We start from the raw sequence: 211,865 nt of genomic DNA, 5'->3' as shown, positions 1-211,865 counted from the left end.
CTCCATACGAGCTTGCCTCTGGTTGCTCACTGATGGGACGCGAGATAAAAAAACGCCAAATCCACTTTTTGCGATTTCCCTCATTCTGAGGCAAATCTGGACAAAACGCAGGCCAGCCCCTGGATAGCCTCGGGAGCAGGAGATGTCATGTGGAGGGTGCCCTAAAGCCCACCAGCAACCAGAGGCAATCCAGGGGCAGATTCCTCATGCAGAAGCGGTCTCTATTTTGTATACTTTGTGTGCGTGCGTGTGCGTGCGTGTGTGTGTGGGAGTTTCTGTGGAAAATCATGCAATTGTTTTTGCATTTCATATGTTCTAGAAACCAGTTTTAAAAAGTATAGTAAGCCTGGAAATAAAAACCAGTATGATTTAAAACATTTTTATGGAGGATCGTGTTGTAATTCCCTGAAGTTTTAAACTCTGCCTTTCCTATTGGTGATAGATGTATGGAAAAAAGGTGAGACTTTATTGTGAGCCTCACAATTCTGTGGTGGCACCATGACAGAATATAAAGCATGACCTGAGGAAAGCTGAGGGCCAAGTTGTGCCAATGAGAATTCCAGATACTCCATGATCTTAGAAAAATATATATTGTGTTCAGGTTCAAAGCAAGCAGCAGTTTTCAAGTCTGGATTTCCGTTCAGCTGCCTGGATTTTATCGACATAACACTCTATGGAAACAATTCAGAAGTGACCAAGACTGGGGTCTGGAGCCATGAGAAGTTTTAGCTTAAATTTATCCTATTCCTTGGTAAAAAGAGCAGATGTTTCATTCCTGAAATGCGCTTTGTTTAGGACTGCTGTTAACTCTGTGGTGTTTGTTTCCCTTAACCATAACACACTGCAGGGTAGAGGACAGAGTTCTTGGTATTTTCAGAGCCACTGGGAAAGATGGGTTTGACCACAGATACCACACTGGCAAAATTAATTGTGTTGGGTTATAACTTATTGGCTTGTTACTTAGAAAACATCATTGCAAACCTCCCCAAAAAACCTACTATTGTTGAATTGCAATTTCTATTTTTTATGGATTCAGTTCAGTACAATTGTAAAAAGATCCTACCCTGGTCAAACCGCAGAATGCTCAGAGCACTGTGTTATACGAGCTCCTGAATTTCCCTGAGGGTTGTTTATAGAAGTAATGCTGTATTTCAATAATGGTTTATTTAGAGGTGGTTTTTCAAACTGAAATATATTTCAAGATGCTTCCATTAAAAAAAAATTACTAGAAAGAAACCTGCTGGTATTAATGAACACATTCCAAAAACTGTAGATCTTCTAATAGAGCCTTTTACCAAGCTGGCTACAGCAAGTAGCAGAAGAAAACTGGTACAAGTTTTAAAATATTTTGTGCTAGGGCCTTTTATTTTCAACAGTTAGTTAGAGCCCTTGACATTTCTCCAGTGAAAAACACTCTGTTGTGTATGCGGTGCAGCAGAGATTGGGAGCCTGGATCCCAGGGCTAGCATCAGGAATGCATAATTACCATTGGCTAGTTCACAGGACCCAGCCTGTTATTGGTTGTTGTAGTTATCCAATGAGGGGGCTCCACTTGGGGCCAATAACAGGCTTTGGTGTGAGTCTCTGAACTGTATATAAGTTTTGGTGGTGGGCTGTAGTTTCAGTTCAGTTGTTTGTGACCAATCAAGTGCTGATGTTTGGCTCACAAGTGACTTCACATCTAATTCAACCCACTAATCAATACACTCCCTCTCTTTCCCCTTCTCTGCCCTGAATATGAGTGGGTACCTTTTTTAAAAAAGTGGAAACTGGGATTTCAGAGATACTACATAACCTAGATATCTTGATATTTTAATGCCTTGTTTTTAAAAAAGAAGCAGCCAAAATATCAATATGTTGATATAAACATGCACAAAAATTAAAAAGGGCAGGTGCTGTGACACCACGGATGATGACATTACCTTTCCTTGCTACGACTTGGCATGTTCCTGAGGAAACTAGGTGACTTGGGGTCTGATTCCAAGATGGATTCCTGGCTGAGGCTTAGCGTGCTGCAATTCAAAGAAAACAGGTTTCTGTTCTTGAACTGCTGGTGTGGACTCCACACTTCACTCTGTGGACTGGTACAGATTGGCCTTTTAAGAAAGAAGGACAAGAAAAGCTCTTCTACCTTTGTTTTTGTAGGGATAGAGTTGCTGGTTGGCAGTGCTGATTTAAACAAATAGGCCCAATGGACCACCCTGCTGTCTCAATATGCACATATTTTAATATTTAGCGCATTAGACATTTTTTGTTACATCATTTAAAACTGCTTTAGGACATTAAACAACAAAGCATACTAAACTCACTGTTTTAAAATAAAAGCAAAACTATGCCATTTTGAGCAAATGCCTAGAATGGAATTAAAGGAAACAAATTTGTGCATAGCTAAAGAAACTGGAGAAGAGTTTTGGAGATTGGAATTGAGCCCAAAGGATCTGTGGCTTAGAGAAAGGATCAGGTGGGCAGGCAACACTGAACAAGCCCTAGAGTTCTGAGAGGCACAGAAATCAGGAGTTGTCAGAGCCATAATGAACAGATATAACCCAACCCTAAATGTGTTTATTCTAAATTGCCTCAATTTCAATTGGCTTATATTAAAAATGATCAAACTGAGGGTTTTTTATAATGTAGGAAGGAACTGGGTACAAGCAAATATCTTGTTCTTCATGTAGGGTCTCCAGGTTGGTAGAGTCAGCTTGATGTAGTGGTTAGGAGCACCAACTTGTAACCTGGCGAGTCGGGTTTGATTCCCCGCTCCCCCACATGCAGCCAGCTGGGTGACCTTGGACTCGCCACAGCACTGATAAAGCTGTTGTGACCAAGCAGTAATATCTGGGCACTCTCAGGTTCACCTACCTCACAGGGAGTCTGTTGTGGGGAGAGGAGAGGAAAGGGAAGGCGACTGTAAGCCTCTTTGAGACTCCTTTTGGTAGAAAAAAGTGGCATATAAGAATCAACTCTTCTGCTGCTGCTGCTATAGCGGAAGATCTGCCACTGCTCGGTTGGAGGGGGGGGGCTGTATGGAGGCCAAAGTTTAGCCAAACTTCCAAGTAGAAGCAGCTTTGTCAGGTAGTAGTCATAATGGTTATAGCAAGCATGTGGTTTGCTTTATTTCAAGTAATATTTGTTGGGAAAGCTCACAAGATGGAGAATATAAATAAAGCAGTTATGGATCTAAAAAGCACTTTGATGGTACAGTAATGGCCCGGTTTGGGGGAAAAAATTAAAGAAAACAATTATCTTTAGTAACTGTAAAAAGCCAAAATGAAAATCATCTGTAAACTTCAAGAAGTAATTCCTTTAATTTCCTGTTTTTTTAATGCTATTCAACTGTTAGTAGTGTTTTTTTTAAGATGAAAAAGCATCTACTATTTTGCTTTGAAGATGGCACAGAAGCATACATTTCAAAAATATGCATGTTTATATGATGAATATATTTTACAAAGTCCATATCCGTTCCAAATAGTTTACTGATTTTCAGTCAATGATGGAGACAAGCTGCTTCCACCAGAAGACTATTAATTTATTTCCATATGTCAACTAGCATATTCTCTTTTCTGTGCAATGTATAATGGGGTAGATTTCAATGAGCAAAAGACTTCTGTGGTTAATATCCAAACATTACGCCCCTTCTTTCTGTTTTACAGAATTTCGGTTCTAGAGTTTCCCTAGATATGGGTGCCACATGTAGGATGGAGCAGAATTGTTCTCTCTTACTCCAGAGGGACAGACCAGAACGAATGGGATGAAATTAATTCAAAAGAAATTCCATCTAAACATTCGGAAGAAGTTCCTGACAGAGCTGTTTCTCAGTGGGACAGCCATCTGACGGAGAGGCTGATTCTGTGAAGGCAAAGGGGTGGCAGGTTACAGTAGATGAGCGATTGGGATGTGAGTGCAGGGAGTTGGACTAGATGACCCATGAGGTCCCTTCCAACTCTATTATTCTATTATTCTATGATATGATATTAATGAATGTTATTATTTTCACTAGGTAAAGGTAAAGGTATCCCCTGTGCAAGCACCGAGTCATGTCTGACCCTTGGGGTGACGCCCTCCAGCGTTTTCATGGCAGACTCAATACGGGGTGGTTTGGCAGTGCCTTCCCCAGTCATATTATTTTCACTACTATGTTGCTTTTTGACTTTTTAAGCCCTCAAAGTAGCTAGCAATAAATGTATGTAACAATAACTTACATACTGTCCAAATGCAGTGCAACGGCAAAAGATAAAATGCAGAATAACAGCAGGAAACAATATAAAGCTCGAAAATGGAAACACCTGGCTGCATGTGTACATGGTTCCTAAAATGTTCATAGCATGAAAGAGTAGTTCTATACTGGTTTTGTGGGGTAGCACAGAGATTTAAATAAATATGTGGCCATCTCCCAAAATATCTCCCTCCCCGTTCAAACATTACAGGAACCAAAGGCTGAGAATGTAAGGATTTGTATGGTGAACTCATTCTTCAAACAACACATTTACTACAGTGGGCATATCCTGGGATATTTGCAGTGTACTGAGGCCTTCCTCGCCCCCTTCTCCCCTTTTATTTCTCCTCTGGAATGCAAACCAGACTTCAGTGCTACCAGCCATTTGCCATTTGGGTCCTTTACAGACATCTGGTGATGATCAGAAGTCTCTCTATCAGTTAATCCAGCTCACAGCTGGACTAATTTTAAGGAAAACACACCATTTTCTCCCCATGGCTACTGGGCTGTTGAACTAGCAGCCGATAATAGCAGGAAAAGGTAGGTTTTCTTGGCCTGATGAAGGGGAAAAGTTGACAAGGGAGAAAGAAATTTCTCGTACTCTTGCTATCAAGTGAAGCAGATTCTAACTGGGGGCTATATTCCTCCAGAAAAGTATTCATCAAAACGATGCCATTAACATGAGTAATTATAAGAATCCTCAAAACAAACACATATTCCGTCTTCCTCTATTATTAGTTGTATAATAACAGGATGTCATTAGGTGGCCTCGGTTATTTTAATGTGTCCCCCCACATCTCCTGGCACTTGCTGGAGATCTCTAACTACTTATTAAAATTTCCCAACCACGGTACTTATGTGACTATTACTTTATTTGGTACTTACTGCAAGGACTTCCATTGTCACCATTTCTTTTAAAAATATACAAGCTTCAAGAAATAACCCACGTGGTTAGAAAGTGCATGAAGGTGCATGAGGTTCAGAGACGGTGGTAATGGTCAGAGCACACATGATTAATGCACATGTTTTTAAAATTATGATCATAGCTATCACGAAGGCTATTATTTTGTATTATGGGTGGCCTACGCAGCTGGAATGAATGTTAATTTTAAATTTGACTATCATGCATTTGCCAGAAATTGAATATCCCATTATTATTTTTAAAACTAAATACATGAATTTGATCCACCCATCTGGAAAGCACTGTTCTTTACATAAGTTTTAATCAAATCCCAAAGGATTTTTTTTTTGATGCTTTACCAAATATAAAACCCTTCTGGCTCCACACTGCAGCAGACGCTTTGCAAATCTCCTATTAAAAAGAAAGTGAAGATTGAGGTGTTCCCCATCCCATGTCGTGCCACTGAAGTTCCTCTGCACTTGGGCCTGGAGACTGTTTCTGTAGAAGAAGATACACCAGTCATTTGGTCATCTAGGCAGTCTGCACAAACAGTACTCGCTATCACTTCCAGACTTTCAGCTGGTCTAAAATAGCAGCGAAAAAGGTCTTTCTGATACATCGAATAAACGAAAATACGTTGCTACTGGTGTTTTCGGGTTTTTTTAAAAACAGTTTTTAAAGAGAAACATGAACACAACAGTTAATTGGCTGTTCTGTTTGATTGATGGCCAGGGGCGAGAGGAAGCACGGAAAAATGTAGCCTCCTTTGTTGCGATTTCATCAAGACCGGAAATTTGTGCGTTACGAGAACAGTGCTAGTGGGAGAGCCTTTTTTTCGATAGAAACGGCTGTGTGCATTATCGAGAACTGCCACTTTTGATTGCAGCGCTTTTCAATAGCGCTCAGATTTAGCGACATTGCCCCTTGTGCGGAATGGCCCCCAGTTTGCTGCCCTACACACACACTAAGACTGCACCCTCCAAATGGGACTTAGTGATCTCCCAGAATCACATCTGATCTTTGGACTATAGATATCAATTCCCATGAAGCAAATCGCTGCTTCACAGGATAGACTCTGCCCCACTGAGACCCATTCCCTCTTCAAACTCCACCCTCCCTAGTCTCCACCTCCAAATCAGCAGGAATATCCCAACCTGGAGCATAATTTTGGACGGCAAATAAGGAAAAGATGTGGGAATTGTCTTCCTCCATTGTGACTCTCTTTGCGCTACTTATGATCCAAGCAAATGGCTATAGGGAGGACATAACAGAGTCAAGACACAATTGCCAAAGAGGCCCTGCCTCTGGCACACTATAGATCAACCTATGCATGGACTGCTCAGCACAATTAAGTTTGTGCTGAGTTTGCAACAACTTCATAGGTGCCCAGATGCTTTCAGGCTCAGTTCAAAGTTCTGCTTTCATCATCCAATGGTCTGGGTCCGGAATACGGCCCACATTCTCTCATATCAGCCTGTTTATATCAAGATTTCAATATTCTGCTGTGATGTACAATGTGTGCTTATGCAGGACAAGGTACACAAAATTGTGGGATTGTTTTTTGTACGCATTGTGGCTTTTAAATATTTTAGTCACTTATTGACATTATCAAAAGGTGGGATACAAATATTTTAATAATACCTTCTGCTTCTCCCCTTTTCCTTCACTCTTCTCCACCTACCTACCTACTTTTTCTGTTACTCCTCCTGGCAGCCTCTGTTTCCCCATTCCCCACCCTGTTAACTTCTTCCTCCATAACTTGGTGTGCCCTTTCTCTTATCTTTTACCTTGCTATTACTGACCAAGGTTTGGAAGCAACCACCAAAATAGCCACAGAGATCTCACAATGTAGACTTGTAAGATGTCAGTGGCAGCATTTTCTTAAAGAAGCAGATACTGCATCCTATTATATTTTGTTTTGTTACCCATCTTTAAAAACATTTCATGTTTTTCCCCACACATGGCTCTTTTTTCAGCTTTATATAAAAGTATGGCCTCAGTGTGTGAATTTTTTGATCCATGCACTGAAGCGATCACTCAGAATTAGTTAAAAGGATAAGCAATTTCTCAGGTAAAATATTAAAATGCTGGAGTTGTGGTACTCAGTCTGTGACAAAGAGATCATGAACACCTGCCAGCAGGCACAAATTCAGCTTTCAGCCTGAATTGACTAACTTGTCTATCCCTGATCACCCAGATACACTTCCCAGTTCAATTAAGTAGAAATGATACTGCAATACTGCAATATAACCAAAGAGACAATCCAAAGAAACAGAAGCAAAGGATTAATAAGTAAATGGCCACAGTATGGACTAAATTTGTCTGGCATATAGAATCATAGAATGGGGCCATACAGGCCATCTATTCCAACCCCCTGCTCAACGCAGGATCAGCCCAAAGCATCCTAAAGCATAGTATGCAACTACAGGAAGTATGTCAAAATTAAGCTACGTTGTGACAATATGATAACTTTGTTGCTGTTCATTGTGTATGTCATTTAGAATATTTATAAAAGTCCTGACTCCTAAAATGGCTACCTAAAGCGATGACACAGAATGTTTCTTTTTTAGTAGCAACTAAGGGAGCTTGAATAAGAAAATGATGACCGTTTGTACAAAAATAAACCCTTTTCAGATGCCACATCTGTTTTTCTTCAACTTTGGCAACAGCGAAGTCAAAAAGCAGCATTTTTGCCCCCGGAAATATCCAGTACTTTAGAGCCAGAAGCCTGACTACAGTTTGGAACACTAAGGAAATTATCTCAGTGACATAATGGGTCTAGGTAAAACCTGTTTCCTGACCCTAAGAAATTATTTTCAGTTTTCTTCTGGTTCCTTTCAGTTTTTAAATTTCCCCTTCCCCAAAACAGCTGATGAAATATTAAGGATTTCAGAGGCAATGGGATTAATCAAGCAATGAAAGGTGTTTTCTAACATATAATGAAATAAGGTTGGTTTCGGACTGAATCCTATGGAACTATGCATGGAGCAAGTTCATGTGTCTCCCAAAACATACTGCTGACAGCTGGAGAGCTTTCAGGAACCCCTTTGGATGTTTTTGGATAGTGGTGACATCAAACTTTTCTTTTGCTCAAGTCACAGAACACTGTGTGCGAGTGGCCCAGGCAAAAAAACATGGAACCAAACCATGGCTTGTGTTAGAGTGGCGGCTTCTAATCTGGAGAGCCAGGTTTGATTCCCCATTCCTCCATGTGCAGCCAGCTGGATGGGCTAGTCACAGTGGTTATAGAATTGTTCTCACTGAACAGCTCTGTCAAAGTTCTCTCAGGGCAATTCCACACCAGCAGCACCACTTCAGAACTCCACCAGTGCATTGTGGTGGAGCTGCATGCTCTGCCGCTCTCTATGTCCCCATGAGGGACACATTTCAGTGGCAGACCCTGTCCGCCCTGGATTTGTGCGTCTCAATGGACACAGCCGGGATGGAATGGTTCCCCCACAAGGAGGGCGGAAGTTTTGGGGATTTTTTGCAGGAAGGTGGGATTCCATGAGAACACAATCCCACCTTCCTGGGGGGGGGGGGAAGCTCCATTCAGCTCTGTGGAGGCACATAGCGCCACAGAGCCAAACGGAGCATTTTCTGTCCTTTCTGGGCTTCTATAGGATGCGTAGTAGACAGGTCTTGAAGGCTCAGCTCTTCCGTGTCCACACAGGCCTCCACTGGGCTAGGCCTCATTGGCCCCCAGAGTGCCTAAGGGAACGCGGGAAACATCTGCATTCCCTTAAGGTGGGGATATGGTGGCCTAACCGGGCCCAGGAGAGGCCAGCCATGGTGGCAATATCATATGGAAGTGAAGATTAGCCCCACTTCCATATTACCACCTTCCCAGCCTTTTCTCCATGTGCGGAATTGTCTCAACCTCACCTATGTCATAGGGTGTCTGTTGCGGGGAGAGGAAAAGGAGGCAATTGTAAGCCACTTTGAAACTCCTTTGAATAGTGAAAAGCAGGATATGAAAACAAATTCTTCTTCAAAACTGGTTTCTCTTCAGATCGCGTAAATCTTTCACCTTTCAGAAAGGGAGTACCTGAAGAGTTCCTGTGGATCTGGGTCTTTGACAGGATATCTCAGCCCTCCCTATCATTATAACCATTACAATGGCTAGAAAGGGTATTCATTTCTTAAAGCTACAGGTGCTGCCTCTATTATTGGGGGTAATAGAGCCTACCCACCATATTTTTGAGATTTCAGATTTTTCTGCAAACCTGAAGATTTTGTTTTTGAAAATATCTTTCTGATCTGTTCATGGCTCCAATATCTGGATTTAAGTATCCACAGATGGGCATGTTGAGAATTAGATATATTGATGATGATTTGGAATCCTATTAGACAGCTATTGATGCCGAAGAACAGGCAACCAAATAGGGTTCTGTATGTAAGTTCACAGCAGAATTGGGATCAGTAGAATGTATACAATAGAGACAGCAAAGGTTCTGGGGCAGAAGACCACAAAATTAGAGAAGCCGAAAATGCTATGGAAAATATGCCTTAAGAATCATCGTGGAAAAGGACTATGCTTTCTGGGAAAGGTTAGAGAAACAGCATGTAAGTCACTCTCATTGTAATGCCAAAGGCAATAAAGTTGAATAACTAGAGGTACATACTTCAATGTATCTGGAAAACTACTCCAGCCACAGGCCATTCTAATATTTTTAAAGCAATTATATTTTAGTATGCTATAACTTTGTAAGAATTTAGTTTACCTATTCATTCTCAATTTTCTTTCAAAAGCAAATTTAAAGATTCAGACTCCTGAGGTCTGACATCAAAAGATTCTCAGGAATTCACTTTTCATATATCCAAGGTAAAATACTTACCCCTTTGTATCTAAGCCACATTCATTAGTCCTGTTGCAGTCTTTAGGATTCATAAGTTATATTCTTAAATGTTAGCATAGGTAGGCCTAATGATCTGTTGCTCACAGCAGCCAGGTGATTATATTAGCCAAATTATCAAAAGATTAATAAACTCTAGGAAGACTGTATGCTGCTAGCGTCTCAAATAATAGAGATTTTGGGGTGCAGAAGTTAAAATGCTCCAATTAGCTATAGTTCTTTCTCATATGTAATTGTTCCTAATCAATAACCTATCTTACATAAATTAAGCAAACACAAAATTGTCTAGAGATACTAAACAGCCAGGTAATATTTTCCTAAAGGTAATTTAATAATACTGAAAAAATTCCAAGAAATATGGCAGAATGGCTGCATTTACATGGCAGTGCCACTCCTTGCAGCGGTCTGCTCTCTATTGCTATTGTTCCAGCTGTTATCTTGACATTTCAGTGCAGCAAAAGCAGGACAGGAGCTGAGGCTGGTTTATCATTTTGAACTGTTTTCAGCTGGTGAGCATTTAATACAGGCTTCGTACAGATGAGAATGTGACAGAGCACCAGGGTCAGTTCCACTTTGGCTAAGGTATGCAGAGAAGCTATAAACTTGGCTAGCTACATAGACAGATGGTAGCATGCACCCACTCCTACACACACGTACAAAGAAGTAAACCACTTCCTACAGTGGGAATTACTTTCCAATATGCATGCAGAGGATTGCACTCTCAGTGGTCATTAAGATGCTGAAGTTATTTTCTAGGAAAGTTCTTACCCTAAATATGTAAAATGAGTCCAGTCGCACATTAAAGACTAACAAAATTTGTGACAAGGTATGAGCTTTTAATTGTCACTGCAGTTTTCTACTGCTCTTTTCTACTGCTACAGACAAACACAGCTGTCCATCTTGATCTAAACATTGTGAGTATGCAAGTATGTACTAGGTCAGGGTTGGGTCCAGCCAGAGAAGATCACCAAAAAGACTATGCTAGATATCACAGAACTTGCACAGATAAAAGTCATGTGGGTACAGAGGCTCTAATAAGGGGGACAATTTGGTGATATTAAATTTTAAAACTGGCTGGATCCAACTCATTCTATAGTTTTTATATGATATGCAATACTAAAGTGATTAAACTGGGGCTATCCTGCTTTGGTCATATTATGAGAAGACAAGAGCCTCTGGTAATGCTGGGAAAAGTTGAAGGCAGCAAGAAAAGAGGAAGACCCAGCATGAGATGGACTGACTCACTAAAGGAAGTCATGCCCCTCAGTTTACACAGCTTGAGCCAGGCTGTTAACAATAGGATGTTTTAGAGATAATTAATTCATTGGATCCCCATAAGTCAGGTGACTGGACAGCACTGAACTGATCTGAGGAGGATTCTGAATAGACTTCCTTAAGATTGTTCTCGTACTCCCAAATACACTTTGTCCCAAATATACACAATAGTTTTGGGGCTTTGTCAAGAGGAGATGTTAACAATTTTTACTTTAAATGTATCTCCCTAGGATTACCATTATCATTCATATATTTCAAATAATCAAAGCAAATATACTCTGAAGTAACATGAAACTTAAAATTTATTTTTAGACATCCCAAATTGATATAAATAACAGCATACACGAAAGATCTTTACAATCCCTATTTTATAAAGTATAGCTTATGTACATGATTTACAGGGTTGTTTGTACAGCTACTTCTCTTCAGAGATACAGCACTGCAAGCAATTGTGTGTGGAGGGGGCTCAACTTTGTTTGGCCTTCCCAAAATAAAGTCACCTCAGGATAGCTGTGGATAGGAAAGCTATTTCTTTAGGCTCAGCAACCCAGTAATCAATTAAGAGCAGCTGCCATTTGAGCTGAGCACCTTTCTGAAAATAGAAACTATTGGTAATTTGGAACAATATTAGTAAGTACATCATCAGGTTTGAGGCGTCCACCCTTTCTTAAAAAGCAAACCAACAGGCCGCCTTTTATTTAAAATAATTATTTGGATGTAGCTAATGCTAAAATGAAATGCCACCTCATTGATTGCCACCTTGATTATTATTACAAATACATGTTACACAATCATCTGATTTAGGATTCTCTTGTGCGTGCAAGAACCAGTGTGTCGTGTTTCTTCACTGCAATGGCAGCTGGAGATTGTGCGTGCATCTGTGGATTGCCACCGCTGTTTCATGGAGCAGGGAAGCCCCCACTCATTGGGCGCTCTGGGTACGCAGCATAATTGGTCACAGTGCATTATATCAGGTCAACAGCCCTTTAATCCATCAAGTACAACTTAAAATTAATTGTGGAGATCACTGATCCAGAGAAGAAGAAAAATGTTGGGTTATTGCACAGACTTATAAAAACAAGAAATTAATTAAGCTCTAGAAGCATGGGGAATTTATGTTCAATCTTAGCTGGCAACACAGTTTCACATCTGACTTCCTACCAATACTGTAAATCTGTGTGCTAGAGTTTGAAGGATATACTCCCATGGAGGTTGGTCTAAATCTAAAATCTAACCACTTTAAAACAACCTCTCTCTCCTAATCATCGCTTGCAATGGCATGTTAAAAACGGCAACCATGTCTCAGCACGTCCTGCCACAAAGAGCAAACCGTTCATGAAAAACGCAAAAAGTGGTGGTCAACCAGCTATTTCATACAAACAACAACCTAGTTAAGCCATAAAAATGATTGTGGTAAAAACAAAAAGCCTCATCAACAGAAGAGGTGGTTGTACTATTGTGATGAGTAAAATCTTAGCTCTTGGCCAAGAAATACGCAAACTCTGGAAGGCAAGCATTATGCAGCATTTAAGGTGGCTTGATACTCTAATGTACACTGCTTAATGGCTCTGCCTGTGGGCAGTATAGACGTACACCTTTTCTTACATAAACACTGAGTGCATTGATCACACAAATGCACTTGCAATGGTTGACCAGTTCTGCATTTTCTGTCACTTCATATACACACAGAATTAGTGTGAAGACCAACGAGACACTAACATCAGAACACAAACACACAAACGTGAGAACTCTCAGGGTGATAAGCGATTCGCTGAGCTATTTCCTTCCCCTGTTGTAGAAAGTTTGAGAGTTGTCAGTTTCCGCGGAGGGTGCTGAGGACTCTTCCGAAGATTATCGTCCATCTGCAGGAAAGAAATCGTACCCCAATTCAGGTTCCTGATGAAGAAGGTGTCTATACCCTTGTTTCATGTAATGGAATACTAACTATTGTCAAGGCCACATAGTCTTACTGAGATCAAGGGAACCAGGCTACAGTGACAGTTTTATAACTCAGTATTGTCCTTCCTCAGTATCTCAATTATCAGAGTACAACTGGCAACACACAGTCATGCTGGATGCTACTTTAGCTATCATCTGCACATAAGGAAGACATAAGGAGGACGGTAAGGGGTCCTGGGCAGATAGAAGCTTTTAAAGACACACACACTCATGCTGCTCATGGAGGTTCCCTGTCCCACAGGAGCAGCGTTTTGGGGAACAATTCAGGCTGAAAGAGGGGAGGCAGGGTAGTTGCATTTATGTACTTAGAAGTTAGACAGGATCCAATCTGAATAAATTACATTTTTCCTAGGAAGTGAGAGAACCTGAGACAATTGTCTCAGAACACAACCATAATAGACATTTGTGTCTGATAACTACTTGATGTCAGACTCTAAACTTCCCCCTCAGTCAGAGAAGCTGGTTGGATCAAACCCGTGATGCTGAATTTTCTAAGCCAAATAATATCCACCTTGAGTAGTATTAAATATCCATTCTTAATGCATGCTTTAACCAACTTTAACAAAATCTTGCTAAGGCAATGGAGCGTTCACATTCACCACTAGTTTGCCCTTTCGACTTTTGACTCCTCTCCCCTCAATCCCACTCCCTACAGAATCATAGAGTTGGAAGGGACCTCCAGGGTCATCTAGTCCCCTCTTTTTATCTGACTGAGGATAGCCCTATGTTTAAACACAGAACTGCTGCCGCTGTGCACAGTTTGTTTCTTAAGCACCTACTGAAAGAGCACAGGAAGACTGAAAGAAAACCTTTTCAATTAAGTTGGATTCCTTGTTTACAAGTTGTGTGAGTTTCTGCAGGTTTGCATCAATGGGATCTTGTCCAGCTGGGGAGATGCCTAGATGGGCAAAAGGCACAGAAAGAGAAAGAAAAATCAGAAGGAACTGAACACCCCTTTCAAAAAGAGACTGACAGACCGTTTATGCACTGGGAACTTCACTGCCCCAGCTCCCATGCAGGAGCACAAATCGGGGGCGGAAGAGGCGCATCGGGCCAAATGCTCCCCCGTGTGGGTGCAGGAAGAGGAGGGGCAATCTGCCCCGACTAAAACTCCAGCCTGCAGCCCGCCATGAAACCTCCAGTGCGTAAACGGTCATAAATTGCATCCTCTCAGGCTCTTCAAAAGTTTTATACTGTTTGTACCTAAACAAACCTGCATAAACCTGCACCAAACAAATTTTTGGAGTTTATCCGTGAAATTACTTCATTTTAGCCCATTGTTCTTTTGAAAGTATGGCATGTATTGAAAGAGAAAAGCCCAGGTTACCTGTTACGTTTAGTCTAAAGTAGCAGCTCAGGATGTCATCACAGAAGCGACATAAATTGGGAAGTTGCTTCAAATGATCTTGTAACTGGACTTTCGGGAATTGCACTTTATAAAGCGGAGCAAGGAAACCAAACACAAAGGCATCCAGAGTGGTAGGCCTAGAAATCATAAACATACGATATGTGAGTTTCCATAAGGAACTTTAGAAACAGAAAAGAAGCATGGTACAAAATGCAGCAGCCTGAGGATTCTTAGGGGCTTCACATGGCATGTGTGCCAGTATAGCACCGTTGGAGAAGTTCTCCTATGGCACATTTTGTTATGTCCTTGAAAACTGAGGTAGAGCTGTGTTCAGTCATCACAACTCTAAATCTCCTCGAGCATTGGGCTATGGGTACCACTTAATTACAGCGTTCCACCGCGTACCAAGCTGTTTGCAACAGCAAATGCCTGCACCTATTGTTATAAAACAGCACCACTTCCTTTGGCAACTCTTTGATAGATACGAATAGCAAACACTGGCCTCCTTTCAGCTTCTCACTTAGTAAAGATAAACAAGAACGGATGCATCAAGAAATCGGCATGGAGTGTTAATACACAGATGGTGACTGCATGCTGTCAAACTTTCATAGGGATCAAACTTGGGTCTCATTCACATCTTACAGAAGTGACAGGGGGCTGTCTTCAGTGTAAACTGCTTCCCACATGCCTACTGTAGCATCTAGATGCTTCCAAGTTAAGACAAGCCCTGTTCTTCAAGCCTCTACCTTCAGAGTCACAGCAGGTGGCAACCAAAGATGGGGCTTTTTGAGCAGTGGGACCTTATTTATGGAATGGCCTATTCCTCTGAGGTCAAAACATTTATTTTCACCCAGGGTTGGTCTTTTAATGTTATCTTTTAATGTATTCAGTAATCTGTGTTTTTATGCTAGCTGGACAAATGAAGGAGTCATGTGGGGAAAAAATGAAAATAAAAATGCACAGTTCTCTTTTAAGCTAGGTTTGCTGGCTCAGCAACATAGAACCATAGAATTGGAAGGGACCTCTAGGGTCATCTAGTCCAACTCCCTGCACAATGCAGGAACTCACACCTATATTCAAGTCCCAGCCACACTGCTGCTGAGCAACACCAATGTGTAATATGAGTCCTTAGAGAATTAAGAGGATGCCTAGACTGCTAGCTCTCTCCCTGCAAGTGGTAGTAGACATGGTTCCAAGGCCAATTCAAACTAAAGATCGGTATAATATAGGAGCAGAATATCCTGTACAGTATTTTCATTAAGAATTAGACTTTAAAAAAATCTTTGCAGATCTGACTAGAAAATAAACATGCAAAGGTTTGCAAGACTGTGATCTAATGTGCATTATACTAGTTTTCCAACAGCCCAGGGGAGCTCTGATGAGAAAGCATTTGTAACATGCAGTGGGCTAGGATGGGAATAGCATCATTGGCTTAGCACAGACATGTCAAACTCCATTCTGAACAACCTTTTATGCTTCTTCCTTCTTCATCTGCCTCCCATTACAATCCGAGAATACTATCCTGGCATCCTAAGAACATTTTCCTAGGAATAACCTCTATCAAACAGTTTTGGGTAGACCTGCTTAAACTTGTTCTCTAAACTGCTTGGCCTGGTTTGCTGGCTGGCAAAGCATCGCTTCACATTACTCATGGTCAGCAGTAAGAATGGCCTATGGATGCCAAAATACTGCTTTAGTGATTTGGGGGCTGATCTAGGCTGGGCCAAGAGCCAGGCAAACTCCGCCTCCACCTTGAAGAGCTGTTTATTCCCACATATATATGTATCTCATAATAAACGTTTCTAGAAAAGAGAATACATTCCATGAGATATGGTGGATGACACACATGGGTTGGAATAGACCACGAACTTGATGTCTGGACAGTCGTTTTCTTTAACTTAAAAGTAGCAGGGTAGGGATGATGCACACAAGGCTGTGGCAAGGTGGGAGGTTGGAGGAGAAAGCGCTTTGGAAAACTGTCAGTGGTAGCTACCAGGCTGGCTTCATTCTCTGCTCCAAGACTACCTTCTCTTTGGCTACCACTCCCCCTGCCCCAAGATGGAGTGTTAGCCCCAAAACACAGCTTGGAGAATTTGTTGCATGAAACCAGTACTACAGGCCAGCCATTTGAATCACAGAATCATAGAACCATAGAGTTGGAAGGAGCCATACAGACCATCTAGTCCAACCCCCTGCTCAACGCAGGATCAGCCCTAAGCATCCTTAAGCATCCAAGATAAGTGTGTATCCAACCTTTGCTTGAAGACTGCCAATGAGGGGGAGCTCACCCTCACATTTGCAAACCTTTTTTGTTTTTTTCAAGTCCGAATCATACCATGATGTCTCCTAGTCTTCATTAGGGCCAAGATACTGCCCGGGGTGGGAGGAGGACCTAGAAGCCAGCTACACCCCACATTAATTGGCTGCAATTTATGACACTGCTAAGATAAGATGCCCTCTCCTATCTCTATACAAGACTGGATTCAAAGCCCGTTCATGAGAACAGGCTTTGAAAGGGCCCCCTCCCGCCATGGCCGCCCAGCTGATACATAGAGGTGGCATTGCCTCTGGGTGTGGCATTTCTGGGCCTGGTGGGTAGGCCTGCTTCCCCCCCCCCCTGGTGGCGGCGCAGCCTTCCCCTCAGGCCTAGAAGCACACCCGGGGCCTCGAAGATGTCCCGGGTGTGCTTCTAAGCCCAAGGGGAAGGCCTCCTTGTGTACTCACAGTGTCCTGCCGCTTCCCTGTCGCTTTCTGGCCTGTCCTGGTGAGGGCCTAGAAGTCTGTCCTAGATTGTGCCCTAACCCGATTGGCTAGAACTGCTGTCTGTCCTGGTGAGCGGCCACACCCACTCTCTGCCCACTTACCCCTTAGCAAAATATGAAGGTGGAAAGATGTTAAATCAACACACAAATAGATAAATTAATATACAGTGCTTTCATGTGGTAAGAAAAGATGACATGGTACCTTCCTGGAGCGAGGGGGAGAAGAAGCAAGCTAGACTGATGGCTGAGTCAGTGTTTGATTTGCAAGTACACAATTTTGTCATTTCAGCTGCAAAAGCAGGAAGAAGGCAAACTCATCCCCGGGGTGAAGGATACTCATCTCTTTCTTTGACGCAACTTCTACTTATTAGTTTTTTTTACATCAGTCACTATTTGTGTTAATTTTTGTGGAAAAAAACTAATCCAGAAGAACAGAAGAACAAAACATGCACAAAACACTACTAAAACAGTGTTTTCTTTTAAAAGTGAATATAGATTTTGACGTTAAACATATCACATTGTGTATAATGCAAACATGATACTTACATATTTCCAAAAAAAAAAGGCAGTGTCCCCAGTCTGCTTGAAAGAAGATTCAGACACTCTTTGGCATCTCTGTAGATCTAAACATTATCACCCCCCCCCAAAAAAAAAACACAATTCCTAAGATTACTTATCATGATTTAATTTGCATGGGATTTCCAGCACTGGCAAGAGGAACCACCAAGAGTGCATGTGGCACAACATACATCACTTAAATCCACTGAAGATTAAATTCCTTCCATTTATAGTGGTAAAGATTACAGGAGACATGCATTAACCCTAAGACAGCACAACTAAACTTAACATGTGGCCTTGCACTAACCTGCCCCTGCCTGTGGACATCCTTTTGAATGCTAGACTCTTCTTCCTCTTGCTTGTTCACTGCCTGACCACATTATTATCATATCCTCCTGGAAATCAGAGATCTCATGTTCATCACCTGCACCTTGACCATTTCACAGATTAACCACTGTAATTCACTGTATGTTAGGATGTCTTTGAAGATTTATCAGAGGCCTCAAATGGGTCAGGATGCAACAGCACAGCCTTTTTTTGACCCATTCTGGGTGGATGTCTAACACCAGTTGTCAAACTTGCTTCCTGGCATGTTTCCAAGATATACTGGGTCCAAGTCATATTATCCTTGAGGATATAGACTGCAGACCACCGTCTGTGATGTCTGCTACTTGCTTAGATTCTTGCAAAGCATGCTGGATTAAGTGGGCCTTGTTCGTATCCAGCAGAGCCAAAGCAAAGAGTGCCTGTTTAGCATCACATAATATACTTAAATTATGCCTTGTTGCCAAGAGTGCAAATATGCACTCTTGCTGCATAAATTCCAAACAGTTAGTGGACTGTAGAAGGATTACAGAAAAGGGAAGAGATTGAAAAGGAAAGAGAGAGACCACACAACCTAAAAGAATACTTTCACATACATAACCCTCTCAGCCCACTGAGATCAGGGATAGCTACAATCTATATTTTCTCCAACAAAGAGGTGAAACTGATGATGATACAGAGCTCGGCATGTTCTGAAAATCCCCCAAATACTTTGACAACTGAACCTTTCCAGGGTCCTTCTTGAGTTTTCTTTATGAATGGAGAAGTACAGAGAGAAATTAAGGTAACAGAACACTGTGGTGGACTGCAGACAGAGGGTCACGGAGTTTCACATTTTGCACATTACCCCTATTTAAAAAGTCCCTACAAAACTAAACAGCACAAAAGAAAATAAAAAGGGTAGAAGCTTGGGGAGGGGCCAAGGTTCAGTGATCGAGTCTCTGTTTCATATTCAGGAGATCCCAGATTCAATCCCCAGCATGTCTAGTCTCAAGGAACAGGTAGATGATTTGAAAAGACCTCTGCTTGAGACCTTACCAATCCGCTGCCAGTCAGAATAGACAGAATAGACTATACAGATCTTTATAGACTCCGTTTAAGAGAACTGCATGGATTTATGTCTGTCCCTGCTTGTGCTGTTTTTCCATTCTTCTTCTGCAGTTCAAAGTGGCAAAGTCCCTTCTACTGGCTCATTCTTTAGTTGGGTTAAGCCAGGCCTTAGGCCTGATTCATATGTGCAGAAGCAACTGGGAGGTACCACTTTGGATTCCGAGTTGAATGGTCCTTCATGCAAAGAGATAACTAAGCAGTGAGAAAAATTCCACCCTGGCTCACAGCTTACTGTCAATGTTTTCTATTTGGAGAGAGTTTTTAATGGAAGGAATATTCAAGACAGTCCAAAGAAGGGCTTTCCTTTCTATCAACTCATTTTATAGCCTGTGTATATCAGGCCTGTGTGTTTTAAGGTAAGGAATGAAGATCACCCATATTACCAAACAGTACGCAAGACATGGGCTTCAGCTGTTTATTCCAACACAAAAAAGGCATTACATGAATATTACTAATTCAAATATTTGCCCCAAAGCAGGGTATAATATCATATACTGCAGGGGTAGTCAACCTGTGGTCCTCCAGATGTTCATGGACTATAATTCCCATGGGCCCCTGCCAGAAAACACTGGGAATTGTATTTCATGAACATCTGGAGGACCGCAGGTTGACTACCCCTGATATAGTGCACTAGGAAAATGTGCAAGTGGAGGATTTGTTTTAGGAGGCTGATTGACCAATAAAATTCACTGCTCCTTCCAAGGCTATTTTGCTAACCCCACTATAAATCAGTGTTGGTGGGATAGAAAAAGTACACATTAAATTCAGGAACAAGAGAAAACTGCATGGAAAGCAGGATGAATGTGATGCAAAGCAAGGTGACACCAAATATAAACACTGCATTCTTCAGTCAAAGAGTAGGAAAGCAAACATTTAGCACGTGATTTTAATAAATCTGCATCTATTATTAACTGAAATGGCTAACAAGGCAAGACACACCTGTGCTTCTGTTTCAGCAAGACTGCAGAATGGAGGTCCTCCTTTTGTCACCAAGATCCTATTAAGTGCTTCCCGAGACATCTTCCCAGGCAGGTACCAACTCAGGGGAAATGGAATCCTTGAACCGAACCATGGTTTTGTCACAGTGTAGTAATTCTCAGCTTCCACCCAGAAAGTATGGAGCTATATCACAATGATAATGAACGCATTAAATGCAAGTCAAAAATAATCATCAAGCTTAGCAAGAACCAAAGTTTTTTGTCTGTCAAAGAAGTTATCATGCAAAGTGAAGAAGAAGGGACAGCATGCAAACCACTCATATTGTGTCAAGACCTATGAGACATGACTGGCAGCTACTCCAAAGACGGGCCCCATTCCCTCTGGAGCCAGGCAGGAAAGCGAGGGCTGTGGGAAGAGGATCTGCCTGGAGCCCCCCAACATTGCTTGAGCTTGCCATAGCGATCAAACAGCAGGGTGGGCAAGTCAAGACATTGGGAAGCATCTCCAATCGTTGGCCATTTAACTTTCCACACATCCTAAGCTTGAAGGTGGGATGGAGGACAATTTGAGGCTGTACTAGGCAGCTCACCCAAGTTTATGGCAGCCTATGTGGGATAGAGGAAAGCTGATACCGCAGCCCCTTTAACTTCTACACACCTTACAGCTGTTTGGTGGGTAGGAGAGGAGAAGAAGGGCATGGGTTAGCTTTCAAGATCAGCTCCCTTCCCCTACCAGGAGGAAAGAAGGGAAAAGACACTTGGAAAACAGGTTCTGTCCATCCTGGAAGGGGTGAGGCTCCTATGGAGCATGTGCAGCCTCTATGGTTGCCTTTAAAAGCAGGTAGAGAGAAGACTAATAGGACATACAATCTTCTCCCCCCCACAACCCAAGGAGAATCCAGACGTGGTAGTAGTACCAAGATGAAATCTAGCCCGTCCCCCTTGTTTATAATGCCTGAGGAAACCACAGTGCACAACATGAATTGGCCAAAGGGCAGGACGCTAGGCCCCATCCTGACACCCTATCTGCTGTATGGTATGGTGTGAGTTGGTGCACCTTTGCATCCAGGAAACAAGTAAGGTGCCTAAAACAAACAAACAATCTTAAAACTGTCTTAAGAATCCTGATTTTAACACCAATTACTGTTGGTTCCCTAAGGCATCTCACAATGACATGCGTTTGACTTTAGCTGAATGGCCCCTGAAATCATTATTTGTGGCCCCCAACAACAACTCTATACTCACCAAAGCAGGATGCAGCTTTTCTTCAAGTAGTGCAGTGTAGGCTAGTGTGTCAGCTCCTTCTTTTGCAGACAGTTCATAATCAGCATTGTACTTCTGCCAGTAAAAAATACAACAAACAGATGGAGCACAAACAAATCATACAATTCAGAAAAGAAACTGAACACTCAAATGTCACTCTAAAGCAAAACAGTTATTGATTTCTGGTTTAATAAACCATATATAATAAATTATCTGTCTCGAGTTTGTATTTTGTGGATAAAGTAGGCTCTAGGAATATTTTAAATAAATAAAATAAACCAAATTTCTCTCAATTTTTTCCAAGTTCATGAATTTTTTCCAAGTTTCAAAGCAGAACTGCTGATGTCACCCCGACATCTATTTTTAAGGCTCAGGATAAATGCATTCATTAAAACACAATGAAGACATTTTAACAAAATTGACTGTTAATGTAACAGAACTAAGATGTAACTTTCCGGAACTTAGAGTTAGAAAAAGCGTTTAGCTACAATAAGGAAGATTGCCAAGGGTTTATTCAAAGTATACTTGTGTTCCTAGTTAAGTCATGCAGAGAAACCGAAAGCAACAGAGACTGGTGGGATTCAATCCCACTGTTTTAGCATTTGTGTAGGCTCACACATCAGTCTGCAGAGTAGCTTCAAGCAAAATCCCACGGACCAGTCATGCTGCAGCCTTGACCCTATGCATGAGACTTTCTGCATTTTGCATAGGATAGCCGTTCACAAATAAATGCAAGTGCAACAATGAAAAATCATTTTTAAACGTTAAACAGGCCGAAACACGAGATGCCAAATTTGGAAACCCACCTGTTTTCTTAAGAAGTTTAGTATTTTTGCTGGCTGAGAAATAACAATGTCATCCGATACCAATAATGGTACACTTCCTAAAAGTTAAGAATTAATGTCAAGATCATATAACCAGAAATACCTGACTAATGTTAGTTTAACCGATGCTCAGATTTGCTCATATGAGACATCCTACCAGTTTAATACTTTGGGTATCCCCGGAGAATTGGTGCTATGTCAGACATTTGCCTGAGCAAGCTAAGATAGTCATATCTTGTAGTTGCACTGCACCCGTGCAACAGGGGAAGGACTTTTCTTTTATTAACATGCAGGGATTGTGCAAAATTTTACCCTTCTGCCATTAATCCCCCTCAGCACCAACATATGATTTTCACAGTACAGCTGCGCTGTCCTGAGATGCTAAGTCAGTGCAACACCCAACATGATTTGGTGCAACAGATGGCTTGCAAGAAAGTGCATTGTATTTGGTCTTATCAACATTTTGCTCCTGAACAATGTCAGCTTTAACAGCCTATCCATGGAAATCCAAGTACATAAGAAGCTGTTTCTTAAAATGGAGCCTAATACGGCTTGTTAAAAATTCTAATGGAATACCTCTTGGAGCTCTCCACGAATTATCTACAACATTCACTTTCAGCGGTGCACCAGAAAACCTCCCATATGCCTGCAATAAAAGTTACAAAATAAACTCAGTAATTTATTATGCAGACTTCAGGCAATTTAATTGTGAGGATGGATGGTAAGCTTGTATATTTACAATAAGTCTCATGCCAGTCCTGGGATATACAATCACATTATGCTACTATTACTACAAGAGGCATGAGGGGCGCCATACAGATCCATGAACATGGATGAGCGATCTCCAGTTGATTAAATGGGCTGTCCATTGGGTTCATGCCTACGCAGCAGAAGCATTACTGCTGCATCACCTTCTCCCTAGTCCACCAGGCACATCATTGCTACACGTACGGCTTATGGTCATCAAGACAACACAACTGCCTTCACAGTTGTGCTGCTCATCTAGACAACCCAGGAAACAGATGAACCTTTGGATTTGGAGGGGAACATTCACTGCTATCTGGGGCAACTAGACCAACCATCTAGAGCAGAACTGGGGCCCTCGTGCAGAAATTCAGAGCACAGAAAGAGAAAGAGGCCATTTCTCCAACTTCCTTCTGATTTAAACATTCTCTGCCCACGGGTACTGTGATACGGCAAAAGGCATTTTGCTACGCTTGAATACTGTCTGCTTCCTTTATTATCCTGCTGCACCGAACTCACGGGGCTCACTTGTAAGCAGAGGGCAAAACCGGAGAGGTTCTCGACAGCTGAGCAAAAACCGTCTTAGGCGGCGGGGGCAAAACAAGATCCCTTCTCCGAAGTGAGCCACGTTTGTCCCACCGAGAAGCCCCGGGCCTCGCCCTCCCCATCCCGAGGCTCTAATGGAGCCGAGCTCTCCCCCCTCCCCCTCCAACCGGCCGTTCAGGCCCGCCGTTACCATGACAACGAGGCACTCCGCGTGCACGGACGGCAACCCCCAACCGCCACCCCAGCAGCTCAGCTCCATGGGAGACGCCATATTGACGCAGCAACCTCTGCCCCCGCGAAGCCACGCCCCTCGGCACGCCTCTCAGGTTGGCCTCGCACAAGAAAGACGGGGCGCGCGCCGCCTGCAGTTGAGAAGCGCAAGAGACAAGGTGCCGTGCAAGCATCCATGTGCTGCGCTTTCTTATGGTCGGGTGTGCCCCCTCTACGGGGATCGCGGGCAGGGGGCTCCCCTTTTCCACTGAGAGAAGGTGTCCAAGGAAGGTCATGGAGGAAGGCCGACTGGGATACCCAGAAGAGCAAAGTTCGAGTCCAGTGGCACCTTTAAGAGCAACGAAGTTTAGCTTATATTCGGAATTAAATTTTGTTGGTCTTAAGGTGCCACTGGACTCAAACTTTGTTCTATTGCCTGGAGGGGCCAGGATTTCAAGGAATTAAAACGCTACGAAAATAATTCCCCCTGGAGAAGATGGATTGTTTGGAGCGTGAACTCTACATTGTGTACCCCATTGAGTTCCCTGCCCTCCCTGGGCTCCATCCACAAATCTCTAGCAGCTTCCCGACCTGGATCTGGCAATGCAGATCTCCCCCCCCCCCCAATTGACTGCTGGTGGTCAGGGGGGACCTGGCAACCCCACCTCAGGCCAACATGGGTACCTACCTGAATTTATCTTCCCAGAAGGGGTAACCAGAATGATTGCTCTGGATGGGTAGTCTGTGGCAGCAAAACAAACAAACAAAGCCCTGGAGTCCAATGACACCCTCAAGACTAACAGTTTATTTAAATTGACATCTCATGAAGTGAGCTCTGACTTGTGTTAGTTTTTGACAGTGCCATCCCACACAGATTTACACTCTTCCAAGCCCATTAAGGTCAATGGGTTTAGAAAGGTGTAACTCTGCTTTAAAAGTTGTACAGCCCCTGGACTACTGTTTTATTTAACAAGTATGATGATAGATTCAAGTGGGTAGCCGTGATGGTCTCAGGAGCAGAACAAATTTAGAGTCCAGTGGCACTTTTGAAGAAGAAGAGTTGGTTCTTATATGCTGCTTTTTCTCTACCCAAAGGCCTCTCAAAGCCGCTTACAGTCACCTTCCCTTTCCTCTCCCCACAACAGACACCCTGTGAGGTGGGTGAGGCTGAGAGAGCCCTGATATCACTGCTTGATCCGAACAGTTTTATCAGTGCCGTGGCAAGCCCAAGGTCACTCAGCTGGCTCCGTGTGGGGGGGCGCAGAATCGAACCCAGCTTGCCAGATTAGAAGTCCTAACTACTACACCAAACTGGCTCTCAAAGTTTTAAGACCAACAAAGCTTTATTCAAGGTATGAGCTTTCATGCGCACGCACACTTCCTAAGATACAATATCAAGTATGATGATAGTTATCAGTTTCCCTGGAGGAAATGGCAGCTCTGGAACGGGGACTGTATGGCATTGCACAGCAATTAAACTCTCTCACCTTGCTAAAGTCTACCCTCTCAGAGGGTCCTAATATTTGGCAAACGTTTTAGTTGCCACCATTTGTGTGATGGTACCCTATTTTGTAAACACTTGCTTTTTCTTTTTAAAAGTTTATATTATGTTGTATTTTAAAATCTCATTAATCCACCTTGAGTGTTATTTTTATAGAAAGGTGGGATAACAATTCCCTGAATGACCAAACATTAATATTGGTCAGACATTGGGTAAACTGTGTAATTTCCCTGAACGTTTAGCCCTATGATTAGTTTATTTACAGTTTAATAAAGTTTACAGTCTTGTGATTTTATTCTGAAGGCTGTTATTTGCAAAAAAAAATTAAAGTTCAGAGTTAAGTTCCATATATGGTGGCATATGTTATAAGCAGATGTGAAGTTTATTGCTACACTACTAATTTTCAAGTTCTCTTTGTTTTGACGATACTAGTTTATTCAGGGAAAAAAATATGGAATCTGCAATTTTAAAAGAACATTTGGACAATCTGAACTGTTTATTTCATCTGGATCCAGAAAGAAATATTTCAAGGGTACAAATATTCGGTGAGCGATATTGCATTAAGTCAGTGTTACCAACAGTTTGGATTTTATGGAGAGTTTATAGACTTATGGACAGAGTTGAAATATTTTGTGGTTTCCATAAAAACCCCTTTGCTGGAGTCAGAGATTTTGTAAGATTTATTTTTACCTAAACCCTTGCCCACCGTGGAAATAGAAACTGCAATTTCAGAAATGAGATGAGAACACACAAAATATCCATCTGTTCTTCATATTTTTATGAATTAAATAAACACAGGTCTGATTAACTATGTTAACCTTTGCTTGCTACTTTGTACATAACTTCCCAAACACATCTTAAGTTACATGTCAGGACAATATAATAAGAAGCACATCCTGTGAACTAGCATGATGTAGTTGCCAGAGTGTCAGACCAGGATATGAGAAAGTCAAATCCAAATCCCCGCTGACATGTCAGGTCACCTTGGGCTAGTCACACTCTCCCCACCTAACTTGCCTCACAGGGCTATGTGGATAAAATGGAGGTTCTCCATTGTGGAGAAAAGTGCACTATAAACATCTAAGTTAAGTAAAGCTGGCCTTAATACTTGTAAAGATTGAAAGCAACCATAAGTAACGTCGAATAATGGGGCTGAGACTCTGGCCTCCCTTGCACAACCCCTGATTCAATTAATGGTTCCACTAAAGCTTTAAAAAAAATCTTTCAGGAGTTCTGAATGTCGATCTTTCAACTAATGTGGTGTTTGGCCCCTGGCTAAGTGATGCAAAGATGGAAGAAGGCAAACAAAATAACTTCGGTAGATCAAACTAAATATGTAAGAAATACAAGCTAGCAGAAGGATCCTCAAGTCACCTCTCTTTTGAAGCTCCTTCAAATAAAAGTTTTAATTTTGCACTGAAATGAACAAAAAGTGTGTGTGTGTATTTCAACTCTATACTTCTATAGTGGAGCCACCAGGACCCTGTCCATGGTAACCTGGTTAAGTTACTGTCTTTTTGGTACTTAACATATCAATTTCCTATATGCACACTGAGGGACTCCACTCCTCTCATGTCTACCTACACTTAAGTCTTACATTACGTGCCTGCCTTTATACCTGTTGGCAGAGTTTAAATTAGCGAAGAGCAGCTAATGATCCCTGATCATAAAGAAGCCCACCTGTTCTCGCCCCCACCTGGTGGAATGAGCTCCCGGAGGAAATCAGGACCCTGATGGAGCTAAAACAGTTCCGCAGGGCCTGCAAAAGGGAGCTCTTCCACCAGGCATTTGGTTGAGACTGAGCAATACCAGCAACATCTACAGGGCCCCTGCTTCCTTCCTCCCTCCCAGAAATCCATTCATGCGTTCTGCCCCTGGACATGTTTGCACTATAACAGTCCATTACCTCTGTTATGGTTGAGGCCATTCCAACCAAGGATCCCCCCCCCAAGGTCCATCAGACCTGCACCCACTCTCAGTGGAAGAGGACTTGGCCTCCGGCTGAACAAGATGGGATAGGACTGGGCTAATTAGAAGTTCTGGTCACTTGCTGCCTTTGTCATAATTTGGGGGAGGGGGGTTATAGGGGTTTTATTGTATTTTAATGTTTTATTCCTGTGAACTGCTGTGAGGCCATTGGAAGAGCAGCAGCATACAAATAGAAAAATAAATAAATAGTTATTAATGTTAATTATTATTATTGTAATTATTCACATGTTATGGAAAAACTAAGTTCCATGAATTGATTTTTACTGCCCTGAGCCTCAGGGGAGGGCGGTATATAAATATAATAAACAAACAAATAAACAACTTTCAGTTTGCAAGATCTGAGCAAGGCTGTTAATGACTGGATGTTTTAGAGGTCATGAATTCACAAGGTTGCCTTAAATCAAAAATAACTTGATGACACATTTATTTACTTATTAATTTTATGTTTACACTTGTATTCTGCCTTTTCCTAGCAGCTCAGGGCAGAACACAAGTTCAAGATACAGTATTAAAATACAAATAAATTAAACAGAGAGTGTAAATTAGGCATTTTCAGGTCAAAATTATACAATTTAAATTTAACATCACACACAACCACTCAGATACACACTACACATACTAATATCCACAGCAGAGAATGAACAGTGGAAGGCTGGTGGGGAAGCAACTTTCTTACAGTTATAACCAACATTGTACAGAGTTGGTGGTAAATACACTGCAGTGCAAAAGTGTAGTAGTAGTGACAGCAATACTATAAACTGACTTGCCAATAAACACCGATTTCCCATCATGTGTAAAGATGCATAGGGCATCTAGAATCATAAAGTTCTGAAATATTTTCAGCCATCCAGGTTTCACAATCAATCAATTCAATCCTTCTGTTTTGTTGTTGTTGTTATGTGCGAAGTCGTGTCCGACCCATCGCGACCCCATGGACAATGATCCTCCAGGCCTTCCTGTCCTCTACCATTCCCCGGAGTCCATTTAAGTTTGCACCTACTGCTTCAGTGACTCCATCCAGCCACCTCATTCTCTGTAGTCCCCTTCTTCTTTTGCCCTCGATCGCTCCCAGCATTAGGCTCTTCTCCAGGGAGTCCTTCCTTCTCATGAGGTGGCCAAAGTATTTGAGTTTCATCTTCAGGATCTGGCCTTCTAAAGAGCAGTCAGGGTTGATCTCCTCTAGGACTGACCGGTTTGTTCGCCTTGCAGTCCAAGGGACTCGCAAGAGTCTTCTCCAGCACCAGAGTTCAAAAGCCTCAATTCTTTGACGCTCGGCCTTCCTTATGGTCCAACTTTCACAGCCATACATTGCAACTGGGAATACCATAGCCTTGACTAAACGCACTTTTGTTGGCAGGGTGATGTCTCTGCTTTTTAGGATGCTGTCTAGATTTGCCATAGCTTTCCTCCCCAGGAGCAAGCGTCTTTTAATTTATTTGCTGCAGTCCCCATCTGCAGTGATCTTGGAGCCCAGGAAAATAAAATCTGTCACTATCTCCATTTCTTCCCCATCTATTTGCCAGGAATTGAGAGGGCCGGATGCCATGATCTTTGTTTTCTTGATGTTGAGTTTCAAGCCAACTTTTGCACTCTCCTCCTTCACCCGCATCAACAGGCTCTTTAGTTCCTCTTCACTTTCTGCCATTAGAGTGGTATCATCTGCGTATCTGAGGTTGTTGATATTTCTCCCTGCAATCTTGATCCCAATTTGTGACTCCTCTAATCCCGCATTTCTCATGATGTGCTCTGCATACAAGTTAAATAGGCAAGGCGACAGTATACAGCCTTGCCGAACTCCTTTCTCAATTTTGAACCAGTCAGTGATCCCATGTTCAGTTCTCACTGTTGCTTCTTGACCTGCATATAAATTTCTCAAGAAACAAATAAGATGCTCTGGTATTCCCATCTCTTTAAGAACTTGCCACAATTTGTTGTGCTCCACACAATCAAAGGCTTTAGCATAGTCAATGAAGCAGAAGTAGATGTTCTTCTGGTACTCCCTAGCTTTCTCCATGATCCAGCGTATGTTGGCCATTTGATCTCTAGTTCCTCTGCCTCTTCGAAATCCTGCCTGTACTTCTGGAAGTTCTCGGTCCACATATTGCTGGAGCCTAGCTTGTAGGATTTTGAGCATAACTTTGCTAGCATGAGAAATTAGTGCAATGGTGCGGTAGTTTGAACATTCTTTGGCATTGCCCTTCTTTGGGATTGGAATGTAAACTGACCTTTTCCAATCCTGTGGCCATTGTTGAGTTTTCCAAATTTGCTGGCATATTGAGTGTAGCACTTTTACTGCATCATCCTTTAAGATTTTGAATAGTTCAACTGGAATGCTGTCACCACCACTAGCTTTATTATTGCTCAGACTTCCTAAGGCCCATTTGACTTCACATTCCAGGATGTCTGGCTCCAGGTCAGTAACTACCCCACTGTGGTCATCAGGGATGTTAAGCTCGCTCTTGTATAGTTGTTCTGTATAATTTTGCCACCTTTGTTTAATCTCTTCTGCTTCTGTGAGGTCCCTACCATTTTGGTCCCTTATCATACCCAACTTTGCATGAAACGTTCTCTTCATATCTCCAATTTTCTTGAAAAGATCTCTGGTCCTCCCCATTCTATTGTTTTCTTCTATTTGTTTGCACTGTTCATTTAAGAAGGCATTCTTATCTCTTCTAGCTTTTCTCTGGAATTCTGCATTCAGTTGGGTGTATCTTTCTCTTTCTCCCTTGCCTTTCACTTCCCTTCTCTCCTTAGCTATTTGTAAAGCTTCCTCAGACAGCCATTTTGATTTCTTGCATTTCTTTTTCTTTGGGATGGTTTTAGTTGCTACCTCTTGTACAATGTTGCGAACCTCCGTCCATAGTTCTTCAGGCACTCTGTCTATCAGATCTAATTCCTTAAATCTATTTGTCACCTCTACTGTGTATTCGTTGGGGATATGATTTAGTTCATACCTGAGTGGCCTAGTGCTTTTCCCTACTTTCTTCAATTTAAGCCTAAATTTTGCAACAAGAAGCTCATGATCTGAACCACAATCAGCTCCTGGTCTTGTTTTTATTGACTGGATAGAACTTTTCCATCTTTGGCTGCAGAGCACATAGTCAATCTGATTTCTGTGTTGACCGTCTGGTGATGTCCATGTGTAGAGTCGTCTCTTGGGTTGTTGGAAAAGAGTGTTTGCTATGACCATTGTATTCTCTTGACAAAATTCTACCAGCCTGTGCCCTGCTTCATTTTGTACTCCAAGGCCAAACTTGCCTGTTATCCCAGTTATCTTTTGGTTTCCTACTTTAGCATTCCAATCCCCCATGATGATAAGCACATCATTTTTTGGCGTTGCTTCTAGAAGGTGTTGTAGGGCTTCATAGAACTGATCAACTTCATCCTCTTCAGCAGCAGTGGTTGGGGCATAGACCTGGATCACTGTAATGTTGAATGGTTTGCCTTGGATTCGAACTGAGATCATTCTGTCATTTTGGGGATTGTATCCCAAGACTGCTTTTCCTACTCTCTTATTGATTATGAAGGCTACTCCATTTCTTCTGCGAGATTCTTGTCCACAGTAGTATACCTGATGGTCATCTGAATTAAATTCACCCATTCCTGTCCATTTTAGTTCACTGATTCCTAAAATGTCGATGTTCAGTCTTGTCATTTCTTGTTTGACCACGTCCAGCTTACTTTCTGTTTTAGACTGACCCTAACATGTCATTTTCAATTCCTTGTAATTAATGACTGTACGTCCAAGGCACAGTTACCTACTGATTCTGTACCTGACCAATTACAGCCATCGTTATTTATTTTGAAGCTGAGAAATAGCCATTTGCCTATGACTGTACCTGAATGAACAGGCAAAGCCCTGGGGTTTTGAGCTAGCTGCTTCATTATTAAAACCATGATCAAGTTAATAAAGTGAGTAATGGCCATATGCCATTCCTTCCAAGACAACATTCTTAATGTAGAAACGATCAAAGCCAAAGTCACTGAACTAGTAAGTGGACCACAGTAAGACCAAGCTGACTACTCAGAACAAGCATATCCTCCTCTCTCTAGCAAAGGACCAGCCTCTTAAGTAGGTTCCAGCTAGGAAACAGGAGGAGCTCCCACTGGTGGAGAAATTTTCTTTGCCTCAACAGTAACAGAATAAAACCAAGAAGCTGGGCCTCTACCATTTGATTCATGGTAAGTACAGAAAACCCACAGGTAGTAGTAGAATTTATTTGTATATAGCCATAGGCCTTTTGTGGCGCAAGAGCCTCTTGTAGTGCAAGGTGGTAAGGCAGCTGACATGCTGTCTGAAGCTCTGACCATGAGGCTAGGAGTTTGATCCCAGCAGCCTTCCATCCTTCTGAGGTCGGTAAAATGAGTACCCAGCTTGCTGCTGGGGGGTGAAACGGTAATGACTGGGGAAGGCACTGGCAAACCACCCTGTATTGAGTCTGCCAAGAAAATGCTAGAGGGCGTCATCCCAAGGGTCAGACATGACTCGGTGCTTGCACAAGGGATACCTTTACCTTTATAGGCCTTTACAAAATAAAAAGATAAGTTTATAAGAAATAAAATAGAATAAAACCATAGAAAACATAAACATTTAAAATCATAAAACTGTAACTATTAAACAGCATGTAAAAATACAAAAATACCAGAGTGTTAAGAGCCTACCTTAACAGTGACAGCATTGGTACTTATTTTCCTTGCAGCCAAAACGAATAATGAGGTTTATATGAAACGTCAATACAGTCAGAAACGAGCTGTTATCATTCCAGCAACAGAATGGCGGATGGAACCGCCTAAGATCTCATCAAGGAATTTGGCCCAGGGTTGAGCATAAAGTGAACAATTGAGTATGTAATGGGGTAGAAAAAGCTCTCAGATAAATCCTGCACCTGTTCGTTATCACCCTACAACTTTAGCACACTATTGGAAATATTTTTAAAATAGTGTTGCATTATCAATAGCTAAATACTTCATATGATGGATTTATAACATCAGCTAGCTTCAGAAAGACAAAATGGAGGCTTTTCCACATCATCGGGTAGCATTATTTATTAATTTCGAAAATATATATGCTGCCTCTTCAAAGGTGTATTTGTGTCTGCTCACAAAGTAAAAAATAATACATTCCAATCATAAAACAACAACAAATGTATCAACAAAACAACAGTCATCATCAGAAGAAGAATTGGTTCTTATATGCCGCTTTTCCCTACCCGAAGCAGGCTCAAAGCGGCTTACAGTCGCCTTTCCATTCCTCTCCCCACAACAGACACCCTGTGGGGTGGGTGAGGCTGAGAGAGCGCTGATATCACTGCCTGGTCAGAACAGCTTTATCAGTGCCGTGGCGAGCCCAACGTCACCCAGCTGGTTGCATGTGGGGGAGCGCAGAATCGAACCTGGCATGCCAGACTAGAAGTCCGCACTCCTAACCACTACACCAAACTGGCTCTCTCATCAGCTTAAAATGATGTCCACAAAACAGCCATCAAACTGGAAGCAGAATATCATTTTACTTGTAAGTTACCTCAAGTAGGTATCTGGAGAGGTAGTATATAAATTTTCAAAATAAATAATTTAAAAACACAGCTAAGAACCCACCAGTTTAAAACTTGAGAAGTAGTGCTACCTGGTGCCTAATGGACAATAAAGGCGGCCTTAGCTGAGCCTCAGGGGAGATGGCACTAGGATATCACCATTGAGAACGTTCTGTCTCTAGTTGCTTTCCTCTTTGCTTTTGCAGGCAAGGGCATGGGGAGCAGGACTTGGGAAGAATAAATGTGAGTTGGAATTTGTAAGGCTTAAGGCCCCTTCCCAATATTTACCCCAGAAAATTGCACCTGTTCTAAGTGCTATTAATTACAGTGAAGGAAAAAATATAAACTGGTACATCGCCAGATCCTTTGTCTGACTTAGGTACTTCCACAGATGAACTGAAGTCTTTCGAAACGTCAAGAAATGTGATTGGTCCTTACCGACATAGTACAGTCCTCCTGCATGGGGAAAATCCCTCCCTGGGCCAGAATTTAACATCCTTAAAAGGAACTCAGGTAGCAGCATAGTTGGGAAATTCCCTGCTTGAAATCTTAGATAACTGCTTTGGTCTACTCTAAATGAACCAATGGTCTCTAGCCAATAGAACAAAACTTGATTTGAATATGACTATCAAAGTGTAAATACTTGGTTATTTCACCCTCTGGGTTGAGAACCTCAGTTCTGTAAATTCACAGCAACCCTTCTGGTTTCCACAGGATATAAGCTACTTGAGAATTGGAGCCTTATTCTCTCTCTCTCTAAATATAGTAACTCATAACATTTTTCTGAAAGACACTATGATTTTTGTCCTGTGTTACAAGCAAACTGTAAAGCTTGTCTTAATCAATGAGTCCTTTTTCATGGCTTAGAACATTAACAAAATCCTGACATTTTCTTAGGTAGAATTAATAACAAATGACATTTTCCCTATATGCCACGCATGGAAAAAAGGAAGAAAAGTAAATATTTTAACAGTTGAGCAGAAAACCAGACAGAAGCTTGATTCGCAGTTATGGTCACAGGTGCCTGAAAAATATCATAGTGAAAGAGAATTAGAACACTTTAATAGGATATTAAGGATAATAAGATACTTTGACAAGATTTCACACAGTAAATAAAGACTGTCAGCCCAAAAGGAGATGACTTTTGTCGCAAGAACAGCATCCAGGATTCCTTGTTTGCATAGCTGCTCCAATCTCATTTGTCACCAGGGTATTTTGTTATATGTGGAAAAGACAGTTGTGAAAGAGGACTATCATGGCACCCATTTAGATTGTCTTCTCCCCTGGAATCTAGAGGATGGGAGGGAGAGTAAGCCCCTACTCCTTCCCACAAACCTCTTGCAGTTATTTTTAAAGGGCCCATGAATTCAACTTGATTTCTAGCCCTTTTGCACTGTAGGGTTGGTGGAGAAAATCAATACCAGCCAGCCCAGTGGGCTGAGGAAAAGGAAATATATTTGATATTTCTAATGGATCTGCACATTGTTGCCCTGAACTAGAAGTGATTGAAACCCCATCAGAATCCCTTAGAAGCAGAATGAAAGTGATTGGCAGTGCAATCCTAGTTACTCTATTCCAGGGGTGTCCAAACTGTAGCTCTCCAGATGTCCATGGACTACAATTCCCATGAGCCCCTGCAAGCTCATGCAGGTGCTCATGGGAATTGTAGTCCACGGACATCTGGAGAGCCACAGTTTGGCCACCCATGGTGGAAATCAATGGACTGACTGGAGCTCTGTATTTAGGACTGAATTGTAAATCTGCATCCTCCCAACACACTCAAAGAAAGCCACCGTTCCTTTGCCGTTTTTCCAAGATTGCTGCAATTCATAAGATGTTCTGCCTCAAATTCACGTCAGAGTTTTAAACAGCAGGATCACCTTTAGGTTGTCGTTTCAAGAGCACTTCCAGAAAGAGAGCTGTCTCAACAGGAGATCATAAAGGAGCCTGGCAAAATCAGAAGGGCCAAGAACGTAGTCCTCTTCCCCCCTTTTTACATCACTTGCTTCTCACTAATTTCCCTTAGACTTCTAGAATTCTGTGTAAACGGCTTGGTAAGCTTCAGTCAGCGCTGAATTCTAATGTCCAAGAATGGCAGATATTGAATTTCACACCTTTCCAGCACAAGCCCCTAAGAGGGCCCCAAGCATCCCCCCGGACTTTATTTTGTTTTAATGAAATCCCTCAAAATGATGTCCCTCGACCCCAAGAATGAAGGGCGAGTTCCCTTTTCGAACAAAAGGCCCCCGCTCTGAAATCGATCACATTCAACTTGAGCAAGAGGTAGAGGAGACCGAAACCCCACTCCTCTCAGGAAAGCCCGGCGAAGCCTACCCGGCCGCTCTTTCCGCCACCTCTTCTCTCGCTCGGAAAACAAAAAAAGGATGAAGCGGGGCGACAACACAAGACGGGAGGTCACTTCGCACAACCCGGGTTCCAGTGGTCTGAAGGAGCGCCACGAAACCCGAGTCCGATGGCATCTTTGAGACCAAGGGAGATGTATTCAGGCGGTGAGCTTCCGAGGGCAAGCCCTTTTCCTCGGACGGCTGGGCCTGCCCCCAAAAGCTCGCGCCTGGAATACACCTTTGCTGGCCTTCGAGGCGCCCTTGGACTCGGATGTCGTTGGTACAACCAAGTCTCGGTGCGGCGCAGACGAGGCCGGCCTCCGGGGGATGCCAGGGGGGGACGAGGCAGCCCTCCGGGTGCCCAAGGGTGGGTTTGGCGCGCCAGGGAACCCGACCCGACTCGCCTCTCGCTCCCGGAGCCCCTCCGCGCCGGTCCGGGCTCTGCCTCGGGCTCCCTTCGGACGGCGTGTCCCCTCCTGGCCAATGGGCTGCAGCGCGGGCCCCGACAGCCCCGCCCCCCACACTGACCCCCGGCAGGAGGCGGCTGCGGGCTCGTGCGTTTGGCTCAGTGCGCGAAGGTCCCGGCAGCAGGTCGGCGCCCCCTGGCCCGGCGCCCCATGCCCGTCGCCTAGAGCGCAGCCGTCTCTGCAGCGGAGCCAGCCAGCCGCCAGCCAGCCGCTCCCCCGGCATCTCCTCCGGCCGGCAAGATGAACCGACGCAAAGCCGCCTTCCTCCTCGTGCAGCTGGCCCTGCAGCTCTGGCCGGCCTGGGGCACGCAGCCGGCCCCGCAAGGTAAGAGCCCGTCGGGCGCCGGTCCTCCAGGCAAAGGGGCCGGAGAGACGCTTCCTTCCAACCCAAAGCGGACCAAATCGAGAAGCATCGTGGCCGAGGGCGCTCCGGGGGCGCCTGCCAGAGGCTGGGGGTTGAATCGCGCCGGAGCACTTAACACGCACCTTTGAAGTGAAGACTGCAGGACCCCCCCCCTCCTCCCCCCCCGCAGCTTTTGCGGCGTGCTTGGAGAGATTTCGTGGATTTATTAAAATTTGTAATCCCGGAGGGAAAGTATAGGAGCGCAACAACATTTTTGTTTTATTTTGCACTTTATTCCATTTTCTCTCCTTCTTTGGGATTGAGAGCATAAGCAAGTAAATGTGATTGTTTTTCTTTTTTAAAGAACATCTTTAAAAGAGGCTCTGTTACAAAAGTACTGATGTAAACGGATTATTAATCCAGACAAAGGTAAACTCCATTGGTGGACTACTATTTTATTCATTCAGATATTAATCTCCCACCTTTCCTGGTGGTACAAGGCAAAATGGAGTCTGTCTTTATAGGGTATCACCTGTTTAGAAACAGTTATTAATCCCAGAAGCAAATATTTTTATTTAAAATGACTTGCATTATTACATTAAGACAAAGTTAATAAAATAGTTCAGAAAAGTTGTTGGAATTACAAAGAAAGTGTCTTAAAAATAATATAGATTGCATTTTTATGACTTTAGTTTTCCGATACAGGAACGATGCATACTAATATTAATTGTGCATGTGTATAATGCCATCAAGTTGCGTCTGACATCCGGCAACCCCAGCAAGGGGCTTTTCAAGGCAAGTGAGAAGCCGAGGTGGTTTGCCATTGCCTCCCTCTGCAGCGGCTTCTTTGGTGGTCCCCCATCCAAATACCGACCATCCACAGCTTCTGAGAGTTGACCAGATTGGGCTGTCCCATGCCACCTTCCCATTAAGATTAATTACTTAACCACTGGTTAAAATACTAGGACCATTTCTGCCCAGAGGGGTAAAACATGAGTGGCCTCCTGATGCAAATGTGGGATAGTAAACCTTGCATTTACAGCCCTCCTCACGTGAGACCACTTCTATGTTTTCCCTCTTCCTGGTTGTGGCTTTTTGCTGCAAGGGAAAGCAAAACAAACCTCTCCCCCCCCCCTTTGGCTTGTCAATCACAACAAGACACCAATCACATCATAGCAGTTCTCTCATGATCTGAAAACTCCCCCCCCCAGCCCCAAAATTAATTTTTTTAAAGACAGTTCTGCATTGCTATGCAGAAATGCCACAACACAGAAACTAACACTGCCGCATTGCTATGGAGAAATGCCAGAACGATATAGCATTCCCCCCTTTTTTGGGGATTCATGTTCTTTTGGACTTTATTTCTGTCTGGGTGGATTTCTGAGATGCTGAACATGATCCCTGAAGCCCAAAAAGTCCTTTTGTGTAAATGGTTGGCTTCAAGACATAGTGCTCAGACCCCTGTATGATCGGGAGAAGGGTGCTTGATCACCCACCCCCATTCTTTCCCAGCTCATTCCCCACTCCCAGAAAACAGAAACCTGCAGTCTTTGGGTATGAATCCCTGAGAATTTCTCTTGCAAAAGCCCCCTTCAAATGATAGTGTCCTTTGTCCCAATTCTGGAAAGAGCTTGTCCATGAAACCTTCCAAGTGGATTACACCCTGTATCCTCAAAACACTTGCTTGGAACTTATTGACCTCCCCTTACAGTATCAATGGGACTCTTTTCCAAGAGCACCAGAGAGAATTTCAGATATTAAGTTTCTTCGACTTAACTGATCATCAAAGTATTCACTAGGAAATATTCAGTCTAAATTGCACATAAATGCTGCTCTTCTACTAAAACTAACCGAATGCAGTGAACCATATTAATCTAAAGAAGTCAACATCTAACAGGTCTTCTAAAATTGCTCCCTCACCGAGGGAAGTTTCGCTAACCATCAGATGGAAGCTGTACTCGGAATTGTGGGTCCCCTGTGGACAAAAAGGCATCCAGGACTGAGCTCCAGTGAGGAGGGAAATTGGTCACAGTTGCCCATCTTCCCTCTTGTGCCAATTAAAAAGCTGGTAGGATCCAAACCATACAAATACGTTAGTCTCAATCCACCACATGTATTGAGATGCATGTAACTCTGCATTAGAGCACAACCATTGGGTTCGATCATTTCTTGGGTCAAGCTCTCTCCCAGTTCCCCTCCCATTTACACCTGCATCACGCATGGCATTGTCTATACAGGTCCCAGGGTTCCCACTGTAGCATTTGGGGGATGGTTCAGGTAGACTCCAAAAAAGCTTGTTGGCTCCCACTAGTTGCCAGTTTCTCAGAGAGTGTGGTCATAAAATCTCCCCACTATAATCAGTCTCTGTTACCTTTATCCTGCCCTACTGCACAGGAGCTCAGGACTGCATCTTTGCTAATCACCTCCTGCTTTTGATTCTAATAGCAGCCCTGGACTATTAGAATCATAGAGTTGGAAGGGGCCATACAGGCCATCTAGTCCAACCCCCTGCTCAATGCAGGATCAGCCCAAAGCATCCTAAAGCATCCAAGAAAAGCGTGTATCCAACCTTTGCTTAAAGACTGCCAGTGAGGGGGAGTTCACCACCTCCTTAGGCAGCCTATTCCACTGCTGAACTACTCTGACTGTGAAATTTTTTTTCCTGATATCTAGCCTATATTGTTGTACTTGTAGTTTAAACCCATTACTGCATGTCCTCTCCTCTGCAGCCATCAGAAACAGCATCCTGCCCTCCTCCAAGTGATAACCTTTCAAATACTTAAAGAGGGCTTGAAAGGTTGTCACTTGGAGGAGGGCAGTCACACAGTGGATTTTGTGATGGATTCGAAATTGGGATCCTTAGCCCTAATCTGGCACTCCAGTCCAGCCACTCAATTGCCCTGGTAATCCTTTTCATTCACATTTTCTATTTCAACTGGTCCTTTTTTGCAATTGCTTTTGTATCTCTGAGATCAACTCCATTCACCAGCACAACACCCATTGGCGCTAATCCTGTTTTCCCCATGCCAGAGTTTGTATTCCTTAAGCCATTCCACAATATGCACAAATAAACACATGCTGTGTGGGTCGCCATTTCTTGTTGCCGAGAAAAATTGCCACAATAAAAGTGGCAATCGTAACTCACCTTATTGGGATAGCTGGTGTGGAAAGAACAGTTTAGTGCAGAAATCTGATTTCTAAAGCTCAGAAATTAGAGGGGAAATTGAAGCCACTCAACATGTGTGTTGTTACAGCTGTCATGATTTTAATCCTCACAGTTCTGACTGGGGCCTTGGCTGAATGCCTGAAATAGCAGCTTCATTACCACTTCTAGGGACGGTATTCACCAACACAGAGGAAACAATGCTTGCAATTTTACTACAGCAGCCTTCAGAAGTGCTTGTCTTCCTCGTGTAATCTGCTACTGCAAGAATCCCATATTTTAAATTTCCTTTAATGTATAGATGCTTGTTTATTGTGTCACAAGTGTTGATACAACCAGGTAGATGAATTGCATGAGTAGTGGTAGAATTTGTGCTTTCACTGGATTTCATATAAGTATGATAAATAAATAAATAAATAAATAAATAAATAAATCGGTGGAATAATCCATTATATATTAATTTGATTAATTAGTGAGACCATTTTAATCAGAAAGCATGTCAGTTAAAGATAGAAACATTGGCTTATATTTTGAAACATTGGTATGTTATAATAATTATTTTTGAATATACTAAAAGCAAGTTGGTTTTATTTTTTTTAATACCCAGGAAAAGTATACCCTTTAATACCCAGGAAAGGTAATTTCCTATCCTTTTGGCTTGAGATTTGCACTTGGGAAACACCTGAGAATTGCTGTTCTAAATTCACCAGTCACCTAAATTCATCCACGTAACCCCTTGGATGGTATGACCAATTGGTTCAATTCACTGAGGTGAATTGGTGTGAATCTTTGCAAGATAGTGGAACAGGCAGATACCCTCCCCTTTCTCCCACATACGGAGTGATATAGATGATCTATGAAAACCCAATTTACAGAAAGGAAATTGTATCATGAGTGTTGAGCAGCTATGCATGGAGCTCCCCGTGAAGACTTGTGTGGTGATGTTAAGGCATCTGCTGTCTTTTCCATCATATGAAGTCTCTCACCAACTGGTTAAGGGCCTTATGGTGCCATTTTAATTAGAGTTACAATGGGCGTACAAGGATATTGTTTAGGATGGTAGTATTAATCACAGAGATCTTCTGAGCCTTTCCTTCTCATTCCCGTTTGCTTCTCATGTTTATTTCTAAGACGATATCTTCTGTTCTAGACTCAAAGACCTAACTTTGGCTCCTGGGGAGGGGGTGTTTGTGTGTTTCTATATTTTGTTACCTTTCACCAATATCTGGCCTTTGTTCATTGTTCTTTCTTCATTGTCATTTATATGGCATTTTTAATAAGCAGAGCTTTATAACGATGTTGATTTAATAGCCTTTCGCTTCAACAATGCAGTGGAATGGTTCTTTGTGATGAGTGAAAGTCAGAACTTGCCTGCTTTGAACAATTTACCTCAAACACTGTAAGCTTACAGGCAGCAATTTTTTTCTGTCAGCAGCATAGCCAAGAAAATTGTATAATGTTAATACCTGAAAAAACTGAGTTTAATTTGATTCTTGGCATGTATAAATTCATATGACTTGAAACTTTAAAAAAAAACAGACACATGAGTTGTAACCACCTCATTTGACATACTTTTTCAGGATCAGAATTGAGACAATCCTGCAAATTATACAAAGCAGCCAGCTTGATGTAGTGGTTAGGAGTGGCTGCTTCTAATCTGGCGAGCCAGGTTTGATTCCTCACTCCTAGGTGACCTTGGGCTGGGTGACCTTGGACTCGCCACAGCACTGACAAAACTATTCTGACCTAGCAAAAATATCAGGGCTCTCTCAGCCTCACCTGCCTCACAGGGTGTTTGTTGTGGGGAGAGGAAAGGGAAGGCGATTGTCAGCCACTTTGAGACTCCTTCTGGTAGAAAAAAGTGGCATATAAGAACCAACTCTTCTAAATATATATAGAGTGATACAGGCTAATTAAATATTCAAAGTCTCATTCGTTTCAAAGTCACATTAATTAGGGTAGGTAAGACCAGCCTCAGATTTTTCCAGCTGAAACAGTTTAATCTTAAAAGTACTTTAGGTGGGTTGGATCATTTCCCCAAAAGTCTAGCATACAATAAGCATTATCCAAGTTATGGAGTATAAAACTCCTTCTTCCGCTATCACTTTCTGCAGAATATTAGAAATGGTTTTGGTAGCACTTCTAATGGTATCAAGGAACATTTATTGAATTTAGGAATTCATTTTTGTGTGTCCTTGGTTCCATAATTCATTTATTTAAATGTATTTTTAATTCAAATGTTCATTGAAGTCTTTTTAAAAAGCAAACAAACTCCAACAAAATATAATAAAACTCTACCACATTGAAGATCCCTCAAGTTCTGAAAATTAACCCAATAAAAAAGGGCTTACAGGTCTTGTGAAAGTATATAGGAATCTGCTGCATAAAGTTCAGTGCAGTGATAGACGGTAGTTCTCTAGTGTCTCAGGGATAGGTACTAGGCTCTAGTCCACTAGCACCTTACAGACCAATATGATTTTGGGGGTAATAAGCTACCCTCTGAAACAATCTTCAGGGAGATGTGTTGCCTAGGTCCATTACATGGGATTCTTGTCACTGTAGATGCTAGGACTTATCTTCTGAGTGCAAAATACACAACCTGCCATAAGTAAAGTATGAGAGGATAGCCATGTTGGTCTACAGTAGAAGAGTTAGATTCAAGTCTAGTGGTTATCAGGAAAGGTTGAGAGAGTTGGGTATGTGTAGCTTGGAGAAGAGGACAAGGGGTGACACGGTAGCTGTGTGTAACTGTGTAAAAGATAGACGTGTTGAGGTGGGGGCCAAGTTGTTCACTGCAGCTTTAGAGACAAGGACTAGGAACAATGGGTTCAAATTACAGGAAAGGAGGTTCCACTTAAATATTAGAAAGCATTTTCCAACTGTGAGGGTTGTTCACAGATGGAATATGCTGCTTCAGAAGGTGATGGAGTCTCCCTGGGTATAAGTTTTAAGGAGAAGATTGGGTGAGCACCTGTCAAAAGTGTGTGATTAAAAAATATATATTTGTATTATTTTTGTACAAAAAGAACATAGAGAAAAACACAGGGATAGAATATGAGGTACAGAAGGCGAAAAGTAGGGGGAGGTTTATGATTTTTCGCTTTACAGTCTCGTCCTTAAGTTACAACACATTGTTCTTTATGTGTCTTAGCATTTCAGTAGACATTCCCAGCGTTGCTGAAACTCTTCTGATGACTCTTCATTTAAAATGCTCATCAGTTTCATTGTTGATACAAAGTGTATTCAGTTTGTCTATCCATTCCTCTGGTCCTGGTAGGGATGGTTGCCCCCATCTGGTCGCTACAATTAGTCTTGCAGCAGCTGTCATATAAAATAATATTTCTTGTCGCTGCTTCGGTAGATTGGGGGGGAAGAAACATAACATATATTTAGCATTCATTGGAAACATACATCTCATTTTTTTTTTAACAATTTCACACCTCCACCACATATGATAGTACGATTGTGTGTGATTTTTGAAGCCCTTGAGAAAGTGGGAGGGCTGGACTGGATGACCCTTTGTGGTCTCTTCCAACTCTGTGTGATTCCTATGGGTTGCTGGTAGTTTGGCTAACACATTCCAAACAGGCAATGCACACTAAACATACAGCAATATCCAAACAATCTTCCAGAGTCCTTACGATATAGCAGCCTTTCTTCCAGCCACACATTCACACACATCAATGAAGGCTATTTTGCTTGTATACTCTGTCAACTTTTTCAAACATTTTTCTCTTTTTTGCAGTTTTCGATCTTCTTTCAATTCCTACCCAGAGGCTACTAAAAACCTTCTTGCAACAAACACTCATGGATTCTACACTAAATGAAGTATACATGCTCTCTGTATTTAAACTACAGCCCAAAAGCACAGCCACCATATTTGGGCTGTACTCTTCTGTGGAAAACAGGAAATATTTTGAGTTCACCGTGATGGGACGGGTGAATAAAGGTAAGTCCTATGAAACTGGAAGTTTTGCATATTACTGGGTTTTACAAATATGGGGCATAGTTCAGTATGACTATCTCTTGCACAAGTCCAACCAAAATTGTTCAGATCTTTGCAGATTTTCTGAGTAGTAGAATTGGCTTGGTGGTCAGTAGACTGCTTATTTGACCGTGGTCAAATATTCCTTGAAGCCAAGCATGGCATTGTGCAGGTGGCCGTTGATCTTGTTCATTTCACTATGGTTTAATTTCCATACAAGTGAAGCTGAGACAGCTGTTTGCCTTCTAGCTTGGTACCCAACAGAGGTTTACTTAGCATCATAGTAAGCCTTCTCCTACTTCTATTCGGATAACTTTATTGCTTTATCTCAGCCGTACCAATTTAAAAAAAGAAGTAAGAAAATACAGTACTATTAATACCAAATTACTATGTTGATACAATCACATAAATTGATCAATAGAACAATAATACAAATTAATATGATCCTGTCAATATGTCTACATGCACAGAATTCAGTCAATCATATATAACATTATAATAAATCCTACCAAAAGGATCTTATTACATACATTTAAATATAATTTACTCCAAACATCTTAACTGTATCTTGATGTCTGATGCTACAAACTTTGTAATCCATCTGTCTTTACCTGCCAGAAACACAGCTAATTTATTTTGATCTCAACTCCCTGGCAAACATTGCAAAATATTTCTAAGGTTCTTCTCCCAAACACAAATCTTGAACATTAAAATACAAATGAGCCATATCTTCAATGGATTGTGGTCAAAGGAGCACACTTAATCATCATATAGGAACTTCACCATTGCCAATTGTAAAATATCTATCTGAGTCCTAGTAAATGTTTTTTAATATTCTATGACCATTAGGTCATCAGGGTAAATCAGGAGAGCTATAAGAAAAAGTGTAAGTTGTTTATATAAAGTGACTGAACTTTATTAAGGAACCCATGATCTACTTGTAAACTTATGTCCTATAATCTTTGTTCAATTAAGTCTCTAGCTACTACGTGATCAAACCCCCTTAAATATTCTTCAGATAATCATAGTTTAGCTAGTAAAGACATTGTCTGTGATCTCCATGATATTGCCTTCATCTGTTCCTCCGATCACTACAAATACTGCTGTACCTAACTTGAACTTCCATCCATGGATGCTTCTGCTGCAATAGGCTGCAAGATTGTTTAGGTCCCATCTGAAATGGTTAGAAGTCAGGATCCTCTTGGACTGTAGAGTACACAGCTTATCACAGATAAACTACAGACGAAGTCTTATGAATGCTGAGTGCAACTGAAAGCATGCCCAGTGGGTCTACTCAGAAGTAACTCCCATTTTATGCAGTGGGGCCTAGTCCCGCGAAAGTGTTCTCAGGATTGCAGTCATCCTTAACACTATTTTGCTCCCTTATATATTTGGGAAACAGCCTCCTGGGAGGAGACTGTCCAGGACCCTGTCCGTCCAGGTCCACCCTGATTGGCCCTTCCCCTCCAGTTCTCACCCTCACTCCTTGTCTGCTAGAAGCCTTGTGACTGCAGCCTCCGTTGTCGCCCACGAGGAGACAGGCAGCAACAGGGCTTTGCAGCCCGCAGGTATGCTCTTGCTGGGAGAGAGCTGCGGGGGGGGGGGGGTAGTTTACAGCCTCCCTGCAGGCCGCAAAGCCCTGTCGATGCCAGTGGGGAGAGGGGCTTTCCATTCCCTGTAGCCAGCTTTGCGGCCACCCTCTAACGCCCTCCTGCCTGCCGCCCCTTTCAAAGCCCATTTTTAAAGTGGATTTTGATTCTAGTTATTTCATAAAGCCAGGAAACAATGTGATTGTTAATACAGGTTTAGTACCACAGAACCCTTCACTGTGCACTTGCATATTTGTTGCATTCCCCTTTCCAGCGAGCTATGCTCAACACATGCTTATGGCAACATCCTGTGGTTCCCCGTTAGGAAGACGAGGAACAGTCATCTCCCTGCCAGCTAACTTGCCATCAGCAATGATAAATAGTTCTCAAAGAATCAAATCAAAGTTTTTCTTTCTTTCCCTGCCTTGGGAAATCACTGTTTCAAATTACTGAGGAATTTAATGGACACACGCACATGCTGTGTTCAGCATATGAAAGATGGGGACTTCATTTAGTTGATCCAAAGTTTAGCTTTCACTGCGCAAGATAAACATTCCTATTTCAGAGCCCTGTCTCAAAATGAGCCAGAGGACAGAAAGTGCATTTGGTCAGGTGGAACACACTCTTGGAGCCACAGCCTTGTTCTGTGCAAAACCAGACCCGGATGTTATATGTACATTCATGAAGGGATAGCGTGGGGGCAGAATAGTGAGCTCTTTGGAACGCAGAACCATTGTGTCCAAATCGGATTTTGCATTCTAGCAAATGTCTTTGTTAAAACATTTGGCCAATTTACTGCCAAGATTACATCAAGAGCAGGCTTGCATGACCAGTGTTTTCAAACATGAATGCAGTAATTTATATTAGTTCACTGGGACTTCATAAGCCCTCTGTTTTTGTTGCCTGTCTGGAACTGAGCACTGAAAAGATGAATCCTAGACTACAGAGCAGTTTGCCAACCTCTGATTTTGTGCCATCCCGAGGATGTAGTTGGCATTGTAAAACTACTTCTAGACTTCTGGGTGTTTTCGGTGGCTTTAGATCCAGTCCTTTCAGTCTTAGGAATGAGGAGTGAATGAAATTGTGAAAGAAATTTCCTGTATGCTTACCTTGTCCATGCAGGCATTTGTAGATTTGCTGCTGGAGGGAGAATAGAATGTATGTTTGCCCATGAATGTCTTGGGCATGGGTATTTGTGCAGGCATTGGGGAGTTAAATGTCAGAAGACATGTCAGATGCCATAAGAACTCATAGCCTTTTCCAGGTGTTCCAGACAAATTCCAGCAGCATGGTGTGAGAGGGTCATGGTGAAACATTCGGCCTCTGATTATGCATCTCTATTGGTACATAATCTTAGAATCTGTGTGAATACAGATGTTCACACCTACGGCTTTCTCCACATGATCCGGAATCTTCATTTTGTTTCCCATAATACTAGATACAAACATACTAGTTCATCCCAGGTGCCCTAAACATGTACAGGAAACATCTATAGGGGGCAAATGGGATCTCAAGAAAGGCTCTGTTCCTCATTTAGATGTGTTCGTAAAATATGACCACACAATTAGGGTTTTCTACTGATGTTCTACAATGGAAAGGCTACTGTGTTAATTCGAAACAAGCAAACACTTCATGAAAAGATGAACGCAGATTCGCATATCTGCCTGTGTACTAATTAACAAGAAATACAACTGTTGAACCCAATGGCACTTTTATTCAAAGTTTTATACAAGCTTATATAAGCTTTCGTGTGCTGTCTTTCCTATTCAATGAAGTCCTGCTAAAGGAAAAACATTTCCTTTAGGACTGACATTAATTAGACCAGATACTGCTTCAGCTTGGGTGTAGTTGATTCCAGTACTATATAGCCCTTAAAGAACTTTTCCGTTCCTCATGCTTCTGGAGAAAAAATAAGAAAAGAGAAAATTAACAAGACCAGAAGTTACTTCTTGTTAATTTTTTACACCCTATTTTTATTTATTTGACTTATTAACCCCTGCTCTCGGACCAGCCGAGAGCCATACATCAATTATGCACTGTGCTTTTTAAACTCATTCAGCTAGGTTAAAAAAACCCAGTCTGCACCTGACCCCAATGTCGACTATGATACTCCTTGCGCCCCCTCCCAAGTCTGTGCAGAGACCAATCAATAGCACACACACACTCAAAAAGGTAGGAAAAAATCTTGGCAATCATGTTTTTCTTATTGGGATGCAGAGTGGAACTGCAATTTGAATTAGAAAAATCTGAGAAAAAAGATGAGTGCAGAGTGCAATTAGAGAATGCGAACAGGATGTGGATTAAAGGCATACTGGCTTCAGTGAGAATCGAAATAAAGCTGTGAATGCAGAAAGCACCCTAGTGTCTTATCTTTTTGTTGTGCCACAGAAATAACTGTTTGCACATAACCTTGGACATTACATCAAATCCTTCATTTGAATGAGACTGCAAATGTCTCATATGCCTTCTGATTTATAGGTATTTGTTGCTTTATTAATTGACCATTGTCAAGTCTGGGTTGGAAAATTCCTGGGTGTTTGGGGATTGTCCTTGAGAGGAGAGGGTTTGGGAAGGGGAAGGAGTTCTGTGGTTTGTACTTCCTTAAGAGTCCACCCTCCAGAACAAGTATATTCTCTGGGGGAACTAATCTCTGTTGTCTGGAGAAAATTGTATTTCCAGATCTCCAGGCCCCACCTGGAGCTGGCAACCATATTCATGATTACATACATTGATATATTTTTAAAAATCGCTCCCTCTTTATTCTTCTCAAAAAAAGTAAGAATTGATCTTTTTTTAAAATGAGGAAATTAAAATCTCCTTTAGTCAGGGCAAAGTAACCTCAAAACCATCTGTTCTTTTGTTCTGAATTCCCTCTTCTGTGTCCCTCCAAAGATATTAAAATGACTCCTCTGAAATTTCCATTGTCTGGTCTTTTTCTGTGATCTTCCCTCTCACCTGGAGATATACTCAGAGAGAGAATTGTTCACCTTTAAAAATGGTTGAGTCTTTTTAAACTGTGAGTTCACTTAACAAGTGCTCTTTGAAGCCTATTCAAATATCAGATGGGATTTGGGGATCTTAAATTGAAATCTTTTTTATTGCCTCACAGAAGTAGAACAGTAGGGGCTTTGGTTCTCAGTAGTGAAAACAACAACTCTTCATTGTCAGTTGGCACAATTAATTCAAACTTCTCCTGCAGTAGAAGGGCGCAGAAGCACAGATGTTTTAAATATAACTGTATATTTGGTCCTAGCAAGCATTTCCCTCAGCTCCCTCAAAAAAAAAAAAGTATTCCACCCCCTCAGATGAACCTTGATCTCATCTCCAACCCAGCTACCCTCAGGCAATCCTGTCTCATGGCCACAGGCCAACTGGGAGCTCTTCTGCTCTTTCCTGCTTTTCTCTCTGATTCTTTGCTGCATTCAGGCACGTTCCAAATGCTTAGTCTTGTTTCTTGTTCTTATGTTAGTCCCTCAAGTAAAATACCTTCAGTGTAGTCAAAATATGAAAGCTTCCAGGATTGGCTGAAAGTCTTACCTTCTTCCATATTTTGCCAGGGTCCCATCAAGTAGAGGACATCTTGTTTTGAGCCTCTGCCGATGAATTCAGGGATGAAGGTAGGCCCAGGTTGGAGAAAATAGCCAGGCAGCGCAAAGACTGGTTCACATGTGGTAGAATGTTGATTGGGTAGAATGGACTGCTGCACCTCCAAGCAAGAACATGGCATAAGAAGGGCCCTGCTGGGTCGAACTAGGGATCCATCTAGTCCAGCATCCTTTCTCATATAGCAGCCAACCCTTGCCAAGGCCATCCCATGATGTTGAATCCTAGCACTGTTTCATAAAGCTTCAGTGCCCTGAGTATGGAGATCCCCCGTAGTCACTAGTAGCCACTGATGGACCTCTCCTCCTTGAATTTCTCTCTAATCTCCATTCAAAGTCATCTATGTTTGTGGCCATTGCTACATTTGCTGGCATTCTACAATTCGATCATTTGATGATTAAATACACATTTCCTTTTGTCTGTTCTTAAGTCAGTTTGGTGTAGTGGTTAGGAGTGCAGACTTCTAATCTGGAATGCCAGGTTCGATTCTGCGCTCCCCCACATGCAACCAGCTGGGTGACCTTGGGCTCGCCACAGCACTGATAAAACTGTTCTGACCAAGCAGTGATATCAGTGCTCTCTCAGCCTCACCCACCCCACAGGGTGTCTGTTGTGGGGAGAGGAATGAGAAGGCAACTGTAAGCCGCTTTGAGCCTCCTTCGGGTAGGGAAAAGCGGCATATAAGAACCAACTCTTCTTCCTCTTCATTGGGTTACTTCAGACTGCAGAATAGGGATTTCAGTTTTTTTATATTCCTTTGTATTAAAAGAAATCCTTGCAAATAGGAAACAAGCACTGCAGGGAAATGATTCTGTCCATTCTGTTTGCTTGCTGTGTTTGTTTTAACATAAGAGAATATTTTAAAAATTCTTTACCACTTGCTGTGGAAGAACACAAGTTGTATAATTGTGTTTAGCAAAGTCAACTTATTTGTTTGTTTGTTTACTTGGTTTTTAGGCCACCCCTTCCTGCAAAGCGGGCTCTGGGCAGCTTACATCAGAAGTTTAAGACAGTTTAAAATATAATATAATAATAATTATATAAAATATAATAAATAAATAAAACATAAAGACACAGTTTAAAACAATCCAGAACCAGTAATTCTACTCATAAGGATTGCGCTCCCATAGATAAATTAGTGGGTTGCTCAGTTTTTAAAAATCGAATATTTCCCCTACTGGGAAGGGGACAGAAGGGGAGGGGGCCCAATTTAATGTTATGCTTGCTCGTTGGGCTTCAATCATATGCCTGGTGGAAGAGCACCATTTTAGAGGGTGGCTCTGGTTGAGGTCAAACGCACTTCTTTGGGGACAATCACCAACAGATTGCATTAGAGGAATGCAACATTCTTCAGGGACATACCTGGTCCCTTAGGTATGCAGGACCCGGACTGCGTAAGGCCTTAAAGATCAAAGCCAACACCTTGAACATGACTCAGAGCTCAACTGGCAGCCAGTGCAGCTACTGGAGGGCAGATCTAATATGAGCCCTCCATGGGGTCCTGGTAAGGACCCGAACAGCCACATTCTGTTCCAGTTGTAATTTCTACATCAGTCTACAGCGAGTTACAGTAGGTCCAGTTTGGAGGTGACCATTGCATGGATCACTCTGGCCAGGTGTTCCAAGGCCAGATAGGGTGCTAGTAGCTTTGCTTGGCATAGGTGGGAAAATGCCTGCCATCCTATTCTAGTGGTCTGTGTCTTCATGCTAAGGGTGGCATTAAGGATTACTCTCAAGTAGAATTGAGCACTTTGGCAGCCATTCGTGCCTGAAGCAGCCAGCGCCACAGCGCGATTGGTGGGGAGTTGTGGGCACCAAAGCACCAGCGGGTACACACATGCAGATGCAGAGCTCTTCTTGGCCAGACAGCTGGGTAATTTGGGCTCCTTGCCTCCTGCCCACCCTCCGGACAGCTGGGACCCTCCTGAGGTCTTTTGGCTTCCACGCAAAACCTCGCAGGGAGGTGGGGAACAGCAGGCGTGCCAGGCAAGCTCCCCTAGGCACGTGCATGGACACACAACAATCTGGAAGGAGCCAGTGCCATGGCTACACCACTGCTGGCCGCCACCACCGTCCGCTGCCTGTTTATGCCGCCGCCGCTGCTGTGGCCACCAACCTGGCGACCCTGCGGAAGGGGCCAGGCGGCCCACAGGGTCGGGACCCCAAGGTTGAGAGCCACTGGTCTAGGTGATGTTAGTCTAAAGAGTGCAGCATTTCCAGTGAGAAAACATGACTCTCTCCAGTACAAACCATTGTTCCTAACAGTGAGAAACCTATTCATAATTTAAAGCCATGTTGGATAAGGTACTACAGGTCATGTGTATGGGAAGGATTGTTCCTTTTGACTGTACCTTGGACTCCATGAGTTCAACTGAAGGTCTGGCCAGAGTTGTAAAGTCCACTTGTCTTCTGAAAGGCTCTTGACCATATGGAGAGGGCTGTCATGTGCACAGCATATTTAGCTCTGGCTAGACTTTCATGTTGGGAAGATCATAATCCATCCACAAATTGTATCCACGGATCTGTTGCCAGAGCGGTTCTCTTGGCACACACTGATGGAGAACAAGCTATAAGGAGAACAGCCTGTTCTGAGTGAAAACCGGCTTCTTTCTCACCTTATTCAAAAAGGCAAACCCCTTTGCAATCTTTTATTTTGACAACAGCCCTAAAGTTCTAGACTTGCTATTAGGGAATGGTGTGGCTGCCTTAAGGCAGCAACTTCTGAAAAACTTGAAAGAGCAGCAAACAATAATCAAATGTGTTACTGTGTTTTTAAGCATGGGGATAGGATTTTCTCTTCAGGGAGTGAAAGGGTTTCCAGGTAGGAGGATAAAACTTAGAACTAGGGCTACCCAGTGAACATGTGGCTTGAAGAAAGACAAATCTTTGCTTCCTGGGCCCAGGTCCAATAGCTATTAGAACTCACTCGGGTTGTTTTTTCCCCTCCTTTTGTTAGCTTATTTGTCTTTATCTGTGTTTACAAGAGTATTCCACATGGTGGAACTTAGATCAGCGGCTGAAGTGTCACAAGAGACACAATTAAACTAAGTGCAGCCAAGTTAGCCGTGGTGTGCCATAACCTTCCTTGATCTTCCTGCTTTGTCAGCAGTTATTTTCCACTGCATACCAGTTGTGTTGTCCTCTCACTTTACAATAATTTTGTGTTGTGCTAGTCTCCCTGCGATATCTGAGGAGTGATGGGAAACTGAATGCCGTGGTCTTCAGCAACGTGCCGTTAGCCGATGGAAAGCGCCACGCTGTGCTCCTCAGACTTAGCGACCTGCAGCGTGGTTCCAGCAAAGCTGAATTGTATGTGGACTGCAGGCAGATAGATTCTGTTCAAGATCTGCCTAAAGCCTTTTCAGGGCTGGCGCAGAGCTCAGGAGCAGTGGAGTTACGGATGCTGCAGAAAAAAACTCAGGTGAGCCTCTGTGGACGAGCAATAGATGCGCCATTCCTCTCATGACAAAGTACTTTATGGACCAGTTGGCAGTCAGCCCTGTCTGGGAGATCATATATGGTCATATTGCACAATAAATGTTTAAGATATGTAAATATATATGTAAATTAACTCACATCCCTTCTAGGGCTATCAAGAAGCATAGACTCACAGAGCTGGGAGGAACCTCCAGGGTTATCTAGTCCAACCACCTGCACAATGCAGGAACCCACAATGACCCCAATTTCATGCCCAAATGATCCCCCCCACACCAAAAATCTCCAGAATCCAGCCTGGCCTGGAGAAAATTCACCTACCATCCCACAGTGGCGATCAGCAATTCCCTGGGCATGCGAGGAAGGGCCACAAGAGACAAACATTGGCACATCCCTTCCTGCCCATCTACTTACAGTCTGCACTATGTTCATAAAATCAGCATTTCTGTCTGACGAGTATCCAGCCTCTGCTTAAAAACTTCCAAAGAAGGAGAACTCACCACCTCCTGATATCTCCATGTTCCTTTTGCTGCTACGGTTTGTGCCTTCCCAGCAAGTCAGGATTTTAAACTGGAAACATCACACTTCATTCTGCATGCCTGTGAGTTCCTTATATCTGCCTCTGATGTCTTGTGTTGTTCTAGGACTTTTTGGAGGAGCTGAAGCTAGTGGTGAGAGGCTCATTGTCCCAAGTTGCAAGCCTGCAAGACTGTTTCCTTCCACAGATTGAGCCGTCAATCCAAGATCCAGGTAACTTTCACGGGTATAATTAAATTTTCACATGAATAATTTTCTGATTACTTAATTCAAGGTCATAGGAGCCGAGTTCACCAGCAAACACTCTGCCTCTGCTTCTAACCACTGCTCACTTATTTTGCTCCTATTGGGCTAAGTGGCAAGAGGAAGCCAGTTTGGGGCTATTCTTAGCAGGGACCTATTCTCATCAATGACCTTATTTCAGAAAGGAAGCTGACTATGCGCAATAACAGGTCAAGGAAGGGAGGCCAGGCAGGTCAGAGGTAGGAAAACAACTGAACTGTTGCCTGCAACCTAGGATTGCCAGATCCCTCCTTCAGAGGGGGGACGGGGACCACCTAACAGAAATGGGGTCTCCTAGGCCAGTAACGCAATAGTATCACTTCTGACACACACTGGAACTTACATCATCACATCACTGGTGACATGGGAATGCTCCGGTATTTAGGCAACAACTCTGTGATTGACTCATTTTTCACCATAGAGTTTTTGTTGAAATATCCTGTATTGTCTGTAATGTGATAGGGTCACTTTTGATGCTACCAAAGGTGTTATTGCAGTATTGCTAACAAGGTTGTTACATCACCGGCCTAGGCCTCCCCATCCACCAGTAAGACCTCCTCACCAGCCATCTGACTGGTGGTGGGGAATCTCCTCTTCCAAGTGAGAGGCCTGGCCACCCTAGTGCAACCAAACTGTAAAACAGGATTAAACATAATTTTCCTGTGAAGCAAACCTGGGTTTGCCTCTTCTTACAGTGCATTTGACAGACATATTCCTTGATGTCAGGGGCCTGTCTTACAACTCCTCTCATCATCCCAAGGGGTAGTCCATTTCGAAAAGAAAGCTTTAAAATGCAGTATGAGTGCTTATTTGCTGAAATTATTTTAAAAGAAAACCTGTTTTTATAAGTGCTGCAAAAAAAGGGGGGGGATACAATGGAGAAATGGACTCAGCTGGGTAGCTGTGTTGGTCTCAAGTAGCAGAACAAAATGCGAGTCCAAAGGTACCTTTAAGACCAACACAAGTGTGAGCTTTTGTGTGACTGCATGCTTCCTCAGACAATGGAACAAGAATCATAAGTGTACAGATATAAGGAGAGAGTAAATTAGTAAACAGTGTCACAACAAATATGAAGCATGATAATGAAGATTGGATAGTTCCTTGCTAGAATAATAAAATCTGTCTTTTAGATTCAGCTGTCATTCACAAAAACTGGGGAAATAAAAAAGTTAAGATTAGTGATTAATGGCTGACGCTTCCTCAGTTGTGGAAAGAAGTAATTAAAAGGGACTTGTTGCTAGTCCCATCCGTCTCCACCCAAGCATGGAAGCATCTCCACAAGTGACAAGCCCTGCTGTGTTTGTTCTCCTGTCTGAAGGCCAAAAAGTTAAGATTCTGAGTTACATAAATTACAATGGGGAAATGGGTGTGTGATGTTGAAAGAACCAGCCAGTCATTGCTGGGCATCACTGACTTCTGGTACATGTTAATTGGGGCCCCTTTGCCCTACTGAGTAATGGCCCCTAGTGCTCTCACTGTTCATCTTTGTCAACCTCTTTCATGCCTCAGCCAGATCTAGCCAAATGGGAGTCTGAAAATGATTTGGAAATAAATAATGAATACTTCAACCCTTTGACTGGATAAATGCCTGGGTTGTCAACAACTGCAGACATCCATCACAATTAACAGCCATAGCCATAGATAAACACACACTCTCTTCCATGGAATTACCATCCACCCATTCTGTTGGAGTGTTGGAGAAGAGAGGTAAACAGAAGCAGAAGAAAACCTAATTGTAAGTGATCACAGCCGGAGGAGCTGCTGCAATTCCACATATATCAAACACTTGCAGCTAGTAAAGTTCGTACCAACTCCCTGCTGTGACTTCCAGGATCCGACTTGTTTCTTGCCTCCATGTGCTTTGACGTCCGATCTGGGCCTGTCCATTACTCTTGGACTTTGCCCAGTATCCTGACTCCTTGTGCTCTGTACCTTTGCTCTGTACCTGATTATGCTCTGTGGACTTGCCTGGGATCCTGGCTCCTCTGGTGCCTTGAACTTGAACCGTTCAAGATCTCAGCTCTTGGACGTTGCCTTGCCTTGCTTGGTGCCTGAATCTCTTGCATTAGGCTTGGGCAGTCTCTTGAAACCCAGATGCCAGGGCCTTCCTGTGACCCACTGGCACCGGACCTTTGGCACTGACCATGGGACACAATTGCTAGTGCAGGCTTTCTCAACAAGGGTTTTGTGAACCCTGGGGTTTCTTGGTGGCCCCAGTATGTTTTCTCCAATTGGGTAGGAATTAATTTATTTATTTCCACTATATTTTAAACAATTTTTAAAACAATGATTAGATGATATGACCATGTATGGTTATGTTGACCCTCCTAAAAATGGCCAATAATGAACCTGGAGGAGGTGGAAAGGGTAGAGGCCCCAGTCATAATAATCCTTGCTGGCCAAGGCTCATCTCATGGTAGCGACTAGAGACCAGAGAGATAAGTACTTCCAGGGGCGTGACAAGGAGGTGAGGCCTGCTAACATCACTTCTTGGGTTTCTTGATTCCTAAAGAATATTTCAGGGGTTTCTCAACAGTAAAACGGTTGAGAAAGGCTGAGCTACTGGGAAGACACCAACTCCAAAGTTTAAGTGATGGAAATTAATGGGTTGATTGAAATACTGTGAATAATACTTTAAAAAGCATGATAAATATGACATATGAACAAATGACAGAAGATCAACAATCCAGGTTGGGGGAGATATTTTGATCTGACGTTCAACCTGGACTGCAAATTGTATCTCTATTTGCATTGTGGTGAATGTTTTTCTGACCTGGTTTCCAATGGAGCATCATTCTTTTGATGAAGCTACTTTGATAGCCACTGAGGAAGAAGAGTTGGGAAGCAACTTGGGAGAAGTCAGCACCCCTCCCTCTTGTGTGGGTCTCATAGCATTTATCCTGGGGTCCAGGCCAAAGCCAACAGAGTGTGCGGTCACTGAAAACCCTCTAATTATGTGTTGTTATTTATTAGATAATGTATATACCTTCTTTTCAGAAGAATAAATTCTCAAGGATATGTAGAAAACATAAGACAATACTAAAGCAACAGTCATATTATGGTATACTAAAAGCATTAAAACTAATACCGCTTTAGGGTAGATATTGAAATTCTTCTAAGTATTATAGTTGGGCTTGCATTCTGCAATGGGCATGTTTTCTAGTATTTCTCTAGCATCCCTGTTAAACAGATATATCAAGTCTGTAGCCAAAAGCAATTTAGACTGAATTACTCTACCATCTGTCGGCCCCCAGAAAAGTTGCCTTATTGGAATGAATGAGTAGGTGCCTGGGTGTTTTGTGTTTTATATTAGCTGAAATGAACCCGTCAGTGGTTGGCTTTGAGAAATCTGATGTGTCTTGGAGATGAATACTCAGGAAGCTTTGGCAGTTCCATTTCTTCAGTTGAGGATGTTATACATTTGTGGCAGTAAATGCTGGTGTTGCCATAGGGGTTGTACATGCATGCATGTGGGATACTTGAATGGCATGTAGGAAACAGGCTGCTGGAAACATGGCCTCTCACCATGTCCTGAAGCACTCTGCATTCTCCAAATGCTTTTAAAATATCTTTTTGTAACATCCCATTCCAAGAAGAGTTGAACTCAAAAGCTTGCATCCTGTTAGGTGTTGTTGGGCTGGTCCTAATAAAAGGAATTATGTGAACTGTGTTCTTAATACCATTACTTCCCACAGCAATAATAATTGTGTTGAGGAAGGTATAGAATGGATAAGGTGGCATCATTTTGGGGTTCTTGCCATTGCTGCATATATGTTGATGGGTGAATGGGAGGGTTGTTATTCCTAGCGGGAAAAATAATGGCATGAGGACAATGTGTGATGTCATTTCTGGTGGGAGACTGGAAGTGACACCACTGCATCAAAGCAATGCTGCAGAAGGAGAGGAAGAGTTGGTTCTTACAGTCACCTTCCCTTTCCTCTCCCCACAAGAGACACCCGGTGAGACTGAGAGACTGAGTGAGACTGAGAGAGCCCTGATATTTCTGCTCGGTCAAAACAGCTCTATCAGTGCTGTAGCAAGCCCAAGGTCACCCACCTTGCTGCATGTGGGGGAGTGGGGAATCAAACCTGGCTTGTCAGATTAGAAGTCAGTGCTCCTAACCACTAATCACCTTCAAGGCCATGTGCGGTCTGGGCCCAGTGTATCTGAGAGACCGCCTCTCTGCCTTATGCTCTGCCGTCTCCAACTGTCTGCAGATCCCTGGCCCCAGAGAAGCACGTTGGACCTCAACACAGGTCAGAGCCTTCACGGTCCTGGCCCCCACCTGGTGCCCAAACTTCCACAATTCTGCAGGGCCTGCAAAAGGGAGCGCCTACACCAGGCATTTTCATGAGGCCAACCAACTCAAACATCTGCTGGTCCCAACCCCTCCTCAGACGCCCTTCCATGACTGACCAACCTGACCTGCCCAGGGATTGTCATTGTTGTTCTGTTAGTGATACAGTTTGGGCTGTCATGTTATGTTATGATTGACTATCAGGCGGCGACTATAAAGGAAGGCACTGCTCCTGTTGGCATTAAAATGGCCACAGCCTTTATTATAACATACCCTCAACGGAGGGTTGGCCCTACGACCGGGAAAGGAACCTGACCGTATTCAGCCGTCCGGCTGCAATATATTCACCACCGTGGCGCTTGGGGTCCCCGCCACACTCCCAGCCGGGAGGGCAGGTCACACTGCGTCACGGTATCTCCCCGCAGGGAGGCAACTATAGAGAACCAAAGGGCGTCCGCCTCCATTGGGCTCTACAGCTGCCTGGCCACAGGCCCCTAGCCCCCCAGCCGGGTAGGCTGCGCCTTTTCAGTGACCGGCCTCATTAAGGAGACCCCCTTCAGACGGGAGTCCCGTACGCAGACGGGACTCCCTGCCAAACAGGTTCCTTACCGGCCGACATACGCAGCTGTGACAAATTAGAAACAAGAAACAAGTATTATAAAACAGGGCGGGAGGGAGGGTTGCTGTCCTGCTGGCTGCGGCGCGAAGAGGCCGAGAAGCCCAGCGCTCGGCCTTATATAGGCCCGCGCTCAGCCCCTGCCACGTGACTCGGGCTCCGAAGCCCGACAGGAGCACGCGGCTTCCTAGCGCCGCCGCCGCGTCAAGCCGCGGCCTGAGGTTAGTCTCGGCCTTTGATTGACTATCAGGCGGCGACTATAAAGGAAGGCACTGCTCCTGTTGGCATTAAAATGGCCACAGCCTTTATTATAACATACCCTCAACGGAGGGTTGGCCCTACGACCGGGAAAGGAACCTGACCGTATTCAGCCGTCCGGCTGCAATATATTCACCACCGTGGCGCTTGGGGTCCCCGCCACACTCCCAGCCGGGAGGGCAGGTCACACTGCGTCACGGTATCTCCCCGCAGGGAGGCAACTATAGAGAACCAAAGGGCGTCCGCCTCCATTGGGCTCTACAGCTGCCTGGCCACAGGCCCCTAGCCCCCCAGCCGGGTAGGCTGCGCCTTTTCAGTGACCGGCCTCATTAAGGAGACCCCCTTCAGACGGGAGTCCCGTACGCAGACGGGACTCCCTGCCAAACAGGTTCCTTACCGGCCGACATACGCCACTGAACGGGAGCAACACTGCCCCGTTCCCGCCAACCCTCATGGAACAAATTATCACATAACCCCGCCCGAATATCGAACAACCACAAATCACACCCCCAATCAGAAAGGTGTACACCATCCCTCCTGAACAGGGGTGGTAAACGAAAAGAAATATCAGGATGTCCGATAACATCCCCCCCCAAACCAAGAACAACTTTGCGGGCTACTTTGTTGACTTTTTGCTTGGCCCAATTAACCCTTTCAGGCCTTTCGGCCGAGCGCCAAGTAAGCCTGTCTAGCATATCAGACCAAAGCAGTTTAGTCCGCGGCAGCCGCTGATGAAGAACAGGTAAGTCAGCCTTGATGTTTAGGCCCAGGCACCGACCGGACATCGTGGGTAAGTCGTTCTCTCCTGCGTGCAGAAGGAGAAAATCAGGCGCTCCATGCCGATAAACTTCGTCAGAAACCACACGAAGCACTTCATGCCATCGCAAACCCCGATGTCCCGACCAGATGACTCGGCACGATGACTCTAAACCAAGGTGAGTCCCCCAACCCGATCTTGCGGCATATCGGCTGGCCCAATACGGGATGCTGTGCCCTACTATCAGCACTGCCGGCATCGATGGAAGAAGACCTGCAAAGAGCATATGTTAGTCACAAAGCTTCGGGCGGATATAACTCCTAAACGCCTCCGACTTCCACCTCCCAAGCCGTTTGATCTTATCCGTGGACTTGCCCATCATGTGTGCTTCAGTGGCAGCTCCAATTCTGAAGGAATGAGTACCGTATGCACTCGCCTGCAGGCCCAGGCTAGTCAGACAAGATCGCATAACGGCTGTGAACTGGAACCTGGACAAACACCTCCCGTCCCCATGAATGAACAATGGGCCAGATAAAGGTGGCCGAAACTGTAGGTAGCGCTTCATGCAATAGCATGGACAAATACGTGAATCCCCCATGGCCACCAGTACCACCCATGAACCCTTGCCCCGTTGGTCGCACTTTGAGCTCCGCAGGAAGCAGGAAACCCGTCCGTCACCTAGGTGGACATCCGAAACGGCCAATGCCCCCGAGCCCCGGGGCACTGTCGAAGATGACACGATCTCCCCAATCCTAAAGGCGCCGTGAAACGCCAGGCTAAATACCGCCTTGAACAGGGCAACTTCAAACTTAGAAAAACAAATCTCTGGTAACATCCCAAACATGGAACCCAAAATGGAAGACGTAATCGGTCTTCTGGAATCGGCCAGTCCGGGAGTCTGCCGCCCCCAACCTCTTATTGCCCTTCTGGCCAAAAAGGAAGTCCCGGGGTCCCAACTCCCAAGTGCTTTACTGCAGAATGACAACCCCGTTAAAGTCACTTTTAACGTTTTGCACGACAAATCTCTTTCTTTCAAATGGGCCAAATATCGCAAAGCCAATTCTTCCTCCATTGGCCAAGCAGATTGATGACCAGCCCGCCTGGCAAAGTCTATAAACCCAAAGGCTGCCCTTTCATATGCTCGTCGAGTCGATGGCGCCAGGGATGACAAGACCCCGTCAACGATTATTCGTCGCCAAGACTCCATAGCTCTCCGGGGCATACGTCTGGGTCTGGATTCGCCGCCGGGGCGAGCCGACGAAACCTCTCTACCTGAAAACGAGAGAGGGCGTCGGCTACCTCATTCTTTACTCCCGCCACGTGCTGCGCTGAAAAGGATATATTAAGCGACAAGCACTCCAATACCATGCGCCTCACCAAACGCATGACCCGGGGCGACCTTGATGTCTGTCTGTTCAGGATCCTAACCACTGCCTGGTTGTCACACCAGAATAAAACCTTTTTGTTGGAAAAAACGTGCCCCCACATTAATATGGCCACCAATATAGGAAAGAATTCCAAAAAGGTTAAATCCCTGCGAACGGCGTCCGACCAATTGTCAGGCCATCGCTCGGCACACCACCTATTTTGGAAAAACACTCCAAAGCCGCTGCTACCGGCAGCGTCCGATTGTACTTGGAGCATGTCCCGCAGCTCATAAGGTGTCTGCCAAATGGCCACGCCGTTGAAGTTTTCCAAAAAGTTTTCCCATACCTTAATATCGGCCTTCATTTCCTTGGTCAGCCGAATATGATGAAAAGGTTTTTGAATGCCCCTTGTCGCATGCGCCAAGCGCGCACAAAAGGCCCTGCCCGGAGCCACCGCCTTACATGCAAAATTCAGGTGGCCCAGGGCAACTTGCAATTCCCTTAGCGTACATTTCTTTCTCTGTAACAACCCCTTGAGCATTTCTTTAAGTGTAAGCAACTTGTCTCGGGGGAGCCTGGAAGTCCCGGCCACTGAATCAATTTCAATACCCAAAAATGTGAGTCTAGTGGCTGGGCCTTCCGTCTTCTCATTGGCCAAAGGAACGCCCAATTGCTCCATCACCCATTGAAGCAAACGTAGCCTGCTCCCGCATACACCCGAACCTCCAGGGCCCGCTATCAAAAAATCATCCAAATAATGGACTATACTCGTAAACTCCCCTTTCATTCGCACCGCCCACTCCAAAAATGAGCTAAACTTCTCAAAAGCCGCACAGGCAATGGAACAGCCCATAGGCATGGCTTTATCTACATACCATAGCTCTTTGAAGCGGAAGCCCAGCAGGCAGAAGTCCTCGGGGTGTACCGGAAGGAGCCGAAAAGCCGACTGTATATCGCATTTTGCGATCATTGCGTTCCGTCCGCACTCCCGCACCATGGTTACCGCGGCATCAAATGAAGTGTACTTCACTGAGCACAAGTCCTCTGGTATATGGTCGTTTACAGAACTGCCCCTCGGATAGGATAGGTGGTGGATGAGCCTGTACTGGCCTTGGGTCTTTTTCGGCACCACCCCTAATGGGGACACCCTCAAGTTCTTCATAGGCATTCTATCAAAGGGGCCTGCCACCCTGCCAGCTAGACATTCCTTGCTGATCTTCGCTGCCACAACCTCCGGCAGCTCCTGCGCTGATTTCAGATTACCACACACAGTGGCCTCCCTAAGGCCTGTGAACGGTATACGAAACCCTTCTATAAAACCCTTGGCTAAATAATCCCTGGCCGTTACGTCAGGGTAACTGTAAAGCCAACAGAGGAGGGGACCCAGCTTGATGGGCGTAGGAGCCAAACTGCTGAGATACCCCTTGCATTTATGCTGCTTTGCCGTTGGAGGGATTTGTTGCAGATCCCGATCCTCCGTCCTTCTTTCCAGAGGACCGGGATCCACGAAAGGGCTGTCCAGAACCCGACGTACAATTGGCCCCCGAATGGCCCCCACCGCAAGCTTCACAACGGTGATCAAATCTGCACCTCCTGCGCTTGCAGCTGGCCCTATTAAAATCCCAACACACCAGACCGGACAACTTTTTGACCGGTACTGAAGTGCTGTTTTTTCCCCTTTCCCTTCGCTGTCTCACGCTGGGGCCAACTTCCACGATCCACGCGTCGTGGAACCTGAGATCCCAACGGGTGGAAGCGTTTTGCGAGGCGAGTTCTCTGAACTCACGATCGTATTCAATTGCCGCTTCCTCGCCCGCCGTTTCCCATGCCTTGACCACTTGTTTGAAGTAGCGATTCAAGTGCCATCCTCTCTCAGGATATGCCCCGCAAATCAATCCCTGAAACTCAATAAAGCCCTTAATCCAATTGAGCATTGACCTCTCACCCTGAGGCTTGGGTTTAAACTTGTCCCCCCGAGTGCTTGATTTTTCCTTTTTTGCATACCCAGCGGCCAACTCAAAGAAGTCTACAAAGTGACCATCAAGGACCCGTTCGCGAATCCTCGGCGGCAAATGCACTCCTGGTGGTGCTTCCCCGGTTTTAAAACCTGTGGGCGGTTCCCTCTTGCTTTTGCTAATCCCAGCCTCATCAAGAAGCCGCTTAGCTTCTTTTCTCCGATTTGCTAACCATGGAGGAAGGCCTGGTACAAAAGCACCTTCAATCCAAAACCAGCCATCATGAATTGAATCATCCCCTTCGTCCCATGTGGACGACTCACCAGACGACGGACTTTTCCGGGAAGAACGTCGCCGCTTTTTAGAAGCCTCAGACTGCTTCTTCCTACGCCTCGTCCCCTTCTGCTCCGACTCGTCCTGAATTACAAAAGAATCAGAACTGCCCACTTGGCTAAGCGATGGTGATGAGCTCTGCCCTGACACCGCTGACTGAGAAGGACCTCTAGCAGCAAATCGGGCTGCCGCCCTAGAGAAGCCTACCCAATACCCAGGCAATTTTGATGAGCTAGACTGCCCCGAAGAGGGCGAAGATGAAGAAATTCTGCCATGACGGCTATTTTTCTTACTGCCTGTTACCCCCCTTAATTTTTTCGACCTGCTCCTCCCCCGGCTACCTTGAGGAATAGCTCTAGATGCAGCCGCACCTGAGCTACCTCCCGACCTCTTCCGCCGGAGCGGAGAAGGAGATTTTGCTTTCCTTGTTCCTCGCCTCCCCCGCCTGGCTCCCTGTTCCTTGCCCCCAATATCAGAGCTGGAAGAGCTAGGCCCCTCAGTTGGCGAAGGAGACTCCCTGCGAACCCGGTGCCCGAGCCGTTTTCTAGGCTCCCTGGGCCCGGACCCGCTGCCAGCTGTGCCAGCTGGCCTCCTCTCCCTCAGCCTACCCCGCCTGGCTTCATGCCCTTCGCCCCCAATCTCAGGGCTATAAGAGACACTCGAGCCCCCTGGCGAAGCAGACACCCTACGAGGCCGCCGCGCGAGCCGTATACTAGGCCCCTTGGGCCTGGCCCCGCTACCCGCAGCTTTAGATGCTGCCCTGCCCTTTGGGGTACCCGCCTTTGATGGCGCGCTGCCCCCGCCCCGGGCCGGTTGTGGCTTACTCCCGCCCTTGGGCTTTGACACAGGCACAGCCCCAGCCCATGCGTCGCGTGCCCGCAACGCACTGGCCCGTCTTCCCGAGTCCGCCCTCAGACTGGAGCGGCTCCCTGCTGGCGGGGGGGACTGCCTGGGGGAATCCCCTGATGCCCGTTGGGCCACCTCCCCCTTTTTAGCCGAAGCGCGCCGGCCAGGCATCTCCGCGCCGCTCCTAACCCCTTGAAGTAAAATGCGCGGTTTTTTTTTTTTTTTTTTTTGTAGTTTTCTGTTGCGGGACAAGCGGCACCTAAACCAGTTCACAATCAGCCGCCGCTTCTGCCCGCTACTCTTCAGCCGCGCCTCCCCAGGCCTACTCCCAAGCACAGCGAGACAGCACGCTGTCCTGCTGGCTGCGGCGCGAAGAGGCCGAGAAGCCCAGCGCTCGGCCTTATATAGGCCCGCGCTCAGCCCCTGCCACGTGACTCGGGCTCCGAAGCCCGACAGGAGCACGCGGCTTCCTAGCGCCGCCGCCGCGTCAAGCCGCGGCCTGAGGTTAGTCTCGGCCTTTGATTATGTTATGCCACCTTATGTTATGACTGTTATTTATTGCATTGTTATAATATTCCATGTAAGCGTTCCACAACATTTAATGTAAACCGGCCAGAGCCGTAGGGAAATATACATACATACATACATACATACATATATACACCAAGCAGGCTCTAGGATTCACTCCCCCCTCCCCCCACAAAAAGATCTGTGGCTAAACTATAGAGCTGTGGGTGAATGTCCTGTCAAAATGGTGGTGTCACTTCTTGTTTTGTGCTGAAAGAGATGTCACACATTGGTGCAATGCCAAATTGCACCAGCTTTCCGTCAAGGCTGGGAGGTCTCCTGCTGTAGCAGGGCAGCTGGCCTCACTAGCAGATGGCGAGGCAGTTGCCAGAGACTCTGTGGAAGCAGCTTTCATGGTTGAGCTACTGTTTTGCTTTTTACCTCTACTCCTGTTATTGCATGTTGGTTTTGCGTCTGGAAGACCATGTTATTGTGGGCAGAGTTTAAATATGCTAGAAGTACCAGACTGCTTAAAAGAATAACAGTGTTTTATTATGAAGAGAAACAGATTTCTCGAGAGAGAGAAGAATCCTAGCGGTCTAACTATCTAGCTTTCTTCTCCGTTCATTCAGTCTGTCATAGAGGCAAGCAGGGAGGAAGAGTGCTCCAAGGTAGTCTCCAATCCAGCCTATCAGGACACTGGAGGAGATTATTTGAACATACCAGGAAGTTCCGAATCTAACTATGCTAATTATGCATCTCCTAACTATGCCCCCTGTAGGATATTCTTCATATTCTGTTTAGTCATGCACACTGCATATCTTGCAAATTCCAGCAGTTATGATTACCTAACATCTATGTTAGTCTTAGATGATCAACAGCCATTTTAGCTGGTTCATAAGATTGCCTTCGGAGTGAAAAATGGGATGTGATTGATAAGCAAGGTTTGACAGTTATAAAAAGGCTTTTGTAGCATGTGAAGAGCTGCCTTTGGGCACATCTCACTTAATTTTGTTTTTGATTGGTGTTTGGAAGAAATTTTATCCCACCAGCAATTGGAGATGTCAGGGACTGAACTTGAGGCCTACAAACCCTGCCTTCCATTATTGGGCTGAGCCCCTTTTCCCCACTACTCTTTTAAACCCATTGAAATATGCAGGATGTGTCATGTGCATGACTCAAAAGGATATCCCACAAGGGGGCATTGGAAAGGAGGTGTATTTAGGAACTTCCTGATGTATTTAAAATCTCCTCTAGAGTCCCGATTGGCCCAATTGGAGACATCCTGCTGCTTTGAACACACGTCCTCCCTGCTTGCCTCCAGAACAGACTGAGTGAATGGAAAACAACAGCTAGACCAGCAACTGCAGCAGCGGCGGGGGCAGCATGTGCACAGGCAGCGTGTGAATGTGCGCAGGTGCACAACAGTCGGGCAGTGTGGAGGCTGCCATTGCCATGGCTCCTCCATCACCTGCCGTAACCAGCTGCCGCCCTCTGCCTGCTGCCGTCCTCCGCCTGCTGCTGCCCACCACCGGCCACCGCTGGCCGTGGCGACAACCAACCTGGGGACCCCCCAGAAGGGGCCAGGCAATCCCAAATGGGGTCCCGACCCACAGGTTGAGTACCACTGAGCTAGACAGTTAGCTAGGTCTCTCTCGCCTTTTACTGTACAAAGTGTGTTTCTCTTCTTAAACTATTTTCTTCTTTTGGTGCTTTTCCCTCTTTACATGTTTAAACTTTGCCCCTTCCCCAAGACACCAAATGGTTGCCACTCTGGACAGGGAAATACCTGCAGATTTTTTGGGGGGGAGTGGAACCAGGATTTAGGGCAGGGAGGGACCTCAGTGGAGTATAATGCTATAGTGTCCACACTACAAAGCAGTCATTTTCTCCAGGGAAACTGATCTCTTTACTCTGGAGATAAGTTAACTTCCAGGTGATCCCCAGGTCCCACCTGGGGACTAGCATCCCTAGCTCTGCTTAAGATGGGCCTGTTTTTCTGTGAAAGAAAAAGGATCTTCATAGATGCAAACAGGATGCTCGGTTTCTGGTTTGTCTTAAAAAAAAATGTTTGTTTGTCTGCTATACTGCCCCTCAGTTGGGGTCCCAAGGTATTTAGGAATTTCAATAACTATATTTCTTCAGATCAGTTGGGACAAGGTTTTATGCCTCTTTATGCACCTTGGAAATGTGTGACCTCTTTTATTCAGGTGTTTTTGGGGAGACAAGACAGATGTCTTCATTGCAGGGGGTTATGAGATAAAACCAGCAGTTGACTATGTAAAGCATGCCTGGTATGCAGGCTATGGAAGATAAAGAATGAAAGGATTTCCTGGGCCTGAATAATAGTCCATGCAAGGCCATAGCATTGTAAAGACTGAGAATGCAAAAGCTACAGAGAAGATTTTGATCTCGATGGAGAAGCTGAACATAAGGCAGATCAAATGGCTGACAAGACTTGATGTTTTATACAGGTTTTTGCTAATTTTGAAAGAGTCGTGCCCTTTAAAGGGAGGTATCGCTCATTCCGTCAGAACTCAGAAGCCAACCAAGATTGGTACTTGAATGGGAGAACACAAAAGAAGACTGTAGAGGGAGGCCGTGGGAAAGCACCTTTGCCTCTCACTTGCCTTGAAAATCCCCTACTGGTCAGTTGTGACATAGCGGCACTGTGCACACAGAAGCGCACATAGGTTCCAAAGATGTATGCAAATGCCGGGTGGGAGGTCTGCTGGGCCCTTGCAAGGAAGCATCATCCAGAGGGAGGGCGGGGTACCTAAAGCTTCTTTTGCTTGGCCCCAGGGTCACCGGCCTCCTGGTGATGGCTGGAGAGCTGGGATTATGCCTGATCTGTGGGCGACTTGAAGAAAATGGCTGCTTTGGAAGCTGGGCTCTACACTGCAGCATTAACCCCCCACTGAGGTCTGTCCCTTCCCCAGCCTCTCCCTTCTCAGGCTCCATCACCAAAGTGTTCAGGTATTTCCCAACCTGGAACTGACACAGAGGGTTGTGCGCTTCGGCGAAGTTCGGCCACCGCTGGCCACTTCAGGCTTCAGTGATTGACGAGGCGGCCGAACCACGCCAAAGCCACCCCACCCAATAGAAGCCAGTCCACCTCCCAGTCAAGTTTTATTCTTCCAAGAAAAAAAGAAATGGCTGAGGAGGAGAGCAGGAGAGGAGAGGAGAGATTAGGGCTGATCCTGCGTTGAGCAGGGGGTTGGACTAGATGGCCTGTATGGCCCCTTCCAACTCTATGATTCTATGATTCTAAAAAGATTTTGTACTTTCCTCCTGGCTGCTGCGTCTGCCTTTGCATGCCTGCATTTATGCTACACTGGAAACCGCTGATTTGGGAAGACACGTGTGATCAGGTGAAGTGACATTTCACATTGAAAATGGTAAACACTTGAATAGTATAAATGTCTGTCAAATGTAGGCTCCTGGACTATGGGGGAAACTGGACAAATAGCATTGGGCTGAGGAAAAAACACATGGACGGGTGGTTTTAATCTCCCTGTGCTATGGCTTCAGTTTGAAACCTCCCTCTCCCCCGGTAAACATGCTGGGGGCCAATCATTGACCTTCCAGCATCATATCTGGTTTGGCTCTGACGTAAAAGTGCTTAGGACTGGCTGTATGTTAGTTGAATCTAGTTGAGTCATGTGATAATGCATGTGAAGCATTATGAATGAAGTGCCATATAAGAACTAATTAGAATAAGTTTTCCGTATTTAATTGTTCTCATTGTGTTGTTGTAGGCGTCTCTACGAGTGACTTTAACAGACAGTTACTGGGTCACATGATGCAGATGAACCAAATACTAGGTGATGTGAAAGATCTTCTCAGACAACAGGTATTTGACAAAGTTATATGGTGTGTGTTTTGTTGGCCTCTAACCAAACTGGTACATTCTCTGCAGCACTAAGAGAAAATTCATCCACTTCTGTAGGGTTGCAGTTAATGCAAGCCTGTTTTTCCACACACTGAGAAATATGAAATACAATTCCCATTACTATTTTAGAGAGAGAGGTTGCTTATAAATATGCATGGTTCTCTCCTGAATCATACAACTGGGCTCAAGGAATTAACTCCAGGAAAGAACCTGACTAAAAATACAAAGATATGCCAAACACTATAAAGTTATTTGCAAGTGGAGATACTAAATGTACAAACTTTAGCATATTTCCAGATGAGGCAAAATAATTGAGACTCCTTGAATTGATTTTTATGAGACAGGACTGAAGTCAGACAGGATCTAAGGTTTACTTCAGACTTTCCCAGAAAAAATTCCAAAAGGTAGACTAGTTTATATTACATGAAAATGGGTTTGAAAGTCAAATCTGACAGTGTTGAGCAGGAACATTATTTAGTTGGGCTGCCAGTTTCATGTTGGGAAATACTTGGGGATTTTGGAGGTGGAGCTTGAAGAGGATGGGGTTTGAGGAGGGGAGGGGCTTCCATGAAGTATAATGTTATAGCTTTCATCTTCCAAAACAGCCATTTTCTTCAGGTGAGCTGATCTCTTTCTCAGTTGTAATAAAAGAAGATAGGATGGTGTTTCTATCATGTTTTATCGGGGTGGGGTTTATATTGTACATTGCCATGAGTCTCTGGAGAGTGGCAGGCAAAAAATCTAAGAAAAAGAAAAAGGAAGGAAGAAAGGAAGGGCTTGGTTCTCATATGCTGCTTTTCTCTACAAGAAGGAGTCTCAAAGTGGCTTACAGTCGCCTTCCCATTCCTCTCCTCACAACAGACACCCTGTGAGGGAGGTGAGGCTGAGAGAGCCCTGATATCACTGCTCGGTCAGAACAGCTTTATCAGTGCCATGGCGAGCCCAAGGTCACCCAGCTGGTTGCATGTGGGGGAGTGCAAAATCGAACCTGGCATGCCAGATTAGAAGTCCGCACTCCTAACCACTATACCAAACTGCCTCTTTAGGAACAGGATTCAAGTAAGAAACCAAAATTTTAGCATTGTATCAGTACTTTTATTTGTGGGGTTGCTGAACTTGGAGATAAATGTGTACCGTGAATAGTTTTGCTGAAGATAATATGAAATGGGAGGCTAAAATAGCAGAATATCCTTGAAGTCCCATGTGGACAGTTAAGGCAAGATGTAAGTTCTTTTTTTTGCAAAATCAGGTCATTATTTTACCTAATTGTATTCTGTGCAGCTCTGGATAATGGCAATTCAGAATGAAACCAATCCATATCTATTCCTTTCGTTTTCTAAAGGTTAAAGAAACAACTTTTTTGAGGAATACGATAGCTGAATGCCAGGCATGTGGTAAGTGCTTATGCATTTCCTATTTTAAAAAGAGACTTTAGGATCCAAACCACAAAGGAAGCCCCTGTTCATTCTTAGGCCGTAACTCTGAGGATATTTTCCAGGGAGTAAGCCCTACTGGATAACACAGGACTTTTTAGTAGACTGCCTTAGGTTTGCTTTCTTAGCTGCTAAATAAATGTCAAAGTAAAAATAAAAAGGGATGCTTGTCAGGCTAACCGTTATAATCACAACAAATAAGTAGTAATAGAATCTTAAGCAATAGTTTTTAAGCGACGTTTTAAACTTGGACAATGATGCATACAATGACGAAAACACATCCTGCCCTTCTTTGCAAAGGGGGGCTGCTGAACAACTTCTGACAATTTTTTTTTAAATCTGCAGTTAAAAAAATACATAAAAGCCCATCAAGAAAATGTATCAACAGAGAAAATGAGAGGTTTCAAGAGTATTTCTGTTCTCAAAGGCCTTCTAGAAAGTGAAATGGCCTCAACCCAAACACCTCCCCCCCCCCGCCCCGCACACAATGGTGAGGCAGATCTCTCTTGGCTCAGAGTTCCACCAGTCCCTGTTCCATGGAGCGATTTTACTGACCAAGAGGGCACATGAAGGCACCTTTTTATTCCCATACTTGCTCCAGGGTACTCAAGAAAGCATACACGGTCCTCCTGGCATCTATTTTATCTTTGAGTGTTACATTAGAGCAGGGGTAGTCAAACTGCGGCCCTCCAGATGTCCGTGGACTACAATTCCCAGGAGCCCCCTGCCAGCATTCGCTGGCAGGGGGCTTCTGGGAATTGTAGTCCATAGACATCTGGAGGGCCGCAGTTTGACTATCCCTGCAACAGAGGTTTACTTAGCATCATAGTAAGCCTTCTCCTACTTCTATTCGGATAACTTTAACTTTAAGGATGCATGTGCTCATATTTATGCAAGAGGTCACAATTGACAAATGCACATACGTGTATATGCAGCAGGAAAGTCGGAGTGGCGTTGAGTTCGTGTGATGTGTGCAAGTGGAAAAACCTCTACAGGCATCTCAGAAGTTAATAGGTCTGATCTAGAACCTCGTGCCCCTTGCTGGCTCTGTGTGCTGTCACTGGAAATGAAAGGGCATTCAGTGTCCTGACAATGTGGGATGTAATTCTCGTAAAACTCTGGAGTGACATCTCATTGGGCAATGCTCTAGCTTGGTTAAACCATAGAGTTTTGTGCGAATGCTAGAGTGTCAGCCCTGCAAGGTGATTTCACTTCTGGACTGTGCTGGAAATGAGATTGCTGTGTCACTATCAGTGTCTCAGCATTGCTGGTGAAGGCCACATCCAACTTAGCCTCCTGCCAGCCTAATCCAGAAGGAGCACTAATGCCCCACTTTGTGGCATGTGATGGCTTTGAATCCAATTCAGTTTGCATTTGTTTGGGGACTGAAACCACCCAGGCCACCCTGGGAGAAAGACAAGCACTCCGTGGGTTGGATAAAAAAAGCAAAATAGCTTTATCTGCTTCAGATTTTGGTGAATGAATAGGATGTTTGCTCTGCTGATGCTTCTTTTCCATAGCAGTCTTTGGATTTCATTATATTTGTTTTTCATCTTTGGAACTGTTGAAGCACGAATATAAAAGTATTTCAGAAACATAATATGATGTAGGATAATTTATTAATAAACAGCCCTTATCTCATGATTTACTAATTAGTAATAAATCGTTAAAACTGCTGTACTGTCGGGAGCCTGGACGCAGTTCCAGGAGCAGGGCCAGAAGAGAGAAGCAGGGTTGAGACTGGGCCAAGAGTTGGGATACTCAGCAGACAACTCAGAGTGGGAAGAAACATACTCTCGGGCATGGACGATTTCCAAGATGTCTGGCTGAATTAGGCAAAAAGAAGCACAAAGGAACAAAACGCAGTCTGGGCCAGGTCTTCACTTGATGATTTGTCCAGATTGTGGAGGCAGCCTACCAGGCCAGGTTGTGTAAAAAACCAGGGATCTGTTATTGGCTTCCTGCGTCATGTGCTGGAATCCAGTCAGGTGACCTCAGCCCAAGAGATGCTACTGTGCTATGCAAGCCTCTGCAACCAGCCCTGTGGTACAAGCTGTACTGTGTTCAAGTCCTACCCTGGCACCTTCATGATTTTCAGGATTGGGAGCTGGAAATTTCCCCACTCCATCCCCGGAACCCCCTAAGCCAAAATGTGAAGCCAACACTTGTTTCAGAGGTGTGCGATGCACAGACACAGTGGATGGATTTCAGTGTGGCCCTTGCCCGGAAGGCTTCACTGGAAATGGAGTAACATGTGCAGATATTGATGAGGTAATACTTTTATTTACTTTGTTTTGGGTGTGAACTGTAGTGTGAAGAAGGCAGCTTTCAGGCAGGGTTGCCAGCTCTGGGTTGGGAGGTACCTAGAGATGTTGGGGGTGGAGCTTGGAGTGGGTGTGATTTGCAGTGGGGAGGGACCTCAGTGGAGTATAATGCTGCGGAATCCATCCTCAAAAAGCAGCCATTTTCTCCAGGGGAACTGATCTCTATTGCCTGGAGATGAGCTGTAAAACTGGGGGATCCCCATGTCCTACCTGGAGACTGGCACCGCTACTTTCAGATATAGAGAGATCCAGGCTGTCTCCTACAATCAAATGGTCTGTAGGTGACATGTGTGAATCTCTGCTTTGAGTGTCACAGCAGAGAGTCAGAAGTGAATCAGAAGTGTTTCCAATAAACAGGCTCTTCACAGCATTTGCCACATACTATGGAATTACCACACTGAATGAACCTAGTTGTTGTCCTTTTAGTGCCGCTATAATCCATGCTTCCCAGGAGTGAGGTGTGTGAACATGGCTCCAGGATTCAGGTGTGAGGCCTGCCCTCCAGGATACACTGGACAAATCATCCAAGGAGTGGGAATAAACTCTGCCAAAAATAATAAACAGGTGTGTGATCTCACTGCCACTCACCAGAAGCAAATAAGGTTTGGCTATGCATGTATTTATAGGATCCATGTTATTGACAAGTAGTATTATTTTACTTTTAAAAAGCCTTGTTAACCATAGTACTTGTTGTTGAGTGTTCCACCCATGGATGCCATCTCCAGGTTGGGAAATCCTGGAGGTTTTGGGAGTGGAGACTAACTGAGCATAATGCCGTCCACCCTCTAAAATAGCCATTTTCTCCAGGGGACTTGATCTCCATAATCTGGAAATTGGAATTCCAGATCTCCAGGCCCACCTGGAAGCTGACGTCTCTAGTCCCACGTCTCCCATGCAGGCTCTGCTAGTCTTCTGGAATGGTCTTCTGGAGGCACTAAGGAGAGCTGCAACTTTGGTGCAGTTGTACAAGACTGAACTTTTAAGGAAAGCTTTTGGAAGCCCTTGACACTGGCCATATATTGGCTATTGTTGTGGTTGCCAAGTACTGGCAAACCATTCCTCTGTTTTCAGTATGCTCACTGCTTTTGGGAGCCATTGTTGTTATTTCTCTAGTTTAGAGTTCATTGTACCTTTCCAGTGGGGAAGGACAGAAAGCAGTTATCCAGTTTTCCATACTGATGTGTGGTAAAAAGACTTAAGTTTTTGTATGTGACAACATACATTAGTGCCTGTATCTGTGGGCATCCTGATAAAAAAAATACCACATACAAATTTTCCCTGGGAGTCTTCCTATCTGGCATAGAGCCGAACAATTTCCCTTGTCCAGGCCCCACACTTATGGCAGGGATTAGATTGGGCGACTGCTGTGCTTTAAAATTGTTTCCTAATTAGTGCTAACATTGGGAAAAAAACATCTCTACTTGTTTGGTACATTTTAGAAGACTTATTAAGGTAGTCACTTTGTACTTGAGTGTATTGCAATTAATTTTCCTTTGTTATTTAAAAAAAATTGTTCTAGGTCTGCTTGGACATAGACGAATGTCAAAACCATGCAAATGGAGGCTGTGTCCCAAATTCTCAGTGTATAAACACTGTGGTAAGTACCCTGTTAGGGGAGGGGAGGATGTCTGGAGCTGATCAATCTAAATGTTACAGGTGCCGTCCCAAAAGCAAGAGCCAAATCACGCACACAAAACCCACCTGAAAGTGTGGTTCTGAATCAGAATCACACATGAAGCTGGAAGGGACAACAAAGATCCTGTCCAACCCCTCACTTTCTCAAAGACTTAAAAATCACACACTCCTGACAGGTACTCATCCAATCTCCTCCTAAAAACTTCCAGTGAAGAAGACGCTACCGTCCTCTGAGGCAACATATTCTATTTACAAACATCTCTCACCACCAGAAAATATTTAAGTGGAACTTCCTTTCCCATCATTTGAACCCATTGCTCTGAGTCCTTGCCTCTAAAGCTGCAGTAAACAAGTTGGCCCCCTCTTCAGCATGTCTACCTTTTACATAAGTAAATGCAGCTCTCGTATCACCCCCTCAGCTACATAGTTTCCTGAAACCTTGAAAGCCAACCAGATGATAATAGAATGGTGTGAAGCCAGCCAATAAAGCTTCATATTTCTACACTTACACCCCAGAATATAAGTCAGTATGTTGTCCAGGCACCAGCTGTGATGAAGGAAATTGCCAGGCATCCCATCTATATGTCTGCAAGAAGAAAATGTTTTACTGTTTTTTAAAAAAAACTGTATCCTGCCTAGAGTAACCTGCTCTTGTGGGATTTTGGAAGCTAAGTAGGGTTGGACCTGGCTAGCATTTGGAGAGCAGGCCTTCAAGGAATACTGTGGTTGTGATGTGAAGGCAGGCAGTGGCAAACCACTTCTGCACACTTCTTTCCTTGCAAACTCTACAGCAACCTTTCTGAGTCTTTCTACCCTTGAGAAACCCCTGAACCATTCAGGCTTCGAGAAACCCCAGAAGTGGCACAATCGTGCAGAGTATGGTTGGGAAGCATAGTTGTGTACATGCCCACCTGGAGCCCCTCCCCTTCCCACCCCCTCTAGGCCAACATGACCATATATGGTCATAGGTAAAAGTAAAGGTATCCCCTGTGCAAGCACCGAGTCATGTCTGACCCTTGGGGTGACGCCCTCTAGCGTTTTCATGGCAGACTCAATACGGGGTGGTTTGCCAGTGCCTTCCCCAGTCATTACCGTTTACCCACCAGCGAGCTGGGTACTCATTTTACCAACCTTGGAAGGATGGAAGGCTGAGTCATCCTTGAGCCGGCTGCTGGGATCGAACTCCCAGCCTCACGGACAGACAGCTTCAGACAGCATGTCGGCTGCTTTACCACGCTGCGCCACAAGAGGCTCTTATATATGGTCATAGCACATCATAAAATTTAAATAAATAAATAAATTTATATATACATATATATATATATATACATACACACACACACACACATATATATAATTCCCACCCATTCAGGAAACCCTTCCAGGGCTGTCTTGAAACCCCAGAGTTTCACAAAACTGATTAAGAAACCCTGCCCTGCAGGGTTACCATAAGTCAGCTGGGACTTGACCACTCTTTCTAGTGCCACCATCCTGTCTTCACAAAACCCCCCACATTTAAAAATATTTCGAAAAGACTCAAAAAGGAATACAGCACTGAAACAGGGAGCAGGGGGTGGGGAGTAGTTTTTCTGCTGCATTTATTGTGAGCTAGATTTACATATTCTTTTTTTTTTAACAGATCTTAAAGCACAATCAAACATGTAGGCTATTCTTTGGTGCAGACTTAAGACTTTCTTAACTGCACCAAGAATTTGTGCATGCAGCATGGGATTGCATGCTCATTTCCATTTCCCAGGGGGAAAATTCTTCTTTCCTTCTTTGGGACAAAAAGTATTAGCAGTTTAAAAAATGCCCTCTGCAACAGCCTGTTTATTCTGAGACTAATTTTGTTTACCCTTATAGATATGCCCTCAAAAGTGGAGGAGATCTGTGCTTGAATCATGCTTGCACAGTCTTACTTGCATCTGCTTAGCTGAGCAAGTAACTCTAATCACTCTGGCTTCCTTTTAGAAGTTTGCACACGCATGTGATTTTGTACTTGTGCCTGAATACTAACACTGCATGAGAAGCAGCTCTGAGTGTATCAGAATGACAAGTGAACACAGTCCCTCACCTGGATAATAGAAGGTAGGCCTGTCAGCTTGTGCCCTACCAAGCCAAAAGCAGCTCGCCAGCCGGATGAAAGCAAGCCACAGATACAAAAGGGTCATTAAATCCCAGATAGGGACGGTGAATATGGCCGATGGGTTGATTTAGGTTTGGTGGGCCTCCTGTTATGCATACTTGGCATGAACAAGCCTTATTTTGGGGCAATGGACACGTGTCATTTAAAAGCAGGGGAAAGTCTTGTTTCTGATCTTGCTTGCTTTCCTGATAGGGTTCCTACCGCTGTGGAGCTTGCAAAATTGGGTTTACGGGAGACCAAGTCAGGGGATGCAGGTCTGAAAGAAGTTGCCGGAATCTTGCCTTGAACCCCTGCAGTCTCTATGCCCAGTGTACTGAAGTAAGGCCAGGAGACATCTCGTGCGTGGTAAGATGCTGGGTCTGTTAGATTGTTTACTGTTTATTGTTACAATGCTGTTTTCTCTTTGTATTGCTATTGTTATTATTATTACCTTTATTTGATATAGTCACAGAGTTTGATGTACTGTTCTTTGTTCTTGTTCCATGTGAACCTCCTGACCCTTAGTAGAAATCCACTATGACCCCAAGATTTTTTCCCCGCAGTCTCAGGAAATTCAGACCCCCAATTTGCCACATCGTCACCCACTTACCCAGTTCATGGAGGTTCTCTTGGAACTCTTCACAGTCAGCCTTGGTTTTCACCATCCTGAATTATGTTGTATCATTTACAAACTTGGCCACTACACTACTCGCCCCTGGTAACAGAACAATTATAGGGGCTCTCACTTCAGCATTCCCAGGACAGAGGGTTTGTCCATTTCGGCTTCTTCTAGACCGATAAGAGCAAATATTCAACACATTTGATTAAACAGCAACACCCATTCTCTGTGAATGCCAGGTAACAAAGTTTTTACTGTACTGGGCATTTATATAAATCAAGTTTTCAAACTGCTGCATGTACATTATTGTGCTGCAGTCCTTACAACAGCACTGAAAGATACACCAGTATTGCAAATAGGGATTGAGAGTTGTTGTTGTTAGGTGTGAAGTCGTGTCCGACCCATCGCGACCCCATGGACAATGATCCTCCAGGCCTTCCTGTCCTCTACCATTCCCCAGACTCCATTTAAGTTTGCACCTACTGCTTCAGTGACTCCATCCAGCCACGTCATTCTCTGTCGCCCCCTTCTTCTTTTGCCCTCGATCACTCCCAGCATTAGGCTCTTCTCCAGGGAGTCCTTCCTTCTCATGAGGTGGCCAAAGTATTTGAGTTTCATCTTCAGGATCTGGCCTTCTAAGGAGCAGTCAGGGCTGATCTCCTCTAGGACTGACCGGTTTGTTCGCCTTGCAGTCCAAGGGACTCGCAAGAGTCTTCTCCAGCACCAGAGTTCAAAAGCCTCAATTCTTTGACGCTCGGCCTTCCTTATGGTCCAACTTTCGCAGCCATACATTGCAACTGGGAATACCATAGCCTTGACTAAACGCACTTTTGTTGGCAGGGTGATGTCTCTGCTTTTTAGGATGCTGTCTAGATTTGCCATAGCTTTCCTCCCCAGGAGCAAGTGTCTTTTAATTTCTTTGCTGCAGTCCCCATCTGCAGTGATCTTGGAACCCAGGAAAATAAAATCTGTCACTATCTCAATTTCTTCCCCATCTATTTGCCAGGAATTGAGAGGGCCAGATGAGAGTGAGAGCTTCTAGCTTGCTGCTTAGTTGCTCATCTGCTGTACCCCAGCAGTTCACTTTTATGTTGATTCTGTCATTCTTTTTCTTACAGTGTGGTATCGGCTGGGCCGGCAATGGCTTTGTCTGTGGAAAAGACATCGATATCGATGGCTACCCTGACGAAGAGCTCTCGTGCTCCGCTGAAAGCTGCAGGAAGGTAAGAAGGTTTGGAAAAGGGGCAGGAATGGAAATTGTTTATTTATTAATTATATTTATATAGCGCCCTCCCTTGAGGCTCAGGGCGGTTTACATAAAACAGGGATAAAACAATACGGATAACATGGTAGATTGAACAATAACAATACAATCATAAGAATAAATATAATGGAACAGAATAACATGGTGAGAACATCCATTCAACTATGACGGCCCCATGAGCTGGATGTGTCGGCGGTGGTTTTCATGGGAGGGAGGCTCAGGAATCAATGGAAGGTGACTGGATTCAGGTCAACCTCAACCAAATGCCTGGCAGAGGAGCTCCTTTTTGCAGGCCCTGTAGAGCTATTCAAGCTCCACTAGGGCTCTGATCTCCTCTGGGAGCTCATTCCACCAGGTGGGGGCCAGGATGGAGAAAGCTCTGGCCCTGGTTGAGGTCAACTGAGCTTCCTTGGAGCCAGGGATCACCAGGAAGTTGGAAGTAGCAGAGTGTAAGGCTCGTTGAGGGGTGTAGGCAGAAAGGCAATCCCTCAGGTACGCTGGTCCCAGTCCACAAATGACTTCAAAGGTGATTACCAGAACCTTAAGCCTGATCTGGAATTGGACTGGGAGCCAGCGCAGTTGTTGAAGGATGGGCCAAATGTGGGACCTCCATGATGTTGCTGTGATGACCTTGGTGGTTCTCCTGTTTAAAACCATAGTACTCTTGGCCAATTATTACATGAGTAAAGAGGGATTGAAAGGGGATAACTGGGCCAGCCTTCTGAACACCAGTTGCCTATTTCAGCCTTTGCTTCTTCCCTAACCACTGCCTAGGACAACTGCAAGTTTGTTCCAAACTCGGGGCAGGAAGATGCTGATGGAGATGGAGTTGGTGATGCCTGTGATGATGATGCGGATGGGGATGGCATTCCTAATGACCAGGTACTAGTGACAAACAGGATTTAGTTGGCATGGTCTTTTCCAGTTTCTTTCTCTGCTTTCCATGCAGTTGGCCTGCTGAGAGAACTCACTGACCTTTTAAAAGCTAAACGATCCAAAAACACTCATTAGAAAGCCATGATACTCCTAATTCTATTAGCATTGGCTGAAAATGGAAAAGAACCCATAATTCTATTAGGAGGTCTGTATTGTAATAATTCCTCATGTTTAGTAATAGTAGCTTTTTTCGATCATTCATCTTTGTTTGAGAGAAACACACAATTCGTCCCTTGCCTTCCTTCTTCATTCCAAACATACGTCAAAGCCCATGGCCTTGTTTCATAATTTCCTAGTGGAAACAGTAAAACTCTTGCCCAAACTTAAAGTGTACTTTCCTGATTTGGTATGAGGGGTCAGAAAGAACATTCTGAAACAATTTGCACAGGGTGCATTGAGAATGACACCTGCTGGCACAAAAAAAATCTATGCTTTGTGCACTATTTCCATTTGGTTGGACACGAGCAAAGCAACAACAAGGCTACCAAAGAGAAGAAAATGTAGTTGTATCAGTCTCTCTCCCCCTTCTCGGGGTCACTTTGACCCTGCTTTTATCACAATGATATTTCTTAGGTGTTCCTGCGTCTGAGGATCTACTGTCAAGATCGTGCATTTCCAACCCATAGACAAAAATATTATGTCACCCATGAAGCTGTGTGAGACCTTTGGTCCATGAAGGTCAGTACTGCTTGTTCTGACTGGCAGTGGTTCTTCAGGGTCTCTTGTAGGGGTCTTTTGTATCACTCACAAAAGGCCCATTTTGTCCATGACACTGCCCTTTTGGAGACAGCAGCTTACTAATGTGGGAAAAGTAAGATGAGAAAGGCCTTTCTGCTTAGTGCCTAATTTAGATAAATAGGAGTCAAAGCTCCCTTCATCCAGACTGAAGACCAGATCAGGTTCAAGGTTCTGGTTCTTACCTTTAAGACCCTCTGCAGTCTGGACCTTTGTGCCTGCGGGGACCACCTTCCCCATTATGCCCCCCTCTCCCCAAGAAATCTTTAATCAAATCTGCTCATGATCCCCAGTCCCAGAGAAGTTAAATTGGCCTTAGCCAGAGCCATGGCTTTTTTGGCCCTGGCGCTGGCCAGGTGGGACCGTTTCCTGAGTGAGACCAGGGCCCTGCGGGACTTAAAACAGTTCCATAGAGCCTGCAAGACACAGCTGTTCCACTAGGCCTATAAAGACCACCAATGAGTTGGCCTCCCTGAATACACATAAATGATAACAACTGCATGCCTACTCAGGGTTACCATCAAAGTACTCTACCCCATCCCTCCCTCTCTATCAGAGAGAAGGCAATGAGTTCTGATTGTTAAACCCAATTATTTTAAAATATTTAAATGATGCTGTAAGCCACCCTGATCCCTCAGGAAAGGGTGGTATAGAAATTTGAATATAAATAAATGAAAATTTTTAAAAAGCTTATACCCTGAAAATCTTCTTGGTTTCTATGGTGCTACTAAACTTTAATCTAGCTCAGATAAAGACACAAATCCCAGAACTAGCCAGCCACAATACTCTGGCATCAAATCAAGTCAATCTCTGTACCTATGGAAGCAAAGCTCTCATAGAGCTAACTGACATCTGCTGGAGCATCAGGGATTCCTTCCCTTGCACATTTTCTAAGGTGGCCGGGGCTGCTATCTGATTTGACAACAATAGCTTTCTGCCATTTTCATAGGCCAAACAGGTCTATTTGTACTCAAGAATAAATAGACACAGATCAGACATTAAAATCCTCATAAAAATTCCTGTATGTTCACAAAAGCTGTTTTAAATGGAGGTTTTACCAGGAAGCCACTGATGTGTAATTCATTAGCAAATGTGTGGCATACCTTCAGAAGAGAGAAGAGCAGCTATTCACTACAGAAAATTACAGTGGGTTGGATCCAGAAAACTTTGTTGCTTACTCTTAAACCAGTTCCCCTCCAAGTCTTCACCCAACATGGTTTTTGCTCATACAAGTGACCCCTATGACCCCAACATCAGTTTTTGGTAGTCAAAGGGGAACTCCCCCCCCTCCCGTTTAAATCAGTGGAACAGCTGGCTAGATCCAACCCATTGGACCTAAATGGACATAGGAGGCTGTAACTCTGCTTCAGGTTGCAGTGTTATTGTCTCTCCTTATTCATGCCATTTGTATTATTATGCTGGGACGTCATTACTGGAGCCTTTATACATCTGCACTGTACATTTTGGTATGATTTTCTGGAATTGTTTGCCCTTTTCTTGTTGCATAGCAAAACATTGTTTCTTCTTTTAGGTAATGACCTAACACATTTGCCAACGTAGAGTCTGGCCCACAAAAATGCTTGCTACAGTTCATTTGCTAATCTTTTGAGATGTCACAATGTTCTTTGTTGCTTTCACTAGCAGCACAATGCCACTTGAAAAAGCGAGGCCAGTAGAGAGTCACGAGTGCTACAGCCGTGGAAAGGACGGAGTCACAAGCAGTTCACCTTCCTCTTTTTCAGGATAACTGTGTCCTTGCTTCGAATGTGAACCAGAAAAACAGCGACCAGGACATCTTTGGAGATGCCTGTGACAACTGCCGCATGGTCTTGAACAATGACCAGCGAGACACAGATGGAGATGGCAAAGGAGACGCCTGTGATGATGACATGGATGGAGATGGTGGGTCAATGGTTATGCCTTGCTGCCTACACTGAACTTGACACTCAGGCACCTGGTATGTGTACACATCAGAGTATAAACACTGCTGTGATCCAGCTACTTATGAACTCTGTGAAGCTGGACTTTCCTTCTTCTTCCTCCTATTGCAGCCTATTGAGCCTCCAAAAATTTTGTTCCAGTGAGGAACAACTTCAGGATGAAGTTGGAGTCTGCACTGTGAGGTTGGAGCCTCTGCCTTTCTGCCCACAAGTCAGTAATGTTCCCCTGGAGGAACAAGATGGCAGATACATTCCAATATAAGTCTTTCCACAAGATTCAAAGGAATGTTTCCATACATCTGTTGGGACTTGCCAAAGCCCCCTTGCCTAAATCAATCTCCCCCAGTTCCCCAAAAAGCTTCTCCTCAATACTATTCCCTGAAGTGAGAGGGGCCACATCATGAGGGCCTTCTGTCAAAATCAGGAAAGAATCTGAAGAGCTTTCTCAGACCTCTGTAGGTCTTAGCCTTTATTCTCGCCTCCTCATTTTTCTCCCATCCTTTTTTGGAAAAAGCTCAAGGTGACATTTTCACAACCCTGTGAATTAGAGGGATAGTGGCTAGTTGAGATCCCTCAGCAGGTTTCATGGTCAGACATGGGATTATAACCTAGATTTGTCCATGTCCATGTCCAACACTGTATCCAATATTATTATTATTACTTAGATTTATTACCCCACTATCGCACAGCGTTTTGCGGTGGGTTACAATAAAGTGTTAAAACCCCCAATTACATATAAGACTAAAGACCAAGCAACGAGACAATCAATAAAAACCCAAGTCTCACCCCACCCACACCCCTTCTTCTCCCAGTGCCTCAAGGACCGAAACATTTGGAGGTGCCAACAAACCTAACACCGGTGGGTGTTCAGTGAGGAGGAGGGTCTGGACCTTCCATGCCCTGGCCTCAACCAAAGACCTGGCGGGAGAGCTTCATCTTGCAGGCCCTGCCAAAGCTTAGTTTTTCTAGTTTTACGTATTGGTAGGATGATCAAAAGGAAGCATTGACTGTCTACCATAATTTTCTTTAGGTATTAAGAATGTTCTGGATAACTGTCCAAAGGTCCCCAATCGAGAACAGAAAGACAGGGATAGCGATGGAGTTGGGGATGCTTGTGACAGCTGCCCAGATATTAGCAATCCCAATCAGGTGAGTGATGGAGGGAAATTTTATTATTTTTATATTTCAAAAAAAAACCCTTGCTCATTCGTTCTTATTTTTGCATGTAGCTGCGTGGGGAATTTTAACCCAGGATCCACATGCTACTACATCATGGAACTGAGTCACCTGGATTTCCTCACCCCCACACCACGAGGGGGGTCCTCTTGTGATCATTACTCTTCCCCATAAACTTTCACTGATATTAACAGATGTTTTCCTCCGTGACTTAAAAACAAAAGTGAGCTGGTTCGTGGGATTATTTCATGGTGCCAGAGCATCATTCCCTGACCCTCAAACTGCTATTAGGCAGCAATGTCAATAATCCTGCATCCAGTCTCTTGAGAGCACCTCATCTACAGCTGACTCTAGCTAGCAACTCCAGCATCTCCCTATCAAATCCATAGAGAATATATATATTTTTTACCTGAAACCTCTAGGCAATCTAGCGGCAGCTACCATGTGATATATATAAAACGTGACAGCTGTCACTAGACTGCCTAGAGCAGGGGTAGTCAAACTGCATTTGACTAGCAGGGAGTCATGGGAATTGTAGTCCACGGACATCTGGAGGTCCGCAGTTTGACTACCCCTGGCCTAGAGGTTTCAGGTAGGAAGTTGTGCTGATTGTGTGCCAGAAGTTCAGAGACCAGAAAGAGCAGAAAACAAAACAAAAGAGCTCCTGGAAAAATTGGGACTATGACCAGGAAGACATGGGAGGACAACAGGATGAGGATGTCACTCCTGGAACCATCACCACAACTGCGTATTATATAAATGATGATCATAGTGCCCCCTTTAACTAGTGTGGAACCCCTCTCAAACGCTTCCCTTAACAAATATTAGGGCATTTAACAATTTGAAAAAGGGAAGGAATCTTTTCAAGGACAAAGAAGCTGTGTTCTAGTTCCTGATTCAGGTAGGACCCAGACCATGTGTTCATATGAATATGCTAGTAAGTGGAGATACCAACCACCGTTCTGCCCTTTCCAGGATAGTCCTCTCTGCTTATTTACAGGGCCATTGTAAGTAAAGTCACACCCTTCTGAGCCTATTGACTTCAGGGGACTTAAAAGAGTATAATGCCACTTAGCATTGCATTGTTAAATTACTTGTAACAATGCGATTTCTCTGCAATTTAAAACTAACTCTTTCCTGTTTCTGTTCACAGTCTGATATTGACAATGACCTGGTAGGAGATTCCTGTGACACCAATCAAGACAGGTGGAGTAATGCTTGCTCTAATGTACATGCTTGTAAGTTCAGCAGTGCCCAATCAGGCTCAGCCCAGGCACAAGCTGGCATCCCTCAGTTGCTTTCATTGGAGTGGCTCTTACATCTTCTAGAGTGACATTTAACTTTGCCATCTTTTCAAATCATTGTAGCCATTATTTGGGCCCATATAACTACATTATTCTCTTCCCATAAAATGATAGATAATTATAAACATTCAGAAATCAAGTCCTTCCAGGGATATTCAATGTTGTAATGTTTTGGGCAGCTGTACTACGAAAACTGTCCAAGAAACCCCCCCCCCCCCATAATTTAGGACATAGAAACATGGAAACCAAGTCCATTTTTCTTGTACTCCTTATCTTTGAAATAACCAAAGATTGCTGCAAGCGTGGAAACCATTGGCTGGTTGGTTGACTTGCTTTTGGTTTTCAGTTGCTGCAGCAGTGATGATAATTATGCTCCTACTGTAGGCTGTCCTATTCACCATAGTCAGGACATTAATAAGCTTCACACTTCAGATCTGGCTTTGACCTACGGTTATTTCAGACGTGTGTGGGGGGGTGTGTGTGTCAAGTGGCTCTTTCAAGTCATTTAGAGCTGTTGATTCTTTTCTTAAATGTCTCTTGTAGTACATCAACAGAGGCTAGATAGTCATCTGACGGAGAGGCTGATTCTGTGAAGGTTCAAAGGGGTGGCAGGTTACAGTAGATGAGCGATAGGGATGTGAGTGTCCTGCATAGTGCAGGAGGTTGGACTACATGACCATGAAGTCCCTTCCAACTCTATGATTCTATGAGATACGGGAAAAGAGACAAAAATGTTCCTTGTCAAGGATACCATTGTGATTAGTCAAAATGGGGTCTGAGGATAACTTGAGATTTCTGAAGAAAGGAGAATTCCCAATTCTCCCTCCTTAGATATTATAGGGACTAACAGAGTGTCTCTCCCCTCCCTAGTGATGGAGACGGACACCAAGACAGCACTGACAACTGTCCCACCGTCATTAACAGCTCCCAGCTAGACACTGATAAGGACGGGCTGGGGGACGAATGTGATGATGATGATGATAATGATGGAATTCCTGACCTGATTCCTCCTGGCCCAGATAATTGCCGTCTGGTTCCTAACCCGGGACAGGAAGATGACAACAGTATGTACAGCCTTTTCTTCTCTTCCCCTCTTCTACCGTGGTTTTCCCACCCTGTTGGTAGAACACCGTGCCTCCCCAAAGGAAAATGTAATAAAGGGGTCCCATAGAACTGTAATATCTGCGAAAGCATTTTAAAATTCCAACCTGGTGTAGAACAGAGTCATGCGAACACAAGAAACTCTCTGTCAAGGTCAGTCTCTTCCTTTCCCTATTAGAAGCAGACCAAAATTGTTCTCTTATCTTGTGCAATTCCTACATATCTGTGAGGAATGTCAGACATTTTCTGTTGGTGATTCTCATGTCCTGGAACTGTTGTTCTACAATAGCAAGGGCCAGACAACATCCCTGATGCATGTTGTGCTTGTGTGTCCAGGCGATGGAGTTGGCGATATCTGTGAGTCGGATTTTGATCAGGACACCGTGATTGATCGGATCGATGTTTGTCCTGAGAATGCAGAGATCACCCTCACTGATTTCAGGGCTTATCAGACAGTGGTTCTGGATCCAGAAGGTGATGCTCAGATTGATCCAAACTGGGTGGTTCTGAACCAGGTAAAACACACTTTAATATCTAAAAGCGGCTAAGAACGATGGGTAGCAAAACAAACAAAAGCTTCCCTCCAAGCATGCTTGGAAAAAAAGCACTTTGTCATTTGGTGGGGCTGGGGGCCGACAACAAACAACAAGTTTTATTTGTGGTCATTCATTTAAACATACATGTCACATGTCAGGAAGATACAGAAAAATATTTGGGTACAAAAGATTTAAAATTTTAAATCTTTTTTTAATTTTAATTTTTTTAAATTTTTAATTATCGAATATAAAATCTAATTGTGGTTAAAACACCACATTAAAATAGCATTTACAAAACATTAACTCATTACAGAATTCAGTTTAGATCGCGTGAGATACTTTCTGCCCTATATGTAAACTACACAATTTAATAGCAGCAAAACAGAATTTAGCAGTGGGGAGAGTTATTTGTCTGCTTTTGTCATTTAGGAGCTTCTGAACATTTTCCTTTGAATATTTCCTTTGTCTGTTGAGTAAACGGAACAGTATAATAGTACATGTTCGCTTGGTTCTGTCTGGCCACTAGCACAGAAAGGGATTTTCTTACAGGGACCCTCCAGAACAACTGAAGGGAGGACTAGGCATCTAGCCTGTGCAAAAGCTCTTCTCTGTTTATTGATCTCTAGTGTAGCCAAGTAGGGAGCTGGGACTAGCCCACATTTAATCTTGTCTGGCAGCAGGAAGTCTGAGATTATGTCTAGATCCCTTTGCCGGCTGAGGCCCTTGGATCTTTGTTTAAGTAAGGACTTGGCTTGATCACAACGTAAGTGGGGCTGGGGGCTTAGGCAGCTGTCTGGAACTCTTTTTGGGGGGGACAATGAATCTCATATTTGTTCACAAATGATCCAAAATAAAATTTACTCAATTAATCTAAGGAGCTCGGATCTGAATTGCCATCTGTGCAGGCAGAGGCTCCGCTTGTGCAGGGGGAAGATTGCTTCCCCTTGCAGCCCCTTGCACTGCGTGGGATCCTGCCAACCTCTGGAACACCTTTTCAGAGGGTTGTAGCCAAGTGGAGAGGGAGCTTGTGACTCCCTAAGTGCTGCTGCATGCGCAAGTAGAGATTTGGCTCCAAGTCCAAACCCAATAGTTGGGTTCTTGTGGTGATTTCTGAAAGTGAAGGGCAAAGCAGACCAAGAAATACAGGAGAGAATGTGGTGGAAAGTGCCATCAAATCAGTTGACTTACAGTGAGCCCATAGGGCAGGGTTGGCCAAACTGTGGCTCTCCAGTTGTCCATGGACTACAGTTAGCATGAGCCTCTGCCAGTTCTGCCAGGGGCTTCTGGTAATTGTAGTCAATGACCATCTGGAGAGTCACGGTTTGGCCACCCTTGCCAAAGGCTTTTCAAGGCAAGAGACTAACAAAGGTGGTTTGCCATTGCCTAGCTGTGTTTACCAACCTCCAACTTCCTTGGTGGTCTCCCATCCAAGTATTAAGCAGGGATGACCCTGCTTGGCTTCCAAAATCTGACAAGAATAGGCTAGCCTGGGCCATCCAGCTCAGGATTTACTTGCTATGTGTTTCCGAACTGCACTACAGCTGTGAAAGCTAGCCATTTGCTTTTGAAAATAAGATCAATAAACTATAGAAAGCTATTTCCCATGCAGTAATTGCTAGCAGCTATAGTGGAGATAATGGAAGCCTCTGTGTTCGAATTTTTGTTTGTGGATGTATTAAGCATTTGAAAGACAGGCAAAGGGGATTTGTCAGGCTCACTTTGCAACACAGAGAGGGGTACATGAGGCATGCAGTCCCATCCAACTTTGGAGGTATGATCAGAATGTACAAAAGACCGTTCCTCCACTGCTTTGGTTCATTGTCTCTTGTAGGGCATGGAGATTGTGCAGACCATGAACAGTGATCCTGGACTTGCTGTAGGTATGCGCTTGTTTGTCTGTAAATGTTCACACGGCTCTCCACAAACACAAGAGGTTTCTGCACATGGAGCTTTGCTTCCTTGGTGCTAACATTCCAGATTCAAACAAGGGCTCTTCATTGCATGTGTATGCCCACAAAGAAAGAGAGAGGATCAGTGCTGTCTCCTCTGAGAGCCAGAATCCCTTGGTATGCATGGAGAAGAGAGAGGAGTTCCAGAATCAGTCCAGGTGTCTCCTTCTTACCTGGGGGAGATGGCTTAGCATTTGAGCATATGCTTAGGTTAGCAGGAGAAGGAAACACCTCCTCTCTTATTTTTTTAACAACTAATTTCCTATTTTTTTCCTTTGTGGGGACCCAAAAGAGTTTATTGCCTTGTCCTTCCCCTCCACTCCACTCTATTCTTTCACCACCACCACCACCACCACCACCACCGGGTGAGGTGGGTTAGGCTGAGAGACTAAATGGTTCAAGGTCTGCTCATTACCTGAGACAGGCCTAACCACTGGGCGTTCTGTTCCCACACAGAGGAAGAGCTAAACCACTCTGCCACTCTACCAAGCATAGCTTCCCGTGTTCTTCTGCCTGCTCTTTCCCCGAACCAGACCTGAGCTCTCCCCGCAAGGCAGAACTCTACTCCTCCCATGCTTCCCTCCTGAAAGGTGACTGGATGCTGGAGCCCCATGGGCACAGCCTTCTGTCCATCACACCCCCTCCCACTCCTAGGCTCATTGCCTCTCTTTCCTCCTCTGGCTGGTTATGCAGTTGGTGTGGCCACCAGGAGTGCTGCCCCCATGTTGGGGTGCTGGGAGGTCTATGAAAGTAGCCTTGGACCCCAGCAGCTGCTCTACCTCAGAGCACACTGAGGCTGGCCCTGCGCTAATCACTACACTGCGCTGGCTTCGTCTGAGGACTTGTGGAGCTGCTGCTGAACTATACCGGGTTAGATGGACTAGTAGTCTAGCTCAGAAAAGGGCATCTCTGTTGCCTAGCTCAGGGGTAGTCAACCTGTGGCCCCCCAGATGTTCATGGACTACAATTCTCATGCGCCCCTGTCAGCATTTGCTGGCAGGGGCTCATGGGAATTGTAGTCCACGAACGTCTGGAGGACCACAGGTTGACTACCCCTGGCCTAGCTAATACTCTTGCTCACTCTGCTGGGGGGCGGGGGGGGAGAGTAAAATCCCCCAGTGGTTTGGATTGGGCCCATTACCAGGAAATAAAGACCATATATGTGCCAATCAATTCCTGTGCCTGTGACTTCGTTCGACCTGAGGCGAATCATCCCTCTCTGTTGAACAGGCTACACAGCTTTCAACGGGGTCGATTTCGAAGGCACTTTCCATGTGAACACCGTGACTGATGATGACTATGCAGGCTTCATTTTTGGCTACCAAGACAGCTCCAGCTTCTACGTGGTGATGTGGAAACAGACCGAACAGACCTACTGGCAAGCGACTCCCTTCCGAGCCGTCGCAGAACCGGGAATTCAGCTGAAGGTGCTGGCGCCCGACCCAAGACGCCCCCAATCTCATTAATGCCGTCATCTAGAGATGAAACTGGCCCAGCTTTCGGCAGGCCTGGTGGCTTGTAGAGTAATGAATAGGCTTGCTTGGTCAGGTGCCTGCTTTCCCAAAACAGAATGGAAAACTAATTAACGCTTCTGTTTTTTTTCTTCCTAATTCATATGGAAAGTTAATTTCTTCCTTTCGACCTCTCTGCGCAGGCTGTCAAGTCAAAGTCTGGGCCAGGGGAGCACCTCAGGAATTCACTTTGGCATACTGGGGACACTAATGACCAAGTCAGATTGCTGTGGAAAGACCCCCGAAACGTCGGCTGGAAAGATAAAGTCTCCTATCGCTGGTTCCTGCAGCACAGACCTCAAATTGGATACATTAGGTAGGACAGTGATGCAAAAATGGGGGAAACACCTGTTTTTCCAAGGGTAGCTACACTGCACAGAGAGGCTCTGAGGGGAGTTCTAGGAGTGCCTGTAGCCCTCCATGGAGACCCTCTGGGGTGGCTTTCCAAGGGTAGTTGCTGTGTATTGTGTGAAACATAATATCCTTCAGAAAACAGAAAACTTGTGTGAAAAAGATCTGAGTGATGCGTGTGGCATGCAAATGCCTCCAATTTGCATGTATTGCAAAAAGTTACACTATGCAAGGGGAAGTGGTAGGGGCACTTTATGAAATCCCCAGATGATTATGAGCATTTTGCCAATGTGATACTACAACTACTACTATGACAGTATATTGGAAGAGCAACCACTAACGAAGATAAAACAGAAAGCGGGTCACTTAACCTAGGATCCTGTTTTGGTTGACTCTTTATGTTTGATCATATGTTTGACCATTTAGACTTTGTTATAACCTTTTCACTTAGAGAAGACTACGATATCATTGTGTCTCCTTTTTTCTTCTGAGTCTACATTGAGGAATCCACAGTTCTATGTTTGATGGGTTCAGTACAATCAGCACAGAAACTCAAGGAAATCTGAGGCTGTGAATAAATGATTCCAAATCCATATATTGTCCAATTATTTATTTTCCAAAACTTTAGTTTTCAAATAACTTTGGCAATCAAAACCCACTTTCCCTGCTTCTTCAGTGACTGCTCCTATTAGTTCTCAATTTGGAGACAGCTTTTTCCAAAATAGGATATCACATTGGCATATGCTCATACTTTAGGGGTCGTTCTCAGGTGATTGTAAGCTGCTTGGAGTCTCCTTCTTCTTTTGTGCAATAAAATTAACCCAACAGAGATTGCTCTAAACAGAAATATGAGTGGAATGCATTGTCCGGCCCAAGTTCTTTGGTCCAGTGGCAATTTCTCATTCCTTTGTTTCAAGTTACAGTGTCCCAGGATAACTTTGAATTGTGGTCACAGCTGAGGAAATGAATGAGTTGGAATACACTTATGTGAATGTGATGTGTGTGCTTAGACTTTGAAGCATGGCTTACAGAATTTGCAAAGGGAACAAATAAGTTGTTATTGACAGGTGGCAGGTGCCTTATGGGAGGCAAATCTGGCTGATATCTTGTAGTGCAATTGTATGTAGTGTTACTCCAGCTTCAACCCAGCGACATCTGTGGGCTTGGGCTGGAATAATGCTATGTAGGACTGCATGGTTTTGAGTCTGAGATTGCAGCAATGACAGCAAAATCTCCTCTTCCATTTGTGCTCCTTGCTCTGCACTGCTACTCTCGGTTCAACCCTTCCCATCTTTAGCCAGAGGTAAACTGGAGAAAGGTTAGAACTTTTAGGGCATGGAGGAGTGATGATGCGCACTGCAAGGGTTTACTTGAGTCAATTTTATAACAAGAACCACATTTCAACAAGTAATTGTTGTTTTTGCTCACCGATAATGGTGATGGTTTGATATTATCCTTTTAAAAGCAGTCAGGCTTACAGCCTCCTGATCTAAGACCTCAGGCTGAGGATGCCTTTGGGAATGGCTTGTGTGCCTTGCTCATAGTAGATGGTCTTTAATTAATTAATTGATTGATTAAATTTGTATACCGCTGCTCCCAACAAGCTGGCTTGCAGTGGTTCACAAAACATACAACAATATCCCATAAAATCATACAGTATTAAGCATCCTAAAAAACAATCCCCAACATTGTACAAAATGGCAGTATACAAACTGATATACCCGGTCCTCTGGAGCTCTTCTTTCTGTCACTCAGGGAATAACACGCAGATCCAGATCCATTTTCCAGTGAACAATGATGCAAGGGAAGAAGAGTGTTTGCAAGGGGGAACCCACAAGCATGTGTTGGGTGCCTGATCCTTCTCTGTTGTCTTCAACATGAGAGCCCAAGTAGAGTTTCTGCCATTCACAACTTTGCTGTCCATTTAGCACTCGATACTCTACCTTCTCCGAGAGCCCTGCAATGAGCCCTGTTATGCATGATGGGACTTGATTCCGAATATGTATGCATAGCTTCATCAGCTTCTTAATTGTCTGTTTCACTTTTCAGGGCGAGATTTTATGAAGGCTCCGATCTGGTGGCAGATTCTGGAGTGACCATCGATACCACCATGCGCGGAGGGAGACTCGGTGTTTTCTGCTTCTCTCAGGAAAACATTATTTGGTCCAATCTGAAGTATCGCTGCAATGGTAACCCTGCTCTGAAATCCCAAACTGATCTAGAGGGAAAATCCGGCTCTCGGGACTGCATGCCTGGTGTTGTAGACGTGGGAACATGTTTTATCCAGCGGGACTCAGCCTGTGCCTGCAGCGGCTAGTGAGCGAAGCCAGACTGCAACAAGCTAGCACTTGTAAAAGCCACCCCTGCTTGGTCGTTATGGCCCAGAACTGAGAACTTGAGAAATATGAAATGCAATCAGCTCTCGCTGAAGACGTTTGCTGCTGCTCCTGGACCAATACAGGACCAGGGAGGATTACCTTCAGCCGGTTCAGTCACCAAAGTATTTGGGCTGCCCCATAAAGGGCAGTTGACGGAAATCCAAACCAGCCCATCAGTAGACATGTGCTATTCCAAACTTAGTAATAGTTAGAAACTAAGTGATAGTTAGTTTCACACTAGGCTCCCCCCATCCCTGCCAGGATGGCTTTGTGCATCACCTACTGTTAGGTTCCAAGTAAACATGCATAGGGTAGGGCTGCATATCATAACTTAATATTTCCTTTATATATACCCCACCTTTCTCCCCATTGGGGACCCCAAATGAACCATGCCCCTCCTCTATTGTACCCTTGCAACAATAATCTGGTGAGGTAGGTTAGGTTGGACGCATGCAATTGGCCCAAGGTCACCCAGTAAGATTCCATGGCAAAGTGGGGGATTTAAACCTGCATCGCCCAGTGATCTCACTTCCTGTCTCAGTGTTGATTGGTTGAGGCTTGTGGTCTCACTTCCTGTCTCAGTGTTGATTGGCTGAGGCTTGACCCAATAACCACTTCACCACCCTGACGTTTACCAAGAGTTAGCAGATGCAGTGTGTGTTTGCATGAGAATTACCAACAGTGACCTTATGATGCATGTTCTCTTGGAGGAGTTGCATTTACTTTTTAATGATCAGAATTTTTTCAAAGAATGCACTCTGGTTGTATAGCAACAATAGAAGTGACCCTTTTGAATCTCTTCTTGTCTACAGATACCATCCCAGAGGACTTCCAAGAATTTCAAGCTCAGCAGTATGGCGTAGGAGATATTTAAGTAAAGACTGAGAGGGGACATTGCTGAGGCGAACAAGCATATATTAAATCCTTGTATGACTTTACTGGGTGCAAGTCCACGCTACTATTTCTTACGATTGATGTAAAACTGTCAGACATTTTTTTTATATAAATGTGAAAATAAAAAGATAAACCGTCGTTTTAGCTTGACATTCAAGAACTGTTAAAATACGATCCTGCCATATGGTTGTGTTTGCCTTCAAATCGGCATGAAATTAAGGGTATAGCTTTATATTCCACATAAAACAAGCTGGGAGGAGAGAATTAAGTGGCGGGGCTGCAGGAATCGTTTCCCTGTTTACTCTTCTGCCATTTCAAATAACACCCTCCCTTTCCCTCTGCAGAATCCCAATTTGTGTTAACCCTTGCAAGGCCTGCGGGTGTGTGTGTCTGTGTCAGCTGGGATCAGGAAAAGAAGCCCCTTTCCCTTTCTATCCTTTCCCCCTCCCAGACCAGCATCTTCTTGAAAAGCAGCAGGACTTCCTCTTATGCATTCTCCTAGAACCAGTAGTTCGCCATTGACACATATGCTAGTGAGTTGTAGGGCTGCAACCCCCCCCCCCCGCCCCAGTCTTTGGCATGTGCAACCATGGGGAATGCTGGAGGATTCGCACTTTGTGTTTCTGAGTAAACAGAGGAGGGGGGGTCTGTTTTTTGGACCCTGCTGTTTACTACCTAACGGAATCTCTAAGCGGCTTACAATCGCCTTCCCTTCCTCTCCCCACAACTGACACTGTGAGGTAGGTGAGGCCACGAGAGCTCTGAGAGAACTGTGACTGGCCCAGAGTCACCCAGCTGGCTGCATGTGGAGGGGGAGTGGGGAATCAAACCTGGCTCTCCAGATGAGAGGCTTCCGCTCTTAACTATCCCAATCTAGTCAGGGCCATATTTACAAATGACCCAGGCTCCCATTCATACGTCCAGAGAAGGGCAGGAGACTGTGAGCAGGCACAAGTGTAGTGGATGCTATTCCCAGCTAGATCCACTAGGCAGGACAGGCATGTGCGCCATCCTCTGAAGGAAACTGGAACTGCAGCGGTCGGTTGGTTGAGTGGAAAAGCAGGGCCTGGATTCAGTCCCCTTTTACTTCAGTGGCGCATTGTCCTAGCATCCTTTAAAGCAGGGGAATTCAACCTGTGGTCCTCCAGAGGTTCACGGACTACAATTCCCATGAGCCCCTGCCAGCAAACGCTGGCATGGGCTCATGGGAATTGTAGTCCGTGAACCTCTGGAGGACCACAGGTGCTTTAAAGAACTCCTTGACCTCACGGCTCTGGGCTGGCTGTTGGACGGGGGACACAGATCCAGGCCAGTAATTCCCTTGTCATTGGAATGCTCTTGTTACTTTTTGCCCAGCCCATGCGTGCCTGCTGAGACTCCTCTGGCTCTGCTGGCTTCCAAGAGGTGAAAAGCAGCCAACATTACTTTCGCATGAAGTCAGCCAGCTTGCTAAGTGCTGGAACAGTTGCTTTCAGCCTGCAGCCTGGCTCCTCACAGAGCGTCCTGTTGGGACTTAAAAGGGCATCTGTTAGGGATCTCTGCATCGGCCCTAAATGACAGCAGTTCTACGTGGCAGCTGTAAGTGGCAGGCGCTTGTTCCCCATGTGCCTGGATGCTCAAAATACAGAAAGATGCATGGTGGTTCCTTCGTTCTGTGGGCTCTCATCGTCCCAGAGTCCCAACATGCAAGTGCATATTTAAAGGCCTCAATCAGTCAATATGACGTCATCTTCCAATCTGATGCTGGGAGCCGTTTTTACAAGCGGCTGCAGCGATTGCTCCTGGAAAGACGGGAGGCAGGTAGGCAGCAGGGTCGAGTGCCAATAAGTAGATCTGGATGGTGTTTGGTGAACATTTTCTTTAAAGGAAGGGAACAACGAAGGCTGGATACCTGGCAGCTGTGCCCTGAATTCACAAGGCATTGTGATGCACATTTTCCATAGAATTATTCCCAGCCCCTGACTGTGTGGACATAAGTGTGTTGCTCTGGAAAGTCTGATTATTGCTTGGTCTCCCCAAAGCCATTTGATCAATTAGGATTATTTGTTAAAGCAGCAACCAGCAGGTAGCCAGAAGCATAAGAGATTATGCAGGATAATTTGCACCGCCACAAAAAGGAAGGGCTTGAGCAGCTGAGCCTACTGCATAGGGTATGATGTTTTGTTTTTCTGCAGGAAGCTACTGTTCAGCAGAAGCAGGAGCCAAAACATCCAGCAGGAAACAGATCTACTCCATACCGAGGCTGATTTCAATAGATCTCAAAGCATGTTTTTTTAATGTTCAGTTATCAATGATATCTGGCCTCACATAGATTTAGTCAAATATATTAACTCCTAAGAGATATGTTGAGCAATGCAAGTAAGCATGTACTTCAAGCCTTAAAAGTATTGGATGAATGGCCTATTATTCATGACATAGGAGGCTGCCCAAGACCTCATAACCCTAAAGTGTTACTGTCAGAATTGTTTAGACAATTTCCCTAGAGAAGTAGATTTGGTTACAAACCTCCTTAGAGCAGCACAAAAACATACAGCAGCATAACCAGAGCACATTGGCTATGCTTCTAATTTCAGAACAGTTCAATATTATGCTACTGTGAATAAACTGATTTTAAAATAACTATATTGGGCAATACAACAATTACATTCTTGAGAGATGGCTATTTTTGCAATGACAGCTTTTGGACAATGTAAAACTATATGAATGTCATTACTGCAACCCTGAAACAGGTATTACTGTAACGTTGCAATGCAACGGATGGACTTTTGTGCCAAAAGGAAGAAAGATAAATGAATGTGTCAGGCCACACGGAAAGACATATTAACCCCAGGGCTTAAAGGACTAAAAAGGAGGGACTCATAAAGCTAATTCTTATAAAGCATTCCTTCTCGTGGCTGTCACTGCTGTGCAAGGACCCCAGAGAAAGTGAGGGGGAGGGACGCCTGAGGAGATACAGCTGCCCAAAGAATAACGTGAAAACCTAGTTCCGGTGTTTTACTGGCTTCCGTATTCTGTACTGATTGATGAATAAGGAATTGGTTGCCAACTGAACCTAAATTCTGACCAAAGAAGACTTTAATACACCACTGCATACAGGCAGCTGTAAACTGAGAAATCCGGCTTATCTATAGACTTGCTTGTTGAGCTCATTTAAACTACAGTTTTTTTCCTTTTCAGAGTCTCCTCCTACCACAGTCTCAATCATAGACAATATTTCAATTCTACTGATGAGAAGTTTCCACAATTTTCCCCTGTGGAGCAGATAATACCGCCTTTCATAGTTTGTTTAAGGTTTTGATTGCAGGCTGCCAGGATACCCGAACTGGAATGTTAGGCCCCAGTTCTGTTGGTTTATGAATTAGAATAGGTAAAGAAGCCCAATCCTGGAAGCCTAAATAATTTAAAACCTACCTCTCTCAAACAACAGATGGGTGATAACTGCTTATATCTGGACTGTATCTTCAGGAACAAACGGCCCAGAAGTAAGCACTGCACAAGCAACTCACTAAGCTCAGACCCAGCCAGTGGCATCAACAGGATCCCCTGCTGCTGCCGCCCCCCCCCCCCCCACCGCCCTAGCTATCAACAGAGCATTGCCAAGCATTGCAGCTACTGTTGGGCTGTGAAAAACTTACCAATGTTAGGCTGATGAATGACATTGTTTCCTGTGCAAAACTGGAAGTGATGTCATTGCATCAGAGTGATGCTCTCAGATGCACCTGAAACTCTGGTTAATTATAGAGTTTGGGCCAAATCCTAGACCGGCACCCCAAGACAATGGCATCATTTGTGGTTTTGCATCAGAAGGCGCGTTGCATAGCAACGAGACCCCCCCCATCTCCCCCCTGGCCTATTACGCATCAGGTGACAAGAACTAAGGGTTCTCCAGTTATAATGGGAGGATTGCCATCCCACCAGCAGGTGGTGGTGCAAAAAGGCAGGTGCCACTGAAGGGTCCAAGAAATTGGCAGAACTAACATTCACCAAATGCGATGATGTCACTCCGCGTTGTGCTGGAAGTGGCATCATGATATCAGGCAGCAGCAGCAACTGCCCCTCTCCCAATTTCCTCACCCACTTCCCTATAACCCCCCTGCCAGGCATAGGCAGATGGCAATGGGCATGCCAGCAGGGGATGAAAAGCCTCCCCAGAGAGCAGGAGATCTGGTCTCCCCAGCAACAGTCCTGGAAAAACATTTCCAGTAAATGTAATTGCCAATCTGTGCTTGAGTGTGCAACTTCAAACTGCAGGTAGAGACTTCCATGACAAAAAAACAAACAAACAAAAAAAAAACAACAGCCTTCCTGTAATTTTCTGTGTGGATGAATAGTTTTTTGCTGGTAGAACTTGCTCCTGCAAACCACTGTCTGAAATGGTACCGATACATGTTTAGCACTGTTTTGTGAGAGTAAAGCCTAAGACTGGACTTTGACTTCCGATGAGGAAAAGGAGAGATTCAGATGGGTATACATTCCCTGTCATGTAAGAAGATCACAGTCTGACGAAGAGTGCTTGCACTCGAAAGCTCGTGCCCTGAATAAATCTTTGTTGGTCTTAAAGGTGCTGCTGGACTCTGATTTTATAGGAAAAGGAGAGTAATTGGTTTTTAACCAAATGGGATGCTTTGATGTCCACTAGGGGGCAACAGTTAACCTATGCTTTCAGGCTTAACAAACTCTGTACCTCAATTGCTCCCTACATGTCACTTTTAAAAGGAAGTTCCACCTGCTTTCAAGAGACCAGAGGCCTAACTAGCTCCGTAGCTAGTCCCACCTCTGCTTGTCAGCTGCAATATGTATTTTCTCATTGTTCTAACATGACGTTTTCGTGACACCCTTGCTGCAAGGCTCTGATGGCTGGCACTCCCATTTAAAAGGGTCAGGCAAGCAGATGATGTGACAGATTTCTGCCGAGACCTTGCTGAGCCGCTGCCAGTCAGAAAAGGCAATACTATCTCGACAGACTATCCCTTGAGAACGCAGAAATAACTCCTTACAGAGCAGCAGTGCAGGAAACTCGGGACAATCAAATAGGAGCAGGATTCTTTGCATTTGGTTCGGGTGGTACAGAGGCTCTACTTGGACTAAATCAAGAGAAGAAGTATCACACCGAGGATGGTACTTAGGTGTCACCTGTCACTTTGTCCCCCAAGGAATGAGATGATCTCTATACTTCTGTGCCACCAAGCACACTCTGGAGGGCAATAGCTTAAACTGATAGCTTAGTCTCTCCTCTGAAGATTCTAGCTGTGTACTGACCTTTTTAGTCTCTTCCTTACTTGTAGTGAGTGGCATCTTATCCAAGTTGAGTATATTAGGAGTTTGATTATATACCTTCTTCCCAACGAGGCCTGGATTATAGCCAGGGTGTTTTGCAAGCAATTGCAGCAACATCAATCTTGGCCTCGGTGAGCTTTATTCTTTCAAATAAGGCACCCACCATTTTGGCAGTCAGGTTCATTTAGAATGTAATTGGAGGCTTTGCATTCAGCTTCTGTCTGATCTTCTTGCAGCCGAACAGTTGAAACATCTCCCTCATTTCTCTCCTCATTGCCCTGAGTCTCATAGATACAACTGACCAGTGGAGCAAATTGGTTTGAGGTTGAGGAGGTGTCTTTTAAAGTGCCACCTGCTGTAATACAATCATTTATCTTTGTCTGATTGCAAACAGGGGGCAGAGTAACATCAACACTGCCACCATCAGGCACCCTCCTACTTGCTCTTTTATAGCCTCCCATTGCAAGGGTCTGAGTAAATTAGTCTTCACGTTTACCAGTTTAAATCTCACAAGTGAAAGACTGTCAGAGTCACAAATAAACAATAGAAGGGAACTCTCATAAGGACTGGACAGACAAACAAGCCAATGAAATTGAGAGGGAAACAAATAAAAGCTCAGTGCAGTTTCCCATCCTGTGGACTTTGTAATAATAAGGGTGTAACAAAGTGAAACAAATTATATATACAGCAGGCAACAAATAATTCCAGTCAAAATGTTGACAGCTGCTAGTTCTAGATAACTCTATCTTCAATATAGATTACTTCACTGTGGAGCTCCAAAGCTCTTAATTAGCAGCACTCAGTTATCGTCACACAACAGTCGTCAAGATTTTAAGGATAAATAAGTCCTACCGGATATTTAAAATCCCCAAACTTGGCTGCAAAGTCTTTACGTAGAATCAGCAATGAAATGAGCAGCCCAAACAAGCTCCAAGAGCTAATTTTAAAAAGAAATACGGAGAGCTTCTAACAACACTACTACTGCTCTGTCACCATCTTCCAATACGCTATATAGTTTGACTCAGGATAAGGCATTCATGGGGTTATTCATATAAATTCAGAGCAACATGCCCAGTTACAATAATTTCATCCTAAAAACACAACCTGGTGAGGTGAGCAAGGCTGAAACGGACCCTAGATTCAAGTCCTCTCCCTGCAACTTCATGTCAGAGTCAAAAGTTGAACCTTGGAACCCTGATTCAAATTCAGCACTGGACGGAACTCTGTATAGAGCAGGGGTAGTCAGACTGCAGCCCTCCAGATGTCCATGGACTACAATTCCCAGGAGCCCCTGCCAGCATTTGCTGCCAGCTCAGGGGAATTGTAGTCCATGGATATCTGGAGGGCCGCAGTTTGACTACTCCTGGTATAGAGAATGACCCCTTATAGTTGATTGTATATGGAATGGAGGAGTTGCTTAGACTGGATTGAGAAATCTGGAGGTATTGGGGGAGGCACCTTAGCAGGGCATAGTGCCACCCTACAAACAGCCATTCTCTCCAGAGAATTGGTGGCTAGAGTTTGGAGATCAGTTGCAATTGTAGTGATCTCCAGGCCCTACCTAGCGGCTGGCAACCCTATATGGAACCCAAGAAAGAGACAAATTGGTCCTCCAGTGTCTATTTCCACAGGTGAAAATGGTACAGGAGGAACACCTGAAGTCCCTCTTTTCCTCTTGCGGTGTTTGGAGCTATGCACTGACAGAGTTCTGTTTAAAGGTTCAGGGCTGTGTGAATGCATGACTTAGTTGGGCCAGGAACCCATAATCCAACTTGTTTTACATGTAAATCTGTGTTTGGGAACTTGGTGTCTGGATCAGGGTGGGCAATCCCTTGAGTTTCTTGAAAGCTGTTCTTTGCTTCAGTAAACACTCCACAATACCATGCATAATTATTCCCCAGAGCATTATGTTATGTAAATGTTTTCCACTTTGTACTTCTTTAATACTTTAAAGAGTTCTTTTGTGTTTATGTCTGCAATGTTACCACTAAGGTAATTTATAGATAAGCAGGCATCTTACCCCACTGCCATTCTGCCTTTTAATAAATTTAGTGGTTTCCCCCGCCCCAATTCTGGGTAAAACAGGCTTGCATAGGATTTGGAACTTTAAGTAAAGAGTGCTTCAAAAATAACATGATTAAAGAGAAGCAGAGTACTTCTGTGCTATTTAGATTTCTGCACATGCATCAGTCCTCTGTGAACTTTGTCTTTAGTGTGGAGAAAAAGTGGGCAGTTTTATTTTTAGAAACCTGTATTTCACATCTGCTTTAATAAGCAGCTGGGTTTCTCCAGTTTCTCTGCTGAATTATCTTGTGTGTGTGTGTATGTATAAATAGTAAGGAGAACCTTCTACCCAACAGCTTTGAAACAAAGTGCCTGTGAGTTCTACCCACGTCCAATTACTTCTTTCAAGTTTTTGCAGCAAAAAAGGGTTAAGAATTTTAGCCAATAATTGAAGATTGCATCAGATGGCTTAGTTTTCATTTCATTCACAGGCTATGTTCAACCACCAGGTTAATCTCCAGTGACAGAAGAGGGGAGAATTTTTTGCCTCATGCTGTTCCTGGATGAGGGGTCCCTGACTCCTCAAAGCAGGGTATTAAGAGACCATTTTGGGCTACACTGGGGCTGATTCTGCACTTTGTTTATTCTGTTGTGGATCCTGCTGAATTCAGATTGAATTTGGGTCTTCCTCTATCCCACCTCCCCAATTGAAACAGAAATTGTTCTGCACTCAATTGGAGAAGCTCAGAAAGGTAGGGGGGGCCAAGAGCAGCAGGAGCCTCTTTCTTTTCTTGAATGAGGGGGTGGGGAGAGGATTGGAGACAGCAGAGGAGGGGGGGGGGGAAAACCAAGAAGCAAATCTCTGCTGAGAGAAGTTAGGGCTTCTGGAGCATAGTCACTTTAAAACAAGCCTTGCAACCGAGAACCAGGAAGACTTTGAACTGACACCCTGGCCAATCAGGGAAGACTTCTTTGCTACAGTGTTGGAGGCATGAGGCAGCAAGTTAATTTGCAAAAAGCAGAGAACTGTGCATTTGCTCATGGCGGTTTTTGAAATATGCGGGCTTATATCCACTCCAGGATATTGTGGGGAAAAGGTAGGGTCACCACGAATCAATCATGCATGTTGCAGAGGGAAAATTTTAAGTGCCCAAAATCAAAATGCAAATTGAATTCAGTGTAGACGGGAGGGATTAATTTGAACTGGGACTGGGTAAAAACCCTGTGCAGTCTACACCCAGGAGGGCCAGGCAAGGAAATCCATTTTGCCATATATTCCTTTGGATCTGAGTAGACAAAACTAATATTTGATTAAATGTTTCCCAAAATATAAAGCTGCTTATCTGCCATTGTACCGGCATTATTACATCACTCATGGAAAATCTAAAAAAACAACAACCCAGACCACAATCCTATCCACCTAAATGAGAAGAAGAATCATTGAACACAGTAGGGCTTACTTCATTCATAGGACTGAACAGTCAGAAGATCTAGCAATCTAAACTGAACTTTAGGCTGTTTGAACAACAGGCTATACCTGTATAGCACTCCATTAAGAAAATAAATCTATTTAAGTTGTAGTGTAAGCTGTCACTGTATGCACAGTACAGAACCCATCTGCTTGTGGTTAGATAATCTTTCAACATGCTCTTCTGGATAACAGAAAGCACATTGGACTGTCTACATGCATCGCAATGGGAGTTGAAAAATTACAGAGTGGTAGCCACGTTGGTCTATTGCAGCAAACCAAAAATAGAACGTGGCACCTGAAAGGTTAAACAGATTGTTGTGGAGTAAGTTTCCATGGACTAGAGCAGCCTTTTTAAACCTTTTGACCACGGAGGAGCCCGTAAAATAATTTTGGGGGCTTTGAGGAGCCGCAGAACTAATGTCAGCTGGCCACACCTTGCTACCACACCCCCAGAAGTGACATGTCACAGGAAGTGACATCATCACACATGTTAACAGGCAGGCTTAAGGAGGAATGAGGGGAGGAGACAGGAAGTGGTTTAAACCAGGAGTAGGCATGCAAGCTCTGCCTCCTGGGTGCAGAAGGCACAAGAGAATGAACTCATACTTGGGGAGAGAAAAGGGGAGCAATGGAAGAGGCTGCTTCCATAGATTGTGGCTGAGTCCAGTAAGGCAGGAGGAGAAAGGCTGCAGACCCCCTTTGGACCTCCTGCAGACCTCTGCGGGTCCACAGACCCTATTGGGAATCCATGGTCTAGAGTCTTCTCCATACACAAACAAGCATGCCTCGGTTAGCAGGGATTTATATGTTTATGTTTGTGTATAGAACAAAAATTGTGAACTGCGTTGAAACAAAGATGTGCTGTGGCTTAGTGGTAGAGCATGTGCTTGGCATGCAGATGGTCCCAGGTTCAATCTCCTCAGGCAAGAGGGGATGTAAAAGATCTCATCCTGAATCCTTGGAGAGTAACTGGCAGCCTGAGTAGACCAAGTAGAACCTTGATGGGCCAAGGGTCAACGTTTATACTTCCACCTTCGCTGTAAGGGATGATTTTATGGGGGTATTATTGTATTTTAATGTTTTATTGCTGTGAACCACTACAAGACCATTGGAAGAGCGGCAGTATAACAATCAAAAAATAAAAAATTCTGTATATAAATGTCACAGACTATATTGCTTGCATTGTGTAACCTCAGTATTTTAGGTCCTATTCATCTGTGCCAGTGTATACACACAGCTCTTGACTGTGGATAACTTATGCCTGATTATGTTCATGAAAGTTTATGTGACAGTACCTGTAGTGATGATCTAGGGGTAGTCAACCTGTGGTCCTCCAGATGTTCATGGACTACAATTCCCATGAGCCCTTGCCAGCAAATGCTGGCACGGGCTCATGGGAATTGTAGTCCATGAACATCTGGAGGACCACAGGTTGACTACCCTTGCATTACAAGACTCCTTTTTTTTTTTTTTTTTGCACAGTAAAACAACATTCTACTAAGATGCCAGGGATGGGGCACAAAATCTTTTTCCCCATTGCAAACGTTCAGGGCATAGGCACAAGTGATGTGGCCAGTGCTTAGGATATTTTCACAAAAATTGTTAAGACAGCTGCTTTGTTAAGAAATCTTCACTTGCAAATGTGGATAAGTGCAAACAAGTGGCAAAATATGGATGTCTAATATATATAAAGGACTGCAAGATGCATTTTCAAATAACAGAAGTTTATTGGTCTGTTAAACAGTTATACTTTCACTCAATATGTAATCATTTATTTAAAAAAAACACATCCAGTAACATGCTTTAAAAACCATATACAGTGTACATTGCATGATTTTTTTTCTCTGAGTCTCAAAAACTTAGAAAGCCTTACAATTTCTACAACCTGTAGACCAAAATGTAATCAGTTGTAGATACGGTTGTGAACAAAACCCCACCCCCTCACAAACAGAATGTAAAAAAGAAGCTGAAGTTGTATCAAAAGATTTTTTAAAAAACATATTTTAAAAAAACTATGGAAAATATCTTAAGTTTGTATTCAGACATTAAAGTTTACATAAAAAACATTCTAAATAAGTAGGGAACTGTTGAATAATGTTGAATAAGAGAAACTGGCAGTACGCTGGAAAGGAGAAAGCTCTGCTTTACAAAATATTGTGGATTGGGCCCAATCACTTCTTTCTACTCAATGAGGTAATGTGACTGCCATCTTCCTGGACACTTGGCATCTGATAGCCTTCTCTTGGCCTTGGGCATGGAGTCATGCTTTCTGTTTTGAGCCTGTTTCGAATTCTTTTTCAGTGAAACGAAAAAAAAACCCAAACTTACATTATGGTTCATTGCTTTACGCAGCGATGCTGACAATCAAGGTCACTTGCACTTTTCAGTAGAGTGGAGAGAAGAGAAACTTTATTGGGGATAGAATCTGGAAGGGACTGGGCTATAATTGAACTGGGTCTATAATTATGCTGGCATTCCAATATAATCGGTTTTAGAAAGGAATTAAGGAGCAGAATAGACAGTACAATCCCTCGTACAGTAGATGGAAGCCATTGGATCCAACCCTATGGTTACAATCCACAAGCAGTTCTATTCGACCCCCAATGAAATAAAAGGAAGGGGACCGTCAGCCACACTTTCCCATTCATTTCAATAGAGGCTGTTCAAGAGAACGTCCTCATGGACTGAGCCATTTGTCTCAAACAACGTCAAGAAACATCCAGAAGTTAACATTATGAAGAGCAAAATAAAAGTAAGGCATGTATAATATTTGTTTTGAGTTCTTTTTACCTCAGCACAGTATTCTGCTTTTGTGGAGGTCAAAGTTTTGGTGAAACACCTTCACTGCTGCTGGAGACAAATTTTAAACCATGTTCTTTGAAGAACATATTCAAACAGTGGAAATTTTTGACAATATGCAGATTTTAAATGTGCATTGCAGAGGTTTATACACTTGAACATTATAGTGGAGACATATTTTTAATAGAAATGAAAAACTTCCAAGTTGCGGTTTCTTGATAATACAGAAGTATCTGCTGCATTATCAGTATGGTAAGATTTAAATGCTATGAAAAACCATGTGTGGACATGCCAGTGAAAGGGTTGCACTCCACAAGACATTAAGGAGTGCTCTAGGTATGCATGCCTTAAATGTTTTGGCAGGATTCTGTCCTTCAGATTAGAAAGATCCTTTTCCACGTTAGAAAAAGTTGTCAGTAGTGTAAGAAAGGGAATATCTTTTAACACAGTCCCTGGGATTCCTTTGACAGGGTCATGACCAAGCACCAGCATGTTATAAACCCCATTTTGTCTTTCACAGTTGCCACCTATTGCATCAAAAATCCATTTTCCTTTCTCCGTACATTAGAACAGGGGTAGTCAACCTGTGGTCCTCCAGATGTCCATGGACTACAATTCCCATGAGCCCCTGCCAGCAAACACTGGCAGGGGCTCATGGGAATTGTAGTCCATGGACATCTGGAGGACCACAGGTTGACTACCCCTGTATTAGAAGAGAGGCTAGACTCAGCATCTGAGCAAGAGCTGGAGCTGATTAAAAGGTCACTTTCAGACAGTAGCACCACTTTGGCTCCCTGAGCTCAATCCAGCTCCCTTTTGTGTAACTGGCTCAAAAGGCAAGATATCACCATACACAAACTACCTAATAAGGATTTGTTCTTTTTTATCATGTACATCAACAGAAGAGGTTGAATTTCAGAGAATGGAAACTCTACATCTATTCCCAAGAAACATTTACTATTAAAGCCACAAAAAGAGAGCTACAGTTCACAGACAACCAAAAGGCCCAGTACCCGCCACAATTGAAATAAGGTAGCATTAACTAGAATGGACTCACTTTGGTCCCTGTATATTATGACCAAAGCGTACATGAACAGAGGAATACAATTGCCAAATGTTTTCAGGGTGCATGCACACTAATCCCCCCCACCCCACCCCAAATCACAACAGCTAAATTTTATTACACTGATCTGGTAAGAAACCAGGTGTCACCAGCTCTGAGCTCAGAGAACCAGGCTTCCCTAATACCCTGATTGCCTAAATTTATCCAGTTCTCAAGCTTCTTAGGCAGCGCTGCTGCTTTCAGCTCTGGAACGCTCCCAAATGAGCTCTGTACAGCTTCTAGTGCCATTAAGTTCGCCAAGCCTTGAAAAAGTTACTACAGGACATGAAACAGGACCAACAATGATTTCTACTGGATTTAAGCCTGCTCATGGACAGGCAAGAGCTCTGAACTCCCTTGAAAGCACACATTCCCTTCTCTTTCACCAGTAGATGGTTGCCATTCCCTTGTATTAAAGCAGAAGATGTAGTCAATATAGCATGTAGTAATCAGAGTTTGGTATTGCTGCATAGGGAGGCTACCGCAATACTTTCAGCCCACCTTTCTAACTTTCAAGTCACTCAATTGTTAGAATGAAAGGTCCATGGGTAGTAATGGCACAATGTGCTAGATTACCATGCCTTGATTCTTTTGGAGACTGGAATAGGGTAGCCCTACATGTCACAATTGACTTGTTAGCAGAATGCAGTCACATTTAAACGACTGTCAGGCATTTCTTTAATCTGAAACAGTGGCATGTGTTAGCTTTAAAATGAAGGGATGACATCTAACTAGTTCACAAGTAATATAATAGCTGACACATGCTTACGGATGGTTTCAGAGAATAGCCATGCTGGTCAGCAGTAGAACAGGTATATCTGAGTCCAGTGGCACCCTAGAGAGCAACAAGGGCATCAAGCTGGTCAAAGTTTATACTCTAAAACTCTTGGCAGTCTTTATGGTGCTACCAGACTCAAATCTAACTACCCTTAAATGTGAAACACTGACTAAAAAGCCTTTGTGAGCCAACATTTATAAGTTTCTTCTTCAGGTTTAAAAAGTTTTTAAAAAATCCTTTTAAAAGTTTGGTTTGATTTCCCCAAAATGGAGGGCATTCCAAGTTAATGTCTAATAAGGAGCTGGAAAGGCAGCATCTTAACTTCCAGCACAGTTTTGAAGACCCAAAATATGATTGATAAATGCTCTCATTAGAACCTCTACTTGTAATTGCACTTTAAAGTTACAAGTTACTACCACAAAAAATATGTTAAGAGGAACAATCTGGCATCTAAATAGTGATGGACTAAAATATCCTACAATGCTGGAAACAGCATTTGATATTCTGAAATATTTTTCAGGACACAGCTTCTTTTATCATATCAATTGTTCCTAGATTTTGTAGGGCCTGCATTTCAGGGTCAGTCTGGATGGGATGTAGCATGTATTCACTTAACTATTTCAAAGTGGCAAATTCCTCAGGAATATTAGGGTAGTTCAAAAGAGGGAAAAATCAAATTTTGTTTTTCACTGGTCCCACTATAAATATTTTACTTGATGAATTTCTTCCCAGAGTAGCCCACAGTAACTGCTCATCAATTGCACCAACATTTACAGTGTCTAGCATCTTAAATTCCACATTCTATCACCCAGTGATTTATAAAGGTGTCTTTTGTTAATATCATAAATTAAATATTTCTATAACCATAAATCCTTTTCTTTCACAAACCATATTTCCAATAATTTATGATTAGCTAATACAGGAAAAGAAACCTTTGAGCCGATGCTCTTTCTATCTGCACCAACAAAGCTGTCCCAATCAAGTTGTTCCACTTTCTAGCTCGATACAAAGGTGTTTTTCACTCGTGAGAAAACCAGTCACTGCAAGAAGTTCAGAAGCCTGTGAGCAAACAGACATTCTGCATCATACAGGAGGGATACCAAATGTTTGCACAATGGACGCTCCATAATTTAAAAGCTTTTACTTATGCTGGCATGGGTAACAGCATTTGCGTTTTTCTAGTTCCAGACTGAGGTGCTGCTTTTGACTAGAATTTCTTCAAACTCTTACATCGCATAAAGAAAAGTGTTAAAATCCAGGCCCAAGATGTCCAGTTTCATCTCAGAGAAAGCAATACCCTGCAGTAGTATAAGGTTAGCCAATAGACAAGATTTTTTTCCATACTCTGAACCACAAGGAGATGAAATTTCACACTAAGAATTCTCTGGTAGGGCAGCAGAGAGGAGCTAGAAGAGTCCATAGGTAGAGAAGGACACACACCCAACAGGAAGCCATCTTAATCCAGAATATGGACCATGTTCCAGCAAAGAATTTCTCAATTGCAGCACTTTCATAACTATAAAGGTGAAAATAAATGCAAGTTAGTGAATATGCACAGCATTAGCATTGGGTACCCACAGCCTCTGAACATAGAAGCCCCATTAGGTTCACAACTTCTTTGGGGCTGAACTTGGGCTGGTTAGTAATTAATATTTGGGAAGTCGCATTCCCTAAACAGTTAGCAAACCTGTGCTTGGTTCAGCTGTTTGGGGCCAACGGAGGCAGGGCCTGCCACTCAGCTGTTAGGTTAAAAGTCTGGCAGCCATTTAACCATTCAGTTTTGCTTCTCCTCTCCTTTGAAGGGACAGGGAGCAAAACAGAAGGGTTAAATGGCTCCCTGTGGATTTTTAATGAAAAGATGTATATTTTTGTTAGAAGTACAGCAATTTCACTTTCAAATCCTTTAACACTACTTGGAACAAATGCTCTTTGTCCAGGGAGTTGTTAATTTGAAATTTGAAAATTACTTGAAATGTTGCTTTTTGTCGTTTCTGTAACATAACTCTTGAATCACACACTCCCACAAACAATGGTTTTAAGGAAAACATGCAACTGTAGGAGAACATTCTTCCAATGAAGGCCTAGCGGGGCCTGCCACTCAGCTGTTAGGTTAAAAGTCTGGCAGCCATTTAACCCTTCAGTTTTGCTTCTCCTCTCCTTTGAAGGGACAGGGAGCAAAACAGAAGGGTTAAATGGCTCCCTGTGGATTTTTAATGAAAAGCTGTATATTTTTGTTAGAAGTACAGCAATTTCACTTTCAAATCCTTTAACACTCTTTGGAACAAATGCTCCATCCTTGTAATGGTATTACTGGGCTGCAGCTGTTCCCATTTGGGCAACAGTCCAGTTTAGGTTATATTTTTATTATATTATTTATTTAGTCATAAAGTCTAAGGCTAGAATACAAAAATATAAAGGGTAAAAGTTATATTCAGAAAATGTTATTATCCTAGAATTTGTATAATCAGGTTGCTTTATTTTGTGTTTTTAAGTATTTTACTGTTTTTATTCTAAAAGCTCAAGTGCTAAACAGAGTGCTCTGAATAATATAAAGAGAACACTGGATTTTCTTAGGCCAGCAGGTGAGGGTTTGGGGCTCAGGGGACGTTTAGTCAGAAATGTGCCTGCTCATAGTAAACCACTATGACTGCCCACTCAGTGTTAAGCATCACAGCCTGGAGAAGGTGACTTACTGGAACCAGTGGGTGACGGTCATCATCACATAGAGAGAAGCCAAGAAGAAAACAAAGTGGAAATAGGCATAGCTGTACACGGTTCCCTTCTTTTCATCATACACGACTCTCTGACCACCTCTTTTACCAACACGCTCATCCACATCCGCTGTAGAAAACAAGCACAAAGAGAAACGTTAGGATCGCTTCAAACCAAGACAGCCATCTGAATGCAAATCCTGGAGACAAAAACAAAGGCCCTTTGAGGTTTTCAGTAAGCGGGTGGTATAATCCAAGTGAAGTGTACTCAAATTAAAAGGGTGTTCCTACAGAACAGATGAAAAGATGCACTGACCTGCTTATGCTGGCAAATAAGAACAAAGATCTCAGATGCTGTCTAGGGACATCTATCCTCTAATTTAAAAGATTTTAGCATTTTCCTGATTGCAAAGTAAAAAAAAATCAAGACTGCACCTTGTAAGTGTTACTCAAACACATCTATTATGGCATCACAGAGGCACCAGCAGCTGCAGCTGTAGCTGTTTTTTATCTCCAGAGCCAAAGGGGAAAAAGATCTCCTTGTGTACGCACCAAACTATTCAAGCTTCAGGTGCTAAACAGAAAGGGCGAGGCAGCTACAAAAGTAATTGCTGTAGCTCCCAAAATCTTGGGGAAGAGGGCTTCAGTCATTACCAACCCCACACTCATTCCCTCGCAGTTTCTATTTGCCTTAAGAACATACAAAGAGCCCTGCTGGATTGTAGTCCAGCATCCTGTCTTACTAACTGGCCACCTAATTCCTCTGGAGGGACAACAGCAGGCCACAGAGGCCAAGGCTTTCCCCTGGTTTAGCCTCCTGGCACTGGGATTCAGAGGTTTAGTCTAAAAAAACCCCTCTACTACTCCACTAGCTAAACAGAATTCTGCAGCTCTTCAACAGCAACAATTCTTGTTGTTACCTATACTGTATAGCGCTGTGGATTTCTACTGTAAGCTACATTAGGATGCCAAGGAACAAATAAAATAAACACATGTATACAAAAGAAATGTGTGTGGCCAGGTGGCAGGCACATGACATGAAAGAGATTTAAGAGTTGGGTAAGCTTTATCCAGGAGCAGGGAAAAGGTGGTTAGAAAGGATTAGAGACAAGTTCTGAACCTGGCTGGTGGAGAAAAGATGAGGAAGCCATCCTGACCTAAAGACTAATTTCTGAAGATCCATTCTCTGTGCAGACTGCTGGTCAACAAATACAATCAATCAATTTTCCCACCATGTTTTCTGATTTTCTTAAACTAAGCCTGATTCTGATGGAGAGCTGTGTTGGTATGAAGCAGCAGAACAACGTCCAGTGACCCCTTTAAAACCAGTTAAGTTTTATTCAAGGTATAAGCTTTTGTGTGCATTCACACTTCTTCAGATACAGGAAGTGAATGCATATAAAAACTTACCCTGAATAAAACTTTATTGGTCTTAAAGATGCCACCGGACTCAAACTTTGTTCTTAAATTAAGCCTGTAATTTAACAGCCTCATGTTTCCTTTCATGCTGCATGTCCTTCTTTCTTGTGAAATTGCATACATTTTTCCATACATGCCCCCTCCACCAAAATAGCTGTGCAAAGATGGAAGATGGGGCAATGTATCAAAAAAAATTACAATGTAATATCTGTATGTCTTTGATTTTGAGAACATTTTATCTGCATTTAAGAAATTTAAAGATGCTCCAGTGTACCTTGGGATTTATATGACCTGTATTCTGTGATTAACAAGGCAAAGACACTCCCTTTGCCTCCTGCCTTGGTTTTGCTTGTAGGCTAGGGGGGCAGCCTTCCAAACACAGATTGAGCTTTTGGCAGAGCTATCCAAGACAGAAGTAACAAAGCTCCACTTCCAGAACAATTTTCATCAATCAAGGAGGAGAAGAACTGGATCCTCCTAAAACCACAGATGGTCTACAATGCCTTTCATCTCGTTTTGCATCCAACCCATGAAAGGCGGCATGGATGGGAGATTCCCTGAAGGATCAGGTCTCTCTTGCCACACAGAGAGAATTGGGTGGTGAACAGGGATCAGAGCTCATTCCCAGCAGGACACTTCACTGTCTGATGTCATTCATTCACTCCTTGCCACAAGGAGCTCCAAGCTCCAAGGAGCATGCAAAGAACAGCCACAAAATTGCAAGGAGGATCCACGACTAAACTTAGCTTTGCTCGCCTCAAAAGCCATCTGTTTTATATCTATACCACAGAGATGCCTGTGGTCCTCAGGTTAGAAGCAGGACTGTATGCAATTTACACCGCATGTCATTTATGTGAACAGAGTGGATGCCAAACCGCAGCTTACAGGGGCCAATTGTACTTTTCATGATTTCTTCTATTTCTGGAGTTATCAGTGCCCAAAGCTAAATTTAAACTTGCTTTTGGCATTAAAAAACAACCTCCCTGACAGAATTCGTGCTAACTGTGGCTTGGTGTTCAGATAACAAAGCTAGCTGAACATTGACTGGAGACATCCAGGTTCTAATCACCATTTAACCAAGAATTTAACGAATGGCCCTAAACAGTTGTACACCCTTTGAAGTCTAGTAAAGTAAATAGTCTTAGAAGGGTGTAACTTATTTTAGGATTGCGTATACAGTCTCTATTTCTCCTTCTAAATATCACCATGCATAGTGCTGAAATCTGGAAGCAACCACTGGAACGCTTAGTAAATATGCCTCCAGAATTCGAGTCAGGCTAAAATATGTTTTGAGAAGCTGCTGTTTTTCACTTTTTTACTAGTAAGTCTTTGAGTGTGTTATTGATTCATTCTCCTGTGTGGTTGTTTATTGAATCTATTGATTATGAAAATGGGCTTCTTAAAGTTGTATAAGTGTTATTGTCATTGCAGCCCACCCAACATTAATAGTTCTAGGATATATAAGGATTTCAAATTTCTCCGTAACTATTTTCTAAAAGGAAAAAATGATTATTTAGGGAAATGCTATGGATAGAAGGAAAAATTTGGGTAAATAAATATAATGGTTTTTTTTTTTTGGGGGGGGGGGGTGGAATTGAATAAGTTTGAACCCAAATCCCCACAGGCCTAGACCAAGACTATAGCCCGAGTTCCCGAACATGGAGCCCATGGGCACCATGGTGACAGCAGACATCTTTCTTCACACCTGACAAATCATTTTGAGAAATTGGACTGGACTTTTGCCCAGCAGGGCTTTCTGCTTTGGCAACAGGTGTGACCTTCAGCACAAACACCTTCACTGTATAACTGAAGAAAAGCTATGTCTATGCAAAAAGGTATTTTTAAATATTCATTTATTTTTCCACTTGCATGCCACCCTTCCCCAGAGGGCTCAGGGTGACTCACAACAGTTATAAATAACATAAAATAAATAGAATCATCCTTCCTAAAACTGATTAACATTAAAAGCAGATCTTACACAATTCTAGACAAGCCGCCTCCTTTTCTTCTGAGACAGAGGGGCACATAAAGTACATCCATGTCATTGGTGGCACATGTTAACTGGTAGGCTGAGCACTTTAAGTAGGGAGACCAGAATTTATAATATGTTCATATATTAAAATACAACCGGTTAACAGAATGTCTGCCTGAAATATTTGAGAGTTACTAATAGAGTTATGCATGACTTCATTCCCTGGGGCAGCCATTTTGTGGCTATACTCACTATCTGATGTCAGCCACAAGTGCAAAAAGATTTGGGGCCGCTGCTATAACCACAATCCAACAGGTGGATACTGTGAGGATAAAATTAAAACAGAGGGACCTCCTGACCTCTTTAGAGCAAGGACAGGATAGAAACAAGGCAGAGAATCATGAGAAAGCAGAGGCCCATTTGCCTAGAATTTACCGTTGAAACAAACAGTAATTCTATCAAAGCATCATTCTAGCTCTTACATCGAAGCTGAGATTCTGGCAATGCAAGCTTGGATATGGTAGACAATTTTATATTCTTGGGATCCAGAATAGACAAAGATGGACAGTGTGCTAGAGAAGTGAAGAGGAGGCTAATCCTCAGAAGAAAGGCTTTCACAAACTTGGGAAATATTTTGAAGGGCAAAAATATTTCACCGCCAAAAAACATCAGAACTGTCGAAGCAATGGTTTTTCCTGTGGTAATGTATGGATGTGATAGCTGGACCCTAAGAAAGTGTGAGAGAAAGAAGACAGATGCCTCTGAATTATGGACCTGGGGATGATTACTGAAAATACCATGGACTGCAGGAAGAACAAATCTATCTGTTCTGGACCAAATCAAACCCAACTGCTCTTTTCAGGCAGTCATCTGTAAACAAAAGCTCTCATACTTTGGTCACATAATGCGTGCAAATGATGTGATTATTTTTGGTATGATTGAAGAAGCAGGTAGACAAAGAACAAGATGGATGGATAGAATCAAAGACATGAGTGGATTGACCTTACAAAAACTTTGAGAACATACAGAGTTGGATGGAGGCCTTTGTTCTGAAAGTCGTCATCAATTGGAAACAATTTGATGGAACTTAACAACAAAAGTCTGAGTAACACAGATACATTCCACTAGCAGGGCCATTTTCCTCTGGTGCAAGAGGTTCTTTGAATACCTTAGGCTGGGATAAGCTCCTTTCCCAGGAAGAAAGGAGCCCTGCTAGCCAAACAGATTGGTGAGAACTCATTCACTCGTTTCTCCTCATACTGATCAGATAAGTAAGGTAACGGTAAAGGTATCCCCTGTGCAAGCACCGGGTCATGTCTGACCCTTGGGGTGACGCCCTCTAGCGTTTTCTTGGCAGACTCAATACAGGTTGTCCTTGCCAGTGCCTTCCCCAGTCATTACCATTTACCCCCCAGCAAGCTGGGTACTCATTTTACCGACCTCGGAAGGATGGAAGGCTGAGTCAACCTTGAGCCGGCTGCTGGGATTGAACTCCCAGCCTCATGGGCAAAGCTTTCAGACAGCTGCCTTACCACTCTGCGCCACAAGAGGCTCTTAGATAGGCTCTTAGATCAGATAAGTACTTCCACGCAATTCTGAGTTCTCAACGCTGCAGCCAAGCAGACCAAGGCCATGTTTGTCATCCACAGATACATGCCTATTCTAAATAATGCCAATATGAACGCAAATCAAGTCTTACTTTCTTCATCTGGAGAGCAGCAGAAGCAACAGCGTGCTACCTATAAAACAAAATGAAAAAAAGAAAGATTCATTCCCCACAGATAGAAGGAATACAACCCAAACTTGCTAACATTGCAAACCATGAATTAAAATGTAATTTTGTAGAATAAGGCTAGGAGCCTTTTTTAAATTGATGAATTCATTCTCTTTTGGAGAGTAAGCTACACTTCAGGCCTTTGAGGGAGGACTCATTGGGGCCAAGTTCAGCAGCAACCACTGGGTGATTTGCTACTTCCCAACACGCATGACACACCCAGGCCTGGCTGCTCGCTGCTGTTAACAGCAGCCACCCCACGAAAGTGCAGTGGTGCAGTGTTTCAGACTAGGAACTGGGAGACCTTAGTTCAAATTAACATTCTGCCATAGAAACTCACTGGGTGACTTTGAGCCAGTTACACATTCTTAGCCTCACCTACCGCAGAAGCTGCTGTGAGGATAAAATGGAGGGCAGGGGAATGATGTCCCCATTAGGGGAGAAAGGTGGGATATAAATGAAATAAATAATAGATATAGCTGAAGGGGGCAGATAAAAGGAAAGTTGGAGTGCGGTAAGATAGCAGGAGAATCTGAGGATATAGAGTTCTTGGAAGACAGAAAAATGAAACAGTGTGGGGAAGGGATCCAGGAGAAAGTGAGGGTCATCCCAGTGCAGAGGGGCTAGAATCAGCTGATACCGTGCAACTGGGCCACAGTTTGCTTGGGGAGAGGCTGCCGGAGGGGGAAGGAAGGAGGGGAAGCTGCAGACATGGACATATATAGGTAAGTTGGTGGGTGGGCGGGAAGGAGGCAGGGAAAAGGGAGAGGCTATGGAGACTTCAAGGGAAGGAAAGTGAAAATAGTGAGTAAAGGAGAAAAGAGATGCCCCCGGCAAGTCCTTGTGGTCTCCTCCTTGCACTTCTCTAATTTTAAGAAAAATAGCAATTAAGAAGATTTATTTATCAGATTGCAAATTTGTGAGGAATGCAATTAGCAATGTTGGCATGTATACAAACACTTCTCTTAATGTGGGTGACCGTCTTTCATCTACACGTAAGAAGTGCTCCCTGTTGAACAGATGCATCTAGAGAATTATGTTTACATTTCTAGTCAGAAGACAAAAGGCCCTCTGTCAGGGGGAAGAATCAGAAACACAGTGAGTTGCCAGCTGCCAGCCTTTTCTTTGTTTCCATGCAATGGTTCTTGTAGTGCTCTTTAAAAGCAAATGATGTAAAACTAATTCTATTATGGTACACTTCAGTACGGCAGTTCCCAGCTCTCTCATGCAATGAGGTCTATCTTTCCAAACAGAATCCATCTGTGTTGTCTCTCAGGCAGTAAAAGAAGCATCAATACACTAAAGAGAGTTTCCCAATTGTGAGCTGAATCACATGTCCAGCATTGTGGGTTGCTGCTAGTACAAATGGGATGAGAAGTAACCAGCCTACTTGACCTGCAGTGGAAATATCTGAAACACTATACTTTGGCATGACACAAATAAGCTTGGGCATGCCTTTGGGTTCACACACTCCGAAGTTCCCCCTGTTGTTCCTGCTTTGTAACCCATTAATCACTCTTACATCTGATGTTCTTGCTCTTCAAAGCAAAATCAGAAATATACTTTAAATCACGGCTTCTAATTAGGGAAGGGCATGAACTGAACCACAAAGCAAAATTCATCATAAATTTTACCCTGTTTGTGGTTCAGGAAGAGAAATTCTTGGAGGGTCTCCCGGTCATGAACCTCCACCAACTTTTATGGCAGTCTCTTTAAACCTCTGCTTTCTGCTCCCTGCGAAAATCGCAAAAACAGTTGAGTGTCGTCTTCAGTTCCTTTAACGTTTAAAAAGACTGCAGATGATAGCCTGAAAAACAGCTGAGCTGTGGGAAGATGCTCTAGCTAGGCAGGTCTTTTGGGTTGTCACCTGCAGTCCCTTTAAATTTTAAGGGAATTGCAGAAGGTAGTGTGGAAAAAAGATGTGGGCAGGGAGGCACTCCTGACTAGCAGCTCTTTTGCGCTGTCTTATGCAGTCTCTTTAAATTTAAAAGAGGCTGAAGATGGCAGACTGAAAGAGCTATGTGTTAAGGAGTGCCTCCTGATCCTGCAGCCATTTTTCAGTCAGTGTTCTGCAGATATCCTGAAACAGCTGAGCAGCAAGGAGAAAGTGGTTTCTTGTTGCTGAGCTGTTTTTCTGGTTCTCTAGAAACCCCATTGAAAGGGCCTGTGATCCCTTTCAATGGGGTTTGCAGGGACATGAAACCCACAACCTGGTTTAGTTTGCTGTTCTGTTCATGGCTGAAACTGAGCCACAATTTCCAGGTCCATGCTCATCCCTACTTCCAATTCCAGACTGGAGGGCACAAATAAACCACAGTTTGGTGGCTCATACATAAGCTAACTGTAATTTCCCAAAAACAAAGAAATATGGGACAGAATTAAAACACATGATGAGGTGAGGAATATGTGCAAACCTGAAACCAAACCTTGGTGTAAGTGTCATGAAATTTCCCACATTATACCAGCTTTGTGCAGTTGACACAATCCGTTGAATCCCCCTTCTCTTCCTAATGAAACTATGCCCAATCACCTATGTATAACCTCCCCCCCCGACTCTATCTTCCTCCCCACTGATGTCATTTTTTTAAAAAAGGATTAAAGTCCCCTTGAAGCAGGGACCTCTGTATGCTCTAAAAAGGGACAAGAACACTGATGGGTCTTATATAAACAAACAACATCTGGCTATAAAAAGACTAATACCTAGCAGTTTCTAAGAGACTACCCCAGAGTCCAGAAAGCCCACACTCCCATGGAAATACTGGGAAAGAACAAGAAAGTACTATGCTTTTACATTTGGTTTCTTTTGAATGTTTGTTTTTTTGCAGAGAATGCAAAGAAAGAGTGGAAAAAATCTCCAGCAGAGAACTTCCACAAGGAGGCTAATCTTGGCTGAAGCAGACAGACTCCAGTAACAAAGGAAAACATTAGCTCACTTCGGTTTCTGGTGTTGCGTATATTCCTCGCAGTGCTTCAGAACTTGCACGTGTTGTCGAAGTCAGGCTAGAAACAAACAGGAAAACAGAAATAAATCAAAGCAATTGAACCCATTTTTGATGCTGTCAAGAGATGGCTTTTATAGCCATCATTTTCAGATACCAGCAGCCTGATTAAATTCAATGGAAGAAAAGAAGCCTTACAACTCATTCTGCAGAACTGCCCCATTTGAGAGAGCCAGTTTGGTGTAGTGGTTAGGAGTGCGGACTTCTAATCTGGCACGCTGGGTTCGATTCTGCACTCCCCCACATGCAACCAAGCTGGGTGACCTTGGGCTTGCCACGGCACTGATAAAACTGTTCTGACTGATCAGTGATATCAGGGCTCTCAGCCTCATCCACCTCACAGGGTGTCTGGTGTGGGGAGAGGAAAGGGATGGCGAATGTAAGCCGCTTTGAGCCTCCTTCAGGTAGAGAGAAGCAGCATATAAGAACCAACTCTTCTTCTATTTGCACAGAACTGCATGTTGGAGTCACACTAGTTCTACATTAATCCCTTCCCGTAGAGAGTTTACACCACTTGTGCTTAATCCTGTATAAAGTGTTTCTAGCTGAAGGTGGCAGACACTTTCCCCATCAGATACCTCCGCAAAAGTAATATTCTACAAACAACTGAACAGGAACACTGGTTCAAACATTTCTAAATGGAAATGGGCAGAATCGCCCTGAGCCAAGCAGCTTCACACAGAAAGCAATCTCTCAATCACGACGGATGCTGTTTTATCTACTCAACTGCTTCCTGGGGATGCTTTCCGTGAAGAAATTTACAAATTTAAAAGGTGGCCTAAATATTGCCCCCTTTCATGTAAAGAATTGGCCATTAAAAGTATTCCATTATGAAGATTTCACAACAACTTAGAGCTAGCTTTTACCTACTTCCTCCCTTTCAGAGGAGGGTCATAAAAACCCTTTCTATTATAGTAAGGCATTTGTGTTAGAGAAGCAGTTGCGTTAAAGAAACAGTATTAGGAAGTGTAATGCTGGCCATGTCAACACTTTGACTGAAATTATATCCATTAGGACAGTGGTTCTCAACCTTGGGGTCCTGACCCCAATTGGGGTCGCCTGGCCCCTCCCGTGGGGTTGCCAGGTTGATGGGGCAGAGCAATGGCACTGGCCGCCTCCACACCACCTCCAGATTGTTGTGCACTTGTGCACGCTGCCCGCCCCTGCCCGCCCCTGCCACCCCAGCTGAGGTTGTGGCATTACGAAGGTTGAGAACCGCTGCATTAGGGTATTAATAGTCACAACTTTTCTGACTGGAATTAAATTATGTCAGGCCCGTAGTTTGAAAATCTTGGTGGAGGGTTCCCTTCACTTCTTGCTATTCATAGGGTAGGTTTATAATTAAGTTATTTGCCAGTGATGTAAAGGAAATTACAAACACAGTGTTAAAACTCTTTAGCAAACATTTGTTTGGAATGGTGTTAAATCAGGCTTCCTCAGTAGTAGCCTGACATATTTTTGCTTTGCCATTACAATCAGCGACGAACGCCACACTGTAACCATAGCAGAGACCCCAGACTTTGGAGTCCGATACATACCAGGAATACAAAATGCAACAGAACAGGAGGGCAGTTCCCAACCCAGTCACCAGGTTTTCATCAGTTTGCAGCCCATGGTTAAATTCAGGTACACAGATCGTGATGTTCTTCTGATTCTCATCTAGGACTTGAAAAAAAATCAATTCAAGATTAACATGGCTGTTTTTGGAAACTAATTATGGGATTAGATCTTGCATAGATTTCAGTGGCAAAATTCAACATCAAGGAGTGTTGTTCTTTATTCTTTTACTGTTTGCTTTACTTCCTGATTCATCCACACATAGGGACTATCAAAGGTTTTAAAGCACTACAGTCTTCTCTTCATTATACCTTGCCATGATGCCATGATATTCAGCACTGAAATACTTAACATACATGAAACAAACTAGGACAGATCTGTGTCCTGAAATGGACTCTCAAGGAATATGATGATAGGGAAGCAGACGAGAACAACATATTAGCAGTTATGCCATTACATTATGTGCGTATGCAGATGATTTATAAATCTGCTGCCCTTAGAGATGCCCTAATATTTTCCTGAACTGAGAACATCTGGAATGATTTCCACACAACTTTAAGAACTACTTCACTGCCAGTACACGCGTGTCCTAAGCCTCAGATATAAGCAGGTCAAATGAAAATGGAAAGATGGGCTCAAAAGGCAGAGAAGAATGCTAACGAAGTCAAAAGTAGTCAAGTTTCCAAGAAATAGCCGCTCAATGGTGGTTGTGTCTCACTCTTCATCACTAACCACAAATGCCTTTGGCAGGAAGCAGATGGGTAACCTGGCACTGTGCCAGGCTAAGTATTTTAGGCTGTGATCCAGCAAGTCCTTTAGGGCGCAAATAAGAATAGTGAATGCCGAGCTGGCAAGTGTTTCCTCATACAATCACCTTGCATTGCAAAGTGTGTGTGAAGGATCCCAAGTTTAAAATAAAACCAGCCTGCAATATAGAATAATAAAAAAAAGATCAGCAAGGGAGTGAGGAGAAGACAGATACACTATTGGGAACATTTCATTAGCTGTATGCATTTCTCAAGGAACCACTTGTAGTAAATAGTGTTGTAATGCAGTGGTCCCCAACCTTTTTCGGGCTGGGGATCGGGGGGGGGGGGGGAGGCCCGGGGACTGGGGGGGAGAGGGAGGCGTGGGTGCCGGCAGAAGCAAACGCGCAGGTGCAGAACTGCCGCTCCTGTTTGTTTGCGCTCGCTGGCATGCTGGCACCTGCGCCTCCCCCCCTGGGGAACACTGTGTAATGGACAGCAGAAGATTCCACCTTCTTCCCTGCCCCTCCCATCAGCATGGGCCAATCAGATTCAAACAGGCTGAATGGAATGCTAACGTGAGGAGAAAAAAAAACGAAGGGAGTTTAACTATCAGCAACCAAAAGACAAACAGGAGTTGGATTTCGGAGGGTGTGATTGGGATAGGAGTGATTTAGGACTGGCCTTGGAGTCCACTAGGCACTGTAGTGTACGATTTTAGACACGCAGGGTTTAGGTGTTGGTCCTGAATTGCAAAAGCAGACCTGAACCAATACTGTAAACACTACAGTGATTACAGCTCAGCTCTGGTAACTGCATCAGCTCAGTCTGGGAAGGCATTACAAGTCACGCTTACAAACTAAATAATTGCTGATTCCAAGATGAGCTTTTAATTTGTGTCTAACAGGCCTGAATGAACAATGAACAATGTTTGTTTGTTTATTTATTTGTTTATTTATTATGGTGCAAAACCAGCAAAATGCTAATAAAATGGTTCCAAGAAGATATATAGAGAGGTATAATTTAAAAAAGAACATTTAGAAAATATTTCCAGTAAAATTCATAATCCTGAAAGTATTGTTACCAGTGGCGCTTACTTGTTTCTGGTGGCTTGCTCGATAGTGCAGAAAAGGTGAGATACATGACATAGCAGCTGATAACACTCGATTGCAGTAAACCAGAATGTGGGTGACCTAGGATTAAAAAAAAAAAAACCCTTCATGGTTTTTGTAGCCTAAAAACAATTCACATCCTCATTTATTAGTACTATTAGTGCATTGTTTGTTTTATGTATTATGCTGTTTTTAAGCAACTTTGTAATCTATCTTGAGCCTCAGGAAGAAAGACAGATTACAGAGTAAATAAATTGTAAGGATTTGACTTCTGCCCTCTCTGAAAGATGTAAGAGGTTTCAGTATGTCTTCCCCTGATTTATTTATATTTCAATTTATATTCTACCACTTCCATTCAGTGGCTTATGGCGGGTAACAATAATCCCCCAACATTAAAATCCCCATAAAACAAACATAACCACCATATATAAAACCCAACCCTTGACAGCAAAAGACTCCCACCTTTTTGATTTAAAAAATCTCCAGGGACAACCACAGGGGAGCCTGATGCCCTGGCTAACCAGCAAGGGGGCCAGATCTTAACTGTTCTGGCCCAAGACCTGGCAGAAGAGCTCTGTCTTGCGGGCCAAGCCCTGTGGAACAGAGAAAGTTCTGTCAGGGCCCTGAGCTCACCTGGGAGCTCACACCGGCAGGTAAGGACCAGGACCAAAAAGGCCCTGGCCCTGGCTGAGGCCAGGTGAACCTCCCTCAGGCTGGGAACTTCCAACAGATTCATGTCCACAGAACGCAAAGCCCTGCAGGGGGCATAAAGAAATAGGCGGTCCCACAGATATGAAGGGCCCAGACTGCGGACAGCCTTAAAGGTTAACATCAAAATCTTGAACCTGATCTGGGTCACCACCTGCAACCAATGCAGCTGCCTCAGCACAGGCTGGATATGGTCCTCTAAGATGTTCCTGTGAGAACCCTAGCAGCTGCATTTTGCACCAGCTGCAATTTCCAGTCAGGGACAAGGGTAGGCCTGTGTTGAGTGAGCAATGACCTAAGTAGACAGAGGGGAATAAGACTTAACACTGCATCATCTCATTTCAGTCTTCTATTTTCTCCTTTCCCCTTTGTAATCAAAGTGTGCAAAACAAAACTTGGCAGACATAAATTTCCCAAAGGGTCTCAGCAACATTTTAACCTGAGAACCCCGCAGGTGCCTTGTGGGGATGGATTGTCCGAACAGGCAGTGGGTGGAGGCTTAAGCTGTTCTGAGCATGGAGGTGATAGCTGCTGGTTTAAGACTGAGACAGACAGACAGGTTCTAAACACACACCACATTCTACTAGGACAACCACACTGGGGATCAAGTTCAGCTGGAAGGCAGAGTATTTCCATTCCTTTGTGACACTGGCAAGAAAGTGCCTAGTGGAGCTCATCGCTAGTAATATCAAAGCAAAAAGCTTGCTTACGGTTTTGGACGCAGGGTGAGATGGCTATCATGGAAATAAGCAGACACAGGCCACCGTTGACGCCAAGCAGGATTTTATTAAAATCACAGCCGTTCATGCGTGTGTAGAAGACAGCCATCACAATCAGAGCTCCAATGGCGACAGAATACAATACGAAAGTGACAAGAGCTAGGGAGCCATACCAGAGCTTATTGTGCTTTGTGCCAGATGTCCTGTTGGGGAAGAAAAGCCAATGCTTCATTTGTTGGAGAAAAAGCAAGTTCGCGAATGATACCAACTATTCATCTTAAGATATACTGAAGTTGGTTCATTTACGTTGCCGAGTTCTGCTGTTATTTGAACATGTATTCCGCATTCAACAAGCAGGGGGCTACAGGCAGCTAAAAACGACAATAACAAAACACAGCAATAATCACTGCAAGCTCCCTAGAAGTTTGCCTTAAACAAGTAGATCAACCGTACAAATCAGAAAGAGCCCAGTAAGTAAAAGAACAATTTTACAGTCCCTCTAAAAGGTTTCTTCTTATCCTCCTCCAGCAATTTATTCAACAGAACTGGTATCACCAACAAAAAAGGTAGCTGTTTTTGCCAACAATGTAAGTACCAGGTGGTTTGAAAACACCATTAATGTAACTTGTTGAGAATACTGGTCTTGTAACCAAGAATTCATAGATATTTCCAAACACGTTTCAACAACATTACTTAAATAAATACTGCTGGCACTTCAAGGGACAATGTGCAAGACCAAAACACTTATAAGGAATTCCAAGTAGGGGAGGAACTATGGTTAGTGGTAGAGCCTCTGCTTGGCACATACAAGGTCCCAGGTTCAATTGCCAGCATCTCCAGCTAAAAGGACCAGACAGCAGAGGGATGTGAAAAACCTCTACCTCAGACTCTGCAGAGTCACTGCCAATCTGAGGGAATAATGCTAACCTAGATGGGCCAATGGAATGATTCAGGATAAAGGAGCTTCATGAGTACAGCTACTTAGGGTAGCTAGCATAGTTTTGCCCTATCAAAATGAGTTTAGGCTTGGCAGAAGGAAAAAAGACTAGGACTCTCTAGAGATGAGAACAGGCACAAACATTACTAATTCTTGCAAGAGCCTTTGAACAAGATGTTGGAATCTCATCAGAGCTGCATTTACGTCTCTCATGATGATTGTGCAAATCTAAATTATGTAGACTGACCACGTCACTGCTGTTTAACCGCTACAGTCACTTGAAAAGTAGCAGCTCATAAGCATCTTAAAACAATACTGTTCACAAACCAGGCATCAAGGATCATGGATAGTGGCATGGATAAAGAGGAAGGAATGTATCTGAAAAACTGGTGCCAAAACTAATTTAAAAAACAACTGTATTATTAATTGGGAAAAAATAGAACTAAGCTAAAGCATATAGTAACCACAGGCAGATTAGTATATGTGGAAAAATACATACCAGTTTTTGTTCCACTTGTGAGCAAATTCTACAAGCAAGATAAGCTGGATAAGGATGAAGAGGAACCCTCCTGCAGCACCTACATAGCGCCAAGCTATTGGAGATATAAATAGTTCCTGTGTTAGATCCGACACATACAAATCAACTATTTTCTTCATAATGGTGGTTCTTCCCTATGCAATCTAACAAGTATGGTGAAGATCCACTCAGAACTGGTCTACAATCCCCTCTAGCAGCTAATTCTATGTGTCAATGGTAGAGCATCAGGTTGGCATGCAGACAATCCAAGTTCACTCAAACACCTCCTGTGAAAGACCTCCGCCTGAGAACACGGACAGCTGCCACTCAGACCAGACAATATATGCCTACATAGAACAATGGTCTGACTCTGTATAACACATTATCATGTACTTATATCTGCAGTCAAGTAGTTCATGGTTTTCATCATGCTAGAGTAAGAATTCTGGGGATTTCTGAAACACAACTTTAGCATTAAATAATTCAACTAACTGTTTAAACCAGGGGTAGTCAAACTGCGGCCCTCCAAATGTCCATGGACTACAATCCCCAGGAGCCCCTGCCAGCATTCGCTGGCAGGGGCTCCTGGGAATTGTAGTCCATGGACATCTGGAGGGCCGCAGTTTGACTACCCCTGGTTTAAAACATTGACTATCCAGAGAACTGCATTAAGTGCCACAGAAGACCCAAATAGAGCTTAAAATGCAGCTATACTGACAGGAAAACATTCATTTGCAAAGTTACAGGGCATTAAACTGGAATACTTAGCCCAACGCTGTATACTTACTGTTTTAATAACGACTTGCTGAACTTAGAATTTGAACCCTGTAAACTCAAACATGATAGCCCGAAAATGCCTTATAAACAAAGGCCAAACACAAAACTGCTTCAAGCCAGAATCTGTGGTTGAAACTGGAGAGGTATCCCCAGAGTCAAACTTCAATCTGTTTTATGACGCTTCAAAAAACCTCATACACTTTATGAAATATAAGCCAAGCCCCTGGATTAACAATCCATGCAAGGTGGCACGTTTCTGTCAATTATCTAACCAGCATTTTGACGTTTCACTGAAAATTCTGCTTAGATAATCAGCAACATGACATTTTTGTCTTCCCCTCTTGTTTTAAAAAGTTATTCAAATATGTGCCAGTCAATGCACAGGCAAAACCAAAACCAGGCAACTATGACAGATAACTAGGCTGAATCATGACTAAACTTTAGCCAACAGAGAAAGGGTTCACTGTAGCTGAGATCCATTAAAAGGCTTGATAACTTATGCTGTGCCAGCACTGTTGGCTCGCTCTCCTCTCTCCCCTCTTTGTTTGTGAATTAAATGACCAGAGAGCAAAAGGAACTGTAAACTAATAGTGTGAGCTTTGTTTTAAGATGACAGAAAGGCCCAGAAGCCCGAACAAGTTCACGGATTCGGATACTCAATCTCCACAACATAATTAAAGCTCTTTGCTACCAAGATGAGCTAGATTTATATCTCCGTACACTTTAGGGGAAACATCTGATCCTAAGAGCAGTACATATGTAACTGTTTAAGATTTGGCTTATATTGCAATCTACTTATTGTTTATTTTAATTTAAAAAACTGACCACGTTTGCAAGGACATCAACTCCTAGAGCACTCTTACCTTGAACTTTCTGGAGTGTTTGGACACTGCCATCAGCCAGTATTTATAACAATATATCAAATTACCTTAATTAGTAGGCACTAATTCAGATATATGTCCTTACAATAATGAAATGGAAGCTCAGCAACAAATCTAATTCTGCACTCAAGGCATATCATTAAACTGGGACCTAACCCAATTACTTCCAGTCACAGTTGCTGGCGTTTTGTTAGATGTGCTAGCTCAAGTGCAGTTTGCATTTCAGTACCTTCAGTTTAATTGTTCCATATGAAGAACAAAACATTAATCCCTGCAAGTCAATTGTCTGTTCAGTCAGCTAATTATAACAGCTTGACATACCAACAACATTCTGCACATTCCAGAGTGATTCATTTCTCAGTCAGTCAGTCAGAACTTTATTACGGTCATAGACAAGCATAAGGAAAATTAACAAAATTACAAAACAGTTAGGGATCAGATATTTGATATTATTAGTAAATTTAACCCTTTTCACTGTTTTATGCTTTTCTGCTGTCTGACCTCTAACTGTTTTGCAACTGTTTTGTTAATTTTCCATACGCTGGTCTATGACCACAATAAAGATCTGACTGACTCATTTCTCTAGTATTCACTGGAGTTTTACTGGCTGGAAATATTGTAGGTAAAGTATAATACTTTGCATAACAGAATAAGGTGGGTAGAGATGGTTTTGCACATCACACAATCAGGAAGCATTCATATATTAATGCCACTGCTTATGCATACAAAGAAGCATACAGAGGATAAATTTGTGCTTCACAGTTTCCAAGTTCTAATTCTTAGTGGTAACAGAGCACCAGCTGCTTTGTCTGCTCCCTCCTCCATGCTGGCATCTCACACACATGTCCCTTCCCCCACCACAGCCACCTATGACTGGGGAACAGCTACTCAAGTGCTTGTCTGCCCATTCCACCTTCCCCTTTGCTTGTCTCTTTCAGAAGGAAATCACTGACACACTCAACATCGTACTATAGCTGTTCTCTCTCATCAACAGCTAGTGGGTGAATGAAAGATGTAGTATATAACTAAATTAGGTTATCCAGCTAACTGCTGTATATGGAAAACCAAGAAGAAATAAAAATTAATTAGAAGCTTGTACCATTAAGAAAGGTATCCTGGTCTGGAATGAAAAAGGCTCCGGAGCACATGGCTGCCAAGAGAAGAAGTTTAATCAACCAAAATCTGGGGAAGAGAAAACAAAAACAGAGAAGTGGATTTACTTAGCTGTAAAAATCACATGCCCAAACAGAGATTGCTCAGTAGTTGACCAGTGTGAGAAATACAGGGGTCTCAACTCTCTCTACAAGGCTTTCCTAAATGTAAAAGAAAACCCAGACAAGCAAATAATCTTCTCTATTCTGCTTGCCCATCTTAAGTCTCAGTGAGAATGAAAGACTATGAATGAGATAAGTAAATAAATATAATCTCTAGTTTAAACAACAAAACAAAACCTTTGCCGGTCATGCAAGAAGGGAGAGAAGAAATAAGGTCTTGTAACAAGGGGTTTCAGATGCGAAGGTAACAGATTAGGGTCACCAGTCAGGATTAGCAACTGGAGAGAGGTTTGTGGATGGGGCACAGTGTTGCAGGAGAAAAATGTTAAAACGTAACAGCCTCATGTACTTACTAGGAGTTAGTACAGGAAGTGACAAGGGAAGTTCTAGGACATAGCAGCACAAACAATTAGCACTGTTAGCTCCTTGAATTGTCAACCCTGAGCATGCCACATTTAAAATTCACCTGGAATGTACATTTACTGCATTATTTTCTATCTCATCTTCTTTTAATTCTGTACTATTGCATTGTTATTATGCTGTCCTATAACTGTATGAATATGTTGTTTTTATTACCTAACCCAGCCATTTTTAACTTCTTTACCATTGAGAACCCCCTGAAACATTCTTTAGGGTTAGGGTCAGTAATTTGTGCAGAACATGGTTGGGAAGCATAGCTGTGTACACACCCACCTGGGGGCCCCCTCCCCTTCCCATCCCCTCCAGGCCCATCACTGGCCATTTTGGGAGGAGTGGATGGGTCATATCACCTGATAAATGTTTAAAAATTTAAAAATATATATTAAAAATTATTTAACTCCCACCCATTCAGGAAATCATTCCATGGCTCCAGAAAAAAAATATTTTTCTGATCATGATCTAGAAAACAGACAAGAAGCCTGCAAAAAATACAAACACAGGAAGAGATGGGTAAATATACCATGACAAAGAGAAAAGACATTTGTGAGCACTATTGTGTGTTCAGTACTAAGGGTGTATGAGGAGTCTCCTCAAGGGGCAAGGACATACCATTCTTTCATAAACTAGGCCGCAGGGAAAAAGAAAGTAGGAAATAAAGAAGGCTTGAGAAACGAATATTAAGGACCATGAGAAAAAGCACCTGTCCTTTACTTTAAGCTTCATTTTATTTTCTGCCAAGAGTTTTTAGTCCATCTCACCCATTGTGGATGTATGCCCGGCAGCTCTTGCTACTGTCGATTTTGATTGTGAGCAAGAAGAAGATGAAGAAGAAGCAGGCCATTCCAAAACATACTCGATACACTGCGGAGTAGCCCACCAACTTCTCACAACTGTCACCGGCCTGTATATGTTGGCATATCATTTCATAGAAACTAATCTGAAACACACAGACAGACGCAGTCTGAATAACTGCTTGCAACAGGTTTAAGCGACTTGCTGATCACTGAGGGACATACCCACAGTTGCTTCCGTATTCTTTCAAATTCATCAACTGGGACATGCAAAGAGATCAGGTTTTAAAACAAAAACTTAAGCCACAGGCTAGTATCTTGAAATATCATTGGTGCTTTTTTTTGACAAAAGGCTTGAGTAACATTGAGTCATTTATTCTGAAATTAGATCATATTTTTCTTTTACAGAGGTAGTGATCTGCTGTGTCAACCCAAGCAAAATACAACTTTCTAGGCCCAGCGATTTCCATGAACACAGAATGATGCAATTCTGCTTAGGATGGCATGGTTGGTCTTCTCAAGAACGTGTCTGCAGATGAGAAAGAGCTGCACTTTCAGGTCCTGTTTTTCTTTGGTTCCCTCAAGTGCCTTTGTTTGTAGCCAGCTGTAAAATAATGGTTTAGAAATGTGATAAAACTCAAGCTAGTGATGATAACTTGTCTTAGAAAAGTATGGTGACGGAGTTGGCGTAGTGGGGAAGACTTACCTATGAATCCGAAAGTCCCTGGTTCAAATCTTAGCACTGCAATTCGCTTGCTGTGGGACCTCAGCTAAACCATTGTCAGTCTCAGTCTTGGAGTAAGTCAGCTGTTCTTATATGTTCATATAAACATTTCTATTCCTTTTAGGTTGTGTGAATGTATTTAGATTATCTCATTGATTATCCAAGAACATTCTTAAAGTAATATTTGGTGGGACTATTTTTAAAACAAGTATAACTCTTACCAAAAAAATAACACCAAATATTCCCACTTCCAACTGCTTGAAAAGCTTATTTTTTTTAATTTATAAAATCATTACAAAAATAAAATACCAGTAGGAAGAGAAAATTCCATCCTCCTCCTCCTCACTGGTTAAATATTTGTTTTAAGGCCCTGTTCTCGTTCATGGAAAAAGAACAGCCAGCCACACATCCTGGCCTTGATCTCAACCACACCGCAGTGCAACACCGTGGAGAAAACACAAACCTGCAGACCAAGTACCTGGAAACTGAGCCTACGTCCTTCGGTTGTACCCCATGAAGACTGGCATTCTTGCTCTGACACTACAGTAGCCTGTAAACAGATGCATTGGAATATAACAACAAAAGCCTCTCTGTACACATGGATAAACTGGACTTTCCTAACAGCTAGAATTAACATTAATAACACCTTTCCTGCCTATTAAGAGAGCCAACTCTCCAAGTCTTAAAAACAAAACACTAGTTTGTAAAGATGCAGGGAAAACAAAACAGGGAATTCTGTTTTAACTCAACTGGCACAGGATGAAGGGAAGCTGCAAACTATACTTGATAAAACTGAAACATCACTACTTCCTCATTTTATTTCCTCACATTTCTTATTGTTATTGTATTATTATTATTTATTAATTCGTTTATGAGCTTCACTATGGCTCAGCGTGGCTCACAAGTCTACACCCTATGTACTCCAAGAAGTTCAGGGTGCTATAAACGGAGAGGCTTATTGCATTCTTCTCTTCCATCTCAATAACCCTGTGAAATAGCACAACGAAATCGGAGTCCGGTAGCACCTTTAAGACCAACAAAGATTTATTCAAGGCGTGAGCTTTCGAGTGCAAGCTTATACTTTGAATAAATCTTTGTTGGTCTTAAAGGTGCTACTGGACTCTGATTTTGTAGTGCTACTTCAGACCAACATGGCTACCCACTTAAATCTATCCTGTGAAATAGATTAGACAGAGGGAGAAAAATAACCGGCCCCAGAACGGAAAACTGGCTTCAGACTTGGGTCTACTTAATTCTTTGCTTACATAACATTTTGAAAAAGACCAAGAGACCCATGAATACAGTCCTGTAAGCTCAAGAGGACTTTAAATTTGGTCTCTGAACTGTCATCGGGAACTCCTTTAAAAACCAAGGCGAATTTCAAAAACAGTTTGGCATATGGCACAAAGGTCAGAATTCAAACAAAAACATTTCAGAACTCCTGCAGAAAGCAAAAACTTGGAAATCATGCATCACAAGTCAAGGAACTGGATAGCTAAGAACTAACAAGGACCATTTCCCAGTAAAGTCCTCATAAATGTCATTAAAAACCTGGGATGAGTTTGTGAAAGAGAGGCAGGATGGCAATTTAAGCACAAAAGTCATATGTGCTTTTAGATTATACAATAGCAACCAATATCAGCAAGCCTTAACTAAATATGGGAGAGAGAATGATACACCAGAATGCTTAGTTAGCATCCGGAAAACAAGGGTACTGAATGTTTCTTAAAACTTTCAAAAATAGTTTCTTCATCAAACAGTAAGGCACAGTTCAAATGTCACAGAGTATGTTCATGATAGTTACAAAGCTGCCAATGCCAAAGGTCCCTGTGAATAATATTGCATTTCATAAACGCTAGATCAAATATTAGAGCGGATGGAACAACTTGGAACTTGCACAGCCCTGTCTGAGCAGCCTCCGCCCCATCCCCCAGGAACACACAAAGACCACATTTACTAGCAGAGTCCCAATCTTCCAGTATCTCCGGTACGGACTGCACCAGAAGTCCTGTCCACTTGGAGAAACACGTACCAAGCATCAGTTTGGTGTAGTGGTTAGGAGTGCTGACTTCTAATCTGGCATGCCAGGTTCGATTCTGCACTCCCCCACATGCAGCCAGCTGGGTGACCTTGGGCTCGCCATGGCACTGATAAAACTGTTCTGACTGAGCAGTGATATCAGGGCTCTCTCAGCCTCATCCACCCCACAGGTGTCTGTTGTGGGGAGAGGAATGGGAAGGCAACTGTAAGCTGCTTTGAGCCTCCTTCGGGTAGGGAAAAGCGGCATATAAGAACCAACTCTTCTTTTTCTTCATCAGAGGATATGTTTTGCTCATCAGACACAGTATTGTGTTCTTGGCAGCCAACTATGCAGCTTCCGCTGGGTGGAGTCCCCAATCTGGGCCTTGGGGACCATCTTCACATCAACTGGTTAGGCGACAGAGGAATGAAGGGGCCATCTCTCCTCTCCACCCTATCAAATGAGGTTTTCCGTCATTGCCCACCTGACGTCATTCAACTGGTGAGAACAATCTCCCCGACCAAAAAGGAGTTGTCTTGTTTACATTGCTGTGATCTTGTCTCCTGGAATGCTGGGAGTGCAGGATGTGTTCTCACTAGAAAAAGTTGTCTTGGCCAAGAGTTTGTTACAGTTTGTTAAGACTCAGGGTGGGGTAGTGACAGTGCTCTCAGTCATTTTTTTTAGATAACCTGTTCTATTTAGGAGTGATAGTGTACAACCTCTTGGAGCAGGGCATGAATATCTGGTTGCATGAAATTCAGGATGGTTTGTTGTGTTGGCTGCAGGATTAAGATGGTTGGCGGGGCAGGGCTTGAGGGTCCCCTGTTCTTTGGGGGTTTGGGCATTGGGATGGATCCTTGGGGGGGCTGTGTCTGCTTGGTCACTTCTTAAGTTTTGGGGGCACATAAGGGGCCTTGGGGGTGCAGCTACTCTGTTGCATGCTCAGGCAAGGGCTGCTGGCTGGCTCCCACCACCAGGCAGCACCAAGGACCATGCAGTGGCTGGCACCCACATGCTGCACCAATCCCCCTTTGTCTATTATTCCTTCATCACTTCTCTCTTTATCCCTCCTTGAACTTGCAAATGGCTGCAGGAATCTTTTCTTGCTACTACAGACAACAAAGATTAAAAAGCAGATACCTCTGCTAACCTTCGTGTATGTGGGTGGATCACACTAACAGAGCATACTGTCTACTATGCAGATTCAATTAGTAACAATGTCTTCCTGCTGAAGCATGAGGAAAACTGCAGCCCTCATTTTGTGCAAATGACACTGTTATGTTCTTCCCTCTATGTCCTTATGACAGCTCTTCATATTACTGATACATCCATCAATGCTCCTCTTCAAAATCTTCGCTAATGAGTTTATTTTCCAGCTGGATGAATAAGAACAGCAGATATATCAAGATGGAGGAGGAGGTGGAAGTAGAATGAACATTCAGTTAATCTCTTGGGCTCTCTAATAGACAGTATAATAATTACCCCTGGGTATACGCTGATAAAGCTAAGAGGCCCTTGAATTTTTGACAGCCTATATGAGAAATTGTCACAATAAACAGAGAAAGTAGCACTATCTCTGACAAAGAAGCCCTATTTGAGTTGCTTGTATTCTCTCATTCAAAGCTGCCACTCAAGTTTCAGAGACCACAATCATCTTTGGCCTTCATGTAAACAATTGCTCTTTGTGCTGCCTCCTCCTGTGCTCCAGCTCTCAAACAAAAAAAAATAGTGACAATCAGATTCTCACAGGTTATGTGGAAACGCATACCTACTCTGGGGCGCTTGTTCCTTGCCTCTGCTCCTTCATCCCATCCTGAAGGCTTCCCCCACCTCCTCCGTGCTGCCTTCCCGCTCTTTCTCTCTGACACATAGACACACTCACACACACGCATGCACAGACTCCTTCCTCTCCCCCCATTTCTCCCTTCCTTCTCCCTCCTTCCCTCTTCTGCCAGGAAGGCCATGAGAGAGAATGGGCGCGGCGGCTGGCATCATGCAGTACTGAGCGCTGCTCATGCCACTGCTGCCACCTGCCATCTTCTGTGGTCCTCCGCCACCTCAGCAGGCTGCCCTGCAGCTGGCTCCTTCAGGTCTCTACCACCATCGTGTTGCTATGGCTGCAGCCGGCCCCACAGCTTCAGTTAGCTCCACCAGCACTGGCCACCTCCCTGCCTCTTCTGGCGCACTCGGGAGGGGGGGGGGAGATGGATGGATGGACGTCATGTCCATGACAATTTCCGTTTCCCCAAGCACACCAGAAGATGTGTTCCACATCAAAAAAAGGAGAAAACTTTCACTATTACTAAAACACACGCTAGACTCCAGGAATTCCTGAAACAATATTTGCACAAGAACGTTTCAAGTAATTATTTAAAATGTGCTGCAACTACAAGAGTAAAACACGCATCTTACAAAACAGCAGTATCTAGTGATTATTAATAGGATTACCTTTAACATCTAAAAGGATTCAAGCCTAATATAACAGTTTCTTCTGGTAATGACCATCTTGTCTAGTCACTTTTAATTAGTCACTTTAATGTCATTTTAATTTAGTCATTTTAATATTACTGTTAATTGTTATTTATATTATAAATGTGATATTGTAATCTTTTGATGCATTATTGAAAGTTGCTTTGATGTTACAGTCTGTATAATGTTCCATGTAAGTTATTTAATGTTCAATGTAAACTGGCCAGAGCTGCAAAGAAATGGGCAGTATAGAAATCTCTCTCTCTCTCTCAAATAATTCATTTCAACAACTTCCAATGGTCTGTCCCCTCCCGCCTAAAGATTCCAGCTACTTACACGCTCTTTCATTTCTTTCGCGACCGTTTCCGACATCATGACACAACAGACGATTGTTACCAGGATGAAGTACAGGGCATACATAAAGCGGGTGCTGGTTGACTGCTTTATCTTGGGGCAGCATTTGCAGCAAAGGGAACAGGCAGCAGTACCGCAGCAACAGGCCAACTAGGGAAGAATCAAAACAAAACAAAAAAAGGCCAGCGTTATACTGTTTTCAAAACTAGTATCAGTTGGAACACTATAATCAGGTCCACAAAAGGATTTTGGTTGCCCAGATGGATTTGGACATCTACAGGTAAAAAGTCAGCTGCTATATCAGAAAGGGGGGTGGGAGACTTTTCAACAACCCGCCCCCCTTGAACTGTGGCAGTGATGAAGTGATGAGGAGCTGTTTGTATAACAAACATCACACTATTCTGTATGCACAGAACTACTCGGGCAACTCTTCTATAGACGGTAAACAGAACCACACTGCAACTCTGTGCAGTGTTAATCCAGTAGGAATCTACTGAAATCAAGAGATTCCGGCCTGAGAAATTCTGCACAAGATTGCACAGTCCACATTCCAGAATTAGGCTACAATCAAGTAGGACCAGATCACCACTGAATCACCTCTTGCCCAGCTCCCAGAAGAGCAGTGTTTGTAGAGTCATATATGTGCTACAAGTATTCCAGAGTAATTTATCACTGAGGGGTGAATCTCTGCAAAGAACTGATTTCACCATATACATGTGGCAGTTGCTCACAATGATTTCATATCTATCTGGTGAGGCATAGTAAGAAATGCCTTGCCAGAACAAGAGCATCGAGTCCAGCATTTTGTCTCCAGTAATGGCCAATCCTATGCCCCGGAGAAGTTCACAAGCGAGGCAGCAGGGAGCTAACCACCCCTGTTGTTTGCATCCAGCAGCTGTGAACCAGAGATAATCAGTCATTGGAAGGAAGAACTTCCTTGGAGGAAACAGGCACACAGCAGAGGAAAAGGCATGAGAAAGTAGGCTTCAGGGCAGTCTTAGCAAAGTGGCTATTATGAACAGTTATCGTTCAGGGAAAAAGCAAAACAAAATCAGACTTGAAAGACAATTCTAAGGTCCTCACAGGTATAATTCCTTGCATGATGTGTTAAGGGGGGGAAGTTACTGGATTAATGTTTATCTTTTCATCACCACAAGCATTTAGCATGATTCATTTACTTAATGCCAATTAACTCACTCGTCCATTTTATTGTACTCAGACAAAACTTCTAACGGCCAAAACTTCTAACGGTTTCCACCAAATAAACAGAAACAGAGAAGCTTGCCCTTACGGATCACAACCCACTAACACACAGCAACTGACTGAATGGTCCTACTGAACCATTCGTAATTCGCCACACACTTTTGTGATGAATGAAACAGGGAAGAGTTAAAGCTTCTCAACAAAAGAGCTCCGTGCTGTTAAAAGACATGAATCAGGGGGCCTAAAAAACACCCTTGTCATTAAGTCCTAGCACACAGTCGACATTCTGCTTCAATAGATGCATAAGTTATGCGTAAGTTACACGGGTTAATATCAAATCTGACAAAGAGTGTTGCTCTATTTAATGAACATGCATTTTAATAGGCAGTACCAGAACCTATTGTTCCTGGCATGTGTTACTTTCCATTAAATAAGTCTACATTATTCCACCTTAACAAGGGCCAGTTTGGTGTAGTGGTTAGGAGTGTGGACTTCTAATCTGGCATGCCAGGTTCAATTCTGCGCTCCCCCACATGCAACCAGCTGGGTGACCTTGGGCTCGCCACGGCACTGATAAAACTGTTCTGACTGATCAGTAATATCAGGGCTCTCTCAGCCTCACCCACCTCACAGGGTGTCTGTTGTGGGAAGAGGAATGGGAAGGCAACTGTAAGCCGCTTTGAGCCTCCTTCGGGTAGGGAAAAGCGGCATATATGAACCAACTCTTCGTCGTCGTCGTCTTCTTCTTCTACTACTACTACCATTTAGGGGGGAAATACAACTTTTTAGAACTTTCAAGTCCTTGAAGACACCTCCCAATGGAAAGACAGTCGCAGTGGAAGATACTGCCTCCACCAGGCATTTGGCCGAGACCAGACGTAATCAATCAGCGACCAAGGGCCCCTGCTCCCCCCCCCCCCAGAATCCCATCAATAAGCCCTGGACCTGTTTGTATTACTATATTGTTTACTGTTATACTGTGTTGTTATTTGGTTACAATTATTAGTTATCAGTTATACATGTTTTACAGACTGTTTTATGTATTGTTCTCTGTTATAATGTAAACCGCCCTGAGTCTCCGGGGAGGGCGGTATAGAAGTATGACAAATAAATAAATAAATAAATAAATAAATAAATAAATAAATAAATAAATAAATAAATAAATAAATAAATGCCTGGATTAGGGTAGGGCACTTTGGTGTCTGAAGCGCCATGCTGAAGCGCCTAACCCTAACCTGGATTTCAAAAGCAAGGACACTAACAATGGAAACATTTTAAATGCCCCTGCTTACAATTGTCCTGACCTGAATGGCCCAGGCAAGCCTAATCTAACATCAGATCTCAGATGCTAAGCCGGATCAATCCGGCTAGTACTTGGAGGGGAGACTACAAACCATCTCTGAACGTCTCTTCTCCTGAAAACCGCACAAGGGGTCACTATACGTGAGTGAACTGCAACCTGATGGCACTTTACATACACGCATCTACGATTATAAAGGACATTTTAACTGTTGAAACCCCACTGGAAAGTAGTTTTGGGTTAGACCAAGATTCAAAGAAAGTTCAATGATCTAGTCTTGAATACATTCAGTACCAAGAAAAATAAGCAACAGCATTGCTGTTCAAATTACTTTTGCAGCTGTCAAGAATGATCGCTATTGATGCGAGGAGTCCTTGGTCAGAAGCAAGACAACACACCTATGGCCAAACTGAGCATGACAGCATCCCATGGGCTGGATCAGTGGACACCACTGTCATTTTAAAGTGATTTTAAAATGATGCAAGGGCCCAATTCTCACTGGGCCGCAGTGTATACGGTTGCCAACCTCCAAGCAGGACCTGGAAATCTCCCACTATTACAACTGATCTCCAGATAAAATCAGAGTCCAATAGCACCTTTAAGACCAACAAAGATTTATTCAAGGTGTGAGCTTTCAAGTGCAAGCACTCTTCCTCAGACTAAGAACTCCCTTTTCTGTAGAGATGATAGGCAAGAGAAAGCAGGCTGCACGGGGGACCAGATGAAAGACATACCTGGAGAAAGACATACCTAGAGAAATGCCTGCTTTGGAGGGTGGACTCCATGCCATTATACCTCACTGTACAAGCACAAGACGGCACAGGGCTCTTGGCTATTAATACTGTATTTACTCAAGTTACAGCTATGTATACTTCTGTATAACTTTTCTGTTTATGTAGGGGTAGTCAAACTGCGGCCCTCCAAATGTCCATGGACTACAATTCCCATGATCCCCTGCCAGCATTTGCTGGCAGGGGATCATGGGAATTGTAGACCATGGACATCTGGAGGGCAGCAGTTTGACCACCCCTGTATTAAGTAGAGTTATCTTCCATTAAGGAAAATGCAGCACATACAGATTCCCCAGGGGAATAATCACGTGCAACTTACAATGTTTGGGGGTGGGGAGACCGATGAAACTTCTGCTGAAAAACTGGCCAACAGAAATGCAAAACATGAGTTTTTTCTATCTTCCATGTTTAAATGCCTTTCACACAAATTTTCTAACGAGAAGTGAAGACTTCATGAGAACAAGATGTAGCAGAGACCATTTTTTAAACATACGACTGCTTGCAAGTGGTGAAAAGGACTTCATCTGGAACTTTATAATATAGCTAAAATAAATTTTATTAATCAGAGAAATTTTGCTGTAGGAAATCTTAGAATTCCAGAGAATAATAATTTGTATGCTGTGTTTAATTTGATGTGAAAAACTAGAATCTTTATTAGACTTTTGTTATGAGTAGGTTGAAGACGAAACTACGAAATTCAGATCTTCCGGTTAATGCAGAAACAGATAAAGTATCTGAATATCCAAAATACAATGGCCATCTGTGGAACTTTGCATAAATGTAGGGGTTTATAACTCCAGCTTCAGGCATCATATGTCTCTTTTCTGCAAAGTCTTCCTTCATGCTTTCAGATCTGTTTAAACCAGTGGTTCTCAACCTGGGAGTTGGGACCCCTTTGGGGGTTGAATGACCCTTTCACGGGGGGTCACAGCAGCGCAAGCAGCATGGCCGGGGGGATGCCATCTACGCCAGGGGTAGTCAACCTGTGGTCCTCCAGATGTTCATGGACTACAGTTCCCACGAGCCCGGAGGACCACAAGTTGACTACCCCTGATCTACAGCCTTGTGGGTTAGATTGAGATAGAACGTTCATTGGCTTGGAGCAGGGGAAAAGATCAAGATTGGCATGGTGGGACAAGAGGCAGAACTGAACTGAGAAACCCCAGAAAAAACCCAATATATACACAATCATGAACAATGGATCTTCACACCATTGGTCAGTTTTGGTTTAATTTCTGTGAAAGAACACTTGCATAATTTTATGGTTGGGGGTCACCATAACATGAGGAACTGTATTAAAGGGTCGCAGCATTAGGAAGGTTGAGAACCACTGGTTTAAACAGTTCTGTAACTCATGTAATCCCACTGTATGCCAACATAACAACTGCTCATGTTAAAGGAGTAGTATGCCTTAATCAGACTAGCAGCCCTGCAAAGGTAGATTCAGGTAGTTGGGTAGCTCTGCAAAGGGTTCACAATGTAGCACAGCTAGACATATACTCAATTCTATTATTGAAGTAAGGTGTGTTTGGGATACTAGCTTGAGCTGACAACAGTGCAAAATCAGATGCTCCGTCGTAAAAATATGAGTAAGTCTGTGCTGTAATCCATAATTTAAGCATGGTTTTTATTACATACTTCAATCCACACCCCATGACCTCTTTTTAAAGGCACTGTATGGCTGTGAAAGACCAGTTGTTTTGAAGATCATTATTAATAGGAGAGCCAGTTTGGTGTAGTGGTTAGGAGCCAGGATTTCTAATCTGGTGAGCCAAGTTTGATTCCTCGCTCCCATGCATGCAGCCAGCTGGATGACCTTGGGCTCGCCACAGCACTGATAAAGCTGTTCTGACTGAGCAGTGATATCAGGGTTCTCAGCCTCACTGACCTCACAGGGTGTCTGTTGTGGGGGAGGAAAGGGAAGGAGATTGGAAGCCTCTTTGAGACTCGTCTGGTAGAGCAAAGTGACATATTAAGAACCAGCTCTTCTTCACCATAAGTTATAAGTGACTTGAAAGCACATAATATACATAACCGATTCATTTAATATTTCAAAGAATAAAAAAAGCATTTCATGCTACATATTTTTCGTGCACTTGTACATAGCTGTTCAGGGTCCTCAATGCTGCGTTGTTTAAACTGAATTTACGACAACTGCAAGCGGCTAGAGAAGTGCAGTGATAAATCACTTATCTGGGGATAATTTCATATTTGGCTTCACTGCTTTCCTTAGTGGAAAACAGCTCCAGTTTGCATTTGTATGTGAGAGTGAAACTGGTACAAAAGACATTTGGGTTGCATGTGGGGAAGGAAAACTATACCTAGCACTCTCATTCTTTTCTCATGCAAACACAAAAACTAGGGCTTTATCCCAAGAGCTTCTCCATAGCTCGTTTAACAGCAAGCAATAGCATTTTTGGCTGAAGTTGAACCAACTCTCCCAGAATTCCTGGACATACTGGTAGAACAAGGACAGGTTTTGCTGGTAAAACCAAAATTTCAATGTCTTTTATTCTTTGGATGAAAAAAACTTAATCCTTTAGGCAGGTGTAGGAATCCTGCTGTAAAGGACCTCCTCCCCCCTCCCCACATGCACACACACCCATACAGACACATATTTCCTAAGAACCAAGCAATTAGTCCTATGTGCCCAATGGGGTTTTGGAGTGGTGCTTTATCAGCAGCAGCCCTCCCACAGCACAGCAGAATCTCTTGAGAATCTCTACAGTGGCTGTTGATATCGCATGGGGTGGTTCAAAGGGAAAGAAAAATCCCTTGGGCGTGCCTAACCAGCCTAACCTGGTGTTCAAAGACTAAGAATATTTTTCAGCATCAGTTTTTGTGAGTCAGAGCCCAGGTCACCAGTTATTGAAGTGGGTTGTTGTTATTGTTGTTGTTAGGTGCGAAGTCGTGTCCAACCCATCGCGACCCTATGGACAATGATCCTCCAGACCTTCCTGTCCTCTACCATTCCCCGGAATCCATTTAGGTTTGCACCTACTGCTTCAGTGACTCCATCCAGCCACCTCATTCTCTGTCGTCCCCTTCTTCTTTTGCCCTCGATCGCTCCCAGCATTAGGCTCTTCTCCAGGGAGTCCTTCCTTCTCATGAGGTGGCCAAAGTATTTGAGTTTCATCTTCAGGATCTGGCCTTCTAAGGAGCAGTCAGGGCTGATCTCCTCTAGGACTGACATGTTTGTTCGCCTTGCAGTCCAAGGGACTCGCAAGAGTCTTCTCCAGCACCAGAGTTCAAAAGCCTCAATTCTTTGACGCTCGGCCTTCCTTATAGTCCAACTTTCGCAGCCATACATTGCTACTGGGAAGACCATAGCCTTGATTAAACACACTTTTGTTGGCAGGGTGATGTCTCTGCTTTTTAGGATGCTGTCTAGATTTGCCATAGCTTTTCTCCCGAGGAGCAAGCGTCTTTTAATTTCTTTGCTGCAGTCCCCATCTGCAGTGATCTTGGAGCCCAGGAAAATAAAATCTCTCACTATCTCCATTTCTTCCCCATCTATTTCCCAGTGTCGTGGTTCGGTCCTTGGTGGCTGGGGAACCGGACCGAACCCCGCCATCAGAGGCGCCCGCGATCACGGAGGTAGGGCATGGTGATCATAGGCAAGCCGGCAGCTGGGCGCCCCACCCGATCGTTGAGGTGGCAATGGCCGCTAAAGAACCTCAATGTCCCCCTCCACCTTTTGACAAGGGCCCGGAGATGGCCCTTTGTTCCAGGAAAATGGGCCATCAGGAACCCCGGAAAACCTCGCATATGTGCATGAGTCATGATTGTATCAGCATGTTCCCTCCGCAAGTACTGGGTGGGGCAATACAGCCTAAGGAGGTGGGTTTTGTATAAAAGGGAGCTTCCACCTGGAGTTCGGTGGAAGCTCTTACTCCATACCAGCGGACTCCACGTTGCTGAAATAAAGCTTGTTCCTGTTGTATCGTTCACCAGGCCTGGCGTGACGTTTTCTTCAAAGGGGCACCCTGGTTTTTTCAGTTAGCAAGCGGGTCCCCGACATCGTAAGAGCTTCCCACCGAACTCCAGGGTCGGCATCGCATCCGAGCGCTTATCGGGACGGATCCAGAGATGGCGTTTTCAAGCAACGGGGCGGTCTCGACCCCCACGAACCCCGGGAACATGAGTTTAATGTCCCCGGGAGATTTCCTCCGAAAATCGGGGGGCCAGGAGCAGCTGTCCGGGACCCCGAGACCCTCGGCAGCGGCGGCCAAGGGAAGGCGCCGGGCCATGGGGTTCCCAAGCACGGCGGGGAGCGCGCCGAGGTCTGGGGGGTTGGCCCCAACCTGGGACACCCAGCTGAGGCAGGCGCTTCGCCCGGTAGGACCTGAGGAATCCCTAGAGGACCTGCGGCGGGCCATGGCGGACTTGGCCAGGCGCTTGCAGGCAGCTGAAGCCCGTGAGCAAGCTCGGGCCGGGCCCGGAGGGACTGGTAATACAACGGCGGAGGGGATCGCGTCGAGTGAGGACGTCTCCAGCGACGAGGACGAGCCCGGCACCGGTGAGCGGGCCCCGGACCCCGACCCGGAGCAGTTTTCAGTCCCGAGTAGGCGAGACGGCCAGCGGAGAGGCGAGACAGCAGAGGATCTCGGGGGAGCGGGTGAGCCGACGGGGCGGCGAGAGCCGGACCAACGCAGGAGCGACGTGCAAGGCAGGGAGCGGCACGGCGTCGTTGGGCAAGTTGGTAGCCGGTGGAGCGGAGCAGGACGAGACGGCGGACGCCGAGAATCCCGGATCCGGAGGGGGTCGGACTACTCTCCAAAACGTTCCCCCCCAGAGCTTAAGGCGCGTTTCGACGGGACGCCGGACGACCTCCCGCAGTTCCTCCTCCACGCGCTGACGCATGCCCGGAGGTATGGAGACCGGTATGAGGACTCCGAGGACTTGGTCTGGGGGGTGGCCTCGTGTCTCCAGGGCAAGGCGGGTCAGTGGTACCTAGGGTTGGCCGAGCGCGGCGACCCGGCAACTCGGGACCTGCAGGACTTCGTGGTCGCGCTCCGCCGACGATTCCAGGACCCCCAGGCTGAGGACAAGGCAAAGAGTCGGATCAAGGGACTTCGACAGGGTACTAGGGGGGTTATGGACTATATAGACATTTTCCGGAGGGAAGCAGGCAAGGTGTTCTCCTGGAACGAGGAGACCCAAATCGAGTACTTCCGGGAGGGCCTTAACCCGAAGCTTAGGGAATGGGCCGTGATCAAGGGGACGGAAGAAGATCTGTCTACACTGGAGGGGTGGTGTTTTGTGGTCGCCAAGCTGGAAGCCAGCCTGGGTTGGGCCGCCGCACCCCCCCGGGAGGCCAAAGGCGGGTCAGCCGAGGCGCCGAGACCGGGCCCCGACAACTCTCGCCCCAAACGACCCCCGAACCCCGAGCGGGAAAGGAGACGCCGGGAAGGTCTGTGCCTGAAATGCGGGGGGTCAGGACATTTCGCAGCAGCGTGCCAACGGCAAGGGGGGGAGGACCGCGGGCTCTCCCAGGGGGGAGGTGCGACACGCCCCCAGCAGGCACGCCGGGCGGAGGACCTCCGCAACGAACCGGGAAGCGCCCAGGCGACGGGAAACGGCCAGGACCTGCTGTAGACGGCGCCGGGCAGCAGGTCCCGCGGTGCGAGGGAAAACCCCTACAGCATGAGGCGCGACCTCCGAACGTGGTAATTTTAGAGCTCCGGAACCCGGAGAACGGACTAAGTTGGGTGGGGGAGGCTCTTTTGGACTCTGGATGCGACCACAGCATGGTCCACCCCCAGATAGCCCGGGCTTTGGGGCTACCGAAGCGCATTCGGAAGGTTCCCCTGGTTTTCGTCCAGATGGACGGCAGCCCGATTCAGGGGGGACCTTTCGGGGAGGAGGTGGGTCCTATCGCCATCCACATAGGGGACCACCAAGAGCTGCGGTGGCTGATCCAGGTCCCCGTAGCGGAATATCGGGCGGTGTTGGGCCTGGATTGGCTGAAGGAACACAACCCCGTGGTGGACTGGCGGGCGGGGACCCTGAAGTTCGACTTGACGGTGGGTGCACGGCATCGGGTCCCCCACGAGAATTCCAGCCACAAGAGGACGGCGGCGCGTCCCAGGGGAGCGGCGGCGGCGCAGCAGGAGATACCAGAGCCCGAGGTCCCGCCAGAGTACCGAGACCTCGCAGCCGTTTTCAGCGAGCGGGAAGCGGACGAGCTACCCCCACACCGCCGCACGGACTGCGCTATCAACATCCCAGAGGGGGCGGTACTACCCAAAGGGCGCATCTACAAGATGAGTGAGGGTGAGCTCAAGGACCTCCGGGAGTTTTTGGGTAAAAATCTGGCCCGAGGTTTCATCCGGCCCGCTTCCAGTCCCATGGGAGCTCCAGTCTTGTTCGTCCGGAAAAAGGATGGGTCCCGACGGCTGTGCCAGGACTACCGGGGCCTCAACGCCATCGCAGCGGGGAACGCTTACCCCCTCCCGCTGATCCCGGATTTGCTGGCCCGGCTGGGCAAAGGGACTCTGTTCACTAAGCTGGACCTAAGGGAGGCGTACTACCGGGTACGCATCCGGGAGGGGGATGAGTGGAAAACAGCGTTTAACTGTCAATTGGGACAATTCGAATTTAAAGTGATGCCGTTCGGTTTAAGCGGGGCACCTGGGGTTTTCATGAGTCTAATTAATGAGGTGTTGCAGGACCTTCTGTTTCAGGGGGTGGTTGTTTATTTGGATGACGTCCTGATCTACAGCCAAGATCCCCAAGAGCACGTGACCCTGGTGAGGGAGGTGTTAAAGCGCCTGCTGGCAAACCACCTATACGTGAAGCTGGCTAAGTGCGAATTCCACCGTCCCTCCCTGGACTATTTGGGCTACCGCATCTCAGCCCAGGGCATAGCTATGGACCCCGAGAAGGTGCAGGCGGTGCTGGCCTGGGAAAGGCCCCGCACCCGGAAACAGCTACAAAGCTTCCTGGGGTTTGCTAACTTTTTTAGAGGCTTCATCCCCAGATACTCCTCCGTAGTGGCTCCCCTCACGGACTTGCTAGGTACCAAGGGGAGAGGTCCTCGCGCCACGCGGCCCAGCGCAGCGCTCGGCTGGAATGAGAAATCGGAGGCAGCGTTCCTGGCCCTCAAGCAAGCTTTCGCGTCTGAGCCCACGCTACTGCACGTCGACCCAACCCAGCCGATGGTGGTACAAGTCGACGCCAGCGACGCAGCAGCCGGGGCGGTTCTCCTGCAGCGAGACAAGGCGGGACAGCTGAGGCCGGCGGCCTACCTCTCACGAAAATTCGCCGAAACGGAGCGGAACTGGTCTACCTGGGAGAAGGAGGCGTTTGCGATTAAGTTCGCCCTCACCGAATGGCGGCATTGGCTGGAGGAAACAGAGGAGCCGTTCGAGGTCTGGACAGATCACAAGAATCTGGAGGCGCTCCGGCAACCGCGATCCCTGAACGCCAAACAGATGAGGTGGGCGGAGTTCTTTTCGCGGTACAATTTCAAGCTTGGTCACATCCCCGGCAAAGAGAATTTCCTCGCGGACGCCCTCTCCCGTCTGCCGCATTATGGGGAGGGGTACGCTCCCTGCACCAGGTCCGTGTTTGGTGAGGAGCAGCTGGGACGGGGGGTCGTCACTAGGCGTCGGGCCAGGGAGGAATGGGAGCCCGACCCGGCGACCGCCCCGCTCCGAGACCGCCTAGTGGCAGCCTACGGGACAGACGAGGAGCTGGCTGAGCTCCGGGACTCTTTGATTTTGGACTCCGGTCTCTGGCGGAGGGGGGAGGCTGTCTACGTCCCGGAAGGGCTACGACGGGAAGCCCTCAGCCTCTGCCACGATGCTAAGACCGCCGGGCACTTCGGTTTCGTAAAATCCTGGAAGTTGGCCCGGCGGCGGTTTTGGTGGCCCAGTCTGCGGCGGGACACAAAAGCTTACGTCAGTGGTTGTCCTGTCTGCCTGACCTGCAAGCCGGGGGTTGGCAAGCCGAAAGGTCTGCTGCACCCGCTCGAGGTCCCGACCCGGCCGTGGTCAGTGATCTCCATGGACTTTATAACAGACTTGCCTCCCAGCAAGGGGAAAACGGTGATCTGGGTGGTGGTAGATCTATTTTCCAAACAGGCCCATTTCATTCCTTGCGCCAGTGTCCCCAGTGCCTCACAGTTGGCTCGGATGTTCCTGGATCACGTGTTCCGACTGCACGGGCTGCCGGACAAGGTGATTTCCGATCGGGGCTCACAATTCGTGTCCCGGTTTTGGCAAGCTTTCCTGCGCCTGTTAGACATCGAGCAAGGGCTGAGCTCCGCTTACCACCCCCAGACGGACGGGCAGACCGAGCGGGTTAATCAAGTACTGGAGCAGTACTTGCGGTGTTTCGGTTCCTATCATCAAGACACCTGGGTGCCCCTGCTCCCCCTGGCCGAGTTCGCGTACAACAACGCAGACCACAGCAGCACGGAGATGTCGCCTTTTGCCGTCGTCTACGGGACAGACCTGAGACACTTCCCGGAGCTTGGAGAGGTCCCCGCCCGGGAATCGGCCGACCTTCGCGAGTGGGGGAAGCGTGCCGGGAGCTGCTGGAAGTCGCTGCAGGAGCAGCTCCACAAAGTCAAGGCAGCGCAGAAAGAGGACGCCGACCGGAAGAGACGACCAGCTGAAGAGATCCGACCGGGGGATCGAGTTTACCTTTCCACCCGGAACCTACGGTTGAATTTGCCCAGCAAGAAGCTAGGCCCTCGGTTTTTGGGGCCTTTCGAGGTCTTGGCCCCGATCAACGAAGTTTCGGTCAAGCTCAAGCTCCCCAAGAACCTCCGGCACATCCATCCCGTCTTTCACGTGAGCCTTCTAAAAAAAACTCCGGACGGTGACGTTTGGCACCCCGTGTTTTCCCCGCCAGCGCCCGAGGTCCTGCCGGGGGGGGAGCACCACGAGGTGGCGGATATCCTGGACTCTAGACTCCACAGGGGGAAGTTGCAGTACCTCGTGGAATGGAAGGACTTCGCTTTGGGGGACCGGGAATGGGTCTGGGCAGCGGACGTCCTTGCGCCCCGACTCACTGAACGTTTCCACAAGCGGTATCCTGGCCGTCCCGGGGGGTTGGAGAATGGACCTTTGGGGGGGCAGAATGTCGTGGTTTGGTCCTTGGTGGCTGGGGAACCGGACCGAACCCCGCCATCAGAGGCGCCCGCGATCACGGAGGTAGGGCATGGTGATCATAGGCAAGCCGGCAGCTGGGCGCCCCACCCGATCGTTGAGGTGGCAATGGCCGCTAAAGAACCTCAATGTCCCCCTCCACCTTTTGACAAGGGCCCGGAGATGGCCCTTTGTTCCAGGAAAATGGGCCATCAGGAACCCCGGAAAACCTCGCATATGTGCATGAGTCATGATTGTATCAGCATGTTCCCTCCGCAAGTACTGGGTGGGGCAATACAGCCTAAGGAGGTGGGTTTTGTATAAAAGGGAGCTTCCACCTGGAGTTCGGTGGAAGCTCTTACTCCATACCAGCGGACTCCACGTTGCTGAAATAAAGCTTGTTCCTGTTGTATCGTTCACCAGGCCTGGCGTGACGTTTTCTTCAAAGGGGCACCCTGGTTTTTTCAGTTAGCAAGCGGGTCCCCGACACCCAGGAATTGAGAGGGCCGGATGCCATGAGCTTTGTTTTCTTGATGTTGAGTTTCAAGCCAACTTTGCACTCTCCTCCTTCACCTGCATCAACAGACTGTTTAGTTCCTCTTCACTTTCTGCCATTAGAGTGGTATCATCTGCATATCTGAGGTTGTTGATATTTCTCCCTGCAGTCTTGATCCCAATTTGTGACTCCTCTAATCCCGCCTTTCTCATGATATGCTCCGCATACAAGTTAAATAGGCAAGACGACAGTATACAGTATATTGAAGAGGGTACTGGCTCACAAAAAGTTATAAAGGAATAAATCTTGTTAAGATTTTGACAACTCATAGGTGGTGGAAAGTACCATCAAGTCCCAACGGACCTAGGGGGATCTTGTAGGGTTTTTCAAGCCAAGAGTCAATGCCTCTGCATAGCAACCTGGACTTCTCTCATGATCTGCCATCCAAGTACTAATCAGGGACAACCTTGCTTAGCTTCTGAGACTGGGATAGCCTGGACCATCAAGGTCAAGAGTCAAGAGACTCTGGTTTTATTTTTCTGCAACAGACAAAAATAGCTATTCCTTCTGGCTTAATGTTTTGTAAAATGACTTGACATGTATTTTTCTTCTTACAAGGTTACCGATTTACCGTATTTGCCGGCGTATAAGACTGGGCATATAAGACGACCCCCCAACATTTCCACTCAAAATATAGAGTTTATTACTTTACATTACAGTTCTATGGGCCACTATGGGCAACTATGTCTATCCTAACTGATGTGCACCTGGAGTATAGGACGACCCCCCCCCCACTTGGAGGCATGTTTTTCAGGGGGGGAAAGTAGTCTTATACGCCAGCAAATACTGTACGTATTATGCAGAGCTGTTTACATGTTCTACACATGATATAAATGCATGGCTACATACATGTTAGCTAATGCTGAAGACCCAGGTTCAAATCCCTACTTTCATTAAATTTGCTGGATGATCACAGATCTAGCTAGCCTAACTTACAGGGTTGTTGAGAGGACAAAATGGAGAAGTAGTGTGTGATGTATGTTGCCCCGAGGTCCTTGGAGGAAGTTTGAGATTGAAGTGTACTATATACATAAACGTTATTTCACAGATTATTGCCATAACCATCTGTTCAGAAAAGGTATGTGTGACAGTTTCCTTGTTCCTCTGGGCTCAAAGATCTGGGGAGAAATGCCATGTGGCACTTGGCCTACAAATGGAAAGGTTTTTAAAAGTCGCATGTCTCAGAGACAGAGAAGACTGCTCCCTTCTTAAGCAGCGAAATAAAGTTTCTGCTTTCAAACATGTCATTAATAACTAGCTGAGCCAGTTTTAAAATGCACAAAGATTTAATTAACGCAGGCATCAAGTTGCTTATGCCTCCTGCTTTTTGAGTTGTGCACAATTATTTTTTCTGATCAGCGTTCATTTCTCTCAGCTATTTGCTGGGATAATACTTGCTGGATTTCCCCTTAACAGTACTTGCTGTTGGGCAGGGCAAGGTATGAGACAGCCTCTTGGGCAGATACTAGAAGAATTTCATCATCGACCTTATCCTACCCACAACAGCGCTACTGGGTTTGTTCCTCTTAACATATGAAGATGAAGATGAGGGAGGGGGCAACTAGACCGCACATGTGCAAAAACCTATGGAGATACAAGAGTGTTCTCTGAAAAGATTGGCAGCATCTGAAGGAAACGGCAAGCCAAGAATCATCCCATGCCCATCAGCCTGGAACAGCACAGCAGTGGATCGAATCAAGATAGAACATTCAGAGGTCAAATCCTGGCCATCAAGGTCACTGGGTGGCCTTGGCCCAGTCACTTACCTCTCAGCATAATCTACTTCATAGGATAAGCATGGGATAATGAGAAAACAAATGCATCACCCTTAGGCTTGCCAATTTCCAGGTGGTACTGGTGATCTCCAGGGATTACAACTGATCTCCAGGTGTCTGAGATCAGCTCACCTGGAGAAAACGGCTCCTTTGGGAAGTGGCCACTGAGATATTATATTCTGCAGAGGTCCCTCCCCTCCTCAGGCTCCACCCCCAGAATCTCCAGGCCTTTCCCAACCCAGAGTTGGCAACCCTGAGCACCCTGAATATTATGGGGCAAGTTAAAATAAAAAGGTACCACAACCACTTTAGGACAGAAATGGAGGTCTCTGTTGCTCTTGGAAACCAAGGGCTGAAGGCAGCATCAAAACTTCTAAATAAATAAATATTGTGTCTATGAGGCCCAAGGGAAGAAAGGCTGTGATTCAAAAACCAATCAGGTTACAGAAATTTATCTGGGAATATTAAATATAGAAACACAGTAGGGGCAGAACCCTTTAAAAGTTACTGGCATGCAACTGGGATAGCTGCTTCATGTTAATGTAAAAAAAAAAAACAGATTCTTCTACTGACAAACGGCAAATTCTTTACTCACTAGAGTTCTTCCAGAAAACTGAGTAAAGCCAGACAACTAAAGGATAAGAGCAAAAATTCACGCCCTCATTCTAGAAAGAAGAAGAAGAAGAAGAAGAGTTGGTTCTTATATGGCGCTTTTCCCTACCCGAAGGAGGCTCAAAGCGGCTTACAGTCGCCTTCCCATTCCTCTCCCCACAGCAGACACCCTGTGGGTTGGGTGAGGCTGAGAGAGCCCTGATATCACTGCTCGGTCAGAACAGTTTTATCAGTGCTGTGGCGAGCCCAAGGTCACCCAGCTGGTTGCATGTGGGGGAGCGCAGAATTGAACCTGGCATGCCAGATTAGAAGTCCACACTCCTAACCACTACACCAAACTGGCTCTCGTAAGATGGAATTCACTACATGCCACTGAAAATGCTTCTCTAACCCCACTCCAACTACTGGTGTGCATACGAACAACAACAAGGCTGTTTTGAATACGTTTGTCCCTGGTTTTTCATGGACACCCAGACAAGAAGGCTAGTTTCCAATCACGTTCCTGCCTCATTGAACTGAATGCATGTGACTTTCATCTAAGGCCCACTGACTTCAAGGATGCTTATGTTTTCCATCTTTAGCCCCTTAAAGTAATCTAGCGACTCATTTCTGATACTCCACAAGACACACAGTCTCCTACAAGAGAACAATGCTGTTTGACAGGACTGTTCCCAGCAGTGTCCTCCTCCCCAGGATACAACAGCCGATTGATATCTACCGAATGTGACAAAGGCCAGTTTTTAGAAAATAAAGCCGAGCGGGAATTGTAGAAGGCCTTAATCACTAGCTTTAGGAGATCACAGTAACACAAATAATTATTAAATATTATTATTAAATTTATTATTAAATATTAATCATTGTAGTCTCCAGAATCCTCCTCTCAATGTAACTTATGGCTTCTTTAAAATATCTTTGGAAACACAGAATTCTCAATACATAGAATTCACTCAATATAACATGGTTTCTTTAAAGTATCTTTGGAATTCTAAATACATAGAACTTATAACTTACGGTTTCTTTAAAATATCTTTCCTCTCAAGGACTTCCCAGAATTGCATTTATCTTATCGGTTCCCTCACACACTCTGCTCATAATGTGTATTTGGAAGATTAATCTCTACAAGCATTAGCATATGAAAGACGGTCCTTAATGGAACTTCAGCTAGAGCAGATGAACTTTGTATGTAAGTCTACAGAAGCCAGTATCATTTTAGGAGTCCATTTTCCCACACGGAGCTCAGACTCAGTGGTAGAGAGCCTCTGTTTGGCATGTGGAAGATCCAAAATTCAGTCCTCAGCATCTCCAGATAAAATGATCAGGCAGCAGGGGATATGAAAGACCCCTAACTGAGCCCATGGACAACTGCTGCCAGTGAGAGTAGATAATTCTGACCTTGACACACTTGTTATCTATAAAGTATCATGATCATCGTGTCACATATATCTGCTAGTCTTTTGTGGCAAGTTGATGGACAGCGGCATCTTCCATTTATGCTTCCCTGCCTAGTTACTCCTAACGGGTGACTAGGGAATTACTATAATGATCTTCCAAAAGCAAGATCAGAAAGAACTCCATGGGAAGACCTTTCTGAATCTTCATGGCAACTGAAACTATTCAAGGCAGCTTCAGAGAGGAATGCGGCTCTTCCATGAATAGAAGGGTTCTGTAATGCTACCTTGATGCATTTGGCTTTTGTTCCTATTGCTTGCCTTGCTCTTCCCAAGATTCATTCCAGCAAACCACAGAGGAGCAAAACGCCAGCCAAGATTTCACAAAGACTTTTTACAAACTATTTGCAATGGACAGAAAACTATAAAATGTACAGAAAAATCATAAGCAAATTTACACAAATGTGCCACCATACTCAAGGAGCTGACTAACAGGTAAGAATCCATAAGACTATACCCTCAAAAGCCCATTCTGCTCTTCATGCAACAGCAAGGCTCAAGATTGCAACCCACTGAGATCACTTGACCACCTGAGGCCTGGATTCCCAACCAGAGGTCTGTGAACCTGCAAGGTTCTGCAGAAGCTCTAGAGGGGGGCCATGGCATTTCCTCTCTTGCCTCAATGGATTCAGCCACAAGCTAGGGAACCAGCTGCTTCCTCCCCACCCTCCCCTTATGAGTGAATTCTCTTGTGCTTTCTGCACCTGGGAGGGGTGGAGCTTCCATTCATACTCCCGCTTTAAACCACCTCCTGTCTCTCCCCACGCAGTCCTCCTCGAGGCTGCCTGTTAACGTGGGTGATGTCACTTCTGGGGGTGTGGCAGAGAGGCTTGGCTAGCTGACACAACTTCTGGGGCAATTCAAAGGCTGAAAAATTATATCACAAGCTCCTCCATGGTCAAAAAGCTGAAAAAGGCTGACTTGAGTGATAAACTCCTACCCCCGAACATTTCACTGAAGTGGCTTTTTAAACATTTTTTTTTGGGGGGGGGGGATGTGGCTACTTTAGGAAGTAAGCATAATTCTCAAAATTATTGGACTAAGAAATTCCTAAAAAGTGACAGTCATAGGGAAGCCCGTCAGTTCATGCTGGTGTGGATTTTCCCTGTATCACCAGCATGGTGCATTAATTAACAAGTATTCTTCAAAATTAGCTCTATAGTTAAGTATGGCAGAACCGATGCCTCACAGGCTGGCTCCCTGTCTTTCCACAACTCAAGGAGATGCGGGCAACAAAATAATAATAATAATAATAATAATAATAATAATAATAATAATAATAATAATAATAATAATAACTGCTTAATAGTCTAGGCTTGTGCCAAAGCCAGACCCTGTAAAAGCCTGACTAGACACTCCTAGGGAATAATTCCATCTTGGACCCCCCTCTTCAGCTTGTCTTTCACTATAGGTTGGGAATCATAGGTACCGCTTGGCTCAGGAATAGCTTTCCTCCTTCCATATTGCTGATTCAGTGGTCTCACTAAAATCTGTTTGCCCAGGGGCTCCTAAGCAAACTTCTTTGTCTCTCACATATTACTCACACTTGGCCCCTCTGCCAGGGGAAATCTCTCCTTCAAACTCGGCAGCTACGCCTATTAAGACATGATGGCTCCCATTAACTCCTTTGCCTAAGCCCATTAACACCCATCTCCAGATCTGGCCAGGCCATTGCTCAACATCCTGCTCCATGGAAAATTCAATGATGTGCTCACCTGGGCTACATCACATGGCCCCCTCTCTGAAAACATAAATAAACAGTGGCTTCACAAAGCCACCATGTGTTTTTTGATTCGGATCCATTAGAAACACCCTTCATGCTGGTTCATGTTACAGATCTCTGCCTCTTTACTCTTCAAGACTGGTAATTATAGTGAAACCTTTCCCCCCTATCTGACTGATTGCTAGTGTGCTAGATATGCTTTTGCCTATTTTATTATTTTCCTTCTAATAAAGAATGTTATTATTTTTTCTATATACCTGTTGTCTGTCTTGAGTTCTTAAGGGCGTAATCACCTCGTAAACATTGGCAAACAATCCATTTCGATATTGTTACCACCTGTGGCTAAGCCTATTCCCCACAGCTGAATATACCAACGTCACAGGACACGTGTTCTGGTAACACTACTGGAGACACACGTTCTTTAGTATGGATACAGAATCAAACTTCCAAGAAACAAGATTTCCCCACCAGCTATACCATGTTAGTTGCCGAATCTTACAGTAAGGAAAAACCTGGTTTTTAATCATAAATAATGAATAGGTCTGACTTAAGGATAGGATCCAGACACTGGCTTGCTCTTTGAAGTTTACTTTCATTTCATGTCAACCACAATGTCATGTAAATATAGCTAAATACATTACAAGGTGCCTGACAAAAACCATTGCAGCCTCCTCAAACCACCTCATCACAGCATCACTCTGAAAGAGTGTTGGTCTCTATTCTGTATATAAACTGAATTCTAAAAACAACCATAACTAAAGTTTTCCACTGCAGCTGCTTTATTTAAAGACAGAGGTTAACTTTTTGGTCTCGGGAGAGAAGCTACACAAAAGCCAGTGTAAAATCCTGTTTCCTGTAAAATACAGCAGATGTTTTTATATAAGCAGACGCAAGACATTACAGAGCAGGCTGAGCACCAGGCCAGGCTATAACCTATGTATTTTCTTTGAAGGAAAATATACACAAACAGAAAGAGATAGACTAACAGTCTATGCAATTAAGCTTGCCGTTGCTTTGTGTTTTAGTTCTTGCTGTGTCCTTCCTTGTACAAGACAGGAAACCATGTCCGCTGGACCAACTGCAGATTAAAGCTTAGAACTGATTACTAGGTTCAGGTTAGAGGAGCATGAAGTTTGGTTACTAATTTGGCCTTGAAAGGACAGTAAACTTTTGCACTGTAAAGTATTGCTGCATTTCATAGCAAGCGCTTGGAGACCCTTCAGCTATCCAGAACGGAGTCATTATTATTTCGTTAACAGCAAGATTTTATCCCAAGGAAGCTCAGTATCTATTTTAATAAGTGTTCCCAAGCAGATGAGAAGATACAAAGCTTGCTGGACCAATAGTCTACCTAGTCCATCGTTTTGCGTCCCACAGTGGCCACCCAAATGCTTGGGAACGTCCTCAAGCAGGACACAAAGGCAAAAATGCTGCCCAGGTTGTGCCTATAACTGAAGATGGAGATCCCATTCAGGCAAGGTGGCCAACAGCACTAATAGTGCCCTCTTTCTCCCTCCCCTCCAGTATGTTTGGGGTTGGGAAAGTTATTTTTGTCTTTCCACCACATCTTTGTTCTGTGTTGTTGTATTATGTATGGGGTTTTTATCGGGGCTATACTGTAACTCGCCTCGAGCCTACGGGGAGAGGCGAGTAATAAATACAACAACAACAACAGACCTTTCCCCCAGGACCACTTAATCTAGTGGTTATTAACTACATCCCATGGCAGAGATGTTCTCCTTTCCTTTTTAATGTTTAGAATCTGCTGCCCATCAGCTTCAGTAGGTGACCTAGTACATCAAGAGGAGAAAGTTCTTTCATAAACCTATATCACTTCCCTCTCTCTTATCATTTTTTCTGAAGACACCAACTCTTTTGTCTGTTTTCATGGTGAAGTTGCTCCAATCCCTTCACTATTCTGAATGTCCTTTTTCACACTTGTGTGATATATATTATGAGATAGGATGATCTTAACTTGATATTAGTATGGCAAATGAGAGTTAAATAAGTGAGGCAAAATATCCTAATTTAACTTATCCCTGACCTTCTTACTTTTTAGGTGCCTGATTTTTTAAAAAAACAAAACGGCTGGTTGAATTGCTTGCTTGATTAATCCCTCCACCTGCCGTAGTAGGGTGCATACTTTAAAATGTTTTGTTTATCACACATTATTAGGAATTTTAATATATTTGGCAATTTTGGAATTGTTAGGTTTACAGTTTTTTCTTTCGTTGTGAGCTGTCTGGGGAATTTTCATCTGAGGAGCAGCACAAAAGTCTTTTAAACAAATAAAATTTACACTGAATGCCCAAGAGACAACCTTTTTTTAATGTTACATAGCGGAGAATTCTGATTTTGTGTCGCTGGTAGCTTTTTCCTCTTTCTTTGTTGGTTGTTGGAATGTTATATCTGGTTGCTATTGACTACAATATTTGTTCATCCCTAAGATGGTTACATTTACATCACACCTGTCGCTTATGTGTCAGTGCCAGGTCAGATCCTGTCCCACAAATGTGTATCAGATATTCACTCAAAGAAAGAATTTAAAGATTACACATGGCATTTTTTGTACCCAATACTTCAACAGAACAATACACACAAAAACATTTCCATGTTTAGATTAAGAAGAATATAGGTGCAAGCTATTGTTGGGTTTACTGTATCTGATAGCCGCCTGTGAGCTAAGATGTTTTCAATTGCTCTTTTGCACATTAGCAGATTTCACACATGGTTATGGCCTCAGCTACAAAGAAAAAAGCTGTAATTCCCAAAGCACGTTATAGAATTGGGAAATGAGAAAGCATTGTTCTCAATAGCACGCTGGTGGTTATAAGCATGCCATGTGAGGGCATAATTTGCCATTACCCTCAAGAGATCACTTCATATATGCAAGTCTCACTTCCAGGAAGCTTTTCCTAATAACCTAAATGTTTCATGCCACATTCCTATTATATGTTGTTCTTTTGCTTGCATTTTATTAAAGCCAAACATCTTCTCAGCATGATTGTTTCCCATTAAAGGATCCCCCCACCCCTCTTACAGCAGAAATCCATTTAACAGACCACTGGAATTCATGCTGTCCATGAAACTTGCAACATATGAATTTAAAGCTAACCTATCTTGTGGAATCTGCATAGAAACCAACACATTGATTGTGGCATACGATTTCACTGACTAGAGATAAGTTAGTGCTTGGAGGTAGGCTCTGATGCACGCAATTCTTCACCGCAATAAATCTGCCCATCTCTAGGGTGCCACAACAGCCTAAAGCAGGGGTAGTCAAACTGTGGCCCTCCAGATGTCCATGGACTACAATTCCCATGAACCCCTGCCAGCATTCATTGGGCCTGCAGTGTGGCAGGCTGAAGCACTCTTTGCCCCCCCCCCATGGCTTTTGAAGTGCCAAAACAGTTAGAACCCCCACTGTGATTGCTTTGACACTTGATAAGCCCTGAGGGAGGGGAAATGAGGGTGCCTCAACCCGTGATGCTGGTTGGGTCCCCATGGCATTCTAAAATTACTTTAAAGTGGTGTCAGCATCCAGCACTTGGACCCATGATCACCATCATGTCTAGTTTGGTCCTCTGTCACATTAGCACAGACATCACAAATTTAGAATCATAGAATCATAAGAGTTGGAAGGGGCCATACAGGCCATCTAGTCCAACCCCCTGCTCAACGCAGGATCAGCCCAAAGCATCCTAAAGCATCCAAGAAAAGTGTGCATCCAACCTTTCCTTGAAGACTGCCAGTGAGGGGGAGCTCACCACCTCCTTAGGCAGCCTATTCCACTGCTGAACTACTCTGACTGTGAAAAACTTTTTCCTGATATCTAGCCTATATCGTTGTACTTGAAGTTTAAACCCATTACTGTGTGTCCTTTCCTCTGCAGCCAGCAGAAACAGCATCCTGCCCTCCTCCAAGTGACAACCTTTCAAATACTTAAAGAGGGCTATCATGTCCCCTCTCAACCTCCTTTTCTCCAGGCTGAAATTTAACTCCATGATACTAAAGCACTGTTTCATGCATGGACTTGAGAAAGTCCTCTTGAACAACATTTGAGAAATGCAGACACCTAGATCAGTGGTTCTCAACTTGGGGGTTGGGACCCCTTTGGGGGGGGGTTGAATGACCATTTCACAGGGGTCGCAGCAGGGCAAACAGCTTGGCTGGGGGGGGGTGTGTGCCATTCACACAACAGCCTTGCGAGGTAGATGCATTCATCTGTCTGGAGCAGCGGAAAAGGGCAAGATTGGCATGGTGGGACAAGAGGCAGAACTGAACTGAGAAACCCCGTGGGGGAAATGTATATACAATCATGAACAATGGATCTTCACGCCATTGGTCAGTTTTGATTTAATTTTTGTGAAAGAACACTTGCATAATTTTATGGCTGGGGGACACTGCAACATGAGGAACTGTATTAATGGGTCGTGGCATTAGGAGGGTTGAGAACTGCTGACCTAGATCAACAATTTCTGGCTGAAAACCTAAAGATTTTTTTGCAGTAAGTGGGTGGAAATAATTCTACAGCTTATTTATATATTGTCTGGCGCGTGCAGTGTAACCAGGAGAGCTGAGAACTGTGTGAGGCAAAGGATGTTCAAGAGATGGTTTGTCATTTCCTGCCTCTGTGTCATGACCCCTAGACTTCCTCCATCCAAATCCTTGAAGGTCTCCCATCCAAATACTAGCCAGAATCAGCCCTATTTAGGTTCTGAGATCTGGCTAGATCGGGGTTGCCTTGGGCTATCCAGGTCAGGACAATTCTATTACCTAGATGATTTAATACACCAGCTCAGCAATAATACTCAGAAATGATAATGTTGCAAGTGTAGAGTTATGGCATTGCACGTGCTGCAGATGGATTGGCTAATGCTGTGTTCTGATACGCAAGATGTAAACAAGTTTCAAGCCTGCTTTAACAACGCCTTAGGAAAATGCTGAAATTTCTGTGAGCAGAAAGACTAAAATTGCCTCGACAAGTGGAAATTCTGAATACAAACTGCAATTCAGACCCATTTTTTAAGTTGAACAGTGCTCTGGAACCTCCATTTTATAGCTTATTTGTGTGTTTTAGGGAAGTGAGCTCAGCTTTCGGACAATTTTCAATTGGTCAGCCAACTGCTACAAGTGTCAGAAGCAGTAGAGTCTGACCAAAGTAATGGCACCACTGTACATGTGCAACAGATGTGTTTGTCTTATGATGAAGCGCTGTGTCTCCAGCTCGAAAACACATGGCCCACCATGACCTTTCATAGGATCAAAACCATGGGGCTCAACGGGTTCCTGTTGAACTAGACCCAGCCAGTGTTACAGTGAGGGAATTTCTAAAAACACACCAGCACAGGTCCTTCATAAACGGCACATGCCAGCTGAACAGTCTGACACCCCACAGATTTTAAGGGGACCAAGTTAAGCATGTGCTGATTTGACCCCAGCCAAGTCAACAGGACCTACAAATGTACAATTTTGTCTGCTGTATCATACTATAAATTTTACTAGGAAAAAATCATTTCGGCCCTTCTAGTCCATGTCATCAAAAACAAAAGGTGCTCTTTCTGCCTTTGCTGACAGATAAATTGGAGCCCATTTCTCAAAGAGCGCAAACAGCTGTCGTGTTTAAGAAGTATGACTCTGTGTGCTATGTCCTTCACAACAACTACTGCTTTCTCTCCTCTGGGAAATTTCTAAACCTAGCTTTGAAAACACAAACAGTCAAGTGGAAATATTCTGAAGTTTCAAAGCAGCCCTGTTTGGGTTTGCACCGTTAGGCAAGAGCAGGGGTAGTCAAACTGCGGCCCTCCAGATGTCCATGGACTACAATTCCGAGGAGCCCCTGCCAGCATTCGCTGGCAGGGGCTCCTGGGAAATGTAGTCCATGGACATCTGGAGGGCCGCAGTTTGACTACCCCTGGGCAAGAGGAACTGAATAGCTCAGCAGTCAACATGCTTTATCAGAACACGACACAAACCATCCCCTGCCCCACAGACAGATAAACAGTTCTCCCCAGAGACAAGACCTACCTCCTTCCAATGAATGTCACTAGACAGAAGGGGGAGAAGAATTTCAAGTGTGTGGCAGCACAAGGCACTAAAGACAGCAAATTTGTATACAGAAGGTACGATACAGTTGTTTTAAAAATGTCAAATGGGTTTTTTAAAGAGTACATTCATCCATGAGTCAACATTCCCCACCCCATTTTCTTCTCTGTGGTTTGATACCATCCCCTAAACACAGAACGTACATTCATTTTTAAACGGGCATTCATCTGCTTCCTGACCCTCGCTGATGTTCACGAACTGCAAAATGGACAGCTCTTTTGCCGTCATGCATAATAGCATGCTAGAACTCCACTTAATGTGGACTCTTAATGTGGAATACAAACACTGCTTCATTCCACTGCGGCAGCTCTAACTTTCCACCCTCCCCGTTAGTAACGTTTATTCCTTTTCAAAAATTAACCATTTCACAACACAGCATTTTCCAGTAGTTTACGAATGCCTCCCAGGAAAAACCTAATGGGTGTTTCCAAGCACACGCTTTTATAGAGCAATCCCAAATGCACTCAGACCCTTCTGCACTAACCAATGGATTTAAAAGGGATAACTACATATTCAAATGGGAAGCCATACAGGTCCACAGGAAATACAATGTTTGGACAATAATAAGGGACTGGATCCAGCAACTCATCAGTGGATGGTGCTGGTAATGCCAGATTTCCCCTACTTTCTCCTTCTTCCCAAAAACTATACCTAGCCCTAGGGAGTTAATTCCTGGCAACATCAGGGAAGGCCTCAGCTTCTGTATTCTAATGTTAGCCCTCCAGAGGAACTGGTTGGTCACTGTATGAGACAGGACGCTGGACTAGATGGACCACTGGCCTGATCCAGCAGGGCTCTTCTTACGTTCTTAGTTCTTATGATAGCTACATATATTGGAGGGCTGGAGGGAAAGGAGGTGAAACTGGCCTCCCCACACCATGACCATTAAGAGCCACCATAGCAACTATACCCGGCTATTTCCTGCTGCTCACACACAGGCACTAATCCCTTCCTTGAGGAAATTATGTTTTCTTCAGTATTTCCTTTGCTATGTTGTACAGTAGTTGGTGAAGGCCAGCCTTTCCCTACACCCCCCCCCCCATGCACTCTCTAGTTTAAAACAGCAGCTAATTCTATTCAAACTGGGCTATCATAGGGCAAAGCAAAAACAAATCATTTGGTTAGGACTGGCTGTCCTGCATTTTATTGAAGTAACCCCTTCCAATACCACAAAAATCTCTATTTTAGGAGATGCAAATAATTAAGAAAGAATTGGTGCTTTATGGATTTGAATGATGATACCAGATTTAATGCACTGTAGCATGCACGGAATTCAGTTTGGTTACTTCTAACAAAGGGAACGGGAGTGCAGAGCACCTTAAAGCCAAGTAAAATGTACTTCAGCAGGAGCTGAAGGTTCAAGGGGGTGGCAGGTTACAGTGGATGAGCAACAGGGTTGTGAGTGTCCTGCATAGTGCAGGGGGTAGACTAGATGACCCATGTGGTCCTTTCCAACTCTATGATTCTATGAGCTTTCATCAAAGACATCTGAGGAAGTGAGCGTCTGGCTCAGAGCTGAACTCCTTTTGTTTTCCTGCTACAGACCAATCTTCGGGAATTAGCCTACGAAAAACTCATGCTACACTATGCTTATTGGCGTTTTAAGATACCACGGAATTGCTTCGCGGCTTTGTCACAAGAGGATTTTTTTTTCATTTATACATTTTTTCTCCACTGCCTGCAGCCACCCCCCGAAACCCGGAGGGCAAAGCTGCCAAGACTGCGTGGCCGATTGCGCGAGCAAAGAAAGCCCCCGTCTCCTGCGCCCCCCCCCCCCATTATAAATCGGGGCTGCGTGTAAAAAACCAGGGGCCGCTCACAGAGCAGCGCCCGCCTGGCCGCGGCTGCCCACCGGCTCCAGCTCCGCGCTCCGACTGAACGCCCGTCGACGCCCGACTGCTCGGTGGCGGCCGCCAAGGACTGCCGCACGCACCCTCAGGCCAAGCCCGGGAGTCCGTCCCCGAGACGCAGCGGCCGAGCTCCGAGCGCACCAGCCGCCCGACGCCAACCAGGCACTGGCGCAGCCCCAACCCCAGCCAGCCCGTCCGCCGTCCCCCGGGGAAGCGGCCCCAGCCAGCCCGCCCGCCGTCCCCAGGCTCGCCCTTACCTGCCCCGCGCAACAGGGCGCGGACATGCTTGCCAGGGGCGGCGGAGCTCTTCTGCCTCGCTCGGCGGCTCCCTCTCGCCCAGGCACCGCCGACGCGCTCCGACGCGTTCGTCGCCCGGCCGCCCGCCCCCTCCTCCTCCGCTCCGCCGCCCGGGCGCGCCCCGAGCGCAGACGCGCCCCCTAGAGCGGCGAAGAGCGCAGCGGCGGAGGCTTTCCCTGCCGCCCCCGGTGCCTGGGTGGCCAGCTGGAGCCCGGCCCAAGGCGCGGAGAGCTTCCGCTGTCGTCAGTTGCCTCAGCCACGGATAAATAAAGGCTTTCCGGGGCGGGAGGCTCCCGCTGGGAAGCCAGCCTCCAAAGGGGGCGGCGGGAGCCCGGCGCGGCCCACCTGTCCGCCTGGAGAGCACCTGGCGCGGGGAGGGGGGCTACGGGGCAGCCGCTCTCTGGACGCGCCGCGCATAGGGGGAGGAGAGGGCGAGACGGCGCCTTTGCTACCCCGGGGCTTCACTTCCGCACGTGGGAACCCCTCGGAGGAAGTGTGTCATGTGGCTACCAGGTGATCGGGGATGGGAAAGAGCCGCTCAGGAAAGCCCCTCAGCTCCTCCATCCGGGGCCACCGCTAGGGAATCAGCAAAGTAGTAAGGACAATGCCTGGGCTAACCCTAGATCTCCTTCTAGCTGAAGTCTTAGCAATGCTGTCAAAACACACAAATGAGCCTGGTTCATCGCCCCACATTGTGAACTAGAAGGGCTTTCTCCTTATAATCTCAGAGTAATTTCAAACTGAAAAAAATGAAGAGCTGTTTGGCCCCTTTTAGGCACATGGTATGTGGCCATAAGCCTCACCCTTCACAAACCAGCAATTGGCTTAACAGAGTTAGATACACTGACCTGGATGAACCACAAACAGAAGATGGGGAGAACACTAGTCACCCGTAAGCACCATTCCTTTCACCCTGGCAACAGATGTACCTGCAGCTTCAAGAAATGCACGAGATGGCTCACATTTTTGTCTTGCCCTTTCTGCAAGGTCCTGAAGGCTTCCCAATCCCTCCCTGTTATCCTCACGACCACCTTCCCTCTAGTCCAGCTGTCCTCAACACTACGGCACACTGCCTAGTAGCTAAAAGAATGGTGATTTGCAGGTGACCAGTTCTCACATCAACTGGTAGTAATGTGGATGAAGAACTGGGCTTCAAACTGGCACATCTACCCACCCACGTGTATTGGACCATAGAAAGCACTACATAAATGCTTAGTTGCTGGAACATGCCTAGACTTGTTTGCCTAAAAAACAAGATACTTTAGAAAAGTGAGGATCATTTTAAGACAACCAAAATAAAATTGAGCTGGACTTCTCTCCCTCCCTCTGTGCTTCTCTACTATTAGTCTTTAGCTCATAAGCTCCTCAAGGTAGGAAACAGTTTTGCTTTTCCTGTTCAATATAGGACAAGGGAACCATATACATTGAGATAAATTCAGGCATTTCATTATTATATCACAATCATTTCATGATTGTATCTATGACACATTGTTTTTAACTGTACAACCTGCCTCAAATTGCAGCAAGAAAATCTGGCTATAATTGAAGTAAAACTTAAGCATCTGAAAGCAAAGCTGTGTAACAGTTGCTTTTACATGTCCTAATTTGATTGCCCAAGAACAGTTTAAAATGGGTTAGATAATTCTTAGATGCAAATGGCTCCATTCTCTCAAGTGCATTACTTGTAAATGGAATTCTGAGCCTGTTTTATGGCACTCGTTGTGTTTCTTGTTCTTCAGAACATAAAGCTAGCTTCTAAATGCATAACAGCACTACACATAAAGCCAGTCAGTAAAATCCTTTCACTCAGAAAGGCTTGAATACAATGCTTCTGTTTACTTGAACATTAGCTTTTTGTGCCACAGTAGTAAATTAATCACTTGTTATGGCATCCACTAGACAACTCCAGGGATACTCTACAGCGAGAACTGCAGTCTCCCTTCTGGTCATCTCCCAGTTGGAAGAAATAGAGACGCACCAAATCTAATCCACTTTTGAAGAAGTAATAGGAAGGATAAAACTTATACCTCTGAAAGAGAATATATTCTCATATCGATTATGGTACCCTTCTGGACTGCCTTTTGGGGTTGTGATTAGGAGGAACTGTTTTGCAGTATATCAATATATCAGAAGCAGGAACCAGAGTGTGGTACTGGAGAATTTATGTTCAGCACTTTGGCCTGTGGTCTACAGCAGGGGTAGTCACAGCCTGTGGTCCTCCAGATGTCCATGGACTACAATTCCCATGAGTCCCTGCCAGCAAATGCTGGCAGGGGCTCATGGGAATTGTAGTCCATGGACATCTGGAGGACCACAGGCTGTGACTACCCCTGGTCTACAGGGTCCTGTAAAACCCCATCTTGGCATCCATACTTTTAAACATCTACATTATGCTGCTGGGAGGGGCTTTATTCCACCATTACGCAGATGACATTTAGCTCTATCTCACACTTCCAGCGAACCACATGAACTGCCTGGAGAGAGTTTTGGGCTGGGTGAGAGCTAGCAAGCAGGAACATGATCCTGACAAAATGGAGGTGCACCTGCTGGGATAAAGGTTTGTCACAGGAATCGGGATGTCTCCCTATTTAGGTCCAAGATGGCAGGTCCAAAAGGATTAGGCTAGCATCTTGGGGGTGCTGGTGCTGATGAACCTGACCCTCCTGTTGCTTTAAACAGATGGAAACAATGACCAAGAGTGTCTCTCACCAGCTTGGCAGGTGTGCCACCAGTTGCTCTGCATAGGCAGGAAAGTCTTGCCCCAACAGTACATTCCCCAGTAACGTGCAGATTAGATTCCTCCAATGCATTCTACATGGGGCTACCCTTGAAGACTGTCCAGAAGGTATGGTTGGTTTAACAACCAAGTCACAGAGACCCTACTACTCTAATCTTGTTCCATCTGTACTGGCTTTGTTTGATTTTGGGCCCTATTTAATAAGTTGGTGTTGACCTTTAAAGCCCTACATGGCTTGAGGCTAGGATATCTTAAGGACTGCCTACTCCCACATGAACCTACCTGACCACTCTGGTCTCTGGTTGACAGCCAGTGTAGTCTGGTGGTTAAGAGTGTTGGGTTAATATCTGGAAGACCCAGGTTCAAATCCCCACTTGTGCCATGGAAGCTTGTTGGGTGACCTTGGGCTAGTCCTATTCTCTCAGCCTAACCTGCCTCACCAGGTTGTTTTGAGAATCAAATGGAGGAAAGGAAGCTGATTTAAGCCAGTTTCGGGTCCCACTAGGGAGAAACAAAGGGTGTAAAATAATTAAGTGCATCTTCAGAGGATAGGCTTCGGGTGCCCCTGCCATTTGGGGCTAGACATGTGGCAACCCAAAAAAATGCCTTTGTAGTCATGGTGCTGAAGCTTTGAAAGTCCTTCCCCCAGGGTGATTCCCTTTATGGTTGTCGGCCACCAACAGGTATAGACTTTACTTGGCATTCCCTCACTGAATCTTATTAGCCCTCCCCTCTGTTTTAACGTCTGCCACCTTGGGAACTGGGCCCTGAATTAGGTGGTAAGGTGGCAGAGATGTTTTAAATAATAATTTGAGGGCAAAATACAAGATCTAATCCACTTTACCTAGCAAGCACATGACTGAGATCACGAATCCTGGTCTAAGTTCCCACTGCAGAACAGATTTGTCTCTCACAATTGCTTGTCTAGACGGGGGGGAAAGCTCAAAACTTAAATACTGACATACAATGGAGCCTTTCCAAGCACACATCTGCTAGACGTCAAACAAGCATCACCTCATGCAAACGGCATTGGCATGACTTACTGGAAAGAAGTGAGCATGCATTTTGGCCTCTCCTCCATCTAATATAGGTATTCAGAGCACAAAGAGTCTTACCCAGATCAGCTGTCTTTGCAGCTGGGAGACACAACTGCCCACCCCTATAGATGCACACTGTAAGACTCCTTTTAGCAGTGCTATGTACTGGATTCCCTCTATCCCATATCTCATGCTCTCATGCTCCATATTATTAAACAATTGTTTTATTTTTTAAGCCATAATAAAATTACATGGTTTCAAGAACGGAAACACACTCACACATACTTTACACATGTTTACATTTACAATTATAGTTTTCATCCACGTTCATTTTGTGTCTTCACATTTCATCTTTTCAGACTTCAGCAGCAAAAATGTTCCAGTACTCATTTCCATTCTAGTCAAAATATTAATTTTTTTGGCAACCCTAAAAAAAAAAAAAAAGCAAATTTAAGAAGGCAATTCAATCATCAGGAGTAAGAACCTGGTATATTAAAAATGGTTTATCAGAGCCATGTTGTTCTAAGAAGTCTCAAAACTAGTCCGGGATTATGAAGGCAACCCAAGCATAACTATCTGAGCTCTATAGTCATCAAGGTTATGATTTGGGGACTGGAAGCAAAAAGATGGGTTCTGTTGTTTTTTACCAACTTCCTGAAATGCCATATACCAGGGGTGGCCAAGCTGCAGTTCTCTAGATGTCCATAGGGAATTGTAGTTCATGGACATCTGGAAAGCTGCAGTTTTAATAGGAACTGATCCTTGCACCTCACCCACCCAAAATGTTACTAAGGTTCAGGACACAGGGGTTCCAGAAACAGCAGTAGTGCTTTTGCTTAGTTCAAACCACAGTACCCAATACAGTCAATGATGGCTAGGATGAAAAACTCTCTCCTGGTATGGGTTCTTCTTGTTCAGATTATAGTTAAGTATAGTATCATGATCCTTAATATGGTGGCTTGAACACACTTGCTTGTTCCCTAAAGCAGAGAGCTCAGCTTTCCTCTATCTTGGCACACCCTGAGGTGCTTCTAAAGAGCCCAGGAAATATCACCTGCAGGGAGTCTTCATTACAGGACATCACATGGATTAGACCCAACTTAACATTTTGTGCAGTCTCCCAAGTGTATGTGTGTGTGCGGGATGGAAGAATGGGAATGCAATGGAAGAATGGGAATGAGCAAAGTCTCCTTTGGCTCACACAAGAGTTTCATCAATCCTTCTTCCCCCTGGAGTCCCCCTGTTCCAAAGGGTCCACAAGAAGGAAAATGTAGAAGTTCCATTCAATTAGCTCAGCTGTTTTAAGTGCTTAGATAACCCAGCAGTTGTTTGAATCTAACCTGCAACAAGTAAGGGCTTAGCAGGAAAAACCTAAAAATTATGGTTTGGCTCAGACCCACACTGCTTAGCTGTAGTTCCAAGAAGCCAAACTCAAAAGGTCGGTAAATGTTCAGGAAAGGCACCTTCCACAAACATTGATCTGGGGTCTCCAAGTTGGGCCAAATTTGTGCCAAATTTGTGCTTGTTAATCTAGTTAGCAGTAATAGTCTACAGCCAAAAAAATAAACACAGAAATAACACCAAGTAGTTCTTCCATTATATTACTATTCAGCATTTTAGAATGTTCAAGGCACTGTGTGATTTAAAAGGATCACCAATTACATTCAACTGCATTCAACGAAACCTTAAATATTTCTTACAATACCTTATGCCTGAATAAAAATGGCAACCTACGCATTTGCAAAACAATCATGTTTTTCATTAACTCATCAGATTAAACTCTGAAATATATCAGAAGACAGGTAAAAGAATCTATAAGCTGCAAAATATTCTTCCCCAGATCCTAAAGGGAGTGGCTGGAGATTCATTTCAAAGGGGTGGCTGGAGTCCAGGAAAGCAATATATGTTTGGCTTGGGGATTATCCACACATTCTTCTCCAGAAAAGTTCACTGTAGCAAATCCAACCCTAATGTCAGTAAAGAGAATCAATAATTTCATTTTGAAAAGGCCATCTTAAAGTTCCATGTTCTTTGAGCCTCTGGGGAAGGGTGGGGCATAAATTTCAAAATAAATATGAATAACTATGAATAGTTAATAAGAAAGGAGGAAGGAAAGAAAGGAGGAAAGAAAGAAGGGAGGGAGAGTGAAAGAGAGAGAAAGAGAAAGAAAACTGATTTGTGGCAAGGCTATTCTTCCAAGCCCCAGGCCTGAAGTCAGAACTTCCCCCTGAGGCAGTAAGAAGAAAAGTCAAACCTCTTTGGGTAGGGTTTTATTTGATATTTTAAAAGGTATTTCTAGTCATGCTGAATGTATTTGCAAGCCCTAGTGAAGACTATGAAGACAGCACCATGTGAACCCCCATGTTCCAAGAACTACAAATGTAAAAATTCAGTTTTTGGAAGATGCCAAACAAAATATCTGATCCATTCTTCCATTATGGGGAGGAGGAGAGAATTTTCTGGGCCCTAAGGAGAGTCCCAGCCTTTTGGTTGCTGTTTTGCCCCAACAATGTAAACAGCACCTTCTATAAAACCTCTTGTAGCCAGGAACTTAACAAGGTAAGATCCATGGTGCCACAGCCAGCCAATATCCAAGGGCAGCTGCATGCTGATTTTCTGGATCTAGACTAGCAAGCAACTTTACTTGAAACATACATATCCTAACTTTCCATTAGACCAATCCATTAGAGGGCAGCCTGTGTGGCTGTCAATATTGCATTATGTTTCCAAATGTGGAAAAATTAAAAGACAGCGCTTTAGTGACATTACCTTGATCTTTTACATCTGTTCTTTTCCTCTTCAGATTTGGAACTGGATTTTGTGGTTCTTTCAAGGCTTCTGCAGGACAGTTGGGTCTCGGCAATTGGTTTCCAGGTGTTGGTGCAGGCCGGTTACTAAAATAGCTGTGTTTCAGTGCCTTAGAGAGGTCAGAACAAGATACTGTAAGATTCTGTCACATAATTACTATATGCACATACGTTTTGAAATAGATTAATTAGGAGTATGTTGTGTGGAAGAGGAACAAGGAAGTTATGGTGGTGAGCAAAAAAATATTTTAGTGCCGGCTTTCTCAACCAGGGATTCATGAAACACTGGTTTCTTGATGGCCCTCGAAGGGTTGACTCAATTTGTATATTTTTTCAATTTGTTAATCATTTATCAGGTGATATGACCATATATCATATGGCTCTCTCAACCAGGGTTTCTTCATGGCCCTGGGAGAGTTTACCCAATGGCTGGAAGTTAATTAACATTTAAGATATTTTAAATTTGTTAAACATTTATTGGGTAATATGACCATATATGGTCATGTTGACCTGCCACCCCGTTCCAGAATGGCCAATGATGGGCTTGGTGGGGTGAGAAAGAGAGGGGCCTTGGGAGGGCATGTACAGAGCTATGCTTCTCAAACATATTTTGTATGATCATGCCTCTTCCGGGGTTTCTCGAAGCCTGAGGAATGTTTCAGGGGTTTCTCAATGGTAAAAAAGTTGAGAAAGGATGCTACTGTGTTGCATGTGAGCATGTACAGCCTATGTAACTCCATCTGTGTTAAACATTGGTGCTTAGTTGCCCTGAGTCTTGTGAGAGGACATGTTCAGCCTCTCCCCAAGGAGAGAGGCTTGTTTGTTTGCTAGCAGAGGTTATCTTCAAAGCACATATGTGTGCTCAAGGCCCATCCAATGGAGGTTTAGCCTGCATTTTCTGTAAGTCTGATGCTTTATTAGAGATCTTATACTGTATAGCAACCCTGGCTATCTTTTTTTGTTTCCTTGGGATTTCTTCAAAACTTGGAGCTCTTGGCCAGGGCCCTTACAGAGCAAAGCAGGTTTTTTATTATACAATTATGGCTGATGGTGTGCAGGGGGCTAAGCAAATGAGCTATGATTAAGCTGGTCACTGGGATCAAACTACATTTCAGCCACAAATTCTGCTCCAGGCAATCTGCTTTCTTTCAGCTTCTGTTCCTCACCCCCCTTTCTTGGCAGTACAAGGATAATACTTTTAGTACTGATTGTTTAATTATTTCAATTGCTGCTGGGGTTTAACTTTTAACTGCTGATTTTATTGCTGCCATCTTTTTTCTGGTTGTTTAATATTTACTGTCAATATGATTTTATTTTATCTTTAGCATATATTTTAAGCATTTACATTTTGTAAGCTATCTTGGGTGTACTGCTACAGAATGTAAATACGTTCTAGATGACCTTATAGGTCTGTTAGCTGTCACAAGGATTACTAAAAATGTATGTGAAACATTCTGGACACTGAAATGCTACACACTTAAATAAATGTACTACTTTAAGCAATAATTCTTTTAACATTAGCACATGTGAATCCAACACATCTGTTGAAATATGAATATCTAGGCTACACAGAAGCATTAGAATCCTGCCTCTCATTCCCGCTTGTTCCAGTTAGCCTAAGCCTTGTTGTAAAGGTAGTTCCAGCAAAATTCTCAAGAATGCTGGAAATCAGGAATCCATTGCCAGATAAATGCAATAAAATTGCCAGCTCCAGCTGCACTGTGCTCAAAATTCTATCTAAGTCACACTAACAGGAAAGCTTGCCACAATCATCCAAGGCATGGTATACTTGCAACTTGACTTTCAGTGCCAAGAAAAACCTTTAGAGAGCAGTCAGAAGAACTGAAGACCACAAGGAACAGCCATTATAAATAATTACAAGTTCATAGCAATGAGCGGTACAAGTCCCATTATGCAGCTCTCAATGACGTCTATCGCATGAGAGACGTTATGCCATGCTGCCCCCTGGTTTTTGGCCTAGGGATAGTTCCCCCAGTTTTTCCCCATGACACACTGGGAGCCTTTGGTCCACTTTGCCCCCAGGATTTGTGTAAGCACAAGATAGCCAAGGGACAGGAAGTCAAAACTTCTCACCATTTGTTTTAATTGTCAATCATTGTCACGTGGCGAAAACTCCCCAATCCCCTTCCAGCACTGTTTGAGCATCCCCCCCTTCAAGTCCAAAATAATTTTAAAAAATTGCTACGATTGCATTGTAACACAAAAACATTACAACACGATAAACAAGTGGCCACCTCCCACAGACATCTGCTCCATTTTCTCTTACCAGTGTTTTCCCCCTTTCCCTCCTTCTCCCCGTTCACAGCTGCTTTCTTTAAAACCCACAAACATGCTGGTGTTGCCTAGGCCCAGGCTCCAGTGCCATGGATGTTAAGCCACTCTCCTAAAGCCAGCTATACTAACACAGGACCTTGATCAACATGCTCCATTTTTGTGAGGAAGTTTAAATCCCAAGTGTTTCAATTTGCTTTAAAAAAAAAAGTTTTTGATCTTTCTGCAATCCCAGTTTCAGAAGCAAACTGTCCACATTTTCATCAAATCACTTTAGCCAGCAGCAAGCATTTACAAACATATCCCAAAGAAAACAAAGTATCTTACCGCAGTACGGAAAACCATCATTAGGCATGAATAGGGTGACACCATAACTTCTGAGATGTTGGAGTGACACTCTGGTATTTTGGCAAAAACTCTATGGTAAATCTGGCTTTTACCAGAATTTTTGCCCAAATAACAGAGCATTGCTCATGGTGATGTTACTTCCAAGTCACATGGGCAGTGACACGGACATGTAGATGTACCTTGGTAGAACCTTTTGGGGGCTAAGTTTGCCCTGCCTGTCAGCTGATTGGCAGCTGGATCTGTCAGCGAGGAGCCCTTCCCCCCACTGGGGTAGTCTGGAAACCCTAAGTATGAATTGTAGGAGCTTGTGCAGAATCTATTTTAGTTTACCCATGAGTGCAGAAGACATTGGCAGTTTAGAAATAAACAAAGTAGGATCAGCTTGCCAAGCAATAGGTGCATACAGGTTCTGTAATGAATTTTCAAATTACTGTGGGGGATATGTACCTGAGTAGCTGTGAGCCTTGTAGAAGGATTAAATATAAATAAGCCTTGCAATAGTTCTAGCAAATCATCACCAGCAGCACTGAAGATGTGATGAAGTGGCATTCCAGGGAAATGTTTAAAAGTCACATAATCCGGAAGACTGGTCATCCCCTGTACAAAAAGGAAACATCAATGAGATCTTTTACTATGTATGAATTAGTGACAAGATAAAATCTTGCCTTCATCTGTAAAAAGCACACCAGCTTTACACCTAGTAAAACAATCCATTTTCATTAACTTCTCTTGTTGGTTTCTATTACATATTGAACTTACAGGCCATTGTTCCTCTGTTGGAGTACCCAGGGTTTCAAATATCCTTGTTAGCTGATCCAGGTCTGAGTCCCCAGGCAAAAATGGAACCTATAAATCATGAGAATACAATGTTTTTGAATGGACAAATCCTGTATTTTTAAACAAGCAGACACCACTGAACACTGATGACACCACTTAAAAACTATTTTGCTAGAAGCTGTGTCCCACTGAGAAATGTATTGTAGTAGAATTTGGTCTGTCCAATAAATCAATTCAAATGAAGATACAACATTACCCCAATTTAGAGTTTGCATGTACTCCAATATGTACCCCACTTTAGAACTGATAAGAGGGGATACCAGGGTGTTGTAGAGTCTCAGAAGATTAACCACATGTGCCAGAGCAAAATTTAGTTGTCAGGAATGCTCAGGCCTTACCCGTAGAAGCAGTTCAGCCAATATGCATCCCACTGCCCACATGTCCACGCCAACACCATACATTCTTGCACCAAACAGTAGTTCTGGAGCTCGATACCACCTGGAAATAATAAATGGAGACACAAGGCATTTGCCTTTCAATAAACAAAGTGTACATAAGCCGTTTAATCCAAACACTGCTCTATAAACCATACAAAATATAAATGTCTTAAAAGAGTGAAGGTTTGAAGATGATAATTCTAGAATGCTTTTTAATCAATTACCCAATCAAATTTATATATTGCCCTCCCCCTGAGGCTCAGGGCGGTTCACATAATATATAAACAGGACCACTACTGAGAAAATTGGTAACCATAACTAACAATTGAACAATTAAAAAAAAACAGTGGGAGCAGTACATTTATAACTGTAACATAAAAATGGACCCATGACTGGTCAAGTTCAGGTGTTGGATTTCATGGGAGGGAGTCCTGGGGACCCAGTGGAAGATGTTGGCTCTGGTCAACTTCAACCAAATGCCTGGTGGAGAAGCTCCCTTTTGCATCCATGCGGAATTGCTCCAGATCCATTAGGGCCCTGATCTCCTTTGGGAGCACATTCCACCAGGTGGGGACCAGGATGGGGAAAACTCTGGCTCTGATTGAGGTCAAGCGAGCTTCCTATGGGTCAGGGTTCACCAACCAGTTGGAGGTGGCAGAGCAGTAAGCTGTTTGAGGGGTGTAGACAGAGAGGCAATCCCTCAGGTACACTGGGCCCAGACCACATATAGCCTTAAAGTTGATTACCGGAACCTTAAGTCTGATCCGCTCTGATCTTTGTTGCAAGTGAAATATTTTTGCCCTTCAAAATCTTTCCCAAGTTTGTAAAGGGCTTTCTTCTGAGGATTAGCCTCCTCTTCACTTTTCCAGCACACTATCCATTTTTGTGTATTAACTACAGCTTGTATTCCCTTCTGTTAGTCTGGTCCTGCCAGAACTCTGAAAAGTCTTGAGCTGGTCTATTCCAAGTTCAGCTGTGATGAACAAAATAGCTCCTGTTCAGTGGATCCATCTAGAAGTGCTCTGAATGCCCCAGAAAACTGGGTCAGGGAGCCTAGCTGATAGAAGGGATGCAGACAGTTACAAGGCTGTGATACAGCCATGACAAGACAAAGGACCTGAGCCAAGAAATGCTTGGGGTAGTTGTTTGAGGGAGAATGCTGGCTGCACCGTGTCTTTGGTTAAAATTAGGTGAAAATGCAAAATGGAAGTTGGAAACCAAAGGAAAATGTTAACAGGTACCACACAAGTTGTGTGAGGGACACTTCTTCCTTGCTTTTCCCCTGATGCTGCTGGAAGGAAGGAAGCACCAAAGGGCAATTTTGCCCCCTTCTCCCTCCTCACTTCCACCCACTAACGTATGTCGGTTGCATGATCCTCGCTGTCAACTTTTCTGAGGTTGGACATGGCTGATGGGTGGGAAGGGAAAGCTGGAAAAATCCACAACCATCAGTACCTTGCACTGTTGGATCACTGAATCAACTCCATTGCCTTTTTTAAAAATCCCCATATGTATTGTGGCCCTTCGAGGTTCCATCTTAATATTTAGGCAAATATCTACACAGTCAAGGGTTCTGCCTTTCATTCTGTGTGCTGAAAGAGATCAGAATGGTTCCTCCATTCATTTGCAGTGTATAATGGAGTCCCATTGTCTCAAGAAGAACTTTAGTTTGTTTTGGTTAAAGGACTGAGTTGCATTCCTTACTAATTCAGCATGGTCCACTGGGACAAGGTAGGATTCCAGTTTAACACTCTTCGAACCAAAATCAGAAATTATGCTGTCTTTGGACAATCACCTGGAAAGACTCCCAATCTGTTTTATGACCCCCCAAACCAGGAAGCCAACTGAAGGAGGAGGAAGCCTGGCAAACCAGCAGCCAAGGCTATATCACAGTGACCTTGTCTGTAATATTCAGAGACCTTCAGCTTGTTGAACAGCATCATTGGGAGATGCTGAACCCTGCATACACGCTTAGATGTGTTCTTGAAATTGCAGCAGAACTTCCATAAACACCATTAAGAATTTTGACTGTTTTACTGCACATTAAAACAATCCTGGTTCATACTTAAGTGAGGTATGTTCATACTAAAAGGATCTTTTTCTTACCTTGTTACTACTTGATGCGTGTAAACTCTGTTTGGACTTCCAAAAGATTTGGCCAAACCAAAATCAGCCAATTTCAAAACTCCATTTTCATCTAGCAGCAAATTGTTTGGTTTAAGATCCTTAAAGAAGAGAGAAAGCTGAGATTAAACATCTTCCTTTCCATTTTTAATATTTTAAACAGGCAATGTAATCTTAATCAGGAATATTCTTCACCAAAAGCAATTGGTAAATTGTAAATAAGCCCATGCGAGACTGAGGTGCCAGCTACAATGAGCCAGGCTTTAACCTTCATGATTGTAAGGAAGTATTCAAGACCAGGGCCTCAATCTTGCCTGCAAATATGAAACATACTGACCCACTTCATCAGAATGTTATCTGGCATCATAAGAACCACTCTGCTGCATCAGACCAGTGGTCCATCTAGTCCAGCACGGTTAGCAAAAGGGCATAGAGTATTTCCTCCAGTCTGTCCTAAAACTATTGCCCATCAGCTTTTTTGGATGCCTAAACAAGTGTTTTGGGAGAGGAAGAAAAGTTCCCCCTGTCCACTGTCACTAACATGTGCATAATTTTATAAACTCTATCGTGTCCCCTCCAGAGGTGTCTCATAAACAAGTAGGTTGTTCTTCTCTGCAGGCAGACAGTGACATTAATGTGTTTCAGTAGTGGAGAGTGCACTGAGAATGCAGTGGAGAGTGCACTGATTTAATTGAGGTCCAAACTGTACACCCTTTTGGCCCACAGCATGTCTCTGGGTAGGGTGGGGGCAGAACTGCTGTGAGAAGGGGAAGGTGAAAGGTGATCCACTTCACAAAATCCACATTGAAAAGCGGTATCTCAAACTCTTAAGAAATAAATACACCTTAGCTTGTTCTACTTTGTTCAATGTGTTCACAGGTTCAAGAGAGGGCTCTGGGCTTTTGTTTGGTTTGGAATTATGGCTTTTTGTTCTTTTGGTGCCAGCAAATGTTGAATCCAGTGACCTGCATGGGAGCAATTCTTTGCTTGCTCAGAAATCATTTGTTTTCTTTGCATCGAGACTTACCCTATGAAGAATCCAGTGATCGTGTAAATATTCTAAACCCTGAAGCGTCATCAGCAGGTATGCTTTGATGTGAGAGGGAGTCAACACAAGACTAGTGTCTTTTATGATAACCTGTAAATCAAGGCAAAGGGGTTTTTAAAAACTGCAATACTTGGATCTAAAGTTATACAAAGTTATCCTAAAACATGCGGTCCCCAAGTCATATGTTCACATGACACAGGTGAAACTCACTGGAGAGCCATGACCTCTGATTCACACCTTTCTCAAAATCGCAAAGCACTTCGCACACTGAAAATGAAAACTGGTTACAGAAAACACAGACATCCTCAATCATGCATTTATATTCTCCACGGGAGATGTTACTCCGGAAGGCATCTCTCAAATACACACGTTAAATGCAATATTTATTAGGGCAACCTCATATGGTTCAGCTTCTCTATGAATACATGTGCTCGTTTTCACTCTCTAACTCTTGCAACTGGGGAGCATTATTTACAGCCACTCAATTTCGCTTGCATTAGCTTCAGAGAGCCATTACTGAACTACTTTGGCTGTACACTTCTTTCCGCTTGCAGCCCCACAGATTTCATTACAAAGGCTAGGTTTCACACATGCCTCAGGTAATTCACTGGTCTCTGACATATCATCCAAACCCTTATATGGAAACTAATGACTGCATATTTTTAAAACACACTCCTCCTTTACTGCAGTTTCCCCCCCCCCCCATGTCCCTCTTCAGTTCCCTATAACTTTCCTCCCATGATTTTTAACTGCAGTATTTTTTTAAAAGCGAAGAGGCTTATTACTGTTCAAATCAGTGTGTTTGTGTGCATGTGTCTGCATGCACGCGCCCAGATGTAAGAAGGTAGCAAATTAATCATAGTTTGAGCAACCTTACCTCTAAATCTGTTTCCATAAAATCAAACACTAAACTGATGTTTGATTTGTGTCCGAATGCATCTAAAAGCTGGAAGATAAGAAAAACTGTTGTTACTTTGATGCTCTTGTTCTATAATACATGCTTTACAAACTGTTGTGAAATGAAGCAATATCTGCCTGGTTTTATGCACTGCGCTTCACTTTTTTCACACTTAAGTATGGCTCGATTCAATATCAGAACTGAGACGGCGTGAGTAATGATTAGTCAGAAAGTAAGAAACCATGGTTTGGTGGATGTACGGATTATTTGGTTTGATGAACCATAACTACCCTGCTCCACCTCTAGAGTTCACTGCTCCACCTCGAGAGGTCATTTAGGCATAGAAATGGAAGTGCTGAACAGATTAAAAACAGAAGCATACAAATAACTCTAAATAATGGCTCCAGTTCTGACCATGGTTCGCAAAATATATGCAATAGTATGTTGCCTGAAGTTACATTCAATTTCAAAGCAAGATATCAAGAGATCTAGGAGGACCACCATGGTGTAATGGTTAGAATGCTAGACCAGGGCTGAGATGACCTCGTTTCAAATCCCTGGTCCCCATTTTGCCATGCAACTTCTTAGGGGACCTTGAGCCAGTTATTCTTTCTCTGCCTAAACTACCCCACAGAGCTGTTGTGATGAAGACAGGAAGAAAGAGCAAATCTGTGCTCCTTGAAGGAATGGTCCAAAAAAAAAAAAAGGCCCTAAATAAAAAAGAAGCAGCAGGTCAGCAATGAGGCCATATCCGCATGCTAGCTTCGCGCTGCATTAGAGCCTCTTGGCTTCTGTCCACCCTACTCTGGTAAACTTTGGAATTTCAGAGTACTATTGCAGGATGCCTCTCTCTAAAAAAAATGTCACCCAGAAGGATAACATTCTACTGAACAGAGCCATGTCACTCCAATGTACAAATGTTGCATGGGAAGAAGCCACAGATAAATAATTCCCACACCATCCTGATACCACATCAATTCAGGCCTAATATACAAGTGGCTTTATTACCCATTTCCTACCTTTTAAAGGCTAATACTATTCAGAGAATTCTACTGTAAAGGAAAAAGAATTTGCTGGCTTCAAACCCAAAAACCTAGAGACAAACCTTGATTCACTGAAACAGCCACTTCTAATAGACTATGACACACATGGCAACAGAATATTTCTCACAAGCTCCATATCGTACTTACTCCAATAATATTTGGGTGGCTAAGCTCCTGCAGTAGTTTGATTTCTCTAAGAGCAGTTCTGTTTATGCCTGGATTATAAGAACACACAAAAAGTAGTAATAGTAAATTAAACTTTCTTTCCAAAGACTAGGAGTAGTAGTGCTATCTTAGTCTCAAAATTGGCCCGAACAAGGAACAGGAGTAGTTAAGGCCATGTATGCATGCCATGTTAATCTTTTGAAGGCTGTGGGTTCAACTTCCCAAGTCTCCTGGCCTTGACTGAACAGGTCTCTGAATCATAGAGGGCTCTTCCAGGGAAGAATCCATAGGAAGAATCATAGCTCTACCAAAATATCATCCTGGGATTTCCAATTAATAAACTAAAATGGATGGGAAAGACCCATATGTGAGATCTTGGAGAGCTGCCATATCTGAGGTCACAGAGTAGGATGAATCAACAGCCTAAAACAGAATAAGACAGTGGCAAAAACTCTGCTGTATCAGATTTGTCTCAAATTTATGGGAGTTTCCAGTTATGCACCACTGTATTGCTTGGTATGCCACAGTTCAAACAAATGCAAGGTTCCTCTGCAGAGGCCCTATAATGCTACATGTTTTTTTCATGATTGTAGTGTTCCACAAAATAAAGGGAAGCAGGGATTAAAGGAGAGGCACATTTAATTTTTTCTGCCTCTTTTCCATAGACAGTTCTTTAGAACATAGCAGATTAATAATACAGGATTGTATACTATTAAATGCCAGATTTTCCCCATATTTCCTTTCCTCCAAATGGCCCATTTAAACCATGGAAAGATGCTTTTTTGGGATAAGTGGATCCAGCAGCCCCTTCATCTTTCCGGGAGTCAAAGGAACAGGTGGACAAAGAAACAAAAGAGAAGTCTGGCACTTGTTTGGACAGAATTGAGCATGCCTAAACTTGTTTCAAAGGACTACATCTTGCTCAATTCTGTATGACTTATGGTCATGCAGTATTAAATACCTTCTACCTACAGTGCTGTCTAGGAACAAAGTTATTACAGTATTAGTAAAAAACAGAAAGGTTTACATCCTCTACCTAGATCAAGAAGAACATTATGCTATTTGCCTGGTTCAAAAGAAACAAGGTTAACTTTTATTATCCCCCCAAATCAAAAAAGATACTGAAGTTATAAAGTTTTACCACGGTGATATCATTTGACTGTCAAGTAATCTGTGCATATTCAAATACTTACCATCTTTCGCTTCTGATCTGTGTCCAAGTTTAATCTAAAAATAGATGTTTTAAAATTTATTACGGCAACACTGCAATTACATATTTATTGTCTTTATTTATGCCCTAGCTATCCCCACAGTTGGGACCCTTGGATAAAACTTTGTGGCCCACTGAACTCAAACTTCGTTCTGCATACAGCCACATTAGCCAACTTTATTTTTTGAACCACTAAAACAGAATATTACCTTGGGAACCAGTCCTCAGAATGGATGTTTCAAACAAGTAGACAGCCATGTGAGTTCTAGAACAGTGGTCCCCAACCTTTTTATCACTGGAGACTGGTCAACGCTTCACAATTTTACTGAGGTCCGGAGGGGGTAGTCTTTTGCTGAGGGACGTTGCCGCTGCTGCCTGAGCCCCTGCTCTGCTTGCTTTCCCGCTGGTGCCCCCGACTTCCTGCTGCCCACTGAGGGGGTGCTGCCAGCAGCAGCAGCTCAACGCCGCGCCAAGGGGAAGCCTGAGCCATGGCAGTCGCCGGAGAGCACCAAAGTTGAGCTGGCAGCAGAGTAGCAGGGCAGCCCCCGAGGGAGCTGCTGGGGAGGAGGACGATGAGGAGCTGCAGCCCAGTACTGACTGATCCACAGACCGATCCCAGTCTGCGGCCTGGGGGTTGGGGACAGCTGTTCTAGAGTATGGCATAAAGCCCCAGCATGGGCCATAGTGGCATTTCAAAAATACAGAAAATGTAAGAGTTAATAACTTCTGCTCTATGACTCATTCAATTGCATGATGTGTGTAGAAGCCCTGATTCCTCCAAATTATGTTAGGACCCTGAATGAACTCAATTTATTGGGCTTTACTATCCGCCTACTTAACTGACAGTGTAGCCTAGAACACAATCAAAACACTCCTATGAATATTGTAGGGGAGGACTTCTGCTCTGGAGTTTCAAAACAATACAAATATTTTAAAACAATGCTATGACATGAAGGAAAACAAAACCATCTCACTTCCAACATCCTATCTAGCTAATTATGGTTAATACATTTAATTATGGCTTGGGGTGATGTCTGAATTGATCAGACATAGTTTTTCATTGAACAATAAAGCAGATTCAGAACTAATGGGTTTGCAAAACCATGGTTTAGAACACCCAGAATGACGGGCATGACCTGTGGTTTTCTTGCCTCTAGAGACCATGGTTCTTGGAGCCACTGGTGATGAGCAGATGGACAACAAAATCTAACAAACCTATCTAAAGCATGGTTTACCTAACAGTTTAGAAGTTCATACAATGGCTTTCCAACTACGTAGGGTGGAAGACATGCTTGGTGTGATGTAAGAAATAAGCAAAAGTCAAGTACTTACTTTTTTAATAGCAACAATTTGATTTGTGTTTTTGTCTCTTGCTTTGTAAACAGTTGCAAACTGAAGGGAAGAAACAGAGTAAACATCCAGTTCTCTAATGGTACTTAAAGCGTCCGTATATTTTATTTAAAACGTTTCTATGCCACTTTCTCATCCAAATAGAGCTCCCAAGGCAGCAAACCTCAAAACGCTAAATTAACATTTAAAATAAACTATAAAGTTAAATAATTAAACAATTCAATAAAACATGTACACACAAGCAAACATTAAACAACCAGGAAGAACACCCAACAAAAGTTAGTGGGGAAACACCAAATGAAAAAAGGAGTCTTCACGCACTGGCAGAAGACAACAACAGAGGGGGCACCATGAAGGCTTAAATCAATAATTGCTGAGAAATCGTAGGTTTTTGGTAGATGGTGTCAAACTTCTTGAGGAACCCTATGCTGAAGGCTCTCTCTGAAGTTCCTTTGCTGGAATAAGGTGACTTAGATCAGCAACAGCATGCCCTGGAGAACTGAAATGCTCTCCCATGAGCTTCTGAATATTGTCACCTTTAAGGCGGCACATGCATTGCTTTCTTGTTTAGCATACTGACTGTCCTGGTTGTCCTATGCAGAGAGAAGAACACTGCTGACACAGGATGGCATCAGTCATATGATTAGAGGATGAATCCAAAATACTGTGTGGTGCACAGCTGATGCTATTAAACCTTGCAATATCATGAATGACTCTGGAGTCAATGTTGGCACCTGCATTTTTTTTGTAGGGTCTATGCTTGTTTGGTTGCAAGTAGTTGCTAGAAGCTGTAAGGCCCAAACTCCAGACAAAAATATTATGATCCAGGTCAGATTATCCCTCACAGATGGCACATTGGACTGGTCCATGCTGGGAACCAGCATGTGAACCAAGGATCACAAGTAGCATTCTGCTCTCTTTTTCAGGCTAGCGCTGTATACCTGTCTGGCTCTGTCAGTGTTTTTCTTTACTCTGTTGGGTGCTTACTTTAATCTCAAGAATGCCTCAGGTCAATCCTTCAGGTGAGAGTCCCTTCCCTAAGATTAGCAACAGTGGCAATACAGCATTTGACTGTAGTTACCACGTTGCTCGATACAGCTGGAAACACAGAGGCATCTAGCAGTCCTACCGTCTAAAGCAGGGGTAGTCAAACTGCGGCCCTCCAGATGTCCATGGACTACAATTCCCATGAGACCCTGCCAGCGTTCACTGAAATTGTAGTCCATGGACACCAGCAGGGCCGCAGTTTGACTACCCCATGTTAGGAAGAGCTGCTTGAGTCGTCCTTACCCAAAGCTCAACTGGTAAAGCTCTTTTTAAACCGCTGGTGACGAGAGCATAGGGCAGGAGTATATTCGCGCATATTATTAACCAGCGATAAACGAGTTCTTAATTCCTGGACCAGCCTAAGCCAGAACAAACTACTGGAGAAGAAAGCAATGCAGCAGGGACCGTCGAATATTCAGCAAAACACCTGTTGGGTGGGTGGGGGGCATGAAAAAGACCCCCCCCCGGGCTGTTCCAGGGAGTGGGCAGCACGCTGCTACTTTCACGCATAATGGGCTGGAGGGGGGCGCAGGCAAGGGGCAGCCCAGCGCTTCCAGCACGCGGCCCCGTTTCCACCCCTCCGGCTTACCTGCCCTTCGCCCAGGAAGGCCAACTTTTCGTAGCGCTTCGCTCGCGCCCGCGCGTCCATCCCGCTCCGAGAGGCGAGGGGGGAAGGGAGGGAGATTTAACAGCGTCCCTCTAGCAGGCAGAAGCCGCTTCCGGCTTCCTTCCCCGCCCCCGCACTTGCTTCCTGCGCACGCGCCGGTCCCTGACCAATGAATTCCCTCCGTGAGGCTTCCGCCAGGCCTTAGCAACCGTCTCGAAAATAAAAACCAGAAACCTCCGGAAAAGAAGCCCCTCCTCTCCCCCTCGGCCGACGCTGGTGGCGACATTTTATTCGCGGGCGGAAATGAAGCGAGCTGGGAAACTCCTGGTAGAGTTTGTTTGCCGCTTTGCCGGGTGGGTGACCTGCGACTGCCGCTTGTAGCGTTAGACACAAGTGGATGTTGCCTGACGAATTTGTGATGGTGACTGCCCGTCCTGTTTACTGCCTTGCCTTGCTTGCATCGTGGAAAGCCCCCCGGAGGTTTCTCGCTCAGGCAGTTGCTTATATAAGGAAATGAGATTGGGGTCAATTGCAAGGCTTCTTGTATGTATCACTTTCTTGTATGTATCACTTTCCTGTTATTTCATCAGCTTTCACTTTTGCATCCCACTGTCTATGTTGTGGTGTTGATGTTTATTTATTACATTTGTATACCGCCCTCCCATGAGGCTCAGGGCAGTTAACATGAAAAGTAAAGGAACTATATGTCAAACTCAGTTTTTTACATCGAGTAGAAACAACGCCAATGGTAATGACAATAACAACAAAAGAATAGCGGTTCAACAGGTGCATGGATTCCTGGAAGGGAGGTTCAGGGGCCCAATGGGTGTTGTTGGTTCCAGTCAACCTCAACCAAATGCCTGGCGGAGGAGCTCCCTTTTGCAGGTCCTGCGGAACTGTTTTAGTTCTGCTAGAGCCCTGATCTCTGGGAGCTCATTCCACCAGGTGAGGGCCAGGACAGAGAAGTTTCTAGCCCTGGTTGAGGTCAAGTGGGTTTCCTTGGGGCCAGGGATCACTAGCCAGTTGGAGGTGGCAGAGTGCAAGACTCTGTGAGGGGTGTAGGAGGAAAGGTGGTCTCTCAGGTACCCTGGGTCCTGACTGCGTATGGCCTTGAAGGTGATTCCCAGAACCTTTAGCCTGATCCTGAATTTGAATGGTAGCCACTGTAGTTGGAGGATGGGCCAGATGTGGGACTTCCACATCTGCTATGAGGATGCTGGCCGCTGCATTTTGGACCAGCTGTAGATTTCGGATCAAGGCTAAGGGCAGGCCTTAGGCCGTTTGCTGTTTGTATTGTTTATTGGAGGTCCTTGCTGCCCAGTAATCATTTGCATGATAATATTTTATAAGGTAACGCTTCATGGGCGAGGGGAATGAAAAACACTGAATTTATGGCGGTCAGCATTAGTCATTAGACACATTCTAGAAATACAAGTAAACTGTAGTCAAAAGATTAGTCTGGGGCACCATAAAGACTAACTGTGGTGTGATTCAAGCTGGTAGCTGTGTTAGTCTTAAGTTGTGCAACCAAATTTGAGTCCGATGGCAATCTTTGTTAATCTTAAAGGTGCCAATGGACTCAAATTTGGTTGTCCTGTGTGATGTGAGCTGCTGTAAATTCTATTCTCAAAATAAATCTGATGAAATAGACATATTTATAAAAATATGTCATGGGAATTGTGTTGTCACTATGTGGCTAATTTTTAGTGAAGCATATATACACAGGTAGAATGAGTGGCATTCCGGAGTTGGTTGCAGTTTTCTCCAGTGAAATACTTCTGTTCCTTTAATTGTATGAAAACTTCAACACATATATTTATAAATTGTTTCTAGAGCAGTGGTCCCCAACCCGCGAGCCGTGGCCTGGTGCCGGGCCGCGAAGGCCTTGGCGCCGGGCCACGGCTCCTTCTTCCCTCCCCCCCCCAAGCGAGAAGCTCGCCAGGCCGCGAGCAAATCGGCCGCCAAAGCGGCCGATTAGCTCGCGGCCCGGCAAGCTTCTTGTTTCGGGAGGGGAGGGAAGAGAAGCTTGCCGAGCTGCAAGATAATCGGCCGCTTTAGCGGCTGATTTGCTGGCGGCCCGGAAGGGCCGGGAGGGGGAGCCGTGGCCGCCAGCATGGCGGCGGCACAAATGCGCGTGTGTGGACTGCTGCGCACGTGCGTTTGCGCCCCTGCCGGGCGCAAACGCCTGTGTGCGCACGTTTGCGCTGGGGCTGCCACGCATGCGCGGGGCCCCGGGCCACCCTCTCCCCAAACTCCAGAGCGGCGGTCCGCAGCGCGCAAAAGCTTGCGGACCACTGTTCTAGAGCACAGGACTAATAGGTATCTTGGTCAAGGTTTCATAGCAATTGTGCCCCGTCATATTTCCCTGTTAAGAAATCTTTTTGCAGTGTCCATTCTAATAGGACAAGGATACGAGGATGTCCAGAGTCCAGTCCATTGACTTTCAAGCAATCAGTAATAGTTCTACTAATAATCTCCTATGTGACAATTTATGTGTAAAACTGAGGCCTTGCACTCCACTTGATGTTCTTTGATTCTCCCCTACAGTAGCAAGACATCAGACTGTGCAGATACCTAATAGGATACGGTAAACGTACCAGTTGCTAGGATAGGGCGCTACAGCTTTGAATTAAGACCGGGATAAGAAATAGATTAGACAACCTTTTGCTGCTATATTATGCTAGTAGTTTTGAGTACATTGTGCTTATAGTACCCTTGTTCAACCTTGAAAGCCTCTTTATCTCAGAAATCATTTCCATTGTCGCTAGCAAAGATGTAAGCGTCTGAAAAATATGGGAAATGTTGCCACAGAGCTGGCAATGGGAGCATTCATACCAGTCCATCAAGCAATTCCTTTCACAAGGTGACAATTCTTTCACAAAACTTAAAACATAAATTTATTGCATAATGGTTAGAACCATGTGGGGGCTATACTTTAAAAAAAATTATTTTTATAAGGTTGGTTATTGAGACCGCTATTGAGACCGTCTTGCAATGGATTACAATCAAGTCTTAAAACCCCATAGAGCTATAATTTAAAAACTTTTAAACCCAACAATTAGTAAAATATACCCGGCGGCAGAATCTTTCATGATGTTCTTCAATCTTCGGACTTTCATAATGTTCTTCGTTTTACACTTACATTTTTTACACAAAAGTTGCATATATGGAAACATAACAAAAGCAAAGCAGCAGCTCATGATTCAGTGGCTTGAGAAGTCAAAGTCAACATTCAGAATGATCCTCACTCAGACCGTTTATGCGCTGGGAACTTCACTGCCCCAGATCCCATGCAGGAGCACAAATCGGGGGCAGATGAGGTGCATCAGGCCAAATGCCCCCCCATGTTGGGTGCAGGAAGAAGTGGGGCAACCTGCCACGACTAAAGCTCCAGCCTGCAGCCCAGCATGAGACCTCCAGTGCATAAACTGTCTCAGTGATAACGATTAGACACATTCATTCTGGTCTTGCCTAATAATGACAGTCATTACAAATGCAAATGAGATATCTTTCAGTTATACAATCTGTTGATGCTCTTTGCAATTGAATTCCTTCCTAGGCAACATGCAAGTCAGGAGGAGTCTTGTTTTAAACCCTGATCTGCCAATCTAGTCTGGGTGTAGCAGTTGGAGCACCTCCTCCGGCTGAATAGCCCATTTCTCCGCCCAAAGAAAACATTCCATCCTTTGCAGATATAGATCACTATACTGTATACTGAAACAACTGCACGTATTTTATGCATCAGAGATCACAAAGCATTTCTGAGCCCATAAAATACTACCAATGTTAACTGGTTAGCATTTTTCTGAAAAGGACAGTGTGCTGTTTGCAAAAGAAATGCTTCAGCACCTTTGCAATACCAGCCAGTTAGCATCAAATACAGAGAGGCAGATTTGAGTAATCCTTGCATATTTTGGGAAATCAAAAATGTGAAATCTGGCAGAACAACATCTTTCCATCTCTGACCAAGGGACATTTTAAGATATATTGCTTCATGAGCTGGCTTCTGTTTGGCTCATTATAAACAAGTCCTATCAACTCTTATTCCTTGCCACAGAAACCATTTAATTTAATTACTGTGTAGCACACCCAAACATTTGACTATTGCTCTGCTGATTTTTATTTATATTTATATATGATATGATGTTGCCCATCTTGAAATAATTTGCCCTAGTTAGTTCTGCATTACTGGACAAAAGAAAAAAAAAGAAAAAAAGAAGACGGGGGAGGGTTGACAGCCTCTCAGGCAGACGATTTCCCTAAGTTTATAGTGCAACAGTGTGCCAGGGTGGGGGAGCAGAAGAGAAGAGATTGGGAGCTCAGCTAAACAATTAAAAGCCAATTTAAACCATCTGACAAAGTCTTTGGTTTGGATGGTGCGATTCATCAATGGAAGGCAAATATGGTTTCAGATCATCCCTTGCTTTTCTCTCCCATCCTGCAGCTTCTTCTGACCCTGGAAAAAACAATTCCTGGGATTGTAGGACCTGTGCAGAATAATATAGATCAGTGGACTGCAATGAGATGGGGAAAGTGGGCAAAACTGCCCTTTTGCATCAGTAGAGTTGCACTGCTCTCTTCTCCCTCCTCACTGCAGGTATTATTACATGTGGGTCCCACGGCACTGAGAATTCCTTGTAATGGAAGAACTGCTGAGGGAAGAGAAAGCAGGGAAGACTCACAATCTATGTGTGAGCTCTGGATACTTTAAAGCCCTGATATGCTTTAAATATAATTAAACCCCACACGGTTAGTTTAGTTTCTAGCTTCTTAAGACTTTATTCAAAGAATGCTACTGTAAATAGGCTGCAACACAAATTTATGGACTGCCCAGATACTAACTCTGACATATTTTATTTTTATTTATTTTATTTCTTTATATTCTCTATACTGTTGTCCCGTGGCAGTTTACACATAAAACCAATAAAAATACAACATAAAAGCCCATAAACCCCTTGATTATACAAAACTAAAATAACACCAAAAGAAAGATGACGGCATAATTTATACAACCCAGAAACTGTTCCAGCCAGATCAGCGTGGATGTTCCTATAATCCTGACCATCTGGGCCAAGTCATACATATGGAGAGGGATCCACAGATATCATTTCTGGACACTGCCCTGGCCTCAACCAAATGCCTGGTGGAAAAGCTCTGTCTTGCAGGCCCTGCTGAACCTGTCGAGCTCCGTCAGGACCCTTAGCACTTCTAGGAGCTCATTCCACCAGGTTGGGGCCAGGACCAAAATGTCCTGGGGGCCCTGGACTACCAGCAAATTTATACCCACAGAACAAAGAGCTCTGCGGGGGAAATAAATATAAACAGTCTCTCAGGTAAGTGGACCCAGGCCGCATACAGCCTTGAAGGTCAAAACCAAAACCTTGAACTTGATCCAGAAGCAGACAGGTAAGCAATGCAGCTGCCGCAGTACTGGCTAGATATGGGTCCTCCAAGGTCTCTTAGTGAGGACCCTCGCAGCTGCACTTTGTACCAGCTGCAATTTCTGAGTCAAAGACAAGGGTAGACCTGCGTACAGCAAATTACATAAACATAATCTAGAAGTGACCATTGCATGGATGACAGTGGCCAAATGTTCGGGAGGCAGGTAGGGTGTTAGTAGCCGTGCTTGGTGAAGATGGAAAAACGCCGTTTGGGCTACTTTTGTGATCTGAGCCTCCATCAAAAGGGAGGCATCAAAGATCACTCCCAAGTTCTTGGCAACTGGTGCAGCTGTCAACTGCACTGCATCCAGGCATGAGAAATGCGCTTCCTGGTCCTGCCCCCTTCTAGCCAGCCACAGGACCTCTGTCTTGGAAGGGCTGAGTTTCAGACAGCTCTGCCTGAGCCATCCAGCCACTGCTTCCAAACAACTGGCAAATGTATCCTGGGAGGGGGGTCGTCTGGCCATCCATCAGGAGATAGAGCTGGGTGTCATCCACATATTGGTGACAACCCAGGTCAAAACCCCTAACAAGCTGGGTAAGAGGGTGCATATAAAGCCCAAAGCCCAACCCACTGAGGCCAGAGTGAGCCCCACGTGAAATAGTTTTGTAAGTGACCCCTGTTTTGCCTACATACAACATGAGCACACCTGTCCACACGAGGCACCATGAAGAAGCACTGAAGGAAATGGGAGATTTGTGCTCACCTATATTCCCAGCCTGCCTTCCTGTTATATACCATGCTGGCTACTCAAAAATCAAAGCACAAGTGATCTCTAGAGCACAGAAAAAGGAGGTGGGTGGGACAGGGATACAAGAAGTTCACACAAATTCTCACAGCACATCCTTGCTTTGTGTGCAAACTCATAGGCAAGGGAAAAAAATAAGGTGTTGTGCCATTTACAAGGCAACTCATATTCAACTGGATTCCAAGTATTCCAAGTATTTGTTTTGCCCAGAACAGCAGACTGAAGAATCTATAATAAATGTGTTCATAACAAATTTTAATATGTCCAATAAAACCACTAACATTCCCAAGGTCTGTCTTAATGTCTTCCCCAATTGGGGGGAAGAACCCCCCAAAACCAAATCACCTGAAAAGCAGAGGTAAAACCTTACTTTTTACAGCCAAATAGGCACTACAATATATGTATATAAAACTGGCAGTATGCTGAGATGCAAAAGAAATTTTGCCATAAGAGATCCTGGAATCTTCCTTATGGCCTCAATGTGATTAAAAATTATATTAATGGGTGTATTAATAAAATAAATTTTAATAGTGTGGTGGTAATAAAGTGGAAATATACTCAGCCAGAATTGTCTTCTTATTTGGAATATATACACTGTTTCAGGCATTTACACCTTTTCATTCCCCATAAAAAGGCCTTTAACAAAGCTATTTGTCTACAGACATTTATAACATCCAAAGAATTATGAAGGCCTTTATTGTGAACAGAATAATTGGTTGTTCGGTAGCAGCTAATAGTCTGGTCTTCTGTGTTATTCTGGACCTCCACGCTGTAAAAGAAAATAATATATATTAATCTTTTAATCAGTATATATTCCTGTGTTTTTAATGATAATTTGGGCTTTCTTTGCACTTGTTAATCCACTGATGTAGTGCTTAAGCGCAAGGGAAATACAGAACCACACAAAAACATGTGTCACCATTTGTATCTTCTTATGGAAGGCTTTCCTCCATCTGTTGTTTATGGTCTTGGTAGATTTAGGGTAGCCTGTCTGTTCATTTGATTCCCTAGAGCAGTGGTACTTATTCCAGAGATCCCAGAAATTCACATTCACCATCAACCAAACAAGCCACATGACTCCTATATGGCCTTTGCATGGAGCTCAAAGTTATTCAACAGGTTGACTGAACCGAGACTATTATCCTAGGGTCACAGCCTGAGAAAAGACTCACTGGAGAAGACAATAATGCTATGAAAAGTCCAAGTCAGTAGGAAAAGAGGAAGCCATGGCCTTCAGCTTACAAGGAAGCCATGGCCTTCAGCTTACAAGATCTAACAAAAGCTGCTAGTATGTTTTGAGGTCATTAATTTACAGCATTGACATAAGTCAGAAGCAATTTGATTGCATATAACACACAAAGGTAGACATCGGGGCACTTCAATGTGCACTTCAGAAGAGCTGAAGAGCTGGGGTTTTTTATTCCACTTGTTACTACCCCAAAGAGTCTCCAAGTGATTTACAATGTCCTCCCCTTCCTCTCCCTGCAGCAGACGTCTTGTAGGTGAGGCTGAGGAGGCTCGGAGAGAACTGTGATGGGCCCAAGGTCACCCAGATGGCTGCATGTGGAAGAGTTTGGAATCAAATTCGGTTCTCCAAATTAGAGGCCACTGCTCTTAACCACTACACCAGGGTGGTTCAGAAGCTGTCATTATTTTCCCTTGCATGCCAGCTTAGCGCAAAGAACTCGGCCACAGTTCAGTGGCACAAAGCTCACTGCCTGGATTTTGCATTTCATTCCTAAAGGTAGAGCAAAACAGCACAGCCCTCCATCTACCTGCATCCCAGTCTCTTCTGTCAGTGGAAAGGCTCCTGAAATGCAGACTATGGACTGCTTATAAACATTAGCATTGCAAACAGCCACATGAACCTGCACAATCTCTACGTGTAAGGCATCCCTTAAATGCACAGGAGGTACTGGCAGACACAATGTGAGCATTCTTAGTTAGGCATGATAGAGACTGCAATCCTCAGAAAATACTCCCAGGAGTTAGGCCTACTATGTAAAATGGGAGTTCCTTCCAAGCATATCTATTGAAGATTTGTGCCTGAAGAACTGTGTTCAAGACTGTCTGAGAACATACTCTCTAGTTTCTGGCCAAGAATGTTCCATGCTAAGCCACAATCCAGTACAGAATTAAGAATATCTTTATCCCTTGTGTTGAATTGTAGGTTGTGTTTTGGATTTGTAAGGATTAGCTGCTACCTTTTCATAAAAAGGAGAAAGCTTTCTGTATATGCTGAGGGAGGATCGACATGCACAACATACCAGTAAGTTAAGGCTTTGTGTCAGATTTGTTGTTATTGAAGGATTATTTGGCTCTGTAGTAAGCCTCAGTATACCTGCACATTAATGATGCTAGCCTATTTTCTCACTCCCACCTCATGAATAACAGATAACACAGAGAGAGGAAGAGACAGACAGACAGAAAACAGCAGGGAGAGTAGACAGAAGACTGGTTTGGTGGTTTTCCTCAGGCCACAGCTGAAGGAGCATGCTTAGCAACTGTCTGCTGCTTGCCTGGTTGGGCACTTTGAGGATTACAGCTAAGCAAGAGAGGTGAGTCCTAAGAACAAATCAGAAAGGGGAAAGAAAAGAATGAAGATGAGAGCACTCACTGAAACAGAAAAAATGGTGCTGGTGAATGCCAAAGTCCAGTTCAGTCAGTTGCAACAATTTGGAAGACAGCTCCATTAGCCTGAGGCTATAAGCCCATCTAGCAACAAGAAGCACTGCTGCGAAGGGAGCATGTGCAGCAGGCACAGGCAAATCCCTCTATTGAGTGTGCACTGAAAGTAGAGCCAAGAAAAGCTGGGCCAAGATGAAGCATTATCGGAAACCATCTTTGCCATCTGCTATAACTGCAAGTCTGCAAGCATTGCCTTGACTCGCCTGCCATCAACTTAAGTGGGCTTCCTCTTCTGTCCTATCCCTTCCTCTCTCCATCTCACAGTTTCAGAAGAGTCGCTGATGACAGGACAGAAATACACATTCAAAATCAATAACAGAAATACAATGTGTTCATGCCCACCACAAGTCAATCGTATTAATTTTCTTTAACCTGTACCAGATTGCAGTCTTTTGGGGAGGAGGTTGCTACTTTTCCATGGCTTGCTACTTTTCCATAGGACAGTGATACGCACTCCACAGCTCGCAAGCTGCAATATGGTTCTATCTCCTCCTTTTTAGCTTAGCAACCACAAAACATAATTTAAAACAATAACCTAAAAATATTATTGCACTTAATTTGCAGCCACCTCTAGAATGTTCTAATAATTACATTGATTTACCACTGAAGAGGGGAGTAAGATTCCTTTAGCCAATGGTAGAGGAGCACATTTACTGGATTAGAATTCTATATTGTCTAGCTGTGTATCTTCCATTAATACCGCCTTGTGAATAATTAGCTACATAATTCTGAGTATGCACCCTCAACCAATAAATAGCATACAGACAGACACCCTGCCAACTTGGGGACTGTGAAGAAATTTTCATTGCATGCAGAAGTTTTTACAAGCAGTCACAACCAGACACAGTATTCACAGGATTACCCTTTAATTTAGAGACAGTTATATAAAATTTAGAGACAGTTATATAAAAAATGGCTAGTAATTTATGGTGTAGAGGAGTCACATCAAAGTTTTTAAGAGATTATAAATACCAAAGGAAGCAACAAAGTTCCTGGAACTTACTTGGATGTATTCCATCTCTTCAGCTGACATAGGTTTCCTCCTGTATTTCATAGGAAATGTTCGTAATAGTTCTGAAGTGTCTGGTGTGCCTTGTGCTCTACTAATAGATGAAATATTTTGATAGGACAGCGGCTGACTTCCTAGGGACCTTTGTGAGGCTGAAGGATGGAGCGGCGGCACCCTTGACTCCGAAGATTCCTGCACTGAAAGACCAACAAAAGAGACCCTTAACCATCTGCATTAGTACAAATATTACAGACATCCCAGATTATGCCATTGTTCATTATCGAGCATGATTAAAAAGCAGACATCAAGAAATAAAACATTGACCAAGATATTGAGATGATCCTTGAAAAAACTGAGGTCCTAAGTTCCAAAAACGTTGGAAAGATATCCAGCATGATCACTGAAACACAGTATGGATTTTCTGAAAACAATGACAACTCTAGAGAGTAGGATGAAGTGTTGGAAGTATTTTAAGAGGGTTCAGGAAAGAGCTTTAAAAAAAAACCATACAATGTGAGAAAGGGCCCAAGGTTGCAAATTCCATGCTATGTCTAGACTTAAGAAGAGACACTGGCAATAAATGTTATTAGATTTCCACCTCTGAATGTTCGAAATAGAAGGCTTTGGCAGAAATCTTCAAAGGATAAAAAGCCAAATGGTTATTGCAATTTATTTTAAGAGCAACACTATATGAATTCATGTTCTGATTGCCAGCTTTACTCACAGTATGGTAAACATATACTGCACTTCTATTTTTGTCTGTCCAGAATTGGCTGAACCTTGGATGTGCTGCAAACAACATTTTCACTTTTCCAGCATGCTTGGAATGGCACCTCAACAGCAAACATTAGTTCAAAATTATTTCAATTCTAAACCAGAAAGTTTTCAATCAGGCTTTTAACTCAAAGTCGATATTTCCCAGGTTTTTGCAACCTACTTATAAGCTGAGGGCTCCTTTACCAGTACCATTTTAGACTGCTAAATATTATGTGTCATTTTAATGCTATAGCTGTTTTTATGGTTTGTTAATTTCAATGAATTTGTCATATTTATACTTTGTGAGCCACCTCGAGCAGGTCTCTGGAAAGGCAACAAATAAATTTTCTAAATACAGTTAAATAGTATTTATTTACTGAAAATGTTTATATGCCCCATTCTTCTTCTGATGGCTTCAGGACCAAAGGTAGGTACTGACATATACAAATAAACATGTGTTAAAATGCCTAATACAAGCATGCCAGAACTCCCAAATATAAACTTCAAGCTGCCCCATAAGGTCTCTTAAATACCTCTGTTTTACAGTTTTGCTGTAAGTGTAGGTGCCTGCCTCACCTCTTCCAGGAAACTGTTCCACAGCAGCAGGTCAGCAATAAAAGTTCCCCAAGACATAATGGAGTATATTCTCGAGAGAGGGGGGGATTGCTAGGAGACTATTGTTGGAAGGAACACAGCTACCACAAAGGTCCATATCACAAGATACAGTTCATTAGGGCTTAAATAAGATCCACAAACAAAAAGGTAGCCAGTGAAGAGACTCTGACCTGATATAATTTAGTCCTAATGGAAAGTCAGGTAGCAAATGGGCTGTTTTATATTTTGTGCCAGCCGAAGTTTTCAAATGGTGTTCAAGGGAAGCTTTATGTACAGTGTGTGGCAGTAATCTAGGTTAGCCTAGTATGGATCAGAAGCAGTGAACAGAACTGTCAATAAATGCAGACATCTTACCAGTCAGCATCACATTTGTTTTGCCTGGATTTGGTTTCAGTTGATCCCATCACTGGCTGAACACTCAGGTGGCAGGTCCTGGTGATTCAGTCAAAGTAAGCATAGCATGCCAAGGACCTCCCATATCAAAACTCCACTGGTACTCAAAAAAAGCTATCTAGTACAAGTATTTTGGCATAAGAGATACTTACTTATAGGTTTGGGAATATTGGTTCTGTCTGGAAACTTAATCAAGGGCGTGTGTGGCTTTACTACCTAAAGAAGAAACAAACAGGTAAAAGGAAATCTATGATACTATGAAATGGAAGATACATGAGGAAGGCAAGTTAGGAATACAAGTAGGAGACAGAATGTTTCTTAACAAAGACGAAATCCAGCAAGTCCTGATGTTTTGCTTCTTTTTCTTTCCATGTGTATTGCAAGACAGATCTACATAGCTCCAGTGGGAATGCAAGACTTACATTATGCCTACAAGTCACCATTTCTGCAAAACTAACTTACAAAAGGCATATCTTTCAACTTGATCATTAAGTTCAAAATGTATTCCTAAATTATCTCCAGAGGGGAAAAAAACACATCAATCCATCTCCTAAGGATGCCTAGCAATAAATCCAGTGGTAGTGCCAGACTCATTCTTGTACTCTTTGAGGACAGAGATGAGCTGCATGGGTGGCCAGTGAGCAGTAAAGCACAGGCTCCAAAGGTTACACTGAATCATTAACACACATTTTCCCAAGGATCTTTTCCTTTTTCTCCTTTCAGCATGGTTTGTTTCAGGGAGGCAACTTGCTTTCGGACTACTGGGCAGTGATTACATCACACCCTCTTCCACCAAGGAATTTATCAGAATATATTTTCCATCCTGGCCAGAGGAGGAGAAGGAATAGGAAGGACCTAGCAATCCTCCCTCCCTTCCCCCAGTCGAACCCCTTCCCCATAAAGTTTCCGGTTATGGCCCCAGGTGCACCCTGCACAAAAACAGCCACATAGGCAGGACAAGTGCAAGTAAAGCACCTAAAGCTGCTGAAAATGGTGAACACCTGTGAAATGACAAGGGGAAACACAGCCGCATCCCCGACTTGGGCAGCCTTGCAGTCAGGGCTGGCTTATCCATGTAGCACTAGCTACGGCCCCCACACTTCCAGGGGACCCCGCGTGGTGCCTTCTCCCCCCCCCCCACGGATTAGGATCATAGCCTCTAGTCTCCCTCTTTGAGGACACTCGGAGTGACACCCCTTCCCACTGAGGAACAATCGTATTTTGCTGGGCCCCAGGAATCCTTCAACTGGCTCTGGAGCCAGAGGACCCGCGAATCCTTCAACCGCTCCTGCTTCCAGATAGTGAACCCCCCTCCCCTCCCCATGGCAAGGGTGGGAGGCTGGCTGTCAAAACAGGGCTCTGCGACCCCGTGAGACGCTCCTGAGGATCCGCCAGGGGTCAAGAGCCTCTTCGGGGAGAGGCCCCAGCCCCCCTGGCCCCCTCCGCCCCCAGGGCTCCACCCGCTGGCCCCGGCCCGGCGCACAACCCCGCGGCGCCCCTGCCCCCAGCTCGAGAGGCGCCTTGCCTGAGCGACCTGAACGACCCGAGTGGCGGCCGCCATCTTGCTGCCCATGGTGACCCGCGCTCCCGGCCGGGGAAGGCGCGCAGGCGGGCTGGGCCTGGCTGGAGCGAGAGAGCGGCGGGGACCTCCCCAAGCCCCGCCCCCAGAGCGTGAATATCTGGCCGAGGGCGGGGCCCGAGGAAGAAGCAGCCAGCTGGGTCCTCCCCCACAGCTCCTCTGGGCTGCAGGGCGCGCGAGGCGGCGTCTCAATAGCCGGAGCATCGCAGGCATGGATTTGACAGGTGGAGGTGGATCAAGGAAGCGGGTTTGACACTGGAACCCAACACTTGACCCGCACATAAGTGGCGGTGTACACTAACCTTCAGCACCACATACAAACCTCTGTACACCCGTTTTACTAGAGTTCACAATGCAGGAAGTAGCAACTTTTTTGCAGATTTATAGTGATGTACCCCAGTAGCAGCTGATATAGAAAGGCCACCCCCACGAAGACAGGTTCATGTTTGTTTTTGTACCAGGGGTGGGAAATAGTTGGAGATTTGGAACCAAGGGACCTCACCAGCCAGATCCAAGGTGGCTAATTTCTCCAACTGACATCGTGGTCTGGAGAGCAATGGTAATACCAGGAGTACTCCAGGAGCCATGAGGTTAGCAATTCTCTCCACCACTTAGGAAACCCCAGTGAATGCTTTAAAGAAGAAATCTACCCCTCTACCAGCTCCCAACATTAAACTGCCACAACTGAGTTAAAGGTAAATGTATCCCCTGTGCAAGCACCGAGTCATGTCTGACCCTTGGGGTGATGCCCTCTAGCGTTTTCATGGCAGACTCAATGCTGGGTGGTTTGCCAGTGCCTTCCCCAGTCATTACCATTTACACCCCAGCAAGCTGGGAAGGATGGAAGGCTGAGTCAACCTTAAGCCAGCTGCTGGGATTGAACTCCCAGCCTCATGGACAGAGCTTTCAGACTGCATGTCTGCTGCCTCACCACTCTGCGCCACAAGAGGCTCTACAACTGAGTTACTTCCTTCTATATTTTAATTTCATTAGAGCATACCTTGAAAATAGCAAATGTATTAAGTATTTCATATAAATCACCGCACCATCATTAAAAAGCTGATCCCTGCTGTAAATTCATTTTCTTCATCTACACATATATACAAAATAATAATCCATAACCATAAGAGAAATCTAACAGAGTAAGTAAGCATACTGTTGTACTAGACATCTCTGGCTGCCCAGAGTTTTGAAATTAAAACCCAATATTACTGAAGCTGGATTTCTACAGCTACTAAAGTTAGATTTTAAATGCAATTGCTAAACTGCTTCATAGGCTGTTAGTTTGAAATATGTTTTACATAAAATATGTTCATGAATAACGATGGATAGTGGATGGAATAACGATGGATAGTGAAGTCCACCACCAGAACTTGTCACTGTGTAATTCAGCCTTTCTGGCAAGAAGTGAAGATAAAACCCAGCTAGAGTATTGTTCTGACTTGGTCCCAATAAAGAGACAGTAGCTTTCTTCCCAGCAATTAAAAAAGCAGGAGAGATGAAAGAGGCTAGAATCACAATACTCTTAACTCTGCATGGACAATTACAAATATTTACACAAACTAGAGATCATAAATCTAGCCAGCTAAAACTAAAGTACACATTTCAGCAGTAATTTCTTTTTGGAGTCCTGAAGCATACATCAGTACAAAGTATCCTTATGGGAATGTCTTTTACAACAGTTAGTCAGATTGCCAATACAGAAAATATACAAAAATGCAGTATTGGTAGTGCTGTTTCTTCAGAGTCCAGCCAAGTTCTTCTCCAGCTGCAAAACAATTGCCTTCAAATCTGGATCTGCTGCCCAATTGACTTCACTTCCAATAATGAGATTCTGAAACAGATCACAGTTAACACAATAGTTGAAGGAGGTTTGTAGCACCCTATAAGGACTCATGCTCTCTAAAAATAAACACAACTACTACACTTTGCTTTAAAAGAACTTATTTCAGTTGATTTCTGTTTCAGAAGGACACATCCACTGTTAGGATGTTGCTGTCACATGTGACTTTGGCACAAAGTTTATATACTTTCAGCAAGATGAGCTAATATAGATGTAACCCCACAAACCTGTCATTTTTTATGAATTATTTTACCTGAAAAATATTTTGAATCAGTGTAGTCATCTTAATTTCTTGTTGCAGATTTTTACGAGCCTTCGTTAACACTTCTCCTACTTCCATATTTTCCAATTCCTCTTTTTGTTTTCTCTTTGTTTCATGTATTTGTGCCAGTTTGCATTCTCCTGCTCTCTTTAGTGCTGTTCATTTAAAAGAAAAAGAAGAGTTGGTTCTTATATGCTGCTTTTCTCTACCCGAAGGTGTCTCAAAGCGGCTTACAGTTGCCTTCCCTTTCCTCTTCCCTCAACAGACACCCTGTGGGGTGGGTGAGGCTGAGAGAGCCCCAATATCATTGCTCAGTTAGAACAGTTTTACCAGTGCCGTGGCAAGCCCAAAGTCACCCAACTGGCTGCACGTGGGGGAGTGCAGAAATGAACCCGGTTTGCCAGATTAGAAGTCCGCACTCCTAACTACTACACCAAGCTGGCTTTCCTTGGTGTAAGGAAAATAAGGCAATAAGCTTTGCTAATTCTCAAACATACTAGCCCTTTACTCTTGTTGTTGACCCTCAGCCTTGATTCAAACCATTAACTGTAATTTCCTTTCCTTTAAAGAACTTACCTAGTCTGCTCTGTTTAACTTCATTCAGTTTTTCTTCCAACTCACGAGAGTTCTGCATTAAAAAAGTATAAAACTGCATATTGTTAGAGGACAGTAAAGTTGCAAAACCTATTAGAAATATATAAAGCAATGCTCTTACTACAACTGTTTTTAATATGCTTTTACAAGCAATGAGCCTTCAACATTTTAATATGAAGCCTACATACCTGCTGGGACTTAAGTATTGCAGTACTCAACAACATGATGCGCTTCATGGTATCCCAGATCAACCTAATTAAGAGCATACACAAACATGAATATGATTTCATAAGTGTTAAGGCCAAGCTAGGCAGACCTTAAACAAAGCCTCGCAGCCACTTTGAAGAAAAAAAAAATTGGGTTATTAGAATGGAAAATCCGTATTGGGACGGAAGGGGTATTTTACTCATACAGTCTTCCATCCATCATCTACTCCCCCCCCCTCTCATAAGGTTACAATGCATGTATTACTAGCAACACACATTTGAAATCCCAGTTTGGGGGAGAGAGCAGGAGCTGCAGCATAAATTCGTGGTAAGGGAACTTAAGCAGTCCCTTTTCCCACAGCACTATTTGTTTGACCAAAGTCACCCATCAGGAGCTGCTTTTCCTTTTAATAAAAGAAAAAAGGCTTCATGGTTTTCTTAAATGAGTCTGCATGTAGCATGAAATTTGTTTCCTATATGACTTCAAGTGGTGCTCACATTCTTTAAAGCAGCTTCAGTCTCTTTTAAAACTGTTCATTAAAGAAGACTTTAAAGATATGCTGTCATCAAAAGTAATGAATGCTAATGTTGGAATATTATTTTTCCAATGCCCTTCAAGAAATCTATGAGCCTTGTTTTTTATTAATAAACATGTGCGTTGCCCCTGATAAACATAAGGGAGCCAGCAACACTAAATAACAAGCAGTAACAGAACAACCATAGATGCAGTATTCACTGTCTGGCTTTATGGTTGCCCATGTGGGAAGGTTATATGGGGAGAATGGGGAGGCCAGCCAAACCCTTCTTTTGCCCAAATTCCCACTTCATAAGGGAGGGAAAAAAGCTACTCCCAACTTATTTCCCAGGACCATAGGGGTGGGGGAATCACTTCCATTAAGGTAGTCCCAAGAAGAGTTGGTTCTTACATGCCACATGCCACTTTTCTCTACCCGAAAGTCTCAAAGCGGCTTACCGTCGCCTTCCCTTTTCTCTTCCCACAACAGACACCCTGTAGTTGAGGCTGAGAGAGCCCTGATATCACTACTCAGTCAGAACAGCTTTATCAGCGCCATGGCAAGCCCAAGGTCACCCAGCTGGCTGCATGTGGGGGAGTTCAGAATCAAATCCGGCTCACCAGATTAGAAGTCCACACTCCTAACCACTACACCAAACTGGCAAAACAGCTGAAGGATTTTTTTAAGTGGAAAGAAATGTGGCCAAAGAGCTCAGAGCATCCCCCTGCCTCCTTATGCTGTCCTTAACATTACCTCAGCCACATTTTGATAGAATTTGGTTGCTGCTGGATTTTATAATGCAGGGGTCCAATACCATTACATCTAGTCTGAGATCAAGTTTAGCAAACAAAAAACATCCTTTGGTTTTAATATTATTTCAGACAGTAGGACCTCACTATAAAAGTCTTTGCAACTGATCAAAACAGGACGTTCTGTAGCCTACTTACACATACGGCGTATTTCAACCCATGATCCACCTTCCTACTGATCAGGTTCTAGACAGCAGCATAACCCAAGTGTAAAATAGTTCTGGACCTCACAAACCAGGTTCTCTAGATCAGGGGTTCAACCTGTGGTCCTCCAGATGTTCATGGACTACAATTCCCATGGGCCCCTGCCAGCATTTGCTGGCAGGGGCTCATGGGAATTGTAGTCCATGAACATCTGGAGGACCACAGGTTGACTACTCCTGCTCTAAATGTACAATAAGTAATATACATCACTGGCTACAGTTGCAGCCCTTATAGCAACATGTGAACAGACGGGTAACATCCGGTAAATACTTAGGGCACTGACAGTAGTTATATTTTTAGAATTTTAATTTTTGTTTTAAGCACTAGAAAAATCCATCTATATTCTCATTATCTAGCTGGCTAATCATGTCTTTGCATGTCCACACTGAAGCGTAGTCATAGATAGGCAAGACTTTATGATGGCATATCTAAATCAGGTGATTTAAGAAGTCCCTGTATTTTTTTCAGATTTCCTTACTTGGACTCAGCATCGTTATCCCTTAGTTTGGTTCTGAGGGCATCAGTTACTTGGATCCTGTGAAGAACAGAGAAATTAAAAGAATATATAAATACTCTATTTATGCATTTATAGAACAAATTGCAACTGCATACCGAGTATTTGCTTGTTTCCTCATCTATACGTTTCTATACACAAATGATGCACCACAGTCCAACACTTGGGAGTTGTAACTAGCTACAGGGATAGATCGTAGCATCTTTCTTCATCAGCACCTGTGTGCAAGATACCTTTCATCAACACAGGACATCCTGTTATTTCTTCAATGTAGCCCCTCAGTTTGTCACGCAGCATATTTATCCATATGAGAATTGCACATTATTATTATTATTATTATTATTTCGATTTATTCCTGCCACTCCCAAATGGCTCCTGGCGGGTTACAGTGTCTTAAAAACCCATTAAAACTCCCATTAAAAGACTTTAAAATGTCACAGCATGGTGGCACAATAATAAGATCCCCTTCCTAAAAAAAAGGGGGGGGGGTAGAAGGAGGCCAACGATGTTCAAGAAGAAGCCCGGGGGAGAGCAGTCGATGTACCACAGCAGCCCCAGCCTCAACCATAGACCTGGCGGAAGAGCTCCGTCTTGCAGGCCCTGCGGAACGTTGAAAGGGCCCACAGGGCCCGCAGCTCTCCCGGGAGCTCATTCCACCAGGTGGGACTGAAAAGACCCTGGCCCTGGTCGAGGCTAGGCGTGCTTCCCTAGGGCTGGGAACGACCAGAAGATTCTCACTCGCAGAGCGCAGAGCCCTGCAGGGGGCATTTTATGGTATATTACCATAAAGCACTTTCCTCATAAATGGTCCTTCCTTACCCAAAACAGGGCTGAAAAATCATGACAAATCGATCATCTTTTACTTGTAAAATATCATAATTATACCCTGAAACAAATACAGTGCCTTTGTCAAGTACTGGAAGTGAAGCCAAAATACAAGCAAAAGTTTTCTCATAACTCAAAATTTTAACTGTCTTGGTCCTTGAAAAACCAACAATGGATTGTATTCTACCATTTAATTCCACAGGTACCTCCAGCACAAGCTACCTTCTACTAACATAAGATAAATAATAGATGACAAACTCAAATCAAGCTTTAGGAGATTTAGGCACTGCTTATAACACAGACATCGATGGGCATTCAAGCCCATGGAATGCTTGCTAAATTACAACTTGGATGATAGATATTTCCTTCTATAATAATCTTCCTGTCACGCACCATACTCTGATGTGCCCAACAACAAACAAATCCTTACCTCTGTAATGCCAGTGTTTTGTTTTGGTATGAAACCTTCACTTCTTCCAATTCTCTTTCCAAATCTGCAATGGAGCTAAAAACAAAATGGATGACCAATTAACAAATGATGCCCATAACATCTGAAACATACCACTCATAGAAGGTGCTTTTTCTTCTACAGAATTCTTATAAAAGCCACAACAACAAATGTTTTCCCTAATGTTTCTGTGATTTGATATCTACTCTACTGCAGTGTTCAGAAATACATGTGCCAAGACTTGTAGAAGTGAAAAAATAACATTGTCATAAATAGATTCAGAAATTCATATATCTTGCACTGTGAACGGTACCAACAGCATAACTGTATATATTTTTTAAAGTTTTGAATATGAGAATGTGCAGGAAGATATGTCCAAAAAGATACCTGCTTCTTTCTAGCCCCAACTCCATGGAAATAATCTTGACACTGCATGGATAATATGGGTGTGTTTGTGTATGTTATATCCTATGTTATTGAGACTTTAATCTGCATAGCTTCAGAAATGTCACTATCATGTATCTTCCACCATATCCTAATATATCAAGCTAAGAATATATGAAACTTCCAGCTATATGGTCAAATCACAATTAATTCTGTAAAGACAAATTACCTTCTTTGAACATGTCTCTGGGGAGGTGGCATATAAAATTCCCTACAGAAACTGGAATGCATGAAATTCTGAACTGAAATGCTTCTTGCGCTTTTTCCTCCTCAGGTGCTTGCAAGACTGTGCTCTTAAATGTAAGTCGGACTAACTGTTCACTTTATGAGTTTGCATAAGAGAAAATAAAGTCAGATCCAAGTGGAACAAGTTCCAACAACTTAGTAAAGAATATACCTTTCAACTATTTTTTCATCTATAACTTGATCTGGAATACTTTCTTCACCTGTCAGACAAAAATGGTATATTAAAGACAATGAAAAAAAATGGCCACCGTCCCCTCACCATTACACAGACAACAATGTTGGTCAGTAGCCTCTATTTTGATGTTTTCAGTAAAAACAAACAAAAACTTTATAAACAAGCACCTTTTCCTCTTGTGGCGCAGAGTGGTAAGCCAGCAGACATGCAGTCTGAAACGTCTGCCCATGAGGCTGGGAGGTTGATCCCAGCAGCCGGCTCAAGGTTGACTCAGCCTTCCATCCTTCCGAGGTTGGTAAAATGAATACCCACCTTGCTGGGGGGTAAACGGTAATGACTGGGGAAGGCACTGGGAAACCACCCCGTATTGAGTCTGCCATGAAAACGCTAGAGGGCGTCACCCCAAGGGTCAGACATGACTTGGAGCTCGCACAGAGCATACCTTTACCTTTTCCACATGCAATTTTTTTTTACTTCAGACACTGAATATATAAGAAAGTTTGTATTAGTTACATTTTACACAGACTTACTTGCATTAATTATGGTATTGTATTCAGTAAGATGCTGTTTTATTTGTTCCCTTATTCTGCAGTAGAAAAATAAGAAGAAAATCAAACAAGAACAAAATAAAATATAGCAGTTTATAACAGTATGTTGTTCCTATATATGTTAACTGCAATAATTCTTGATATTAGGCCTGTGATCAGTTGCGCATATTAAAGTAGGCATTAGAAAACTATGCTTCAACTACATCCAAAACCTCAACTTCATTGAGGCTTATTTTAAAAGAATAAAAACATAATGATGTTCTGTCACTCTTTGTAAACAAGAAAAGTTTGTAATTTAAAGTTTTGCCTACAGGAAGAGTTCCCACTTACCTTTGGGTGGGGTCAACCACCTTTCTAAAACAAATTCATTATTTTTCTTGCATCAATAGGAGATGGAAATCTGCCACAGCACCCTGCATATTCTCCTATTCCACTGGAGTTTGCTCAAGTGTTTATCTCCTAAGTCTCTGCTTGCACTGTCTGCCTATATGCTTCCACCTGAAATTCCAGATCAGGCTTAAGGTATTGGTAATTACTTTCAAGGCCATACACAGTCTGGGCTCAGTGTACCTGAAGGACCACCTCTCTGCCTACACTCCTCAAAGATCTCTGTGCTTCGCCACCTCTAACCAGTGATCCCTGGCCCCAAGAAACTCCGCTTGACCTCAACCAGGGGCAGAGCCTTTTCTGTCCCACCCCACCTGTTGAACAAGCTCCCAGAGGAGATCAAGGCCCTAATGGAACTAAAACAGTTGCACAGGGCCTGCAAAGGGGAACTTCTCCACCAGGCATTTGGTTGAGGCTGACCAAAACTGTACAAAACCTACTGGGCCCCAAACTTTCCTCTCTTGAACCCATTCAACAGATCTGACCAGCCATGGGCCTGTTAGATTGTTCACTGTTATAATGTTATTCTCTGTTTATTGTTATTACTATTGTTATCTTTTTTAGTATAATCAGTCAGTTTCATGTATTTTTGTTACATTTTATGTGAACCATCCTGAGCCTTAGGGAAGGGTGGTACAGAAATGTAATAAAATAAAGAAAGGTAGGAGTTTACACAGGAAGGCTCTACTGGCTGTCTCCCCCCTCAACAGATCCTGTTCTTTTAATGATAATCTCTTTACAACATGTAATTACAGAGATGACAGCAGTATTTTGCACTGCTCCGCCTCCAGACGTTTATATGCCTGCACTCCTGGAGCCAAGAGGTATGTATTTACTTAGTTTCTCCTCCTTCTCCTTTCTCCCCAGTGGAGACGTCCACCTCGCCAGCCACACACTCTCCGCCTCACCTACCCCAAACCTGGAGGCGGTGCGGGCCGCGCTGAGCCTCCAGTGGGAAGAAAGCAAACCAACCAAGAGATCCACCGCCGGCCCCCCGCGATGGGCGGTCGGAGGGCTCCTAGATTTGCCTGCCTGCCTGCCTGCCGCCGGCTTGCCTTCTCCGGGTCCCCTGGCCCTTTGGCTGCCGAGAAAAGGAACCGACCGAAGGAGCGTGACCAGGTCCGGACTCGCCGCGTCCTCGCCCACAGCTCTGCGCGCCGACGCCTCTTCGGAGGGAGAACCGCTGAAGGCCGCGCCCGCCGCTTCCTCCCCCGAGCAGGAGGCCGCGGCTTCCTCCGGCAAGCAGGCGGCCGCGTCCCCCGCTCCTCCCAGTAGCTCCATCCCGACCGCGGCCGCCCGTCCCCGCAGCCTTTTCGAAAGGCCCGCCGCATGACGTCATCGACACCCGCCGCCCTGTCAGGAGCCTCTCGCCAAGGCCTGGGGGGCGGAACCAATAGCGTTGGCCAATAGCGTTACAGCCTTACGCTGCCGAGAGCCAATGGGACAGCCAGGGAACGCGGCCGCCAGGTGCGGGGATGGGAAGGCTTCTCACCGATGGGCGGGCGGGCTGGCAGACAAGCCAGCCCCCCGCAGGACGAGGTGTGGAGCCGTGTTGGTCTTAAAGGTGCCGCTGGTAGCTGAACAAGGTTTGAGTCCAGTGGCACCTTTAAGACCGACAAAGTTTTATTCAAGGCGTGAGCCTCCGTGTGCAAGCACACCTCCTAGAGAGTAAATTGGCAGCAAATTAGTCATCAGCACAATCAGCAAATAGGCAGCTTCATGAAGTACAAATAACCCTTGCTAGAATTGGGTTTGGTTGTGATCACAAAAACATATAAGGGGAATAAAAGCGTTAAGGTTAGTAATCAGTGGGAGACACTTTACCAGTTTTGAACAGAAGGAATCAAAGGAGACCTATTGCCAGCCCTATCCATCTCCATACACTCTCTAAAGGGTGTGGTGAAGGAGGAGAAAGGATTTTAGGTTGCTTCACTCCTTAGTGTCATATGACTAATGCCTAGGGAGGCAATGAAAAGAAGACCCAACTTGAGAGAAAGATGGGCTCCGCAAAGGAACCAGCGATGGCCCTCTGTTTGCAAGACCTGAGCAAGGCTGCTAAGAACAGGACATTAATTCATAGGGCACAATGCACAAGAGTAGCGACAATGAATGGGTCTTGGGACCCAGTTAGTTCCTCCTGAATGAATATAGGGTAGCATTCACTGAGATTCAGAACGGCTACTGGAATCTGCCATTTGGAGACAAATCCTGTAAGTAGAGACTCACCCACGATTTTATACTTTCCCATGAGCAATAGGAAATTCTCCAGGCATTTTGAAGCCCAAGAGAAGCCATGGTGAATCAGGCCAGTGGCCCATCTACTCCAACACTGGTCACAGTGGCCAAGACCCAGGTGTTATCCAGTGGTCCACCAGCAGGGCCAGAACATCAGAAGCCCTCCCATGCACCTAGAATTTAGTAAGTTATTTGAATATGAAATAGTTTATATTTCCAAAAACAACAATTAAAAGTGGCTTGAAATTTTTTTCAGACAAAAAGGAAATACTTCTTTGTTCAATGATTTAAAGATGGAATTCTGTCAGAGGATGTAGTGATAAGAACAGCTTTAAAAAGGATTTGATAGATTCATGGAGTCTATCACTGGCTTCTAACCATAGTGACTGAGGGAAACCTTCACGCTCAGAGGCAGTCAACCTCTGAATCCCAATGTCAGGAGGCAACATCAGGAGAAGGTCTTGGCCTCTATGTCTTGTTGTCCTTCCAGAGGAACCAGTGGGCAACTGTATGAGACAGGATGCTGGACTAAATAGACCACTGGTCTGATCCAGCAGGCCTCTTTTATGTTCTTAATGGTTTGAATCTCAGTCAAAGAAGGAGGACTCTGTAAGAAGAAAGATCTCAGAGACTCATTCTTCTCCTCCCCCTTTTTTTCTCTTACAACTTAGGCTGACTGTGCGACTGGGCCAAGGTCACATAGCTAGAAAGCATGCTAAGTGGGGATTTGAATTCTGGTCTCCCCACTGTTAAACTAATACGCTGACATGCTGGATATTCAGTATGACTCTCCAAATGTATCTGAGATACCCTGGCCTGAAAATATGGGAGCATTTGTTTTGCTGCTGTGGGGTCCAGGATAACATAAACACCTTATTTTCTATATCTAATATACTAGGGGTTTTAGGCAAAATTTCCAAAGATCCCAAAGAAAAAGTAAGGCAGTGGAAAGGTGCTCCCATATAGCGAGTAGATGTTCCAAGTCCCAGAGAAAGAAAAGCAGAGTTGATAGCCTCAGTGCAAGTGGAGATGAGATGGCAGAGTAGCACAATAAGAGCAGTCTGTTAAGTAGACTATCACCCAACTGAGAGATTGAGTTGGGCAATTTAAGCTACAATAACAATGAACAAGACTGAAATAAAAAAGGGATTTAAAATGATGTAAAAGTTAACAATCCTTTCCACAAAAATAAAGCACACACACAAGCATTTAAACTAAAGAAAGCAGAGGTAAACTGGTATAAGAGAGAGTGGGGAGTTATAGATACCTTAACAATTTATAGTAGTCTGTGGGAGAAACAAAAAGGCTACCTAGAAGGTAAAGTACTTATTGGATCAAAGAACGCACACACTGATGCATGACTTATTTTTTTTGTCCTTAGGCTGGGATCTGTAGCCCCTAAAATAATGCACCTGAAGTGCTTGTGTCTATGATAAAGGAACTGGCAAGCATGTGATGGTCTTGTCTGCTTTGACAAAAAACCTTGGGTGAAACTCCCAAGAAAAAGACAAAGTCACGATTACATTACCTGGGTGACACTAAAAGCCTAACCCTGGATTGTGGGATGGGAAATTATCTAGGGTGGCTAGTGCTTATCTAATTGAGTATTGCTGGTAACAAAGGAGGAAGCTTTTAGCACTGCTGGAAGTAGGAACTCTATTGTCCTGTGGATATACATTGCTATTCTGAGTAGAGTCAACAATTAATCAGCCCCTACAGTCAGTCCTACAGTGATCTCATCCAAAGAATCCAGACAACACCTGGAAGCATGGCATGTATAGTTTCATTTGTGCTTGACATAGTACAATTTGAATGCTACTGACATCCATTAGTACATTTCAGCCAAGCAATACAATTGCAGAGCAATAAGCAGGCAATGTAACTTGGATTATAGAAGCAATTGATTACAATATGCCATGCAAAACTGAAGTGAGGCCTACCTCCCAGTTGATACAGGAATAATATTGATTGTTGAGATACAAGGTGACTAAGTTTATGGGAGACAAGGAAGATGTGTGATAGGGAAAAAACCATATGGCTTTTTGGAATTTGGGGTGGTCTGTAACTTGTGCAGTTCCTTTCAATCCATTATTTTAAAATGTGGAAAGTCAGTTTCCACTTTACTCATGTAAAGTGGTACATAGATCATAAAGCGGTGTCCAAATTGGCCATTCCAGGCCACCACAGCCTTAGCTGGAACCAACAAGTATGTTCCAAAACAGAATTTTAAAAAACTGAATGCTGTACATTGGAGTACAGAAAAAAAATCTGATTGAGGATCAGCTATTTTAACTGCTGCAGTGTGGTCTTATTAAATTTCTATATTGCCTTTCCTTATGGGCTCAGGGCAGTTTACAATGTAATTTAAACAGTCTTGCTACAGCAGTCTGATCATACTAGGGAAAATGTGGATTTGCGTGGACCACACTTAGAACAAGTTTCACCTGGAAAAAAACTAGTATTTTACCCCCATGCCTTTCCTGCAATGGCTGTGACTTGAAAAGGCTTGTACTTCTGTGGGGTGATGCCCGACACTAGTTACCAAAGCTGTTAGTGGATTGACCAACCTCCTGTTTGATGATGATGTTAGCCATGTAGTTGAATCCGACTTTGGTGATGCTATGGCACAACTGACGCCACAATACCTGATCTTGCACTGCTTCTTTTAGTTGTGCAATGGTCTGGCTGGTATCCATTTTGATTGTATCTAACCACTGTATTCTTTGCTGGCCTGGTTTCCCTTTTCCACTGACCAATCCTAGCATAACTGATTTCTCCAATGAGTTGAATTCCATGATATGGCCAAAGTAAGTAAGCCGGAGTTTCATTATTTGCTTACCAGTGCTTTATGTGCTGTGTTATTTCCTTGTTTGTGATTTTTGCAGTCCACAGAACCCACAGAACCCTTCTCCAACACCAGAGTTCAAACAAATCAATTCTCTTGTCAATTTCTTTTCACCATCCAGCTTTCACAAGCTTAAGTGGCTTCTGGAAATATGATAACTTGGACTAATCTATATTTGGTAGCCAGGCTAACATCCTTGGCTTTCCATGTTCAGTTCAAGCTCGTTATTGTGGAATAACCCAGAGCAATCCGACATTTTATTTCCATACTGCAATCACCAGTCTCATCAATTTGAGATGCAGGAAAAATGAATTCTTGAGTATATTTGTTCTCTTCACCATCAATTGTTATCATGACATGTCTTGTTTTTTGCAGTGTTCATGATTTTTGTCTTTTTAGGTGATTTAAGTAAAGGTCAAATTTCTTGCTTACCTCATTGTTCTTTGTAATCAGCTGTTCTCAGCCTTCGTTAGCTTCTGACAGGAGGATCATCAGCATACTGAAGATTATTTATATTCCTTCCTCCAACCTTTATTTCAGTGTTTGATTCTTTGAGTTCCACTCTCTCATAATGATCTCAGCATACAAGTTTAACAGGAAGGCAGGAAGAATACAACCTTGGCACATTCCTTTCTCCATTTTGAACTAGGTCATTGTCACTAAGTCGTGTACATACAATGGCTTCTTTGGTTTCTATAGAGCAGTGGTCCTCAACCCCCAGTCCGGGGACTGGGACCAGTCCGTGGATCAGTCGGTACCCGGCCGTAGCTCCTCCTCATCCTCCTCCCCGGCTGCTGCACTGCCACTGGCTCACCTTTGGTGCTCTCCAGCGGCCACCATGGCTGGGGCTTCCCCTTGGTGTGGCACTGCGCAGCTGGTGCTGGCAGCGCCCCCCCCCAATGGGTGGCGGGAAGACAGGGGCGGTGGCGGGAAAGCAAACGGACTCAGGCAGTGGCGGTGACGTCCCTCGGCAAAAGACTACCCCCCCCCACCTCAGTAAAATTAAGCATTGACTGGTTGACTGAGCCAGTTTGGTGTAGTGGTTAGGAGTGCAGACTCCTAATCTGGCATGCCAAGTTTGATTCTGAGCTCCCCCACATGCAACCAGCTGGGTGACCTTGGGCTCGCCATGGCACTGATAAAACTGTTCTGATCGGGCAGTGATATCAGCGCTCTCTCAGCCTCACCCACCCCACAAGGTGTCTGTTGTGGGGAGAGGAATGGGAAGGCGACTGTAAGCTGCTTTGAGCCTCCTTCGGGTAGGGAAAAGCGGCATATAAGAACCAACTCTTCTTCTTCTTCTCTGGTGATAAAAAGGTTGGGGACTACTGCTGTAGAGCAACTGCATCAGTCTGATTAAATGCACTGGCACCCCCCAAATTCTGCAGGGTTTCCAATCATTTTCTGAGATGCTTGTCTTATTCAAACATTCTTAGTCTAAAGCTTTGGTGTAATTAATTCTTGCTACTAACTTTACTGCAGAAGGAAAGTTTAACAGTCCTAAGTTACATGACTCCATAGTGTTCTTCTGCAACCGATGTACAATTTAAGGTTGTCTACCCATCTCATTAAGTCATCAAAAGTGCTACAGTAAAACAAAAATGTTTATTAAAATTTAAGTGACAATATATTTATATATACACAAACATGAATAGTGACACATAGTGTCAACTTAGTCAAATAGTGAATTTATTTAGATAGTACTTTAGCGAGATCCAGCACAATTGCAGAGTTCAGTGCTGGAAGGGTGCTGATCTTAGCATGCTTGCTGCTGGCGTACTTGTTCTTGACAGTCTGCAAAAGAGACAACTTTACATTAATTCTTGATGTTCAGTGCTGTTACTTTTGGCTCACTACACCTGCCAATGCTTTGAAAGTTCCCCATGGTCTCTGATGAGGACACAAATTTCTAGCACAGCTTAAAGTCATTCTACGTTAATCCACAAAACGGTGTTTGTATTCCCATTCTGTAATCTATGACAGGGGTCTTCAACCTTTCCAGACACAGGACAGGAAGAGCAGCCAGGCTTGTGACCTCACCAATTCTAGACAGACCAAGAGCCAAGGTCTGAAACCATTTCAGCCACAGGGTGGAAAAGGTTCTTCTGCCTTATTGCTCTTTATTGTACACAGAGAGGCATGCATGTATGAGCACTAACAGCTCCTTCCCTCCCAAAATGCAGCAGATGGAACTTATAGAATCAGATTTGGAAGAGACCTCCAGGATCAACCTTGCACAATGCAGGAACTCACAACTACCTGCCATCAACTGTGACCCCAAATCCATGCTCAAGTGATCCCTCCACCAAAAATCTCCAGAATCCAGCCTGGCCTAGAAGAAATTTGACCAGCAGGTTGGGATCCTCAGGCCAGCTAGTAGTTACAAGTACTGAGAGCAAGTGGATGTACTGTACTAAGCACTATACAATTGCTTACCATATGCTTGGTTAGGCCTTTGTTCACCAGCATTACATTCTTTGCCATGTGCTGCATGACAGGAAGGAGGTCACTTTCGGCATAGTACAAGTAGTGTTGCAAGGTGGGTGTCTAGGAAGATGCAAGTTAGAATTCAATAAATGATACCCTTTGACAAAACCTCCAGTTGAAGATCACTCGGTTTCAGACTTCTGAAATATTAGGTGGCCTTTCCACAGCTCAACTGTTCAAGTCACGTCATAGATGTTCACATAGTCAATATCAACTTGGCACTGAAGTTATTTATTTATTTATAATTAAATTTATATACCGCCATTCCCAGGATGACAGAGGAAGCTTTTGAGTTAAGCCTTCAGTTAAGCCCTACCTTTCAAACATGGCATCCATGATGTTTGCTTTGACCTTTGATGATGCTAGACCTCGGGATTACCTCTCTGTCCCCCTCATTCCCATCCCTTCAGAGACATGTCTCCAGGCTTCCATTACTCACCCAATCTCCCTCATCAAGGATTTTAGTAGACAAGCAATAGGCAGCAGCAGCGATCCGAGATGGAGGAAAGTGTATCATGTCATAATCCACCAATGAGAGTTCCATCAGGTATTTTGATAGTGTGTGCTGCTGTAAATCCGCCTGCAGGAGAGAGTATTAGAGTATTAGAGCCAAGTTACCCTTCCTTTAAAAGCTCAGGTCATCAAGGCCCTGCCAATTTTACATCACATGCAAGATACGTCATGACAAAGGCGAGTATTGATAATCAGGTCCCATTTTAACAAAGCTGAAGAGGAGAGTGGTAATCTAACTCTTACAAGTGGCCCTAACCACATATGAAATCTACACAAGATATGTATCATAACACACATGTAGTGTGGCCAGGAGATTAGATTGTCTGGCAGCCAGGAAATGGAAGTTTGTAAGTTTGCCATTTCCTGCCTCTGTGTCACGGTCCCTAGGGCTCTTCAGAGGAGCTACCATCCAAATCCTTGGACGTCTTCCATCCAAATACTAGCCAGGGTAAGCCTTGCCGAGTTTCTGAGATCAGATTCGCCCAGGCAATGTATGATTTGAGATCTGGTACAGATGTCTCTGCAAGGGAGAGCAGACAAGTCAAGCAGCCACATGGCTGAGGCAGAGGTAGGTGGGAGGGTAGAGGCAAGCATACAGGGTGAGGCTGCAATGGCTGTGTTAGATCCTCACAGCAGGGTGTTTGGGAGAGGCTGGAGTAGGATTTCCGCTACTCTCAAGGGTGAGAGTTCTCCATGTGGTCCCTTTTATATACAAGTAGCTTAAGCATAGTAAAACTAGAGCCTAGAGAAGTTAAATAATGGCCTACAAAATGAGGCACTGTCAGGTGAAAAAACTAACATTACCTCTCCAATTTTAGATGCCCTTCTTAAGAAATGCAGTGGAAGAGGGCGGCCAAGGTTGAAGTCCAGAGTTCTTAGGATCTTCATTTCCATCTGTCTGATCTGGAGGTTTGTGTACGTATGATCAGTCACAAAGGCAAAGTCACCAATTTCTGGAGGAAACATTTCTTCGTATTTGCTGGCAATGAACATGGCTGTCACTCCAACCAGCTGCAGCATCTTCTTTGTGACTTTGCTATTCTGCAATACAGAAAGGACCGCTATATTCAGATGGGTTTGGAATTCGCCAAAGCCTTAAGCTGCTCCAGTCCTTACTGGCCAAACTGTTTATTCTATAGAAGTGCACTACTGGAGTAGTCAACCTGTGGTCCTCCAGGTGTCCATGGACTACAATTCCCATGAGCCCCTGCCAGCAAACGCTGCCAGCGGCTCATGGGAATTGTAGTCCATGGACATCTGGAGGACCGCAGGTTGACTACCCCTGGTCTAGCATATATATAGATATTTTTAAAAGCCTCAATACAGAGGCAAGTCTGGGTATCAGGGTCTGCTGATTGATGCACCTGCCCAGCCCCAACCACTGGGAAGTCTGACTTGTGGCCAGCAGTCCTTACCTGCAGAAAGCGATCAATAATGGCCACTGTCATGTACATGGTCTCCTGCAGGAGTTTGAACTTCATTTGAACCTGCACGAGCCAGTCAATCAGGATGGCCCTCATGTTCCCAGTAATTTCTTGGCCTGCCAGGTAATTTGGTCTCACCGATTGTTGTCCCTAGCCAAATAAATAAAAATACAGAATATGAATATGAATATGTATATGTATATGTGTATGTGTATATATATATGTGTATGTGTATATATATATGTGTATATGTATATATGTATATATATATAAACTGAAAACAAAAGCACCGTTGCCAGGCAATTCCATTTTGATTCCTTCTTGCCCAGCCTTGCTCAAGAGCTAGAAACAAATCTGTGAACCATGCAATAGACTGACAGGGACACTTAAGGCAACTGAGCTTGGCTGGGTCAGTCTCCATAATATGAACCAACCTCAAGAACTTTAAGGTAATTGTAAATGTCCTTCACATATTCACTGCAGAGATTTGGGTCAGTGGCATCATCTGTGTCTACATCTTTCACTTCCAGCAGAACATCTGAAAAGGCCTGGCACAGCATTTCCTCTGCTGGTGCACAGCCAGAAGTCTCCATTGGGCTTGGGGATGGAGAGTCCACCTGAAAAGAGACAAGTTGCCTTTTAAAGAGTTAAGTGAGAGTACCTTCAACTGGAAATGGCCAGTTGGCCAGTCCTCACTGCCTGGTGCTCCTGGCTTGAATATGTCATTTTAAGGACAATACTGGCCTCCTCCCATTACTAGAAGTCATTTGGCAAGAAGTTAGTTTGAACTGCCTCCACTTATTCGTCATGCATCTTAAGGATGAAGCTGAATGAATGCAACACACTCTCCAGGTGTACAAATTTATTATGCAGCCTGCCCAGGCCTACCACCTCTGGCAGAATGACCTCCAAGCACAACTTGTAAAAAAAAAAAAAAATGGAAGGGTGGGACATGTCATGCCAAGTTCTGTCCCCCCCCCCAATTACTTCCTAAACCTTATTATGGTACCTTTAAAGGTTCAGGAATTGGCTTTTCCTCCTTTGGAGGCTCAGGGGCCTTTTCAACAACTCGAGCAGCTTTTCTGGTGACTCTATCCACAACTGCAGGCTTCAGTATTTCCTAGGGAGGAAGAGAAGGGGTCATCTCAATTTTGACGCCTGCCCCTAAAGCTGCAAGAAAAGGGTGGGGTAGGGTGGGGCAGGGGGAGAAGATAAAGAGAAGCCGCCTTACCTTTTTCAGCAGCTCTTTGGGTTTCACTTCACAGGCCTTGTTGCCGATATCTCCCAAGGCAGTCCTAGGCCTCAGGCTGGGCTTGGCAGCCACGCTCCTCTTGCCTGCTGCCATTACAGGCTTCGTTTTGTTCTCGGCATTGGCCTTCGCGTTCTGCAAGGGAGGCAGGGAGGGCTTTTTCAGGGCGCTGCAAAGTGGCCGAAGGGGGAAGAGGAGGGCTTTCCAACGCGCCCCGCTCGCCTCCCACCGTAGGCTCATCTCAGATACAAGCCAAGTCCCTATATCGGGTAAGGCGGGGCGCTGCTGAAGAGTCGGAAACTTTCCCCAGCCGGAGCCGCCCCACCCCTTATTTTCGCCAACTTGCACGTTTTGCGGCGGCGGCGGGGGGGGGGGGGGGGGGAGAGGAAAAAGTGTTTGGAAAGCGCATTAGAAAACTCCCTAAGGTACAAGCGAGAAGGAGAAAAAACAGAACTTTTAATAGGTTTGCTGCACTTCGGAAGCTGCCAGGCTGCTCGGAAGCCTTCGCCCCTCCGAAACAAAGCCAGGCTGAACAGGCCTCTCACCCCCCTCCCGGGAAAGAGCAACCGACTCCGGCACAGGCAACTCCGGCGCCCTCCATACCCGAGTGACCCGCAAAGCCATAGTCCAGCCTCGATCCTGCAGCGTCCACGTCTCGCAACCGGCTCCTTCTGGAGTAAGCCCAAGGGCCGGCAGATTACTGCTGCGCACGAGTCCAATAGCCCTCGGCCTGCCGAAGCAAATTTAAAATACGCACTCGATCGAGCCCATTGGCTGCTTCCTCCGCTTACCTCGCTTCCCATTGGCCACTTGGCGTTCTACGGAAAATGCGTTTCTACGGCGACGAAGGCCTGATTGCCCCAAGTGTTCGAAAAAGGAGGCGGTACCACGAATGAGGATTGGCGGCTCCGGGTCACGTGACTTTCTTTTAGGCATTCGCGTCCAGCTGGGGCTCGGTGCGGCTAGAAGGCGATGCGCTCTCTCTTCTCCTTTGCTGGCTCACGGCTAATGCCTGGCCGAATAAATGTAGACCTTTAAGTCCAACCTAGTTTGTTCAAGGAGTGCGCTTTGGCGTTCACGCACCTTTCCTCAGATACAGTATAAGGGAATGGAAGTGATCCGTTCAACCTTATAGGTAGAGCGTGAGAGCAAATTAACACACGAGTCATACCGAAAATGGTTAACGGATTCCAGAGATAAATAGGGGGGAAAGCCATCTGGATTT

General features: G+C 44.2%; 6 protein-coding genes across 7 annotated transcripts; 1 reads left to right on the top strand and 5 right to left on the bottom strand.

The window, feature by feature from the left end:
* Window positions 1-11,529: 11,529 nt before the first annotated feature.
* Window positions 11,530-23,929, bottom strand: MTX3 (metaxin 3). The gene is made up of 9 exons (XM_077347307.1): window positions 23,812-23,929; window positions 22,908-22,977; window positions 22,314-22,390; window positions 21,490-21,582; window positions 20,246-20,428; window positions 17,861-17,937; window positions 14,532-14,689; window positions 14,014-14,102; window positions 11,530-13,107 (listed from the first exon to the last, which is right to left on the bottom strand). Exons 1-9 carry the CDS (start codon window positions 23,890-23,892, stop codon window positions 12,997-12,999), a joined length of 939 nt encoding a protein of 312 aa, XP_077203422.1. The 5' UTR covers window positions 23,893-23,929; the 3' UTR covers window positions 11,530-12,996.
* Window positions 23,930-35,734: 11,805 nt separating this feature from the next.
* THBS4 (thrombospondin 4) lies at window positions 35,735-91,784 on the top strand. The gene is made up of 22 exons (XM_077347306.1): window positions 35,735-35,989; window positions 42,916-43,119; window positions 51,521-51,768; window positions 52,427-52,532; window positions 67,296-67,390; window positions 68,772-68,823; window positions 70,961-71,133; window positions 71,613-71,750; window positions 72,706-72,783; window positions 75,160-75,312; window positions 76,684-76,788; window positions 77,604-77,711; window positions 80,243-80,402; window positions 81,471-81,589; window positions 82,770-82,822; window positions 83,791-83,984; window positions 84,358-84,536; window positions 86,389-86,437; window positions 87,737-87,933; window positions 88,161-88,333; window positions 90,418-90,557; window positions 91,559-91,784. The coding sequence occupies exons 1-22, from the start codon at window positions 35,905-35,907 to the stop codon at window positions 91,618-91,620; spliced, it is 2,871 nt and encodes a 956-aa protein (XP_077203421.1). The 5' UTR covers window positions 35,735-35,904; the 3' UTR covers window positions 91,621-91,784.
* A 10,388-nt stretch (window positions 91,785-102,172) lies between these two features.
* On the bottom strand, window positions 102,173-158,988 carry SERINC5 (serine incorporator 5). Its single transcript, XM_077347305.1, has 12 exons — window positions 158,671-158,988; window positions 131,935-132,102; window positions 126,353-126,531; window positions 125,000-125,082; window positions 122,225-122,318; window positions 120,780-120,991; window positions 119,347-119,442; window positions 117,485-117,611; window positions 115,881-115,947; window positions 112,873-112,912; window positions 107,765-107,912; window positions 102,173-106,587 (listed from the first exon to the last, which is right to left on the bottom strand). The coding sequence occupies exons 1-12, from the start codon at window positions 158,695-158,697 to the stop codon at window positions 106,440-106,442; spliced, it is 1,389 nt and encodes a 462-aa protein (XP_077203420.1). The 5' UTR covers window positions 158,698-158,988; the 3' UTR covers window positions 102,173-106,439.
* Window positions 158,989-162,690: 3,702 nt separating this feature from the next.
* Window positions 162,691-178,791, bottom strand: CDK7 (cyclin dependent kinase 7). The gene is made up of 12 exons (XM_077347301.1): window positions 178,620-178,791; window positions 176,966-177,025; window positions 175,617-175,650; window positions 174,406-174,473; window positions 173,195-173,263; window positions 172,297-172,407; window positions 171,252-171,370; window positions 169,107-169,206; window positions 168,691-168,777; window positions 168,379-168,528; window positions 165,254-165,401; window positions 162,691-162,911 (listed from the first exon to the last, which is right to left on the bottom strand). Exons 1-12 carry the CDS (start codon window positions 178,677-178,679, stop codon window positions 162,886-162,888), a joined length of 1,032 nt encoding a protein of 343 aa, XP_077203416.1. The 5' UTR covers window positions 178,680-178,791; the 3' UTR covers window positions 162,691-162,885.
* A 6,274-nt stretch (window positions 178,792-185,065) lies between these two features.
* LOC143842307 (centromere protein H-like) lies at window positions 185,066-201,216 on the bottom strand. 2 transcript variants are annotated; one of them, XM_077347304.1, is made up of 11 exons: window positions 200,990-201,216; window positions 199,483-199,538; window positions 198,929-198,977; window positions 198,070-198,144; window positions 196,779-196,835; window positions 194,755-194,818; window positions 194,549-194,600; window positions 193,964-194,127; window positions 190,441-190,504; window positions 188,519-188,721; window positions 185,066-185,596 (listed from the first exon to the last, which is right to left on the bottom strand). In XM_077347304.1, the coding sequence occupies exons 1-11, from the start codon at window positions 201,166-201,168 to the stop codon at window positions 185,579-185,581; spliced, it is 981 nt and encodes a 326-aa protein (XP_077203419.1). In that variant the 5' UTR covers window positions 201,169-201,216; the 3' UTR covers window positions 185,066-185,578. The 2 variants fall into 2 exon arrangements, with proteins under 2 accessions (XP_077203419.1, XP_077203418.1); XM_077347303.1 differs by lacking the exons at window positions 185,066-185,596; window positions 188,519-188,721; window positions 190,441-190,504 and adding an exon at window positions 192,831-193,701.
* A 5,337-nt stretch (window positions 201,217-206,553) lies between these two features.
* CCNB1 (cyclin B1) lies at window positions 206,554-211,423 on the bottom strand. The gene is made up of 9 exons (XM_077347300.1): window positions 211,244-211,423; window positions 210,623-210,775; window positions 210,401-210,511; window positions 209,826-210,008; window positions 209,383-209,541; window positions 208,772-209,008; window positions 207,894-208,034; window positions 207,404-207,514; window positions 206,554-206,761 (listed from the first exon to the last, which is right to left on the bottom strand). The coding sequence occupies exons 1-9, from the start codon at window positions 211,262-211,264 to the stop codon at window positions 206,657-206,659; spliced, it is 1,221 nt and encodes a 406-aa protein (XP_077203415.1). The 5' UTR covers window positions 211,265-211,423; the 3' UTR covers window positions 206,554-206,656.
* Between the last annotated feature and the right edge of the window lie 442 nt (window positions 211,424-211,865).

The sequence above is a fragment of the Paroedura picta genome, chromosome 7 (genome assembly GCF_049243985.1).
Source record: "Paroedura picta isolate Pp20150507F chromosome 7, Ppicta_v3.0, whole genome shotgun sequence".
In the NCBI taxonomy this organism is placed as follows: Eukaryota; Metazoa; Chordata; class Lepidosauria; order Squamata; family Gekkonidae; genus Paroedura; species Paroedura picta.
This window is presented reverse-complemented; position numbering and strand designations above follow the sequence as displayed.

Excerpts from the sequence above, each read along its gene's own strand:
- MTX3 (XM_077347307.1), bottom strand. The coding sequence starts at position 23,892 with ATGGCGTCTCCCATGGAGCTGAGCTGCTGGGGTGGCGGTTGGGGGTTG. Across the intron at positions 14,690-17,860 it reads CCTTTTTTTTTTGGAAATAT|GCCTACCACTCTGGATGCCT; the intron begins GTAAGTATCATG and ends TATGATTTCTAG. Across the intron at positions 13,108-14,013 it reads AATCCAACTTAATTGAAAAG|ATGGACGATAATCTTCGGAA; the intron begins GTTTTCTTTCAG and ends TCTTTCCTGCAG.
- THBS4 (XM_077347306.1), top strand. The coding sequence starts at position 35,905 with ATGAACCGACGCAAAGCCGCCTTCCTCCTCGTGCAGCTGGCCCTGCAG. Across the intron at positions 82,823-83,790 it reads TGTGACACCAATCAAGACAG|TGATGGAGACGGACACCAAG; the intron begins GTGGAGTAATGC and ends TCCCCTCCCTAG. Across the intron at positions 90,558-91,558 it reads TCTGAAGTATCGCTGCAATG|ATACCATCCCAGAGGACTTC; the intron begins GTAACCCTGCTC and ends TCTTGTCTACAG.
- SERINC5 (XM_077347305.1), bottom strand. The coding sequence starts at position 158,697 with ATGTCCGCGCCCTGTTGCGCGGGGCAG. Across the intron at positions 126,532-131,934 it reads CGAAAGAAATGAAAGAGCGT|ATTAGTTTCTATGAAATGAT; the intron begins GTAAGTAGCTGG and ends TGTGTGTTTCAG. Across the intron at positions 106,588-107,764 it reads ACCGTCACCCACTGGTTCCA|TTATGAAAGTGCTGCAATTG; the intron begins GTAAGTCACCTT and ends TCACCTTTATAG.
- CDK7 (XM_077347301.1), bottom strand. The coding sequence starts at position 178,679 with ATGGACGCGCGGGCGCGAGCGAAGCGCTACGAAAAGTTGGCCTTCCTG. Across the intron at positions 175,651-176,965 it reads AAATTGTTGCTATTAAAAAA|ATTAAACTTGGACACAGATC; the intron begins GTAAGTACTTGA and ends ATCTATTTTTAG. Across the intron at positions 171,371-172,296 it reads ATCACTGGATTCTTCATAGG|GATCTTAAACCAAACAATTT; the intron begins GTAAGTCTCGAT and ends CTCTTCTTTAAG.
- LOC143842307 (XM_077347304.1), bottom strand. The coding sequence starts at position 201,168 with ATGGAGCTACTGGGAGGAGCGGGGGACGCGGCCGCCTGCTTGCCGGAG. Across the intron at positions 199,539-200,989 it reads GACCTGGTCACGCTCCTTCG|AATAAGGGAACAAATAAAAC; the intron begins GTCGGTTCCTTT and ends TTTCTACTGCAG. Across the intron at positions 194,128-194,548 it reads AGTTAAACAGAGCAGACTAG|CACTAAAGAGAGCAGGAGAA; the intron begins GTAAGTTCTTTA and ends TTAAATGAACAG.
- CCNB1 (XM_077347300.1), bottom strand. The coding sequence starts at position 211,264 with ATGGCTTTGCGGGTCACTCGG. Across the intron at positions 209,542-209,825 it reads ATTACCTTAAAGTTCTTGAG|GGACAACAATCGGTGAGACC; the intron begins GTTGGTTCATAT and ends TTATTTGGCTAG. Across the intron at positions 207,515-207,893 it reads TCCTTGATGAGGGAGATTGG|ACACCCACCTTGCAACACTA; the intron begins GTGAGTAATGGA and ends GCATCTTCCTAG.